A 240,000-nucleotide genomic window follows, 5' to 3' on the forward strand; every position below is an offset into this window, starting at 1 on the left:
TTTTTGTTTGAATTAATCTCTAATTTTCCGTTTTGCGCGTCACTATTGCCAGAGAAACGAAAATACCTAGTGAAATAAAACTCAATCTAAGGTACGTTTTGGACATCATTTATATTAACAGACTAAAGTCTGCCGGATGTACACGAATTAAGCTAAAATAATGACTAAAAATTAGTTTCTTGGTCGAGATAAACTGTTAGTTGTACTGACATTTCTAAAGTTAACAGAACTGTCAAGTAACTACAAGTTTGCTTGGGTTTGTCTTGGAAATATATTTCGCAGTACCTCTATCATAGCGTGTCGATTGTGTCTCATCTTCCAGCCGTAAATAACAGGATTCAGAGAGGAATTAAGGAACAACAGGGTCAGTGAGTAAGCCCACAGACCAATTAAAGCGGTACTTGGCAGAGATATCAGATGGGCAACTGCAACGCAATACTCTGGCAAATTACAAACTAAAAACACGAGAAATACGTAGAATGCGCTGACAGCAGATTTTCTCTGCCTCGCAGCACTTTCAGTTTGGTTATTCTGGACGTTCTGAGCTACTTGTGCTTGTTCTACTTGAATTTGGTTCCTATGATGTTTTACAGTGAAATAAATGCTGGAATAAACAAGTGCTGTAATTATGAAGCAAAAGCCTAAAATAGTAATGACAACCATGTTCACGAGTTCTCTAGAACTCACCATCAAAATGAATGGCAAAGAAACACATAAAACCCAAATTAATATTACCGCAGTAACAACACACTTGTGAGTCACAAGTTCCTGATACCTGAAATGAGGATGAATGGCCAAGAATCTGTCGACACTTATGGCCACAACACTAAAGAACGAGGCATTACCAAACAAAACTGCGATGATGTTAAACGCGGTTCTGGTGGAATTAGTAGGATTGACCATCAGAGTGATGGACAAAGGTTGAACAAGTAAACCAACACCAAGATCAGAAACAGCAAGACTCAGGAGCCATGTCTGTAAAGGCTTTGGTAATGACAAAGTATTTCTGATCGCATGGATTGTTAAAATGTTCAACATGATAGCGATGTCGGCTGAGAAGGCGTTGAACACACAGTTAACGATCAACGATGAGTAGAGTGGGCTAGCTTCATTCATTACACAGCTTGAACGTTAAAACAGATCACTGAGTGGTTTTGCAGTGAAGTGGTACTGTGGGCTGAGTTGCGCACGAGATGGTTTGATCTTAAGAGATGTAGACGGCGGCTGGTTTGAGTGCTTTACAACTATATCTCATATAGCACCGATGAATACGTATACTGAGTGATTTTTTTGACATTTTGGTTCAAATTAATGGCTTATTTTCCTTTTGCGCGTCACTATTGTCAGAGAAACGAAAATACCTAGTAAAATAGAACTTAATCTAAGGTACGTTTTAGATCTTCAAATGCAAAAACTGACAGTTTTGTTTGCAATTTCCATTAAAGTGTCAGTTAGTAAAAGCTGCTGAACTTGAATTTGAATTTGAATTAAAACAACTATCACAATGGCAGCTTTCTTTGTCTCATTCCTGAAAGGGCATATATTGAAAAAAAGATTTTTGAAGGTGGTTTTACTTCTTGTTTTCGGTAATAAGAAAAGATTTAAGGAAAAGTTGAATTTCAATTTGAATTTGCGTAACATAGAAAGGTGACATTCGGACTCCATTTAGTTTTCGAAACTGCCCTAGTAAGTTGTGTAAATTACATTTTAAACCAATGTCTATAATTAAGGGCTGAAACCTATTTGTTTTTTTTTTTACCGCAAAATAACTTAGAAGTAAAATTTTTCATGAAAGCAGATGGCTTTTTCTTAACACGCATTCTAACGATGGTTCAGATAGTGACTTGTTCCGCAAAGAAAAAAAACTTCGCACTATTATTTCAATTAGGCATTATAAACTGAGCACGATTGTAATACATTTGAGTCTTTTTCTACTACTCAAAGTCCGAATTTTTATCGTAATATGAATTAAATGTTTCTGCAAGACAAACTAATTGTTTTCAAAGGTGGATCCGGACGAGTGAAGTCCCTCGGTAACTTATTAGCTTTCACGTGCCATGTTTTTAAGACAGCCTCAGCTGTCTTGGACCTGCCTGTCTGCCTAAAACCTGATTAGAAACTTTGTATGGAGTTTTACGTAATATATCGAAAGACGAAAGACCGTGTTTGACCACATCTCCAAACACCGAAAAGAAAGTGGAAAATACGACGCGTAGAGAAGTATTTTTGACGAACTTCGACTGAGGTGTTTGGAAATGCGGTTAAACGCTGTCTTGAGTGTTTGATTTTTCCTCTCAATCGAAACTAAAACCAAGATGTCGAAACTACGTCATGGCCATGTTTAGTCCTGTGATTAAAGTTGATGAATTATCATAGATTTGAAATTTATTAAATGAAGACTAAGGCCCCATCCACACTAGGCCGGAGAAATTTGAAAACGCAGCATTATTTCTACGGTTACAAATACCGTCCACACTAATCCGTCACAAAAACGGAGCTTTCCAAAACGCTCTTCAAACAGGAGGAATTTGAAAACGCCGTCTTTGCCTTTTAGTGGGGAGAGCAAACATTTTGAAAACGGAGTTTTTCGAAAACGAAGACACCATGATAATTGTGTGTTTTCCCTGACGGAGTTTTCCTCACACACAATCCAAACTGACCGGTGATTGTTCCGTTTTTAATTTAGCGCGCAAATTTCTTGATGAATTATTTGCCACGTTATCTAATTTTTTTTGTGACAGTAGTAAATGCGTCATCGAACTTAAAGATGTTGCGTGCCTGTTTGCTTTACGCGTCATGTTAAAAAACTGAAAACAAACTGCTTTGAGTAAAGACGTAAGGATCAAAACAAAAGTTTAAACTAAAATAGAAGTAATAAAGCTAAGGTCCGACGCTAAGGTTTTGTTCGTTTATGGTTTAAAGCGGAACTAAAACCGCGATGCCATTACGATAGGATAAATGAAAAACATCTTAAACAAAACGGATGGATTTCATGAACACGTATTCTGATGAAGCCCAGATGGTCAAATTTTCGGCCAGTTAAAACTTCTTAGACAATCAAAACAAATTTATGAGATGCTTTTTATGAAAGAGGGTCGTGCGCTGGACTCCGAAACGAGTGGTCTGGGTTCGAACTCTGGCCGGGGACATTGTGTTGTGTTCTTGGGCAAGACACTTTACTCTCGTAGTGCCTCTCTCCACCCAGGTGTATGAAATGGATATCGGCGAACTAAATGCTGGGGGTAACCCTGCGATGGACCAGCATCTCACACAGGGGGGAGTAGAAATGTTCCTAGTCGCTTAACGCTACAGAAACCGGGATGAGCTCCGGCCTGGTGGGCCACTTGGCTCGTATGCAGACTTCACCTTTTTTATATAAAAGACCTAAAGCCAACTTTTAACAAACAGTCTGACTCCATCCGTGCAGAATTTATTTTTATAGCGCAGAATTAAAACTGCGCCGCATTTATTACGACAAATGAACACCGCAAATGTAGTTATAATACATTGAAATCCTTATGTCTCTGCATGCTCATTCCATTTAATTCATCATTATTTAAAACGAAAGTATTGCTCAGTGCAAGTCAAACACTGTTTTAAAAACAGTAAATAATGGGCATTTAAAAATGCACTGATAAGCAGCAGACAGTCGCCTGCGAGGCCGGGGTTCAAAGAAGAGGGTGAGGGGGAAACTGGAAGTGCGAAGCGCTTTGAACGCCGGCCAGGAAGGCTATGCAGACAGGTGACAGATGTTTTGATACATTACCAAAGTCTCAGAACTTTCATTGCAACAAAAGTGCAGTAATCAGTCGGGAGAATTCCTTTTTTGAACCCGAGACTGGAGGAGTAAAGAGAGTTTAGAATTCGCGCTGATGAATTTTCACTGGATTTGACTAAATGAGAAAACGTTTATGGAACGTTTTCACATACCTTCTCAAACTTATTGATAAATAAGAAAAAAAGAAAATCACAACGTGAAGGAGGTTTGGATACCCGGTCTTAATTAGCATAGATTTTGACAATTTTACTTCTCCGTTTACTCCTTAGTTTTTGTTGCGATTGAGAAGATATATCAAACACTCGAGACAGTGTTTCATCGGCTATCCAAACACCCTGAATGCAGCGTCGCATTTTCAACTCTCTTCTTGGTTTGGATATCCCGATGAAACACTGTCTCTCGCGTTTGATATATTACGTCACGACAGCCATATATTGGTGTTCCTAAACAATGAAACGACGGCCATGTTGGTGTACCAAACCAATCCTGTGGGAGTTGAACTCTTTTCTTAAGTTAAAAAATTTCTGCTGTTCCAATAAACTGACCACGTGAGTGAAAACGCCTTATTCTTGATACCAATGGCTCTGTCAACTACAGGCCAGCTCATTCCAATATGTTGGTTTAAAAAAAGTGAAAGTATCGTTTAGAGTGGTATATATTACCGATATGAAATGACCCTGAAATGTCTAAACTAAAAGCTAAATTTTTGAAATTTCAACATGTTGACAATTTCGTCTGTTTTTTGGCTGTTCTGTTATCACCAAAATGTCGGAGTGGCAAAATTATCAGTACCCATGACATTTTCCACCGTTTATTTTAAACATTTCACATCACTAACTTCTTTTCCTTTTGACGTGCAATCATTCCTTGTCTCTCTTCGCTCGTGTTCAGATAAGGACTGCTAAGTAGAAGTTCAGTTTTTTTTTACTTTATTTAATAGAACGTTAAAAAAAAACTTCCCATAATCTTAAATAACATGGCATTTTTTTACTTTTAGAAATGTTTACATGTCCCTATCAGAAAAAGCGCAATGGATTATTTTCCCGTTATAAATTTAAAGTACCAATAGTATCAAAGACGCTTTCCATTCGACAAAAAATTCCAGTTTGAATCTTCAGAAATCTCCAGTGACGAATGGACATCATTTTTCGGAATACCAAGAAAAGTGGACAACCTTGCGAGGCATACCAAAATTTTCGGAAATTTCACACCGGGAATTTCCCATCCATTTGACTTTCCTCCCGGTTGTTTTTTTTTTGGAATTTTCGGTTGAATGGTACGTTCTTCAACAATTTCCGGATTTTCTAGAAACTTTAGATCTCTGTTTGGAAATTTTCGAAATTTTTGTTTGGATGGAAAGCGTCCTCATGATGTCTTAAACCAATAGTTGACCAATAGCTATGCAGTGGCTTGTTTTCAGGAAAAGCGCATCTAAGTCTTTTCTCCGGTAACATACAGGTATAAATTAAACTTGAATACCAAACATACACCTTAAACCAACATTATTTATACTGGGTGTGTGAATATAATCTTGAGAAAAATACGAGGGTAATTTTTGGTAATAAGTCTATACTGAATCCTCAATTATTTACATAACACTAAGAAACTGGCAAAACAAAATTATTGGAAACATCAAGAGCCATTCGCTAGGCTTCAGGAATGCTTGTGCAACACTTTTTTTTACGGCTGCATACGCAGATTTTGAACGTGTTTTGGACTTCTCTCGTCTTCTCTCAGACAAAGCAGCAGCACATTCCTCATCTTCTTCTAAACACTGCCCATCTAACACTGATTCTGCGATAAGTCAACAATAAATAAAAATAAATAAATATACATTTATATAGCGCCATTTTCCACTAATTGTCCATGGCGCTTTACAATACTTTAAAATTAAAATCCTAATTCTTTAAAAACCTAAAATCCTAAATCCTAAAAGTTAAAATCCTAAGAATTAAATACGCTTTATAATACAATTAGGCTACAAATAAAAAGTAAAAACTACAAATCAAATGCACGCTTAAAAAGATAAGTCTTAAGATTAGCCTTAAAAACTGCCTCTGATGATGAAAGTCTGATCTGGAGGGGTAGTTTATTCCAGAGCCTTGGTGCCGCCACGGAAAAAGCCCTTTCACCATACGTTTTAAGATTTGCTCTAGGCTCATCAAGCAACCTGTTGTTTTAAGATCTTAGTGTGCGACCAGAAATGTTAAATCGCAGTAGGTCTCTAATGTAATCAGGGGCCAGTCCATTCAGAGCTTTGTAAGTTAACAACAATATTTTGAAAATAATCCTAAAATGAACTGGCAACCAATGTAAGCTCCTTAGTATTGGTGTGATGTGTTCCTGCCTTCTAGTCAAGGTAACAAGGCGAGCTGCTGAGTTCTGTACAAGCTGAAGTCTATTAATCAGATACTTTGGGAGACCGTACAGTAGGGCGTTACAATAGTCCAAACGCGATGTTATGTAAGCGTGAACAATAGTCTCAGTAGTACTCTGGGATAAGTATCGCCTAATTTTAGCTATACTACGAATGCGGAAAAATGCGCTCTTGCAGGTTATTTTAACGTGTTCTTTGAAGTCCAAACATTGATCGAATGCAACTCCTAAATTCCTGGCCTGTTTACTAGACTTGATTACTTCATCACCAACTCGTATATAGTCGAGGGGTGGTCGTGGACGATATTTAGAACTAATAACCAAAAGTTCAGTCTTATCCCGATTTAACTTAAGTTTGTTGCGCAGCATCCAGTCCCCAATGTCCTTAACACATAATTCTACTGCCATCTTTGAGCTTGATAGATGATTAGGACAGTTGGACGCAAACGACAAGTACAACTGTGTGTCATCTGCATAGAGATGAAACGGTATGCTATGCTTTCTGGCTATGTCACCCAGCGGACTTGTATAAAGGGAATACAACAAGGGTCCCAGTACAAAACCCTGTGGTACCCCTAGGGTAAATTCTTCTTTGACGATTCAATTCCATTAACAGAAACAAACCGTTCGCGTGAGTGAAGGTACGAATGAAACCAATTAGGAGCAGTGTTCCTAATACCAAAGCAATTCTGTAGTCTAGATAACAAAATCGAATGATCGACAGTATCAAACGCAGCCGATAAATCGAGCAATAGTAATATAACCGATCTGTTATTGTCAATAGCCTTCAAAATATCATTTTGAACTCTCACAAGCGCAGTCTCTGTACTGCGATGAGATTTATATGCCGACTGAAATTCTTCTAATAAGCCTTCATTATCATTAAGGTGGTCCATTAATTGTGCTGCAACTGCTTTCTCCGTAACTTTGGATAGAAAATATAAATTCGAGACAGGACGAAAGTTCGAAAATAGTTCATGATCAGCTCCACTCTTTTTCAACAACGGCTTCAACATGGCAACCTTGAATCTATCAGGTACTTGGCCACTTGTAAGAGACAAGTTAACTATACGAGTGATTATTGGAAGCAGATAATGACGGCACCCTTTGAACACTGAAGATGGAATTGGATCAAGTGTACAGGACTTTGAACACAGGTGATTCACAAAATCAGATACGACCTCCGCAGTGACCAGTTTAAATTCACTTAGCAGCTGACCAGCTAGACAGCTTTCAGACTCAGCATTGCATGAAGTAACTTGACCGTCATTCAGAGTTCCATCAACTTTGTCAAGATCATTGCGGATCTTAACAATTTGTCACTAAAATATTCAACGAATGATTCGGACAGAGAACAGTTATTAGGCCCAGATGGATAACGCTGGACTGGATTGGAGTGCAGAAGCTTCTCTATTGTCTTAAAAAGAAGTCCAGAGTTCCCTGAGTTTTCCTGGATCACTGATGAATAAAATGTGTGCTTCGTGGAGGCAATCATGTCATTAACAACACTGTTCTGAAACACATACCGTTCTCTATCTGCAGGTAATCTTGTACGTCGCCAGTTACGTTCGAGCTTCCTCCTTATGTTCTTTTGAACACTAATGTCAGTTGAATACCAAGACGCACAAGGACGAAGAACTACCTCACGGGTCCTTTCGGGGGCATAAATATCAAGGGTGGACTTCAAGACCCGATGATAGGAATCAACTAACGAATCCAAATCACGCCGTGATTCATCAAACAAGGACGAATTCATGATAGTGTCATTGAATTCAGCATAATCAATCGAACGCAGCTTCCGGTGGCGAATAGTTTTTGTTGGAAATTGTGGTTTGTGCAATAATAAATGCATAAAAATAGCATAATGATCAGAAATCAAAGGGTCATGAACCATAACATTGTCTATAAGTTTACACTGATTTCTAGTAATGATTAAATCCAAGGTATGACCACTTGTGTGAGTCGGCGTAGTCACCCATTGTTTCAGATCGAAAGACGCTATTAGGTCACAAAAATGCAATGCGTTGACATCACGCGAAGAATCCACATACACATTGTTAGATTTTCTGCATCACTGGAACTTAAAATAATACCACAATAAACTATCATGCTCCATGTTTTCTCGCGCTATTTATCGGTTACATGTTTTCCCGCGTCATTTATCGGCTGCACTTTTTCCCGCATTATTTATCGGTTACACGTTTTCCCGCGCTATTTATCAGTTGCATGTTTTCCCGCGCTATTTATCGGCTGCATATTTTCCCGCGCTATTTATCGGGTACATGCTTTCTCGCGCTATTTATCGGTTACATGTAATCCCGCGTTATTTATCGGTTACACGTTTTCCTGCGCTATTTATCGGTTGCATGTTTTCCCGCGCTTTTAATCGGTTGCATGTTTTCTTGTGCTATTTATCGGTTGCATGTTTTTTCGCGCTATGTGAAATAGTTTAAACAGTGACTTTAAACGTTTATTTCGTTTCTATTCGTTTAATCTGCTATTTGTTAATTTCGAGTTATTTACGGTCAGCGGTCGTTACTGTATTTTAGTCTCGTCATTGCTTACCTCAATACTCGGCAAAGTACTAAACACGTTTTTCGTTTCCGCTCAAAAACTCGCTCAACATGATCGCCATGTTTGCAACGGTGTCGAACCGAAGTGAAATATAGTCGAGTTCCTATCGCTGTTGTATTTCCTGCTTCTCCACACGCTATTGATCGGTTACATGTTTTCCCGCTCTTTTTATCGGCTGCATGTTTTCTCGCGCTATTTATCGGTTGCATGTTTTCCTGCGCTATTTATCAGTTGCATGTTTTCCCGCGCTATTTATCGGTTGCATGTTTTCCCGCGCTTGTCACGGGTGACATGATTTCTCTCCTTCGCCATCTGTGATGATCCGTGACATGTTGTCGCGCGCTTTTCTCATGGTACTTGTTTTCCCGCATTTTCCATCGATTACAGGTTTTTCCTTTCTTGGTGTCAGATACATGTCACCCCGCGTTTTTCACTATTTGCATGGATTCCTGGGCCTCAAATTTGGTTTGTGGCTTCACTTTTCCCCTTAAGTCCCTATTTCAGCTTTTAACAGGTCCTGACAAGGACAGGGCCTAATTTGAATTATATTCAAACATTATAGAATGAGTTAGAACGCTGTAATTCAACAAGAAGCAAAACCTACCTGAACAGTAAAATCCATCTCCATAAAGACCTTTGTTACAGATACAGAGATATGATCCATCGGTGTTGTAACAGGCAGCTTGTTCATCACACTCAGCTAGGTCCTGCTGACATTCATTGATATCTGTTGAATAAACAGCCACACTTATTAGACGAGTCTGTGAGAGACGTCATCAAATCTACAACCTGCAGCAAGCAATCTACGGAAAAAAGCCTTGTCAAAACCAGTTTATTGGTTTAAAGTGAAATTAGAAGAAAATAGACTATTGAATGCTGGCTAACGGTCGTGAAGGAATGTTTAAAATTTAGAAGTATTTCTTTTTTCACTTCCATCTACCCTGAGAGCAGATCTAGAGGTCCCTACGATCTTCCTAAAAAAGTCGGGAAGATTCAAGAAACCTCTGCTCGCAAGGTAAATTGCATCAAAAAATAAACTGATGAATGTTAATGAGAAGCGTGAATACTGGTGAATTAGTGGCTAGCAATAATAAAAAGTCCGCTTCAATCCACGACAGTTTACTATCATTGCGAATTTACACTTTTTCTCTTTAATTTACTCTTTCATAACAGGGTATTTACCGTGGCAGGCAATATCAATGATGTGATATCCTGGTTTACACTGACAGACGTAAGAACCAGGAAGATTAACACACACCGCGTCATGAAGACAAGCTGCTTCATCTGATCCACATTCATCTGCATCTGTCAAGTAGTCAAAAATGCTGACTCAGGATCAACACTACGCACATGATGAAAAGTGATATTCCCTGAAAAAGCCCTTTGGTGTTTCCAACCTTACCCTTAGGTCCTCTTTCCATTCACTGCCAGATGGAGAAGCTCAGAACCTGGGAAGAGTTACTCATTGACGCCACCTAAGTTAGTGTTCAGGCCCCTGGTTAAATGGCCGCATTAGCACATCGGCAAGTATTTCGTGGTAGAGCGATGTAAAGACACCCATATATTTTGGCCCTTATAAATGCTAACCTCGAGCAAACAGCAGTATCAAAGCAGTAGATTAATACTAGCTACAAGTGAACAGCAAAATAAATGCTGCTCAGTTGTAGCTAGCATTTATCTACTGCTATGATACTGCTGTTGTTTTTGTATGTTCACGATCATAGCCTTTTTTAATAACTTTATGCTTTTGCACTTATGGCCATGCATGCAAATGATGACGCGTGATTTACCTTTACATGTGGCGCCCATTGCAATAAATCCCTGTTTACAGACACAAGAGAAAGAGCCTTCAGTGTTGACACAAAATTCATAATCACCACACACCTCTATTCTGCATTCGTCGATATCTGCAAAGGAACACTGCGTCAAGTCTTTGTAGTCTTTGTTATGCCACTTAAATCATGCACTTACATTGACTGATCAAATTAAAAAACCTTCCGTATTTAGAAAAGTTTTTCTGATGAAATTTTGGCTGTGGCATGGGTATAGAAACAAAAATAATTTATATTACTCCCGGGGGGGAAACTCCCAAAAAAAAGGACGGGGGTGCAGAGAAATAGTGGGCAATTTTCCTAGCATTCCTTACATACTCTCAATAGGGTTCTTCGTCTTGCGGCCAGGGAAGGCGTCATAATCTGTTTCAGTGACATGTCGATGATATTAAAAAAAAAGTAAACCAGAAAGGGCCGATGGAATATGAGACAAGCCTTAAAAAGAAGTCACAATATTAATAGCGCCTTAAAAGTAAATAGTGCGTTCGAGTCATTTCCGATGCTTTCAAATGATGGCGGACTCCACCGGCGCCAATAATCTGGAACAAAACAAGATCATTATAAATGGGATCACGTCTAAACACACGTGAAGAAAGACTTGAGCAGGAAAAAAACGTGAGCGGACAAAACCGGGGAATGCCGATAAATCAAGTAATCCCGCAATGATGAACGAATTACACAACATGAACCTTCCTCTGCTTCTCCCCCTGAACCAAGTTCAGATCTATGAACTGAACTTAAAGATACCAAAGTCAATGTACTTTTCCCTTGTCTTTTCTCGCGCGTTTAGCTATGCGGCACACTCGAAATTTTGGTGTGGGTATCTTAAACTATGCTCACTGGGCTTTTTAAAGATGCTAGTTTTGGCCCTCTCTTAAATTTGCACGTGTATTTTTTACTTGCGGGAGTCTTTCGATTTGCACAGTGGTTGAGTAAGAGATTTTTCGTCCTTATCAACTTTCTTTTCTCTAGTAAGTTCTCGCGCGTTTAGAGATGCGCCACACTCGCCTTTTTGGTGTAGGGATCCCAAAGTATGCTTACGGGGCTCTTTAAAATGCGAGATTTGGCCCTCCACCAAATCTACACAAGTGTATTTCACTCGTGGAAGTCTGTCGCTTTGGACAATGCTTGGGATGGAAATTCTCGGACATTTATATTTTTTCCTCTTGCGTGGTTTCGCGCGTTTAGAGATGCGCTACACTCGCGATTTTGGTGTCATGATCTCGTACTATGCTTACTGGAATTTTTAAAGATGCCACATTAGGCCCTTTCTCAAATCTACACAAGTGTTTTTCACTTCTGGAAATCTATCGCTTTGGATGCCTGGGTTAAAGATTCTCGCCAATTTATATCTTTTTTCACTCGCGCGTTTTCGCGCGTTTAACGATGCGGCACACTCGTGTCTTTGGTGTAAGGATCCCAAACTATGCTTATGGGTTTTTTAAAAATGCTAGTTTTGGACCCCCACCAAATCTACACAAACGTTTTTTTGCTTGTGGAAGTCTATCGATTTGGACAGTGCTTACGTTGGAGATTCTCGTCCATATCAACTTTCTTTTCTCTTGTAAGTTCTCGCGCGTTTATAGATGCGCCACACTCGCGTTTTAGGTGCGGGGATCCCAACCAATTCTTTACTTGTGGAAGTCTATCGATTTGGACAATGCTTGGGTGAGAGATTCTCGCTCATATCGACTTTCTTTTCTCTAGTAAGTTCTTGGACGTTTAGAGATGCGCCCCACTCGCGGTGTTGGTGTCGGGATCTCAAACAATGCTTACTGGATTTTTTAAAGATGCTAGATTTGGCCCTTTCTCAAATCTACACACGTGTATTTCACTTGTGGTAGTCTGTCGATTTTGACAATGCTTGGGTTGGAGATTCTTGCTCATTATTTTTTTTTCTCTCGCGTGTTTTCGCGCGTTCAAGGATGCGCCACACTCGCGCTTCGGTGTCGGCATTTCAAACTATGCTTACTGGAGTTTATGAAGATACTAGACTTGGCCCTTTCTCAAATCTACAAACGTGTATTTCACTTATGGAAGTCTGCCGCTTTGGCGAATGCCTGGGTTAAAGATTCTCGCCCATTTATATCTTTTTTTCACTTGCTTGTTTTCTCGAATTAGTTTAGAGTCCCTGGGACTCGGAAATATCGCCCAAGTTCCTGGAAGTCGACCCAAAATTGGTCAAAATCACGCTACGCGCAGCCCGGTCTCGGCGACTTTGAGAACTGTCCAAATCAATAGACTTCCACAAGTAAAATGGTTGTGTGTAGCTTTGGAAAAGGGCTAAAAGTAACATCTTTAAAAAGTTAGCTAAGCATTGATTGGGATCCCCGCACCTAAAACGCGAGTGTGGCGCATCTTTAAACGCGCGAGAACTTACGAGAGATAAGGAAGTTGATTTCGGCGAGAATCTCCAACCTAAGCACTGTCCAAATCGATAGACTTCCACAAGTAAAATACGTTTCTGTAGATTTGGGGGAGGGCCAAAACTACCATTTTTAAAGAGCCCCGTAAGCATAGTTTGGGATCCTCAAACAAAAAACGCGAGTTTGCCGCATTGCTAGAGGCGCGAAAAGACGCGAGTGAAAAAAAAGATATAAATGGGCTAAAATCTTTAACCAAGGCATTGTCCAAAGCGGCAGACTTCCACAAGTGAAATACAGGTGTGTAGATTTGAGAAATGGCTAAATCTAGAATCTTTAAAAAGTCCAGTAAACATAGCCTAAGATACTGAAACCAAAACCGCGAGTGTGGCACATCTCTAAACGCGCGATAACTCACTAGGGAAAAGAAAGTTGATTTAGGCGACAATCTCATATCCAAGTGCCGTCCAAATCAATAGAATACCACAAGTGAAATACACGTGTGTAGATTCGGGCGATGGGTAAAAGTAGCATCTTGAAAAGGTTAGGTAAGCATTGGTTGGGATTTCCGCACCTAAAACGCGAGTGTGGCGCATCTCTAAACGCGCGAGAACTTACGAGAGAAAAGAAAGTTGATATGGGCTACAATCTCCAACCTAAACACTGTCCAAATCGATAGACTTCTACAAGTAAAATACACGTGTGTAGATTTGAGAAAGGGCAAAATCTAGAACATTCAAAAAGTCCAGTAAGCATAGTTTGAGATGCCGACACCGAAATCGCGTGTGTGGCGCATATCTAAACGCGCGAAAACGAGCGAGAGAAAAAAAATATTAATGGCCGACAATCTCCAACCCAAGCATTTTCCAAAGCGACAGACTACCACAAGTAAAATTTACGTGTGTAGATTTGGGGGGGAAGGGGGGTGGGGGGGGGGGGGATGTGGGGAAGGGACAGATCTAGCATCTTTTAAAAGTCCAGAAAGCATAGTTTGAGATCCCGACACAGAAACCGTGAATGTGGCCCATCTCTGAACGCGCGAGAACATACTAGAGAAAAGAAAGTTGATAAGGGCGAGAGTCTCTCACCCAAGTACTGTCCAAATCGAAAGACTTCCACAAGTGAATACACGTGTGTAGATTTGGGCTAGGGCTAAAAGGAGCACCTTTTAAAGGTTAGGTAAGCATTGATGGGGATGATCGAATCTAAATCGCGAGTGTGGCGCACCGCTAAACGCGCGAGAACTTACGACATAAAAGAAAGTTGATAGAGGCGAGAATGTCTCACCCAAGCACTGTCCAAATCGATAGACTTCCACGAGTGAAATACACCTGTGTAGATTTGGGGGAAAGCTAAAAGTAGCACCTTTAAAAAGTTAGTTAAGCATTGGTTGGGATCCCTGCACCTAAAACGCGAGTGTGGTGCATCTCTAAACGCGCGAAAACGTACGAGAGAAAAGAAAGTTGATATGGGCGAGAATCTCTTACCCAAGCAAGGTCCAAATCGATAGACTTCCACAAGTGAAATACACGTGTGCAGATTTAAGCGAGGGCTAAGAGTAGCATCTTTGAAAAGTAAGGTAAGCATTTGTTGCCCGTACCCAAAATGCAAGTGTAGCGCATTCTAAACGCGCAAGAATTTAACACAGAAAAAAAGATAATATGGGCGAGAATCTCTCACCCAAGCACTGTCCAAATCGAAAGACTTAACCAGTGAAATACACGTGTGCAGATTTGGGTGAAGGCTAAAAGTAACACCTTTAAAAAGTTAGGTAAGCATTGGTTGGGATCCTCGCACCTAAAACGCGAGTGTGACGGATATCTAAACGCGCAAAAACTTACGAGATAAAAGAAAGTTGAAAGAGGCAAGAAATTCTAACCCAAGCACTGTCGAAATCGATAGACTTCCAGAAGTGAAATACACGTGTGTAGATTTGGGGGAGCGCTAAAGGTAGTATCTTTAAAAAGTTAGGTAAGCATTGGTTGGGATCCCCGCACCTAAAACGTGAGTGTGGCGCATCTCTAAAAGCGCGAAAACTTACGAGAGAAAAGAAAGGAGATAGGGGCGAAAATCTCTCACCCATGCACTGACCAAATCTATAGACTTCCACAAGTGAAATACACGTGTGTAGATTTGGGGGAGCGCTAAAGGTAGTAGTATCTTTAAAAAGTTAGGTAAGCATTGGTTGGGATCCCCGCGAGTGTGGCGCATCTCTAAACGCGCGAAAACTTAGAAGAGAAAAGAAAGGTGATATGAGCGAGAATCTCTCATCCAAGCACTGTCCAAATCGAAAGACTTCCACAAGTGAAATACACGTGTGTAGATTTCGGGAGGGGCTAAAAGTAACGTCTTTAAAAAGTTAGGTAAGCATTGGTTGGGATCGTGGCACTCAAACGCGAGAGTGGCGCATCTCTAGACGCAAGAGAACTTACGAGAGAAAAAAAAGTTGATAAGGGCGAGAGACTGTCACCCAAGCACTGGCCAAATCGATAGACTAAAAGTAGCATAAAAGTAGCATCTTTAAAAAGTTTGGTAAGCATTGGTTGGGATCCTTGCACCTAGAACGCCAGTGTGGCGCATCTCTAAACGCGCGAGAACTTACGAGAGGAAGGAAATTTGATAGGGACGAAAATCTTTCACCCAAGCACTGTCCAGATCCATAGAGTTCGACAAGTGAAATACACGTGTGTAGATTTGGCGGAGCGCTAAAAGAAGCATCTTTAAGAAGTTAGGCAAGCATTGGTTGGGATACCCGCACCGAAATCGCGAGTGTGGCGCATCTCTAAACGCGCGAGAACTAACGAGAGAAAAAAAGGTGACATGGGCGAGAATCTCCAATTCACACATTGTACAAATCGATAGTTTTCCACAAGTGAAATGCACGTGTGTAGATTTGGGGTGGGGTTTAAAGTAGCATCTCTAAAAAGTTAGGTAAGCATTGGTTGGGAACCCTGCACCTAAAACGCGAGTGTGGCGCATCTCTAAACGTGCGAGAACTTACGAGAGGAAAGAAAATTGATATGGGCGAGAATCTTTTACTCAAGCACTGTCCAAATCGATAGACTTTGACAAGTGAAATACAAGTGTGTAGATTTGGGGCAGCGCTAAAAGTAGCAGCTTTAAAAAGTTGGGTAAGCATTGGTTAGGATCACCGCACCTAAAACACGAGTGTGGCGCATCTCTAAACGCGTGAGAATTTACGAGAGAAAAGAAAGTTGATACGGGCGAGAATCTCTCTCGCAAGCACTGTCCAAATGGATAGACTTCCGCAAGTAAAATACACGCGTGTAGACTTGGGGAGGGCTAAATCTAGCACTTTAAAAGAGCACTGTAAGGATACTTTGGGATCCCCAAACCAAAAATGCGAGTGTGGCGCATCGCTGAACGCGCTAGAGCTTACGAGAGAAAAGGAGTTTCATATGGGTGACAATCTGTTACCCAAGCACTGTCCAAATCGAAAGACTCTAGCAAGTAGAAAATACAGATGTGTAAAGTTAAGAGAGGGTCAAAACTAGCATCTTTAAAAAGCCCAGTGAGAACAGTTTAAGATCCCTACACCAAAACTTGGAGTGTGCCGTATAGCTAAACGCGCGAGAAAAGAGAAGGGAAAAGTAAATTGACATCGTAAAAATATCCATCCAAGCACTGTTCAAATCGATAGACTTCCACAAGTGAAATACACGTTAAAGATTTGGAAGAGGGCTAAAACTAGCATCTTTAAAAAGCGAGGTAAGCAGAGATTGGGATTCCCACATCTAAAACGCGAGTGTGCCGCCTCGTTCAACGTGCGACAACACGCGAGAGAAAAGAAAATTGACATGGGAAAGAATATCTAACCCAAGCATTGTCCAAAGCGACAGAGTTCCACAAGTCAAATACACGTGTAGATTTGTGGGAGGGCTAAAAGTAGCATCTTCAAAAAGTTAGGTAAGCATTGGTTGGGATCCGTGCACCTAAAACGCGAGTGTGGCGCATCTCTAAATGTGCGATAACTTACGAGAGGAAAGAAAGTCGATGGGGGCGAGAATCTCTCTCCGAAGCACTCTCCAAGTGGATAGACTTCCACAAGTGAAATACACGTGTTTACATATGGGGGAGGGCTATAAGTAGCACCTTTAAAAGGTTAGGTAAGCATTGGTGTGCATCCCTGCACCTAAAGCGCGAGTGTGGCGTATCTCTAAACGCGCGATAACTTAGGAAAGAAAAGAAAGTGTATCTGGGCGAGAAGCTCCAACCGAAACACTGTGGAAGTCGATAGTTTTCCACAAGTGAAATACAGGTGTGTAGATTATGGGGCGCGCTAAAAGTAGAATCTTCAAAAAGTTAGGTAAGCATTGGTTGGGACCCCTGCACCTAAAACGCGAGTGTGGCGCATCTCTAAACGCGCGAGAACTTAGGAGAGGAAAGAAAGTTTATAGGGGCAAGAATCTCTCACCCAAGCGCTCTCCAAATCGATAGACTTCCACAAGTGAAATACACGTGTTTAGATATGGGGGAGGGTTATAAGTAACATTTTTAAAAGGTTAGGTAAGCATTGGTGTGCAGCCCTGCACCTAAAACGCGAGTGTGGCGCATCTCTAAACGCGCGAGAACTTAGGAGAGGAAAGAAAGTTTATAGGGGCAAGAATCTCTCACCCAAGCACTCTCCAAATCGATAGACTTCCACAAGTGAAATACACGTGTTTAGATATGGGGGTGGGTTATAAGTAACATCTTTAAAAGGTTAGGTAAGCATTGGTGTGCAGCCCTGCACCTAAAACGCGAGTGTGGCGCATCTTTAAACGCGCGAGAACTTACGAGAGAAAAGAATGTTGATATGGGCGAGAATCTCCAATTTAAACACTGTGCAAATCGATAGTTTTCCGCAAGTGAAATACGCGTGTGTAGATTTGGGGAAGCGCTAAAAGTAGCATCTTTAAAAAGTTAGGTAAGCATTGGTTGTGATTCCTGCACCTAAAACGGGAGTGTGGGGCATCTCTAAACGCGCGAGAACCTACGAAAGAAAAGAAACTTGATATGGGCGAGAATTTCTTATCCCATGAGGGGACGCAAATGACCTCTACTGTAAGTATCTCTTCCTTTTTTTTTTTTGTTCAAATTCTATGAGAGGACGGCTTTATTCCTCTAAGGCTGTGGGGGTAATTCGTAAAAACACTGAGTTCTTATAAATCGTTTAGAAACTTTTTGTTTCAGTTCAAATTCATGTTGGTGGGCACTTTATATGGAGACCGTGATGTAAGATACCTTAAACTATTTTTACTGTTCATGATGCACTGCTTTGTTAGTCTGCGTTATAAATACTTAACTGCTCTGGTCGAGTTTTTAATTTCAATACGATCAAACGTTCTTTTTATGCGTTCCTGTTAAAAATGATGCAAGGTTGTCAATTTTAGTAATTTCAATTTGAAGAAAAGGTGCTGTTAGTACCTTCTTGTCACTTGATGAAACTTTGGGGGGTTTGTTTTACCAAGGCGCTTCATGACGCCTCCTGGAATAAGCTATACCTTCTCTAGTTGAATCGTCATCAGTTTATCGTACGTTATCCAGGTTATTGATTGGAAAAATAATTATACTTTTGAACCTTGGCTCCTCTAGTTTCAGGGGATGGGCGGTGGGCTCACTTCTTTCGGAGGTCGTTACTTAAGGACTTTTGCGATTCGTTGCGTGTACGAGCCATTGGCCATTCGACTGGCCAAGCCATTGGTAGCCGTGCATGGTCACCTAAAGCACAGACAATTTATGGGGGTGAGTATGTAGTGGTAGTACCTTTACAGCAAGGCGGTCGCATCTGCAAGGCATCCGGTGGATGGCTGAACTGTACTGGTCCACACATACACTCCAGCTCGCACGTATGGCTCCAAGTAGTCACCCTGGACATGGTGACGGCCACACCCTGGGCAACGGCATCGGCCTGCCGGCTAAACTACGTGTGGGTAGCCAGATACCATCGGTGAAGGGATATAACATCTTCCCATGTTCTGTCTTCCCTGAACGGACAAAACCCAACCCCAGCACAGCAGTGGCAGTCTTTCAGAGGTATGGGGCCCTGGTGAAGCTGGAAGGGCCAACCCCCCATCCAGTGGATTTTCCACTGGTTACAGAAACGTCCACTGTTATTGCTACCGCCACCACCGCACCAGAATTTGACCTGGTTCGAAGCCAAAAGAGCGGCTCAGGACCGCGCTCAACATCCATTCGTAGGCACTTTGGTATCTTTAAGTTCAGTTCGTGGATCTGAACTTGGTTCAGGGGGAGAAGCTGAGGAAGGTTCGCGTTGTGTAATTCGTTCATCATTGCGGGATTACTTGATTTATCGGCATTCCCCGGTTTTGTCCGCTCACGTTTTTTTCCTGCCCAAGTCTTTCTTCACGTGTGTTTAAATAATGACCTTGTTTTGTTCCAGATTATTGGCGTCGGTGGAGTCCGCCATCATTTGAAAGCATCGGGAATGACTCGAACGCACCATTTACTTTTAAAGCAGTATTAATATCGTGACTTCAGTTTAAAGCTTGCCTCATATTCCATCGGCCCTTTCTGGTTTATTTTTTATTTAACATCATCGACATGTCACTGAAACAGATTATGACGCCTTCCCTGGCCGCAAGGTGAAGAACCCTAGTGAGAGTATGTAAGGAATGCTAGGAAAATTTCCCACCATTTCTCTGCGGTACTTACAGTAGAAGCCCCGTGCGCGGCTTGAAATGTTTTTCATCCCTAAGAGGTACCAATTCTAAAACAACAAATTATCTCGTATCATATGTTTTTGGTTCAATACCCTAAAAGGTACCGGGAAAGCTCCCGCTGTGAACCTTTTGAGGCTGAGCATGCTAAGAGGGGCCAAAAACACGTTTTTAACCCCTGAAAGGTATGGTGAGCACCCCCATCCTTTTTATGTGGGACTCCTTCCTCCCCGGGATATTACTATTAATACGTTTAAATGTTCCTAACATACTTTTATGATCTTGTTATCTAGTGTAAATAAAAGGGTGTATAAAGAGAGGAAAAAAAAAGACCTTCATTCATGGCAGTCAGTTGTAGAGATTACAAACAATTTTGCAAATCTATCATGATTCAATTATATGTTCTATACATTCCAATACATCTCTGTTGGCCATGACATAGCATACTTTAACAGATATTCAATAAGCTTTTTTGCAACATAAATACCATAACATCCTTTTGAGCCATCACCAGTGAAGCCTTTATTACAGAAACAACGAAATGAGCCAGCGGCATTGACACAAGTTGAATTCTCTAAACAACTATGGCTTCCAATCTCACATTCATCAATATCTAAAAGAAACATAAACAGATTTACATTCTCTATTAAAGCGTCATGATTCTGCTTTATATACTGCATACTGCTCACTAACATATACTTGTTTTGTTCTTCTAATTCATTTTATCACTGATTGTGATGCATTTTTTTTTTATTTCGAACTAAATATGATTAGAATTAGGATGATGATTTTCATTTAAATTTTTTATATGTGAATAGTTTTTACAAATAATTTTGTAAAGCGCATGTGAACATATCCACATGTCAATATGTGCTATTATATGCTTTAGTCCGGGCTTCCCCCTTCCACTCTCTTAATGGAAGCTCTGGCCAGATTATATTTAGGCAAACTTGGTCCCTTAAACATCTTTGCTTCAAGGAGAAGTCAGTTCTGGATGAGTGAAAGTACTTTACCTTCCTTAACCCAGATATTAAGTCTGCATTATCCAGGTCTGCAATATATATTGTACATCTGGCCACTCATACGTACTATTTAAGCCAAGTTTTATTGCACCTAAAAATTTCTGGATGCAAGCAGCTTGGAGGCTAACTATCGTAGCCATCCTTAAACCATGGACTTAATTTACAAGTTACATCTTGCTAAAATGTATCATGAGATATACAAGCATATAACATTACCAACACAGTTGTTTCCATCTGCCAAATAACCTGGCTCATTGCAATCACAAATGAATGAGCCATCAGTGTTGATACACTCTGTCAGATATGGACAAACATCCCTTGCATTGGAACATTCATCAACATCTAAATCACAATGAATGAATAAATAAATATTAAGTAAATAAGTTAATAAATAAATAAATAAATAACAAATAAATAAATAAATAAATAAATAAATAAACTGAAATAATTAAATCAAGTGATGGTTTTTGTAGAGGAGGTAAAAGGGAGAACCCAGAGAAAAAAACTGATCAGTGTAAAACACAGACTGTAGAGCCTGCAGACTGCAGATTACCTCCACTAAATTGGCCACCTCTCTACAACAGCCACTTTTTTGTCTCGGTGGATGGTCCATAAATTCAGTCCTAATTTAACCTCTCTACATGGTCATTTCTCTACCATGGGGAGAGCCATTAAGGCACGTCCCAACTGCCAAAATAACTTCTTGATAATGGCCAGTTACTCATCAACTGACAAACGGTGCATACAAAACCCCATTTATTGCAAAGGTTACAAAACTGACCCATACCATGCATCGTTGGTTTCTGGTTTTGTTTTGTTTCTGTTTCATCTATATATTTCGCTTGGGTAAAAGTGTTGCATCCCCCCCTCCCACCCCACCCCCCAAAAAGAAAAATACAGGCTTCATAACTGGGGGAGGTACTCCCAGAAAAATTGGGTGGGGGCGTGTGGCCTGCTTCCCAAAACCCTTACCCTTTTTTTAATTTACCCTAATCTATGATTTTCCATACCCCATTTATGACCTGACCAAAAATTTGACACCCAATTTATGACAATAATGCAGCTGGCACAGTTGCCCTAAACATAATTTATGAAGGGCCTTTGATGACGTTCTTACTGATAATGAGAAAAGCCAAAAACATGAACCTGTATTTATGACCAAAATGCCCAAAATCGATACCCTATTTATGACCAGAATGGTTGCAATAAAAACCATACCCTTTGGGGCTGCACATGCCTATATAGCCCATATAAGGGCGTATCCCCCAGGGCTTCATATCACACCCCCACCTCCCCATAACTGCTACCTCTCGACAATGGAAACTTTACTTTGTCCTCGTGGTGGCCATTGTGGAGAGGTTCGACTGTAACACAATAATTGTACACTTAAAACAACTGTAGTCTGCCATCTGCATTTTACTGCTGTCGGCAGTCTGTGGTTTACAGTGAATGAACAAACAACCCGGCTCACCCTCTTGTCATGCCAGGTCTGGAATTAATTCAAACCTTACTACTGTAAACTGTCAGTAAAATACTTAGAACTTAATATTGAAGTTTAAGTATTTCCATTTCAGAATCAAAGGCAACATTAATATTATACATGTAGTTTAAATAATCAAATAATTGGGTGTGATAATGGTACACTTGTATGATTGAATTAATCAACTGCTGTTAAAAAAGCCAGGGTACAACACTAACCTTTGCAACTTCCAGAACCTGAATCATAAGAGTACCCTTGGGCACATTTGCACTGAAAATTTCCCAGCACATTAGAACAGGCTTGTTTCTCACCGCATAAATTGTATCCCACACTGCATTCATCGACATCTGTTGACAGCAACAATGTTTGTTTTATAGAGGGAGACATTGCGGTTTGTGGTGTTGGACAATTTTTCTTGAGGTATTTCAACATGTACGTTTAAGGTGGCTTATACCACAGTTATGATGGATTACAACAGTCAACTTCTAACTCTTTTGCAAAATGTTCCAAGATGTTTTTCATTTCTCTATTTACTGTTTGCTTAAGTCTTTTACCATTCTATGCGAAACTTGAACAATTAAACGTTAACAAATGGCCACAATGAATGACTGGGTACCTAAGGAGAGACTGGCCACTTAAGTAGGTTAACTCACGTTTTTCTCAAAATCTACCCGTATGAGCCAACCTCAAAATTTCAAGAATAAGCAATTGGTTCTGATTTAACATTCGTGCAAAGTAAAATAAAAATCTGTAAGACAGATTTTTCACAAACTAAGAAAATGTGAGATCAAAAATATCTCAAAATCGGTCTTACAGATTTTTTAAAAATTTTGGCTCTAAACGTGATTCACCCCTACAAATCAACTGTGAAAATTTCATTATTGGTTGTATGGTAGGTTTTTGAGCAATACTCGATCAAAGACTGACTTCTACAACCTTGGACGAGAATTGAATTGTGCATGCCCTTTATTTAAGCGTGCACTCATGATCATGCGACGCCACGTATCGCATGCTAGAAGGCAAGAGTAAATTGGAGCACTTTTACCGGTTGTTTATTGAGCTTTTTTGTCATATTTTTTGGCCCTAGGTTTAAACACGTTTGAATGGAGTTTGAAACTATTGCTAAGTATACTGAAGTGATTTAATGCCTTTCATTGGCTGAAGTGGTTTTTGTTTCTTCTTAGGGTTAGTTATATGTCATTTTTGCAGGCGTGAATTTTACTGATGTCTGGCAGGCAATCATAGAGCGTGCTACGGAGTCTCCAAAAAACTGTAGTAAGCCACCTTCACTCCACTGTAAACCTAGCTAGGAGCCCCACAAGGGAAATCTTGAGGTTGAGTCAAATTGCTTGTTTTGTAATGCTTTATTGACAAGCATAGTAACTATACATTATAGGTACATTTAGATTTCAAGGACATGATTGTAACATGATTGTACCTGCACAGCTTTCAGAGTTCCCCACATATCCTGCTACACAATAGCACGTGAAGATTTGACGGGATGGGCTGACAATACATTCACGACCCGACCCATGACACTTGGGAACATAGTCCGGCCTTGGATTATAAATGCAAAGATTGCCTACAGAGAAATCAGGCAAGTCAATAATATGCAGATCTGAGGGTCAACATATAGAAACTCCCTCTACACTTAATAGTTTCACATTCAGATACTCAGCTTGTGAATTCATGTTTCTTAAATGATTATTTGCCTTTTACCCAGGCAGTGAGGCCTGGGTTTAAATTTCGGCTCTCTTTGTTTTTTCCTCGTTCAATCACAAATCGCTGTCTGGTCTCTAAAGCGCATGCGTCACCTGTGCTTGTGGGGAATTTACAAAAGTTGTCGTCATCAAAAGTTAGCATAGATTCCATGATTTCTAGGGCGATGAAATCACATACAAACGAACACACCGTTTGTGGTAGACCAACACTAAAGGATGTTAAGCGTTTTCAGAATGGGTCAGTCTGTAAGCCTTACGAGAGACCAATTTACGAGCGAACAATTTGAGTGATTTATCAAGAATCATGTACGAAAGGAGCTATCAACCGGGGCTATCAACTCTTAATTCAACTTGATAAAAAGCATCTTCAGAAGCATCGTCGTATTTTATGACATGATCATGAACCAAGTAGAATCCCTGCATGAACTCAAGAAATTGTCTAAGCAACAAGAACAGAAAGGTTAGAGAATTTGTTTACGAATGTATCTGTTTGAGTACACCTTAGTAAATAGCTCTGAGAAACTTCCTAAAGAATAATAAAGTTAAAATCTCGAACTAAATGATCATTCTCTTGTTATTTTCTTGTAACAGGGTTATGTGTCTTTACAAGAATGAAACTCATGTAGCGAATTATTGTACATTTAAGCTGAAAGATACTAATGTATGTCAGTGACCCCAGCAAAACAATTCTTGGCTTGCACTGTCACGCAATCCTGGCGCAATAAAAAAATTATTTGAAAACCATTTCATGGATAAAGTCAAGAAATTGAGACGTTATAGGAGATTAATAAAGATGATACTTCTCTAAGTTTTAAGTCTGTGCATTTTCCCAAAAAACCTCTGATATTTGTCGAAATATTTTGCACAAATTTACAGAGCCCAGTGGGGAGCCACCATGTTAGTGTACCTCTCTGGTACACCAAGATTGCAACCGGAAAATAGTGTCAACATCTGGAACCTACTTTGGCTATCTAGACAACTGATTATCTGTACTGAACAAACAAGCATTTACATAAGCACTTTCCCTAATACTTTAACTTCTGAATGGGCTAAAACTCACACTTGATAAATATATGTTTTTCGACAAATGCGTTCGTAGCTCTATGTCACGCACCACCATAACTCTGAAATTTAAAATGCCTCTCTTGCTTGAGAAACGCAAAAAAAGAGACAACAACAACGACAAAGGCTAAGGAAAATAGACTGAAATGTTTAGGCTGATTATAAAAGACCTTCACTCATTTGAATTCATGTCCAATAGGCCTGTGAGTACTTAAAGCCATTAATCGATTCCAAGAAATGCAATCAAAGGCAGAATAGCTTGAGCACATCGATTTGATTGAATTTTGTACGACTTCAAATGCAGAACATTTAACTCAATTGCAATATAGCTAGTACTTCTTAGTATAATGACTGCCTGGGTACATGCAGCAAAGTGTCTAGTTGACATAGAAATTGGTCTATTCATGAGACTCTATCGAAAAATAATTATTAACAGTGCTACAAATTAACCTAAAATTCTCCATTTTCTCAGTCAAATGTCCGGGACTGGTTAAAAGTCAGTCTTTAAACTCTGAACAAAAGTAGTTTTTCATCATTAATAATCTACTCCAAAATATGTAAATTAGGTCTGTGGATTTACTGTACAACTAAACATGAAGAATAAACAAATTAAACCAAGAAAACACCAATGAATATATCATGACTTTGAAAAACTTTAAAGAATCCACAGGCGGCCCAAGCTCACGATTCAAGGAGTTATTGTTTATTTATTTTTAATCTTTATTCGAATGTTCAGTGCGTGAAACGTGACATATTCACAGCCGACATCTACTATTACATCGCTTTTTATATTGCTTTTTGTTTTTCCTCTACTAAGGAAAAACAAAAAGCGATAACTCACTTAAAAGGCTTCGGATTGAGCTGAGAAGCGAGATGACAATAGAAAAGACAACAAGGCATTGAGGTAAGTTATTTTTATTGCAAAAATATCAAAATTTCAGCAAGGCGAAGGTCACGTTTCGCATAACCAAAATCGGTGGTTATATAATAGTAGATGTCAGCGGTCAATATGTCATGTTTCATGTGCTGAACCTTCGCATAAAGATTAAAAAAATAAATAATAACTCCTTGCATCGTGAGCTTGGGCTGCCTGTGAAGAGTCTGGAAGTCATTCCCAGGTAGTTACTGAAAATATCCATATTCAAGACTCAAGACTCAAGACATCCATACTCAAGACTTGCTTCCCTGCTTCCCTGTTTCCCTGCTTCCCTGCTTCCTTCCTTGACCTTCCTTTCTCCCTCCCTTAAAAACCCAGCAATTACTTGAACCTGACCAATATTATGGGCCCACAGTTTGATAAAAGAAACACAAAACAGGATAAAAAGATACTTCACCAAGTGTACTGGCAGACTGAGTGAGTATTCAAATAAATGGCAAACTTTGAAAATCAAAGTTAACTTACTATGATAATCAATGCCATAAACTTCAGCTCGAAGGCAAATACTGTTTTCCCAGGTTTGTGGATGAATACGTATTTTGCTAGCCAAAACAAAGCCCATGAAATGGTTTTTGACCACAGTGTTTTCATCTTGGTTTCCAACAAAAAGCTGCAAAACAGAAAGGAAATTTCATGTCTCGTTAGAGAGGGTGATGAATTTAGTTATTTGAAATAGTTTTCCAGTCTTAAATGTCCCCATGCATCATTTTGCTTTCGTGTCCAAGTCATGCAGCCAATGAACCTTAACTAGTTGTTACGAGTTAGAGCTACTAAGTTGTAATATTTGCGATTCATGTGCCCTCGCACACACATATGTAGTACATGTACCCTAGCTTAAGCTTAATAACAGCTAAGACATTGCTTATTTATTCAGAAAAGATTCATTAATTCTCTTCTAACAAGATTTTTTGCCTGTTTGAGATTTGAAGGTTCTGTCAAAAAATATTGTTTTAAATATACAACTCTGTGTCAGCCTAGCAGTAGTCTTTGACTTCTCACCATTTCACTTTTCAAGTTTGGCTAATTACAAGTAGATCTCCTGTGAGGTCAAATGTTCAATCAAGCAGAATCTTTGTTCACAGCTCTGCAGTTTATTTAGACTCTTATAATGAAAGACAGTGATCGTACAGTATGGCTCAATACATTTACCTTTTTCTCGTTATGATCATGGTAATAAATCCACGACGGTGCACTGATCATGCTATACGAAAAGTAATATGACTTGACCCAGCTGTTTTTACTCAATACCCCTTGTGTGGCCAGAGCTGTTACTAGGAATGAACTCCCTTGTTGAGTTTTTAAAGTGATTTCTAAATACTGTTCAGTATTTTGAAGACTTGCACACCAGCCACCTCCACCAATACTAAGGAGAAGTCGGCCATAACTGGCTTTGTAGATTGCGCTCTCTATTGATGTTGCTAAAATTCTTCCATCAATAAGTTCTCTGGAATTCATTCCAAGTGGTGGGTCAAAACCTACATATATCAAAAGGAACATTCATTTCTAGTCATTTTGTGGAGTTCAAGATTGACAGTTCCTTTTCAACTCAAGATAACAGACTCTTAACTTGTTGGACATCCTTATGATGGCTGTAAGTAGCTACTTACTATCTTTTAGTGGAGATGCCTTTAGTGAAACAACATGTGCATGGAAAAGTAGAATTAATGGGTATCCTGAAACCTGTGTAACTTGTTGTTCACAGCAATGCTATAATAACTTGTGCTAACAATTTTTTGCATATGTTAGGCTGCGCTTTTACTTAAAAGGGTTTTTCCATCACATTTATTTCATATATTTCCATGTGCTGCAACCTGCCACTTTCAGTTACACTAATTACTGCTAAAATGTCTATTAAAACTAACCCTTTTGAGTGAGACCAAGGGAGAGTGTTACCACCCTGTTGTTTATAATGTCATCTGACAGGTACAACAGGGCCAGTAAATGGGTTGGTATATTTACCAAAGGTAACCTAAGGTCATTTTTACTAAGCAGTCTTTAATGGTCAAACCATAATGTTGCATCAACACTATGTTTATTATAAATGTCAAAGGAAGACAATCATATTTTTGCTTTAAATCTGCTCACCAAAACTAAAAATTTGCTTCTTTGAAACAAAATTTGTGAAATCAAATTGCACTCGCTCTAAGCCTCAATGCAATCTTGAGAGAATTTTCAAATATTGCTCCTATAGTTTGTAAACCCTTAACTGCATTTGCAATCACACGAGTACCTATACTAAGTAACAACAATTGGTAATTTAGAAGATAATTTACCTGTTGGGCAACCATACAGTTCAACCCGCAAAGCAATAAAGATACGCCAACTTTGCGGATAAAACTTTACAAAACGAACCATGACAGGCCCAGGAAAAATGTTTATTGAAGTAAACTCACTGCTGATGATATTTCCACTGAACAACTGCAAGAAACGTGAAATAGAATTGAAGAAGCAGTCTTATGGAATCGAATGTACCTGTAAGAAATAGCGTGGTCTAATGTCCAGGTTAGCATGACAGACTCTGAACCAAGCAGACAAGGTGTAGTGCTGGTTGCAATTATTTTGTTGCATTCTTGGACAAGACACTTTGCTCTTAAAGCACCCCTCTTCACCCAGGTATATTAATAGGCACAGACAAATTGGGGTAACCCTTTGATGAACTTCCATCCCAACTAGACCGGGGAAAGATGTCTGTCTATGCTACAGAAACAGTGATAAACATGGCAGTGTGGATCACTTGGCCAAACATGGACTCTACCTTCTTACCTAATTGTGCAAAATAGACATACCGGTACACTTCCTGGGTGTTATATGTACTGTATAAAATGCATCATGATTGATATGCAGACCAATACTTGGTTGCTTGTACTGATCCTTGCCTGTTGCTATATTTTTACCACACAGGGGTTACCTGTTGAATTTCACTGATACATTTATTTGTTGACATTGGATGGCCCTATCTTGTACACTTAGGTAGCCAATCACAACACAGTATTTGGTTCATATTGCTGTGAAGCCACACAATTTAACACAAAATATACATTTAACTATTTAATTTAAGTTAACAATAAGATATCTCTGTACCTTAACATGCTCCTTTTCAAGAATAGGATACCAATCGTCTCCATTAATACTATAATAAATAAAGTATGACAGTACTCTGGCACTACTGATGCCTATTTCTTGTCCACCCTGGACAGCGGATTTTGTAACAACTGTCAACCGCTGTAGATCAACCATCAAGAATTGACCCCTTTCATGTATGGCTGGCTGCCACCATTTCTGTGAAAACAGACGACCCTCATGAGGTGGGTAGTTACTGTCATGACTTGATGCTGTAATGCGACTATCTGGTACTAGATTGACTCCTGAGGTAATACCAAGTTCCTCATCACACTCTGAAAGCATTACAGAAACAGAGTGTTAGCTATGTTTAACTGATTAGAATATGTTATTCTCAAACTCATTAATAATTCATTAAGTTTAAACAAAGGAAATCATGACTGTGACGGTGTTTGGATATCTGATCTTAATTAGCATAGATTTGAATGATTTTATTTCTCCATTTTCTCCTTAGTTTTAGTTTCGATTGAGAAGATATATCAAACACTCAAGACAGTGTCTGACCACATTTCCAAACACCTCGAAGTTCGTCAAAAATACTCCGCTGCGCGTCGTATTTTCAACTCTCTCCTCGGTGTTTGGAAATGTGGTCAAACACGGTCTTTCGTGTTTGATATATTATGTCAACAACAAGCATGCATCACTAGCAAGCACATAATTGCAGTATCATGAGCAACTCCCAGCACTGGAGACAAGCAGTAAGAAAATGAGACATTTCATTCTTCATCTGCACCCTGCATACAAAGCATAATCCCTGACACAGAGCCTGTTGCAATATTTTTTTAATGATGCTGACAAAATTTTGAACCCTTTAAATGCAAACTTTAAAACTGCTGGCAAAAAAAGATCATGTGGTGGGCTCTCGGCCAGTGAAAAGGTAGAAAAATGCATCAAATGTTTAATGTATATTAATTTATGTTGTATGAATTAACATATTTAATTATCTATATGAAGAGAGACCAATACGTTTTTCCCTCTACCATGTAAAGCTTCCTCTATGAGTTTACTTACAGGTACTACAAGGAATCATTACGTTTAGTCTCAAATTGTGACGTATGCCACCGTGCAATTCACACAGAGCCGCAAGCCGATTTTTAACCCAAATTTACCTTTGACGGAAGCAGGACCAATGTATACATTAGGTCCAGCTGTATTCCTTGGTACTATTGACTCCAAGTCAAAACCACGGGAAACTCCCAAAACAAGGATCGCCAGAAAGATCGAAAACTTAACGAGCAAGCTCGTGCTTCGTGTCAAGGAATTCTCGCTCATTTGGTTACGTAAGGAGGGTCCAAACAATATCTTCAACCACTATAAAGAAGGCAAGTATTCGCGACTGTGTTTCCGCAAATCACCCCTGGGAAACATAATCCGCCATTTTCTTTTTGCGAAACAAATCGTGTTCAAATAAGCCTCACCGAAATGCCTCAGCATCGCAAAGGGTTCTGAGACATTTCGTGTAACCTTATTTGACGCTTTCTTGCTCAAGGGGAGCAAATCCTCCCAAGGTTGGCGTTCGTACTGTACTGGCGGTTTTTACACAGCTCGAGTTAGTGTCGGGCAACTGTTCATGAACGAGGAACACATGACGCGACACAAATACCTGCTAACAAAGGTTTTGAGCTCTCTGGTGGTACTAAGTTTATGTGTTTGCAAAGACTATGACTAGAGTATACAGGCAAAATTTGACAATTGACCCGGATTCTTCTGTTCGATTTTAAAAACCTACTTATACCAACTTTAACTTAGCTTTGCAGTTGATTAATTTCAATTCTTCATTGAGGCATACTACTGACCTTATAATATCATAAGTCGAGTGGTTTGGCTTCTCTCGTGGGTCGTCTACTGTGCTAAAGAGGGGAAAGTTCAAAGTTTATGTTTTTTTTTTTCCAAATTAAGTTGTACATGTGGAATTCGGTGGGTATCTTTCCCAGCCAACTTTCACCTGGTAGTATTTGGTAATTGTCAAGTTTAACTTTTGTCAAACAGCTTTTAACCTGGTAATGCAACTGAACAAGTTCAATTTGGTCACATAATTCAAAACAACATTCAACAACTGTTACACTTAACAGTGGGGAAACAATCACTGAAGTTACATGTAAATCTGTGTAAATGTGGCAATGCTTGTAAAAAACTTTATGAACCTTTATCAATTGGCAAAAACAAAACCCAGTTCCCAAACACATACAATTACAAACATGTATATCCCTCTCCTGGGAACCCATTTAATCACTGATATGTTTATTATATACCGGCTGTTTATATGCCATGTTTCTGGTGGTAAAAGTTCACTACGCTATAGCAACTTTAAGTAACCAAAGGTGATTGTTCCTGTCTTGTGTTTTTGTGTAAATCTTTTTAATACAGTGCCTCTGTTTCCCATGTGTGTACTGAAATAAAGTATGAGTAAAGTTCCAGCCCCCAAACAAAATGCTTCCAAAATTCAAGGTATCATTTGAGTAAAATGTTGTTCCCCTAAGCAGGATATTTTGATTTTGATAAGCAAATACATTTATTATTCTTAAGAGTGTGATGAGGAACTTCGTATTACCTCAGGAGTCAAACTAGTACCAGATAGTAGAATGACAGTATCAAGTCATGACAGTATCGTCTGCTATCAGATAATGGCTGCAGCTAGCTGTACATGAAAGTGGTCAATTCTTGATGGTTGTTCTACATCGCTGACAGTTGTTAGACAGTCTGTTGTCCAGGGTGGATGCGATACAAGTGTCAGTGGTGCTAGAGTGCTGTCATACTTTATTTATCACAGTATTAGCGGAGAGACATGGTTTCCTTTTCTTGAAAGGGAGTATGTCAAGGTGAAGAGGCATCTTGATATCACCTGTTATGTACATATAAAAGTAGCATAACTGTTTAGGGTAATATAAGATTATTTTTTCTGGTGTAGTATTGTTATATGAGGGTTGTCATTAAGGGTCAAATTAACCCGGGACACCTGTTATGGGTGAGTATGTTTGATTTCTCCTTGATGCTAAATGTATGGATGAATTGCCTGTTGTTGATAGAATTCACCCACAAATTTGTTACCCCTGTGTAGAGAACAAGGCTGCAGGTGACTCAAAACTTAATGACAACCCTGCATACACTTTGTAACTCTTGTTATATATAGGCAAGCACCATAAAGTGTGAGGACTTAAACCATATCTAGTTGCACATCACTCTTTGCAATACTCATTTTTCTTATGCTAATTAAGATCAGATATCCCAACACTGTCACGGACATGATTCCCTTTGTTTGAACTTGAATCATTAATGAGTTCGAGAAATATAGTTCAATTTATTACAATTAATGTTTTGCAGTTATTCATGGGGAACATCGACAACAGTGAGTTGATAATTTCAAGAAATTACTTTCCCGAGCCTGTCATGGCGCGTTTCATGAAGTTTTATCCACAAAGGTGACTTACCTCCATCGCTTTGAGGGTTGAACTGTATGGCTGCCCAGCAGGTGATTCATGTTCATTTGCAGGGCTGTCTTTAAGTTTTAATTCACCTGTAGCCTTGATCTTCACACCTGTAGCAAACTTGTTACTTTATGGGTGAATTGTATCAACTACAGGCAAGTTCACCCATAACATCAAGGGTCCATCAAACATACTCAGCCGTAACAGGTGTTATGGGTTATGGCCCTTATTGACAACCCTACGTTTCTTAAGCTAGTTAGCTATTTGGGAAAAATTGTAAAGTGCAGTATGATGAAGCAATCAAATCAAAATAAGAATTGGGGAAACTAATCTGTTGTCCAAAGAAATATCTTCAACAGTTAAGACTTACATGTAGGTATGTTTAAAATTTTTATGCATGTCAAGAGCAAATTTGGAGAAATCAATTTGTCTGGCAAACAGGACAATGTAACAATGATGTATAATTTCTAAGATAGTTCCCTAAAAGTGTCCCTCAGGCCAAGTATCAGGATTTTTGATTTTTGAATGTGGCCAGCAATTCTTCTGGGGCAGATTTAGTGGGGGTTCCAGGGGTTTTGTCGCACACCCTAAATTTAAAAAAAAAATGAGACCTAACAGGCTTCATTCAACTTGGCCTCAGAATGCTAAAAATCTCATTTCTGAGGACCTCAGTTTTAAAAATTTTTTGTGGAAGAATGCCCCTGGAACCCTCTACAGGGCACTACTTTCATCAGTTTTTATCTCAAACCCCTTTCTCTAAAATCCTGTATCCGCCCCAGTTCTTGTTATTTCTAGGCAGTGACTCTTAAATATTCTGTGACTGTTTGTTTCTACTGTGGGTTTTGACCCACCACTGGGAATGAACTCCAAAGCAATTATAAATTCAAAAATTTCAGCATAGTCAACAGACAGTAAAGTATTCCATCCAAGTTATGGCCGACTCTACCTTCATATCGATGCAGGTGGCTGGTGTGCACTTGATCAAAACACCGAACGGTATTTTTGGATCATGTTAGCTGATGGATGTTCCTCTAAGTACATAATATCAGCTGTGGCCACACAGGGAGTATTGACCATGAAAAGCTGGGTTAAGTCATTTTACTTTTCTTATACCTTGGTTAGTTCCCTGGAATTGACTTCTTACCACAATAACAACAAGAGAAAGGTAACGCATGTGGCTATTTATTCAATATTGAGCTCAAAATCGAATGCAGCAACATGTCAGATATTTTGGCCTTGAAACACCAAAGTTTCGAAATAATATTTGTTGATATAAATATTTCTTATAATTGTCCAGAAAAACTATATCCCTTCAGTTAATTTAAGCAGGTGAAATGTTGATTGCACTAAGCAGTTAAATTTAAAGTGAAGGACTCCAAGAAAACCATGACGGCAATGGCAATGGCAACGTCACTAAACAAAAAGTTTGATGAGCTTTGTAAATTTCTTTGCCATCCTCTGCAAAATAACAAGGTGAAATGACCAAATTCTGCGTTGTCTGGAGAATGTAAATGATGACAGCTAATTTCTCTAAGTTTCTATAATTTTCAAATTTGGTGCTCTGTCCGAGATTGAATCTTGTGATAGTTTTGACAGCAAGAAACAAACAAAAAAGTTTAGAGTATCGTGAGATTGGTAGCTAAAATAAAATTCATTTTTTAATTGATGTTATCCTTGGCGTCACCGTCTTGGTTAGTTAAAGACACTCTATTTTCTTGTAACAGTAGTGGTTGACTTTACAGAGTTGTCAAAGAAGGAATTTACCAAGCGTTTTCTTCAGGCCAAAGGAAATAGTTTTATGACCTGGGAACCAGTGAAGTCAGCCTTCCACTGTAGATAGTGCTACCATACCTGAAATTGCCATCACACAATCACTCATGTCCATAACAATTAAACCTCATTGGCTTTAAGAATGTTCACGCAAAAGTTTTCCAGTCGATAGATTTTTTTAAAATTTTTACTGCAGTCAGATAATGAGTTAGTTGTGTCAGAAATGCGAAAAAAAAAAATTTGTTCACCAACTTCGTTTCAGAGATGAAGCGTGTTGAAAACTACCCTGATTTTGAAAAATTTGCGTAGGTAATTCAGCATGGTCTACATGGGTTTATAGGTAAAAATATCGAAGGCGAGTCAGCAGAGGCAAATGATCTTAGTCATATTTTGTAGAAGTGGGTCTGTTGCGTATATAATTCCAATATAAAACCTTGCAGACATGAAACAAACCACAGCTGAAACCATGAGGAATGTGGTACTTATGGAGTGCGTGTTAACACAGCAGGGTCCTACTGTTGTGTCTGCAAGCAGGGATTTGTTGCGAGAGGTACTGAGTGTGAAGGCAAGTCACAGATTAGTGAGTCAGCGGAATGTTGACTAAGAAGTCGTCTTCACGTAGAGGGGAACTTCCACACGAAAAAGTCAAGGATGCCTGCCGTATCGCTAGGGCTGTAAACTGCTAGTTTTCTTGGTCTCGCTTGGGGTTTTCAGGACGAAGCGCCACTATTTTAAGCTGTCAAAGTATCTTTTAAGGTTAACTCAAAGGAAAACTACAAAAAACGCTCACATTTCCGTTTTAGACTCGATTTCCGCCTGTCTCTCGGGTCCGGTCTACTAGCGCGGCCACCTTTCCCGAACAGCGACTACTAATCAAGCCTATTCCGTTTTAAGTAGTATCTTTTAGGGGTTAAATAAAGTTCGAGCAACGCCTAGATTGACCTCCTTAAGGGGTTTAATTCAAGTTTTCCGAGGAGCATCCCCGACCTTTGTGGATGTGAGTCCCCTCCCCTGGGGGTCGTCTTATTTCATATTCCCAGTGAAGGGTGCCTTGGACAAATCACAGTAAGTTGACTCTATTGACTAATCACTGTGGATAAACTTAGTACTGGTATGCCAGCCAATACTATCACCGCTAAACTGACCAATCAGTTTAAACACCATCGACTGACAGACACTTGTCACTTGATCCTGAATAAGATTTCCGCTCAGGTTATCTAAAAATCAACCAAAAATAAATCCTCTTTTCATAACTACCATCACTCAGATGATCACGCTTTATGAACTACTGATACTCCTGCGTTTCCATTAGTTACAGTCAACTCTCGCTTTGCGGACACCCCGCTATTACGGACAGAAGCTACATCCCCGGCCGAAGCTACAAAGAAATGTATGGAGACAACTCCCGCTGTTACTGAATTGCGGTCACTTCAGGTGGTCTCAAAACTCAAATTTTTCTTGTTCTTCTCCTAGATTCTTCTTTCGTTAAAACGGACAACTTGGTCGTATTGAATGACGTAATGTTTCGTCAGTCTTGAAATGTTTACTAGATTGTACACTATTTTGACCTTTTTTTCATGATTATGAACCGAAGTCAATGTATCGATGTTAAGTCAGCATTTTTAACTACTTCGCAGATGTAGATGAGTGTGCAACAGAGTATGCAGTTTGTCAAGATAACGCCTTGTGTGTTAATCTTCCTGTTTCTTACGCCTGTTGGTGTAAACCGGGATATTAAATCACTGATCTTTCATGCAAAGGTAAGGGATGAATCATTATGTTTTGGAGGTTCGGGTTGGGTAATTTTCTGGGGCATGATATTTTTTCCCACCTTTAGGTTGGGCAGGTTTTCTTTTGGTGGACAATATCGTGTGCAAGAATTTTCTGCCATTAAAAATCAAAATAATGATAGTAGAAAGCACTTGCTCAATTTTTTCCCCTATGGCTCTCCTTGCACGATTTTTTTGTCAGAAGTTTTTACTGTGCAGGATGTTTTTTTGGGGGGAAATTGCCCACCCCCTCCCCCTTCAAAAAATAATAATAATAATAATAATGGTCCGTGCCTAAACGGACAGAAATGTTACCTGTTTGAAATTGAGGCGTAACACTTGATCCCCGAATTTTCATTCTTGCTTAAGCCAACCATTCTCAAGTATCAAGAGATAAGGCTTCTGTGGTTTTTAAAAATTAATTTTGATATGCAAAAGTATATATTAATCTAATGTCGTTTTGCTATGTTATTTCAGTATGAGTAGTATGCAATATTCGTGTATCTTCCAGCTACACCGATAATCTTAGCTCTGCTTTAGTGCAGGTGTCAGTAAAATAACAACAATATTTTTTGCACTGATTCATAGTGAAATCATGTAGATCTATCATAGTCTCTTGACTGACTTTGCGGGATTAAATATAAATATAAATTAAAAATACATGCAGTAGCTGGTCACCCCCCAAAAAACTATAGAGCTAGACTAGTTGGACGTGTTTTTGACGCTTTGCATGGAACATGAGTTGTTGGTTACAATTTCGCCTGTAGGAAATTCGGAAAACCAAGAAAACGACGACTTTGTTTTTTGTAAAAGAGAATACTTAACATATCTCGAGCGGGGCAGAGGTGATGACATCGGCTGCGCCCTGGACAGAATTCCAAGCAATTACTTCCCAGTTTTTTTATTTATTTTGTGAATCCCAATTCTAAATCACCGCTGCATTCCGGAAGATAACTTTATCCACCTTTTGAACAGTTGGAGCTTGGAAAATATGTATCCAGTGGCAGTCAGTTGTTCTCAAAGTCCTCTGCTAAGTCCCCTACGTACCATACCCAGGATGATTGATGTACCCAGTCTATTGTGTTGATGTTTCAAGTTTCATTGATACAGAAAACCTAACAATGTGTTCAAACTTATCGCAGAATCAGTGTTAGATGGGCAGTGTTTAGAAGAAGATGAAGAATGCGCTGTTGCTTTGTCTGAGAGAACACGAGAAAAGTCCAAGGCTCGTTTAAATGCAGCAGCCCAGAGAGCAGGAGGGAAGCTGCCAACTGATGTCCGAAAGTGAAGGCAACCCACCTGATGACACACCAGAGAACTCAAACGCTGATGTAACAACTGAACGCGACGCATCTGGGAAAAAGTCAAACGCTCGTCTAAAAAAGGCAGCAGCCTTAACGAAAATTAGTGGACAGTCATGGTTGAAATGGAACAAATGGATTTTGATGTTTCCAGCAATTTTGTTCAATCAGTTGCTTAGTTGTGGGTAAATTATTTAGTGTACCCTTGTGTTCTTTCTGAAGAGACTACCAAACAATCCAGTGTAAATAACATTTGTTTGAAACGGCTTCGTTACGACTGATCCACGAGTCATACGTCCTTTTTTTCCCTTAAACCCCTGGCGTGTTTCCAGAAAGTACATTCAGCTGAACATTCAGTGTAAATAGTTTGTTTTGAGGTCATACGCATTTTATCGTGATAAAGAAGTCACCCATATAGATCAGTGTTTAAATTTATCTGGGACTGTGTGTTGTCTGAATAAACAGGCCTTTGCAGTTTTGAAGCTTTAAACCTACACTCTGGCGACGGTCCAATGGTGAACACTACTGGGAAGAATCAAGGACGGGAAAAATAATTATTGAGGAGAAATGTTGACAATGAACTTTGACGTACAAAGAAAATATGCACCCGTTTTTTGTTGTAAACAGTTCAAACTTAATGTAAACAAAGCGACTCCATTTTGCTTTAATAAACACCCCACTTACTTACAAGGCTTAGAGAAGTGAGATTAAGGCGGCTCCCTATAGTTTTACGATTGCTCGCGCGCATAGGACGAAAGCTCAAGTAATCCGCGTGCGCTCAAAGGAAAACGTCAGTGTTTTTCGATTTTTATGACGTCAACATGAGCACAAAAAGCAAAACAGTGAATTTCTCGCGTTTCCTTCAGTAAATTTTGTTTAAATTTGGCTCAGTTGCAGCCACATACAATTCCTATAAAATACCCTATTTTGTTAAAATCTGTCAGAGCTAATCTAATATATTTAGAAGAATGAGAAATTACAGAATATTAGAAAAACCGTCTGAACAACCTTGACTTTTTAAGTTTCTACCAATTCAAAATATTAGGCAATTTCATTTCCACGATGTGGCAAAGTGTGAAAAAAATTTACCAAAGGAAAGTATAAATCTTGAGAAGATAAGGCAAAAATGAGGAATATATCTGCCTGTCATTAGATGAGATGTTGCCATGGTAACGGCCTTAATCCATAAATTGACAACCAAAAAATAAGCCTTATTTTAACAGTACCCATACTGGTAAATCTCTACAAGGAAAACTGTAAGAGAAATTCACTAAGTTTCCTTTTCTAACTCGCGCTCTAAAGGGAGGGTGTTCGTAAATACTCTAGGGAGCCACCTTAAATACGGATTTGAGTCAGCTAACCCTGTTTAGGATAACCATCTCCCAACTCGATGCACTTGTTCTTTATCAAACTCAAAAACAGCGTTTGCACGCCGTGCTTGCCTATGTTTTTTTTTTTCTTTTTTTACAACGGTGTAAATTTTTAAACCTTTCACTGCATTAATTCCTTTTCCTGGGTTTGCTGTGAGCATGAAATGAGGCCCTAATTATTGAAGTCTTGTAAATTTTTATGAAATCAGTTTGGTTATGATGTACTTAAAAGCGCTTGTTCTAGTTATGTGGATGGTATAGTTTTGCTTGATGGAAGTGAAAAACAATGCCTTAAACATTTTCTCCAGAACACAGACAATAAATCATTTCAACGTGTTTTTATTAAAACAAAATGAAGCTTCTTTTTTATATAAGAACAGGGTTTCCACAGGTCAGGAAATGGTCAGGGAAGAAAAGTTTATTCACGGTCAGGGAAAAGTAAGGGAATTTTATTTTGAGTCAGGGAAAATTGATATTTTGAAGAAAAGTCACGGAAAATTGATTGAAATAACTTAACACGCCTAATTTAATACCATTGAAGACTGGAAGAATTATTGGCGCCACTGTGATCTCAACGATATTTTCCTTAATGAAGAAGGAAAATTAGTTAAAAACTTATCCATCTTAGAGAACGAGTGGAAGAAGAAGCCGCTAGTAGTCTTGACCTTTTGCATTTCTTTGGTCAGGGAAATTTTATTTTTATCAGGGAAAGGTGAGGTAATTTTAAAAAGTGATGTCTGTGGCAACCATGAAGAAGTATGATTTGTCATGAACGGCAAAATTCGTCCAAACACGAATCAGAACACTGAAAAATGACCCTATTAAACTGTTGGCCAAAATCTTTTATCAATGCCTTTTTCAAGTCTAAATTGAATGCTGGAGTTCATGGTGTAAAAAGTCCTTTGCAATCAGTGTACGTGTTGGGTGGAGTCATTGCAAAACCACTAACACCACCCTGAACACTATACTTTTGTTTTCTTTGTTAGTTAACGAGTTCTCGATTACGCTGCTACTGTTCGCGACTGTCCAGTTTTTGTAAATCTGAGTTAGCAAGTATCATTGTCTTATTTCAAGTATTAATAAACTTGTGGCTTAAGTAATATAACATAAAATGTAAAGATTGTATCATCTCCGCTCTAAAAGTTGCTTGCCGTCTAAGGGCAACGTTTCTTTGTGAACTAATCACTTTGTAAAAAAAGTTTAAGAGTTTACTCTTCTGTTTTTAGTTGGCATTTTTACCTTTTAAATCAACATTTCCGTTCGAGTTCTGTCATCACTCAGTATTTTTTTTTTCGCAAAAAGTAATTAGAGCTCTATAAAATGCAATATTTCTTGTGGGACTGGTAAATCTGGCCTTTAAATTATGAAATATAGTAATCATCTATAAGGCACCCCTTACTAAAAACCTCATTTGAACACCACCGGTCACGTTTGTTTTTTTTGCTGTTGTTGTTTGAACAAGTGCAATAAGCGCTCCTATAACGTTTGCTGCGTTCGGTAAGGAATAATTATTACCACAAAGTCCTGATTAAATTGTATTTTCAACTACTGAAAAAGTGAGACGTGCAGGCGCGGCATCCAACGAGACGGTCTGATAATATTTATAATTCTTGTCACGGTTATCAACTTTTTTTCGAGTCGTTAGAAATAAACACCTCGTTAAGAATAAATTAGAAACTGTATTTCCTGATTTTTGTTCAATTTGCGTTTTTTGCATGAATTATCTCATTTTCTGTGTCATGGAATAAAAGATCATTCGGTATTGTTTTGGTGAAATATTTTCAATGTTGTTTAATAAAGAGTAATCTTTTCACTGCACCTTAATTCTACCATTTCATTCTCCCAAGAAATTAACAGTTTAGACAAATAAGGCTCAAATATAGCAGCATAATATGTGGATAAAAAGCGAAAATTGGAACCATGAGCAACTTTGACTTTGACTTTTAAAACATTTTAATACGGACAATTGGACGTACAAGTAACACTGAGTTTTGTGTACCACATTTGAAACATTAAAATTATACAAAACGTTTTCTCCATGAGCTCTTTGGCAAAAACAGGTTTTTTAAAATTAAGTTACCAATTTCTTTTTTGGAATGCATCTAGTATTAAAGTTTTGTTCCTTTTACGGAAAGAAATGTGAGAAATGTCATGCCGGACAAGCCAGGTCTTTAAGCGATTGAAAATAAATCGGCTGGGAAAAAAAGACAAAGAAAAACTAAGTTTCGGTAAAAATCCAAAACATGTTGTATGATTTCTTTCTTTTGATAAATAATTTTACACAACTATTCTGGCATTTTAATTTGGACTTAATTTTAGTTGAATCGCGTTCGCGACAGTTGCTGTTAGCAATTCGTCGCTATGACGTCAGAGTGGTTGTCACCATTGGCTTCCGGCCCCAATATCATGGTTATAAACGACACAGTACTAATTGCAAGTTTTTTCAACAACGTTCGAAACTGATGTGTTTAATTTGTTCCAGAGCAGATGCAAACTCAAATCCAGATGTGATTTTCCTTACGTGAGTTTCCCGCGCTTAATTCTACAGGGTCAATTTTTACTGCGCTTGCCACAGGTCCTGTTGTACCCAGACCTTTCCGAGTGTGGCGCTCGATCGATTTGTTGGAATTTTTGCCAATATTGCGAAATAATAAAGTAACATAGATTTGATTTACCGGTAATTGCTGTCCATAGGAAATCATTTCAATAACTTGTTTCTATTGTTTAACTTTGTTCGTTAATTGTGTTAAGTCAAGCGTGAACATGGACTGAATAGAAAATACTTGTAACATCTCTTCTGGTTATGCTTGATGTTCCCTGCTAATATTGTTCATTAACTTCATTTCAAGGGTTTAGAAAAAGAGGCACAGTGATATCAACGTGATATACCAAAACTATCGACCTACATGTACCCCTAGTAACGTAATGGTTGCTATCAAAGCGGTTGTGTCAGGCTGGGGCTGACAGTTTAATGCTGTTCAAACCACTACTGCTCAATTATTTCTTGAGGAGAAACGCACATATTTTTATACTGCGCTCTCCTCTATATATGTTGTTTTGCAATTAAGTGACGTCTTATTCCGAAATTTCACGGTAACTTTATTGAGTCTTCCGATTTCCAGCAATTTCTCTAGATTTCCGGCTATGAAATACTAGCAAGTCGCCCTAAACAGCTATTATTATTGTTCACAACCTCCCGTACAAATGTTTTGGCGATTTTTACTAAACTCTGTTGTACTGAATTAGCCATATTTAGTTTCAGAAATAAATTTTCACTGATTTCTATTCTTGCACATGGATTTTATACAGTGATCGACAGTGTCGAGGTATGACCAGTCTATTGAGTTCAATTGAACTTATTTCAATACGAAATCTTATATCAACTGCAAGGCTGTAATTCATTTAAATGGGCATCATAAATGAAATGAAAATACGCTGGTCATTCCACTGTAACATTTGTGACTTTCTGATAAGCACACTGTAGTGATCCCTCTCAGTCAGGGCTTAACTCGGGATTGCTCGATGTCCAGTGAGCAGAGGTCATCTGATCTCGTATCTCTTCAGTTCAGTTCAGTGACTATTTGGAATATATCCGTGTGGAAGTAGGACTATGGTCAGTTATCTAAGTAATATTTCTTCCAAAACGACCAGTTAAAATACACTCAATGTTATCCCTTTCTTCCATATGTGCACGTCGTTACAAGTAGGCCTAAGAAATAGGTCTCCTGTTTAATTCATTATCAGGCTAATATAGGTTTCAAACTGTTTATTATTTAACGGCTAAACACGAGAAGGTGACGAAATAACCACGTCAACTTCGTCAATTTATTATTTAATCCTACGATAGATTGAAACAATCAAAAAATCCTGCAGTACGAAAACGCCGGATAGGAGAGCTAAAGAGAAATTAAGAAACAAGAACATTCGATCCACGAGAAATTGTCACTAAATGCGATGATAATTTCATTATAATTCAACTCACGTTTCTTGGAATCCTTTTCACATGGGCACCTCGTTAGAAATAAATTGGAAACGTGAATTTCCTGATAAATAAGTAAAATGAAGCAATGTGACGAGGAATTTAGATTGGCTTGAACCGGAACTTTGACACTGCTATACCACGGGAAAATGCTTCTCCAATTGAGTTTCTTAGCACCTCGCCTCGGATCCATGTGCTAATGCTGTAATCAAAAAGAACCTAAAGAATTGCTAATTACGGCCATTTATAGCCAGTTCAATGTCACGGTTTTTTTTTACATCTTAATTGGTTGAGTACAGAGGTTGATTGCGATGGCTTGATTCGACTAATTGTTCAGCCAGCCCCGCCTTTCTAACCCGGACACACAGCAGAAGCCAAATGCTTTTCATTTGGGCCACTGTCACACCATTGAATGAAGTGAAAAGGCAACAATTATGGCACGATACTACAATGCCTTTTCAATCAAATCCCTGTTAATTGATTTAATACTGTTAAAGGACTCTTACACAAAGCCTGATATTGGCAGCGAGAGAAAACGAATAAATGTAACTTGCCTGTGCGTCGTGGAGACAGAGAAGCTAGTTGATCGAACAAACCCGCTGAGTTACAGAATAATAATTGTGGAATTATCCTATACAAGACCGCAAATACACATGGATTCCGACCAACCTAGCGCGGGGTTTTCCATCTCAAATTTGTTGGGATTTGACAGAATATCTGAGCCCCATAACAATAATCAACAGCAGAACCTTTCAGAAAAAACAGGTAAGTCAGAACGCACGCTTCTAAATTTTGATCAATAGCACTAAGGTATTTATTGTTTGATTGTCAGTTATCTGTCCGATGTTCTTTTACCACCGGCTTCTCGATTATTTTTCATTATTTCAACTCTTACTTCAACGCGAAAAAACGCGAGACTGAAATATGTTGGCTTCGTAAGGACGGAAATGTTCAACTCCACGAAAGCAACACATTGAAACCTGAAAGACTAACACGTAAATATAATTTTAAAAGAAAGCATTCTCTGTTCATCAACCTTTTTAAAGTCATACTTTTATATACAGAAGGCAATTTTTTTTCGCTTCGCGTCAACTAGGGACAACAGGTTACGAAATGGCTACAACAAAGTAATTATGTGTATATTCCAAGAGAATTCAGCAAAAAACGTGACACGAGAAAAACATAAAATAAACCGAGAGAAGGCCCACAAAATTATCGGATACTCTCAGTCTGTATAATGAATCCAGAGAAAGTGTTGAATTAACATTGTTTTGGTCCTTTTTCTTTGTTATTAGGAAAGATATAATTCGTTTAAATTCGCTTGTCAGCTCAATGGCTTTCTCACAAACCATTCCATTCTTCAAGCTTGTGCGCTTCGCCGCTAACTTTGCCGATGAAATCGTTGATTTGAACTCTACTACACAACAAAATAATTGTCGAGTTAAAGAAAGGACTGAGCTAGAAAGAGAGTTAAATGCAACAGATTGCTTTGAATTTTTTTTCTAAAGAATAGACTGAATATAACGGACAGTAACAACGTGTTGCTGATCCAACATCGAGACTTGTTTCGCCTTGATTCTGAACAGGTAAAATAAAACACGTCTTTAGAAAGATGCCGTTTAAATGTGTTTTGATTTAAGTCTTGGGATTTAAATAAACTCTTTCGCTTTCGGTTTCCGAGTCTCAGTTTTCACAATTTTTACGACTTTTTTGGGAAGCATTTCTTGAGAAAGCAATGCCAAGATGTCAAAAGTTTGAGTAACTCGCAAAATTAACGCCCCTTTTAATACGTTGCTATACTACAAAACTGATTCTGTGCAAATTGGTACAATTTCTACAAAATCTTTTGAAGAATTACGCGATTAATATTTCAGTCTTAATGAACTTTCTAGTCAGTTATTTTGTGCAAGGTCCGGTTCAAATAATTATTCTTTAGGTTATTTGGCTTTTAGATATTACCTCATCATTTGGGCGGGACTAATTAGCCTAAAGTTCTCTCGGGGGAATTTAATGAAAAAACAATTCATAAAAGGAAATCAAGAGGTTAACAGCTACAGAACTCCAAAAGCTGTTCTTGCATTTATTATCAGCTCGTAAAAGAAACTGGAATCGTTTTAGCCAAAAACTATGTTTTAGCTTAAGCAGGCTGAAAGAAGGCAGGCTTTCTGCATGAATTCTATCAGATACGAGTTACTGAACAAAGTGGTAAACATTTGTATGTGAAATTGATTTCGTTGCGTAACTAACATTGAGATGACTTGTGGAGAAAACACCTTTTTGCTAAAAACTCTTATTTATGTCTAACTTCTTGAGTACTTTCCCTGTCTTTTCATTTCCTATTTGTTTCCTTTTGCTATTTTGCGTTTGTTCAGTCAAGGCGAACAAAACGTAATTTCCACTTTCATGTGGGAAAGTAATTACTCGAGGAAAGTATTATCATTTCAAATGCTGAAAGATTGGGACAACTTCACGGATTTGTTTTGTTAACTGGAATTTAAAACGGTTCACTGAAAACGCGAGATCCTGTTTTGGTCATAATTAGGGTATCGATTTTGGTCATTTTGATCTCAAAAAGGGTATGGTTTTTTTTAGTGGAAGTTGCTTTTTCATTATTATTGATAAGACCATCAACAAGAGCCTTTTAAATCAGTCTGAACTAGGTAACTAATCGCGAGACAGGTCTGAAACAGGGTATTGATTTAAGGGTCGGGTCTTAAATAGAGTATCTATTTTTTGGTCAGGTTAACGTAGGGAAAATAACAGATTTTGGTGCGAAATGGGGTGAGGGTACTGGGAAGCGGACCGCACAGCCCCAGCTGATTTTTCTGGGAGTACCCCTCGGGCATTATAGCAACAATTTTGGTAGGTCAGTTAGAAGAGTAATAGTAATATCCCGCTCATATCAACAGACAAAGAAGGAAAAAACAGCAAGACCACACAAAAGAAATCCGAGAAAGAAAGGCCTTCAAAAAGAACGAAGAGGAACATAGGAGATGACAGTGAAAAGCGCTACCGAGCCACATTTGACAAGTCACAGATCTACGAGATGGAAAGAGCGTTTCTCCTTAACCACTACCCTGATGTAGCGGCGAGATCTGAACTGTCTAACAGCACTGGATTGTCAGAAGCACAGGTTCAGGTAAGCACTGCACTAGGTGCAAAGGTCAGAAGTGAAAAGCTCATGCGAACATGCGAATTAAGAAGGAGTAGTTTACTGTTTTTTATCTATTTATTACAATTTTATGACAACAAATTAACAAACATAGGAATGCCATAGGGATATGGTCCGTAAAAGAGTCATAGACCACATACTTTGACAGACCACCTACATTATTTTAAATATCTAAAAAAAATATTAAAATAGATGTATAGCTGGTTTTCACATGACGTCACCAAAATTCGAACTACAAAACTATTGATCTACCTGAGATTTTACTCAAATGATGTATAAGAGCAGCTGAAACTAATATTCATACAAATTTTCGCTCCGAATGGGTTCTTGGTTTTGTGATACACTACGCTTGAATTTCTAAGCTTTTGCGTGACGCGGCATTTACATGACGGCCTGGAGAGCTGTCATGCTGGTTAAAAAAGTGACTTATTTCGGGGAACTTGGCTATCTGAACAGTTCATGTCTTAGAAAAAGTATTATTTTAATGTTTTAGAGTTCCTCGAGGGATAAATTCACGCTTTTGTAGCAAAACTCAGGGACAGATGTTTCTGTTGGTTTCCGGCCGCCATGTTGGTACCCATACGGATGGCCACCAGCATGGCGTCTCGATACCAATCTCTATAAATTTGGGTAAAAAATTTCTCCGCATATCTCGCATAAGAAAAATTGCTCTGACCAGAATTTTGGCGCGAGTCTTTGCATATTTACCTTCTTTCATTTCCCAGATTGTGGACTTTATCTATTGACCGGTTTTGATTTTTATTTTGATCTATTTTCAATTGCGTGACAATGAAAACCAGCAATTCTATAAGCCAACCAGTTCAGTAGGTAATCTTTAATCTTCAATCTTTAAAAATTCCTTCAAACACGGCGAAAATTCATCAGTATTTACAGATTCGATGAATATATTTATATCTATACTAAAACTATTTTATGAATTCAAGATTGGGTATCCATTAAGAAGCTCCTTACACTACGCTTAAAACTTGAAGTACTATGACGAAACTCTTTCAACAAATTGTAGTTTTCTGAAAATTCATATAAAAACTGAATCTGTGGTTTGGTCCTCACAGATATGGTTCCAAAACAGGAGAGCCAAATGGCGCAAACAACAACGGAAACGTCGCCATGACTTACCAACAATCTTTGGATTGGGATATCCCAGTCATCTGGCTCGCTTTTGCGGCGGCTTTGAACCTTACACCTTGTTCCCGTACGAGTATTACAACACCGACTTCTGGACATGCGCACGACAGCAAGTCGCAGCGCTTCATTCCGCCTCAATGCCAAGTGCAGCCACACCGGTAGTGCCCAGTCCAGAAGGATCATGCTCGCCCAAGTCTACCGACTCCACTGGTTCTGGCTCGGAGGATTTCAAGGCCGCGGGAGAGAATTTAGAAATCCGAAACGATTCAAGTCTGCTGTCACTGCGGTTGAAGGCCAAAGAGTATATTGCTTCTATGGAACTCGAGTCTTAGAAACTTGAAAGACAACGAAAGAAATCAATTTTTGCCTGAATGCTCGCTGTTAGCACACAAGAGCGAACAAACAAGAGGGAACGTCTTATTTTTCGCCTGATTTAGATCTTGGGGTCAACAATCTGAAAAGACTTTGCAAACGACCTAGAAAGCGACATGCAAAAGAGATGCTATAAAAATCGTTAACCTACATGTAGTTTGGGGCTAGCTGAAAGCAGCTTTAGCTTTAGTGAGCTTGGTGAAAAATTAACTCGTTTTTAAGAGCTTTTAACTCAAGATTTTAGTTTCATGCAAAGAAAACAAGCTGATCACGTTTGGTATAATGCATTGTAAATTGTAGTATTGACACTTTATAGAAACATTACTACTCAGAGTGTATTTTGTGCTTCAGAGAAATTTAATAAATATATATAAAGACATAATTTATAGTACTTCTCTTTCCCCGATTTTGTTTGTTTTTTTTTAACAGTGTAAGGCTACAACAGGGGCAAGCCTGCACCTTTCCAGACAGGTTCTGGGATTGGCTAAAAAAACAATAGAAGGCATAATGACACAATAGCCATGTCACCGAAAACAATGGCAGCTGCGGGATAAGAGAACGAATCAAAATACAGGTCTGGAAGAGGTGCTGGACTACTGTACAACAGAGACATCATGAAAGACTTTGTTATACCACGTTATAAAAAAAAGAGTAAATGATTTACATGGAAAGACCAGCTTGTATAGAATGGTTTCAAATTTAGCTCTCATATAAAGTAGAAAAGAGAGCACTTTCATCTGGCTGGGAAATCACAACTAACCCCTGAAAAACATTATGGACCAATAACAGCGAAGCGCGCGAAAAAACGTGCAACCAGTGCCAAGCGCGGGAAAAACTGCAACTTGTGCCAATGCGGGGAAACGTGCAACCAGTAACAAGCGCGGGAAAACACGCGAAAAACAAGTTGCCCTTTTTTTTGATATACAAACTTGTATAAAACTGAGAGCCTGAAAGAGAAGTCGTCTGAGAAAGAAAAGAGAGAAATTAGAAAGAGAAATAAGTGGCCGGAAAAATCCTCCCAGAGATTAAATAGACTGACCCGCGGTCTTCGTCAAACGTTGCTTAGGAACGGGACATCCTCCTTGCAAAACACGTGTCTGCTCGTACTTTCTTGATTACATAATGATAAGAATCAGAACCTCACTGGTGAGTGTTCCCATAACAGAATATCTCTCTTCCGACTCTTATTTATGGAAATATTCAGTTGTCATCCTTCTGCGTGGAAGCAAATTTAGAGTTGACTTGCCCCACCAGACATACGATCGTCGCTACTTTTGAGAACTCGAAAATTGACAAGAAAACCGCAGAGCATTTATTTTTTTTTACCACGGTACAAGTGATCATGACCTTCGCGACGGTTTGAAAATATCCGGCTATCTTACGCTTAACTCGAAGTTTCCACGCACCCAAACATCACGAACTTCTGTTCAGTATAGCATACTCTGTGTAAACACGATAATTTTTGGTTTTTCTAAGAACAAACTTCATACGCGTTTATGTTTATATAGCTTAATGCAAACAAATTCAATGCAAAGAAAACACTCGACTAAGTTTGGCAGAATGTGCAGGGTCCTCTTAATCGGCAAGCCGAAGGTGAGCTTGAAGAAAATGTTACCGAGAAGTAAAAAACATCACCGATCAGTGCTGGAGTTTTTTTTTAAGAAAGAAACTGAATTATTTGCGAGATGTTGCAGTAGAAAATCTTGATAACGGAAACATTTAGCAAAAGCAGGAAATTGTAAATGTGCTGATTAGAAGTTTGAAGTAACCCGATTAAGGCAGCTTACAGATGAATTCTCTAATCGGGTTAAGCTGGGGTAATTACAGACACTTGCGAATTACAATTTTGTAACACATATGCTGACTATTTATGACCTGACCCAGTTGCCGTAAACATCATTTGTGAAGGGCTTTTGTTGACTGTCTTATCGATAATGATGAAAAACTAGCTCTTCTAAAAACATACCCAATTCAAGACCAGAGTGCAAAAACTATACACTATCTAAGACCAAAATGGCCAAAATCGATATCGTACTTATGACCAAAATGGATGAAATACCATACCCTTTGGCGCCGCACATACTTGCAAAGCCCATATAAGGGAGTACACCCCGTCCTCCCCGATGCTGATCAAAAACAGAGATGTGCGATCTGAAGAAAATTCCGCCCAACACCCGGACGAACAATCAGCTGTTTCATAATAATTGCGACAAAATCCTCATGCAGATTTACTTTATCGATGTCATGATGGAATAAACACTTTGGCAACTTCTGCTGTGAGAACTATAGCTGCACATTTTACAAGCAACGTCAAACGTGTTGCAGCGAAGCTTTGCTCTGAAGTTTGACAGTAATATATGGCGACGCAAAACTTGAAAAAGTGTCGCACCACAATTTCACTGAAGTTTGTTCATATTACCACAGGAAGCCCAGACTCTTGTACTGTTTGTGGAATTAAATTATAAACAACCAAGCCAAAATGTTTATGTAATAGTTGATGTCGTTAATGTTTTGCCTTGATATCATTACTATCAGAGGTGCCATCCGCTTTAAAAGAATGCCGTTTAAACCAGCCAGGACAAACAAGGAGATATTCAGCTAAAGGCATGCAGGCTATGTTTTACAATATTTTATTCTTTTAAAACGCCATTTGAACCATAACTCTGAGATAACGGCTCCCACGCAGCCATGATGGCAAGCGAACTAGATGAGAAACGCAGCAAAATAGACCAAATATTGACCGGGAGAAAAAAAAAATTAGACCATGGTAATAAGGAGTAACAATATTATTTTGTACTATTCCATAAATAGTTTGGTTCGGTTGTTGATAAATTAACCCCACAAAGGCAGTACGTCTGGACTACCTGTTGTATTACGATTCATTTCTGTCCTCGCCGGATACAGCTGTATCTTCATGGCCAGGTGAGTGGTGGTCAGTGCTGTTTTAGGAAACTTAACACATTTCTGAGAGATTTTTGGTGAGCCTATCGTATTGTAAGGGGAGACGGGATGGCGTAGTAATGTGAACGCTTACCACCAACGTGGCCCAGGTTCTATTAGCTACAGCTACAGTCAGCTCAAAAGTCGATGACACTACCTTGTACAGTCAAGAGAAACACTTTGTTTTCGTTTACAGCAAAGAGTTAGTCTCCTCTGTTGTTGTTGTTTAATCTTGAGAAGCTGCGGGGTTGGAGGGGATAACCCGGTAAGAACAGTTACAGTATGAATCAGGTCGACGTCTAGAAGTTTTTTTGATGTTTTCCGCGCGAAGATAATCCGAGGGATTAACAATCATGTTTGTTTTCCCGCCAAGGCCGGCAAAAATCCCGAGCTCGTCAAGTTCAAGGCTGAGAACACTGACGAATTATGATTTTTCCAGTTTTCACAAGGATACTTAATGCTTTAAGGAAAATATATGAACATAAACAAGGGAAACCTAAAGATTACCGTGGTTTTAGACGTCCCACCTAAGCTCCAGATGCCCTCAAATTGCTTTAGACAGCGTTCACACAACGCTGAAGGAATTTGAAAACACGGCTTTATTTCTACGGTTAGGCCTGCGATCCATACTAATCCGTCACGAAAACGGAGCTTTTCGAAAACGCTCTTCAAAGGAAGAGGAATTTGAAAACGCTGGCCTTGTGTTTTCGTTTGGACTGAATTCATTTTGAAAACGAAGCTTTTCGAAAACGACTCGGATAAGGTCACAATAAGCATGTGCTTTCCCTTGAGCACCGAGGTTTTTTCAAACACAAATCCAAAATGAACGGTGATTGTTGCGTTTTTAAATTCCCCGTGCGTAGTGTGGACGAAAAACATTTGATACGTATTCACAGTAAAACCTCCGTTTTCAAACTCTTCCGGCGTACTGTGGAAGTAACACATATAAGCTAGACGACCTAGACGGTTCAACGGCGTAAGCCCGACAGAAAACCTCGTACTATAATGAAAATGAGTTGCTGACTTGCGGTTAAAGTACACAAAACTTCAAATGTCGTGATAGGAAGAACTCTAACCTGTCTAACGGCTGAAATTTCTTTGTAGAAAATAAAAACAAACTAACTAAACCATTTCATGTCACATTACGAACCATTCCTTTTTCAATTTTTTCAAGACATTCTTCACATTCTTCCAAGTATCTTAAAACTGTCGGTGTCTTAAAAGGAGATTATCGACACAGAGAAGGAAGTCTTTTAATCTCAGCCTGACTGGCATCACAGCTTCAATCACTGAGCTTTCGTTATGCATATGAACGCCGCGATATTTCACCTTGCCGCACTTCTGACTTTATCAGTAGCATTTAAGCTGCAAGTTCTTGGTTCTTCTTAAAAGGAAACTCCTAAGTTGTTAAGAAAATTTAAGAGCTAGGAAAATCTTGAGCTATTTATATTAAAGTATTTTAAGAATCAAAGTCATGTAAGAGTTTGATAACAAGAATCACAAACGGCTTATGTGGTATTTTCCATATGAGAAATCTATACCATTAAATAACTGACCTCGAACCTTTTTAGTGTGACCTTTTTCTACAACATACATAAAATTGAAAGAGATGCCAAAATTCTACGTGAAGATCCCTATCGTTGCCTGTCGATTTAATATTCTAGAATATTATGACAAAGTTATTCAAGGCAATAATGTTTGCGTTGCTCTAGGCTCTCTTTTAAATCTATCAAGCTTTGTGTGCTTCGTTTCCGAATCAGCACTCCATGTGGCTCGATATAATGCGATTCAATGCACCTTTATTTCAAAATATAATTACATTTTTATTTTATTTCCACCTGCCTCTTGGGTGGTTTACAATTCGTGGCAAAGGCGCTCTACACTGGCAAAGATATTTGGCTTTGAGCGTCTTGACGACCCAACCATATATGGAATATGCGTTACGGTGGTAGTCTTGAATCTCTGGTGAACTGAACATTAACGGTTATTAATCATTCACATGTCATCGCTTGTAACATTGTTTCCTGAACACGAGAATGAAACTTTAGAGTTTGGCTATATCGTTAGTTAAATAAAGATTTGTTTCAAGATAAGGTTATTGCTCTGAGCCGGCTTTATTGTGCGGTATTTCATCTCTAAAACTTTCCCCTCGAGCTATAAATGAAGAGTAAGAAGTGAAACACAACAAATCTAAATGTACTTTTGTATTTTTTTCGCCCACAAATCGAGGAAATGATTTCAACGTTGGGGACAAAGCGATTTTTTAATTGCCTTGGCCAATATAGACAGTGTAAAATAGCCGGAATGAATGAGTATAAACCAGGAATTTGTCGCTCTTTATCTGTTTTTAAATACCATTCGCAGGTGTTGGATGTTAGATCTTTATCACAGCTCCCAAACGACTGCAAATGACCGTTGTTGATAGAGTAATAAGCGGTGTTGTGATCGAATTGACTGAGGTTTGCCCATCACAAAGAACTTCTCGTGTTTCGCACTCAAAAAGCCACTTCGAAAACAGAAGATCAAAGCTTGCCGAAAGAGCAAAATTCCACTGTTTGTACTTTGATACACAAAGAAGCCAAGCACTTTTCACCGTCAACTAAATGTTCTTTTGTGTTACAGATTGCAACGAATTGAAATCGTGAATACCCCAGAGAAAGAACTCTTGGTCCGTATATTTTTATCACGTAGTAAGATTTACAGCAAAATCACTGCACAATGCCCTGGAGATCATAAAATCATCTCTGCAGAAGGTGAAGTTTTCGTTTAGGCCGTTGAAACTTACAGATTGGCGTTCCGTGTTACAACATCAAAGAGGGACTTAAAAGGTGTGCTTCAAGGACTCGGAAGAATCGAAATTTTATGCCTGGCGTGGGTATCATAAAGATCTGCGGACAAAAGAATATAATTATGTTATGGAAATAAGAAGCAATCCAGACGTTTCGAAGGCTTCACTATGCAGATTAGCAGAGGTTTATGCTGCCGCGGAAGACAGTGATCGAGACGCTGTGTTGAGAGAAGGTGGAAATATGGATGAACTAACGAGCAGCGAACAGGTCCATTTGGAAGAGACGAGAGCTCTCAGCGAATCGGACCCGGCGTTTCAACGTACAAATACCCTGAACAAAATGGGAAGAAGCTTCTCATTTGAATTGGAGGAAGACATGAATGAAAATATGTTCGTCAAGATTTCAGAAGCTTGCAAATCGGAAGCAGCTAGACAGAGCAGTTCGTTGTTAGAAGTCGCCGAAGGATTGTGTAACAGACAGTCGCCGACCTCACAGCGCAAAGGAAAAGTCTTCAAAAAACTTGCTCCAGAGGTCGAGAAACACTTGTTTAACGAAATGCAGCGGGATGTGTGTAAAAATATGTGGCAAGAGGCCAGAAAAAGGGTTTACGGTACACCGTCTAAAGGAACCGAAAAATCGACCGAAACAGTTAACCCTCCCGCAGGTCATGGTGTTTGATTTGACAGAATATTTACGAGGAACAGTGCTTAAGTCGAGATGGAGTTCGCCGGGATAATGTTGTGTATTCGGAGATTCTGAATACAAAAGAACGGATTCGGCGAAAGATAAGTTGTGATAAGATCACTAGTTTACTCTACAACGGTATATTCGGAGGACAAGACAGTTGAAAAATATAACAAGGAGGGCAGCTAAGCTAAAGAGAGCTGCTGTTAGCTACGTAATAAATGTGGATGGTGAGTGGTCGCAAGAACACAACAAACAATCCTATATTTTGGAAATTACAGTCGGGCGCCGAGTAAAAGAGAATCATGTAGCAAGTCAACCAGCGAAGATGTCTGCAAAAAAATAATTTAAGACCTCCTGCACAATTTAGAAGTATCATTAAAAAGCGTCCTAAAATTGTTGGAACACTGTTTGTAAATATTTTCTTACTCTTAGGGTGAATCTCATGTCAGACATATATTTGTTGACCCGCGCTTAAGACCAATCTTTGTGAATAACCGTTATCTGAAAACAAGTCTAATCAGTTTTCCTGGCGATATAAATGTCAAAATTGTTACAGCATTCAAAGCTTTAGAAGTTTAAAATGATGAACACAGTGCCGTGGAACATACGACCATGCTTCTACACACGATGTCGACCGGCTTTCTTGCGGTAACTGGTACAAGTTGTTAATTGATTTTCCAGGCTAGCTTTAGACGATGCATATTATTTCTCTCACGAAAACCTAACACCTAACAGCGCAAACTTAGCAGGTGGAGAAAAATAATAACAATAATAACAATAGCTGGACACAAATGGCAGAAAAAAAAGAAAAAAAACATGCTTGTCAATACTGTACTACATTGGCCATCGTGAACGTCACTTTCGGTCGGCAGTTCAATATTCATAAATTTTCATTAAAACGTTTATCACAAAATCTTGCAGTTGCAATCTCCACTTTATAGCTATAAATAATAGTATTCTCATACCCAATGAACAGCATGATATTATGAAAAAATCGTCCGAAAAAAAATCAAATGCAGCTATAATGAAAATCGAGAAAAATATTGCTGATTTTCTTTCGCCGTTTGTGAAGATAATTTGCAATAAGGCGTGCGTATTTCGGTGGCTTTTCTATAGCCTTCTATTGGACGTATTCAGCGAATGTTGACAGCCACTGACTTCTTCTCTTCTTGTTTCGCACTGGCGAAATAGCGACAGGTCACTCAAACGAAAAAAAAAAACTTAAAAAAAAAAACTTAAAAAATAAAAACGTGTTGTTTTTATCTCGTTCCCAGGATTCTCTCTCGTCCTCCCTCGATCGAGAGAGAAAGAGAGAGGACCCTGAGAACGAGGTTGGTTGTCGTTAATTTTCGTCACCAGGGTGAACAACTCAACATAACAACATAACCGGAACATAATAATGGCATAAACCTAACGACATATGGAAGAAGTAGAAGTAACTGGAGTTTAGTTTCAGTTCCTCGGATGCTTGTCGCCTTATTTGATAGTAGTCAGGATCCTCTGAGCTTTACAGCTCAGATGGAATTAAATGCAGTTTGCTCATCACTAACTTAGGTGATACCAAGGTGTTTTTAGGTGTTTCTTCGTATGCTCAAGCTCTTTTCCAGTGAAAGGCGAAAAAGCCGGACGCACGAGAAGTGCACAGACGACCCTCGTGTGCTATTTTGAGCCCGGTCCTCAGTTACCAAGCAAGCATGAGTTTAAGCATAAGCATAAAAGAAGCTTATGCGCTAGTGAAAACGGCCGAGACATAAGCATAAGCATATTAAAACCTTGCCTTCTTCTTATGCTTATGTTTATGCTTATGTTTGTGCTTATGTCGCTGTTATATCCAGTGAGGACATGTTGACATAAGCAGAAACATAAACGAAAGACTTTCAGCCAATCAGCGAGCACTTCATGGTTAAGCCAACCATGTCCTCATTGGACATAACACCGACCTAAGCATAGGCATAAGAACAAGAACGCTTATGCTATTATATCGCAGCCGTCCTCACCAGCGCATAAGCTTCTTATGCTTATGTTTGCGTCGCAAGTGAGGACAAGGGAGGAAATGGGTTACGAAACTGAGAAGAGCCTGAGGAGTGTCACTATAATAGCTTCTAACCCCTCAGTAACAGACAACTTATTTGACAGCTTTAAAAATGCAGTGAAGTTGATCGAGCTAGAAACTGGCGATACAGAAATTAACGATAGGCCAAAAGACGATTTCTAGTATTTTCACATTCTTTCTTTGCGCAGTCGTATCAGCGACTGTCCTTCTATAGGCTCCAAAAAGTCACATGCTCCACGTCTTGGTGTTTTAAAATGTTCGTTTAATCTGATAGCTGAGTAAACGACAAGGATGATTGAGGTGCATTTGTTTTTGACACTATCAATCCTAACATTCCTTCTCTGACACCACAATGAAATCTCTTCTATTTGTCATTTAAAATCCGCATTTGTTATTCAGTGTAAATTCAGCAGTTGAATGCTTTGTAGTAAGGGAATTCCCACATCATGAGCATCGTAAACGGCAAGAGAGAACATCTTTTGAAGCAACGAGTCGGAGAATTCTGAAAATGAGAAAGAAAAGGAATTGAATCAAAACCAAATCGAATTCTTGCAAAACGGCAACCACATTCCCAGGGTCTCTCTCATCTTCCCACCCTACCGCGGGAAGATGAAAGATCCTGGGAACGAGCTTGGCAAAACGAATCTTAATTTACTTATTCAAGAAGACCAAACATAACAGCAACAAATCTCAGATTTAAAAAGGCAACTAGTCGGCATTTTATGTCAAAGGTTGTCAGGTGCAGGCGAGATAAAAGAAATCCTAATATTGACGCGTAAATTGAAGCTGTTCCAACAAGCAAGATCTTGATAAATGATAAATCAATGGGAGTTCTATCAAATTTCGAAGACTAAAACTAGCTTCTTATCCATCCTTTTCAAAAACTCAAGCAGAGCCGTCTTGAGGGTTTTCAGCACGCTAGCTACTGTGTTAAGCGTTGAAGATGACTCAAAAATGGTTTAGTAACTTCATATTTCGTCAAACTTTACAAGGATGAAAATCCCCACAGCACAAAAATGTCAAGAGTATCAGTTGTCCTACAAAGACGTTGAAAGAATTTGTTCCCCTTTCGACTCAAACGAAATCGGAATTGAATCTCAATGTTACGGAACGCAAAATATATGAAATTATTGATATTAAGGCAGAAATTTGAACCATGTGTTTACTGACCATTTCCCAAGACAATAAATTCGGGAATAAATTTTGCTGCTGTCAAAATCACGCCAGGCTCCGTCGAGTTAAGACAATCCATGTACGTGTCCACAAACTTGTGAGCAGTCCTACCAAGGAAACGAAAGCTGATATTATTATTTTAGCCACGTACAAAATAAACCAGTTAAACAAAACTAAACGAAAGTTAACGTACCCAGGATTTTCTCGAATGTGGCGCAGTAGAAGAGTGTGGGCCTGGGTCCTACAGGTATTCGTTACGTCAGAGAGAAGACGAACCAAGTGAGGCTAAAAAAATGGCAAAAAAAATATATATATTGTTACCAAACAGTATATTCTAACACGTAATAAAACAAGGAGAGATTTATTCTTCTCAACAATGATTGCCGACGGCTGTCATACTTGCTGACTGAAAAGAGCTTGCGATGGAAGCTAACAAGAGGTAACAACTTCAAATAAAAATGACATTAAAACTGTTTTAAGCTATTAACACCCAATGGTCCCCATTTAAGAAGTATCAGTCACTTCTACTTTAACCTGATTTGTATGAGATGCGTTTACAATCGAGAGAGCGCTTCAGTCTTATACATCCAACGCCTTACACTTCGTCAACGAGAGCAACTTCCCCACAATGGCCTCGTCATCCAGCTTTTTTGGTACTGGATATTGGAAAAACAAAAGAAAAAAAAAGGATTCTTCCTCAAAATTCAAGAGGGCTTCAAACACTAAGACTTACCACAAAATGATCTAAAATGTCCACTCGGCGCTTGGACGTTTCGTCTAAATCTACAAGAACTTTCGACACGTCTGTAATGCAAAAATAAAAGAGGAGTATACGGTAGTCTGAATTCAAACTGATACCTTTCCCTTTTAACAAAACAAGAGCCTGTTCATTTCTTTGACATAAGAGAAGGCAAGTAGAATTTGGTGGGGGGCGGGGGGAGGGGTGGAGAAGAGGGGTACAATGGGGGAACAAAAGATAATAACCTGTGGAGAATTCAAGCTCTGATCACAAAATTATGAGATTTTAATTTCAAAGTGTGTATTGCAGAAAATGTGCAGGGGACTACACATTTTCTGCCTTTCTGATCATATTTGGGCATGCATGCATACTTTTCCCTAATTAAAAATAAGTCGGCCATGTTGTAAGTCAAGTGTTCGAAATCCCGCTCTCTGATTGGTCCATTAAAAATACTCGATTCTGATTGGTCAGGGGCCGGTTGCTCGACTATTAAAATACATGGCACTACTGTACCTTCTACTGGTTGTCCGGGAGCAAGCCGCTGCACAAAAGGAGCGAGCTGTGCTGATGACCACATGGTGTTCTCAGGTGGTGTAATGACGGACCGGACCGTCGGTTTTGTACTTGTGGGAGCTCCGTCAGCTGAGGGGCCTTCGACGGTTGCGTTTTCGTTCAAGGGATCATCTGAGTGCGGTGTCGATGACAGAGAGATTGCGCTTACAACACATTGAAGGGAAGGGAGGGCGGGGAAATCTTGCAACAATTCCCTGAGGACAAAAATCATTTTAAAGAACTAGGTATTGATTGGTAATTTCCAACTTGGTTGCATTTAAAAAGGTTTCATAAAAGCAAAGCTAATAAAATAAAAATAAAAATAAGTTTCCCTTGTTGGTCAAAAGCGGCAACGAACTTACAAACGAGGCAGTTCCGGAAGACACGAAGAGTTCCCGATTCTTGTTTGGATTGAACAATCGTGAACAAACCGATAGTTGTTTCGTCAGCATGACGTCGATACCTACCTCCGTCTCTGACGAAACCCCGCGGGCTCAGATTATTCTCACGGAAGAGAATCGGACATGTTCCTTTAAACCTTCACAAGCGCACCGAGATTGCAGTCTCTGTCAATTTGGACGATTTGTTTGAATTTTCAGTTGCTTGTTCTTGTTACTTACTGAAACAAAGGACCTCTCTTGTGGAGAGCGGAGAACGCTTGGCCAGGACTTTCAGCACAAAAATGATGAAGAAATGGCATCAGCTTTGTAACAACGCTAGCTAGCTCTTTGAAACGAAGACATTCAGCCTGGGAGAGAATAAATAAGACAAGATAAGGAAGCGAATAAAATTAACATTTTGATGTCATTTTGAGGACCACTGTTACAGTTACGCGTTAAAATTAAATTGGACCAAATATTTTGAAGCATGTTCCTTCAAAAAGGAAAGAAAGTATATTTGTCAAAGAAACCCTGGCTACAACAAGATATTGCATAAATTTCAAAGAATACTATCTAAACTGAAAGGTCCTGTCTATACTGAGTTGTAAGCCATTTCCTTTACTCGCCTTCATTTATCTTCCTAAAATGTTTCTGTCATTTGTTCAGAACTTTTTCACAAGATGAAACCATTACTATTGGGCATCCAACAAAATGATGAAATGATGCACTGTAAGCTGCTCCTTAGAACACTTTGAACTATACTACCACTATTATAATAGCTGTCCTTCTTACCTGAATAAGACCAAAGTAAGCATCCAAGGTGTTCCGCAAACCCTCTTGGATGAACTGTTGAAAAGGAAACACTGTTAGGATGCGCCAGCTCTAAAACACAGTTAGTAAGTTTGCACAGATAAGTAACTATGTAATAATATAAGCCCGTAAACTGCTCGGCTTGAAAACCTAACACGGGCGATCATATTTTGTAAAAAAAAGACAAACAGACAAAAAAAAAAATCAAACAAACAAACGAACGAATAATACAAAAAGAAAATAATGTCCTTCGTCGGAGGTTAAGTCAGTAAAACACCTATTTCTAGTTAACCATGAATTCGCTGTCGATAAAAGTCAATGCTGATTAGAAAATTTTACGCGTCAAGCTACAGAGCTGGAAAACCGTTTACTTCCCCCGGTAAGACGGAGTTTGTTATATAACAAGACCAAACCGCACACCTTGTCCCGTCTGAAGATATGTGGTCTTAGAAGATCCAACACACCCAGTATGTGCGAGAAGACAAGAATATGTTGCTGATTGGCAAACTCTTTGGACTTGAGGTGCACTCGGCCTCTTAGCTGTGCAGCTATCATGGGCAGGTGCCTGGAAAATGACACAAAAAAGGGCCTTTGACTACTGGTACACAGTTTATTGTAACAACGAAACTGCTTACATTGTTTCACTGGCAAGCCTGTAAATTGTGCAGCAGCAGTGATATTAACCAGACAGATCTATTGTTTATTCAGTATCGGTGATAACTAATCCGTTGTTTGTGCAGTATAACTGGTATTTTTCCGACAAACCTGTTTGTGTAGCATCATCAGTGGTATTTACCTGAGAAAAACCTACGGACTGTGCCGTAGTAACAGTGATGCGTGCTACACAAACCTGTTGTCTGTGCAGTATCAGTGATATTTACCTGAGTAGCAGCATGGGATGTTGACAAGCCAGCTTTTTCAGCAACAGACTGGTGTTGTAGGCTCGGTCTTCATACTCTTTACCTGGCCTAGATTCAGCCAGGCTTGTCAATACACGGTGACACAGGACATCCAACTGAAATAAAATTACAAAGTCACTACTAAGTCACAGTAGCCCAGCCTGATACTTGACGTTAGTTTTTGTAATAGTAAAAAACTAGGTGTTGACTGAACTGGGACGGGAGGAGAGAGGAGGGAAGGAAAGAGCAGCGACAGGCCGTACGGGTGTGAAAACATTCAGATTTAGAGCATGGCGCATCGACCTACGAGGAGAAGAATAGGTAAGAATATGTTGCAGTGTGCTGCCACACCAAGTCAGTCAATAAGTATTTTCTCGAATGACAGTCAGTAAATAAGTACTTTTTGAGTGTTCTGTGAGTGAATAGTATGCCTGGCGCAGTGAAATTCCGTTATCGTTCACAAAAGGGTGGGCTAGTTAACAAACTGCTTTGGAGACATCATTTGAAGTAAAAGCAAAACAAAGTCAATTTCACTCCTTTAATCGTTGAGCGCAAGTAATGAAAGACTGCCGCAAATACACAACAACTGTACAGACCTGACAACGGGTTGATTGACTGATGGCACCGGAAGTGGTGAGGGACCGGAAGTCCTCAATAGAGCGCATCACTTTTGGCTGGGCGAGGTAAAGTTGAACAAGAAACTGAGCTGTTAACCACTTGGACCACCTAGCAAGGGAATAATAAAGATAAGTTAAGTAAAGAAGAATATTAAACATAGAGTCTAATAGAAAACTCAGGACAATAGACGAGTATGAAGACCAAAGAATAAAACGTAACATTTTCTAGTCTAAATGCCGTCGGAACTGTAGCAGCTCTCGAAAGCTTGTAATTCTATTTGTCGTCATAGCGTAGCAGCTGTTATTGTTTTTGGGCTAGGGGCATTGTTTCTGTTGTTTATTCTATTGTTCCCTCTGAGGGTATCAAGCCATTCATAGGAACATCACCTTGCGAGAGCTATCTCCTGACCCAGCGTTGCGTGTGTATGCGAGTTGTAGCTAACCTCGTTCCCAGCGTCTCTATCTAACCGCCCTACCGGAGCGAGAGAGGTATGACAAGAAGATAAGAGACCCTGGGAACGAGGTTGAGTTGCAACATACCCTGAGTTTTGTAGCATGAATTCTTTTTTTCAGCTACAGAATCGCAAAGATCATTTATTTTCAAAGAGTTGTAGAGCTCACTGAGCTGAACGTTTGTATCAACACTGAACGAGTCATGGTTCATGCTGAATCTCCTTATCCTTCCAGTCGCAAACGTTTACCTGGTGTTGTTCAAAGCGCAGCTAACCACAGATTGAAACCTCTTCCTATCACCATGACAACAGACAGTGATCAGCTCCAGTCTTCTTCCGAGTACTTTGGAAGCAAATTGCTCCACATCCTCCCTGAAACAATGAATAAATATGCGTTATTGACCAAGCTTGTTCGGTCAAGATGGCTGGATATCGGCCAAGTTCTTTTTCCGCGGGTTTATGGACCGAGACAGAGTGTATTGTATTTTTGTATTTTTTTTTTATTTCTCCACTTGACGACATGAATACAATAATGTAAATAAAACAAGTGCAGTGAAAAGGAAGTGGAAAGGGCAAAATATAGTAAGCTAATTATATGCCCTTAAGGTCTATTATATGGAAAAACTGAACACTATTTTCTTGCGGGAAACAGCGGGTAGTCCCGTGCGGGCAAGATGGCGCTATCTTGCCCGCTTCTGTGGCCAATGACAGCGCAGGATTCGGTTCATCTCACGGAGCTAGCCATACAATTAATTATCATAAAAAAATGTATTAAACGTATTACATCTTGTAACGTGCCGTACAACGGGCAAACACGGTGCGTGGCCTATTTTGCCACAGTGGTTGCAGTGAAAATTCCCTTCTGCTTTATATGCTCCAAGGGTACAGATGAAAAAGAACGTTTATTTCGAGTGCAACGCCCCGTAATGAAATGGCGTTTTCCCAAGCATAACATATCACCTTCTTGGCGATCTTCACGGTACAAAAGCAGTAGCGTTCACGTCACGCAACAGACACGTGCGTTACATAATGTACACTTTCTGCAACGATTGCGGGAAATCATCTCACAACGAATTTGTCAGTAGACCGGCTTGTCACACAACGTAACGCATGGCTCTTGTAATGTGAATCGCCGTTTCCGAGAAAACTGAGACAAGTTGCCGGGAAAATTGGACAAGAATGAACGAATACGTTAAAGAAGCAGCTATGAAAAAAGCAATAATTCACAAGAGTGATCAACATCGAATTTTTCTCTACAAAATCAAAACATCAAACATTAAAAAACATTTTGAAACAGGTAGGTGATTAGACTAAAGGAAATCGTCAATTATAAATACTTAGTGATGTACCTTCAATTGTCACAACCTAAATTGAGAAGATTTTATTGATCAAAACGGGGAAGTAATAGTTAACTAAACCGTCAAATACTCCTACCTCACTTCCTCAGATGCACTTAAACTTCCATCTTTCATCTCTTCAAGAAAACGCTGATAATTGGGACCTAAACGGGAACACAAAAAAGATAGATACAAATTCTCTGGCAGTTTTGGCCGTAAAACGGTGCAATTTTACGGCTTACCTTTTCTTTGGCACCATTCCGCGACACGAGAAGAAAGCTCCGACAGAATGAAACCGGTCAAAGAGGAGACCTGTGTAGGACTGAAATCAAGGACTGGTTTTTCATACACCGCCTGCAAGAGAGAGAGAGAGAGAGGGAGCGAGAAAATAAACCGAGCTTTGAACAGCCTTTCTAGTGGGATGTACCCGGCGCTTTTCGATTTTTGTCTTTCGTCCGAAGTCCTACAAGGAAGACTGTTCACAGGCTAATAAACCGAGGGAATGATGTACAAAAAACATACAATAATATATAAACTAAACAACAAACAGTCAAAGGTAACGTTCCGGAAAGATCTATTAAGTTGGACTTACAGAATTAGTTCCTTGGCTGCCCACAGCAGTGGACTTTTGATCTCTGCCTTGCCAAAGTCTTGGACTGTGAAAACAAGTCCACACAAAGTCCAAAGCTGCAGTCGGATCAAGTCTTATGAGAAGAAAAAAACAAATAAACAACAAAATGAATTAATTAAGTTGAGAATAAAGAAGCAGTTGTTTAATGAACAAGGAGGCTGAATAGTTTAGCATACAAACTGGAAAGACAACAGTCAGCTGTTCCCAAACCAGAGCAAAGCTGCCATCTTTTAAGCTAACCAGAATCATTTGCCATGCAATCAAATGCCAATTGATTTTCGCAAATAATCCCACGCATTCCATTACATTACAAAATTACTAACAACATTTTAAGCTTACTGTCGTTTCAAAATTACATCAACTGGATCTCAATGAACTCAAGGAAGTAAAAAATGTCAATAAAGAGCCTTAGTACCTCACGGAAGAAAATTTATTGCTGCATGATTTCCTGTTCTAGTTTTGGTTGTTCTAGTTTCTACCTGTTTTCTTCTTTGTCATGTCCCAACAGCCAATCCAGACAGTCCTGCAGCGTTTCCCAGCGTGCCTGATGCGTCAACGAGCCCAGCAGATAAGTGGACGGTGAGCGCTCTTCGTGACTAGTCAGCGACCTATCCCAACTGGGCATGCTCACTCTGTCCTGAAACAAAAGCTGCCGCTGCAATAGAGGATGGACTTGAACAACCTCCGGGTCCAGGATCTCGTACCAGTCTACTAAGAGACCGCTGACCAAGTTATCACGTGACAGATCTACGCCTTCAAACTCTTTCAACAATTGAACGAGGATTTCTGAGCATGTCTTCAAGGGGAGAGACTGCTGAGGTGTCCATACCGCCGAAGCCGATTCAGAATCTATCCTGCTTCTTGCAGAGATAAGAGTTGTGATGATGGCCTTGATAAAGTCCTCAAAGAGAGGAGAGTTTGCCTTTTTGAGTTTCAGACAAGCTAATTGGAAAGAAAAGAATATTAAACCATGCAAGAAAGCTTGAAAAAGAATTGTCCAGATAATTTTCTCTCCATATATAAATCTACGTGCACAAGTAGGTGAATTTGTAGCAAAGAGAGCGTTCAACACCATGCACAAAGCCATTTGTAGTGTGCCGATTTATGTTGAGCTCGAAATCATCTTCATTCAATCAAGCTAATTCATCAAAGTACGGGATATTTTCTCAATTAGGACGCTGCTAACCTTTTACTGCGACTTCCACAGTGATACATTCTGGTTTCACCGCGCCGTCTTTACATGCCGACAGAAATGTTCTCACCAGAGAAACATAATCTGCACACTCATCCGACGCTAACTGCTCTAGGATATTGCCGGCTGAAATAAATGCAAACAAGAAACAACAGCAGTAACTTGACAAGAACATTTTCGCCTTGTTTTCAGCATTAGGTAGTTTTTGGAAGCTTAAAAGCAGATAGCTACATGAAAAACATTCAACAACCAGTTGCTTTTCTAGAACAGCACTTGACAAATGGCAGAAACCCATAACGCTCCGTCCACAACTACACCGGAGGAATTTGAAAACGCAGCTTTATTTCTCCGATTAGGCCTTCCGTCCACATAAATCCGTCACGAAAACGGAGCTTTTCGAAAACGTTCTTGAAACCGGAGGAATTTGAAAACGCCGGGTTTTCGTTTTCATGTGGACGGAAAACATTTTGAAAACGAAGCTTTTCGAAAACGATGACGTCATTATAGTCATGTGATTTCCCTGACAGAGGTTTCCTCAAACACAAATCCAAAATGACCGGTGATTGATGCGTTTTTAAATTTCTGTGGCGTAGTGTGGAAGGGTCCCTTGGAAATGAGGATGATACACGAAGTTCACATTCATTTGCTAAATTTCTTTGAAAGACTGCTCATTTATGCTTTGGGTACGACAGAACAACAAAAATTTCATTGTTGGAAATTTGCTCTTGTGCGTACGCAAATGTCGGAAATCTATTCGGAAATGTTTGATATCTATTTGGATAACTTCAGCAAGAATACGGACAGTACTTATATTAGGAAACGAACTTACACGCTCTTCTTTATCTTACCTGGTTGTACCTTTTCGGTTATTCCCAGTTGCTTCTTGTACTGCGAAATAGTAACACTTAATGGTCCACCTACATGAAGAAAGCAAAGCACTAGTATTTACAATCTACTAGCGTTTTATTATGAATTCCGTTCTCTTATTGGCTACGCTACTCACTATCTATTCTGTTGTAGATAGTGAGTAGCCTAGCAGTGTGCGGTCGTTCACAAAATGGCAGCCACTTCTTTCCGTTTTCGAAGTGTCCGCGAAGTGGATTTAGCTAAAGTTTTGAACGACTAGATAGAATTATACTAAAACAACTAGATTATTCGTTCTCGATTCCTATACGTGATATTTGACTCTGGCGATGCCCTCGTCAACTTCACGCAATAGAAATTGAGAGCGAATAATCTAACTGTTACACATTGACCTTCGGGGTCTGTAGTCGCTGCGGGGCAAAAGGGTTAAACATTTTATTAACAATAGTTCAGGATTTCCGCCGTGAGAGTTCCTGCACTATAAAAGCTAGCAAAACTGACGCACCTTTAACATGGTGGCTGGGAAGTTTACTGATGGTGTTGACAAAACCGCAGTCTATTCTTTTCCTTTGCAGTGCCATCTGCAGATCAACAATAAAAAACATGTATTATATAGTGGCAACGAGAATCACAGCTACAGAAAGATAGACCCAATGTACCTGTCTGGACCTAAGAAGTCTTAAAAGAGAACAGGAAAGAGCAGTCTTGTTGAACATCTCATCTAGTAACCTTTGACTGTCTTTGGAATCTAATACCTGTAAAGAGAATGACCATGCCTGTAAAAAAACTGCAGCAAGTGACAGCAATGAGAGCTTAAGCAAATGATTGTAATGGGAAGCGATAGAAAGCGCGGGAAAATACGAAACCGATGGAAAGAGCGGGAAAAGACACTGTAAGTACAAGGCGCAGGCGCTGGAGAGCGTGGGAAAATACGTGATGAACGTGACGCCGGACAACAACATGACGAACGTGTCACCGGTGAAAAGCGCGGGAAAATAAGACACACGATACAAGGCTTTCACTGAGAGAACAGCATAAACAACTCAAAAATGGCTACCAACAGACAACATGAAATACCTCATTGAACTTTTGCATGATATGTTCTGCCAGTGAATTCTGTGGAACCTGACCGCTGTTTGCATTGATCACTTCCTTTGTTAAAGCCTGCAGGAGACAAACATTATGAAATAGTTTCAACAAAGAGGTAACTCTACAACGTTCAACATGAAGCTATTTTAACACGTGGCATTCAAAACAGGCGCTCATATGGCCGTTTGAAAACTCTTCCCAAAAGCTGTATAAACATATTTACATTTATGGTCATAAACGAAATATATCGCTCAATCTTTAACCTCAATTTTCGCACACTGGTCCAAGTAGAAAATCCCAGTTTCAGTTTAAGCATGCTACTGAGACCAAAGTTCATTTCTAACATTTTAATAAGTCCCTCTTTGCCATTTTGAAATCTAAATGTATCTTTCATCGTAAAACGTAAGAACCAGGCATCCCAGGCTAACCTAAACTATTCTCACCTTTTGTACACGAGTCTCAATGCTTCTCTGATCATCTGCCGCAACAGAATCGGGTGACAGGAAAATCTGCAAAAGTACACGTCAAAAGTGAACTCGCATCGACTCTCTCCGTCCCTTGAAAGTTTACACAACTGTATCTTAATAGCTGGCCACTAGGTTCTCTTATTCCTAAGCTTTTATTGACTGTCATGCGCTCTGATCGAATTTGAAGCAGCTCAAGACGGTCAACCCGAAAGTGTTTTCCTCTTGTTTGACAGGCAGATCCCGCTATACCTCGCGAACTCTCAGCATGTTTATCCAGTTATGATATTGTCGAACGGATGCCTACTACTACTGATTTCGCGACAAATTTTGTTGTAGAACATGGCGTATCGGCCTACATTCCCGCATTTATTCGACAAACCAATTTACCGAGAAAATACATTTAAACTGCCTTGCATCTTCTTACCTCAAATATCGCAGCACACATCTGTTCATTTGTTTCCGAATGGTCGACACTAACACACAAAAAATGAGATTGTGTTACTTGCGCACAAAAGCTTTACATACAGAAAAGACCAGACTATGACAAGCCCTTTGGAAACTTACATTATTATTAAGGCGAACTGAGCAAGGTGAAAGATTTCTTCCAGTTTAGACTAAAAATTAGACACCGTTTGATAATTTTTTCCGCCATAATGTAACATGCGGATTTCAAAACAGTTATAAAGCGTTTAGTTTTGCAAATGAAACTTTGTCTCTTAAAAGAATCAAGTCTTTTAAAGAATTAAAAAAATGGACGAAGTCAAACCTCATTGATTCCTCATGAAGACGAGACAACTGTGGCACAGTAGCTAAAGGTAAAGGCGTGATGCCGCCATCAAGAACTGCCAAATTAGTGCCTGTACATGAAAAATAACACATGTTCTTAACAACCTGTAAGAACAAGTAGTGACCGTACAAAGCTAAACCCACACCTAAAATGTAAACAAGTATGGTCAAAGATTTAAATAGCAGGCATGGCGCAGTGGCGAGAACGCTGGCCTCCCACCAATATGGTCCCGCTTCGATTCCGGCCCGGTGCCATATGTGGGTTGAGTTTGTTGTTGGTTGTCGCCTTGCTCCGAGGGTTTTTCTCCGGGTTCTCCAGTTTTCCTCCCTCCACAAAAACCAACATCTCCAAATTTCAAATCGACCAGGATAGGGGACCTGAATGCAAACCAGCTAAAGCTAATGTGGCTTCCTCTCTAAATATTGTAATTTATTTGTTTATTATTTGCTTTAACTTCGTTGCCGTATGCAGGTAATGAATGCGACAGAATCGTCGGAGATTACAGAGCTGTTGCTGATGACCTGTGCTCCTTAGAGAGCGACCCCTTCCCAGCTCTCTAAACCAGCATTATAAGAAATGTATGGAGACCTGTAAGGAGAAAGTGTATGTTGATGATATATGGCTTACCGTCTTTCTTTTCTGGTGGTTCCTCGGTCAGTAAACAGCAGAACAAGTCTCCTCCCACAGCACCACGAAGCTGTTGAACTTCAACAAGCTGTACCATGTAACCTGGTAAACAACATCGATACACATGGTTTACTGACCAAGCGTGAGGTCAATTGGCCAAGTTTTGTTGTGCGTGTTTATGGACCTCGACTCCGTCTCGGTCCATAAACACGCAAAAAAAAAAAAAAAGAAGAACGAGGCCAATATCCAACCATTCTGACGAAACAAACTTGGTCAATAAAGGATTTATTATATGGAAAAAGAACACTAGCCAATCACAGCGCAGGATTCGGTTCATCTTGCCCGCTCACAGAGCTATCCATATAATAAATAGACTTATAATCAAATACGGGTTTTTCAGGCACAGAGAGTCAGTGAAATATTGCTTTTGTGCATGTATGGCGGCAGCCGTATAGCTTTTGAACTACTGTATACGTAAACACCAAAAGCCGCAAACTCAAATTATATTTCCCAACCTTTATCCAACACAGCCTCCTCTATCCCCACCGGGTCCTCTTGCGAAGCTTTGTCCAACTGTTGAAGAAGTTTGCTAAAATGGGAAATCAAGTCCCGATGGTAAGCAAGCATACACACTAGGGCGTAGAGGTGGAGTTGGGAGGCGGGGGATTCACATCCAGTTGAACCTCCAGTTTTGCGACCACCTCCCCTCAGCGACCAGTTTTCCAAAATACCAAACGATTTCAAGTCAAATCACTATATTTGGAATCGCTTATAAGTGACCAACTCTCGTAAACGACCGCGACCACGTTTAGAGCTAAAAGTCTGAAATTTTCTTTTGTTTTTAACTTCCCGTGAGCGACAACTTGACAGATAAAAGAGCGGAAATTGGATAACATTATCGCATTCCTGGCTTGTACAAGAGAAATTATCAATGGGAAGTACTGGATTTTTTTCTCAAAATTGACTTTTCACATGAATAAACATTTACAAATTTAAATAAAAAATTGAAGAATTACGAATTTCTTACCTCATACTGTTCACTGGAATTCCAAACGACTGAGCAAACAACACAAGCTGCGACGGCATCAAGTCATTCAAAGCTGCAAAAAAGAAGTTAAAAGAAGTTAGGCGATGATAGCTACACAAAAAATATTGATAAACCGACAAGTTGTTGTGTGGCACGGTGTCGGTGTCCTGTTACTACAAAACTAATTACCAGCATCCACCACTCTGGAGACCTGGGACCTGATCATGCGCAGTCTGAGCCACTCTTGTAGCAATATGGCTTCCTCTCCGGTATCTGTCAGGTAGACCTTCACTTGTCCTTGCTCAGGGCACCAGGCGTTCAAAAGAGCAGTGTACAGACCAGTATCTCCTGCGACCAAAGAAATTTCAAGTTAGCACGAGGTAAAAATAATGAATAAATGTAGTTCTTCTATGCTTAAACGTATGATTTAATGAACCACTATGCTCATAGAAAAGGATGCCTCGATTCAAATTGATTCATTATATAAGAACGTCAGAGGGTCTAAAATCAAAAGAATTTAGTCTGCTAGGCTCAAATGCGGTGAATCTGTGACCTCAATTAAATCCTCTTTTGTTTTAGGCGACATAACTATGGATTCCTTTAGTCCTCATGTATGTTCGTAATTTATCGTGATAATGTCACACAATCCATCAAATAATTTTGTTCGTGCGCGATAGGTCTAAGCGCGTCACGTGACTGAATATGTCCCAGCTAAAAATAGGGAATGTCCGAGCAATATTCCCCAATTTTCAGGTACGCTCTGGGAAAACTATTCGCTTCTTGGAACAGATAATGTCCGCGGATAAAGATCCGAGCGTATTTTCACGTCAAATGGAGGCTATTGTTTATATATTGACGACTCATGTGGTACTGTTGTTATGGACCAGTTGCTTGATATAACAGCGTTATTGACTGACCTTGCGGTTCCCCGTAAGTCAGTAACACAATCATGGCGTGAATGACCAACACGTGCAAAGTGGCCGCCTTCCCAGCATACTCTGTGTCTTTAGACCACTGTACAAACAATTGGTCTTGTGTCTCCTGCTACATGTGTGAAAAAACAGACAAAAATATTGAATAACATAATCTAGAAGGTAAACAGTTTTTCTTGATTCATACTTCCCTTCTTCCCCCCCCCCCCCCCCCCCCCGTGCCTAGATTAGCTGTCCTTTCCCCTGTTTCCCAGGGCCGGCATTGTTGAGGTCGTTGGTTCGAATCCCGTTCAGGCCTGAATTTTTTCACACTTGCTTAAATTGTGTACATAACTGCGATGATCAATCATATCTTCATATCTTTCTCCTCAGTTCAAATATATGATCTTTCATATATTCTCTTGTATTCTTCACCATCTACGGGTGTAATACGAACTCACAAAGTGACCAGCTCCCAGATGGCTTGATAGCTCAGTTGGCACAGCACTCAAGCGGTATCGCAGAGGTCATGGGTTCGAATCCCGTTCAGGCCTGAATTTTCTTTCAGGCTTTAATGTCACCTCTGCTTAAGTTGTGTGTATAACTGCGAGGATCAATAATGTCTTCATACTAACAAAATAGTAATAGCTTACAGCTGTGTCTCATTTTACAGAACAACCAACTCTATCTGTACTAAATGAGACCCTCTTTGTGTGCAGACTCACCCAGGAGAAGTTTCCTTCCTGCATATCAATAGCTTGTTGTAAAGCGATAGTGTACAGTCTCAGTAACGCTTGATAAGTTTCCTGTCCAGTCAGCCCTTTGTCTAGAACTGGTGCCATGATGGTGGGTCGCTCTATAATCAACTGTGCCACGTCCTGGGGAGAATGTTAAAGGAGGAACGTCACGGTTTGCGCATCTTGAAAAGTTTAACCTAAATTTTACAAGTTCGTCGTTTGCAATCCTTGTTAATCTTCTCCATCCTTAACCATCCTTGTTCCTTAATGGTTTATTATTATCTCTTTGGTATTTTTCTATCTTTCTACACGTGACGTGTTTAGACCAATCACGCGCGAGCGAAAATATTTGATGGATTATAAAGTTTGATAACCAGCTCTGTAAGCTCTTATTTGATACAGGGGTTTAAGTACCTACAGTTTAAACCAGGCGCGCTACATCGCTCATATGTGAGACCTCTAAAGGTATACGGTAACCTTAATGAGGAAAAATGTGAAATTGATGTCAATAACGATGGCTGTATACTCACGATGACTGTGGCTAAAAACTCTTCTTCGCCACTGTCAGTAGCGTGATCAGCCAGGAACATCAGATAAGCTTGTGCTCTCTCAGGCACGATCTCAACTTGGCATGACTTTGAAATAAGACACAAAACAGTTAGGCTTGTCAGGTTCTCTTTATCACTTCTGAACGGTTGCCATCAATTCACTGTAGCTAATTTGAATTCAACGTATCCTCAGCCAGATTTCATCCCCAATATATGGTTGCCTCACACTTCATTTTAAAAAATTCCCCGCTTTTTCCCTGAAATTTCTCTGATAAAAACAAAATTTCCCTAACCAGATAAATATAAATTGTCAGACATAGTAGCGGCCTCCTGCCTGCCCTTACAGCCGTCTTTTCCAACCATATATTGAAAACAGGTCAGTTTTCAACAAATTTGTCTTCTCATTAAGTAAAACAGTGATGCGATGTATTTCTTACAGCCTGCGGTGGTGTTGCAAATTATTTCAATTTCCCCTGAGTTTTATACTCGTATGCTATGTTATAGTTTACTTGAACTTGAAAATGACCTTGGAGAGGTCGAAATATCGCTCGTTTTTATCAATGATTTATAATATCAAAAAATTCCCCTAAATTTTCCTTAAAATGTCAATTTCCCTGCTTCAAAATAAAATTCCCAGACTTTTCCTTGACCTTGAAGAATTTGTCTTTCCCTGACCCTTTCCTGGCCTGTGGCAACCCTACAATATAGACTCACCTGCCTCAAGGCAAAGCAACAAGTCGCTCTCACAGCATCAAAGTGAGGCAAGCTTGGCAAGCTCACCAACAGCCACTTGAAAGTCTTGGAGACCGTGCTGCCTGCTGGGAATGTTGGAGAGAACAGTTCTTCCATAGTGGTTACCATGGCACTGCCCTCCAACTCCTCTTCACACACCACGGTCACATGACCATCCACTTGAACTGCCTCTTGGGATAGCACTAGTTCTAGACCCTTGGAGAATGGTTGAATAGATTTTTCACATGTGCTCACACTAACCATTTAGATGGCAAAAGGAACTTAATTGAATGGAAAATGGCAATTGTATAAATATGAGTTATTGACCAACCTCGTTCAGTCAAGATGGATGGATATTGGCCAAGTTCTTTTTTTGTGTGTGTTTATGGACAGAGACAGAGTCGAGGTTCAAAAACACGCTAAAAACGAACGAGGCAAAAATACAGACATCTTGACTGAACATGGTCGGTCTAAAAAGGATTTTTAAAACACTAATTTCTTGCGGGACCCAGCGGGTAATCCCGCTCGGATAGCCAATCACATCGCAGGATTCGGTTTATCTTTCCCGCTCACGGGCATTATTACAATTTACCTTAACAGCTGAATCTCTCTCTGCTGTTTGCACAGAGGACAATCTTCTCATGAAGTACTCCAACACTTCTCCTGTAGACTCCGCGTCAGCTTCATTACCAAACAACAGTGATCTCAGTCGTCCCAGAACATGCCGCTGTATGTCCTAAACAAATATCACAGTTTTGTTATGCTTTTGGCGACCGTGTGTATTGCAGTGATCAAACGAAGTTTGTAAGAGCTTGAAGAAAACATTCCAAAACAAGCAGATAAAAATATACCATCTTTGCGTATGCGGCGCGCAAGTTTAACTTTTTAGAGACTTTTTTGAAACTGGAGGTTCTCGGAAATTTGAGAAGTTAAGCGGTCGCTTTGGCGAGAAAAATGGGGCGGGAACTGCATGTACGCAGCACGATTAAATACTGTGGAAACATATGTACTGTACCTCCATGTACACTAAACGATCAAAGATCTTTATTATACCTCCCAACTCAAATAATTTTTCTGATTGGAGGAGAATGTGTCACGTGTCATGGATCAAAACTCACTAACTCCCTAGGGAAACAACAACTTGAACTTTCGACTCGCAAGTGATCAGGTCGTGCACCTTGAAACTGCGGAAAATTTGTGTGCCAGCCGGCGTCAAGCAAGAAATTTTTTGGCAGTTTGTTTCATTTTTGAGTTGGAAGGTGTAACAAAACACTTGATAACTAGCCCCAACATTTTGCTTAAAGGACCATCAAAGCTTGGTAGTCAACTGGTAATCCAGATTGTTGTATAAAAATGTTTCGTCGCCATGTATTCAATTAAAAGAGAACGAATAAAGATTGTTGTTGTTTTTGTTAAAAATTATGATCAAAAACAGTCACTCACAACTCTTTTATCTTGTAGCTCCTTGGAGGATCCTTCACCCTCTTCCTTGACGCTGTCAGCAGTTTTTTCCAGCAACAGAAATTCACACAGGCATTGTACTGGTAGCACGTCTAGTGATCCTTCAGAAGACTGAACAAGCTCCGCTAGCCATGGCATACTTTGGGATGCACCCTGAAAAAAAAAAAAAAAAAAAAAAAAAAAAAAAAAAAAAAAGCGAAGCATATTAGGAAGAATAGAATGGAAGCTCTCTTAACGGACACTCTCGTAAGCGGACAGCTCTTCTTTCGGCCACCTTCACAAAATCCCGTTTAACACCCATTCAAACTCTGCATTTACTCATTCCCGTAAGCAACCGCGGACAGTATGAGGTCTTACGATTTAGACGTTCCTTTGTTTTCAAGCTCCCGTTAAGCGGACACCCAGAATTGGAAAGGAATTGGGCCCGACTATGAAAGATCTCGTAAACATTTGTAAACTTTGTCACTGCTTTCTGTTGCAATGAAACTGTCAATGCTAATGTTAATGCTGGCTGCAAAATTTTATGATTTGTTCTTTAATCACTAATGGCCAGTAGTCCTAGTACTGCAGTATACAGCACTAGTACTGTATACAGTTATTGCCATTATCGCGGTATTCCATTGCCTAAAAGAGTTCAAAATTCATTTTGATTACTGTACAACATTTTAAAATTCTAGGACCATTCCGGGTCGGAAAAAAAGGTATTATCATACGAATTACAGACTGGTTTAGGTTACAAGCCACAAAAAAAAAAAGACACAAAAAAGTCTTGACAAGAGATCTTGAGACCACCTTTAATATTTCTCACGGTTAGTGGTTAAATGTTTCACGGATAAGTTTTGGCTCGTTTTACGGCTAACGGTTTTACCTCATTGAGACCCTCTTGTAATCTTACACAAACACAAAGTATGGTTCATGCGTCTTTTATTACCTGCCTCTGGATGATTTCCAACAGGAAGTCAGGTGAGCGGCTGCGGCAAAGCATCTGGCCCAGTTTGAGAGTCTTGTTTGTTGCTTTCAGCTGATCGATAACATTCTGAGGGGGACGACGTGCAGGTCCACTGAAAAGAAAGATAAATGTTCTGACAAGTTTAAACTGCATGCACATGATAGCAATCAATGTTCAAATAACATCTTGCCGTGCTAATGTTATTCATAAAGCGCGCAAAGAGCAGCTAACAGATTTCCTAACGTTTTGTTCTTTTCGTTTTTCCCCATCGCAGTTTTGAGAAAAGCGCAAATATGGTGGAAAAAAAAAGGATTACACAAGTCAAATCTGATCAATGCGAAGCATTTAGGAGATTACAAAATTAAGCGATGGTGAATTAATTAAGAGCTTGTCTCCAACTTATACGGCCCAGGTTAAATCTGCGCCGGCGGGTAATTACACTCGCACACTGTATATGGGTTTCATCTATTGTATCTTCCATTCATCGCACAAGCTGTCTCTCGACTCTTTTATTGCCCCCCCACCCCCCCCCCCCCTCCCTCCTCCTTCTTCAAAACCTAACATTTCTAACTTCCATTTTAGCCGGGACTTGTGAATTGTGGGGGGGAGAGGGAGGGCAGACAGGTTTATCAGTCATTAAACAAAGTTAGTTTGTCAACTGCATTTATGTCTGAAAAACAGAGTAAGGGCCAGCAGGAAAATTTACCATTTACGACCTACAATGAACGGCTCAATCACTTAGGCCTGGTTCACACTAGCGACACAAGGAAAAGATCTCTTTTTTGTTCCTTATGTCCTTATGTTCATGCTGTTTTGTTGCTATTATGTCGTTATGTCAGGATGTTCACATTGCAAACATCACTACATAACGTCCTTCTTACGTCGTTGTCCTTATGTCGTTACGTCGTCGCTAGTGTGAACTAGGCATTAGCAAGCACTGCTATTGTACTTACACAGGATCCATGCTAATCAGCTGACTCAGCAACAAACTATTACTTTCTGTGATGGTCACTTTAGTCGTGGCTGCTGCCAGGTGTGATTCAAATAATAGGATCTCTTCCTTCTCAGCTTGTGCCAGCTGAAACACATACCAACGAGTAAGGATTTTATTATTTTATCACAAAATATAACCCTCGCACATTCATTCAAAACTAAATTTGTATTATCGGATTCTACCATTTCAGGATCGTAGCTAGTAATAGGCAAACCGAGGCACACGCCACAGTAAGTTTTTTTTCGTTTGTGTTGTTTGTAGTCATTTTCTCAAACTCATTAATAATTCATCAGGTTAAAAGAAAGAAAACCACAACCGTGAACGAGGTTTGGATACCCGGTCTTAATTAGCATAGATTTTGACAATTTTACTTCTCCGTTTATTCCTTAGTTTTTGTTTCGATTGACAAGATATATCAAACACCCGAGACAGCATTTCATCAGCTATCCAAATACCTCGAATTTCGTCAAAAATACTCGGCTGCGCGTCGTATTTTCAACTCTCTTCTCGGTGTTTGGATATCCCGATGAAACACTGTCTCTTGTGTTTGATATATTACAAAACCACCCTAAATACGTAGGAAGAGAATTGAACCATGGACATTGCCCCTTTATTTTCGTGGACGTTGTCTCAGTCATATCTACTTTTTGGCTACGGCCCTGAATTTCTGTAAAATTCTGAAAGTAGGGACCTATTTATTAACTATGCCTTTTGGATTCAGCAGGCAAACGGAACCACTACTAACAACTTTCAGGAAACCATTACTTTCATAAAAGTTTTGTTTTCATTACTTTCAGTAGGTCCATAATTATCCGAATTCTAGGCTGCATTGAGTTCAAAAGGAAATCTGTCCAGTGAAATTCATTCAAAATACAACTCCAAAATTCTCTGCCATTTTATCCTGAAAAAAAACCCTCACAGTTGTGTAAAAATCTACTGTTTATTTCTTTGAATTCCACTCAATTAATAGGCCATATTCGTATTCTCGGTAATGGACTGGAACTAGCTTGGAATGGAGGCTCGTGCGGGGGAATGTCATTAAAAAGAGATGAAAGTCATTTGCATTTGAAAAGACTCCCCGCATAAGCCTCACTTGCAAGCTAGTTCCAGTCCTATACCGGGAATACGAATATGTACATGTAGTGCAGTATTCTTCTTTTCATAGCAGAATAAATCTGATCTTTAGGAGCTACGTCACAGTTTGCACATCTTGAAAAGTTTAGCAATAATTTTTCAAGTTTGTCATTTGCAAGCCCTGGTAATCTTCTCCGTCCTTAACCATCCTAATTGTTCCTTTTTGGTTTATCATTATCTCTTTGGTGTTTTTCTTTCTTAGTCAACTACTGTTTTTAAGTTTCCTTCAATGAAAAGGTGACTTTGTACATGGCCAAAATACCGTGACTGAGCTCCTTTGAGAATTACTACCAAATTGCTATCATTTTACGAAGGTGTACAGTACTGTTCAGCGCTTACCTGCAACTCTTGAGCGAGTATCTCATCTTTCTCCTCACTCGTCACTGCAGCAGTTGGTGGTGGAAACGTAAAGTTGCTATGTACAAAGCACAAAGAACGCAAAATTTATTTCAGTCCTCACATAATTGCATTGGAGGGTTGCACCTTTAAAGACGGGATTGATGTTTCCCCTTCCTCATAAAAAAAAACTCAACTGGTTTTCTCCATTTGTACATTGTAGGAGTTTTTTGGTCTAGTCTATATCACTAGAAATATATCAAACACAAAAGACCGCGTTTGATCACATTTCCAAACACCGAGAAGGGGGTTGTCAAAACCACGCGCAGCGGAGTATTTTTGACGAACTTCGAGGCGTTTGAAAATGCGGTCAAACACTGTCTTGAGTATTTGATATATCTTCTCAATCGAAAAGACTAAAGACTGAGGGGGAAAAGAGTTCCATGATGACATGATGACTCGACAATTTGCTGATATCTAATTAAGCAAAGTTTGCAAAGGTAAGGTGTCTTACTTTGTCATGAGCATTTCCATGAGACATTTCAACATTGGAAAATTATCCCAGCCGGATTGGCCTGTGAAAAGAAACAAACAACAAGGTTGGACAAACATGCAAGGAAAAGAATTGGTGTCAGCCACCAAAAAGTTGAGTGAAATATTAACCATCACTAGACTATTATATTTTAGATACATCCATATTGTTTTCAATGGACACTTTGCAAAAATACCACCTAAACTTGAATAACAAAACTTCATCAGCCTAAGCCAGCCTAAGTCTTGAGCTGATGTTTCCAGACAAAGGATTTTTCACATGGACTTTATAAGTACTGCTATTCAAATAGCACCACCATTTTTGCAAAGTGCCTAATGCATGCACTATACATAAAGTTACAGCCTACTTTAGCAAGTCTGCAAGTAGCATTTTGTTACATTAAGACTAAAACAGAGCAAGTTAATCTAGACTTACCAATTGAAGATGGGTTTAAAGATGCGACTACAGCAAGTAAAATCCAACCTTTCCAGTACAGATTAGCAATTGCCAATTTTGGAGCAGTGTATCTGTAGAAACAAACATGCATCTGGCTTGCTAAGGCAGCACTGATTTGCTTTAAAGTATAGGATTGAAATGTTATCTTGGCTTCTAACTGACGAAAGGATAAGAATACAGCATCTGTAAATATCATTCCACAAAATATTAGAAGATGAAAATCATCATCACCTGTTAAATGAAAATATCGCCCACGTATGTGACTCTGTTGTGTGTTTCAATTATTAATTAGTACGTACCCTGTAGGCAGGATGATGTCCTTAGGATGGTGATAAGCACACAGGTTGAGAACAGCATCCAAGAGCTCCAAACGATTCACTGAAAGAGAAGAGTCTCCTGTTGAACAGCAGGCTAAATATTAGCTGCATTGTTATCAAGTGGAAATCCATTATTGAACTTGAGAAACTTTTCACTTGTAGAATAGGAGGTACATGTATTTTCTGTTAATGGTGACTTTGGATAGCTAGAGATTGAGAGGTCTTGATACTAGCCCAGCAGGATCCCTTTATTGAGATCTTGGGAAGCCTAAGTTAACTATAATTGTTCATGTATTTATGTTAATTGTTCATGTATTTATTCATGTATTCCATACATGAGAGAGATCTGAATTTATTTGACCCCCAAAATTCCAAACAGGTGATGTCTCAAGCTGTTTTTGGTACTCTGTCAAATGTTTGCACACAGAGTAACAACCAACTTAGCCTGCAGATGCAGACAGGTTTGTCGGCAGAGTGAAACAAAAGCTAGAAATCCATCTGTGTTTGCAGGCTACAACCAACCAGAGACTCTACCTTTTGGGTTGAATTGGAGACTTTCCTACAACACAGGAAGAATTTAGAAGTACATGGACAGAGTTTGTTAAGTTGAGCTTAGTTTTAGTAACACTTGAGTGGGCAGCCTTACAGACCTGATTGGGAGCTTTGTATCCATGGAGAAGGAGTCTTGATGGCTGCCACTCTCCGCACCAAGGAATCTGCTATTTCAAGTGTTTCTGGTGCAGTTAGTGGCAGCTCATTAGACAGGCCAATTATGATAGTCCTCATTAGTGTATCCTCTTGTACAGGAACTTCACTGATGATACTCAGCAACAAACTAATAAAGAAACAAAACAACAAGGTCTGGATTAGCAAATGCTCTACATAAAAATAATTAATAAACATATATATCTTGCCACAGTTAACCCTAAACAAAAAAAATTCATCCAGAAGCATTAAGCTTGATGCCAAATTAACTTCCAGGAGGAATAGAACACAAAATACATGCTGTGGCTAGTCTTCTTTGCAGCTATTATTTGCAATGGGTTGTCATGCAATGCTCCTACCCAGGATGCGAAAAAAATTAGCTACAGTACAGCTGTACCAAGATTACAAAATAATACTGCTGCACATCCCTGTCAATGTTTCACATAATAAAAGCAGTATTTATCTTACATGTACAGTGCATCTCTTGTTTATGACTTTTACAGGATTATACATGTATATGTTTATTCCTCGGTAGACTACAGTTCAACTCCTTGGTCATGCTTGTAAATAGTCAACTGGTCTGCCTCCTGCCAGTTGGGGTTTTTAACTATGTTATGTTCATTTGCATTATTTGTTTCATCATTTGGTTTCGTTGGCCCTGAAAAGCCCCATTGGGGGAGTGGTCAATTAAGATATTTATATTGTTTTACTGATGATATAGACTGATTAGAAGTATTTTTCACCTTCTGTCATTCTCTGGGGGCCAGTTGTCTTTTCCCACGTAGTTGTCTGCTGGATCCAGGAAAAGCACTTTATTCATGCTTTAAGAAAGAACACATTCATTCTTACATTTATGTAGCAGTTAAATCATAGTTAATAGAGGGGACTGGTTATGAAACCCGGCAAACATCAAAGGAGCAAACAAAGATGCCAAGATTTATGCTGGAAGGTCCACCACCATGCACAATTTTTTGTTTTGCGCTCATACACTATGCATGAATCACGTAACCAACACGTTTCTATAGGTTGGTTTCTCAGTATAAAGTAAACAACTATTGTGTTTTGTGCACAGTCAAGGCCAAAAAAGTGAACAAAACATACAACAAAGAACTTTGTCGGGTTTCATAACCATTCCCCTCCATTAACTATGGTTAAATAAATGTTGCTGGTGTCACAAACATCAGTCTAGAATGATCACACCATGTAGCAGACTTATTCTCATGTATGAAGGAAACTTTATTGTGACTGGATCTACATACACTACAATGTATAGCTTGAGATTAAAATGTGAGCTATAAAAAACCACAACAAAACAGATCTACATGTGTACTAATCAATGCAATAATTTATTACATGTAAGTCAGTGACTACGTTTCCAAGAAAAAGATCATAAATTTGTGTGCCTGTTTTATGGTAATGATAGCAATTTGGGAACAATGACAATGGTGGTGAAATACTAAAAAAAGCATGTAGACAAATTAAGTATCTGGGCTTGCTTAGCAATGTGGTAGAAGAAGTCAACAGTAGTCAAAAAACTGCTTTAAAGTGATGTTAGCCTCTTACCATGACAAGAAATCTTTCCCACTAGGACTGAACATTTTTGGTACAACAATATGTAACCACCAGACAGCGTCACGCTGGATTGTGGACACTGATTTCTGAAATTCCTGAAGTCCTGACCAATCTGGGAAATATTCATTATCAATTGATATTTCATAAATATATCAAAATTACACAAAGTCCAACTTCATAAATGACTGCATGAAGTTAAGATTGAAAAAAATTCTCATTAGAGGTTAAATTTCGTGTCACGTCTTATCATGATGTTATACAATGAATGTCATTCTGAAAATCTGTCATCGAGAATTTGGAGATATCTGCAAACAAGATATATAGAGAGTATTACATGGCCTCACGGAGACATGAAATCTCTCTGCTAGTATTTTGCAAGTGAGTACAGGGAACGAGTGAAATGTTTTTCAACACTCAAAGAGAAATTTTGTATCTCCAAGCGGCAAAGCAATGTTCTATTTATTATATAAACACCAATAAAATATTAAACCGTTTCATTTTCACTGTGAAATGCGCTATTTATTATGTAACTATAGCAATGGTGACCTTTTCACATGTGAAGATATAACGTTTTTGTGTGAATGTTCACCTGTGATTTCAGTGGCGTTAATATAATAAAAAGTCTTATTTCTCGGCAAATCGTCTTTTAAGAGCAATATTACTTCATCTGTGAGTGGATAAGATTCTCATTCATTAATATTACATATTGAATTTGGAGATATTTTTGACATGGTTTGCATTTATCCTGGGTGGAGAGAGGCACTGCAGAGTGAGGTAAGGAGAACATAGTACCTTTCTTTTCTCCTCTTGCAGATGCACTGTTAAATACATCCTTAATGCTGGGCGTAATACTAAGAAAAGTTGCCATGGTGATAAGATCTGCTAAGGAAAGCAGCATACGATCCTGAAAATGAACAAATCAGTACATGTGATGGCATATTTTCCAAAGTGATTCTGAGTACTTGTAGCTTAAAGTAGCTTAATTAAAACTAAAACTTACAGTAGCACACATGATGAACAATATAGCTAACCTTTAAGGAAGCATCAAGGTCTCTAAACTGACTTTCAGTTCTTTCCTTCATAAACCCTCGGCATAGAGCAACAAAGTCCATATCATGTCTCAGAGCTCTGACAATTTCCCTCAATAGGGCACGTGATGCTCGTAGGTAGTCATCCCTGAAATTAACAAATTGAGATGAGTAATACTGATGAACGAGATTTATCAGAATGCTTTTAAAGGTGCAATTTAAAATAAATAAAATTAATTATTGATGTTATATTATATTGATGTGCCTGAGACATCCAGGAGCTTCCACTATTGGCAGCCAGCTCCTAGATGGAGACTGCTCCCATGGCTGGCAAATCCTGGCAACCCAGTCATGAGCCCCCACGCGGAAGGGAGGAAAACTGATAAAACAGTGGAAAGAGAGGAAGGGACAGGGGAGGGGAAACAACCTCTGAGAAGAGTCCCTCCATTCAAAAAATAGTGTGACTCAAGGAAATGCTGACTACATGTAAAATGCAAACTGCTACATGTGCAACACTCTTTGGCCCAAGACCAAGTGGAATCTTGGGGAAAGCATATACATGTACATGTAGCCAAACACTGCTAACTGCTAAGGTAGGACTTTTGCTCTTTGTTGTTAACTCCGTTAAACTGCATTTAACAGCATCTACAATATTGTAACTTACTTGTTTGTCAGCAGGTCTTGAAACACCATAGCCAGCAGCTGTGAAGTAAAATAATTATTACATATTAATTTATATTTGGTTAGTAACTTTTCACACATTAATTTCTGATAAAATAAAGTACAGTAACTGTACTTTCATGACTGTGTAATGTGCAATTAATTACGATGAGCGCAACCAGCTATGGCTTACAATGAAACAGACATGTCCATTTGTACATTTACATGTACAAATGTATAGTGCTACCACTGACAAAAATGCTACAAACTGTATAAGGTAACCTATTTTAACTTGAGTACAAATTAGAAGTCATAATCAAAACCTTCTTACAAACCTTGGCTGCCCTTTCTTGGTTGCTCTGGAATATAGTTCCAAGCAGAACCATATTGTTTGGATTCCGACTGTTGGACAGTTCATTGTAGATCACATACTTCAAAACTGTTCCTAAATTCTCTGAGTGCTGGTTAACCAATTCTCTGAGCAAACAAGAAGTAAATCAGAGTAATGTTACAAAAACTGATTTTGTGTTCTTTAAAAACCGTACGCGTTCCTTTCTCCCACCGCAAAAAAAAAAAAGAGAAAGAACACCTGATCGTAGGTTGCTTTTCTCTCTACTCTGAAGACTTCAGTTCAGGTTGTGTAATTATACAATGTAGTAAATGCAAGTCATCAACAACAGTCCTCTTTTGAACTATCCTCACCTAGAGAATCACACTACATGTATATGAACTAGTAAATGGCATCAAAACATTTGAAGGTGTATTTATACATGTAATAATGCACTGTACAGGATCTTTGTGATACTTGTTTTTATTAATAGATCACAGGGCTGTCATTAAGGGCTGTAACCCGTAGCACCTGTTACGACTAAGTATGCTTGATTTTCCCTTGATGCTACAGGTGAAATTGCCTGTTGTTGATAGAATTCACCCTTAAAGTAACAAATTTGCTGCGGGTGTGGAGAATAAGGCTTCAGGTGACTAAAAACTTAACGACAGCCCTGTATCATAGAAGAATCAAAAACATACTTGATACAGTTCACGTAATGGTTAGCAAGAGGCTTGGTCTTCAGTCTCATTCTGATCAGGTTACTAATAACTTCAACATCCTCGCTACTATGACTGTTACAGTTCAATGCAAGAGACATGAGCAGTTCCTGAGCTGGACGAGTCAGCTGCAACACAGTTAAATGAAATAAGTATGACATGGATAATTATCTAGCATAATTTTTAACAACCAAACTACTAGGGAAAAAGTCATGAATATGGCCTTCAACAATTTTCACTTTATTTTTGATTCTATGAGTTCTCAGAATCAAAACATTTCATAGTATTTATTTCAATGTTCATCTGTTCAAGTACACAAATCCAAGATGGAGTACAATCATGTACATGTACTAAGCAAAACCAGAAGTATATCACCTCAAAGGTGATATGCTTCTGGCAAAACTTAGAAGATTCACTGAAGATTTCATACAAAACAAAAAATCACAATTTAAAGAAAAAAAAATTGTACAAGTAACACAGGATTCTAACTAGTAAGGAAACTTTCAGAAGTGAATATTGGACACCTACAGATTTTATGTATTTTTTCATTTTTTTGCAATCCAGTTTGATGCAGATCATAACCAAAATGTTTATGTTACTGTTGCAATAAATGAACACGCAAATTACCTTGGGATTTTGAAGCCACATCTCAAGCCTATGGGAAACTGAGAGTCTGATCTGACTGTACCCACATGTGACTGTCAGCAGTTTCAACAAGTTGCGTGTGATGCTGTCCAGTGGCTGACGTCTTGTTAATTGGTCGTGAACAAGTTCAAGGATATAGGTCTGGATATTGTGCTCAACAGAAGATGACATGAACCTTAAGTTGCATCATGAAAACAAAAAAAAAATTACATACTAGTAATTCCTTGCTGTTCTCAACGTCTTCTGGTACGGAGTGTACTTTTATTATTTGAGGCTACAGACCACATGCTTGCATGAATTGTCTATCTCAATTTGTTGAGTTCATGGTGTCTAGAAAAGTGTTCAGATTATGTTTTATGATTTTTATTTCTCTGTTTTCTCCTTAGCTTTATTTTTTTATTAACAACTTGAGATAATCATTCTAAATTTAAAAAAAAAGACAGTTTCCCAACATTATTTCATCAGACTTTGATTTCCAAATACTTCATGATTTGACATAAAAAATACCCATACTCTTAGTTGGCATATAATAAAACCAACTAAGGTATTTTAAACTCTCTTTGGTGTTTCATTCAAGAGTGATGAAGACTTCTCTCCTGCTAGGTATACATGTACTACTTATACTTCTAAAAGGTTTTATGACCGTCACCCTGAAGGTTAGGTTCCAACATTTTCACCTTGAAATTACTGGTATGTTATCCTCCTCAAGTGAAGTGGATGTTTCCATTTCCTCAACAACTTCTTCTTCCTCTTTCGTTGGAACTACGAAAAACAAACAGACGCATTTATTTAAAATGCTCATTTGTGTTATAGTGGTAAATTTTAGTTTACATTTTTTGTAAATTTGTTTTATTATTTCCCTTTGATTAAGGGATAAAGAAAGAAAAAAAGACACAAGGTATGAATTTGATAAAACTAGGAAAACAATATACTTATGAATGCAACTGTAATCACAGACAGTGTACTATACAAGTATTATGTAGTTAAGAAGTCAGAGGCTAACTTTTCTAACCCAGCAGTTCTGCTTATACCTGACTGTAATACATGTACATTCATGCCCGTACATGTATCATCATTTCTTCCGGGTCACTTTTATTTGTTAACTTATGCAGAAGTTCTACAGGTAAAGTCTGCATATGAGCCAAGTGGCCCATGAGGCCGGAGCTTATCCTGGTTTCCGTAGCATGAAGCGACTAGGAGTATTTCTATTCCCCCCTGGATGGGATGTTAGTTCACCACAAGGGTTACTCCCAGCATTTAATTCGCTGGTAATGATTTATACACCTGGGTGGAGAGAAGCACTGTGAGAGTTAAGTGTCTTGCCCAAGAACACAACAGAAACCTCAGCCATGGTTGAATCCGGACTGCTTGATCTGGGGACGAGCACACTAACCATGCAGCCACCGTGCCTCCCATAGCTCTATTAATATAGCTGGCTTTAACTATAAAGAATAATAACAAAACTTATCATTGCCCACCTGCACCCTGTGCTCCACTAGAGGTAGCCTGCTCAGAAGCCACCTGCTTCCCTGCAGGATCACTGTGCTGTCGTGCCAATGTTCGTGGTGCAGTTTTGGTCCCGAATGCCGTTAATATATTCTCAACAAAGCTTCGGCAATGTTCATTATCAACCCATACTCTGTCTCCCAGTGCATCCTCAACATAGACTTTGACAAACGACTCTGGCCAATCATCTTCTTCTTGGTAGGCATAGAGCAGAATGTTACATGCCATCATGGGAACCAAGGCATTCACTCCCTTGGCAGGCTTGATGTTCATGGAGCCTCCTTCACGTTTTAATATGCTTGTGAGTGCCTACAAGAGAACAACATCAATCACTATTCATTTTTCTTGTTAGTGCATGTATACATAACCAAGCCCCGCGGAAATTTTAGTTTTAACTAACAGTGTTGTTACAAACTACTACAGGTAAAGGTATAGTTAGCTTTAACATAAAATTAAATTTAAAATTTACTTTCAAACCAACAGATAGACTACATGGCACAAATAATACTGTAAGTACAAGTACATGTTGATGAACCCGTGAAGTCCAACAGGAGCAATTGCAGATTAAAATCTAGTGCATTTAACACATGATATTACAATCCAAATTGTTCCAAAGATTTCCTTGACGTGTACAATGTCAGGGCTGTGCTCTAGAAGTGCGTGGGTGCCACAGGCTACACGTACTAACTTATACCTTTGGGTGACTGGAAAAACTTCCTTTTTTCACAAAAGCTTAAGTGCTGGGCACCCAGGATTTCATGGTTAGGAACCTTTGGGCTCCCCATAATTTTTTTTAGACTATAGCCTTGAGTGTATCCATTTGTTGTCTAATGTTTCTCTTGGAACATCACATGGATAATGTAAAACATCCATATCTGGCCCATGCTGATTGATTGACTGATTTTTGACAACTCACACAGTGTCACATCATACATGAATGCCATCAATGGTGCCTATCCAACTTCCCCTATCCTGGGCAAGCCTCTTCAGCTGTGTCCATGTATACCCAATCATCTTTATACATGCACCTTTGCAAAATTGTGTTGTCAGGTGTTCCTTGGCCTACATTCTCTAACTCTCTTACTGGAAGACTGTGCTAGACTAGTGATGGTAGATGCTGGTTTCCGCAACATGTCACCCACCATTTGCTTCCCCACATACACATAATTTTACACACAATGATGTACACATTTTGTTAGGTTTGAGCCTTGAGTCCTGATCTGCAAAGCCTGTAAACCCCCTGAACTAGCCTATATTATTGCATCTTATTCTACACAGAGAACAGTCTATACATGTAATTATAACCTAATCAAGTCCTCACTCACCTCTACAACTCTGTTAGACAGGAAGAATTCAGGTCTGCTCTTTGCCAAGTAAATCAAATTCATGATCATGATGGTATCAGGTTTGGCTTTGTTTGATTTAAGATTCTTTATTGCTCCCAGAAGAAGAGCATCAACCCTTAACTTGTTGCCACTGGCATCTGCATCAAGCATCTGATCCTCAAGTTCAGATGGACTCACTAGAGTTACAGATAACTACGTTAGCTGGAGTTAACAATCTTTTCTCTTTGAGCAATCATTTCTTCCCCTACTCAAAACATGTCACATATTCAAGTAAAATAATTGTACAGCACAGTTGAAGCTGCAACATTTGGATTCATAATACTATGGATGGATTTAAATTTGTGTTGAATTTGTCTGTGAATGACGATGACCAGTCAGAGAAGCAAAATGTACACATGGAGCCCCGTACAATGTGGAATTTTTCATTTCAAAAACTGAAATCTCTCAAAAGGGGCAAGAATTGAGCCTAAATAGGTACATCTGTTCTACTTAAAGTGAACATTCATATGTTTAATATCACACTGCTAGGATTCCTACAGTGTATATAAATTTAGACAAAATATTGTATGTTATTAATTTACACAGTTTAAGTTCATTTATGGCAGTATCCCTAGCCTGTTTCAGTCCCTAAGTCAGTAGGGATGATGGAAAAAGCAGATGGGTGACAAGTGGGATCTGGGAGGGAAAAGGACCCTGCTCCTTGCCCGTCCACTTTTTTGATTGTCCCCACTGACCAAGAACCTGGAAGAGGCTAGAGTATCCTTAGTATGATGCTTAATTGCTTGTAGATGCCTCAGTCTCTATTCTTTCTTCCTAATTTAGTTGATGTGTTTGTTGCAGAGTAAAACTGTGTAAATTGTACTACTCTAACTCAAACTAAACAACATGTCGGTATTGCCATCTATGAGCTACATGCACATTAAACTGAACAGTTTTTTCAACATCCATTTCATTTCATTTCATCTAAGACATGTGCACAAATTTACTCTATATCCAAAATCCTTGTGCAAGTGTAAAAGTCATGTACCTTCAATAGGAGTGACTTCTCCATGTGCTAGAGACTGAGCACTAGCTCCAGACCTCTTACTGCTCTCTCCATCTCCAGTCTTGAAGGAATGGGAAGGATAAGTTGGAGAAGACAACTTGGGTCTCTTAGGGGCACCAAGTGGAGTCAGGGGACTGGATGGTTCTCTCTTCCTATCAGAAAGGGATGAGCTTCCCGGTTTCTTTGAAGGTAGAGGTTGCGGTGGTTTGAGTGGCTGAAGAGGTTTTAATGGCTGAAGGGGTTTCAGCTCACTTTCTGGATTTCTAGAGCCTCTACTTCCTGTTAAAAAAAACAAAAACATACAGTTTAACTTTATTGAGGTTTCTTCCAGGATGAAATTTCTACAATTTTAATAATTATTGTGAAACACCTTACCAAGCGGAATAAAGTCTCCAGGTGGTGGGTGACCTAAACAGCAAATTATAAGAAAAAAGTTATGTTAGCAACAACATACATTGTACATGCACAGTATAAAGTTGGCTTGGAACTGATATATGTCATGAATAACCTAGACATGACTCACTAAAGTATTTTGGTTTACTTTACAAACTCAGCCCCATTCAAAAACAATACTCAAGTTTTCTTTTCCCTTGCAAGTAAATACAAGGAAAATTTCTGGCTGTCTAACAGTCAGTCCATACATGTAGTTAAAGACCTGCTAACCTAAAACAAAATCTAGCAGGAACTCCTACATAAAAACGACTGGGGTGCTCGACAGAAATTCTGAAAAGAACTCCTAAGAGGTACCAAGATCATATTTTCTGGACGTGACTTGAATTTTTTTTCACCCCTAAGAGGTGCCAATTCTACAACAACACATTACCTCCTGTCAAATGTTTTCAGGGTTTGTACCCTTTCCAGGAAAAAATTGCTAGGACTTTTCCAAGACTTTTCCAGGGCTCATTGATTTTTCCAGGACTCTCAAATTCACATTAACCCTTTCACTCTCGAGATCTCAATGTTACAAGTAATTCTCCTTACTGTCTGCCATACATTTCATATGTTTTACTTGAGTTTAACAGATTTCCAGAACTTTCCAGGACCAGTAGCCTTTTTCCAGGACTTTCCAGTCCTGGAAAATGCCACAATAAAATTCCAGGACTTTCCAGGTTTTCCAGGACCCGTATGAACCTTGTTTTTTGTCTCAATACCCTTGAAGGTACTGCAAAAATTCCCACTGTGGACCTTTTGAGGCCGCACACCCTAAGAGGTACCAAAACGGCCTTTTTCAACCCCTAAACGTTATGACGAACCCCCCCATCATTTATGTACAAGGGTCTCCCCCCCCTGCAACCCCCCAGGGAGAACACTTTGTCACCCTCCTTCGCCCAAACCCAACCAGAATAAGTATATGGTACTAAAAAGAAAGATCCAAATACCACACATTCGACATAAGCTTACATGTGTAAACCAAACAAAACAAGCCAATCATGCAAAGATCCTACATATATCCAAGACGAAGGTGAAGTCTCTACATATAACACCCTTCAGACACTTCTCACAGCCCGGACAAATACGTGCAGACAAATAAATATTTCACATCAAGCAGCATTCCAGTTCCTATATCTCAGTCTCCAAAAGTTGCTACACTGCCACACTGTGCTAAATCTAGAGACAGATTGGGCAAAATAAGTATTCTCTCACCCCGTGGTCCTGGTTTAGGTCTTCTTGCTCCAGGTCCACCTTTGTTCATGTTGAGAAAGGCAAAAGAATTCGGTAAATCACTGCTTCAACAAAACAAAAAATTTGTCCACCATCGCCGCCATTTTGATGGCGATAAATTAGTTTCCAGGCTCCATATTGCGGGAGAAAAGCTAGAGCCGTCATTCTAACTTAACAGCGGTATCTATATTTGTAAACAAAATGGCGGACAAGTTGAAGTCAAGAGAAAAGACCTTAGACTCCTCTAAATTCGGCAAGCTCGAGCTACCGATAAGAGAGTATAGAAGCAAATTAGTAAAAGCAGTGGAAGAAAATGATTTTTTGGTCGTTGTAGGAGAGACAGGAAGCGGGAAGACCACACAACTTCCGCAGTTTCTCCACAAAGCTGGTTACACATCCAGAAAACAAATGATCGGTGTGACTCAACCAAGACGTATTGCGGCTATTTCTGTAGCCACGCGGGTTTCGGAAGAAATGAATTATCATTTAGGAGGTGAGGGTTTTTTCTTGACAACTAAAACGTTCTGTGAGAATTTATTTAATATGACACTGCAGGTTTCGGGACACATGTACAGGTGCCCCTAGAAAACTACCGAAGAGTTATTACCAAGTCCAGAACTCTTTAAGAACGAGGCAGGTTGAGAAATTTGTTAATTTAGCCTGAAACAGTGAGAAAAGACCGGTGTACAAAGAATCAATAATTCTGTCAGTCAGTCAGAAAGGCAGGCAGACTGACAGACAGACAGACAGACAATCATTCGTACAGCATGAAGAAGAGTAAGCAGTAAGACACAATTAAGGTGTCAGACAGTTGGAAGGACATGCCAGACAAACAGAAAGATAGACATTGGACAGGCATTGTCTGAAACAGATTGTCAATCAGTACTCAGTAATTCGAATAGGAAGAGTTTAATTGATCAGAGTCAATGAATAAATAAAGCAATCCATTTGTCAATCAGTCTATTAGAAAGAAAGTAAATTACAACAACAGGCTAGGGAATGGGTGCTTTAAAAAAACATTCAACTGTCATGTGCATACTTCCAGAAACTGTTGGTTATCAAGTGCGTTTTGATGACGCCACCAGCGATAACACCCTTATCAAGTACATGACTGATGGCTGCCTCCTGCGAGAGTTTCTTGATGACTTTGCACTCAGCAAGTACAGCGTAATAATCTTAGATGAAGCTCATGAGAGAAGTTTGGACACTGTAAGTGTAAAGCAAGTGAATCATTTAGACATTTAACTAGAAGATACAATATAAATGGGATTTTGATCCTCTCATCTTGATTTCATTTTATCAATAATAATTAGTGTTATGGATGTTTGAAACTCTTCATGGTAACTCCCATTTTTATTCTTTGTATGAGTTCATTCAAATTTCCCTACAATAGAGGTGTACTTATATACCAGGGCTGAACGTTAACGACCAACTGGTCGCATATGCGACTAGATTTTTGGCTGTGCACCTAAAAAATCATGTGTGGTCGCACCCCCGCGCCTTAAAAGCCAAAGTACAGTGCGACTTCTCTAGTGCTTACTCACCTGACCATAATAACGTACTCAGATTGATAAATATAAATATAAACATAGATATAACACAACCAGGCACCAAATAACAAAGTTGCACCATTTTCCTTTCATCGGTGTGTGTTCTATTCGTCATCTTTAAGCCTAATTTCCCAGTGGATTCTCCGAACTCTAATGTTCATTTTTTCCCCAAGTTCTGTGTTGTAAACAACTCTGCTGACACATGCAAATGAGGGAATGAAGCACATGCTTAATTCTTGCATAATCGATGATCTAGCGGAAAGCATGGAAACGGGGGATGAGAATTAAATCGTGTGCTCTTTCTTCGCGAACAGCTGTTATGGAATGCTGCGTTTTGTAAAGAAAGCTTTGTTTTCGCTTGCCTGACACACAAAAATGTCTAGCGTTTTCGGAACGGGCCGGTCCATGAGTTCTATGGCTTGAAAGCAGTAGCCAAATGAGCAAAGTTCGTGGTAGTTCTCATGAATACCCAGATGTTGAATAAATCAAGAATCTTCCTGAACAGAATTTCAAAGGGAGGCAAACAACATGCAATTGGATAGTGAGGATACTCAACGGAGCGACGTCGGTAGTTAATATCTAAGCATAACCCTTGTGTGAAATATCCTGATTCTTTTATTTGTTTTCGTTGTGTTCAATACTGCTAGAATAGGCCCATATTGCAACACGAAGCCTGAATCGCTCTTTTTGGAGCGTTAAGTATTCTTTTCGACTAGGTGCTCCAAGTATTTGAAGCTGTGCGCCTAAAATTTTTAACTCTGCGCCTAGAATTTCGGCAGTGCGCCTAAAAATTTACACCTGGTCGCACAAGTGCTCCCAAAGCCAAAAATAAACTTTGAGCCCTGTATACATGTATGTATCTTAATTCAGCAATTAAATTTTAAAATGTCAGTAGAATGGACAGTACTGTACATACAGTAACTACATTCTGTATTTTTTTCACTCCATGGCAGTCAATGATATGCTTTTCTTTATTACACTTTGTTATACAGGATATACTATTTGGACTTGTGAGGAAGCTTTTTCATAATAACAAGAAAAGTTCAGTTACTAAAGATAAGCCTCCCAGAGTTCCAAAGATTATCATCATGTCAGCCACATTAAATCATGACAAGTTCTCTGAATTCCTTGGTGACTGTCCAGTCTTTGAGATTCCTGGTCGCTGCTATCCTGTAAAGAATATTTTCTTGGACTATGTTGGTGTTAAGGACTTGCAGACTCCTAATTATTTGAAAAGGGTGAGTTTTTGAATGCAAATTATAGTTTAGTAATATACATGTAATGTAAAGTTCTGTACAATACGTTCTACATTAACAGCATCAAAAAAGACAGTAAATAAAGTAATAAACAGGTTAAAAACTCATTTAAATTTTGTTTTTTTCTAGTGTTAAATTTAATTATTGAATAGAATAAGTAGAATATGTTCTAACCTGTTATGTGAAAAAGTCTGCACAAGAAGAAAAGCATCCAATACTGCTGGGGCTTATCTTGCTTTCTGCAGCATTACATGTAAGTGATTGCAAGTATATTGATGAGCCTAGAGCAAATCTTAAAACGTATGGTGAAAGGGCTTTTTCCGTGGCGGCACCAAGGCTCTGGAATAAACTACCCCTCCAGATCAGACTTTCATCATCAGAGGCAGTTTTTAAGGCTAATCTTAAGACTTATCTTTTTAAGCGTGCATTTGATTTGTAGTTTTTACTTTTTATCTGTAGCCTAATTGTATTATATAGCGTATTTAATTCTTAGGATTTTAACTTTTAGGATTTAGGATTTTAGGTTTTTAAAGAATTAGGATTTTAATTTTAAAGTATTGTAAAGCGCCATGGACAATTAGTGGAAAATGGCACTATATAAATGTATATTTACTTATTTACTTATATCCCAACTCTCCCTGGATAGGATGCTAATCCATCACAAGGTTACTTCAATCACAGCATTAAATTTGCCATTAATGCTTTATACATGTGCACCTGGTGGAGAGAGGTACATGTACCTTGAGACTCATGTGTCCTGCCACTGTGACACTCTGACAGAAATTTTCCCAAACATGGCAAACCACTTGATCTGGAGTTCAGCGAACTAGCCATTGGGACACCATGTTTCGCTCCCCAAGAGAATGTATGGTCTTGAACCTTAAATAGATTGCATAATTAGTAATTTTATAGCCTAGCAATTGCAAACTCTAAATACTAAATGGTTATTAATAATAAATTGTTTGTAGGCTGTGGAGACAGTAATGAGGATCCATTTTGAGGAGCGTGCAGGAGATATACTAGTTTTCCTAACGGGTCAGGAAGAAATTGAACATGCTTGTGACAAGCTGTTTGAAGCCGCAGAGAAAGTAGATTACAGTCATGATGTTCATTATAGTGACGTAGAAGCCATGTTGATTCTGCCTCTGTATGGATCCATGACAACAGGTTTGTGTGGTTGAGCTCAATGGTTTTTAAGTCTCTTTGCACAAAATAATTGGTTTCTAAAGAAACTGTGGTGTGGTTACAATGGGCAAGAGGAACACTAAGCTTGTTTGTCAATTTGAATATTAGCTGCCATGGCAAGTTTGAGTGTTAGCACTTCATGATCTGGAGTAAATTGAGCAAGGACCAATGCTCAGTCTGTTGTTACCCATCTGTTATTTGGTATCAGGCTAAGAAAGAATGTACTCTCACTCTATTATTAATTTGATTTATTTGGTTGTTTCAAAATTTCAACAGTACAGTATCTACATGTAATGAGTACTAATTGAAATTTCCTTATTATTTCAGAACTACAGAAAAGAGTATTTGATCCTCCAAGTCGTTCTGTGCGGAAAGTAGTGGTGGCAACAAACATTGCAGCAACATCACTAACCATTGAAGGGATCAGGTAAACAGCACTTAACATTTATTTAATATTAACTTTTTTTAGGAATCAAACACAGCTTTCTGCACATATTACTTTCTGATCCTCTACAATCATTGCATATCTAATAATTCTAAGGCCCTTGCGCCATGATGTTGCTTTAGTTTATCATTTTCTTATAGGTATGTAGTGGACAGTGGTTTTGTGAAACAGTTATCTTACAATCCCCGCACAAGACTGGACTCTCTCAATGTTGTTTTGATATCAAGGTACATAACTGTTATTTTTGAAGGATAGTTAACTGCAGCAGTGCTTATTTTTTTCCTCTTTAGCTACATTCTGTGTGTCATAAAAAAAATTGTTGGATTCCTTTTATAACACATCCAGGTCTGAAGCTATTCAAAGGGCAGGAAGAGCTGGTAGAACTGCACCTGGCAAGTGCTTTCGACTGTATTCAAAGTAAGATGGCATGTAAAGTAAAACTTATCTAACTACTAAATTGAGGATATGTTTAAAGTGTATGTATCTCTTTTTCATGCATGAATACTGTTAGTTGTTGGTTTGTTACTTGTATCTCAGATTCTCATCTAACGTTTAGTCAAAAAATTCAAACTCCATGGCTGATGTCCAGTATCCTTAGTTTATCTTTACAGCATCTTAGTTTGACTTAAAATTTTCAAAAACCAGAAAGAAACCAAACATGAAACTATCTTCCTTATTTTACCTTCATTTCCTCTTTTAGGGAAGTTTATGAGATGGCGATGACAGAAGAAACGATCCCTGAGATTCAGAGGACAAGCTTGGGTCATGTGATACTTTATCTGAAGTCCATGGGAATACATGATGTGTTAGGGTATATAAACTTGTCTATAGCAATTTATATTTATTTCAAAACCAAAATCAGATACATGTTAACAATACATAGCATGAATAAAACCACAAAGTTGTTAAGTGAGAAGAGGTGGGTAAACTCTGTATACAATCCAGGTGGCTCATCAGGTGGGCACTTATCTCCAGTTTCTGTAGCATGAAGTGACTAGGAGTATATGTATTTCTACTCCCCCCTGGATAGGATATGCTAGTCCATTGCAGGGTTACCCCCAGCATTAATTCACCAATACCCATTTATACACCTTGGTGGAGAGGGATGCTGTGAGAGTAAAGTGTCTTGCCCAAGAACGCAACAGCATGTACAGGGCTTGAACCTGGACTGCTCATTCCGTAGACGAACTCATTAACCATGGGGTCACTGTGCCCCCACTAGTGAGAAGAACCCACCTGATATTTCCATTTTATTGTCATCTATTGTTTGTAATACCATGCTGAGCAGGATTTTAATTTGACACATTCAGTTGTTTTTTTTTTAGCTTTCAATACATTGATCCACCAGAAGAAAGAATGATTTTAGAGGCATTAAAGCAGCTTTACTACTTTGGTGCATTAGACAGGTAAACCTTTGTTTTTCATTCCTATCTTCAAGATACCAGTTCTACTTGATTCTCATAATGTAAGTTTTTACAAACAAAATTTTGAAACACAACTTACAGTAGTTACAATGCATCAAACATTCTCGCTCACATACAATTGGTTTAAATGCATCATGTGACTGAACATTGTATTATTGTAAATCTAGGAATTGTAATCTAAACATTTTAATTGTAATTTTAAATTTTTAGCAAAGTTAAATTTAAATACACGACCCCACAAGCTTTTAGCTTTAATTATTATCGTGTTTAAATAAAGTTTATCTATCTATCTATCTATCTATCTATCTAACATGCCCCAGCTAAAACTGGGGAATATCTGATTGATATGTCCCAATGTTCAAAAGTGCATGTGCAGGGGAAAATATTTAAAGGATAATAACCACAATAGCCTCCATTTGACTTCAAAAATATGCTAGGATATCTGTCCCTGGACATTATCTGTTCCTTGAAGCTCAAAGTGTTCCTCAGGCTTCACTCTCAGAAAAATGCTTGCTTCTCGGAACAAATAATGTCTGCAGACAAATATCTGAGCATATTTTTGTGCCAAATGGAGGATATCCTCTTCTACATTTAATTTTCTCCATCTGAATCATAACTGCTATTATAAATTAATTTTTCAGTGGTGGCAATGTCACTTCCCTTGGTCGCCAGATGACAGAATTTCCGCTCTCTCCAGGCCTTTCCAGGACTGTTATTTTCTCGGCCAGTCTTGATTGTGCAGACCTGGTACTTCCAGTGGCTGCCATGTTGTCCGTGGAAAATGTTTTTGTTACTCCAGGGGGAAAAAGGAATTTATCAGCAGCTACAAAGGCCCATAAGGATCTTGCGGAACAAGCAGGCGGGACAAACGACTTTGCCACGCTTCTGTTTGTCTACAGAAAATGCCATTCAAGGTTACTTAAATTACAAAAGCAGAGCAAACTTTATTTGTTGGCAGCGTGAAATGTCAAAAACCCGGCTTCTTTTTTAGTCTAGTTCTGGTTTTGTACTTGCCTACTGTAGTTCCTGTGCGGCTTTCTCCCAGGTCTTCACGGTCAGATGATTTCGGTGACATATCCGAGACGAACGGCCCGGGGCACACACTTTTCGCACCGGACCGCGTGACCTTAAAACGATTGGCATCGGCGAAATATTGAGGCCTTGGAACTAGGCAAGTTTTGTACAAGATTGTGTGGAGTTCTGATAGGCAATGTAACCAGAATTGTTTCATACGTCATAGGTGTGTGTCGGAAGCGGAAGGACTTACAGTCGAGATCAAAATGTTTTAAAATGCATTGCTATTCCTCCCAATTCAAATACGTTTTCCCATTGGAGGAGAACGTGTCACATGCCATGGGTCAAAACTCACTAACTCTCTTGGGCGACCAAAACTCAATAACTCCTCAGGGAAAAAAAAACTTGTAACTTGAACTTGCGACTCACACGTGATCAGGTCGTGCACCTTTAAACCGCGGCAAATTTGTAAGCCGTCGCCAAGCAAATAATTTTTTCGCAGTTTTTTCTATTTTGAGTTGGGAAGTATAAAAAACACCTAATGGGTGGCCCCGCCGGAAACATTGATGGTCTCAGGGAAACAAATCTCACTGTTGCCCTCGGGGCTAATCTTTAGTGCTTCGTCTTTCCGCGCTAAATCAGAGAAAGCAATGAATCTTTGAAAAAGCTTCCTGAACAGTTTCCATTTTACAGAACACATTTCTCTTTTGCGTTCTGCAGCTCCTCGCCTCCGCGCTGGTGTCGTGAACATTACATTCATTGGCGAGCGCTAAAAATGGCGCACAACATTCATCGTCAACTGGAAACCATTTTACAAAGACAAGTGAGTGTAACAATCAGGTTTCCCTATACAAGTTTGGTAGCCACGGATTAGCCGCCTATCACGTGGATAATGCGTTTCCAGTAAAACTTGTTCTTTTAATTTTCCAGATTAATAAGAACGCTGTGCCAAAGCAAGTTACCGAGAAACCAAGTACAAACTCGAAAGATCTGCTCAGGAGAGCGCTTTGTAGCGGATATTTCTGCAATGTGGCTCGAAAGTAGGCCATCTTTGATTTACATGTACGGTTTATTTTAAGTTGGTGTGAAATTGAATGGCATTCTTTTGGGGGAAAAAACCACTTATTTTCCCTTGAACTTTGAATCGTTTATCATCTTTTTGTTGGTTTTCCAAAGCGCAATCAGAGCACATGCAATCTAATGGCTGTTGTTTTTAACCTAACTTTTTAACTGCCTCTGGCCAGAAAATGGCATGGAAAAGATTACTGATATACTATGTTGACGTTCGTTTTTGAACATCCCCGGAGACCCAGCCGGTAGCTAGTCGGAACTACGAGATATTTTCGAGCGATAACTTACATGTACCTCAAACCTTCACCCGAAAATATCGCGTCGCCCGAAAATGTCGCGTCGTCCCGACTAGCTGCGCCTGGGTCTCCGAGGGTCGTTTTTTAACTGATGTCTTTAAAGCAGTTAACGTAATGTTACGTCAGGAAACGTTACTTTGTTGCTACCTTCGCTGTGATTTCTACCAGTAGCTTTTCTCTCTTTTTATAGAAGTAGCACAGGAAACAGCTTTCGTACGATGGATGGACATGGCACTCAAGTTTACATTCATCCTTCGTCAACGGTAGGAAGCACGGGCGATATTACAGAATTCCGAGAGTAACCTTGTTACAGGGTGCTTTAGAGAGCGTTTTGATCGGGCAAGCGGAGTCAGGACAGGCTTGAGAAGAAAAGGAAAAAGAGTCCAAGGGTGTGCTGAATGACGGGTAACCCGTTGAGGTGTTAGCGTGGCCGAGTGGTTAGGGCGCCGGACTTAAAATCCGGAGGCCGCGGGTTCAAGTCCCGCTCCGGCTGACCACTTAGCTAGAGTTGTTTCTCGGTAGACCCTAGTTCAACTCCTCGGACATGCTTATAAATAGCCGACTGGCCTACCTCCCGTCAGTTGGGATTTTAAAGCATATTTTGTTGAGTTGATATATTTACTTCTTCCAGTTTAAGTGGCATGGCTGTGAATTAGCTAGGTGTAGCTAAGTGCTTTGACCACTATAGACAACAGCATTTGAACGTCGACGTTTTGTGGGTCCACGATGACCACGAGACAGGGGAACAAAATTACTGTATGCAGCGTTCTCCCAGCCAAATTTAAAACCCCTCAATGCAGGTTATTTTTAATAATAAATTAGAAGTCTGCGATTATTGATGCTCAAGAAGAGGTACTTCTTTAAGGTCATCGTGTCAATCAAATGCGATAATCTGAAGCCGTTACTTCGAAATGTTACGATAGTTTCTTCAAGTAAGAACATTCCTGTTCCTGAGCTAGCGCACAACCTTATTGATCTTCTAACTTTTGATAAATTATTGTTTTAATTTCTGTAGTTGTTTGGTTGTGAAGATCAGCTGGAGTGGATAATATTTCATGATATCATATGGACCTCAAAAATCTATGTGAGAACGGTGTGCCCGGTCAGTAATTTATTTCCATACTCGCTGAATCTTGTCTTACAAATTTAACCTGCTATCCTTTTTTCATTCAGTTCTTTTTGAGAGACTGTGCTCTTCATATTTCAAACCTCGCTCTAGCTATCTGGACGTTACTTAAATTAACCAGTTTCTTGAAATTGGGTTCATGTTATACTTGGGGTCATTTTTTTTTTCTTTCTACCCATTGTTGCGCTGTAGATAAGGTACGATTGGGTGAGAGACCTCCTGCCTAGGTTACATGAAGTAGACAGTTATTCATTGTCGGGCTGGGCTGAAGGGAACCTAACAGACAGTTGTCATGAAGGGAACTCACGTGACCTTGACCAACACCAAACAGGTTTGTTTATACCGGTTGCTTCAGTTTATCGTGTTCAGCTGTAGATGTTTTGTTTTCGTTTAGAAGAATAGCTTTTACGTATTTTGTTTCAGATTCTTCCGTTGAAGTTGTTAAAATTTCAAAGCGAAACACAGAAGACTCTATTACGGCTGCCAGGCAACGCTTTATGGAGAGAAAAAGAGCACGTGACCAAAAGCAGGACACGTGACTGGAGTAACAAGCCTGAGAAGGTGAAACGCTTTTATAAGGACAGGCAGCACGTGGATAGCGCCATGCCGAAGGGCACGTGCAGCCATAGTTAGCAGAGGAGACTAACTATGGTGCAGCAAGCAGATCTCCCGGCATCATGTGCATCAAGTGCAATGCAAAAGGTGCTGCTATTTACTTCATGAATGGGGACACACGACAAAAACGTTGATGAATAGTTTAACGGAGGCTCACATACACTGTAGCAAGAGCTATGTGGATTTTGGACCCTGAATTGCAGGACAATTTTTTGTCAGTTTTGTTTTGGACATTTTTAAAAAGCGCATCAAATTAGTTAATTTCACAAGCCTGCTGGACAATACTTGTAAAGACTGTTTTTTTATGTAACAACTAACAAGTTACTTTATTGCATGACTCATTGTTTGTTTTACATATTTTTCAATACTGACATATGTACATATATTTCATATTTTATTAACTATTATACCCAAAAAACAGAGCTGATCAACCACCTATGACTTGACGCTGCAGGGTTTTGAAAGGGAACAATTAGAATTTAATTAATTGTCCACTGTCGTATAGTTTGAAGAAATAGCACATGCGGTGAGTGCAAATTACTTCGCAGCCCTTTGCGAAATTACAAGCACTAAAAACGCAAAAAAGGATAACAATCAGTATGAGGACACGCAAAATAATGTCAGGAAGATTACTTCGCGCGCACTTTACACTTACTTTAATTTGTGACATCACAAATAATAAGATAAGATAAGAACTTTATTAGTGTGTCGAAGTCGCTAGCATACAATGTACACTAATTGGGGACACCTAACTACAATTACTTATCGAATTGTTATTGTTTATATTTTTCATTGCCGTTTCATTGGCATTACCCTAGCTTGAAAGCCGGAATGTTAAACTTTGCGTCGTTCAAGACTGTTAGCCATTTGGACAAATCACGGAATTTTCCGTAATTCGTGCTTTAATTTCTTTTGAAAAGTCGCGATGAGCTAAAAAAAATAGCCCGGTGGTCTTGCATCAATTTTGAAACAAACTGAAATAAGGCTTCATTGCTCGGTTTTAACCCCCGGGCGCATTGTCATTTGAAGGTCTCGTTTTGAAAGAAAGGCAAAATAAAGTGGCATTTTCGAAATTTGGCCCTCGTGGCATTCGCGCTTCTAGTTTCCTTCTCCGACGGTCTCTCCCCACCCCTTTGAATTAAACGCCTGCCCCGTAGATTACAAAAAAAATCAAAACGTCACAGTTTTAACTAGATGTAACTTTGTCTTTTGCAGATAAACGGTCTATACACCTTTTCTTTTTGTCGCTTAAATCTTACATGAATCAAAACTGGCCATTATTGTCCATAATTAGCTCTTATTAACCGAGCAGGTGGTCTGTATGGGAGAATCTTGACCGAGGTCGGGAGTACAGACCGAACGCAGTGAGGTCTGTACACACGACCGAGGTCAAGATTCTCCCATACAGATCGACTAAGCTCGGTTAATAAGATGCTTATTATATGGCAAACAAGAAAAAATTAATTCGTTTTATGTAATTGGTTTGCACTAGCTGACATTTTGCTTGCGAACGGTGATGGGCTGAACTTAATTCTGCCAAACTCGTCCTCTTCGTTATTTTCCTCATCAGGCTTGGCACTTCCATAACATGGATATTTTCTGGAACAAATATTTTGGAAGAAAATCGTCAATATTTTTGTATTTAGTTTGCAACATTTTCACGGCAAAATGTAATCGGTCGAGATGCCGGTCTAGATGGGGAAAATCTAGACCGCGGTCAATATCGATCTCAGCCAATCAAATTCGTGAATTCGGTAGTTCCCAGTCCTTGTGAGACACAGCCAGGTAATAATATATTGTCCAAGAAAACACGCAACAATCAAAACAAAACAAATGAGACCAATATCCCGCCCGCATCCTGACTGAGTAATGTGGTTTATATCGGTTCTTTTTTACAACATGGCTTGCCACTAAAAACTCCAGAATGAAGCTAACCTGCCACCAGGCGTTCTTTTTGAGTTTTTGGCGAACGGGAAAGAACCTGGCTGCAGGATAGAACGATGCCAATAATAGGTAACAAAAGAGCCTACAAAGTTATAAATATAGATTATTGACCAAGTGTGAAATTAATCTAGCGGAATATTGGCCAGGTTTTGTTTTCGTAAACACACCGAGAAACGAGGCCAATATTCACGACCTATTAAGCTTGGTGCTAGAGGGCAGATTTCAGTCCCACAGCAAAACCATATACTCATTGCACGTCCGCCACAAGACCTCTCTACTGTGCAATAATTTTGATATTTTAGTCTTGTTTACCATCTGTCAAGAACAATCCGGTTGTTGTTTACAAGAGAAATGAATGAATTCCTTGGTGGTCATAGCACGGGCACGGAGCACGCCGGCTAATCCTGACAAAGCGGATCAACAGATAAACCTGAGAACAAAAAGATAAAATACGATAGAGGAGTTTCCGTCCGCGCAATCAAGATACGGTCAGCCGGAACACAATGATAAATTAACTCATAAGACGAGCTGTGATAGTCTTAAAAAATTCTTTTCTTCTGTCTGTGTTGCTGTTAACGCTGAGGTGAGTAACGTAGTATACGGTCGTTTAGCCCTCAAGTCGATTAGCCCCCAACGTTTAGCCCTTAACTAGAAGTCGAAACCACTCTCTATTCCCCGTTCTTTTTGGCTCATCGGCCTCTGGTTGGGGGCTAACAGGCTACTAAGAACTAATAATCTACTCGAGAGCTAAACGACAGGCAACCAGCAACATATATCGCGCTGTTGTTTGTTTGCTGAACAGAAGTGACTATAAACTGATGGCCTTGTAAAATTGCATTCAAACGGTGAAACCTGGAGTACTTTCGTAAAAATGATAACTACCAATGGCGTCCTCGTGCAGAAAGCAAAGGTTTTGTGTGTCTTGACAACCTGCCTAATATTTAACTGAGGCTGTGGAACGCTCAAATCTCATTTGGTCCAGTCTTGAAAGTGAAATCGCTCGATATCATTCTACGTTCAAACAAGAAACCTGAATAGTTTGTGTCATTTGTGGTGGTTAAGGTGTAAGGAAACGCTAATTTGTCCTGTTTCCGCAAGGATATCAGAATGTTTGCAATATCGTCATGGAGGAGGTTGTAAACTTGTGTATGTTTTCAGTAGTTCCACGACAAATTTATGAAATTATAACTGATTTTCATTAGCCTATTGGTAGATGCTCTCCGCGACATTTGAAGCAACACTACATTTTTGTAATTATTTCATTTATTTTATTGGTTTGAATTGTTTTCCAATTGTTGTTTTGTTGAATTCTGAAGTTCGAAGGATTAATTAATGACTCTTGATTTACTTGAACGAATCACTAATTAACAGGGCCGTCAAACGTAATCGATGTTAATTTGTAATTTTGGCTAAGAGCCGTGTCGAGAAACTCGGACCACACGAAATCGAGAAAGAAAGACAAGTTGATTTTAACGAGGAACCTTTTCTCCAATTTTAATCTAACTGTTGGGAAATTGTTTTGAAACCTTGACACTACGCAGACTACGGGTAACTGGGCGTCAGAGGCTAAGAGAAGCGTGCAGATTACAGGCGGTTTGGCTTGACAGAGCGCTAACTAAGCGCAACTAATACACGAACGTAGAAGCACGAATTCCGGCAGGCTGATCCAAGAGCAATACATATGTCTTTCTTTCATACGGTATAGCTCGCTTCACGGTTAACTATTCTTCATTTGCTTTACAATGTACTCCAACGTCGATGGCAATTTCGGTCTGAGGCCCTGTCAAAACTACGCCGGATGAATTTGAAAACGGAGATTTCACTCTGAAAACACATCAAAGGTTTTCCGTCCACACTACGCCGGAGAAATTTGAAAACGGAGGTTTCACTCTGAAAACGCATCAAATGTTTTCGGTCCACACTACGCCGGTGAAACTTGAAAACGCAACAATCACTGGTCATTTTGGATTTGTGTTCAAGGAAAACTCGGTCAGGAAAATCAAATGATTATGGTGACGTTTTCGAAAAAATCCGTTTTCAAAATGTTTTCTTACCACACGAAAACGAAAAGCCGACGTTTTCAAAGTCGTCCTGTTTGAAGAGCGTTTTAGAAGAGCTCCGTTGTTGTGACAGATTAGTGTGGACGGTAGGCCCAACCCTAGAAATAATGCTGCGTTTTCAAATTTCTCCGGCGTCGTGTAGACGGGGCCTGAAACTACAAAATTGCCCTATTCACGGTTAACTTTTCTCGTTTGCATTACAATATAATACAACACCAAGAGAAAATGAGGGGACTCATTTTCTCTTGACAACACGTATGTGAGGCAATGTCGCGCTATTTTGTAGTTTCTGCCCGATCGAAAGTGCCCCGCATCCACGTTGCACTACATTGGTGTGCAAATGAGAAAAGCTAGCCGTGAAAAGGGCCGTAGGCCAAAATTGCCTCTCATACAAACTGGGTTATATTGTGATGTAAGTGACAAAAGTTAACCGCGAAAAGCGCTATTGTTTTGCAGTCCAAAGGACTCCATGCTAATATGGCCCATTCATTATAAAACGTGCTTTGAATGTAAGGTATTGCAGAGGGTATAAGGTTAAAAAAGAGGCCGTTTACGTCTTTACTGGCGGGCAGATAGTTTTCAAAAGTCCCTTGTTCTTGTAGTTTAGCAGAAGAAATATAGTGGCAATAAAGAGTGTAAAAAAGCTTTATGGCATTAACAAGTCCTAGTGAAAATTACCAACCAAACATAGAAATACAATTCAATCGTAATTTACAAATATCCTATTAAAAAGCCTAGTTGCTCAGGTTATATGACTGTTAATGTGTCTCCCTGTGTCAGGAACTACGGCCTTCAATTTAGCGCTTAAACGAGGTTTTAAAGATTTCAAGCATCACAGAGGCAGTCGAAGGAAATTTTTCTGTCATTCGTCAGACAGATGATAATTCTCGCGTTCAGTCTTAGTTCTGTGTAGTCATAGGGCAATGGAGTGACTTTTTACTTCCTTGTTTGAAACCGTTTTGTCTTCGGCATAAAGTGAGTATTGAAAACTGGTTTATTTAGCATGCACACGAAATTAGCTATTTATCAATGTTTTTCTTTGGTCTGTCTACTCGGCGGTGTTGAGTATAAGATAGTAAAAATGAGGACGGTTTTTATTTTAATAACTTTCAGCTTCTTTATATGGAAGGAGTAGGCTCCATTCGTCATGTTCGATCCGCTGGACGCATGACCCAACGCACTTTCTCATCAACAACGGTGAGTTCAATAGACGACAACATTTCCCTAAGCTCAAGCTACACTGCAAACTTCAAACGCTCCTATGGATCATCGAAGACTTCTGGTGCTGACAACTCGGGCGGTAGGGTAGCTGCTGGAAGTTCCCGAATGAAGAACGGTCGGGGTCTTCGGAGGGGGTCCGTGCTTCCGAGCGATGCCAACGGATCATCCGAACCATCGTCAGCGAAAGGACATCGATTGAGCATCTACTCTTTAAGCGGATTGGCGGAGGTGGGGATCAGAGTGCGCAGGCGTCGACGCAGTACCATGGACTCATGGGGGAAAAACAGGACACCAGGAGAAACAGAGTACTTTGACAAGGTAAATATAGCAGGGGGAATGGGGACGAGGACTTGCAAGGCTTCAAACCTTCTAGGAGAACTCTGCATAAACAGAGGAAAAAATTATATTGTCGTAACTTCAACTAATGTTCGGCATTTACATGAAAGGCTAGCTGGTAAACATAAGCAAGATACGCAGACGCAGTAAAGCGCTGCTAAGTAGCGCCTTTTGTAAGGAAATTGTGCTTGCAAATGATGCTAATTACGTACATCTTAGTGTGTCGGCTTATGCTTGTGCTTATGCGCAAGTGGAAACCAGCCTTAATCAACGAAACGGTAATCGGAATTACATTCATTTTTGAGGATAATCGGAAAGAAGTTTTTGAGCACCCAGTAACAATCGAACAACTCATTATTAGAGGTTTTCTTTCCTAACTTAGAATTTTTTCTTAGGAGACTCAGAGAAATAAACTGCCGCATTAGTTTTCATAAATTACAGCGGTTTTCAATTGACTGTCGTAAAACCAAGTAATCACTCTAGCCAGTCAAAGGACACAGACAATACAGTGAACCAATCAAAACTCCAAGTAATTAGATGTAGCTGACGCGCGTAAAGCGCTGCCGGGATTAGAGCGCTTTTCATTTGAGTCTCGAAAAGTAATTAGTTTTGCATCAACTACGCTGCATGATTGGCTTAAAAAACTCGCGCCAACTTTTCATCCAATCAGAAGTGAAACCAAAAGCAATTGTGACTCACTCGCACTCGTTTTCCCGCGCTTTGCGTCAGCTACATGTAATTACTTCGAGTTTTGATTGGTTCACTGTATTTTCTTTGTCCTTTGTGATTGGTTAGAGTAATAACTTTGGTTTTGGTTTTACGACACTCAATTGAAAACCGCTCTAAACGCTTGCGAGCGATCAAAATTGGTTTTCGTTTAAGATAATTCCCTTGAAATTGTTCTACTATTAAACCTTTTTTTGAAACTTGGCATAATTAACATTCATGATATGAACATTAAAAAATGCAATAAAAAAATTGGGTCACCGTGCTTGTTTATGCGTCAGCAGGCTCTTAAAATGGGGTATTTTTACTGGTTGCGCGTTAAAAATTCGAATCACCTTCATACAGAATAAAGTCTTGGCTACTTGAAAGACACGAAATTTTATCTTGAAAGTAAAGCTTCTTTTATTCACATAAGCAGTATTGCTTCATTTAAGCCGTTCTTGATTGCCTGGTTGTGGGAATATTGCACTTTTTCGGACAGTTCCGTGGTTAGCGTGAAGTCCTCGCCTTGGCCAAAATACACCCAGTACGGAACTATTTTGGAAAAAAAAAATCATGTTCTACTATCAAACATTTTTTCTTCTTCAAATATGTTCCTTATTTGACTGTTCTTAGCAAATACCTGAACAAAAATTCGGGGGTCACCGTGCTCGTTTAAGAGAAAAGGAGCATTTATTTCGCTATCGAGCTTAGTTTGAGGGAAATCTCTTACGTTTTGTACGTGCACGCGCTCATGTGCGCGCGCTAATGACTTGAAAATCGTGCGCAGTAGGGATGCGCAATGCAATACTAAGGAATTACCTTAACTTCTGGTTGGATGAAAAAGTTGCGCGAGTTTTTTTAAGGACGTTCGCACGAACATATTCCAACCTTGATTTTCTTCTGAGACTTTTATCACTGTAAGATGGCGAGTCAGTTATGTCAGAAATGTGAAAAAAAAAAAAAAAAAAAAAATGGGGGTGGGGCACCGACTTCGTTTTGGAGAGAACATGCCCGGAAGAACACCCTAAGTCTGAAATATCGGGCTTCGTAGGCGAATAAGGCCACAGTGTCTGTAAGCCTAAAGATATCGCAATTAGATCATTGAAGTAAAATGTTCTCTGCCAAACATTGTTTAAGTGGACCTATTAAGTGAATGTAGTGAACTGGTGAGGTTCCTTAAAGAACAAGTTACGTTCGTATTTAGCGATCATAGTTTCACGCGTTTTGCAGCCGCAAGATGTTAGGATTCGATGTCCCGTGGACAGAAATCTTGAATTTTTTTAACTTCCTACATTGATTTTTTGTTCATTTTTGGACAATGTGGAGAAAATTGTAAATAAAATCTGTTTCTGGAAAGAAAAGTAGGGGTCATCGAACATCCAAGATCGTTAAATCCAGGCAAAGCTATAGCAATGGCCATCTGCCCTATCATTGTTCATTTTGTTACTTGGCGCGCGTTCGATGCATGACGTGGCGTGTGAATTTGCGTGCGCAGTAAGGATGCGCAGAAACAATTAGCGCGAACATCCTTAAGCCAATCGTGTGGCGTAGTAATCTACCTTTCGATATTCAAATGAAAATCTCTCTAGAAAATGATCAATGCCTAATTCCTACGTATTTTGTTAAGCAGATAGGTATTGAGAAGAAAGAAAATCATCAACTAGTTGACATTGTATTCATGTATCACCAAATTCTCAAAACGTACATTAAGAGAAAAGAATAATATTCAATAAGGAGAATTTACATTTTGAACTTGTGTAACTGTGCTGATCGCTTCGCTGTTTTCTCTTAACAGCTTCTTCCGCCGGCAGAGTTGTTTCGTCGAGCAGTAAAACTGGTTCAAATGTCTGCGTCTCTGTGCCAGTACAAGTATGAGAAGTAAGCTATGCACTACATTTCTTTAGCTCTCGGCGGATTTTTTTCATATTTTGTCAGTTTTAAGTTTCAACTTTCTAAATCCGTGTTCTGTCACGGAGATGAGGAAATTTGAGAACGTCATTTGGCAAATGATCAATCACGAGAAATCGAATCACGCAGACAAAGCTTTTAACCATATACCCTCTGCAATACCTTACAAATTTCTTGTGAGTCTCACAAACATGTCAGGATACCGAAAATGTATTGTTCTATACTAGGTAAGTTGTTTTAACAACCGCAGTTATAGCAAGCAAAAGAAATTACTCCAACCAATTCACTTTTAACCATTTTGCCTCTATCTGTGTTTACAAAACGGACATTTTAAAAATATTACATGGATTGCTCGAGTAACGAATTTCCATTCCTTTTTATTGACTTTCAGGGAGAATGATGAAGAAAATTTAGCTCACACTGTTTTCACACAGTACATCAATGAACACGAAAACCAAATGGACGCCGAACTTGCTTTTGATGCGTCATTCTTTAAAGCTAACAGGAAGGTAATTATAAACTGTGCTGTATTTGATCTCAGTTTTATTCCGCATTCTTACTTCCTTTTGCATCCTCGCGTGGTCCCCTCGCGTATCTCACGCGGAGCTTGCGCAATAAGAACGTTTTAATTAACCCTGCTGCGGGCGAGCAAGTCATATTGCCAGTTGTTACTGAGTAGTGGGTGGAGAGAGTTTGATACCCAGCTACCATCTAGAAGAGATTATACGGATGACAAATAAACCAGCGTGAATGTCCAAAATTATCCCGCAAAGTGGTAGCCGCGGCCACGCCATTTTCCTTTTTGTCTACGTAAGGTTGCTCTCAGAGACTTACTGCAGCGACAAAATCTTGCACTCTTCACACGACGGACATGTGTAGGAACAGGTTGCAGTGGCACGTCACTTCGTGTCTGTTGATCGTGATCGTGATCGTCATCGTTGATAACATTCACGAGATGTAGCTGCAACATGTCCCCGTTAACATAGCATGCCAAACGTCCTCGGGTGAACTGACCTTAAAAATATCGAGATATTGCTCGAAAGGAGAGATTGAAAAGAAGATCGTGGAATAGTATACATACAAAACATACATACTTTATTTGCAACTCCCTAAAGGGGCTTTTCAGTTACAAAAGGAATAAAAAAGATAAAAATACGTCAATTAAAATGAATAAACAAAATGGGAAAAGAGTCTAAAATTAATTACAGTATTAAAGATTTAAAAATTTACAAAGTTTAAAATTAATAGGTTATTGTAATCTACTTTCTTGTCAGATGAGGGTCTCGGCTGAAGTGAAGGTAATTTTATCAGTTCACCCGGAACAGCGGACGGAACAACAACTAGCAAAGGTTTGTAAAGTTCACACTGATACAAGTGTTCTGTATCACTCACCCGCGCGGCAAAAAGCAATTACATGTGACTGCTCCTTGCTTTACACAAGGTAAAATAAGTAACGTCTAGAGACGAGACAAAAGCTGACATAAATGGTAAGGTTAAGTCGATCTTAGCTCTTTCGAAATACAGAAAGGAAGGCCTTCCGGGGGATTTAGGGAACAAGGAATATTTCTGGGATTAATTTGAGGGAGCAAGAGATATCTCTAATATTAAAGGGAAGTTTGACAAAAAGTTTTAATGAAAAATAGCATTTATTAATAAGGATCAAGGGAGGAAAATGTGAAATTTTCATGGGATCAGGGCCCTCAGAATGAATTTACAAAACTGCAGTAATAGGAATCATATTAATCAGAGATAATTTCCCTGTTTTATGACTAGTTCCAAAGCCTACACTTTCTTTCGTTTTTCAGGTTCTCTTTTCTTTGCGATCGATTCGATCGTTTGCGGAGTATCCTCAACGAATTCAGCAGAAACTTGTCAGAGTTGGATGGTATGAAACGTAAGTTCCAACTGGCAAGCAACCTATGAAATGCCCGGGAAATATCGCATCGGCGTCCATTGTTCCACGATTATCGCAAACTTCTGCTTGAAACTGTAGAACCAAACGTTACATTTTGTCGCGAAGAGACAATTTCGCCGTTTTGTGACAAAACTGGTAACGGTGCATTTCCAAATGTCGATCTATTGATATCCCTTACAATGTAAAATATTATTTTTCTGTTTTTTCCACCTCAGACATCAAACCAAGCGGGCAATCCTAAGACAAGGTCATATACCGCAGGCTTTCTACTTCGTGCTCTCGGGCTCAGGTAAGTCTTGACATACATGCATTCCTTGTTGCAATTACAAATACACATGTGATGTCATAACGGAGTAAGAGCTAGCCCTTCTCAAACTCCTTAATAATTCATCAAATTTAAACAAAGGAAATCATGACCGTAACGGTGTTAATTTTCCATTTTCTCCTTAGTTTTAGTTTCGACTGAGAAGATATATCAGACTCAAGGCAGTGTTTGACCACATTTCCAAACACCTGGAAGTTCGTCAAAAATACTCCGCTGTTCGTCGTATATTTTCCAAGTCTCCTCTCAGTGTTTGGAAACGTGGTCAAACACTGTCTTTCGTGTTTGATATATTACAGAAACGACAGATGATGGGCAAAGTAACCAGCAAAATAAGCAGGTAAAACAAGCTAACGGTCAATTTTACGTTAGGAAATAATATAACTGACCATCTCAGTTAAGAAAGAGAGTTTTAGTTTCTTATTTTTTTTCCAGCTGTCGTGACAGTGATGGAAGAAAACGAGAGCTTTGCAAGAACAGTTCACTTCCTACGACGTGGAGATAGTTTTGGGGTAGGTGAGAGTGGTTGCGAGTCGCGACTGTGCGCGAGGTTCCACTCGACACTGCTTCCATGATAGTAGAATTCCTTTGAATTTGCTAAATTCTTAAATTAAAGGAATCTTTGAAAAATACGATTTTCCATACAAAAACTTTCCGGTATAGCCTAGTCTCGTCCTCTCTGTCGCGCAAAGTCTCCAGTCTCCCGACGTTGCGTGACAGAGAGAGAGCTGAGAGAGGGCCAGGACTGGACAAGGTATCGATCTGCAGCTGGTTGTTTTCAATCCGTCTGTACCGGGTAACCATCTTACCGCTATGCCACTGGTATTAACCAGGCCTAACTATTTTATCGCAGGAGTTGGCCATTCTTCACGATACTCGGCGCCAGTCCACTGTCATTTCGCGGGAGCCTATTGAATTGTTGGTCATTTCAAAAGAGGTATGTATAGAACGTTCACTTATGCATACATGTAACAGCGCGTTAACTCGTTATAAATTGGGATTGTTTTTGAACGATTTTCATTAGAGTGTCTCATTTCTTATAAAGGTTAAGTTAGTCAAGATTGCAAAAACAGAGATGTCAAAGGTCGAACGTAATGGTTTTCTTGGAACATTTAAAAAATTCAAAATGGCGGGCCGTCTCTCCGAAGGGTGCAGGGTGGAAGAGGGCGCGAGATTTAAGCAGGAGCCATAATTTCTGAATGTGAAAGTTTTCAGACTTGTCTGGTGTTGTGTACAGCCATACTATAGGTGAATAAAACGGACGATTAGTATTAAAGTATGTTACTTTGTTGTGTTTTTCATGAAGGACTTTGTAGACATTTTCATGTTAGCGGGCGGAATCAAGAACATAAATGACCCTGATCAACAAACGTTTATCAAGTAAGATTTCAAATTATTATGCTATAGTTTGTCTTTTTTTAAAACAGAAAATCTCTTTTCTCATCTCCCATATTTCGAGTCGTCCTTTTTACATGACCTTCATATAAGAAAAGGTCTTTACGTTAGCTTTGAAATCTAAATTGCTTATATGAGCATCCAAAATGGCCCAAATCTCAGCATTTTAATCACGCTATATTTCGATTTCTTTTCAGTTATTTTCCATTTCTGATATATAATTACAGTCCAACCTCCGGTTGTGACCACCTCTCGTATGCGACCACCTCTCCTCAGCGACCAGTTTTCCAAAATACTAAAGTTTCCAAATCAAATCGCTATATTTAAAACCTCTTGTAAGTGACCACCTCTCGTTAGCGACCACGACCACTTTTAGAGCTATAAGTTTAAAATTTTCTTTTGTTTTTAACCTGCCATAAGTGACCACTTGACAGATAATACTGAGAGAGGAAATTAAATAATAAGGTGTTGTAACATTATCCGTATTCCTGGGTAGTATAAAAGACGGAAATATTTCAGTGGGAAACCGTATTTGGTCTCGAAATTGACTTTTTACATGAATAAATTGTTTAAAACGTGGGGTAAGTCTCTGAAGTTACAATATGCTAATTTGGCAAAATTTTGATCCACTATGGTCCAAGCTCCCGTAAGCGACCACCTCCAGTAAGTGACCACCTCGACTTGACATTTTGAGTGGTCGCTTACCGGAGGTTTGACTGTAGAGTTTTTTGACGCCTGGTGATAATGTTTTCTTCATTTATGTCATTAGGAGCATCGACTTCTTGAAGGAATGGCCTGTAGAGTTAATGGCCAAAAATCCCAAAAAATGTCTTTTCCATTTTTTCAGGTAGGAAAAGTGCTTTGTCATATACAGATTAGACGACTTGCATCTTTAAACAAATGCAATAATGCAAGCGTGACAAGCCTTTTCTAATAACATAACGACAAATTATTTTGCCTTCACAAACTTGATGGACGGCAGACTCAACTGCTTCATTTCCAACCAACTTTTAAATTTTTAATCAGCGCATGTTTTTCCTGACACGTGATTTGGAAATGTTTTTTTCCTAGAAGCGGATCTGTTCTTGTAAGAGACAGCAATCATTCAGACTGGATTTACATCATAAAATCGGTATTTACATTTCCCTTTTCTGTAACTGTCCTGTGTATATATAGTCTCCCATAGTCTCTAAACTTAATTCCAGTTCTCTAGTTTTCTTTATTTCTACGATAATTTGTTCTATGAAACCCGTTTTCGATTTTTCTTTCTTCAGGGGAGTTGCCAAGTCCTTAAAAAGCTGAGAGAAGTGAGATGCTGCCTTACTCAACATAACGACAGGGTTGTAGGATTTGAAAACGGTACTTTGTCCAAAGTTCTTGTGTATTGTTCAATAGAATAATTAATTTAATGTTTCACCGATATCAGTTTATTTATTTCAAAACACAATACACTTTAAAAAACGTATCGGGGTAATCGAAAACACACCTTAACTCTCGTTCACGTGCCATAAAAATTGTGAGGAAGATTTTTATTGAAAAAATTATTTCTGTCTGTTTATAGTAAAAAGCCAGGTTCCCAAAGCCTCATCACGTGACAGACTGGAGCGAGTGAAGGCAAAGTTGTCAGTTGTGACGCTTTTATTACCCAAGCTGCACCTCAGGCCTGGTCTGATAACACATGAAAGCGACAATGAAGATGATGCTGGAACCGAGGCAAAAACCGCTGACGCCATCGACGAAGTAGCCGCTGCCCAAAAAATATTTAAAACAAGTATTGATAACAGCAGCCGAGGTTCCCCCGAAGAAAAGTCGATCAAGTCGGTCGGTTTTCGGGCGGCTACACCGCCGCACGGAAGGCGAAAGGGAGTTGTAAGCGCCCCGGAACCATCAACGAGGATTCCTACTGACGAACAGTCAAACAATCTAAAACACAGGTTGGACTCAAGGAGAAAGCTTTCGAGTGAACCTGGTCTGATCAGCATAACTCGTGAAGAGAACGCGGTTGAAGAGGAGCAGTTAAGAAAATTGTCAAGCTCTGAACTTCCTCGGCGATTGAAAAAAAGAATGACGGGCAATAGCAACTTGCCTTTACCTACTGTGGAAGAGGAAACCAAGTCTTCATCACCGGTAATAAATAATTCAGAACTTCCAGTGCACCTATGAAATTTTAAAAGATAAAATTTTGCAACGTCTTTCCCCGGCCTTCTCGGGCATTTAAATCTAATTAAGCGGCTAACTGAAAATTAGAGAAGCCTGGACACGAGGCTACAGGGTCTAAGAAAAGCCCTGGGCACGAAGCCATAGGGTCGTGGCTAAAAATGGCAAAAAGGTTCTTTTTGTTTCGTAGGAATTTCGGATTCAAATTGAGAGACGCGGACCTATTGTTGGTCAGTTCATTAAGTTTAACTTTAAAGTTTTATCTTTAGTTCCAAATTATGTAGCAGCTTTGACATAATTCTGATTGTGTTCCAGACTTTAACTCCACCGCGTCAACGATTCAGCTCTTTGAATGCAGATTCTGTAGAACACGACAAGAGGACTAGGACCGATTCAAACACTCGGACTAGGAGCCACTCTCCCGCTTCGAGGCGCACAAGCAGAGTGAGAAAATCTACCGTGACCCCCCTTGCAGGTAGTAAACAGGAATTGTTACTGTCGTTCTGTAAAATAATGACATAGCAACCAAAAGAAACCTTAAATTATCAAACGGTTCTAGTTATATCTGTGTGTATTCTGTAGGAGGTGGCAGTGATGACCTTTTTTTTAGTATTGTCGCAAGTGAGGGGGGCATTAGACTTAAATGATAAAAAAATGAACGTTATTCCAGCGGGAAGAGATTCAGGAGTAGGTTTTTAGCGAGTTCCGCTGACGAGTCTATGTTGCGTATTCAAGGCAGAAGACTTTATAAATGATGTAAATTTCATGGCAGAAAATCACGTGTATTTTTGTTTTTTAGAGGACTTATCTGAAGAGGAAAAGAATCTACCACTACACAAGATTTCTGTTATTGACGAGGGCGAACAAAGGCCGGTTAGTACGCGACATCCTTCATGCTTCCAAGATTACAAACTACTAAGCTCTGAAAGTCAACAACTCGACTAACTGCTGGATGTTTTGCATGCATCTTTCACCTGGGAAACTTTGAGGAAATGGTGTACATAATTGATATAATTTCCCCAACTATGCCGAGTTCTTGTATGGAGAGCTAGCCTCCCACGCAGACGCTCTTTGGGCTCGTCACGCACGTCACGTTCGTGGGGAAGGAAGATTGCGTGATGATCGATGGGAGCCCAAAAAACGTCTGCGGAGGAGGCTAATGTAGAGCAGGAAGGATAATATATTTATTTGGCGATGTTAAGCTGTAAGCTGCCCAGTACTGTAATTGTAACCGAATTGAAGTGTTTAATGTTTATTGTTTTTGTACAGACCGAAGTTCGCATCACAGACGCTGATTTACATCCCATGTTCGTGCAAGTCGCCCTTCTTCAAAAAGGAGACATTTTTGTAAGAACCCAACATGTGTCTCTTTCACTGATCAGTGACATCTCTCACGTGTTTCACGTGAAATTCCGTGCAGTACATACATGAAGTTCACTGTGTGTCCACATTCCCCGATCTTTAATTTTTGTTACGTTCCACTTTTAGAAAAAAAAAAAAAAAATTGATTAGCTCATAGCTAATTACTGTCAACCCTGAACAGGTCAGTGCGGTCGTTTGTTCACTTGTATTTGCCATTGCTCTTATTAAATCTCAAATGAGCCACCTTTTAAGGATACTGTGGACGTCATACGCAAGGTGCCTTGATAGGAATATAAGATACCCTGTCTACTAAAGTAAGGTATCTTTGCTCAGCTGTGTATTATCTTACTGTCTAATTGCTCTTCATGTTTCATTCAGGGAGTGTCTTCTATGGTATTCGACGAACAACCCAGTCTCAGCCTGGTTAGTATTACGTATGTCAGTTATTATGGACAACGTTCCTTAAAGTTACATCCAGTTCCAAAAGATTATTCGGGCTGGTCGTCTCAAAAAAACTGTTCCGTAGATCAAAATTCTGCAGAGGTGAAATGCAAGGAGTTTTAAATTGGTCTTGGAAGGAACAGTAGCAAAGAACAGACTAGCGGACATGGTTGAAGAACCCATATCAAAGTTCCAAAGAACTGAGCACGTAAATTCACTCATGGTTGGTTAGGTTAATACAGCGCGAGTATTTAACCGAACATAACACTGCTTACTCGGTTCCCGTTATTTTCTCTCCACAGGTTAGTAATGGAGCAGAGTGTATCATGATTTCAAAGAAGTTTTTTCTGACTCATTGCTCCGACGCAATGAAAAGGCGGCTTCTTGTCACGGTAAGAATAAGTCAGAGAGGATACTTACATCGCTTTACATCATGATGAGTCTTTGTGCAAACGAAATAATAACGATATGATACCACGTAATGTTTCATATCGCCCAAGGGGCGTTCTTGTAAACCGATGGAGTCGATTTCTTTTCGAAGGCTATGAAATTTCTAGAGAGCGGAGTTGTACAGCTTTTGTGAATTGGATGACAATAGTTTGTACACTCTCATCTCCTAACTTCTTCTTTGTGAGGAATTATGGGACGGACCACTTTGAGCTCGAGGTGGAGGGTAGGGGTGTTGGGCAAATACCAAGAGGAAATGTTTTGTAAAGCAGACAGCGAAAAGAAGCAAAAAAAGTCGCCCGTATAATACGAATAAAGGAACAAGTGTGGAAAACAAAGATTTTGTCTTGTAGTGTACTAAGAAATTTATAGAAATGGCCTAACTCCTTTTATCGTCGCTCTCGCCCATAGCACGCGAGCAACCGGCGAGAGCGGCGATGCCGCGAGGAGCTTGGTGGTTTTTTTCATTCCCCCCACCAGGCCACTCGCGGCTTCAAAGATCGCCTATAGCAATGTACGCATCACTGAAAGCGGGTGTACAAAAAAAAAATAACTAAATTTATTATATGGCTAACTCCGTGAGCGGCTCCTCCCTCTCTCCTCCATAGAGGCCTCTTTCGTGCGGCTTTGACCGTAGGCTGGCAGTTTTGAAGCCGGGGGAGGGAAAAACGGAAGCGCGCAGGGAAAGCCGTCCCTCGCGCGCCTTCCCATTCTCAATATTCAATTTCCCTTAGGGAGCCTCTGCGGAGGAGAGAGGATTCCTACTCAAAATAATTCGCACTCTCGATGAATTCTTTCTCTGGATGAGAAACCAAAATATATAAGAGAGTTTTGGCTTGTTGGGACTGCCGTAGTGGAGACCATAACCGCAACGCGTATTTTCAAATGGTAAAACTAACAAATCTGACGTATATAGACTACAAGTAGTCCCTCTTTCGCTTAGTCCGTCGTGCGTGACGCGAAAGAAAACCACGAGAAAAAAATGACCGAGCGAAATCCTGGAGGCCTTCAGGATTTTGCGCGGCCATTTTTTTTCTCGCGGTTTTCTTTCGCGTCACGCACGACGGACTAAGCGAAAGAGGGACTACTCGTAGTCTAGATGTATAAGACCTTCTTAACAAAGCCTCGCGTTCGCCTCTCAGTTATGTACTATTCTTCCGCACCCATACATGGAGTGCGATCATGCGGGAATGGGCTAAATCCAAAAACCCGGTTGAAATACTTTTGGTCGCGAATTCAAAACGCTGCGTGATTTTGTCTTTCGTTAAGGATTTTTTGAATAATAGTTTTGACGAGTCAGCTAAATCGTTTGCCCAAACTTTACATGAGTCACATGCAGCTGTCTTTATATAGTAAAAATCTGACTAAAATCTTGTGGGATTCAAGACATGACTCACTGGTCAAAATGGCAATTCTAGTTAATTCTAGCTTATACTCTTCACCGACCAAAATAACAGGGGAAATAAATTCAAATTTTTCAGTGCTAAGTTCATGTAGTTGATCAAATGCGCCTCGACCAGTTACAATGGTTGTGGTGACACCAAGGCTGGACAAGAGATAACTTTAGTGAGCTATTTCGATAGTGTGGCCTCTTCGATCTATTAACTTTGGTGACACAAGAAGCTGTTCGCCTTGTTATCCACGCTAGTAGAGACGGAGTTTGCTAGACCCCAAGAGTTTCTGGGATCTGTTAAAGCAAAAAGATCCATCGGGACGTTAGAAAATACAAAGTTGCTTGGCTCCAGCAGTAGAGTTTAATCCAGTAACATAACCAGAAGCAGTCAGACCAAGAATTCTACAGTTCCATTTGAGAGCGAGTCAGTGACGCGACACAAATTATGTTTGCATCAAAAAGACGCCATTTCTAAACTATTAACACTCTCAGAGTGCTATTGGTTACTGGTAAAACTAAAAGTGTTTCGGAAACATTAATTACTTTCAAAATCTCGCAGGTAGACAAGTTACGGCTTGGTGCAGGTTACACTTACAGTCCAATAGTTTATTACAGTTATGATCCTATGGCTAATAAACAACATTGGCGCGACTCAAAACCGCAGCACTAAATTCTACGTGAATATTTTTGAGAACAAAAGGGCATAAACTAAATAAAACTAAATTACCGATTTTCTCTCTTCACACTCTAGTTCAAGTAAGGAAATTCATACTACGATGATCGACAAAACGATACAACAAATGAACTATAGTAAAATTTTATACCCAAGCTGGATACCTGGGTTTACAAATGAAAAAGCTCGTGGCACTTTACAAAGAAATGTGTTAAACTACACAATCAGTTATAACATTTACATGCAAAAAAAAAAAGGTTTAAAAACTAAGTACATTTAAAAAATATTCACGATGCCTACAAACACAATGAGTGGCTGTCCACAAATAGTTCAAAGAGGTATGTTTTAAGTCCTCTTTTGAAGCTCTGATAAAGTTTGACTTGCGTATGGCAAGTGGCAGTTTGTTCCTAATCTTGTGGCACATATACTAAATGCCCTATAATCATAGGTCTTTGTGAAAGACTTCGGCTGATCTATCTAACCGTGTTGTTAGCGTCGTCGTTCTACAAAATTGTGGCCATCCAGTTAATGATGTACGTATATGCACATGTCTCATACACAAACATTTTAACGAATATCTTTTACAGGGGTAATTTCTTCTTAGCGCGAACGGCCTCTGGTTTATCATCGGCATTCTTCGTTTCAAAGCAAATGAAAATACCTTCCTTCACTTTGGCATCGAACTTTTGATAGCTCAAACCTTGTCGCTGCTCATTCTGCATTTTTCCGCATATAACAACGGTTTTGATTCCTTGCATCTGGAGGAGTGGAGTGCATTCATCGCACGGTGTCTTTGTTACAAACAACGTTCCGCCCGCAAAGTCCTTGGTGTTGCGCAACAGCAAGGCGTTTTGTTCAGCGTGGATCGAATACGGATACTTCTTATCTTTAACACTTGTATCGTGACGAGAAGCCCTTGCAAACTCACCGTACAGCGCCTTCGTCGGGAATCCGTTCCAACCGATAGCTACGATTTCATGGTCTTTGTTAATGACCACCGCACCCACTCCTGCAGTAGGCTCGTCTGTCCGCTCGGCTAAGAATTTTGCAAAGGTTATGAAGAAAGAGGCCTGCGAATGATCAAGCTCGTTTTTCGCTGGGTCGAACGAGGTCGTTCCATTCTGGTTTAGGGCCTCAAATTTGTATCCTTTTTCTGAGCCTACAAAAACGTGAGCCATCCATTTAAAGAGGTCATTAAAATCACTCTCGACCTGCTTTTTCATAATTTCGTCGAAAGCTAGCCATGGAAGGTCGTCTTTGGCGCGTGCCATCCAGTTTTCCTCCCAGTAGGTTTTAAATAGCTCTCTCTGTAGCTCCTCTAAAGCCGCTATGGGTGTCTTGGTTTTCTTCTTTTTCTCGCTAGCTTCCACGACTTCCTCTTCCACTCTGGGAACAAACGTGGTTTCACCGATTGCGCTAACTTTAAAAAGATTATCGACACACGACTTTTCGGCTTCAAATTTCTCTTTATCTAGACCTATGTATTCAGGTTCAATTGGCAGATAGAAGACTCTCTTGACTTTAGATTGCACCAGAAGCTTTGTGCAGAAAGAACACGGCTTTCGTGAGACGAACACTTTACAACCTTGAGCCATATCGTGGTGCTTCATCAACAGACGGGTTACACCATGGACGTCGTCGCGTGAACATTCTGCAGCATAAAGGATATCGTCAGGTAATACAAGCAAGGCTCCAACTTTCTTGAAAGGATCAGACTGCGGATCTGGGGTTGCTGTAACCTTAGAAGGATCAGGCTGCGCATCTGATGTCGCTGCAACCTTGGAAGGATCAGGCTGCGCATCTGATGTCGCTTCAACCTTGGAAGGATCAGGTTTCGCATCTGATGTCGCTGCAATCTTGGAAGGATCAGGCCGCGCAACTTGGGTTGCTGGAAACCGTTCCATCCAGAGAGCTAAAGCCATAAACAGGTTCTCTTTAGATATTCTGGATTCCCGATCTGCATACGAAGAAGACTCTACGGGAGTGGAAATGTGTGCTCGCTTCCGTCCTACTCGCGTCTCCATTGTGGCTGAAGCATCTGAAGGATCTGAAGAGTTCGTGAGGCTATTGTGAATGTTGGAAATGCCTTTATTCGGAGCTTCTGGCGTTTGATTCATTTTCGAGTTGTCAAAAACTCCGCTACTCGTAAAAACGCGTCCACAGTGGCTGTGATTCTAGAGTTCTAAGAAACGTTTTTCACGTGGTTTATTGTTCTCGATATGCCAATCAGAGACGTCGACGTAGACAAATTAGACAAAGGGACGCAGCACCGACTCTTCAACAGAGAGCTTTTTGTTTCCGTTCGAAAGACAAAAGAACTGAGATGTCAATGATTGTAGCCAGATATATACGGTATCATGGCTGAAAATTTGATCTCAGAAAAACTTCAGCGACAGCCAACAATAACTGCCGAAAACGTCCTATTTAATCGTCCCCCCTCACCTGCTCCATCCGAATACGAGTGCAGTAAATCTCAAACATAAAAATTTTAAGTCCATGGGCAACATTATGAAGCGGAGAAAGTTAAATGAACCTCAATCTTTCATATACCGTCATTCGGGTCGTCACGCAACACTTCTCACCAATAGCACGGAGGGTGGGGCAACGATGTGTGGCGATCCAACAAACAGCTGCGAGGGAGACCACCTAGAGCTTATTCTGTTTTTTTTTTTTTTTTTTTATTTTTTTTTTTTACCGCACAGAGATTTGTGATGTCCATTGGACGACTATGTATTGGATAATTTGTGTTTGATATCCTGTTCTGAGAGACCGAGACTCTTACTCCGCGGTTCCCTTGTACGCATCTTGGGCAATTTTCAGACGCGACATCCTGTCTAAAAGCAGCTAAAAGTAAACTTGAACATTTTTGAAATGCAAAATACCTTCCAGTAGTAAGCCCTACTCGCGACAATACGCCCCCCCCCCCCGGGAATTTTCAATCCCCCAACGAAGGTTCAAAGCACATACTTAACACAGTTACGAATATATTATTTTTTCTACAAGGCCAAATAAATACTGTATATACCAATTCCATTTTTCGATCGACGTTTGAACGGTCGTTAATAAATTCATATTCCTTTTGTTTTATCCTTAAACCTGAATACGACGTGTCGTCTTGCTAAAATCACTGACAACAGATTTTAACATTTTCTGTCCTGTTTTACAGGAAACGCCTTATCCTAACGACGAGTCACTGCAGAAAAGCCTACAGGACAAAGTCAACTGGGATGCATACCGCCGTAAAACTCTAAAAACGCTGGTCCGGGAACTACCGACGAAACAAAGAAGATTGAAAGATCTTTTGGTGCACAAAAGAACTAAACGCGACATGTCTTTAGGTGAGGACTTGAAAGAAGCCATTAGAAAGATCCAAAGGAAAGATGATGAAACCTGATACACTGATGGCAACGAGGTTATAAAAAATGTAATTAGAAGAATTTCGAGAAACAAAGACCTCAAGAAGATCAATTTTTTTCATAACTTTTAATAACGAGCTTATTTAAATAAAATAAAGAAATAAAATATAAATATCTTAATTGAAGACTCCCCCAATGGGGCTTTTCACCTGGGCTAATGAAACCAAATGATGAAACAAATAATGCAAATTAACATAAGAGGGTTAAAAATCCTAACCGGCAGGAGGCAGACCAGTTGGCTATTTACTATTTACAATTTTTTATTTTCAAATTGTATCAAAATTTGTGGTGCATGATTTTGAAAGTATTTTATTTGTAAACATATTTATAAATAAAACTGTACCTTTTGACCATGTGTGTGACTATTAATAGCACAAATCTTTTCAGTCTTGTGTTATGACTTGTTACGATGTGAAGATAACTACATATATTTTTGGCATTTTGGACACAGCATGTGCTCGCAGCTTCAAAGCCTTGCCAAAACCCCTAAGCCAATTTTCCAATGAAGACTAACTACCAGCTTAGAACAGTTGTTTTGTTTGGCTGTGATAGCCTAAGAGACACTTGGTACTCTTTAGCGGCATGTCAGACTAGTTGCCGAACCATGGTTAGTATTTTGGTGAGGCTAATCATGCCTGATTTGTCGCCGTATTGGTTAATTAAGAATTTTGATAGGGTGAAATGTAAAATCGGCACCGACACCGGCACAAACCTGTTTACAGGCGTTTCATACTACTCTGCCTTGCCTGCCCTGAGGCATTGTAAAGAAAAGGAGCGAATGGTGGCGAAGGAACTGAAATGGAGAAATGAAAAGTAAATTAAACTGATCCTGTCTTATTTTTTGTCGCTTACACTTCACTCCGTGTTAGGCCGGCTTGTGAACTTGCCACGGGGAAAGCATCTAGTATGGCGCTCCATATTAGCTTCGCTCTACGAACGGTTTTAAATGTGTAATCGCCTCTCTCAAGCACTGAAATCACCGTTGATTTCCACGCGCAACCCCAGCACGAGAAAAGCTGCGGCAAAAATTGCACCAAAAATCGTCTGTGTAAATGAGCCTTAAACAACTGAATTCTGTCTAATTTCAGTTCAGTTGCTTCAATGCACGAATCCATTTGTAGCTTGGTAAAGCTTTTTCTTTTGTACTTTGCTTAAAAGAGTTTTTTCTTATAATACTAACCAACGGTGTTTAGCAATACTCCAGTGAACAATTCGTAGAAAACATTTGGAGATGGAACCGAGACAAAACGTACTAGTTACTTCCTCTTAGCTATGATTTCTGTCGAGACAGTTGCTGTAGTAACTAATTTTGAATTGTTTAAAAAATTATTTATTTCTTCAGCGATTAGACTGAATCCTGCTAAACATTTGGTACGTGATGTAAGCCGTATCTTGCGCTCGCGCGCGGACGTCACCCAGTACTTCGAGTATTCCACGCTGATGGACAGCGAAATGCAAAAGACCCAATCTTACACTTTGACTGTTAAATCGGTCTTCCACCTCGAGCGTGCAGTTAATTAACAGATGATTTCCTGAATCAGAGTGTGATCTCATGCAAACTATAAATAAAATTTGGAATATTTAGCTGAGAAATTTTAATAATTTATCCTTCTAAGAGACAATCGGAGCCAGTTTTCCTGCGAAAGAAAAGCTGTATTGACGCTTTTTGCAGTTTATTTTTTCGGGCGCTGTGAGTCAAAACCAACATTGATTTAGTCTCAATTTAACAAATAGACTGGATAAATAATAGCGAACTTGGCCGCGTTGAACTTGATTATTTAATGAAAACCTACGAGCCTGAAAGACGAAAAAACGAAAATATTGCTTTGACAGAATATCAAGTTTTCATTCGTCAAGAAAAATAGATGCCCTTCCCCTGGGTAAACGAGGAGGAATTTGAAAGCATTTTATCTGCCTCCTTCTTCAGAAACGCGCCACCGGACTAGCGCACATCTTGGATTTAAAAATATTGTAATGCTGGGTCAGATTAATGCGGATTAAAAATATGGAGCGGCAACGTTTTGCGCGGGAAATGTACGTCAGCGTGAAAAATGCACAATATAAACTTCTACAAATTTTATTTTGATATTAACTTCATGGCTAAATTTAGCTATTTTTCATTTTTTACAATATATACATTTTACAAACCGAGGACGCAGCTTTCATTCGAAACGCCATTTATATAAAGCTTTGCTCCTCGTAAATAGCTAAAATGATTTAATAAGGAAAAAGCGAAAACGTGATTTACAGGCTGTAATTATCTCTGATTGCTTTCTGGAAAATTCATGAAGGTTACGTAATATAGATGTTTGTTCTTTTCAGTTTTCTCTCTTAGTAGTAACTTGAGAGTAAGTAAACTTGACTTTCAGTCAGAAGTCTTCTCTGTATCTTCTGCAAGGTCAAGGCAAAATTACTAACAGGCTTCAAGGAAACCACGTTCGGCCAAAATTCTTGAAATGTTCGCTGTATAAGCGAATTAAAGAGTTCCTTTCACGGCGTTTTGTAATTCCCTGTCCGTACTGCACTTTTCCAACCACAGCAGTCAGCTGACGGAATGGCGACGAATCAAGGCATGTCATTGAAACTGAGATGAATACATCATCGTGACTGCCAACGGGGATTCTATCTTCTGTCTCTTGCGGTATTTATTTACAAGATATCCTACAATATTTCACACCATAAGAAAATATCTTTCTCTAGCGGGAAAAGCCATAAAGTTACAGCGGGCACGAAGAAAATATTACCAACTTGTTTGTGCACTATCCACAGGAGTTCGCTTCCTGCGCAACTCAAAGAACAGTTATGTAAAAAAGCTATGAGAGTCCTCTCTTTCTGCGTTGGTATTTAACTATCTGGTACCGAAATAAAACTAGCACCACTGAAAAAGCTGATGATATAGACGAGGATTGAAACGCCTGCTCGGTACGGTAAAGAGATGCGTACAGGTATCAAAAAAGACATAGAAACGCCCCCTAAATTGGCCAACTGAAAAACAAACACAGCTGTCGAGCTTCGCACAGTTCGATGGGCTCGTATTTCTTGATTCAAACCGTCTCCAATGCGGGCCAGTGTCCTTCCAATTTCTCTCACTCTCATTCTTCTAACACGGGCCACATCATATTGGGAATGTTCCGTGGAATCGCTTGAATGTCCCCCCATGAGTGAACTGTAGAGGAGAACCATCCGTTTGTACCAGGGTATAAGTTTTCTGCTGTCGACAAATAAGAAGGAATCGTATAAGCGGCACGAACAAGTTTTTATCGCGTTTGTGAAACGAATTCGAGACTGAACCAGGCGCTGCTGTGATATAATATTCACCCCTGTGTATTTACATTACTGCTCGCACGTATTTGATAAAAACCTATGAAATTTTTATTGCCCTGTTATAGGAAAAACAGATTAAAACGATACAACTCTCGGAAAATCAGTAAAAAACACACTTACGATTTAGTTCGTCACTACTTAAAAATATTGTCAAAGGCAACTGTAGATATCGTAATTTCCGTCCCATGAACAAATTTGGTTTATTTGTATATTCACACTACATTAGTGAGACGTAATTCTCCTTACAAGGTCATTCGAACCATCGCGTGAAGACTGCCTGGTTGTGCGTGGAATAATTTGATTATCAGTTTGCTGTGTCGTGGAGCAGGTTATTAGGGAATCATAAACAAAATAAATGAGCACGCCTTTCCGAATACGAAGGTCACGTTATCTAAAAATCAACTTAAGTGCGTAGTTCTATTTTTTATTTTAGTTTTTATTGTTACGATTTCAGTTGTGAGTCACAAAACACCGCAGAAACTCGACTAAGTCCTTTTTACATATAGATTTCTCTTAACATAAACAGGATATCTTTTTTGAATAGCCTTAATCGTCTTGTTTCAAGATAACGTGTTAATTTCAGTTTTGTCATACTATACTAACGTGGCGATTTGAAAAGCCAGTCAAATTTGAAAAGCAAAACTTTACAAGCGTATGTTCGCAGTTGTGATGTCCCCGAGGCAATCCAAAAGGAACAATTTAGATTAGAATTTGGGGTGGTAACATTTCAAAAGCATTGTGTCTATAAGTATTAAGGAAGCGTATGTGTTCAGCCTTCTCGTCCTTGGGGAACAAAAAATAGAAATTAAAAAAATACACTTCGACACACCTGTTGGCGATGATTCAGAGCTCTTGATGTCAAACGGACAAACGGGCTTCACTGGGTGTATACTGCCTGGCAAGTTCAAATTGTTTTCCACAGCTAAGAAGTGATACTTCTTCCAATATCAGTGACCTTCACGCGAGTTCTAACGTTTGTCAACTTTTATTGACGGCCAGTGCTAATAAGCTATTGTTTCTTAACGAACGTTTGGCGCCTAACGTGTTGCGAATGAAACAAAAATTTGAAGCTTTGCATCCAATTTATAGCAGAACATACATGCCAAGCGCCACAGAGTCGCCTGCACTTTGTAAACACTCCATGTAACCCTCTTGTGAAACAAAAACACGCGCACGAAACAATTGAACACACTAATCCCTAAACATTGCCAATGCCCGTCTACGAAGCTTATTTGCATGATGTCTGTCACGCTTCCCGACTAGAGCTCTCTAATCATGTTAAGGAAGCGACTAGTAACAAACATTTTCGTACTTTTCCTGTCTAAACTCTTTGAAAATTGTCTCACATCAGTGTATATTAGATTTATAACCAGACTAATTTGATTCGGAACTCCCTTTTGTAGTTTTTGTTGGAAATTTAGTCAGTCATGTGGTTTCCTGGCGCCATTTTGACTATTCTCGCGTGCTGTGCAACGTTTCCGCGATGTGTCGCAGCAGCTTTGCGATGTAACTCTCAAGTATTTACATCCTGTAAAGGTTGCACGTCTTTTTGAATGTTACAAACGGTGTTCGTAAAGCAGTGTTCGTAAACATAAGCATAGATTAGTTTTTCACCTTTTTTATGCCGCACGATGATACTAATTAATGGCTGATAAAATTGATTGACATTGTTTACAAAATTTTGATGACGAAGCAAAAGCATTGCTATAATTGAATTTGTTTTCTTTAACAAGAAGAATCGTTCAACTCGTTTCCGTTGAAAACGAAAAAAAGAGAGCTAACCAAAAAATTGAACTTTGATTCCAACATTTCTCACGTCGTAAGGTGTAAAGCTTTTTCAGTGCTGCATGAATGAATACACGAAGTTTATTCACTATGTGTTTGCTATTTGAAAAATAATTAGGGAAAAAATACAACAGGTGACCTGAGGATTTTTCGAATGTCATTGGATATTTGTGAAACTCTCCGACGGCTTGTAAGTTTTGGAACGGGCCTGTAATCCGTGTCAAATCCGATTTCTTTTCCTCACGTACTGGGCTGGTCCACCAAAAAAATGCAGTTTTATTTAAAGCAGCAATTGATCTTCAAGCAATAAATTATTCATTGAAAACTTAGTGAGTCATCGCAAGGGGTTTTTCCCTTGATGTCGCTGGAATAAAAATGTGCATGAATCAATTGTTTATCAATCGTGTTCCTCTCGTTTTGAGTCGTTCCATAAAACCACTTGACTAGTAAGGAACAGACCCCACAAACTGCACCAAAAATAAATACCTTAACAACGTAAAAACACCAGCTGTCATAGTCAAAAATTATACCTTGTGCAGCTTTTCTCAGAAAGCTCAGATTAACAATCATTCATGTCTCATGGCATGGGCAATGGCTACCTTAAAACGTGATGGCTACGGTTTGTTAAATGAATACTGAAAAATCAAGCATTTTCTTTCGACATTTGTCCCCATGCACGACGAGACTATTTGCCTTCTCAACATAATAATTTAGTTTCCCTGCCTGATTGAGCTTGGAATCGTTTTAACAAGAACATATAATTAAAAATTTTCATGTCATCCCATGGTGGATATAAATTGAAAAAGTCTAATATTAAACGGCAGCTTGTTTGATTTAGTTATAAAAGGGAGTCATTGCTTAACCTTTCGTATAACATCTGCGTTAAATTGAAGCACGAAACACTACGAGAGATCTCTAGTGCGTTGAACTTCTAGGAACGTAGGCAAATAAATTTTTACTTTGAAAGAATAAAAAGTAAATCACATCATTCCCTGATAACTTTGCAATGAGAAGGAATTTATACTTGCAGCGCCAGCCGCCTTGAAAACACACTGAGTTAAACAAACTGATGACGTCTTAGGTCAGCCGCAGCCTTCTGCAGCTCAGTGGACATATTATCTTCCTACAAATAAGGAAAAGTTAATTGCATATTTTGTTGCGAATTCCGTCATGTTGTTGTATTGTTACCCGATGTAATGCTCCTTAACGATAAGCAATTAACAGTAAGTCTTAGTGAATCTATTTGAAGATCAACTGAAGCAACCTTAACTGGTAATTCTGACGATTTTGTTATCATTGCGCAAGGCAAAACAGAACAATATTTCTGCTATTTTTCAAACTTCTCTTGCTTGTTTTGGCGACATTTAATTATTGTTTCTTAACGTGACATATATTTTAATTTCAATAGTACCTGATAGTACTACTTTACTTTTCACCTAAAATTGGCACAAAACAAAACAAAACAAAACTGACTGCATGAAGGAGAAATTGCAAGTGGGCACGTCGGCTGAGGAATGATCTCAAAGAACAAGGATGTTGTCAAACAACAAGGATGTTGTATTTGTTGTCGGCTTGAGCACACCGCAAAACTTTCATCGTTGGGTGGTCGGATTAATAATCATATCAAAAAGGTTAACAGAAAAGGCTATGGCAAATTTAGGTTTCACTTGCTTCGTCATTGCACAAAAGTATCAACGACTTCTGAACCATGTGATTTTCTCGGTTTTTCTTCAGTCCCTCAGTTCTTTTTTCCTCTAGCTAGGCTGTAAAACCAATCCTTAGGCTTCAAAAGTTTTACATGGATCCTCTTTTTTCAGGTTCTTCGACTTATTTACCGCCAGGGTTTAAAAGAAATTTACTTCGTATTTCTCGTTCGTGCATGAGGAAAACATTTCAATTCCGGTAAGAGTTGCGAGAAGTGGGTTGTAGCACATCAAAAATGCAGCCCACAGCTCCGCCCACGAGATTGGCCAGTCACGGCGAGCTTACTGTGAATAACGATAAATGCGCATGCGTAACATCCTGTCAATGAACATGATGGACAGTTGTCCATGTTGGCCATCGTTGCCAAATTACTATTTGGCTTTCTGTCAAATTAACGTCCTTAACTTAGTTCGAAGCCGACAGCACTGATCACGCACCATTGAGCTTCTAGTCAGTTGCAGTCGTTCAGTCACTCAGTCAAGCCTGAGTGGGAAAAACAGCGATTTTAAGGGAACACCAGCCCTTAATTTCCTGCTATGGCAAAAATTATAAAGGATTGCGACTTACCTCATTTACTAATATCAGCATCCGGCAGCAAATCGCTTGGACCATCTTGCTAGTCTCGTCCTGCTATCGAGTGTGAAAGAAGTGCGAGGCTGATCGAACAACAGCTACATAAATCAAGGCACTGACTGGCAGAATGCCCGCATGTCCATTTTGTTGTCCCACCTAGCGATTCTTCACATCTATTAGACTGTTATTATCTCCCATTAAATACTTTGCATGCTTGATATCAAGAACTTGAACCTTTTTCAGCTATTTCAACTGCCTGATCGCTAGTTTTCTGGTGATAGCTCTTCAGTGGAACGGACCCTCTCTCGGTTGACTTGATCGGTCAGTCGAATGAATGATCAAACTCCGGAGTACTTATTAAAAGACCTATTTAAACTGACCCTTCAGCACGGACTATGGACTTCGAAATATAGCAAACAAATGAGCTTTGCCCGAGAGCCCTGCAACAATTCTTTTTAAGGCAGTTTTTGCTATAGTGGGGTACATTTTTTGGGGGAGTAGCCTTCCAGTAGATCTTGCCGACATCAATCCCTTAATGTCCTCCTCGTAATGCTCAGACTGTTTTGTCCTGTGTTTCACTAGGATACCAAGTCCCGTTATCCAGTTCTCCAAAGCCTCGACCTTATGGGACCCTATGAGGTTATGCTTCTGTCCGACCAACACATTTTATTTTCCATACTTGTTTTTTAGAAGTGGCCCCTAAAATTTAAACCAGTTGTCAGACCTGCCCGCCTGCATGCTAATATATTATAATTATAAATGGCTTCTGGTGATGGTGATTCGTGTTTTATCGTTTAAATCATGATACTTGTTCTCTCCTGCTTTTCACCATTTGAAAATTTCGGCTTGAAGATTTAACGGCCATGTGGGGAAAAGAATGTATGTATAAATACGCCCAGTCGTAGTGTCCAGACCAAAGATTCTAGTTTAAAGACTAAAATTTGTGACTCATTTTGCGAACAGACAACTCAGACCTACCGGTCTTTCTCATGGGTGGACTGGAAACCAATCAGAACATGAGTTAGTCACATGGACTATCACGTGATCCTGCGTGCAAGGAAGGACGCCATTGCACGAGTTTCCTGAGATTTCTGTTGTGCGCTTGTTAGCTCTTACTTGAACTGGGCAAAATGACTCGTGTTTTCATTGGAAGACTATCGATGAGTGCAAGAGAAAGTGATGTGGAGAGATTCCTTCGGGGTTATGGTAAAGTTAGGGATATAAGCTTGAAGAGAGGCTACGGATTCGTGGTAAGAGGAATACGGATATTGTTGCCTGCTTTCGCTATGGAGTCTTTCTTTTGTGGCCTTCTGTCTTTAACAAGAAAGCTTACATTTTACCTGTAGGAGTTTGACGATTACCGAGATGCTGACGACGCTATTGCAGATTTGAATGGCAAGGAACTGATGGGAGAAAGGTGAGTGAAACTAGTTAACCTGGATATGTAAAATATCAGTTGTAAATGATAATAAATTATTGATCACGAGCCGAGTCCAAGTCCATACAATGCTTACCACAAGCTTATACAGAGATGTATCATGTACGAGTACACATCAACTGTAGCTTCTTATAGTTGACTTCGTTTTCATTAGATTCGACTGCCTTCACAGTGAGGGATACATTATTTCAAAATGTCAATATTCCATGCGTGTCATATTTTCAAGTCTTTGATTCGGGACCGCGCCACAAGCACCCAATTGAGCATTCATGTATCATCGATTTTAATTATTTTGTCTTGAAATTTGCAATGAAAATTGTCAAATTGCAATATGGTGTGTTTTTTTTCCTATTATGTCATGAACATATATTTGTAAGAAGTTAGTTTTACATCTCTTCTTGTGACTGGAGAGTGTGTTTGTCTTTCTTCCAGTGTTGCATTAGAACTAGCAAGAGGCAAAAGGGTTGGAGGAGGTGGCGGTCGTGGTGGTGGAAGAGGAGGTGGTTACGGAGGGAGAAGACCAGTGTGGCTTGACAAGTATTAATATAGACATATTCTTCTCACCTTTTAATAACGACAGTGGCTCCCCTGTTTTCAACATCACTGTAAACACTGCCCCCATATTCTTCATTTTATTCAGCTAACCTATTGAATTGCAGGATATACAGTAGATCATAAGAGGAAGTTTAACAGTGCTTTTGTTTGTATATCATGTAAAACAAGCATAGATGAGCTTCCCACAGAGTACAGGGAAAGCCATGATGTGCAGAATGTGCCTGTATTTACAAGGGAGGCACTGTCCTTAACCATTGTAAATCATGAAATTTAAATTTTACCAAAACCAAAATGTATCAACAGTTACTAGCATACTTTAATATCTTACTGTTCGAGTGTAACACAACTTGAGAAATTGTCATATTCTTGGCTAATTTTTGGTTTTGCCATTTGTACTTTTGTTTGGTACAGTGGAACCTCAATATAATGAGGGGCCAGGGAACTGGCAAAATATGTTTGCTTTAATGAGGTTTCACTGTAATGAGGTTTCACTGAAGAATATCATTCATTATACAGAGGGCTTCGTTACAGAGAGGTTTGTTAAATTGAGGTTCCATTGTATTACTATATCCATGGAAGAGTTTGTATTTATACAATTTGTTGTGTTTGTTTTCCCCACTGGGGGTCAAGGTATGGACCTCCGGTAAGGACTCAGTACCGTGTCATCGTTGAGAACATGTCCAGTCGTACAAGTTGGCAGGTAATTACAGTATTATAGTTTATTACTATATAATTTTATACAGTAATCTAGCATTGTAACAGGATTTTCTGGATTTTTACACTTTGTTTGTGAAGCCTTAACTACATGTACCTGTTGTATCCTTTTCCTATACTAATTTGTCAACCTTGAAATCGAACTTATTTCAATTAATTTTATCTGAATTGTTTTACAATGTCATTAGGGGATATACAAATATAGGAATTATGTATAGCCATTGTTATATAAAGGTACCATCTCAAAACTTGGTTTGAAAATGAGTAGCCACCAAATTTGTCACCTTAAACCACGGCCACAGGTACTACTTTGTGTACTTGTAACTTTCCAATAATACATAACACTTTCTTTTAATGTTTTATTCTAATAGACACAATAGCAGAAACCTGGGTAAAACTAAAACTGAAAATTCTCCATGTCAGAGTTGTGTTGTTAAAATTTCATAAGGTTTTTTCCAGTGATTGACTTCAGGCAAAAAAGCTCACTAAGAACAGTTTCCCATTCTTTACTTTACCTTTGTTTGTTGACAGGGCGTTAAGGAATAAGCGCTTGATATTCACTAAGCAAAGGGTACAAATGATGTTGGATCTTTCCCTAAACTGAGAGAGGTTCCTTTTGTGTGTCACTGCCTTGCGACAGTTGTGAAAGCTTGCAAATTAACGATGTGAAGTGACTAAATGTGAAATGGGTACAGTGATTGATGAGAAGTCTGCTTGTCAACTCTGAGGCTACTTAACTAAATCTGTGATTTGTGAGAATTTGAAGAGAGGTAAAATATCTTCAGGTAAGAGAGAGAGGAGACAATTGCCTTCCTTTCGGGGTTTGAAATCAGGAAAAGAAAAATTAAAAAAATTATCATCTATCGAACTGCTTGATACAGCTTATGCGTACAAATTATGCAAAATTTTCTACAAGATAGGTACTTGTACATGTACAGCTGCTTTTGTGACGCAGTTTTTACTGATTATTACTTGAGATGGTAAAATTAAAGTTTATTGTTTATGAAATCTGTCAATTTTTGATTCCTTTGCATTTTTTACGAGTAATTACTCTGGTTGTTTAAATTAAATTGAAGGTAATCACTACGAACCAGCAGTGTTCAATGCATTGTTGATGTTATTAAACATTTAAAGATATATAAAATAAAATGATTGCATTTGACCACGTTTGCTATATAGTATGTTTCGAGTGTAGTTTTATTTGGTACCTGTCTTTTAGTTTTTAACCATCGTCTTATTTTATTATTACAGGATCTCAAAGACCACCTTCGCCAGGTCAGCAATGCCAAATTGACTTACGCTGATGCACATAAAAAGAGAGTAGGAGAAGGGTGAGATCAATTATTTTTTTTGGATTTTTTTCATTGCCTTGCAGCATTAAATGTATAGTATGTATAAAGCAAAAATAATTCAGCCTTGTATAATACCAAAAGGGTAAAATACTCAATGTAGCAATCTTGGTTACATGAACTTGTATTGAAGTCAGTCTTGTGTTTTGTTAGATCTGTGGAGTTTGAGAGTCGCGATGACATGCTGGACTGCATCAGGAAAGCTGACAACACAGAGCTTGGGGGCAAGAAGATACGATTAACTGAAGTAAGTTCATGTATCTGCTGACAAAAGAGCCACTATTGTACATGACCTTGTGGGCATTGTGTTCCTGATTTTTCACATTACTACATGCTCATGCATCTAACGTTCTGTTGGTTTGGTTTAGGAAATTGTTTTGGCTTCTTTCCTACTCTTTCCCTACCCTTTTCTTGTCAGCCAGGTTTAAACCTAAACAAAAGTCTGTTTGTCAGTATGTATCATACTCTCAGATATAAAATGATTAAATTGGTATTGTGTAGTGTACCACTAAACAAACATATCTTCTTGCAGGATAAAGGCCACCACAGTTCCCCTCCAAGACGTAGTTACAGGAGGAGTTCACGTTCTAGGTCTCGCTCTCGTTCTCCAAGATCTCGATCTCGTTCCCCGAGGTCACGTTCTCGCTCCCATTCACCAAGAAGGCGTTCAAAGTAAGTACCTGTTGACAGTTTTTCAGCCCGTGTCAAATTCTAAGTAAAGAAACAGGAAAAAATCTCTTCTACTCTATGTACCTGCTTTTACAGTATGAGAAAAAGGAAAAAAAAATTTTTTTTAAGCGGGTAACTCGATTCCATTATTCCATCTGACTTGCAGGTCTTACTCTCGTTCCAAGAGTCGTTCTGCATCCAGATCACCTGTACGTGGACAGAAGCGCTCCAGAACACCTTCCAAATCTCCTGAGCCAGCACGGGCACCATCCCCTGGGGACAAGCATGATGACAGTGACGAATGATAGTAGACATAATCTTCCTGACTAACACCATTACTTTAACTTGTGGTTTTCCTTTTGTATAAGGCATGTTGAACTGAATACCACTGTCGTGATGGATTTTACACTCACTATTGCATGTCTCAAGCAACATTTTGTTCTTTTGAATGCACAAATGTCACTGTTACCTTAAATGCCATTAGTACATGGGTTATGCTTATATACACTGTGTCTAGTAGCCATGTCAGTGTTGATTCTAGAGGATTGAAATTTTCGATCATGAAACGCAATCTCTAAGAATTCTGTATTATAGCACTGTATTTTAGTTTTACGGTCAAGTCTGTTGCAACAGAGAAAAACGAAAAATTCAATCTCAAAGCTAGTAAGTCATGTAGAAGTTATTCTACCAGTACCAGTGGGGCATTTATGGAGTTTATTCATTTAAATTAACCGAAGTTGTAATGTTGTTTTAAAATAAAATGCTAAGTTTGACCTTGTGTTGTGGTTTGTATAATTTTGCACTCAGTGTACTGTGATGGGGAATGTTATGTTTGTTAGGAGTGTAATGTTTAGTGGATTGTTTTTTTGAAAATATATTTAAAATTGATTCAAGGTTATCTGTCTTGTGCCACTATCTTCACCTGTCCCCATTTTAATCTTGTCTATCTAGGATAGTGCACTTCTCTTCCATGTGTTGTTGGGGGTTGAAGGCTTTCTAGGGGTTTGTCTCGGCCTTATCCATCTGAGATTGGTGGTTTTGCTTGTCCAAATTAGCATTTGTAAAATTTCCACAATGTTTAGTTTCAATACTATTTTCTGGCAAAGTGCAAATCTTTTTGCGCAAAAAAGCACTAGAACAGACAAGCTGGAAGTCAGAAGTATGCAGGAATGAAATTAAGTACCCCTATCTTTTTAATGCTCATCAGTTCTGTTCTTTTGGTAGCACCTGGAACAAGCTCTGAAGTATCCAGCAAACACAAAGTAGCCTGCATGCAGATGTCTCTAAAATTACCACCTCTGGGTGAAACACAGTCCATAGTGGATATCTACATGTAGGCTAAACACCACATGACTTACCTAGCCAATCTGAGCTTGTTTATGCATTTATGTGCAAATAACTATACTATGAGTAGCCCCTCTATCTCTTTGTGCGTCACGCATGATGTGAAAGAAAACTGTGAAAGAAAATGGCGGCGCAAAATTCTGGGGGTGAGAAGCTTGCAAAAGGGGGATTTCGTGCTGTCATGTTTTCCCTGCTGTTTATTTACGGTCTTGTTTGACGGAATAAGCGAAAGAGGCACTACTCATTATCTAGGATTATAGCTGGTCCATGCATGCATTAGCAGCAGTAGGAAACATAGTTGCCGAACAAATAGCACATGCATATCACTCACTGAAGACAGTAACCACAGTGTGAAAATGTTTTATTAAAAAAGCCTGCATGTTAAAGAACTGACCTATATTTTACAGATCTTGTATATTCCTCTTGTATGCTTTAAATCAGTTAAAGAAGGATGAGATGTCAAGTCCAAAAAGTGAAACAACAATATAAACATGGATGACAGAATATTTTTTGTCCCTGACATTTCTTGGCATAATTCTTAAACATCAGTATTAAATCTAACACACTTTTACCAATAATTTCCTCAGATAGGTTATTTGCAACTTTATTTAAGTTTTTTTTTTGATAGTTTCTGCACTTCATAAAAACTAGTAGCTCATCAAGACAATTCATGTTCTTACATTCCTTCAAACTTGTTAGTCAGTATTATATTTATTGGCCAAAGAAAACTCTGCAAACGTTAACTCTTTTTTTCATCTAAGCGTTAAGCTGATTGATAAGTAAAGTAAATGTTTTTCAACCACAAAAAGTAAAAGAAATTATTGTAGTAAGGAACACTGTAGTTCCAGAAAATATCCATACCTCCCCCACAGAATGGAATTTTTTTCTCAGACCCCCACCCTCGACCCAACCCCACGGGAAATTTCAATTAAGCTTCACACATTTCTTCAAATTTTTTGGTCTTACAAAACCCTGCCTACACCTCCAAAAAATTCCAATCCCTTCCATGGGGGAGTATGGATATTTTCTGGAAAAATTAATATGCACATTTTAAAGCTGTGTTGTGCCAAGTCATCAGTTGAGAGTATTAATAGGAAACTCTGGTTTGCTATATATTTTGCTGAGAACATGAGATTGTCTGTTACAGACTACAGTCATCCTTTCCAATAGATCACTTGTAAGTTGTTGGAAATATTTACTATTTAGCAACCATAATTATAAATTGTGTAATACTATTAATATTAAATTAATTAACTCTCACAACATGTCATGATGTTGCAACTTGTTTCAGTGGTTGTTCAAGGTATGATGCTAGAGCCTCTGCCTGTTGACAGAAAGAAGCAACAGTTTAATCTGCCATGACACATAAGCTTGGTCCTGTTTATTTGTTGCTTAATCTAGCTAAAACACACTTCAAACAAAACTACAATACGCAGCAACTGCCACTTGAAATGGAAGGGGAACAGGCGTTGTTTCTGATTCTCAGTATTCAAGTAAGAAATAACAGTGAAAAATTCAACGACAACTATTTTAATGCCAGCATTACAAAAAGAGGGTAAGTCAAGTGACAACTTTGGTGATGCAGGTTGCACAGAACAGTCCCTCTTTTACCTTTTCTGAGCAGGAAGCGATCTTCTTGCTTCTTGCCTTTGATATTTTTTTCAATTTGATTTTGGTTTTTACGCTTTCTTGATCAACTAAATAGACGAGAGGTTGACTACTTGTAGTCTAGAATATAATTACTGTAGAGTCAATACCTTGGCCTTGAGCATTCCAAGTCCTACAGATTGTTGTGCATATAGACATAGGATTAGGTTTGCCACTCTCGTGATGGCAACTTTTCCATCCTGGAAAATTACAAAAATATATATCTTTCATTGTTACACAGGGGATGTAAGTTGATTTACATGTAGCATACCTTCTAAAATAATACATTATCCATAATTCTTAGTAGAAAAGTTTCAAGGGCTGGCATCGCCATTCAAATAAAAGCTATCAAGCACTAGTCTAACTAGGTTTGTGCCTTGGTTGATTAATGTAACCATTCAAATCTAAGCTATTGAGCAGAACCTCTATGGAACAATCGCTGCTGACGTCATCGTAACTTAGTTTATACATTTTTTTCCTCATCAGCAAATGACTTTGTGCAGAGAAGGCATCATGGTAAATACGAATGATTCCAAATATTTTTAAAAAGAGCTTAATATGGAACTTAGTAATTGGTGAAATTTTTTTGCCCCTTCCAGGGTGTAATATTCAAGGGGATATTGAATTAAAAAAACGCAAAATGTCTGGAAGGCAAAAGTTCATAATTTTTTGCAAAGTTTTGATTTCTTCTGATCCTATATCGAAGGAAAAATTATACATGTTGGGCTCAAATTCCTTGGGACAGTAAATCTTGCTATGCCCTTTTCTTTGGACTCACATTTTTGTAGCTTGATCAGAGAATGAATCATTTATCCTGATGAGGCAAATATTGCAAACAAAGATTCCTTTACAGTGTCCAAACACTCATTCCAGTTTAGTTAAGGAAGTTGAGAACTACTCTGAACTCATATCGTACTGAAAATTATCCTTTCATGCGTGACTGTTCAAGTTAAAGCTACCAAAGAGCACTTTCCTGTGTACATGTACTGTTAATATGCTGTACATTTGTACACTACGCTGTTTACCAAATGAATGCTTTATCTTCTCCTCAGTGTTACACATACCATGCATTACAATGCAAATGCCACAAATTCAGTTTCAAAAGCTATCGCAATTTAACAGATACAAACCTCACAGTCCATGAAGATCACTTTAAGTTCATCATTGTGGAAAGCCATTTTGCCATTCTTTTCGTAAGCTGCCCATATACTAGAAGCAATAGCTGCTGTGACTTTGGCGTCTCTGTCTCCTGATCCAGCATATGATAACAATGACCCCTCTTGGTTGATAAGCCTGTGTGATGGATTTCAAGGCACAATGTCACTAAGCTCCACACCAAGGCAACCCTTTGTTCCCCTTGACCAACAGTCGGGAAACAAGTGACACGGGAAAGTTCTTATTGGAAGTCCGTAATTATCTGGCTTCCAGTTTAAAGACCTGCCTCAATCAAGTTACTGAAGTGATGCTTTACTAGACTACTCATTTCCTTTGTTTTCAAACCAATCAAAATTGAGCCTGTAACAATACTTTAAAGAGTCACTTGTTTTGGTCAGTGTAAAACGAGGACTGTGGACTGCAGACTGAGGGCAAAAATTATGCAAACTGCAGACTTTTTAAGTATAACTATATTGCGTTATTTCCTAGCTCACACTGTAAGAAACAAAGACTTGAGGAATAAGATTGTGGTTCAACAAGCTACAAATCAGCACGAGTCCTCAGAAGCTATAGGCAGTGATTTCAACATCAAATTCGTTGGGACACTTCACCCCTTTGACAGAAAATGGTCCTTGTCATTCCCGCCCCACTCACCCACCCCTTTCTATCATGTTGTGTTCTATACAGCCAATAACATCACTGCTTTGTTTTAAGGGGCAAAGGTGTGGAGAGAGTTAAGAAAACTAAAACTATATAAGCTTACTGCATGCCCAAAAAGAATTGACAATTGAGTGTTACTTTGTTAATTGTCCCAAAAGCTTTTGGTGAATATTATTGTAGTTCATTCAGTCATGACATGGTGGACACGCCAGTTTCGACAGCCTGTGTGATCAAATTTTGACCTTTACCCAGTTACTACCTCCTAGATGACAAGCAAATAGGTATGAATGGTACCACGAACTTTAAGTCAATCTGAATATCTCCATAAATTCAATATGTAAGCGATTTAAGCTCAAGCTTATGTTGGACGTGTTCAAAGTTTAAAACAACAAATTAAGCTAATCGAAAGTGGTACCTGATCTTTGAAAACTTTAACTATCGCTCCGTAGATACACAGTCGGCAGTTTTTCCCAACATCCAAAAAGACATCCCTCTTACAAACGAGCATTATTAATAGCTATTTTTGATCTCTTTCAAGCTTCTTCTGCTTGAAAAGTTTACAACATACTCACAACGAACTCATCACTCCTCCACTAATGGCCTGCCCAAGTATTTCAGTGAGAATTTTCGGTTTAAGCATTTTTACTTGTGGAAATTCTGGTAATTCTACCTCACGTTTATCGCCAAACGGAAAAGCATGTGACATTTACTCAACTAAAACTTAACTTGAAACCACTACTGAGAGATGGAAATCCTTCCGACATCACGTGCCTTTCGGGAGAACATGTGGTTGTGTAAGCGGCACAATGTGTCACGCGGTGGTACGGCGATGAATTATATGCCTAAATTTCCTACTACCTGATTTTCCGGAAATTCATAACTTGGTGCTGATTTTCAACTGAAATATCCAGGCTTTTTTCAACGGTGAAACAGAGGACTCACATGGAGTCAAAAATCCTTCACACTGACGTCCCAACAATAAGTAGAGTTCGGACAGCTCACAGTCCAGCGTCCTTTCGCACCAAAATTGAGGCTATGGAAAAGGCACCACCCCGGGCCCATAAAACGCAACACTGAATGTTCCCCCGGGATTACGAGGCCTCCTCCGAAATGGGGTACCCTTTTATTTGCCCCCACACTGAAGAGATTTCATGGCTGAAAGGGCAGGGAACGCAAAACATTAAGTGATCGTGCCTTATATTGAAGGCAACACCGAGCCCAGCAAACAAAGTGACCGATCTACATTGCCTTTCGCCTAAAGTAGTCTGGAAAGGCGATGGCCCGGATTTAATACATATCTGATTGAAAAAAAGTAGAGGGCGTTGGCCCCTCGGGCCTCACTGTTTTGCTGAAAAGGACCCGGGTACCTTCCCTTAAATCCGTCATAAGCGCACTAGATATCTGAACGACAAAACATTTGTAGTCTGTAATTTATTTCATGTTATTTTAAAGCTAAAACGTAGCAATTTTAAAGGCTATACACTATTTTCTTGTATATCATTAGGAACAACGTAAACGATTCTCGCTTCCTTGCAATTGCAATGTATGACAAGTTCCTTTCTTAACGCAAAAACTCGTCTAGTAAATCTTTCTTATTTTGAAAGTTGATTTTTATTCCAAATTATGTTATTGTAAACCTACTATTTCATTTTGCCAGGATATTCTGTTGATTTAGTTAATTATTATAATTCGTTGATAGTACATAATTCAGTTCAAAAATATAAAATATATATCTCATATCAAACACAAACTAAACTATCCTGTTCAAGACTCTTCGTTGAATTTACAACTGAAAATTCCTAAAAAAGAAATGAGATATGATACTTTTTAATCTTCAAATAACACATGCCATTTTTCTTTTCTCAGAAGAGAATTAAAAAGGAAAAGAGCGCCTGCTTGCATAGCTGTCTAGGTAAAGTAAAAGAGATAACTAAGTGCTTTCCTACTGCAGACAAGAATGAAAATAATCTCATTCTGGCCAATCAGAGCAATAGTTAATCATCGAGTGAACCAATCAAAAATCAAAACCAAGGCATGTAAACAGCACCAAGCGCAGGAAAACGCGCGTTAACAAAACCACGGATCTTCGCTTCTGACTGGCTGAAAAAGAAAACAGTACATATGCTCTGATTGGTCAGCAAAACAAAGCAAATATAAAATTACTTTTAATCAACTTTCCGCATTCGTCATAAGGCAACTGACATCTGTTTATAACTGAATTCTAAATATAACCTGGAATTTATTAAGACTATTAACTTTGCGACAGCAATGTGCCATTTTAAAATGTAGTTGTTAGCACTAAAAAGAATAAAATTGGAGGATGATTTTTTAAAATTATTAAGACCAAGCAAGTGTAATGCATGTCCCTTAAACGGATGTCAACATACAAATTTCTCTTACTTGCCTTATATCTCTGACGATACAGTTGACTGAGAAGAAAATGATTCAAATATAAAATACAGCTTGCCCCCTCCTGATCTGTTTTCTTATTCTCATCAACGGCATTCAGTAAGAGGAAATTGCATGTGAATCACGATTTATTACTAATAAGAAATGGGTAAAAAATATGAACTGCGGGCTAAGGGATACTTTTCCTATCAACAAGAACCAAAAATGTAGCACTATTGACAAAGGTCTTTAAAGGACTATTCACGGCTCTCCGCTTCGGAAACTTCCAGTAGCCTGGCTCAGTGGCTCACGAGAGCACTTGTTTTGACGCTAGAAAGCCAGTTTAACTCTCTGAAACATCTGGGGTGAAACTGCATTCACACTTTTGATATAATTTCCCTCTCGTGGCTCATAGTCTTGACACAGGCATTGACAACGCAACACAACGCGATCAGAGACATTCATAGGCTAGAAATATAAGTCATATATAAACCTCAAACAGCCAAACATCGTCCTGGATGCTTTCTCTCAGAGCTAATGGGTGCTTTTTGGTTTGTTTAGTCATCTGCATCGCTGTAAAATAACATTTCCGAAAAAGAGACGATTATTTGTTTTCTTTTTTAACAGGTTTCGCTGGAGGAGGCGGAGGCGCGTTCACAGGTCTCGGCGGTCCAACAGACGTCGCGGTAGCCTTGGGACCGGGTAGTGGTGGAGCAGTGGAAGCATGTCCAGGACTGGAGGAGCCCATGAATTTCACCAAGGCTGCAGGAGCGTTCTTTTTCTTTGCTGGAGGAGTGTTGGCTGTTAACGCAGGGGTTTGCTCCACATTAATTATTGCTGGTTTAGTTGCATCTGATTCCTCGGAGCTAAAATTCCAGACAGGACAAACTTAATTAATGAAGGTTTACCACCTTTAAACAAAAGTGCTATCTTTTTACTGGTCACGCGCTTATGCGCCTGCCTCTTAGGCAGTTTGCCCATGTCGGTCAGTCGGTCGGGTCGGTCAGTCATACTGCCCGTCCACCTTGTCTGTCTATCTGTCTGACAGTCAAATAAATGTCTGTCTGTCTGTCTGTCTGCCTGACAGTCAAATGAATGTCTGCCTGTCTGTCTGACAGTCAAATAAATGCCTTAAATTTAACTCTGCAGTTTTCGTGATTTAGTTACTTACTTGTCTGCAGGCTGGGGGCAGCCGTCGGTACCCTTCAAATTGATGAGACTGACTACTTCCTCTAAGAAGTCCCCAGTAACACTCTTGTACTCCCCAGAAGCCTTTTTAACTTGAGAACTCTTGTCAGTCATGGTCTGATTCACACCATTCGTCCCTGAAGCTGTTTTACGTGTGAAGTCAATTTCTACCAAAAAAAAAAAACACCAACATATGAAGAATAAGATTAAATCACTTTACCTTATTTCTTTGACTCAACGTACCTGCTTCAAATAAGCCTTGTCTTAATACAAACTGCTCTTGCTACTAAACAGGACAGACGCTTCTCTTTCCGCGCTGCATTTTTTCCTTGTAAGCTCCAGAGAAATTAACGACCATTCATTTAGCCTGCGATCAGGTGTCATTTTTTTTTTGGAGGGGGAGAAGGAAAAACAAAGAACGTCCTCCTTCCCCGGGATGATATGTAGGGAGGGAGGGTAATTTGTATGATCGTAGGTCACAAAGACGTCGGAGATTGGACCCGGAAAATTCCATACTGATGACGTAGCTCTACGGAGATTTCTGATTGGTTGTCAATTGCGCGGGAAAATTCAAAACCGAGAAACAGTCAATCAGAAACCGCCTTGAACGGATCTGTACAGAGTTACGGCATCAGTATGGAATGTTTCGGGTCCAGTCTCGGACGCCTTTCGAACGGGAAAGAAAGGAGTGTAATGAAAATTTGACCGAATAAAGGAAGTAAAGCTCGTTGTTGTTGTTGTTGTTGTTGTTGTTGTTGTTGTTGTTGAGTGTGCGAGAAGAAGTGTGTTTACCCAACCTATTTTTTGTGGGAAAGTTACACGCAGATGTTAATACAACTAAACGGAAACCTAAATTGACGCAACACAGCCTGCTGTAAAGATCTTTCTTGGCAAACGATCGCTCAGTGCGCTCGCGAGTGTTGGGTTTAGCTTCAGTCTAGAAGCTAAATGGGCTAAATGGTGACTGGCCCGTTCCTTTTTTCTCTACATGCAAGTAAATGTCGCGATGTCTCAGCAAGTGGCTACACTGTAACCCAATATGAACACCACCTACCTCCAGGAAAGAACCACTGGTAATGCTGAATCAATGCCTCGACAATGGACGATTGGACACCGGTGTGTTGGACATTTACCCCACTGAAAAGAAAGACAGAGTAGAACTCTTACTCTGAGTTAGTCTGGGTTTGCATCAGTTTCAGACTCATTATCGATCACACAACCCTGTGGCTGACACAGTACAAGAACTTACCCTTCATCCTCTGGCGACCAAATGATGTTGGGCGCTATAACAATAGCAATATTGCTTGCACTCATTTTATTTACTTCACTATTTTCAGAGAGCTTCCCTAGAAAAGTTATGAGATATCTGAAAAAAAAAAAAAAAAAAAAACAGGACAGAGAAACCCAAATTAGATGGCTATTGACAATCTTGTTGTCACACTTTCAGAAAAGTGCACCTTGTACAATCCTCCGTAGGAAAAAGGATGGTGAGTGGTACATTTACCCATAGTTCTCAGCGAACGAAAACCTTAACAACATTCATAAAAATGTACAGAAAAGTTATAAAATCTTCAAACCTAGGCTACACAATGTCCTTAGTACAGGGACAAATACTGTAAAAATTTGGCTTTCTTTGTGCCTCATAGGCTGTGTTAGGTTCGCAAGGTATTGTGGTAAAATGTACAGCCACCATCTTTTTCCTACGGTGGATTACTATGTCACTCAAGACAGTCTCACTTTTTGCTGGAAACATCGATGCGTGGTGCGTGAATTAGAGGGAGGCATGAAACTTAGTCCTGTAGGTCGACTAAGGAAAAACTAAAACTAAAACAACAACAACAACAAAAAAGACATAAAGGGTAAGGGCCAAGCAGCTTGTGAGCCCAAAGGAAAAAACTGGATCTACTAGCCCCAAATCTAAAGTGATGGCAGTAAGCTTAAGAACACGCCTGACAGTGGGTCATGTTTGTAAATAACGCATCTTACAATGCAGTAATTGACATTTGGACAAGATCTGATGATACTCAATTCTAACCTGAGATTGGCTTTGTACAATGGAGGCATCTTTTCTACAATAGTCCAATAGGCTTGTAACTTTGTTCCATTATCTTGTATACTGTGAATCAGAGATGTTAATTATTGAAACTTCAGCAACACATGAACTGCAATTAAGCTAACAACTTCTATATAAAGTATTACAGTAATTGGGCATACATCTAACATTTACAGTCATGTACGTGAACCAATAACATCATAGGCTCGCAATGCGTGCAGAAGGTTAGGTCTACTATTATGTTCCCATAGTGCATGCATAGATCTTGATGAGCACCATGGGTGTGGAGAGCTAAACATTAGCAACATTGCAATTAAACTATAGATTCTTACGCTGAAGCCTGTATCCATTCATTGTAGAGTTTAGAAGTCATAAGAGGTTCTGGAAGCTCTCTAAGATACTGCTTTAGTGCTCCTGTGAAGAAAAATTGCACAATAAAGACAGCTCCAAGTCCAATAAAGCAAAGCCATAAATTAAAACTTTGTTGTTGTTGTGGCAAAAATAGTTTGGAGACATTAATTCACACAGAGCAAAACATTTCATTCACTATCAATTTGGTAGAACTCAGATCCCCGAACATCTGTCCTGAAACTGGTACCACCTATAAGATCAGAGTTAGATTAAAAAAAAAAAAAGCACATTTTAATCAAACAAATTGGACTGCAATCTATAAATCCCTACCATGGGCAACACACCTGTCACAACATGAACATCATTGTCAAACTCTGATAAGTCAACTAAGCCAGCATCAAATTCAGCCTGCAATTAAACAACAGACATAAACATACTGCTTCAGCAACACAAAAACTTTGTTTAGCATTAAATTTTGTAGCAAGTTAATCAAAGAGAAAGTGTGGTTTACTTCTATAGCTTACCGTAAGTTTTCTAATCTTGATAGCACTACCAGCCAGTCGAAATAAACCCTAATAGAAAATAAAAACACAAAAAAGTTTTCTTGTTTTCTTTTTTCATGCAGTTCCTTTTTCTGACACAAAAACAAAACATTGGAGATTCTGAACACAAGCTAGCCGTAATCTGGTACCAGGGTGACTTGACACCGAGTTTTGACTTAAACCTTAAACTCTGTTAGTTCTTATGGTACTATATGGCAGAGTGGGGTCCTCTGTCCCCTCACCTGACCAAGTGGATTATCTGCTTCTGCAGTACTATTCATCAGAATTTACTAGGTTGAAAAATTAAGAATGGTGTGACAAGAGACAATCCTGCATTTTCCTAAGCAGTCTAAGTTGTTTAAATGATCTAAATGTTATTACATGTTAGAGCAAACTGACTTGAAAAGAAATCAGACTTACTTGAATGTCCATGGCTTCTCTGTACAGAAACGTAGCACATTCTTCAATCACAAACGCAATGTCTCTTTCCTGAATTCTTAGGTGGTCCTCCAGTGGGCAGCCATAAACAGGTTGAAGCTCTGATTCATCTAACGAAATAATATAAAGATCATTATCAGTAATAATATCATACACATGCATTCTGTGTAAAGAGCTATTAGCCAGGGGCCTTTGCATGCAATGCAAGTCTATGAGGGTAGCCAAAATTTCTGCTGCCTGGGTTTACTTTAAGATTTGTGGAATCTATTTTGATAAAGACAACAATAATGTTAACTAGCAGACGTGTTATTAGGCCAAGACTACAGAAAGCTTGCTACACATTCAAAATTGACAGTCATGATTTCAAGATGTCCTTGGCTAGCTCCTCTGGTGTTGTCCTTTTGTCTTTTCAGAGTTCCTGGTTATCTTCATTACGATATTATTACTGACAAGCCACTTGTCAGTTAATAATGTCAGCCCTACTATGACACCCACATGGTGCTGACAATGCAAACTTAGAAAAAGGAAATGACTGTAACTAGAAAACAGGATCCAGTCTGAAGTCAATTTTCATATCAATGGTAATGATCTGTTACCAGATTACTACCCAGAACACGCCTTACTTAACAGTTGTAAACACAATAATGACAACAATTTGAGGACAAAAAAGCCTCAGCTTACCCAAAAGTTGCTTAAGGGTGGGCAAGATGTTGTCAAGAACAGTCACTGCTTTCTTGTGATATTCCAACTGAGCTTCAATAAACTGAAAAAGAAATAACTTAGAATCAGCCTGCAAATACTATTACTGTTTTGGCTTTATAACCTCCAGTGCACACAGGAGAAAAGTTTGGAACAGTCACCTTGATAATCCAGTTGGAGTATTCTCCTTCTCTTGCAACAAACTTCAAAAGCTCCGTAGTCAGAGTATCCTGAAGGAACAAAAAGCCTCAGTCTTAAAATACGTCAATGCCCAATTTTTACACAATTTGACCTGTACATGTAGCTAAAGATTCAGTCACAGTGGGGGTCTTCAGAGCATAGTCATCACAATTTTGCAAAGTGCAACCCTTGATATAGCCTGCAACTGGGTGAACGAAGATCTCACTTTGCATGCTTCATTATTTCCCCACGTGCAAGACATGCGAGATTTGACTTGAAAAATTCCACTCTGATGATGTCCCTGCTCTGTAGGGTGTGTGTTTAATTTTGAAACCAAACAACCACCCATCATGGACACCTCATGGATCTCTGTACAGATGCGAACAATGGAAATTTGGAAACAATGTGGCCTAATGGTTAGGGCATTGGATTTAAAATCAGAAGACTCCCCGGCCTTAAGTCCTCCTCTCTACCACAGGATGAATATGTGTGGGGTGGTCCCAGATTTAACTACTCCATGTCTTGTAAAATGGCCAACTGCTCATCATCCTACCAGCTGACTGGGATTTACAATATTTGTTTACTTAGCATATTTCAGTGTCCCAAAATTAGCACAGCATTGCTAAGCTGACTTATTTTTTTACTTATTTTATTTAAATCTCAGATGTCATTGTTTCAAGTGCATGGGAAAGAATTGAGTCCATCAGGTGTGTGTAGAACTCAGTGCTCACTTGACATGCTTCAAATTTAGCAGTTTCTTCCTCGTATTCCTCTTTGAGGGTATCTGCCTTTGCTGCAGCAACATGAAAGTCTTTATTTGCTCCATGAGAGACCTTGACAGCTGCAAGCCATCTAAAAATACACATACCTGTTAGACATTTTTAATGGTAACACACAAGAATTTCTTTAACAAAAGGAGACCCATAAGTTTTAATCAGTACCATATGAATGTATTACTCAGTAGCAAATATGTACATAACCAACACTTTAAGGCACATGTGACATTCATAAACTACCTACACGTACATGTATATTATTTAAATGAGTTGATAAAGCAGAACTGTACATACAACCGTTGGAAATATGATAGCTAGAGTAAGTAAATGCTTTACATGTATGTCTAGATGTAACAAGAGTAAATTGAAAATTCAAGGAAATTGACATTGCAATGTATTCCCTAATTATACAATATTATACAATATTTAGTTCAAAGAGAGCCGAGCCCAGTTACGCAGTTATTTTATTTGAGGAAATACCATTTTTATGGATTGAGTTGTTTTTTTAAGAAAAGGAAGAGGCTTGACAAAATATTGCAAATTTAATTGTACCTTGATTTAACAGTATCCATGTCAAGTCTGGTCTTTGTCAGTTTCTTCTTTGTTTGGGTGATATTTGGGACATCATTCTGTAAAACAACCAAATGCACAGACTGAATAAGAATTGACCAGGAAGAAAATGGGTGTAAATTGTCCAGGGGAGAGATAAACTAGACTATTAAGTTCAATAACATTACAAAATATATAAAGGTCCATGGTGTCTGTGTAAAATGTACATCTACTAGATCTAAACATACATGTAACCTTTGAAGAGAGCCACGAAGAAAGTTACTGAATGTAAAACAAGGCAAATGACACAAACTATTTACAAGTTATAGGTAATTGAGATAGTTGCACAATAGTATAGTATCACCTCAAGAAGAGATGTCATTGGTGCCAAAACATCATTTTCTACTTGCATTTCGTATTCTGCCAGTTCTCTGGCCAATGATGACTGGACATCCCCTGCTTTTTGCATCACTTCCCTAGAAGAAGAAAACATAGCACTTAGATACTGAACATGTTATTGTGCTCAAATTATGAGAAGATATGCATGTGATCATTAAAACCAATTACAGACCATATGTATCACCTATGCTGTCAGTAGTCTGTGTTTAGATACGTACAGGTTTATTCAAATTTATTTTGACAATTTGACGCAAAAATGCGAGGACAAAACTCAAACCTTTTCAAGACCAAATATTTACATGTAGCTGTAAATATTATTTTTTCCTAAACCATTTCCAGCCTTTCAATCCTCTACCAAGATCCAGCTTCTAAAGCTGTTACCAAACATAGTTACTTGTAAACAAAACAATTGGTTTATTGAATAGTGCCAATTGGCAAGTACCAGTTACATCTTAAAGAAGAAGGTCACTTCAAAAAGCTTACTTTTTTTCCTTCGCCTATAGCAAGTCAACACTCAGCTTTGTCACTCACCAAAGATTCAGCCTCTGAAATACCTGCTATCCTGATGAAATTTGTCTCAAAAGAAGCATCCCAGAGGCTGCCATTTTGAACTGTACTTGGCAGCCAAGCCGTGTTATGTGACTTCATTCCGTCTGACTCGAAATTGGCGGCAATGAGAAAACCCTTACAACTGACTTTGCAACTGTCTTTGCATCCTTCACAAGGCCAACAGAATGTCTTTTTTCCAAGTGATTATCCTCTTCACTATCTTCACTGCTGTCATTTTCAGAGAGTTTGGAGCATGTTTGGCTCAAAATGATACGGCTCAAGAACATCCATAACCCAGAGTAGTAGTTAAAGGGCTTATCGGAAGCCATTTGGACAAAATCTCTCAGATAGAATGATATCATGAAAACATGGCCTGGCTCTGAGTACCGTTCAAAATGGTGGCAACTATGTCAAATTTTGGGCTTCTTTGAAGACAAATTTCATAAGGAAAACCTGCATTGTAGAGCTTGAAACTTCGTTGAGTGGCTAAACTTGGTGCAAGGTTTTTATTAGCGTTGAGAAAAAAATATACATTTTTTCGAGTGACCTTCTGCTTTAAACAAGAATATTTTCTCTATTCAAATCAAAGAAATGAGACTAATGAGGTCGAATATGATGTAAGAATGTCTGATGATGTATCTTACCCCAGAAGTGATCCATTTCCTAACTGTTGACCTGATTCCAACATGCTTTGTGCTAAAGCCGTCTGGTGGAGTTTTCTCTAAAAACAGAGATAATAAAAATAATATTTTAGTGAAAAGTACTTATTACTAGTGAAGAAAGCTGTATTCAGTGATCAATTTCTAATAATATTGTTGATGCTGTTGTTTTCATGTTAAAGTAAGAGGAGGAGGAGGTGGGGGGGGGGGGTGGGTCTTTTTTCTGAACACTGGGATTACCATAACTAATGTCAATGCACTGGTAACTGTTTTGAGTAGCATCACCTAATGTGGGGGGAAAGTCTGCGATCACAAGTTTAACAACCTGCACAGTATATAATTATAGGTTTTTCTGCATCTAATGCTATGCCGTGAGCAAGAGAGAAATCTCTCTCATTTGTAGAGTAGAAACCAACTGCTCACAGGGAATAGACATGAGATTGTATTAAATAAAAAGAATCAACTGATAAGGAAAGTGACCAGACACATGAAATTATCTGGCATGATTTGAACAAGTTAAAACAGTCCTTCACTCGACTCTGTGCAAGCTTGTCAATATTTAATTTAATTTCACCAACAACAGTGCTTATCACTGCCCATAATTTCTCTTGTGTCATTTCCCTTTCAAAGAGGCAAAGAACAAAATTAATGACAGCATGACAAAAATTAGTGTGACTGCAGGTTATCCATGTCTCACTGATGATATTACATGACTGTCCATTAAATGTTTAAATATCAATCTCAAACTAACACATCCACCCAGTGCATACAGAAAGTCATGTTCAATGGCCCTGGGCCAGTGGATTTCTCAGTCAGGCTAGCAGACTCTGTCCTTAGCTTGCCGATGGGCAAGAAATGTTAAGTAACAAATAAGTGAGATATATTCCGGGGGTTAGTGAGGAGGTCTATCATGCTAATACATATAGTGCAGCTTGCCCAAAGAGCAAGTGTGAAAACTGGTTTTCTTTGCACACTTTTCACCACTTGAAAATTATTTTATTTACTGTAATCTAACAACGTGAACGGTACAACAAGAGCAGTTACATCACTGAGTTATGCTGTAACATGAGAATTTGAATAACCAGTATGGAAACATGCAAACACATAACATAAAATGACTGTATCCTAGATACTTGCTATGCTGTGGACAACAGACGAAGAGTAAGGGATTGATAATGTGATTGTAAAATATGCCTATCAGTCAGTACATGTATGTGTTTATCATTAATATTAAACGTTAAAAAACCATCGAAAGCTGATCCGTTAGAAACATAACTATTCAATGGTTCACGCAAATGGTTCCTTGAGTTACACTGTTTTTAAGGTTGCACATTTTGGTTTATTCATAATTGAATATGCAAAGAATTGCCATCAGTTAAAGAAAAAGGTGAATGGAAAAATGGAATGGAAAAATGTAACGTAGAGAACAGGACTAGACCCTGACACTGTTATATTCAGACTTGTCTAGTAGGAAGGAATGTGATCTAATAGATATCATAATGGTAGATGATTACCATTAGTTCAGATCTCATCTGAGGCCACAGCATAGCAATATCATCTGACCCACGTAATGACTTGAGGAATACTACAGCCTACAACAGATAGCAATACTCCAAGTGAACTATGTGCCACTAAGTAATTACACGCTGTACAATAAGTGATTACATTACCACTCTATGAATATAATGCCTTAGTAATAATGTTGTACACAAAAGAGTTCAATTTATTTTGATCTTTTTTTGTGGGAGATGGTTGAATGAGAAAGGGTACTGGCCAGAAACTACGATACCCACTTTTCATGAACATTTTTTTATCCTTTGCATTTAACTGAGATCATTATATTTCACTTAGAAAGAATCATTGCACACCTTAAATTATTGTGCGGTCACATTCAGGTAGGTATTTTTAATGCGAGAATGTGGCCTGGTTGCCAACATACCGTAAACTTCCGAAAGCAACGACCCTTGTTACTTTCGGAATTGGCATCCTTTGGGGCTTGTTACTTTTGGGGGGTTTAGAGAGCAAAAAACGCTATTTTAAGTTAGGATGAATGAGCTCTTTTTATGGAATAAAGAACAGAAATTCTAAGAACAATTCTTTAAATATCAAATTAAATTCTTGTTCCAGTTTAAATCTATGTTGCTGCCACAAGGGTGGGCTCTTCAGTGGTCTGCAGGAAAGCTTGTCAGATACTGCAAACTGTCTCTACTTCATGACGCACTGCTTTGTTAGTCTGCTGTAACAATATCTCAGTGCAATTGTCGAGTTTTCAATTTTAATTTAAATAATGTTTCTGTTAGTACATGTATATTCCTGTTCCTTGATGAAAAATTCTGCAGTTTTTGTTTTACCTCGGTTGAACATTAACTGATGAAGCACAAGTTGACATTTCACAACAATTCGTGGCATAAGTAATACCTTCCCCTGTTGTGGAGTGATTTAAATCAAGTTACCATATGTAACTTTCACAAGACTATTGATTGGAAAAATATATTATATCACAAAAACTTAGTCTCACAATTTTTGGTGGAGGGAGGGGTGGGCTTGCTTCTTTCAGAGGGGTCGCTACTTTCTGGGGCTTGCTACATGTACTTTCGGGATTTATTAGCAGGCACAACTTTTTGATATCACTTTCAGGGGGTCGTTACTTTTGGAAGTTTACGGTACATGTATTTCTGTCAACCCTCCAGCACTATGGTAGGATGGATCCCAATGTTTGTATTTGCATATTGACTGGATTTTGTCCTTTCAAATATAAACATTGATTCAAATGAATGGTTAATATTGTCACACTGTTGTCCTCACCAGTCTCTTGTCTAAATCCATTCCAGTACCCTGCATGGAAGCAGCTAATCTCTTGTTTGTTGTTTGGCATGCATGCTTGATCTTATCCACTGTTTTCTCAACCTGCAAACAGTCATATCAAATAAAATATTTAAGGCTAATCCTGAGACATTAAACATTGATAGGATAGTACAGAAATCTCAAGAGCAGGTAGTATTGAGGTATGCAACATAAATACAGTACCAAAACCAGACTAGCGGATCATCTCACTGTAAAAAAAAATTTTAGGGTCGTAAAATCTGATGTTACTAGCATCCATGCCACAGTGTTAAGAATAGTCTTGGGCCCTGCTAAGACGGAGATTAAACAGTGACCTGAACAGAGATTGCACTTTCTCTATAAGATAAAGAACACTCCCCATGCAACAGTTTATTCTGCCTTAACATTTGCTATAAACAGCTCACGGAAGGTCAAAATTTTAAAGGAATTATGCATGAAGCTAAACTGAAATTTTCAGTCACAACAGGTGGGAAATTTGAGCCTAAAGGCCTTCAGTGGGCAGGGTGGGTTAGGTTGATTTCTGGAACAACAGAATCAAATTTCCCTACAGTTTCCCCATTTAATAATCAACCTTGTACTGTTGGAGATCAAACAAGTTATTATAGAGGTGAAGCCTGCATTTCCATGATCTTTTTTCTAAGCTGGGATCTCATTTAATACCAGCCTTGGAGAACCTATTTCCTGCTACTGTATAATTTGCTATAAAACACTCCAATACCTTCTACCCCAAAAACTCGAGCTTAAAAACGGAAATAAGAAAGTTTCTTTAATTCATTATTCTATTGATCTCTTCGAGCCCACCCTAAATGATACTTTGACAGCTAAAAATAGTGATGTTTCATCATCAGCAACCTAGCTAGGTGAGAACAGAATCCTTGATTTATATCCCTAAGTTGGATGACAAGCTTCCCTGAGTCCCACCCCCAGGGTGTCATTCCAGAAAATATCCATGCCTCTCTAAAACAAGTTGTTTTGGTTTGAACCCCAACCCCTTTAGAAATTCCAATTTTGGTTCATACATTTCCTTACATAGGGGACCTTTCCTTTTGAGACCACCCTTCGAATCCCCCTCCCCTCCTCTTTGGAATTTCTAATAAACCTTCCTTGGGGTGGGATATTTTCTAAAACCACACAATATTATTACTTATTCCTTAGGGGCAGTGGGATCAATAACCATGATGGGAAAATTATTCCAAAAAATGAATATTTGTGGCTTGAAATGCAGGATGGTTTACATTTCAAGTTTAAATGTACCTCAAAATTTGACTGAATGTCTCCAAGCTGTTTTCAAAACTATTGCACGAAACCAAAATATTCCTCTCAATGCAATTTCGATTTTAAAGCACATTTTCTATGAAGCAGATCTTAGAAACAAAGGCAAACACCACATTACTCACATGCTGAAGATCTTCTGTTAAAATCTCGGTCTTCTCCGCTCTAGTAAATGAAAAAAATAATACACAATACTTATAATATGCTGACCGCCACGTACAATGTTAGAATGGATTCAGCTGCCCAGGGCAAAACGTTACAGCCGCATCAATAATATACAAATTGAGATCAAAAGCTTGACTTCCGTTCAGCATGTTCTGTGTTTATGAAGTGCTATTGTTTATTACCTTCCAACTCTCTGATCGGCCAGCTGCTTCACGCGATAAAACTGTTTCTTCATTATCAAATGAGTGATTATCGCTTGGTCCCAACCTATCAAAAACCTTCAAAGAAGAGTATCAAGTACTCTTTCTCTCAGACGTTTCACGAAATTTCCGCCATATTGGTATTTACAAAGTGGGCGTGCGTACGTTTGGGTCAGCGGCATGCCTGTTTCATAGGTTTTACCAGTAGGAGGGCCAGTTTAACATCAAAAAAATCATAACCGATTCTAGATCTCGAGAAAATTCTTATCACAAAAAGTAACGTTGCCTTATACTTCCACACTTTATCTTTTTCACCCTTTTTGCTCTCCAAAACATTCTCGTTTCCTGTCGCTCGAACAACTGCCCCGGAAATACGTCACATTTTTGTAATCCGAGCCCAGAAGACCCCGGCTGGGAAAGTTTTGTACAGCTTCCGGTTGGTGTTGCGGGGTTGTTGTCCAGTATCCGTCGAGTGTTTAGAACTTCTGCTTCGAAGGCAGGTTTGTCTCTGGGTGTAAACAACATCGCCTTTATACGCTCGTTTGAGGAGGGATAATGGAAACTACCGAACCTTAAAGCCTTCGACTGTCAATTATTTAAACAGAAGGTTCGCATACCTCCCCAAAGAGTAATAAGATTTCCTCCGGAGACGATGACCGCGGCCAAAAGACTCATTTGTTGACTCTTTTGTGACAGATTTCACTGGAGTCTTCATCGTACGTTACAACAGACATTTCCCTATAGCCATGCGTTATGTTACATGCAAGGATTGTAGCAGTTATGGATGAAGACTTGTTCACGTGGAAAGTTTTCACTTGAGCGCAAGGAAACTGCGGTTTTCACCAAAGCTTGGAAAATTATTCTGTAGAATCGTTATGGCGACATTGCTTCTCTATATGGCTGGTTTTCAGCTGTTATTTCTCTGGAAGCCCTTAATTGTTGAAGGTAAGCAGTTGTTTTTATGTATCTAAACAGTTGATAGTTTGTGAGGCTTACCGGCTGTTTGCAAAGAAAAACAACTTTTATTGAAGTAAGAGAGGCCGACGAGTCGAGGGGCGCTCGTTGTTGATAAATTTGGCCCACGTATTTGACACTTTTCATACAATAGGTGGGAGTATTTTAATGTAGGGCACTTGGTAATATAGATAGTGGGATGAATTTTGACTCAGCATCGCTATTCTACGATTTCTATTGAGATATTCGACAAAATTTAAGATACGATTTTTGCACAATGGCCTATCGACCTGCTTAATTCGGTTTTGAATTTTCGTTCATTTGTGGACACGGTCGATTTTTCTAATCCTATCGATCGGATTAGTCTTAAAGATTTTCTTTCCTTTTCCGCGTTTCGAAGATGCCAATATTTCTAGATTAGGAAACACACAAACATTATGTTTTTACATTCTGTAAGCACAAAGTTTCATTCAGAGGCGAAAATACATCTTGTACATTTATTTCAGAGGAACGTTGTTTACACATGTGTGAATGTTGCCATATTGATGTTTTACGTAATGAGTGAAGAGGTGATGGTCTGCCAGTATTAACAAATTATCGTTGAAAGCTGCTTAAATTGTGAGGAGCAACTATCTCATTTGATTGAAACACTCGGAGTTTTCATTTATTTTGGATAGTCTCGTGTCTATGACTGGCAACCTTCCAACTTAGCACTGTTTTGTAGCCCACTTTTCCGGTTCCTTTGTCACGTCCGAAACGACTTTAGCCTATTAAAAACGAAAGATGTTTGTTGATAAGAATAAGATGCTTATCTTAAATTTCAATGTCATGTTGCCAAAATTTTATTTTGTTTAGGTTGTTTTTTTTTTAAATTATGCATCTTATATACGCTTAGTTCACCAAATTGCGTGTGTTAATTAAAAAGAACATCATGGACGTTGTTACACTCTAACGCATTTTTGAAATTGATTACGGAAGCTTTTGTGAACCACAAGTTCTCAAGTTAGAGTGATTTGAAATAAGGACCTCTTCATTGTGGTAATTGGGCACTATGAAGAATTGCTTCATTTATTTGATATTTCTAGTATGGAACAATTGACATGTTATAAATGCATTTGATTATTTATTATAAATCAGAAAATTATATGTTTATCAAATTTAAAAGTATTTATTCCTGTGTTAATTAACTGTTACCTGATGAATGCCATTAGTAGTAAAATTACGCATTAAATTAACTATTTTCTCAGAGGTCCAGTTTTTCAGGGGGGAGAGCCTTTCAACAACAAGTGATCAGGTTGTTGCTGCTTTGAAGAAATCTTTCCATATCTTACTTGGGTTGCTGGACTTGATAGATGACAAACAGTTTACCTTATATATTTTTGTGTACTCACACTTTTTGATTCAAATTATTTACTGTGTTGGATAAAAGTAGTTGCCATGGTAACTTTATCATGTGAAAAAACCAACCACCACCCTGAATTTTCTCTTATTGAACAAAATGCTTCAAGGCACTCAGACACTGAAGATAATATCGTTTAATAAAGTTTTTAAGATGATTTCCACAGAACATTCGAGCAATAATGGCAAAAATAAAGTTACTAAAAACAACCTCATAGCATGGTAATATTTTGAATAAAAGTAAGAAGGTTTTATAGAGACTTGAGCTCTCAAGCTCACAGGCCCTGCAAGCGAAAATTGAACTTGAAGTTATCTATATTTCAATTAAAACGGACATTTTGTGTTAGTTGAAAACACAATTATAACACACATAGCATTCTTACTGGGTGTTACATTAAATTTTTTGAGAAAGCTTGGAGATTTAATTGTGGGGTCATCTAGAGAAACGAATTACAGTCAGATGTTTTAAATAGTATTGAAAAAGTTATTCTGCTGAGAGTAGATTTTTAGTACTTAGTAGATTTTTTGCACTTATTGTTCGAACTTTGGGCGGAATCCACCTTAAACATCTATCTTCTGTCATGTTCTAAATCACTTTAACTACCAGTACTAATTATTAACAATTATTGGACAAGGTGGAGTGAAATATATATCCTCATTTGTCAGTGGCAAGCAGATCAATTATTTTCCAAAGCCAAAGGCTGAGATAAAGAATAGATCTGTACGGCAATGGCAAATCCAGATGTTTTGTGGTAACCAAGTTCAATAATAAATTTTATCATTTGATCACCAAGTTTGTTTTCATATTTAAACCACTCTCTTGTCACAGCTCGGGGAAGTAATCTGCCATTTTTCACACAAGAGCATGGTAGTGATTACACATGAGCAGAAAATTAATTGCAGCAAAGCACATTTAGGTGCTGTTATGCATGAGCAGGCCATTATTGGTAGGCTGCCAGTTATTTGTAGGTCACGTGGTGGGCTCTCAGTCAATGAAAAGGAAGAAAAAATTCATTGAATGATAATTAATTTTATTATAACTAAATTTCTTGTGATTTCTTTTTTCACAGGCAGTAATTCATCAGCATTGTCCAGCAATGCATCAAGTCTAACATCAACTAATGGAGTTGGTAATCAGTTGGCGGTAACTAATGCAACTAACACCTCTAGTAATCCAGCTGCATTAAATTCTACCCATGCACCAACAACTCACGGGTTAACGACAAGGACGATAGGAGGAATTCTGGTGAATGCAGGAAAAGGATCGTCAGCCCCTATTACTCCAACAAAGGATGAAAATAGTGTCTCGGAGAAACCAGAAAGTACCAAGCCAGTTGTTAGGGTAGTTTCATCTCCTGCGAACCGAATTGATGATGGAGGTAATGATATAGTTCCAGAAAAAATATCCAGACCAATATCACAGATGGTCACTGAAACTTCCAGGGTCTTGAAGGCCAAAAAATATTAAGGGAACGCATGAAACAAACCCTCTGTGGTGGGTGTTGATGGATATTTCCTGGTAACACCATGAGATACTAAGCCACAAATATATAAAGGGTTGAGATGACTAACCTGGCTTTGAAAGAGGGATTTATAATGAGGCGAAGTGTAACATCGTTTTGCAAGCCAAGTCACTTGAAACATTACATCAATCATTTGCTTGCACCAGTTCCATGTTCACTCTATGAGTATTCCCCTGACTACTCAAGAGAGAAATACACTACCTAGGAGAATTATGCAACCCTTTGCAAAACCCTTTGCATTATTGACAGAACAGACCTTATCAGTAAATACATTATTTTTCAAAATGGTAATGGGAACTAGGTGGAGATCGTGATGTAATTAGTAAGACTGACTAGAGACCATGAATGTTTTTAAGGGAGAGATTTTATCGTGGTTTGGAAGCCAGTTTGAAAACTTAAAAGGATTTGTTAGACTCTCTCTTAGCATACAAAAAAGTTATCTGAACTTAGGTCTGTACATGGGTGATTTCAGAAACAAAAACTGACTCCTAGTTTAGGATTTGTATGCTCTGTGGCAAAGTTAATGCTATATTCCAACAACTTTTTTTTCAGCAAACTTTTTTAACTTTTAAGAATTGACATGGCTCTTGACTTATGCAATGTTGCTTAAATTTCAGAAAAGCTAGTCAGATAGCCAGCTTACATACTTCATTTGTGTAAATCTTTCCATGTACTCACATGCAATTAACATTAAGCACACAGGATATTGTTGACCACCACCCAGAACCACCCAAACTAATCAATTGCTGCTTCCTGTTTTTTTTTTTTTTAATGTTATTTTTTTCTCTTTGCATATTGCATTTCAGTAGGGTTGTACTGTATTGTGTTCACTAGGATCATATTAATTTTATAGTGTGCAGGACATAAGGCTTTTTCTGCATTTTCTTTCTTCAGCTGATATTCCTTTCTGGGTTTATATCCTCATTGGTGTTGGACTCATCTTTATTATTGCTATAATAGCGTGTGTTGTTTATGCAAAGCTGGACAGATGGTACGTTTGCGTAGCTGTGTTTGCCTTAATTTTTATTCATCAATATTCATAGAAATAAAGTTTGTAAATTCACTGTCACCTAAGGCAACTCAGAATGAGAGTTTTGTTTGAGTTATGTTCTTAATCTTGTCTGTATCTCTTTATATGATGATTTTACAAATAATCCTAGAAATGGTCTCATATTTTTTTAGAGAGTCCTTTTTGGTTTGATAGAGTACAATCATATTTTTTCTTTAAATTTGATAACTCTTTTACTATTATTGTATATTTTTAACACTGACAATGCTCCATATTATGTGTTATTATTGATCCCCTTTAGATTTGTTTCCATCCTATAGCACATCACAGTTCTTAACATTTTTTCTAACCCTCATTTCTCCTCCCTTTGTCACTTTTATTTCTGTAGGAAAAACCATGGCTCATATATGGTTTGGGATGACAATGAGCTGGAGCTAAGCCCTGCTTTCACAAGGTGAATATTGTTAAAAATATTTTTACACACATTATCAGTTATCAGAGGAAGTTATGTAAACATGAAAACCACTATACATCGTCAAAATGTTGACACTACTATTTACAGGGATGTACTATCAAATTGTGAATGGGTAATTGTAAAAAATGCAATAATATTATTTATATTTTAGTTGACAGATGGGTGATTTGACTCTGGGTGTGGAGGGGTTAAGGGAAGGGATTAAGGGAAGGGATTCAGCACTGCCTATTATTTTGGGGTGTGGTGTAGGAGAGGTACTAAATATGAGAATTGGGAGGAAATTTGATATTTTAATCCTGATCTTCTGTCGTCTACACTAACCCCTGTTAATGATAAAATGCTGCTGAACAAATAAAAGGTGGCCACTCTAAACAGCAAGAGGAAGTAACTTTGTAACAGTGCTAACTGCCAAAGGCCTGTGATTAGTTAGTGCCATTCTCAAATTTCATACCAGAAGTGATTGTTTTGTAAAACCTATTGTGTAAACTAAAAGTCTTTGATGTAAGTTTTTAGATAATTTGAAATGTAAACGTGAGAGTGAAACCCCATTGCCATTACACATAAGAAATGAATTTGTAGAATACTCCACAAGTTACTGTAATTTAATTTTACTTACCATTTGCTGCTTTTTCTTTATTACAGGGAATCTGAATTTCTTCTTGATAATTTGGCAAGTAAGTTAAGAATTAGTGCATTGCAGACGTTTCCATTAGTTATCAAGAGTTTATAATAATATACAGTAACAGAGTATTTCTTATTCCATTTCAAAAGGCATTTAAATGTGGGATTGGCAAAATGACAGGTGGTTAAATCCAAAACAAGGACTCAGTAGAACACACATGAAAATGATTGTAGGAGATGTTAACTTCATTTGGGAGTGGGGGGGGGGGGGGGGGGGCGCAAAGGGGAAGGGGAGCAGGAGTGGGAAAGAGTTACGTGTTTACTAAGTCCTAATCAGTTATTAACAGATTGAAGTTTTATCCCACTATTGTCATGTGCAGCTACTTTCTTTGAAACTTACAGTTTCTTTGTTTCTTCGTGAAGCTAACCAGGAGCCAGGAACTCCGGAACTCCAAATATATGAGATTCCATTGGACTCACTTGGGCATCAACGGGTGTACATCGGAACAAAGCGTATTGCACCCAAAACTGATGAATGTAAGGAGGCTGTAAGGTTTACTAGAAACAAGAAGTCAAGAAAGAGGGATGGACTTCAAGGCAACACACTTCCCAGAACTGGCAGAAGAGATCATATTTATAGCTCAGTCAATGATGAAGTGACCAGCACCTTGAGTGAAGGTACAGGAAACATATTTTGTTTTTATTCAGTTAACTGACAAAAATTAATTAATAATTGTTTTAATATATCAGATAAGAATGAATCAAAAACCCTTTCAAAGAAACAAAGAATGTGAGAAAGCTGTTTTCAAACTGCTCGTTTGATAATAATTATTCTTTGTGGCCATAAAGCTACTAATGAATATAATTTATGAATGTACATTACGAATAAGAAGGGATTTTTCTAAACATTTAACTGTAAAAAATTACGATAAAGTATTTCTAAGCATATTGAGAAAGTTAAAAATGTTGTTAAAAAACGACGACGTTTCCACGTTGAGCTAACGTCATTATCAAGTCAAAATGATAGTTGATAAAAAATGTATAGTCAGTAAAACAATAGTTCAATGAATGTGTTAAAATGTTTAAAGTTAAACAAAGAGTTTCGCACGGATGGAGTCAGTTTGCGTGTTCAAGTTTGGATTCCGTTCCTTTATGCAAAGCATCTCATAGACGAGGCAATCAAATTTCCCTTAGCACTTTCGGAGAATTCGAAACTGGCTTTCGTTGAGGAGGCTTATGTCCCCGTGGGCTTCCAAAAGGTGTTTTCCAATCGCCGAGTTTTTATGAAATAATCAAGAACGGAACAAAGATTGAAACACAAGTGTACAGAAAACCGACTAACACTGGCTTGCTGTTGCATTTCCAAAGCCACACGGATAGACGCTACAAACATTGCTTGCTCAAAACAATGATTCATCGTGCATATGCCCTATCTTCTACAATTGAAGCTTTCAATCAAGAATGCACTAGACTTCGCTCCATCTTTACTTGACTTGATTATCCGATAACGACCATTAATTCCACCATTAACAAATTTATCCTGAACCTTTCATCCGGTGTACGTGAAAGACAAGTGGAAGACGGTCGTGTCTTGCGAGTTAGTCCTTCCTTCAAGGACCAAACATCAGCTAACGCGGTTAGAAGGCAAATGCGCGATCTCAACCACAAGATTGGCACTACCCTACAACCAGTATTTATTAGGAAGAAACTGGAACAAGATCTTAAGCCCAAAGAAATCAAGCCTCCGATCGTAAATCAACAATGCGTGGTGTATTTATTTCCATGTGATCTGTTCGATGCAGATTATGTCGGCTACACAGCCCGACACCTCCACCAACGCATTGCTGAACATAAAAACTCGGCGATTGGAAAACACCTTTTGGAAGCCCACGGGGACATAAGCCTCCTCAACGAAAGCCAGTTTCGAATTCTCCGAAAGTGCCAAAGGAAATTTGATTGCCTCGTCTATGATGCTTTGCATAAAGGAACGGAATCCAAGCTTGAACACCCAAACTGACTCCATCCGTGCGAAACTCTTTGTTTAACTTTAAACATTTTAACACATCCATTGAACTATTGTTTTACTGACTATTTATACATTTTTTATCAACTATCATTTTGACTTGATAATGACGTTAACTCAACGTGGAAACGTCGTCGTTTTTAAACAAAATTTTTAACTTTCTCAATATGCTTAGAAATATTTTATCGCAATTTTTTATAGTTGAATGTACATTACTTGCAGAAAATTTTGGACGATTTTAATTGCGGACAAAAAATGCGTCCGAAATATTTGCAGTACAGTATAAAGCTTTTAAGTAGCTCCAAAGCTCTAATGGTTCTTTTATGGAGCGAACTCTAGTTGACACAGTGCTTGAAATACGCAACGGCTTCATAGAATTTTTGTAATATTTGTCTGAAATGAGATAAAAGTGTAATAGGCCACGTGCGATATATCAATATTCTAACATAGCTCCGAGGCTTTCGGGACAGAATTGCAAATTTGTTATGTTTCCTAGGTCTCTCAATTCCCAAAAGAGACATGGATACAGAGAGGACATCACCAAATATAGAAATTTGTCTTGAAGTCTTCGGAGCCATGTTAGAATATTGATAAATAAGAACGTAGCCTCTTAAAATTGAACTAATTGTATGCAGGTGATTATAGCAAGACTGCAATACACAAGACAGTGCAACTGGAACCCACTTATAGCGCAATCAGATTACATTTACTTAGTTATAACTGGCTGCTTTTGGCTATTGCCAAAAGTTTGCAAATTTTTCTTACTATCTGGCTCACGTACCCACAAATTAAGCATCAGCGTTATAATCTACTTGGCAGGTGATCTCTTTGAAGGTAGGAATGTAAATGGCCATGCTGTACCTGCAGTTTTATTATCCAGTCAAAACTTGGGCAAGAGCGGTTCCTTGAAACCAATGATCAGTGGATCGCCTTCTCCTGACGAATTTGAAAGGGAGATGAGATCTTTAACTCTGGGTTCTCGAACGAAAAGTGTATCTAACATATTCCAGAATAGACCTCTTCCTCCCGCTCCGAGTAAACGCTTCTCAAAGAGTCTTGACCGTCTCCGTTTCTTTGAAGCGCTGCCAAACAGCAGAGGAAAAGTCAAGACGTTTCCATCCCATCACAAGTCACCTCCCATACGAGCACATCCAGTGTTGGTAAAATCGTCGAGCTTTGGAGGAACGTTTAACAAGATAATCAGTGGATCAATATCGCAGCCGCCTGTACCACCACCAAGGAAGAATTCCGTGGACGTCCGAGATAAATCGGCGACAATCGACGTGAGTCACTTCAGGAAAACCAACCTGTGTCACAGGCATTCCAAGTCGTTGGACACTCTTCTTCTCCTTAGAGACATAAACTGGACAGCTTTTGATGTCGATATCTACCACTCCTACGAAAGTGTACACGGTAGCCAGCTGGGAGAGAATAACAACACTAAAGAACCATCATATGCTAGTATGAGCAGTGACGAAAAACCGCCCTCGAGTCACGAAAGCAATGGAAGAGCCAGCACCATGTCTGGGAGTCCCATTGATAGTGACACACCTTTAGATGATGGCGACGAGGATCATCCTTACGCCAGTGTCAGCGAAGATGAAAGATCGAAGACTGGGAGTTTTAATGGATCTGATCAGCGCTATTCAAACCGTGAAAGTGATGTGAGAGATAGCGGGGTGTCATCTGGCCTTCTTGAGCCTGACAGTGACCCTGCATCACCCTATGCTTCAGTACGAATCAGTCAAATTCCAGGATTGGTCACTTCTCAGTATCGCCCTTCATTAGGTACAGACAGCGACTACAATGGTGAGGTTTTGGAGAAGGAGAATTCTGCTTCAAGTATAGGTACTTGCAAGGATCTTAGAGACTGTGACGATGCAAAGCGAGCTAGTACTCACACATATCTGGAAGTTCTCCCTGACAGTGGTAGAGAGAGTGTAATATCAGAAGCAAACTCAGGCGATAAACAAGATGACAAGCGGGCTAGCACTCATACATATTTGGAAATTCTTCCTGATAACTGTAGAGACAACGCAATGCCAGAAACAAGCTCAGACAAAAAAGATGAAAACGTCAAGCGAGCCAGTACTCACACATATCTGGAACTTCTTCCTGATAACAGCAGAGACAGCGTGATATCTGAAACGAGTTCGGGTTATGCACGCCCAATAGACGTCGTTACAAGTAAACCAGAGAACTCTGATAACACCCATTTGAATAATGAAAGGCGCACAAGTTTGACTGATCTTGAGATACCCAATGAGAGATCTGGAACGCTAGAAAGTACGGACAGTGGTAATGGAACTCTTGAACAGTGCTCCGCATCGAATTCCAGTTCTATCGCGAGAAAAGGAAACATTCCTTTGGTTTCAGACAGCTCGCAGAGTCACAGAGGAGGAATGACTGACTCAATTGCGGACAGTGCGGTCGGTGCAAATCCTCGGCGAATATCACAACTGTCATTTGAGGGATTTCAGGATAACGACGAAGATTGCGATGTCGCTGATACAAAATGGGAACCTAGGGACAGTGGTACAGGCGAACTCATCTATGACAAATCAGGCTTCACTGGAAACTTGAGAAGTCAACGTGATAGCGAACGGTCAGCACCAGTGAACAGTGGCCCTGATGTGAATGTTAATGTACAAACGCTTCGCCTGCAAGAGGCTCGTCACACCGATGAATTCTTTGTCTAGGTACTTGGCTGTTTATAACAGTGTTAAATGCAACTAATGAATTAATCATGTATGCAAATCTTACTGTACAGTACAGAAAAGCAAGTTAGTGGACAACCGTCGCTGAAGTGTTTTCGTAGTTTCAGTGCCGGTGTTTTCGTAGTAAGCACGTGCAGTGGAGAAACGGCAAACTGAAGGATTTCTTAACCTGTCAGTGACACAAGCTACTCTGAAGGGCAATTTCGACTTCATAACAGGAGGGGAACTAATGGCTATGACCTTCATTCCACACACTGTTGGGTCGTTCTACCACTGAGCTGCAGGCAACTCGTGGGAGCGGGGCCAGGTAACTTGAAGGTTCAAATGAAGTAAACCTTCTGCTCACTGCCGGGATCAGTGAGAACGTGTGGAAAGAATTGGCAGTGGTGGGTACCTTGTGTCACTTACTGAAAATGATTTTTTTTCAGTCGCACGTAGAAACTAAAGGTTTTATTCAACCCCAAAACTCAACTGAAGTAGTTCGACGGACTTTTCAAAGACCTAAGCAGATAGATTAAAAGTTACAAGTAAGTATAGCCCATATATATAGAAATTGCATTAAATAATCTCTGTGCGAGGGACTAGATACTATAAAAGGGGCCAAGGAAACACTCAAGCAAGTGATCAAGAGTGATCGGGAAGTTCTTTTGTGAACTTTTTAAATTTGAAGGACTAAACATGCGACTGGTTCGTATATAGGCGTAGTATCGAGCTGGACTCATTGCTGAATGTGTATCGTGTTTGAGTGTCGCCTGGCCCTTTTGGGAATCTACCGGAATCAACCGAACTTTCCACTACATAGATATCAGTCTCTTAAATACTGTTTTCGGCACTGGTTGCCATACATCTTGTTTGGTGTTGAAAAGAGTTAATACGTCAAGATGTTACGTTGAATGGATTTTCATTATTCTTAAGGGGAAATTTGATTAGTCCGGGTCAAACTCTTTTAACGAGAGGCTTTATTTAAGCTTGTTTCTGTAAAATAAATTTAAAAGTATCCAGAAATCAAAGGTTCGTTTGATTGTTTTTGAACGAAGCTTCATTGAGAATGACGAGCACTGAAGAATTTTTACTGTTGGCTCACGGGTGATGTTTATGGTAAAGAATCCATTTGTTAGACAAATGTATCAAAAAAGGAACAAATATTTTGACAGTTATGAAAGGTAGAGCGCCAAGAGCGAATAAACTGGGTGAGGCTGGCTAAATGTGTGTTCAGTTTCTGATTTCATAAGCTTAGTTGCTATTTGCTCAGTTTCTTCAACTGTAAGTCTCGAAAAAAGAGCGTTTTAATACGTTTAGTGTAAACGTGTCTAATTAATAAACTTACAGGGAGATGTCACTTTGCCTTTCTCTTTCGATTCAAGCACAGGGTCCATGTCTTTGTTTCAAGTTATTTAGGTTTCCCTTCTACTAGAAGCTTGCAAGCTTTGCTCTGCTTCCACTAAACAGAGGAAGACGAGGCAGTGGAAAACGTAGAGCTAGAGAGCCAATCAACAGCAAGTATTTTGGAATAAAAACGCTCTCTGGTTAAAAATATATTGAAAACGTAAGTTTTCGGCTATCAGTCTATAGCCTTTCACGAATGAGAAAGTTCATTTTTCATTCGTGAAAGGCTATAGACTGATAGCCGAAAGCTTATGTTTTCAATATATTTTTAACCAGAGAGCGTTTCTATTCCAATATGTCTTATCCTGGTTACAGTTCTATTTTTACTAGCAAGTATTTTCCCGCGCTTTTCTGACGCGCCGACCCGCGTCGAGCCTGCACGAAGCGAGTGCATGGAGTACAACGATCGAGAAAAAGGTCTCAGTACCTACATATAAAGTGGGCTTCATCGGTTTGTTTCCAATGATTAATAGCGTAAGTTGTTTGAAATGAAATGTGTTACATGCATTTTCACCCGACCCCTGATGAATTCACTGGAAATCTGGACTCCATGGTCTTGGCGCACTGCTCTGAACTGAAGGTCGAACCATCTTTTCTAGCACGGCTAAGGAGTCCTTCAGGTAAGCGTTAAGAAAGCTTTTAACACAGCTCAAAGATTTGTTTAATGAATCTGCTTAATACGTTAAAGAAAGTCGATAATACGGACTAAAGGTCGGAGAGAAAATTCAACTAGGTCGTGTTTTTACTCGGAGTGGACTTCAGTAACAGGGTTAGGGTTTGTGTGGGACGACCCGGTCTCCTTTTGCTCCTTTGCATCACAATGCATTTGTATGTTAGAGTGAAAGACACGACAACAAAAAAATGAATTAAGTTTAATTCTGACATATTTATTGATGTTGAAAACGGCTGGATATCTCTGATTTTTGTTTTTAAAATTAATTTCCATGTGGTTTCACTTACAAACTGAAAAGTTCTGAATGAAAGTGGGTACGTCTTTAGATACGTCGGTAAGAAAATAAAAATAACGATACTTAATCTTAATAAACTTCTCATGATTGTTTTCCGTGATACCTGCTTAGTATTTCATATAATTGTTTTAGTCAATAATTTATTCTTTTCATTACAGATAAATTCGTTTCTGTTTGTAGTCTCCATGGTAGCCGTTTCTGGAGGTCTTGTTACGTACTGCTTTGCAACAATCGCCAAAAAATGCTCTTTGGAACACTACAATAATTTGTTTGTCTTCATCACCATTACAGACTAGCTACTGTCTACGTTTTCATCACTCAAAGCAATTTATCAGACCAAAAATACATTCTCAATTACTATAAAATCTAAATAAGATCTGACTCCTTCTCTTGTCTGATGTTACATCTACTGCATATATACTATGGTAAGCGCTAGTTACAGCTAAAGGTAATACACTGAAACAACATAGACGGTCTAATGATAACAAGCTATTTTTATACATCTAACTTAGACTGCAACAACGAGCTTCTTCAAGAGGTCTGCAGTTAACTGAATTTACCTATGTTATTAACAATCACTGTAAAGTACTTAAAAGACACTGTATTTGAATGTCCCTATGGAAACCTTCAAAAAGAATATCAACATAAAATGATTCTTATATTTTTTGAATCAGTTTTAACCCATACATCGTCATATATATATGGCTAATAGCTCGTGTCAAAACACTTAAATAATTTATACCTATTTTTTACACAACCTGAATTGATTTTTCCTAAATAGACTAAAAGACCAATTTTACACACAATACTGTAGGTTTGACATTAATATATTATTATTCTCTGTAAGGCTAACTAAGTCACTCTCGCTGCTTTATTGGGAAGAACACTCTTAGTTGCTCCAGGAAGATCCATGTTAGAATAGTGTGAGGAGCTAAACGCACCCAAGCTGGGATGAATCCCTAATGACAAAGTACAAGACACAATGGTGAAGCATACCCAAAGGTATTAGTACAGTAGAACACTGATGTCTGGAAGTGTATGAAGAAAATTAAAGGCTGGTGCTCATCTGCAAAGGGGATGTATAATAGAGTTTATAATAAGTGATTAACTATTAGAAAACAGCCCCAAGAAATTATACGCCCTGAGTGGTTAAAAATCAGGTTTCTATAACTCAATAGGAACACTGAACTAGCACAAGCTGATGATACAATGATGGCACAAGCAAAGAGAAAGTTGTTTTCTAAACGTAATAGAAAAGAATGTTCTCCGTGTTTCTATCGAGTTATAGAAACAGGAGTAGACGTTTGGGAGAACTTGAAACAGCTGTGGAAACACTTGCTTGTTGCCTTGTGTTCCCACAGCATTTCTTGTTTCTCTATAACTTGATATAAATGCTGTACATGTTTTCTATTTCTTAAGTAAGACTCAAGTACTTACCTTGTAAAATCCCATGGGTCCAAGCCTTGCTGTGAACAGTATGCAATGTGCCACACTCTGCAAAGGATTTACCAGTTAAGTATTAACCAATGAACCTAATGACAGCTGGTTTTGAAACAACCGATACTTGTTTAATATTTTTTCAATGTACTTGCAGTAATCGCTTTACCTTATACTGTCCTGGTTTTGCTTCCATAAGTCTTGTCTTCATTACATCAACAGGCTGTGTAATGCCAGTGGCTATTGTACCCTAAATGAACATAAATGTAAACTAAGATAAATACTCAATACAACTTACAATAACATAGAATCAAACTTAAAAAGTCCTAACCAGAACTCAAGTTTCTTGATCATTAAACTTAGTTTATGTGAATTGGGCTAGCATTCATACTATTATCTACTAATGATGCCATATCATAAAACTACATGTAATTATAGCTTACTACACTAAAATAATTAACACAATTTTAATTTCATTCATCTTACCGCTATAAAACTTGCGGTGAAGTGGGTAATAATGTTATCTTTGAAATATCTGTAAAATGATAAACAAATTAGTCAGTCAGATGCTTATTACCTGACCAACTAATGTTACTTTTAAAACAGTATTTGTGAATATAAAAGCTGCAATAATATCACATGGAACTCTAGTCAGGATAGACGCATCTACATGTAATTGATCCTACTTTTCTTTTTTTCTTTAGCAACCTCAAAAAAACTGAACAGAAGCTGTGCTCCTGCTGAAATGTCAACAATCCTTACTATGTTGGCAAAACAGCAAAAGTATCACATCGCAAGTGAATGACTATTACTGTAACAGTACTGCATTCCAATGAATGTGATAACAGTGCTATTAAAATATCAGACTGTTTCATTTCTTCTGTCCCTACAGTCAAGGGAAGTGTTTGCGTTGATAAGCAGCATTAGCAGAACCAAGTGACTATTTCCAAACGTTTAATAACCTGATGGTTTTAGATTGATAGAATTAGTGCCAGTTTAAGGAAATCCATTATGCATGCAGACAACAATTATACCCAATAACGGTAAAACTATCTTACCCTGATGCAAGTAACAACTGCTTAGCTTGGTCATAACAAGCAACCTAATATGGGGAAAAATGTGAAAATCTTTATTATCTAATATTACATGAAAACAACAAACAACATAAAATATCATTCAATTTCTATTTCACTTCAGTAGCCAGTCAGCTGTGTTCTAGTGGTTAATTCACGAATCTGATTGGTTCTCTCATCATTTTCTACCTGCTGATTGATAGACAACAATGGTGATTGTGCTGTTCTTGAAAATGAAAATTATTTTTAAGTTAAGGCTTAAAAAAAACCCACAAAATTGTACACTTTTTTACGTGTCCACTAAAACAATTACATTGGACTATTTGCCCATGTTTTCTATGAGTGATAGTCAACTCTGCAATGCCCTGTTCATTATATTGCTCACAGAAAACTTGGGCTCATAGTCTACTTGTTAATTAGGACATCACTAACAATAGAAAATATTCCCAGTATTGATTAAAAATAACAGTTGATGAAGTGCAAAGTTTGCCTACTGCAAAAGTTGCAGAAAAGCTGAAAGATGTACAGAAAGACAAATGAGAATTAGCCATGATAGTTTTTGGTAAAGCTTACCTGTGCCACTGTCATAAGGAGAGCTCTGGATGAGGTCATTGTGACACCTCTCATCCATGTGGACACACCCTCTGTCAAAACAAGCCATAAGTAATGAAATAAATAAATAAAATAATAATATAAACAAAAAATATTACCAAAAATTGTCCAGTGCTACAGATTGAACATTAATTAGATAAATATATATTTTACAGTATCTCAGCAGTTAAATTTTGTTGACATGGCACATACCTTCTGTTGCTGTTCTGTAGAGACCATCAAACACATGCTTATAACTGAAAAACACAAGAGTATATGCATTGGGTAAACTTACACAAGTGAGTGCTATTTACAACATTTAGCCACACTGTGTACCAATTCAATAACTGAAGGTAACCATAGGTCACTGAACTTCAGAACTCTGTTTAGAAACTTTCAGAAAACTTTAATAACAACTTACTTTCTCCTCAGTGCTACATCAAGTGTTTTAACATCATTCTGCATCCTAAAAAAAAATGTTTTCCCTTAGTATTGCAAGAACATTAATTATTTCCTTTGATTTTGGCAGAGTAATCAGAGGTTCTCTTATAATTGTATCACCATAGTGACACCCTAATGGGTCCATATGCCTATTTTGTTTTGGTGGCGGCAGGGGAAGGGGCTGAGGGGGTAACAGGCTTAGGAGTAAATTGTGTCTGGTAAGTAACAAATTACATTGCACAGTCTCAAAACTTTAATGCAGCTCTTAGCCCCTACCTCACATTGACCATATCTGCAGGATTTCCTACGATTCCACCCAGGAAACCTGTTAACAATATGAAAAAAGACCATTTATACACTTGTCTCACAATATTGAAAGTAAGTACACCTAGGTTAAATCCAGACAGGAAGCTTAATATAGATGCATTTAACTCAAACATTTATATAATTTATATTGAGATTATTATCAAAGGAAAGTACAAAATATAGGTAAACCAAAATACCTCTGCTGAAACGAAAGTATGAAAAACCTTCCCACGCTTTCAATTTTAATTTGTTGAGACTTTTCTTTTGTCATGTTTAACATTATTGCTGGCTACTCACCAGATACTGCTCCTATAGCAATTTTCTGGTAAAATGGTAGTGGCTCTAAAAACAAACAAAATGAACAATTTAAGAGAAAATATACATGATACGATTGATTGCTCTCTACTCTACACTTGTCACTAGTGGCATTAATTTTCAGTTTAAACATAAACTTGTTCTGTTATTTACTACGATTATCAGTTGAGTAAGGCACGACAAAAGTTTGGTCACCATGTTTTAACGTGAAAGTCGTGTTGTTGTCACGGGCAACTGGCTTTGTTTCCAGTGGCAACTTGTCGGCCTTTGACGTCATTGGCAGCAAAGCACGCGAAATTGTACGTGACGCATGGCTGTTGATATTGCTACCAATAGAAACGAGGTAAGTTGCCTGTGACAACACGGTAATTTTAACGCCGAAACTTCGTCACCAAACTTCTGTTGTGCCTTACTCAACTGATAATGGTAGTAAAGATTCCTTCCCAAGTAGTTAAATCTAAACTAAGTGTTAGAGCAGTTTTCAATTGATTGTTAAACTAAAACCAAACCAACTACTTACCAATTAGACTACTCAACCAATCTCAAATCATAATAAAACCAAAGTAATTGCCTAATACTTTTGCCACTCAATTGAAAATGGCTCTAATCAACATGTACTGGTTGTAATAATTAATAATTATTGCATCAGAAATATAACTGATAGCTAAGCATCTTATGCAACATTGTGTCTCTCAGTACAACTTGATTCCCCAGCTATGTCTGCATGCACCCTTTTACCTTAGTGGCAAGTAGAAGGCAGACATAAACTGTTCAAGTAGCTCGACGGTACACGTTTCATAGCATTCAGTTTTTAAATTAAACACAATTACAAATAACTGTTATTTGGCCATACAAATTGTAATACAACAAAATTTGTATAAGATATTACCATATAACACTGAGTGTATATTCCAAACTGCCATGATCTAAATGGCCTGATTCAAATTTTATTCAATCCTTTATTTGAATTTTACATTAAATTTTTGAAAATCCTCATAAAATTCTTACTAATTCTTACCATCTCCTTTCCTTAATTCTCCTGATACCACTTCATATAATCCATAACGTGTTGTAGAATATGTAAGCTGAAAAATATACCAAGAAGATCCTCTATAACAGCTTTTTAAACTAACTTTTTGTTGTGATCATGTAACTCTTATTACACTCTTTATTTCCGACAATGGGGTATGCATGTACAAAACAGTTATGTTTCATGTACATGTAGATGGTGCACTCATAACAAAATGGTACATATTAGTGAACATGTCGGCACCCCCAATTGACCGTGACTGACTGTCCCCTGAATTTTGAATCCACCTGGCTTTTGAATCCACCTGGCTTTTTGCCGTTACTCAGACTTATTATTTAATAAAATGCTGCCAACAGAAACTGAAACAGACAGAAATCAAAGAGGCACAACTATGTGTACACAGATTATCACTGTTGATGGAAAAGAAAGACACAGACTGACAGACAACAGATTACTTAAACACCCTTGTCTACATTTCTAAGATTTTACAAGACACACCTACTTTTACTAGTTATGGAATTGAAGGTCTTAAATTGATTGATAGCACTGTGAATGGTTGTTTACCAGGAAATTAAGCTATACATATGTGCCATGTACTTTTTAGAAGATGTGTATCATTGAAGAAAGGGTGTATAATGAGCTAATGATATTGAAATCTATGGAGTAGGCTGATGTTGAGCAACAGTTTTTTTCCATTTGTACACTCCCTTTCGTATGCAATATCATACATAAGATTGCAAATTTATCTGATAGTTAGCCAGTAAGTTCTGCTGATAATAATTATGGTGACCTGCACATCTACGTACCTGTCTCATAAGAGAAGCTGATAGCCCATTATAGAGTGCCAGAACACCCTGTGTCCGTACAACATGAACCGCCATGGATGATAGCCTCTGTGTAACTTGTTGCTGCGTTTGTAGATGAACCTGAAAGAGAAAGAGAAAGAAATGTAGAGGCGCTTCAAAAGAAAATGAACTAACAGTAGTTAAGCAAAAAGGAGAACAATAGACATAATAGGACAAAGGCGAAACATTTAGACAAAAATTACTTCTCTGCTACTTCAATGCACCAAATATAGACACCAAACTATGCTCATGAACTTTAGGTCAATATGTATTTCAAAGATAATTATAAATTAAATCCTGAACAAGACCTTCCTCAGGCCAAAACAATTGTACATGTACGGTTGTACATAATAGAGAACTTGGAATGAAAACAACATACGGATTTTGACGACTTGCCAGAAGTTTTCATACATAACCGTGGACAGGTTTTAGCCGAAATAGTAAAAAATTAACACATTTTCAGAAGAACATTAACATCAATATTCGCGGTCCGATCGCAAAAAGTAAAACAAAACAAAGCAATTTCGATGTGAGTCGATCGTTGAGCAATATATAACCCATTGAACAATATGCAGCTGGGCTATCAATGAAAAGAGCAGTATTTATTTGTACCTCCAGTTTTAACAAGGCCAGCGAATATCTTAAACGATTTAAGATGTGTCGCGCAAATTTCATTGTTACAAAAAGACTAGAAAGGATTTCTGAAATTCACGTTTTAAGCCTCTGAAAAAACTGTAACATCGTTAATTAACTTGAAAAGACACACGCACGATAGAGGCGATGTTTTCACGTTTACAATTTATCCAAGTCTTTTTCACCCAAACTAAAGTAAGTTCGATCCATTAGACAAACTGGCGAAAGCGAAGACCAATGCAATTTCCACGCCTTGCAATTGTGTCAAGTGATGGCGATACCTTCAGGAGATCCAACGGATGTGTACAACAGGCTGCCATAGCCGAAGCAAAGCCTCCAAGGTACCATCTGTGTTTTTTAGCCGTCACTTTAACAGCTCCAGAGGCTTTAACTCTCTCTTTTACTTGAATTGACATTTTCTCGTCGAAGAACTGAATGAACTGCCCTTGATCACATCAGATAGGACGTGTTTGTCACATCGTCTCGCCATCGAATCTCTGGAACGTGTGCTTGGTCTCGTGCTCAGTAATGTCGCCTGGTTACTAAGCATCCGGGAAAACTCTTAACGTCATCAGTTTCGTCTTTACGTGCACTGACTCGACAAAACATGCAGGAAAGGGCATTAAACCCCGGGAAAACTCTTTTGTATTTTTATATTGTACCGTGACGTAAATTCCAATCATGTTTGCCCTTCCGTGACACATTTTCTTACGTTGACTAAAGAACCTGTGCACATGCACGAGCTGATTGCATTTTCAAGCTTCGAATATTCAGGAGAAAATCCAAAGTGGACCGGATTATCAACAGTTTTACAGTTCAAGTGAGTTAAAATATACGTATATAACCCCTCACTTCTTTTCTCATTCTTTTCCCTCTTTTTCTGTTTTTATTTTATTCACTTTTTCCTAACTTTCTATTTTTCTATTCATTAATACAAAAAAAAGACATTTGTAACTATTAATAGACTGGTACGCCTAGACTAGCACTAGTTATCCGTGGGGCAGTCCAACTGTTACGGGTAAATTAAGAAATAAAAAATGATTGATTGATTGATTGATTTAATTTATCAGGAACTGGAAATTTGTCGATTTGACCTGCTAATCAATGGGAGTACCGCTGATCACAGACGGTAGTTGAGCTATGAAATCGACAGTACCTCTCTGCTTGCATAAAAATTACGGAGCGGTAACCGAGAAAAATGGCATTAGTTCACCTCAATTTGTTTACGTTATATTTCGCTGAGAATTACTACTAAGGGTATGCTTGATTGACCTTGTATAGTTGTAATAATAATAGCTTTTTTTTTCGGTGGTAGCCAGAAAAAAAAATATGACTGAGGTAATGTTCATAGCTTAATTCTCTTCCTAGGTGTTTAGGGTGTTTATGATCATCATTAATTTCATGAAGCGTTAATTTGCTATAACAAGGTAGCCGCATGACGCGGGACGGGACATCATAACGTGATGCGTGATTTGCTATTTTACAAGCTCGTGATACGTGATTTATCAATTAGATTTCCGTGATAAGTGAACGTTCTTTGAACTAGAAGGATAGCATTCATTCAAAGTGAATAGTAAATAGAGTCTTAAAAAAGATCATTAAATCGTCGCAGACGTGGCATCATTTTCTGGTCTTTTTCGTCCTTTTCTTGACCTCTGATGTTTTTGATCTTCCAGAATGTCACGGTACTATAGGTCCAAACAATTGTGATACAAATTATAGGAATAAGTCAATTGAAAAGAGTTAAACTTTGCCCAAGGACTATGAGCTTCAGTGTTATTTTTGTCCATTTTGTCGACGGATCATTTCTGGCAGTGCATCAGACGAAGGGAATATGACACACCATATCCGAATCCGGCTATCATGTAAAAGGTCTGGACGATTTTCGTCCAAAAGGGCTGAAACGATAACACACGTTAGAGTTTGGTGTCATTTTATACCGCTCGAGAAGACAGTTGTGTAAGCAACTGGAGACTACACAAAGATAACGTTTGTGTGCCACTTAATAATGGTCGTCATAAATACCTAACTGCGAAATTCAAAAGCCACGTTATATCCTTAACAGACATAAAAGCGTTGCCGCACAGAAAAGGATTTGCAGGTGTAAAGCTTTGACACAAATTAGAACATGCATGGCAAAGGTGGCATAGACGTCTTCTAAATTCGTATAAAAGATCTCTGCCAACTGAGACTGTGAACAGGCTCCCGATTGCGTTATAGGGGACTAATAAAAATGTTTAACAAAAGGAGCGGCTTGTCGTTGTACACCTTAGATCTGGATGTCATGAATTTCCTTTCAGGTATGCAAATCACATACCCTGGTATTCGATTTAACAAATCGAATGTGGTTTAGCGTGGTCTGTACTCCTATCGACAACGATACGCGCCATCACAGTGGTCAAAATGTTGTGGACTCACTCGGCTGCGCCTCGTGAGTCCAGAACAAATTTTGACCACTGTGATGACGCGTATCGTTGTCGATAAGAGTAAAGACTACGCTAAACCACATTTCGATTTGCTTTTTACCACAACATCAACGTCAATTAAAATGTTTTTTCAGAGCGTGAGCTGAAAAAGGCATTGCGTGACACAATGACGCGAGCAGCGTTCTCTCGACTCTTATTAGGGACTTTAAGCAAAGACAACGCGGACGGCGACGGGAACGCCATAAGATCAGGGAAAAGCCAAAAGGTCCACTGCGCATGACTGGCGGGAAACAAGTTGACGTTCTGCGTTCGAGCCCGACGTGAGTGAAACTCATTTCGCGTTGTCTGAAAACGTGAGTTTTCGCTTTCGTTTCCTCTGCTGTGCCAACGCTATATAACCCGTGTTACTAATTTCGAGGAACTTTAATGCTTGTTTTCTCTTGTTATGTGAGATATTTCATTTTAAAGAAACGTCGGGAAATCTGAAGCGAACTCAAGCCAGTCGGCGAACATGTGAGTACCGTGAAATATCTTTTTGAAAGCTAATGTAAATAAAGACAACTTACATGAATTTCAATCGAAATTTTTCCTTTCGAGAAGTACTCAAATGTCAAATGGCTCATGATGGTGAAATTCTAACACATTTAAAAGGGTAGACACCATTAAAACGTGCGTAGCTGTTTCCATTTTCAGTCGTAAGATCAGTGGTTTACTTAGATCTTTATCAGTCAGCACACTGTTTTGTCGCGCCAGTCTGATTAAACATCTGCTGATAACAAGTTCGTTTACTTCATTGTACAACTCAGCGAGAAGGGGCAAGTTGCGTTTGTGGAAGCGAAATTCAGACCGGCACTTGTCGTCTTCAAACCATCGAAGTTAAAATCAGGAAAGGAATCATAAGGTTGGTCGAGATCATTCGACCGGTTTAAATCGTACAAGAGTAGAAGTTCGTGATCGTTTAACACACCTTCATCGTGGATTATCAAGAGTTGATTGCGAACTTCTTTCAATAAAGTGATCCTAGTTCATCCTGATAAACAGAGGACGAATGTCGATAATGTCAATAAGCTTTCAGTGCGGAAACCGCGGTTTCCGACGGTGCTGCTTAATGTTTGTGAATTCCCGCGACAACGGCGTTCTCTCCCCAGCCTTCTCACAGGTTTCGGCGTCCCCGTCGCCGTCCGCGTTCCCGCTGCTTAAAGTCCCTATTGACAACGGCAAACGAGCCAATCGGATTGCAAATTGAGATGCTTTAGGCGGCGAGACACCAGAAGTTGTTTTCGCTCGTAGGTATTCGTAGACGGTGGACGTTGTCGACGAATTTGAACTACCCTTTCGCGGCAACATGTAATATTAGATGGCAGGGAGAACCTTAAACGAACGTTATCAATCAAGGCTTAATCTGGCTACTGTAACTCAAGATGCACAAGGTGAACGCGTATTTTAATATATAACTGTATGTATATACAGGCAAAAACTAACGATAGATAAATCCGACGTTTCGGCGACATCTTGGCGCCATTGTCAAGGGAAACTAATTAAATATGCGATTTCAAGAGTAACTAAGAGTTCAGAGTTTCTAATTTGCATAAGTTAGACAAAGACTTTAGCGCGAACTGAGTCTGATTGTACATTTAAACACGGTCGTAATTGTTTAGTGAGTAACATCTCATTAATGAGACAATCAAACTTGTTGTGGCATTTTTTCAACACGCTAAAACAATTGCGAAGGTCATCCGGAATCCTGCCTGCGTGTCTATTATCATAGTGATTGCGTACTGACGAGGTCTTGCTTCTATGCCCATCAACGCGTAGGAACAGATGGCCACGGGTGTAACCGACATAACCAGCATCGCACTGGTCACACTTGAAGTTATACACAACGCATTGTTGATCAATGAGCTGAGGCTTAGGTTCGCTTGTCGGGAACTCCTGGGCAATCTTGCGGCTCGTAAACACCGGTTGAACACTGGTCTGCAGCTTCACACTGAGATCTTTCAACTGTGTCTTCACGATATTAGCAGACTCCTGGTCTTTAAAGGGTATGACAACCCGAGTAGTGTTTTCTGTCGTAGATCTGGACCGTAATGAGGGCTGGTCAGCGACCTTTAAATTTAGGAAGGTTTTGACAGTGGACGCAGTGACTCAGTTCGCGCTTAAGTCTTTGTCTAACTTATGCAAATTAGAAACTCTGAACTCTTAGTTACTCTTGAAATCGCATATTTAATTAGTTTCCCTTGACAATGGCGCCAAGATGTCGCCGAAACGTCGGATTTATCTATCGTTAGTTTTTGCCTGTATATGTTTATCTAAATCATTGTTGATTATAACTGTATGTATAGCATAAATTACAAAGCCGTCACAGAACATAAGCGTGCATATAAAGAATGTTTGGCAAATTAGCATATTATAACCTAATTTGAGGTATGTCCGCCATTTTTAATAATTAAATCCAACCGGTGTCAGAAACTCGTTTGTCCAGTTTGGCTATGACGTCGGTGCTTTCTCATTGGCTCATAGCCAAGTCTTTTGTTCTTTCGCTTTAGAAGTGCGACATCACCCGGATGGTTGGGCGGCTAGTTAACTCCACCGCAATATACACATCTCTCTTAACATCTCTTAAAACGGTACCTCCTGGATATATAATCAAGTATTCTTCATCAACCATCCCCCTAAATATCTCCCCAATATTTCCACATAGCCTGCATTTCATTAATCCCTACATGTACCTACACAGCCTACATCTCATTAATCTCCTCTATATACCTACACAGCCTACATCTCATTAATCCCCTACATACACCTACACATCCTACATCTCATTAATCCCCTCCATATACCTTCACAGCCTACATCTCATTAATCCCCTCCATATACCTACACAGCCTACATCTCATTAATCCCCTACATATATACACCTACACATCCTACATCTCATTAATCCCCTCCATATATCTACACAGCCTACATCTCATTAATCACCTACATATATCTACACAGCCTACATCTCATTAAACCTTCACGTATTCCTACACAGCCTACATCTCATTAATCACCTACATATACCTACACAGCCTACATCTCATTAAACCTTCACATATTCCTACACAGCCTATATCTCATTAATCACCTACATATACCTACACAGCCTACATCTCATTAAACCTTCACGTATTCCTACACAGCCTACATTTCATTAATCCCTGACATACAGCTACACAGCCTACATCTCATTAATCCTCCACATATTCCTACATAGCAATACTTCTCATCTCATATTCCTACATAGCCTACAGCCTACGTCTCATTAATCCCCCACATATACCTACACAGCCTACATCTCATTAATCCCCCACATATACCTACACAGTCTACATGTCATTAATCCCCCACATATACCTACATAGCCTACATCCAGGAGCCCATGGGGTCCTGCTACATCTCATTAATCCCCACATATACCTACACAGCCTACATCTTATTAATCCCCCACATATACCTAGGCAGCCTACATCTCATTCATCCCCCACATGTACCTACACAGCTTTCATCGTATTAATTCCCAACATATCCCTACACAGCCCACATCTCATAAATCCCTCACATTTACCTTCACAGTTTGCATTTCATTAAATCGTTTCTAGAGTCATTACTCATTATATTCAGTGGTTGTCAACTGATGTAGAACCAATTGGTCTTAAGATGTCTTGGACCAAGTAAATTGACTATCGCTATTCAAATTATCCGTTCACTTGTAGCCTGGGGACAGGCTCCCGGTTGGGTTAATGGGTTTAGTGCGAACTAGCCAAGTGTGGTCTAGGGCGAGCGGGGAGAGCCGAGAGCGGAATGGTGACGACGGGGAGCGCAATTCTCGGAATTCTTTCTTTCATGTTTCCACCCTCATGGATTTTTTTCCGCCCTCACTCGGAGCCTGTTCGCAGGCTAGTTCACTTGCCGTGCGTTCAGCCGTTCAAACGGATATCGCAAGGAACGTTGCAATGTAAATGCAACTCAAAGTCCAACTTGAAGTCCAACTGGAACTCGAAAATCGGAAAAATCGGAAACGCTCCATCATTTATTTTACGTACCTTTTCTTTGTTACACTAGTTCTTCGATAGTGGGTTTTCAGGCGAGAATGAAATTGGTTCGTAAGCGCGGATTGAAATTTTCTCGGCCTTTCCCGTGTCATCTTTTCACCTGTTAAAAGATCACTGTTGCTATGGTTACATAATAAATAGCGCCTTTTGCCGCGAAAGTAAAATAGTGTTTCATTGGTGTTCACTTTGATAAATAGAAGTTAACGCACCAACCACAAAACGTTCTTAACTCAATTTGTCTATAGCATTGTAGCAAATTTCGTAAACAAGCCAATATCTTCCTTTATTATATGGCTTGTGTTTGTATTTGTTTTCGATTCGCACGTGCCATTGAACTTCCGAAGCTTCTTACCATCGACCAGTTTTTCCAAATGGTTCATGCAGTTGTCGTAAACATGTTTTCATTATTTTTTTGCTCAGCCCTAGTGTTATTGGATTTCCTGATCCTCGAGACACAAGGTAAGGTTCCTTCATTCGGCGTTTGAGAATACTCTGGCCTTATTGTTTGTATCAATATTTTCTAAGATAGGCAGTAGTTTTTAATGCCCTTGTTTATACAATTAGTTTATATTTCTTTTCACGGGTCTTTCAATTTTGTTTTGGCTATCATACCGATAAATTACGCATTTGGCGCATGATCGTGGATGCTAAAACTAATAAACGTTCAGCGCAGTTTAGCTTTCTGCAGCCGCAGTTTTCAGTGTGTTGGGAAAGCCATAAAACCAGCACATATCAGTCCTATAGAATAACGTTAACTCATTTTTCAACATTTCTGGACGGATGAATTTGTGGGACATTGCACTTTACTGAATGCCAAATTCTTAGACGTGTCAATAACTTGAATACTGAACTAATTGAAGGGTAAAATAATTAGCTTAGAATATATTCCTCTGAGTCATGAAACAAAAAATACAATTTTGAGCTTGAAATTTTGAGTTGGGAGTCCTCTTTCCTACCTATAGTAATATTTCAATCTTCCGGAATCTTTCACAGCCTGAGACTGAGGTTGCTTGGGGTTTTTCTAAATCTAAAGAAAATATATGATGCTGGAATAATTGTTATTGGGGAAATTTTAATGACCCTCTCTAAATTAAACGTGAGGAGAACTAAAACATAATTATGCCAAAACCTGCCAAGTCAAGGTTAATTCGTTAATTTAATCATAGCCTCAAGAAACGTTCATGCGGTAAAGAAAGAACAGTTCAACCACGATTTGCGTTTAGTCACCGTTAAGTGACCGAATCAATTCTTCCAAACATACAGTTGATGTTTTTCCGCAGGTAACTGTTATTTGTAAAACTCACCCTTTGGAAATTGTTCCGACTAGAGTTTGCGCAACATGAAACATTAATGAAATCAATGTTAATTCACGAATGTTCTTACGTAAAAAGAACTGTATTTCTGCTCAGTTTATGTAAGAAAATTGAGTTAAATGTTGCAAGAACTTTGCCAAACGTTTAATAATCGACGGTTTCTGTGAAATTGGACCCATTTTTTAATAATTCTGTAAAAATGCATCGCTGAGAGCATGTTAGACACTTCTCTCTGAAACAGGTGGTTTTAATATGCCCATGTTAAACAGATGTCGCTATATTTGCTTGTAATGTTTTCCCGGCATAGTCAATCGAATCCAGTCGAAATGAATTTCAATCGAATTGGATTGAATAAATCATTCGTCAATTATGGAGTGTTTCACTTCATACTTTGCATTTTTGGGCGAAAAAGTCTTCATACGAACCAAGTGGCCCACCAGTGTTATACACTATTAGGTGCTACCCTCGGTAAATAAATTGTTTACTATCAGGCCGGAGCTTATCCCGGTTTCTGTAACATGAAGCGACTAGGAACATTATATTCCCCCCCTGGATGGGATGCTAGTCCACCGCAAGGGTACCTCCAATATTAAATTCACCGGTACCCATTTGTACACCTGTGTGGAGAGAAGCACTGCGAGAGTAAAGTGCCTTGCCCAAGTACACAACACAATGGTTCGAACCCGGACCGCTCGATCCGGAGCCGAGCACACTAACCATGTGTGAAGATCATAGAGAAATGTCCCTGGTAAAAGAAGAAGGTATTCGCATATTATACTCTGGGAAGGTAGTCGCATGCTATACTCCGGGTGACGCGTGGTGCTAAACGCACGGTTTCCATCGGTTAAAAACCTTCCAGTGTCAATCAAAGTCGCACATGCACATTACGTGACACACCTGCTTAAAATAATAAGAGGAGTTAAGGACGGGAAAAAAAAATGGGGTCACCGACTTCGTTTTGGAGAGAACATGCCCGGAAGAACACCCTAAACCTGAAAAAATCGGGCTTCGTAAGCGAATAAGGCCACCGTGTCTGTAAGCCCAAAAATATTGCAATTATATATTTCAAGTGAAATGTTCAATAAGTGGACCTATTAAGTGAATTTAGTCAACTGGTGCGGTTCCTTAAAGAACAAGTTCGCATTTAGTGACCATAGTTTAATTTCACGCGCCTTGCAGCAGCAAGATGGCAGGATTCGATGTCCCGTGGACAGAAATCTTGAATTTTTTTTAACTTCCCACATTGATTTTTGTTCATTTTTGGACATTGTGGAGATAATTGTAAATAAAATCTGTTTCTGGAAAGAAAAGTAGGGGTCACCGAATGTCCAAGATCGTGAAATCCATGTTAGCAGCATCCGTCTATGATAAGTTAATAAAGATGGTGAATTTTAAGCTCGGTATGAAATGTGAAGGTGAATTAATCAACATGACACGAGCGTGGGACAAAAAAAAATTCTGAGTCCCCGACATGAGTTCTCGTAGCTCAGTGGATAGAGCGCCCGCCCGGTGTTCGGGAGGTCATGGGTTCGACTCCTGTCGGGGATTCAGAAGTTTTCTTTGTCCCACGCTCGTGTCATGTTGATTAATTCACCTTCACATCCGTCTATGAGTTTATGATTTGCGTCACTCCGACGAAAAATGAAAAATCAAATTAATTATTGATACAGGCTGACAAACAGCCCAGCTAGTGCCGAACGACTTCGAGATAGCACGCTTTTTTTATATTTTACAGGACACAGGTCACAATGCGAATGAAGTCTCCGTTTCAAACATCTTTGAAACAAAAATGTCGTATTTCCACGTAAAACGCGAAAACTATATTACGTGGTAACTACGTTAATTCAGCAACATTACCACTTTCTTATTTCGTTTAGAGACAATATCGTGACAGTAAGTCAACATCATAGCATTGTTTCAGGTGGTGTACGCACTATGATCGCGTTGCATTGTGGATGGGTAATTTTCAAGATGGCGGCTTAAACGTGCGAGGATCGTGAGTTTTCTAGAGTATTTTTCCATCTGAAAGAGGATTTGTTTTGCCTTCGTTTTACCAAAGATAACTCCTTGGTACCCTTAAAGACGTATAAAGTATTTTCGTGGTTGAAGAAGGTTCGTAATGCCAATTTATATACGAATAACACTTTCACACCGATCCATGCTGTAATTTGAGACCATTTCTTTCGAACCTAAAACTTCTCTGTTCTGTTCGTTTCAACCTTCAGTAGTGTCTAGAATGTTTTTTTCACTTTTAATCTACAGCTGTAGGAATTAGCAAGGAGTGACAGGCCTGCACAACTTCTAACAATGGAAACTTTTGTACCATGTAATATATGACCCCTTTATAGTTTTGCTCTTACGAGTATGTCTTTTAGGGATTTACCTCTTTTATACGATATTAGTGGTGGCTCTTTGAAAATTTGCCGTAGAGAAGGCTGATTTTGTATCAAGTGCCATTTTTCCATTAAAACATTTTTGAGGTTGGGCACTGATGGTTGATATTGTGTTACAAAAGGCAAGAGTTCTTTCCGGCTTTCATGTTTTTGTCTTAGCGCCGATTCCCTTTCTGTGAATTTAATATCTGAAAGGAGTGTTTCGATCAGATTTTTTGGATAACCTCTAGCAAGGAGACGTGATTTGAATTTGTAAATGTTCTCTTCAAATGTTGCTCTTGAAGAGTTAGTTCGTAAGAGTCTTTGAGCTTCGCCCTTCACGAATCCCTTTTTGACACCCGGTGGGTGGCTAGAGGAAAAATGAGTGTATTGAAAGGTTTCAGTTGGCTTAAAGTGTGTTTTTATATCCAGGATGGATTGATCTCTAAATCGTTTGCCTTTGTATACAACTGTATTCAGAAATGTAGTTTCAGTATTTGAAATTTCAGCTGTAAATTTGATTGTAGGGTGATATGAGTTTGCTTGTTCGATGAACTTGTCTATATCAGGTTGGCTGACATCCCACAAAGAAAAAATATCGTCAATATATCGTTTCCAGATTGTGGGTTTTGCGACGCTATTGCTAAGAATCTCTGTTTCGATATTGGCCATAAAAATATTTGCAAAAGCGACGGCCATTTTAGTACCCATGGCGGTACGGTGGATTTGTAGATAATTCTTACCGTTGAATTGGAAAGAATTTTCTTTCAGTATCAGGCTTAGCATTTCTTTGAGATATTGTGTGGGGATAGGAGGGTTATTTCTGTGAAAGTTTTCGTATGCTCTGCATACTGTAGTTATACCCTCTTCTTGTGGTATATTAGTATTATAGACTTGTTACGTCCATTGATACAAGGAATGTTTGTTTATTCACTTTCGTCTTTTCAATGAAATTAATAAAATCTGTAGTGTCTTTTGAGAGAATCGGATCGATCGAAAATTTCAAAATATTTCTCACCTATCTCGCCTTCCACTCTGCGCGAAAGACACACTCAAACCCTTGTGCAGCCAACAGGAAGCATCAATAGCTGCTGTTTGACCAGAAAGATCACGGAGATTCCTTTTTTTGCAAAACTTAAGAATAAATGGCAGCAGACCGTGAATCCCCATTACGCATTCAGTATTAAGAGACGTGCGCTCGACCGCGTCAAGGAGCAAATGATAATATTTTAACTGAACGACCACAATGCAATGCGAGCATAGTGCGTACACCACCTGGCATTGTTTACCATGCCAATAAAAAAAATAAATAATTCATCCACCAACCACAGTCCGGAGGAACTTATTAATGTGTGGCTTTAATATTTCTGGGGCTGGTGGTTTAACAAATTGACAAGTTTAAACTGACTCAGGCATGCAGGTGTCGAAGTGCCTAAGTTTAGCTCTTTATAGTACACAAAGTTTAACCGGACGTTTTAGCTCCTCCCTGGAATGTGATATTTTGAAGCTGTTTTGGTTTTCACGTGGCCATCATAGAGATGCTCGTTGTATCTGTTTGCTTTGTTTTCGTCTTGTTTGCTTCCTTGATCCCGGAGACGCAAGGTTAGGTTTTCTTCAGTCAATATTCGAGAACATGTTTGTTTAAGCGTAGCTTGTTTTGTTGTTATCACCGTGTTCCAAAAGGATGAACGACAGTTTTCAACATCCTTGATCGACTGACTCAATTCCACTTAAGGCGTACGTCAAGACAAGACTTTGCTAATATCTAGCTTTGCCGCGGTCGGAATGATAATTAATCAGCCAACACTTTGCGCAGATTATGAATGCAGATTATGAATGCAGATTATGAATGCAGATTATGGATGCTCACAACATTCACCTGGTTTTCTTCGTACAAACGTTTCTACGTGTAAGAAAAACCACCGGTATATCTTCGAAATACTTGCCTAACACGTTATAGGAAAGTTTGTAACATATAGACATGTTACATGTAAAAATCGTGACCGAGAAACTGCAGTAGCTCAAAGCTGTAGAGTTGCTAGCCATGTATATGAGGTTTTTCCATGGTAACACAAAGGCAATTACTGTATTAGAGAGTAGTTGGAATTCTGGCGTACAATGGTAACTTTCAGACTTTTCAGGAGCTCTAGACTGCTTGTAGGACAATATAGCACTCTTTTCAACAAAATTCCTAGATTTCTTCCATAATTCTATTCTGTTGTATTCTTAATTGATAGCATTTGTATGCCAGATCCGTTTTCACCGCTTTTTTGTCGTTGCACCTGTCGAAGACTGCAGTTGCAGCAGTCGAGAGCTTGTAAAGCTCTAAAGCGTTTTAATCAGTGAATGGGTTTAAAATTTTTCATCTCTAAAAAGAGTGAAAAATCATATTACAAAGAATTTAATGTTCCTTACTTAACGTGAAACAAATTCGAGCGTTTAACTAACTCCAAAAGAAATTATTTTAGGTTTATTTTGAAGCCAGCAGATGCAGTCGGTGGCGAAATTTGAAAATACTGTTTCTCAATGATAACAGATAAAAGTAAGCAAATCAATAAAATTGATGTCGGGTTTTTGGGTAGATATCCGTCATTTGCAAAAACACCTTTGAATTTGTGAATTTGAATCTCTAGATATGAAAACTAAAGGCTGTCCAATATATAGTCTTCCATAAAACTAAGCTGAAGAAATTACAGGTCTTCTTTTCCTTGGCAAACTAAACCGAGTAATATGTTGTTGAATGTGGTTTTGTTTCTCGGCAGAAAAGACAACAATTTTCTCGTAATCCTCGACAAGATTGAATAACTGACAACACATTTGCTCAGCTCAAACCACCCTTGCGTACACATTTAACCTTTTATGTTAAATTTTGTGTGTTTAAAGTTTGCGTTATTTGTTTTAAAAATTAAAATATTTATTTTACTTCCACAGAAATCGATACAAGTTTCAATTTTTAATTTAAGTATGGTTTCGGATTTCCTCCTGTCTATCAATAAGTTAATTAACAATTAGACCCATAGCCCGCAAGGGCTACGGGTCAATAGCCCATGAGGCGAAGCCGAATGGGCTATTGACCCGTGGCCCTTAAGGGCGAAGGGTCTAATTGTTTTAGTATCACCCAACTAGTCGGACAGAAAAGGTAATAATAAAGTTAGCAAATGCAAGTTGAAGAAATATTTATTTGGGAATAAAACGAAAGAAAGCGTCACGCTAATAGTCCCCTAGTAGCGTAGCCAATCAAAATGCAGGATTTGCATTAGTCCACTAGTTGGGTGATACTAATAAATAATATTCACCACCAGTCCATGAGTGTGTAGCAGAACGCTGAATGGACCTCCTGGCATGAACAGCCCTGCTTGATTCAGTTTTAAGACGGAATTAGGGGCAACGTGAATAACGGGTCTTCCAGCTTGATTTGCACTGAGAACAAATAGCAGAAATTACCGTTTTGGCTAGCCTGAATGGGTTTTCGATTAACCTGAATTGAACAATGCATCCGCCTGGCTCGAGAATGGTCCACCGCCGAACATGAATTCAAGTCGAGGCGTCCTCCTCCATCTTTCGAAATTTGCATTAATAATGTATTTAACTTTAAAGTAATTTTTGGGAGTAAGAATGGCATGTCAAAAATTACCTTTTTCAGGTCAATGTCGCAATTTGCGATTCACAATTGATCCGATCCATGGCTACCGGCTGAATAATCACGTGATACGAACCATTGACGTCATCAACGAGGACATCTGCCAACTAAAATGCTACATGGAGCCAAACTGTGTCAGTTATAATTTTAACAAGAAGGAAGAGGCAAATGGACGACACAAATGTGATCTGAATAGCGCTACTTATGAACACGACAACGAACACTCAGGCGACCTCGCGAAGAACGAAAGTTATGTTTATCGCGGAGCAGAGGTAAACATTTAGGTGTCAGGTTAAAGGTGGTAGATATTACAGTAGACCATTATTTCAATTTACTTTTTCTGGGGATTTTATTGGCTAGATTTACCAACTGTGAGGTATCCCAAGTGGTCTTATTACGTGACAAATTTCTCCGCGAGATCTTGAAAACTGTCAAATAGAAGCTAGTGCCAGTCAGTCATCTTGATTTGAATCCGAGTAAGAGCCTGGGGACAAGGGTACAACTTGTACTTGCAAATCCGCCACCACTCGATCTTGAAATGATTAACTGGCGTTTGCTTATGTTTCTATTATATAATTGATTTCCAATTATCAAAGCTTACTACACTGCCACAAACGCTCGGCTTAAAACCTACTCTAGTACTACGCAAAACTTTCCACAGTAAATATCATAGACACACATAGAAATTAAAGGTTCTGAGTTTATCGGTGTTCAAATGTCATTGTTATATATACCACCCAACTAAAATACGTTTTCCGATTGGAAGAGTACGTGTCACATGTTGTGGGTCAAAACTCACCAACTCCCTAGTTCGAACAAAAATCACTAACTCCCCAGGGAAACGACAACTTGAACTTCCGACTCGCGCGTGATCAGGTCGTGCCCCTTGTAACCGCGGCAAATTTGTGAGCCAGCCGGCGTCAACCAAATGATTTCTTCGCAGTTTTTTCTATTTTTGAGTTAGAACGTATAACAAAACACTAAACGACTGGTCGCGGGGGAAACAGTCGACCTCATTGTTCCCCGAGACTTCGCCTCGAGGAACAATGAGGGTCTTGGGGAAACAAAACTCACTGTTTCCCCGCGCGACCAGTCATAATGTGCTTATTAGTCGATGATATGTGACAGTTTCACCACCTTTTTGTTCTTTCCTTGAAGAATGCTTGTGCGAAGAAACCTTGCCAGAACAAAGCAACCTGCCAGGCCGCTTTTACAGACAGAGATTACCAATGTTTGTGTATTCCTGGATTTACTGGCCATGATTGTGAAAACGGTAGGAAACACTCTTACGCAATTTAGTAAAAAGAGTTTAGGATGCTTAAACCGGGAGGAGATGGGGTGAGGGCTGGGGGAAGTTAAGGCAGGGATGGAAATGTGGTTGTTGTTGAACCATATTTTCGTGAAATATTATTTTCTTCCGTTAGATGTGGACGAGTGTACTATGAAGGAACAAAACTGTGATGAAAATGCCAACTGTGAGAACATCCCAGCAGGGTCCTACACGTGCACGTGCCAAGAGGGATTTCATGGAGATGGAAAAATTTGCACTGATGACTATGCAAAGATTAAAAATGATTTTGTACACTTTTTCCTTTTAATACCTAACAATGGAATACGAATATTTATTATTCAAAATTTAGTGGTATACCGAGTGGTAGCAAATCGCTAATATCGCTAGTTCGCATGTAAAGATATCATTTTTATCCACACACGTGCGAGATCATTTTCGATACCATTTTTGACTCTTTAACTGTGCTTACCTCTGTTGGTGTATGATCGAAACGTCTTCGGATCTTCCTCGGAAGTCTTAGGCTATCTTCGGCAGTCTTCGGTAATCTTGAGAAATTTTCGAAAATGTTCGGAAACGTTCATGTGGCCTTCCGACGACTTTTGGAGAGTCTTCGCAAATCTTCGGAAAGTGGTCGTAAATCTTCGAAAAATCTTCGAAAACGTCGTTCTTAGTATGCTTATGTATTATGGGGATTTTGATCATAAAAAGAAAATTACATGGTCGCTTGGAGATACGAAATTTTTCTCAGTCTCATGTTGAACACTGTGAGAGAATTTTCGTATCTTTGTGGGGCTATGTAGTATTCTCTATATAACAGGCGAGATGCATTATAACATAAATGCGAACCTTTTATATCTCTGTCAGACGACTTTAAAGGAACCAAATTCCAATGAAATATATTTTGTTGTCTTAGATATCGATGAGTGCACCAAAGGAACACACAGCTGTCATGTTAATGCTGTGTGTAACAACATCCAGGGATCCTATCACTGCACATGCAAAGATGGATTTTCTGGAGATGGAATAAACTACTGCACTGGTATCAACAAGAACATCAATCTGTTGATTTTGGCATTTTTCTTTATATTAATACTTAAGCCTGTGTTTTTTTTTTCTGGCTCGTAATCATAATCATAACAATAAGCACAAGCACAAGAATGAGCGATGGCCTCATGGTTAGTGCGCTCACCTCCGGATCGAACGGTCCGGGTTCAAACCCTGGCCAGGGACATTGTATCGTGTCCTTGGGCAAGACTCTTTACTTTCGCAGTGCCTCTCTCTACCCAGGTGTATAAATGGGTACCGACGAATTTAATGCTGGGAGGTACCCTGCGATAGACTAGCATCCCATCCAGGGGGGAGTAAAAATATCCCTAGTTGCTTCATGCTACGGAAACCGGGATAAGCTCCGGCCTGATGGGCCACTTGGCTCGTGTGTAGACTTCACCTACCTACAAGAATAAGCAGCAATTGAGGACACCAAAACAAAAGCACCAGGGGTGTAACTAGGGGGGTCCTGAGGTGCCCGTGAGCCCCCCCTTTTGTAAGCCTATCTTAGCAAACAACTTACAACAGGTGCAGAAAACGACATGACAATCTGGTAAGTACCCTCACTTTGACACAGTGTGACCCCCCCTTTGAAAAATCCTGGCTACGCCTCTGAGTACAAGCAATTATTCACTTCCGGGTTATAGTTAAAAGTGACTTCGTTGAACTAGTTATATCATAGTCAGTTAAATTGCATGCCAAGATTCGCAAAGGGAATACTGACACTTCAACCAGACTGGAACTTCTCAAGTTAACTTAATTTGATGAAATTCCTCTAATGTTTTAGATATAGACGAGTGTGCTATTAAAACAGACAAGTGTGATGATAATGCAGTGTGTGACAACACCCAGGGATTTTATCTGTGCACGTGCAAAGAGGGATTTTACGGGAGTGGAAAAAGCTGTATTGGTAACTATGAAATATATATATATGTTTAGATAGCCAACGAGGCCCGTGGCGCCGAGTTGTCTATCCCATCTCATATCCGAAAATCGCGAGGGGAATAATTGTTTTATTAAAAACGCCCTCAAAATATAGAAAACTGACAACAACAAGCGAGAGTAGAGTAATTATTTTATTAAAAACGTCTCCAAGATATAGAAAACTAAATGAAAATGAAAATAAAAAAGGCCCAAAACTCACGTGTGCGCTTCCCATATTTGTAGAGCATAGTATAAGGACTCATGCACCATGATGGCTAAGCCAATGAAAACTCTTGAATTGCATTGTTGAAATATCTTTCTCAGGTCTTTCGCACTATCGACTAGCCGCCTCTGGAATATGATGCCTGCCCACATTAAAAACCAACCCAATCTTTCGAGCTTTAAACATTTTATGGACTTATGAGGATTTGGACCATCTTATCATCTAAATTTTTAATTTTCTTGTTTTAATTGTTAGACTTGATCCAATGCTTTGCTTTTTAATATTTTAATGTGTCTCACATCTTAGTTTTATATATTATCGTTACATATTTGAGAATCTTTCTATATTTTTAATTCTTAACACGTCATCTTTTTATTCGGTAAATGTTTTTATGAGGGCCACTGGTTTTTCAGTGATTACTGTTGTGTGCTACCCTCAATAAATAAAGTTGATTATGATTATGATGATGATTATTATTACTATTATTATCGCTGCGTAGCGAGCGTAGCGAGCGAGCAGCAACATCATCATGATTTATGAAGAATATATAGAAGGGAGTTCGAATTCTCGAATTCATCACTTTTACCAGAATGCATTGCATTTAACCAGAGTGCACTGCGCCACTTTTTGACAGAGTGCATTGCGCCACGAACAACACGAGGTTGTCACACCGTCGAGCCGTCGTCCTTTTTCGCGTGGATTCCAGTGAGAAAGATTAAGGTTTATGTTTTCTTCTGATTTGCCTGTGAAACGATGTGAAGGAGATCGTGCTTGACTTTCACAACTTTTGCTTTTGTTCTTAATACAGTATGTGAAAGTTTGTAAATCTGGACGATTAATTATGACACCTTAATTTTAAACTTAGTATGTCATTTCTTGGCGATCTCGCCTCCTTGGTCGAATTTTTAAATGAAGAGAAATTGTCGTTACTAAAGCTTGTAGAATAATTAAACCAAACGAAAACCGTAGAACAAGCTAATTTTATATATGCTGCGATCTATTCCTTTTCATCCAAACACGAATTTAAACTAACGCTTTAACATTTTTATACATCGCGATGGACGCATCCTCGACACAGTCTGTCAATTTCAACATTCTGGATCGAGATATTTTATGCGTACCAGTACAAAATTTATAAGTTAGCTTTTTGCTCCTACAATTTCCACATCTTTCGATTTTTGCCATCTGGTAAAGGGGAGATTGATGTGTATCGTTTTATGTCCAAACATAGTTCAGATCACTATGTGCTTTTTTGTCACGATCCCTCGCCATCGATGTGTCATCATGCATGAAGTTGTAGATGAGTCACTGCGTAAAATATGTCACTATCAACAGAATGTGCCGCAGCATTACTATCTTTTAGATACCCTAGTTATTATTATTATTACTATTATTATTATTGTTATTGTTGTTATTATTATCATCATCATCATCATCATCATCATCATCATCATCATTATCATCATTATTATTATCATACAGTGATCCAGTTTTTAATAACGCGAATTACACGTAAGTGAAAAGCGCTCTTACTTTGTAGTTGCTCAGTTAAAACTTAATTCTCTTTTTTTTTTTAGTTTTGCCAGAACCTTTTGCCTTCTACCCTCTTGATGGAGAGTATAAAGCCGCAGAAAAAAAGAACAAGCAGCCCTCCGGAATACTAGGAGCTGTGGGCCTTACAGTCGGACCCTACACTGAACCAACAGGAGCTTATGAGTTTTTTGGCAAAAATACGAGTTACATCGAATTCCCGAACAATGGAATTCAGGTGCCCCAGTCACACTCAATCACGCTGATGTGCTGGGTTGAACCTGGAGGTCAAGACGGACCACTGTTTAACTACGGACAAACTGAGCATGGGGTCGGTATATGGATCAACCTCAATGGCAAGTTCTATCACGAGCTCCATAATAAAGAAATAAATACAGATGCGTCTCTTGCGGTAGGAGAGTGGGTCCATGTTGCTGCAACGTACAATCATAGCACGGGAGAGAACTCACTGTACATTAACGGAGTTTTAAACAAGTCACAAAATATTGATGCAGGCCCCTTGAATTCGACACACGACCCGAAAGCTTTGATGGGAGTCAAGGGAGATAGATATTTCAAAGGAAAAATCGCTCAAATGAAAATTTACGATGCTGCACTAGATGAAGCCCAAATAAAGGCCGCCATAAATCAAGGTATTAAACTGGCCGGTAAATACATTATGTTTGTTTTAAAGTAGGATGTACAGTTTTATTCCTACTCAGTGGCAATAACGATTCTTCTTATTATACTTCAATCTTCTCACTATCAACAGCATGAGCTTTGTGAGTCTCCAAATCTCTTAACCGAGATGAAAGACTCGGGCTGCGCCCTCATCAACTATTACCCATAGAAATCGAGAACGCACAATCTAATTGTTTTAGTATAAATCGATAAGTCGCTCAAAACTGGACTAGAAAATTGTCTAAATCCCCTTCACAGACACTCGAAAAACGCAAAGAAGCGGCCGCCATTTTGTTAACATTTTGTTAACTACTAAGCTGCTTAGTATCTTGAACATTCGTGATAGCGCGGTTTATTCGAAAAAAACAGATTCCGAACGTGTGAAATATGATCATGAAAAATATATTTTTTCTTACGTTAAATTCATTGACATTATTTACAGGACTTTACAATACTAACGCGAATACAAACAACAATGCTGTTATACTTATGATACTCTTTCCTTTATTTAATTACAATACTAGCTCCAATTACAATGTTACTTTACAAAAAGCTAAATATACTGTTAACAAACCATCAATAAAATAAGTCGAGAAAAAAAGTATACAAAAATAAAACTACAAAAAAAAAAAAAAAAAAAGAAAAGAAAAAAGAAACAAAAAGAAGGAAAAGAAAAAAAAAAGAAAAAAATTACTCGGATGACCTAAGGGTTTAATTTTTTTTCTTAAAACCCTCAGAATGTCAAGACGCTCTCGGTATGGAAAACCGAACAATCACTGATGCACAGATTACCGTCTCATCGGAAGCCGATTCTTTACATGCTGCCTCACACGCAAGGCTAAACTTTCAGGAAATTCCAGACAAGGCAGCCGGGGCTTGGGCCGCTCGTGCAAGTGATGATAATCCGTGGCTGCAGGTTGATCTGGGAGCTCAGTACACTAAAGTGACACGAGTAGCAACCCAAGGAAGGGATTCCTTACATTATTTACAGTGGGTAACTAAGTACAAACTGCAGTACGGTGAGGAAGAGGAGGAATTCCAGTTCTACAGGGAACCAGGACAAGACACAGATGAGGTAAAAAGTCTTACGATTCGATGATACGTTCATATACTTCATTCCCACTTCCAGTCAATAATGATGGTAGCAGGTAAAAGAAATGGCGTCTATCATGTGCGAGGTTTCTGCTCTCTCACCTTCCTTTTTTACTTGTTTTCAGGTTTTTGCTGGAAATACAGACCAGGACAGCATTGTTTATCATAATCTCAACCCACCAATCACATCTCAGTACATTCGTTTTGTACCAGTTGATTATCACTTGCACATATCAATGAGAGTGGAGCTGTATGGCTGTCTGCAAGGTGACGAGGAATGCTCTCCATCTCAAAAACCTTCATAAGAAGTTCTGCGATTTAAGTGTTTGTTTTTTATTCAATAACCCACCTTACGGAGATTTAAAACAATAAAAACCTCGTTAATGTCTCCTTGTGGGAGGTGAGGTGGCCTCATGGTTAGTGCGCTCGACTCCGGATCAAGCGGTCTAAGTTCGGGCCCTGGCCGGTGACATTGCGTTGTGTTCTTGGGTAAGATACTTTACTCTCAGTGCCTCTCTTCACCCAGGTGTATCAATGGGTACCAGCGAACTTAATGCTGGGGGTATCCCTGCGATGGACTAGCATCCCATCCAGGGGGGAGTAGAAATACTCCTAGTCGCTTCATGCTACGGACACCGGGATAAGTTGCGGCCTGAGGGGCCACTTGACTCGTATTCAGACTTTACCTTTACTTAATATCTCCTTTACCCCTCATTTCCTTTCTTCGTTTCTCTTATTTGCTGCAGTGAAGCCACGGCCAGTTATAATTTGTGAGGAAAAACGAGGAATCATCAGCTGCCAAAACGGAAAAAGAATCGACGGACTGAACGCGAACTATGGCAGGCTGGACCGGCATACGTGTCTTCATCAGGCCATGAGCAACATAAACTGTCGTTCCGGCAATTCTCTTCGAATCGTGCAGGAAAAGTGTAACGGCAAAACCAGCTGTGAGTTACATGTAAATAACAACTTGTTCGGTGGCGATCCATGTGGGGGAACATACAAATATCTAAAAGTGAAATACAGATGCCTGGAATATATAGGTAAGTGAGCAAACGATAAAATGTATTCGAATAATGCGTGACAGGCAACTGACACATTCGTTTAAATGCAAAAAAAAGTTGCAGTTACAACGTGCAATGCACAACGTTGTTGCAACATAAGGCTGAATGAATGAGTTGCCAGTAATCGGATACCCGTGTTTGCGCAAAGAACTCTGGGATCGTCAGGGGGCAAACATAGCAAGTCGCTAGAAGGAAATGTATGGCGAAAAAGTTGTTTCGACGCCCAAAAACATGGTTTTGGGGAGAGATCAACGCTTTTTTGCCGTTGTTTTATCGCGAATGGATTTTGGCAATGTTGATACATCGACAGTGGAAGTTTTTGTTTGAATAACCGCGAAATAAGTGATAAAATGTACCGATAAACTCCCTTTTGCTTGCGTGAGGTTTATTGTGAAATACATTGAAGAGAATATTGAAAATTTCAATACACGCCTGATCTCGAGGGGCTACCCGGAGCAAATGGTAGAAAAGATCCTCCGAGAAGTTAAATATAAAGACAGAAAAGAAGCTCTAAAACAGAAATCGAAAATTGCAGGAGGAACTACTACCCTTTGTGTCGGGCAATTTCACTCAACTGTCAATACCAAACTTTGGAAAGCATAATCACGCACAAATGACACTTTTAAATACAAATGCTCAGAGATATATTCAAAGAGCCACCCTTGATCTGTTATAGAAAAGGAAAATCACTTAAATACGTGCTTGTAAAAGCAAAACAAAGGCTTTGAGCAACACAGTAGCTACACAGCATGAGTCGCGCGGACTCATTTGTCATTAAATCAACCCTAGACAGTACAGTGATCGCCACCGGGCTTATTTCCAGTATTATTTGTATGACTGAGCTCTCAAATAAGCCAAAAGTAGCCTGTCCACGACTTAAAAGGCTTTACTGGGATATTTCCTCTCGATTTATACCTAATTAATTTTGTAATATTTTCAGACCATTACGCGATGTAAATTTCACAAAAAACCTCACGCAAGCAACGGAGTTTATCGGTAGATTTTGTCACATATTTCACGGTTATTCAAACAAAAACTCACATATTCCACATATCAACATTGGCCAAATCCATTCGCGATAAAAACAACGGCGAAAAAGCGTTGATCTCTCTCAAAAGTCGTTTTCTTGTACCTCGAAACAACTTTTCGCCATACATTCCTTTCTAGCGACTAGCAATGTTTGCCCCCTGACGATCCCAGAGTTCTTCGCGCAAACACGGGTATCCGATTACCGGCAACTCATTCATTAAAAAGTGTAAAACCTCTTGGCAACTGTAGCGAAATCTACTTCGCCTAACGTCTGTTGCTACAAAAACGTTGCAAGTACATGTTCATTTCTAGGGATGTCTCACAGGACAATTTTTCTTACAGCTTGTGTTAAAATGAAATTGCGAGGAAGTTGGTAGGAGAAATTTCTAAGTGCAACTGGTCCTTATAAACAGGCAATCACCACTCAATTTTGAACTTCAGAATTTCATGTTCCCAAGATCTGATAATTTAGTCATATAATTGTATAACATCACTCTTTTAAAACAATTTAATCACTGGACTTAAATTGGAATGAGCAGCAATTAAATTGAACTGAAGCGTGCATCACTACTTTGGACTGAATTTAAATATATGCACAAATCGCCGCGAGATTATTTAATTTGTTGTAAACACAGGTCACTGAGAAAACAGTTGTTTATTATGATCTTAACCTACCAATAGCAGCAAGTTAAATTCTTTTTAACAGAGTGCGAAAAAGCGCCTGAATACGATTAATTCAGAAATAGTACAAAAACATTAAAAAGAACCAAAATGTAGAAATCTGATAAATTGTGAAGTAACACACCGTTTCGGGTGTAGCAGAGGTAAAAGCTCTGATGTTCTAAAGTTGTCAAAAATGTTCCTGTTGCCATTTCGTAGATCAGCACATGTTCTTTCTGTTTCAAACTGTAGGTTGGTATTCCGGTCAACCTGGGCGGTCCTGTAAGCACATCCGGGACTCAGGAGGCTCTAGAGGAGACGGGGAGTACTGGATCGACCCCGAGAGGAGTGGAAACCCTTTAAAGGTCTTCTGTGACATGACAACTGACGGAGGTATGTTGTGGAAAGTGATAGCAACGATAATGTCCAAAAACTTTTGCTTTTGCCGGAACGCAGTAGAGGGTACAACGGGCTCTAAGCTGTTGGAAACTATATAGGAGCTATACCACACTATCACTACTTTGGACTAGAAGCTTTCATTCTCAATTCCGTAAGGAAATCTCATGTTTTTTTGCAGTCATGACTTACTTTGCTTTCTACATCTTGATGTTCTTTCTTGTCGTGTTATAAGTGGACATGACAGCTAGCTTAATTTGTTTGATCAAGTGACCGTTTTACCCTGATTTCAGGAGGCTGGCTTCTTGTTTCCAACGCTGTGCTTCACGGCTCATCCTCCACACCGCAGTTGTTAGTAGAGACGTCATACAGAGGAATCAGCAACTATCACAATAACCAGACGTTTCTGAAAAAGAGTGCCATGAATGAGCTCAGAACACACCTGTCTTTCACTCAGCTGAGATTCCACTGCAGTAAACAACAGGGACGTACGTTCCATGTGACCACGGTCGCTAACAGCACTGGTGAAGCTGTAGTCCAGTACTTCAGCGGTCAGACGGATGTCCAGCCTGATGCCTGTGGCTCGTTTGTTAGAATGGAGAATGACAACTCGAGATTAGCAGACGTTTGCCGCCAGTGGGGATTTAATGGTATGAGCAATTACATTGGCAAATGGGGGAATACTGTAGATCAAGATAGATTGTACAACCATGCGGCTTTTGCAGCATCTTTATATCACTGGCTGCTGACTCCAGGTGGCTCAAGATGGGAATGTGATGACTTCCTCGTTGGGGTGTCTTCTGGTGATTTCTGGAAAGTCTTTGTTCGTTAAGTCTTTGGGACAGACGTCAGCCCATCTATGCCCAAATACGGAAATAACAAAATGTTTATACTCAGATAATTTCATCTGCATGTTTTAAGCGCTTCCGCTTTTTAGACAGTGAATTAACTGGATTTCTAATGGCGTTTGTAAACAACCGCTCCACGTAAACATAGTTTGACGATAACTTTTTCCCTCTTCGGAGTCGGAAATGGAAAACGAACTTTGCGACGGTAAACGAACACAACTTGGAGAAAATTAACTCTGACCAACACCCTTGGCTTACGGGAACGGAAACTCGTCTGGATTTTCTGGTATAAAGAGATCTACTTCAATGGTCGTCTTTCAGTTTACGGACGTCAAGGGTGAGACTGGACTTGGTCTCAACAGTAGTTTATTTTGAAAATAATTTAATAACGATGGCATAATCATTGCATCAGCTAAAACAATGAACGAATAAATAAAACGTAATGTTACGGCGTGCGAACCACACGTTTCAGTTGACGAAATATGTAAATAGCAGGTCAGCACTTAAAGTGCCTCTGAAGTAAAAAATAATTGCTGCTTATTTGAAAGGCTTTTCAAAGTAAAGAAGAATGGCGTTTTCCTTTTTGGAATATCTTTTTTCATTTTAAAGACATTTACGTTTTTGTAAGGAAAGTGATGACGTCATAGGTGGTTCCACTAAAGCAGCACAACACTCAATCAAGAATAACTCTAGAAATATTAAAGCAGTGTTCTTTAAACTTGGCACCAGAAATGTACATCACAAAAGAAACATAATGACACCCGTCGTGCTGTTGCCATGACAACAATTATGCCGCTGGTTCTGTTTTAATTAAGACTAAAATTCCCAGATTTTATCTTAAACAGGGATCACCCACTCCCACCAATCTAATTGGGAGAGTTAAGACAATATGGGAACCATGCGAGTTCCAAGCAAGGAACACCGCGGAAATACGTTTTTTGACGTCACAGTAACTGGTCAGTGGTCATCACCATCGGGCTGTGCTGTCCTTCGATCGATCAGTTCTCCGAGATCGGTATTTTGCTTCGTTTTAAGGTCGAAAATATCCTTGATACTTCTCGTTATTGGTGAGTTTGACGTCCTTAAGTGGGTTTTTAATACTCAAACAATGTTCGTAATGAATAGCGGTACAGGGGAGTCATTTTGTGTGGAGTAATGTGTAGTTTGCTGACTCGATCCTGGATCGTGTTGCTTCAGTCGCCCTCGCCTCAGAATTGTCAAAAACAACGATGGGTATCCAGCAAAGCAGAAGATTGGTTCTGTATGAAGCTTTTGCAAGGATTTTGAAGACTAGTTGGATTTAAAGTGTAATTTGCATGAAATGGTTAAGGTACATGTAAGTCAGGACCGTTTTCACACTCACTTTGCGCCGACATGTGGTGCTTGTTCATTTAGATTATATTTCGCAACGCGTCAAAGAAGCTTTGATAAGAATTTGTCTTTAAAGACTGGCTTGTTTGGCGTTTCTATCACCTTTCTGACTTTCTGCGCCTTTTGGAGCAGGTGAAATAATTTTTTTTGTATCTGTTGCTGTCAGAATAAAACATTTGTTCATTTCATTCACAAGATATTTCTCTATCATTAAAGATTGTTTAAGCCTACATTTATATATAACGGTGGCGTTTGCGAAGGGAGTAGAAATCGAAAATATTGTGATTTGTTGGTCGCAGCGAACGCTGGAAATACTGAAAACATTCAAGACCGCTCAATATCTTCGGTTCATTGACAATTTTTTCTTGCTTGAGGTCTTCTTTGTTTACATCGATTACATGTTGATAGTACATGGAAATTTTCAAGACCGTTTCCTTGTACATGTATGCTTAGGTAACTAAATATTTTAAAATGCCCAAACACCTGTATTTGTTTACACGAAACCACTTCCACTTATGGGATGTGGTCAAGTTTCACATCTTTTGATGCTGAAAAGACATTCAACATTTCAGAGAGGCAGTAATCAACTCTTCAATGAAACCCACTAGTTTATTTTGTTTACTTCGTCATTTGAAGCTTTTCGATTTCTACTTCCCTATCTTACATGTGCATTGTATCAATTTATATAAATAATTGACTGTTGTTGTTTTTCCTTTCGTTTAATTTAATTCAGATGAGCTTTGCTCAATCACTACTAATTTTTACATTGTGTGTGCTTAATGAATCAGACATGTACATATCACGTGCTTTGAATCACTATGAAATTAATTATGATCCCCTTAGTAATAATATTGTATCATCCTCCCTTCTGTAAGATTCTTACTTAACTTGTAACCACTTTATTACAAGTCATTATAGCACCTGATGGCAATAAATTATATAATATTGTATCTATTTATTTTTTTTTCCTGTGATAAATTGGCTAACAAGTGGGTTTGTTTATTCCACTGTGTCTCTGAATTGGCTTACTGTTGTCTACAAACCAGTGGTAATAAATCTTCGCTACAACTCAGATACTAGACACAAAAGCATGTATTAAAGAACAGATACATTTCCTACAAATAATATCTATTGCATTTAGTTCATCACTTAAGTTCTACAACATTGCTTTTCGCCAGTGAGAAATTTTGTGCAAAGTCTGAAGTTGTAAGCTGCAAAAACAAGTTCTGTCAGTAGTTGTGAATCACTTAAAATCAGGCTTTGATATGAATGGCAGAAAGCGAGGAAATTAGAAATTGTCTCAAATACACAAGTAATAAAAGAGGTAAACTTGACTGAAATCTGTAGACTCCTTTTTTTCAGATTTAGGGTTAAGGTTAGGCCTAAGGGACTAGGTGGGAGGTGCGATGGCCTCATGGTTAGTGCGCTCAGCAATGGATTGAGTGGTCCGTGTTCGAGCCCTGGTTAAGGACATTGTGTTGTGTTTTTGGGCAAGACACTCTCACGGTGCCTCTCTCCACAACGGTGTACATATGGGTACTGGTGAATTTAATGCTGGTGGTAATCCTGCCATCGACTAGCATCCTATCCAGGGGGTAGTAGAAATACTCCCAGTCGCTTCATGCTACAGAAACCAAGATAAGCCTGGCCTGATGGGCCACTTGGCTTGTATGCAGACGTTACCTTTTACTTAGGGACAAGGTACTGCATCAAGTCGGGGGAGGGACAGGGGAGTCAGAACCTCCCACTTCCCATAGCCTGTTCTCCCACTTCCATACCTTTATCTCTTGACTCCCTAGAAGTCTCTAAAGACACTAAATGAAAGTCAAATAACATTTTCAGTTCTTGTTTTTGAACGTATTTGAAGCCTTAATGAATGACAAAAATTAGCATTTTACATTTCTCTCCGGATTCCTGCCCTATTAGCACTCCTGCTCCGCGCCCTTTTCTCTCCCGCTTCCTGCCTCCTATTCTCCTGGGCTCCTGCCCCCTGCCTCTCCCCACCATCAACAGATGGCTGAATGTCCAGGAGAGGAGTTGCCATATGGAGAGCATTGGTCAGTATTCTCTCAGTTGGTGTTTTTACAACACTGATGTTGTGGAAATTGTATCGTAGTCTAAACGAGACTAAACGACGTTAACACAACGGTTTTTAATGGAGCTCATAAAAGCCCGCCATTACTAGCCGTAATACAACAACAACTACATCCGGGATACATCTCCTTCTACTGCGCAAGCCCGAAGGGCCTATGACATCATAACATCGTTACATCTCCCTCCTTGAACGAGCAAAACAAAGAAATGAAGGGACGGTAAGGTAGGTAATGGACGAAAGGACAAGTGATTAAACAAAACAACTCTAACACTGTTCACTGTTCAGAACTGTTCGAAAAGCCTTTACACTGGATTCCTAGGTGGTGAAATCCCTGAGGTAAGCGGGTCTCCTAACAATCCTGCCACTTCTAGTAGAGACAGGAGCGGGAAAACTTGGCGAAGCTGGCTGTAAATCTGGCTGCGAGACATCTGGTAACTGCAACGCTGAAGGTTCAGGGGGCACCTGGAGTGTCTCCTCAGTAGGTTTCCTGGTGGGGAGTAGAGTTTGAGCATTGACCTTCGATTCCCCTATGTCTCCGTCTGGCATCGCTTGAAAGTTCTCAGGAACTTTGTATAGATGTGAACGGTTTCGGCGGTAGAGCCTACCATCCTCTGTGCGGACTTGATAGGAACGTGGAGCTTCCTGATTACTCACTTGCGCTTTAAACCACTTTGAATGACCTGGTAATGGTCGGACCCGCACCACATCGCCATCTTTTAACGGTTGCAACTCTTTAGCACCTCTGTTGAAGGAGAGCGCTTGCTTGTTTTGTCTCTGTTGCAAGTTCAAGTGTACATCGGGAATGACTTTTGGCTGAAGCAGGTGGCTAGCCATGGGTAGTGCGGTACGGGTTCTACGCGAGAAGAGACGCTGTGCAGGGGTGCTGTCCATTCCTTCTGATGATGTATTCCGGAAGTCCAGTAGGGACAAGTGTGGATCATGGCTGGCATCAGCAGCTTTTTTCAAGATATTTTTTGCTGTTTTGACACTATTCTCAGCCTTCCCATTGGATTGAGGATACCGTGGAGACGTTTTAACGTGTTCAAACTGGTACTCGGTTGCAAACTTCTGAAACTCAGCACAGTCGAACTGTGGGCCGTTGTCTGTGGTGAGTCGGTCTGGGAGACCATATCTTGCCAGATGAGGTTTCAGCTTGTTAATGACCGCTCTGGCTGTCGTAGACGTCAGTATATCCAACTCGAAGAAATTAGAATAACGGTCAGTTGTAATCAAGTACTGGGTGCCATTGAGCTCGAACAGGTCTGCTGAGATGCTCTGCCATGGTCTTGTAGGTATTTCGTGACATTTCAGAGGTTCTTTCTGCTGCTCTGGTTTGTAGCTGTTGCAAATGCTGCACCTTGAGATGAATTCTGTGATTTGCTTGTAGATGCCTGGCCAGTAGAAGGCTTCTTTAGCTCTCCTGAGGCACCCCTGAATGCCCAGGTGACTGGCATGTACTTTATCCATCATGCATTGCCTGAGGCTAGATGGTACTATAATGCGCTCACCCTTGAACACAACACCATCTTGTATTGACAACTCTTCTCTGAAGGGAAAATAGACCTGCAACTGGGAGGGTACGTCAGCCCTTCTCTCTGGCCAGCCTTGGGTGATAATAGGAGCTAATGCCTGGAGCTCTGCATCAACTTCAGTGGCACTTTTGATTTCCTGCAAGGTTAGTTTCCGAATGGGCACAGACTCTGCCATGTCTATATACTCAGTCTCAACTTCTGTTGGTGATCTTGTGTCAGCAACATTCCATACTTCCTGGGTGTCAACTGTGTCTTGTTTAACCAGGGGAAGGTAAGCTCGGCTTAGTGGATCAGCCATGTGCATCTCTGTACCCTTTCTGTAGGAAACCTCTAAATCAAATTTCTGTAGACGCAACAGCATTCTCTGCAATCGCTTTGGTGCACTCAATAGACTTTTCTTCATAATAGACTCCAGGGGTTTGTGATCAGTGTCAATAAAGGTCTTTCTGCCATAGACATAGCCCTCAAATCGCTCAACTCCAAAGACAATTGCTAATAGTTCCTTTTCTATCTGAGCGTAATTAGTCTCAGTAGGCGTCAGAGCCCTGGAGGCATACGCCACAGGGTGCCCATCCTGCATCAAGCATGCTCCAAGACCACTCATAGAGGCGTCGCACTGGAGGACGGTCTTCTTTTGGGGGTCGAAGAACTTGAGCACAGGTGCCTGGGTTAGAGCCTGCTTCACTTGATCTAGACACTGGCCATGAACCTCTTTGTCCCAGACAAACTCATTGTCCTTCTTGACAAGCTCTCTCAGTGGTTTGGCCAAATCTGCTAGGTTGGGAGCAAACTTCTGCACGTAATTTATCATGCCTAGTACTCTTTGGACACCTTCCTTGTCCGTAGGAGGCGGCATTTCATTGATGGCTTTCAGCTTGTTTGGATCAGCCCGGAGACCCTCCGACGATATGATGTGACCCATGTAGCTGACTTGCTTCTGTCTGAACTGTATCTTCTCTGAGTTAAGCTTGATGCCCTTCTGCCGACAACGGTTGAACACTTCTCGCAGGTTTCGGTCATGATCTTTGAGTGCTTCCTCATCGGTGTCTCCTGCTCCGAACACCAGGATGTCATCTGCTATAGCCTTCTGCCCTGGTAGGCCTTCAAGTGCAATATCAATCCTCCTCTGAAACTCCTCTGGAGCTGGGAATACACCAAACGGCAAGCGAAGCCACCGAAAGCGTCCCCAGGGTGTTCCAAAGGTAGTGGCAAAGCTACTTGGCTCGTCCAGCTGTATGTGCCAGAACCCATTTTTTGCATCCAATATCGTGAACACACGGGCCTTTGATAACAGAGGCAGCACATCATCTATTGTAGGTAAGGGGTAATGATTTCTTTGTAAAGCTTCATTCAATGGTTTCGGGTCAATACACAGTCTAACTTTGCCATTTTTCTTTGTTGTGACCACAAGTGCTGAAATCCAGTTCGTAGGTGTATCAACCTTCCGAATCACTCCAATATTTGACAATCTGTCCAGTTCTTGTTTTAGAGGCTCTTTGAGGGCAATGGGGACTTTCCGTGTAGGTAGCTGGACTGGCTGGACATTCTTGTCTATCTCCAGGTGGAGTAACCCTTCTAGTTTGCCTTCTCCAGTGAACACATCGGTGTACTGCGAAATGTAGTCTTCCACCTTGGGACTTTTCTCCTCCACACCGCTTGACTCCACAGAAAGGATATTCTGGCTGTTGACTGTTAGCAGCTGAAGGTGTTCGCTGGCCCTCAAGCCCAAAATGGATTTACAATCACCATGAACAGATGAAACTCAATGCTGTATTTCTTATTGTTCTTGGGGTTGATGACTTTGAATCGCTTCTTGCCCAAGGGTTTGACCTCTGACTGGTTGTACATTACCAGGGTCACGAGGGTTTCTTCCAATTCACTCAAGCCGTTTTGGCCACAGAGCTTTAACACTGTCTCATCAGTCATGATGTTTACTGTTGATCCACTGTCTAACTGAAACTTTTCCTGGTTTCCATTGACCAGTAGGGTGGCAAAAACTTTGTTAGGGGAACGACTGGAGGCTAATGTATTAACCATCTCTTTCACTTCAATCTCGGCCACATATTCATACTCCTCATCTTCGGATGTGTAATCCACAGACAGCACTTTCTTCTTAGATTCTTGGCAACACACCGCAAAATGGTTTGGCTTGCCACAATTCTTGCAAGATGTTCCCCAAGCAGGGCAGTTCTTCTTCGTGAAAGGATGGTGCCTTGAACAAAACTTGCACTTGCGTTCTTGTGACTCGTTTTGGTTCTTCTCTGGAACCTTTGTCTTCTTTTTGTCAACTGTTTTTCTTTTGTCTTCCTTCACGAAACGGACATCCTCTTGATTCATCTCCTTTAGCTGCCTTGCTGATGTCTGCGAAGATCTGCAGATGTCTATACATTGTCCTAAAGTGAGCTTGCTTGTCTGCAGGAGCTTCTTACGAGCAGAATTGTCATTGATGCCCACCACCATTCTATCACGAATAAGTGAGTCTGTTAATGACCCATAGTTGCATGTCTTCGCTAATTTTCGTAATGCGGTGACATAAGCATCAACTGATTCATTTGACTCTTGGTCCCGACGGTTGAACACATACCTTTCATAGGTCTCATTGCACTCCCCAATGCAGTATTGTTTCATCTTTTCTAAGATCACTTCCGGGTCTTTTCTTTGGTCTTCGTTCTCAAACTCCATAGCATCAATGACGTCTAATGCATCAGAACCGATGCACGTAAGCAACGTGGCTGCCCGTCGTTCCTTATTTCTGCCCGGGTTTTCGGGGTCTTTTAGCTGAGCCGCGATTTCGTAATTTGACCACGCTCGAGAGAATCGTTGCCATTTGACAGGAAGATTTCCACCGCTTAAATCCATCCTTTCTGGAAGCGGTATATTCACAGGAACAGTTATCATCGAGGGTTGTGTACCCGAAGCGCCACCACCTTCTTCACTCATGGTAGGCATAACACTTGTACAGAAATATCGACGGGAGAGTTCACAGAAAATACTTCAAAAGACTCACCAAGTTGGCTTCCGGCGAGGCCACGAGCGGCAGTACTATGTGTGTTTCACTTCTGACACCATGTAGCGTAGTCTAAACGAGACTAAACGACGTTAACACAACGGTTTTTAATGGAGCTCATAAAAGCCCGCCATTACTAGCCGTAATACAACAACAACTACATCCGGGATACATCTCCTTCTACTGCGCAAGCCCGAAGGGCCTATGACATCATAACATCGTTACAGAAATCATCCATGGACAGTATCTAAAAGGATTTTTGCTGAGCCAAAATAGAAAAAAATGTACAATAGAAGAGGTTTTCTATTGTGAAATCTAGATAATAGTAATATGTAAACAAATATTAATTTTAGAAAGTTATACAGAGTCTAAGGCTCTAAGGTAATGTGCCCATAAATTATCTGGGTGGCCTTATAATCAGAAGATTGTTGTGTGAATACAGGGGGGATAGCCTATGTATAACTAAAAATGAAATTCATGTATTGAGTTTTAACTGGAAGTTGTTATTACCCAGATTTTATGGTATTTTTGTTGTCTTACAATAACATATGTATTTTTAATTACCCTTTTAACAGCTTTGTATTCCATGTCTTCTGCCATCTTAAGATAATCAGATGTCATGTACCTCTTGTTGTTTTTTTCTAATAGCTAAATAGCTTTTTTTCTAAACTGTAATAGCTATGCAACTAGTTTAAAATAAGTTTCACCCTTTAGAGGCACTAAAAGCAAAATACAGAACTGCAGCAATTCGAAATTATGACAAGAAACAAAGAAACAATAATAAACATGAAAATTTGAAATTTTATTTTCGCCAGCCTCAAGCTTCCTGAAATACAGTATAATTAAAATTAGATGTTTAATAATAAAACATACCTCGGTGAATTCATCCTCGAGTTGAGGCCAAGTTTTGAACCCTTTTGGGGCTTCAGTCCTACACTTGTTACACCAACGTGTCCAAGATTTATACGAAGCACTGCTTCGATTTCGGCCAACTTGGCCTATAATTCGGTGATACCGAGTGAGGAGAGGATGACCGTGTTTACTTGCGCGAGTGCCCCCAGTCGAACAAGTGGACGAACACGAGCATGTCTTCCCGACGAATTTGATCGAAATGCCGTTGACATACCGATTCGTACGGTTCAAGCCCACCGATTCAACAAACTTGAGAAGTTGATGTCCTCATAACACCGCTACAGCAACACAAAAGCTGCCTAGTTTTAGCCTTAGCGCACATCGTAACGTAAATTGCCACTGACTCGCCGCTTGCGAGCATAAACTCTCACGAAACAACAACAATTTCACACTGTGTGCAAGTTCAGTTTGGCTTTGGCACAATATATAATATTAACTGAGAACTATTCAACAAATGAGCGGAGTTTAAAAGCTAAGTTTACAGTGTGCGCTCTAAGTTTTGTATCTTTTTGGCTGTCGACAAGACTGTCTGCGAAAACCATGTAAAAGTTGCAGGCCAGGAGGGAGAGGTGAACACGTCAGATTTGGCTGACCCTATGATCATGGCCATTATGACGTCACGGCGAAAGAAGCGCGCAAATGCACAAAATTTTCGAAAATGGCGTCGTCGCCTCTCGCTGATACAACTTTTTGAGGCAGATTTCTCCTATCATTCCAGTTTCAAATGGTATTGTACTTGGATCTCAAGGAGTGATTATCATTTTTCTTTCTTTAGAGGTAAGTAGATTTTAATTATAACCGAAAAATCTGGCAGAAAGTGTATTTAAAGTGTTACGGTCATCGCTCTCCGTTGGAAATATGTGGGGCAAGATTTTGACTATTCGCCCTGTAAAATTGCCCTTTTTACGTGATCGGTAACGTAAAGAAACGTGTAACTTGGTCACAGAATAGCTTATATGTATAGGAAAACATTGTATCTGAAGATGATTTTGAAGAATTAGCAGTAAAAAATGATCAGTCCATTTGAGTATGAAATATCTGCGATCTCGTGCTCGGAGTGTTCTCTCACAAAACTGAAACCTTTTCACATATTCTGCAATGGGCCTAGCGAACAGAAATATTATCCACAATGAAGGAAATGAGAACTTTCACAAACAAGAACTTAAGCTTAATTATTTAAATAAGACAAAGCCTGCCTACTGCACAACGGGGGTTAAAATGCAGACAGAGGATAACATGCAGACTGCAGACTTTTTAAGAATATTGTATTCCCATTTCCTTTATATAGAGCTTGTGCTCTGTTTACCCTGAAATATACGGCACAGGTTAGCCGGTGTATGGTTAGCTCGATCTCTTTATAAATGAAAATGGGAATATCATATTCCTAAAAAGCCTGCAGTCTACATTTTACCCATGGTTTGCAGTCTAGTGTTGTAAGACTTTTCTCTTCTTCATAGGCCACTTTCGTGCTGCTTTGACCACAGGCTGGTAGTTCGGAGTATATTCAATTTCCCATAGGGAGCGTCTGCAGAGGAGAGAGTACAAGGCCCCATTTATATGGTCTCGGGTACTGAAGGCAACCCTATCAGACCCTTCTGAGGCAACTTTATCAAGTGTTTAATATATGACATGAAGTGGTCCTTCCAGGATTACTTAAGCCTTTTTTTATACTCCAGTGCTCAGTTATCCTTCTTCATTTGGCTTCCTTCCGGTCATTTGATCACTGTGGGGTTTTGTGAGTAAATTTTTATATCCTCATACCATGAGTTGCCCCAGGTAGGCCAGTCATAGTATTTTGACGAAAAAAGGTTATCATGCCTACCAGGATTACCTTGGTTATGTTGCTAAAGGTGGCTTGTGTTTCACTTTCTCAACAAAACAGTGAAAGTTAGCTTGTTTAGGGTCACTGGGACGAGGGCTTTCTTGATTACCTAAGATCAAATAAGGGGTCTCACTGTCGGCTGCAATTAAGTATTCTTATTTCGCAAAATTTGAGTACCAAACTCGGTCACCTTGAGTTCCTGTTGCTGAATCTTATTATGTTTACAAAATTGGCACTGTTGATCAACAATTTAGGTATTTGAAGTGTGATTTATTTTAATTCCTAAACAATATTGTAAATTTTCTTTAAGTAAGGATCCAAAAATGCTTTATGCAGAGTGATTGTTGTAGTTTGTTTGACATGTTTCAGAAAATTTTATTTTTCTTTTTTGTGCAGGTGAGGGTGCTGAAAAAAATTCTTTATGTGAAAATCTGAAGACCTCAGTTCAATACATTGATACTGGAAATGAGCTATTTAATGTTTTATAAATTATGATATTAGCTCCATGTACATGACCGCATTGTATCTGCTTGGACGGGACTTAAAAGGTGGATGGGGGTTGGATCATTTAATTGTGAGAATTGCATTTTTTAATGGTAAATACATACTTGAATTCGTGGTGCTGGATCTCATTAGGAAATTTGTCTTTTAGTTTACATTTTCTGTTGAAAAGAGTTTGGGGCGATATGAACACCAAAGAGGGAAGGGAGGTCATATAAACATTTACTGTAATTTTTGACTGGTGAATATTATGAGGAGTCTTATTAGTTTGATCTTTTTAAACTTTAAGTTACCATCCTCCACTACCTTTGCAAGACCATTCAAGCAGGTCCCATTTCTGGCAGTACATGCAACCACTATGGAAAGCTATCTATTTATTGCCAATGTACTGTCAATTAAACATTTAAAACCCAATCCTGTGTGTTATTTGCTGGAAATGTACACTTATCATTTTCTTGAAGCCAAAAATAAACTCATCAATGCAAAAAGCAACAGGGGGAACCTGGGATGGAAGGAGCTGGGGAGAAATCAGGCTTGACGTCCATGTTTACAAGTGCAACCTCTCTGTGACACTCTTCTCAAAAATATTTCTTTGTAGTTCAGTTTAAGCTTAGTGTAAAATAAATGTTGGAGCTGTCTTTGTTCACATAAGATTTATGACGAAAATTAAAAGCATAAAGTATAAAGAAAAGAATTGATTATCATTTCAAACTTAGAAGTAGTAAAGCTATTACAGTTTGTCAAGACGGATACTATTAGAAAACAAGGGGTTTGGTTATAATAAGAGATCACCTGATATTGATCTTTCTAGCTTTGTCATAACCTTCTACTGAACTCTTTGTTTTGGCAAAAAGTCATTTTGGCTTAACAAGTTGCTCCTTGTTAAGTTAACTCTTATTGCTAATGACTTAGCATAGGAAGTATCCCTATTCATATATCCTTTCCTCTTTAATTCACTTGCTGCTTGGAACCAGATTCTGTATTTTTTAGGTTTTTCTATATGACATCCTACGCAGTTGTCTTTTACAGTCTATACAGTCTATACTGAGAAATGAAAAATAAATAGAACCCAAAGCACCAGTTTAGGATACCTCTCTTGTCAGAAGTTCAGAAGAAGAAACAGTTTTGCACTGCATGCGGACGCCTGAGGAAACAGATCATGCTCCGATCTCATATTTCACGAATGTTGTCTTTTACAGTCTATACAGTCTATACTGAGAAATGAAAAATAAATAGAACCCAAAGCACCAGTTTAGGATACCTCTCTTGTCAGAAGTTCAGAAGAAGAAACAGCTTTGCACTGCATGCGGACGCCTAAGGAAACAGATCATGCTCCGATCTCATATTTCACGAATATTTTGACATGAAATGAAGCACCTTTCTGGGAAGAGGTCTGGTCCGTGTTATTCTGAATATCATCCGTTTCATCTAGGTCTCCTGTAGAGTGATTTTACATCATTTTACCATCTAAAATATCCACACGTCTGCTCGGAGCTGGTTGGCCTCGCAGAAGAAAATGTTATCTTTGACGGTTTTGTGGATAATTTAGCGCAGAAAAATAATTCCTTGGTACATTATTTACTTTCCAACCCAGCATATAACTTGATAGTTCAAATGCCTTTGCAAGGGAGCATTTTCTCATATTTCGAGGGTTTCGAGTATCGATCAGCGAGTCCTCCACGCTATCGTCTACAAAATAATGGGTTTAAACCCACTGATCATTTTTATGCACATGTTAAATGATTCGTTTTCATCACTATTCGAACGTTTTAAACCATATCAAGATCATGTTTTTGTGTTCGTGTTGTTCATTGTTGGGTTCTCCAGATATCGCCCAAGTAACGAGTGCAAAGCTCCACTTTTCAATCCCGTTTTTAATTGAGCGATCTCAAAATTTTGCATGTTTTTGTGCCTTCTGACCTCTAGTTTTTGAACACCAAAGTATTTTTGGACACAATTTTAACAGGTTATCTTATTCCTGTGGTCTGTTTATCGCTTTCTTTCAAATTCTTTGAGTAATCATCGGATGAAAAACTTGTCTGGTGTCATTCTTTAGCGGCCATTGAAACTTCACGGGCCGGCTCACGAGTGACGTCATAATGGCCAAGATCATCGGGCGCGCAATCGCATGGCAACGCAAGCGAAGTTGACCTCTCCCTCCTGTTGCAGGCATTTTGTAGTTTTGTTAAGGTGTACCGCTGACCAGCAAAATACTGTATCGCGCCCCCAAAAACGTATTTCCGCGGTGTCCCAAGCAAGACCCTCTGTCCCACTTTAAAAGGTTGTAAATGGGGATATTTTGTTTTCACAGAAAGAGACTGGAGCCAAGAGTGTTGTCATGGCAACAGCATAGTTGGTGTCATTCTGTTTCTTTTGTAATGTACATTGCTGTTGCCAAGTTTGAAGAACACTGCTTTAATATTTCTAGAGTTATTCTCGATTGAGTGTTGTGCTGTTTTAGAGGAACCACCTATGATGTCATCATTTTCCTCTTTTGCATAACACAAAAACGTGAATATCTCTAAAGCGAAAAAAGATATTTCTTCTTTACGCCTTCCTTCTTTACTTTGAAAAGCCTTTCAAATAAGCGCATTTATTTTTTACTTCATAGGCACTTTAAGCTGAATTTAGAAATCAAACGTTTCCCATAGTTTTACTGAACGTAATATGACAAAATTATTTTACCATCATCGGTAACATTACTACTTATCGGATATTTTTGCTCAGGCCTCAAGAAAAGCATCTGTAACAATCATCTTATTCCCTGATAATAGCCAATTACAGTACCATCCAAGATGAATCTCAGAATTTCAGCGTAAAGTAATGGCAAAGCTACCGTAAAAAGTTCTACTATTTCCATTCTAATTAAATCACCAATAACAGACAGCCAAGACCCCGTTTTCATGCGGGGCTCGGTTACATTTCACAGAACTGTTAAGTGGTCTAATATTATGAATGACAGGAGAATGACAACAAATCAATAAAGAAATTTCAATGTCGGTTTATTAAATACCACGATAATAATATGGATGAATGGAAAGTTACTGGACAACTAGCGCCTTAAAATATTTATGTTTTAGATTCAGACCGAAATTTCCCAGAAAATTGTTTTCTTTTCTACACATTTAATCCCTTTGTTTTAAATCAACAGATGCCATCTGTTGAATAACTATTGATCTGCTTGTGCGAGTTCTCTAATAAAACATTACATATCAGTGAGTTGGCTATGTTTAAAGGGTCTTTGTCACGATAATGCAAGTTTACGACTTTGATTGACACTGGACGGCTTTTAACCAATCAAAATTGTACGACTCAGTTCCGAACGTCGCCGGGACAACCGTTGCTCTTTGCAAATTTCATTGTTCCGTCTTTGACCCTTTGTGTGGTATGAGCGCTTCGTATCCCTTCCATCTCTGTACGATCTTTACACAAAATGCAAAATATACTGTGAAACCCCTCCACAAATGAAATTTTCTTGGATACCGTTACTATAACGAGAATAATCATCTTCGGTTAAACACAAAATGCAGATTGATTCGGAATAGGGGCCGACTTCACTCCATTTGTTGACAAATTTTAAGACCATGGGGTCGGAAACAGCGAAAACGTCTCGCTTCCTCTCCCCTTTTTAATTAGAAAAAGGCTTACCTTTGTTCAGCTCACCGTAAAAACATTGATCTTCCCTCAGATCCCTGTTAAAAGGCCCCTTCTTCATTTTGACTCCTACAGAGAACCCATCGTAACTTAACCCACAATGAAAAGGCACGTCCTCATTCACCCCACAATGAGAAGGCTCGTCTTCCTTCAGCTCTGTTTAAAGCAGTCCCTGTGCGAGCTCCACAAGTTGATGATGATGACATTTTATTTCAATAGGGTGCTTAATTACAGTCAAGGCTCTAGTCTCCCTTGTGGCCCTACATATGAAACTAAGTTTAACAGACTAATTACAGGAAGCTTAAACATAACAACTACTAGTTCAATGCTTATTTCATTCTTTCCATCCGAGGTCTGATAGTTGTATCTCATACTTCGTTAAATAATCCTTCAGCCAGTGGTCTATTTCCACTGGGCTTCGATAGATGATCTTTGTTACCATTGAAGAACTTTGCCTTTCCTTCCACAATTGCGCGTAATTCCCCCAAGCCTGGCTTTTTACGTTGAAATTTGGTACCAATCCCCGCGCCAAAACATACCAGAAATAGGTATTACGGCTAGAGGAGCTAGGAACGATTGTCTTGTCCAATTCAAATACCAAATGGAACAGAAATTTCCGAAATTTCCGGACTAGTTCGCCCGAGAGGTTGAGCGAAATTTCCAAAACGGATGCTCAGAAACGAAAGCTTCTATACCATTCCATTTTGTTCCGCAAACTTTGTTTAGTCCGAATGGAACGTGACCCCTCTTCAAGTCAGAAACCGGGAAATGCCCCAGCGAAATGTAACATCTGCTTAGTGACTATTTTTATCTAACTCCCATGCAGTAACAGATATAGGATGTCATAAAAAGCTTATTTCACCAAGCGCAGTTGAGAACTTTTGGACATTTTGAACAGTTTCCTGAAATGTTGGCAAGTCCCAGGACGGGAGAAAGTATGAAGTGAAGGTTTGTGAAAAAGCCTTTTTCCGTTTTTCATCGTTTACGTGTGGGTAGAAGGCCAAAATATGTTACAGTTGAAAATCTGAAAAATGGGCAAGTTTTTAACTCAATTTGTTTTTAGCACAAAAGGAAATTACATAAACACAGTAATAAGCTTCTTTTCTTATTCACATTAGAAACAACAACGTGACAATCTGTCAAAATAATAGGATCTTTTTTCTATGCGATTGCTGCCATGTACCAATCACCATACGAGGAAACTCTTAAGTTGAAGGGAGCTCTGATGACCAAAAATTGATTAACCTATTGAGTTGGTATATTTGAATAACGAACAAGTTAAAAATTGAATCAAGATGCTACAGCTCAGCTTATGATTCAAGCCACTGAACCACTCTGCAAAGCTTCTCGCTTGAAGTAAAATTTCTAGCCAGTTTTTGCAAAGTTCGACGTGTTGTCGTAAACATGTTTTCATTATTTTTCTGCTCAGCCCTCGTGTTATTGGATTTCTTGATCCTGGAGGCACAAGGTAAGGTTCCTTCATTCAGCGTTCGAGAATATTTCTCCGGTTTATCGTTATTTCTGACGATGTGCAAAAACACAGACAATAGTTTTTAGTGCCCTCGGAACATTTTAAACCTTTTTTCACGAGCCTTTTAGTTCTGTTTTGGCAATCATACTCGCTTGATCGTGGATGCTAAAACTAATGAGCGTTCAATCGCAGTTTAGTTTTCTCCGCAAGTTTTTAGTGCATGTGGAAAACGATATAGTCAGCTCATATTCGATAAATTTGTCGCCCTTTATGATACGTCGTTGAGCAACAGTTTTGAACGTACAAACTTGTGAAGACATAAGATTTGATTGCGTTCCTTGGAGATCATGATCAGGATCGGGATCTATGATCCAAGATCACTCGAATCATGGTGCATCAAATTAAAGGAGCCGATAAATCCTTGTCCAGTGTGTTTCCATCTTGTTTTTATTGGCACACAGTGATTCGAGAAATCTTTGATCCTGACCGGTTTATCCTAGATGAATGCACACTCGATCATAACTGAAATGTTTTCTCCGAGGTTGCATGAAATCCTTGTTCATTGATATTAACAATCCTTGGGAATTGCCCTGACTAGAGTTTGCGCAACATGAAACAATGAATGTTTTCATGAATAGCCTCTCTTACGAATTTAAGTAAGAAAACTGATCTAAATTTTGCACAAACTTTGCCAAACGTTAATCGACAGTTTCTGTGAAATAACCCTTTTCACGTAAGGTTGTCCCTTCTCATTTGCATTACAATATAATCCAACTTGGATGTGAGGCAATTTCGAACTATTTTGTAGTTTCAGCCCCAAATTGTCTCGCATCCGCGTTGGATTACACTGTGATGTAAATGATAAAAGCTAACCGTAAAAAGGGCTATGGGACAGATTTTTACAATAATTAAGGTAAAATGGCATAGCCGAGAGCAAGTTAACGTTAGACACTTTTCTCTTAAACAGGTGGTTTTGATATGCCCATGGAAATTTATTAAACAGCTGTCGTTGCTTGCAGTGTTTTGTCAAAGCAAAATTAATAAAATTCGTTGTTTATCCACCTTGACAAACAATCATTACACTCATAGTCCGGCCCAGTCCCTCTCACAATGCAGTCCAGTCTCCCCGTTCTATATAGAGCGTGAAGACTGGGCTTCATTGCACTAAACTGTCATTCGTAGTCTTCTCGATTTGAATAAAACAATAAAAAGTACACATGACGAAAAAACAAATAGAATGGAGAGTTTATTTGTTTCCCTCATTTTGCTTTAAAAACAAATTTAATATAAATAAGTAAGAGATTCACAGGCATTATTGACATTTAAAAATTTGCGTTCTTCAGGTCACTGTCGTAATTTGCGATTCATCATTGATCCAATACCTGGTTACCAGTTGGAGAATCACGTAATACGAACTATTGACGTCAGCAACGAGGATATCTGCCGACTGCAATGCTACCTGGAGCTAAACTGTGTCAGTTATAATTTTAACAAGATGGAAGCGGCAAATGGGCAACACAAATGTGATCTGAATAACGCTACTTATGAACACGACAACGAACACTCAGGCGACCTCGCGAAGAACGAAAATTATGTGCATCGCGGAGCTGAGGTAAACATAAAACCAGTTACAGTATGTAACTTATCAAGTTATTATATAGACCTTTTCGGCCAATATTTTTCGTGGGGATTGTTTTTGGGCAGAATTTACGAATTGCAAGGCGGTCTAGGGCTTTCAAGACTGTCAATCGAAGTGCCAGTCTGTCATCTTGGATTGTGGATAAGGTTTTTGTAATGTGTATTGACTTCAGTTCCGATTAGCAAAATCCACCAACACTCTTTATGACGTCATGCTACAGTTTTTGACTTAAGTTCGTAAAGTTAGGAATCTTTGTCAGAGGCGGCTTGCAAACTGGTTTCTCTTACTTTTGCATTTGTCAGTGATCCGAATTATTATTTCGTATTAATTAAAATGATTAAGAATAGTTTCTTAATCAATCTTAATCTTTTCATATAGTTTATTTAATTTCCAATAATCAAAGATTACCACACCGCCATAAGCACTAAGTAAGTTAAAATACATGGATTTTGCTACTTGGGCGTACTTGGTCAGGGGGTGTAGGTGTGATTAAAAACTCAAATCCCGCCAAATCATTACTGGATACTTTTTGTTTTCTTTTCTATTAAGAATGTTTGTGCAAAGAAACCTTGCCAGAACAACGCAACCTGCCAGGCCGGTTTTACAGACAGGCCAGGTTTTTACGGTTTTATTTTTGAATCCGCAACTTTTTCTTTCCGGATGCGGTTCCGTCCACACGCATACGGCGAATTCGGCAGCGAATCCGGATATTTTTGCCACGTGTGGACGGGGAAATTTTTGAATCCGGAAAGAAAAAGTTGCGGATTCAAAAGTATCCGGATACGTGTTGACGAGGCCTTAGTGAAAAGGAGTTTAGGAGGCTTAAACCGGGAGGAGATGGGGGAGGGTGGGGGTGAGGGAGTTGACACAGGGATATAAATTAATGTTGTTCTTATTAGTATAGGTAATCATACGGTTTCGAGTTCAATTTGGAATTAATTTGCACGAGTGAGTTTTTCAAAAAGCGGAAATTGCACGAACCGCTTCGGCGAGTGTAATTTCAGCTTTTTGAAAAACTCACAAGTGCAAATTAACTCCAAATTGAACGAGAAAAACCGTATGATTACTTATTAATAATATAAACATGCAAAAGTTCGCGCGGAGGAAGTTCCGGAAGATCTTTCTTGAAGCCATTTTTTCTCATTTGAGAAAACTTTTTTCAAAGTTTCAGCACAAAATTTTCGTCATCATTTTAAGCCATATCATTTTCTTAGAAAAGTTCCTATTTTCTTTCGGTCAATCATAATCCAGAATTTCGATGTGTAATTTGCACTGGTGTTACACTTTTTGCACTGATGTTACACTTTTTGCACTGGTGTTACACTTGAACTGCACTGCTCTTAGCCAATCAGAATCGAGTAATTTTTTCATGTGTATTATTAATGGTGTTATTTGTGCTGTGGCGTTGTTCTAATCTTGACTTTGATACTGTTGTTTATATCGTAACAGTGCTGTGGACAATTTTGTTGATATTTTTATAATGCTTGTTGTTATTGTTGTTGAAGTGTGAGACCAGGTAGAGAGGATACAGTGATTCAAGATTTTCTTTGTTGTTAATATCTCTCTCCATTCCTCTGCCTTCTTTTTCGTTTAGTTTCTGTAGAGACGCACTTTGTTGTCATTTGTGAGAACGAAAAAGAATTCATAAGATGCCAAAATACAAAAGGTATCGACGTGCTTGACGCGAACTATGGCAGGCTGGACAAAGAAACGTGCCCCATTTGCATATGAGCAACACAAACTGTCGTTCCAGCAATTCTCTTCAAATCGTGCGGGGAAGATGTGACGGTAAAACCGAATGTCAGCTGCAAGCAGTTAGCTCAGTGTTTGGTGGCGATCCATGTAGGGGAACATACAAATATCTGCAAGTCAAATACAGATGCCTGGAATATAGAGGTAAGTGAGCAAACGATAAAATGTATTTGAATAATGCGTCACACGCGATTGACTGATTCGTTTAAATAGCAAAAACCCTGCTTACGCTAGCTAATGTTTCATGCAACTTGGCTCGCCAATGTCGTTGCGGCCCAAGTTGCAGGAAACGTTGTTTAGAGTAAGACCACCAATGCATCCATGCATAACGAATGCATTCCATGCATAACAATTTATTTGCAGCTTTGTTGGAAGCGTTGCTTAAAGCTACGGAACTTGATTCTAGCTACTTCGTGAAACGTCTGTTACAACAAAATCTTTGTGAGACATTTTCATTTCTGGGGATGTCACACAGGACAATTGATGCTCTTGCAACATGAGTCGGAATGAAATTGCGGGACAAGTTACAACTAAATTTGCCTGGTGCAATAGCCGGGCCTTAAACAGTCATCTCTCAAGCTTGAAATTCATATTGCCAAGGCTTGCTGACCGCGGCATGTACTAACATAACATCAAAATCATTCTTAAACAATTCAATCACTTTTCGTACAAAAAGATATCGACATAGTTTCACCTCGGGAACTGAAACTGGCACCCATAATTTGGACTGAATCTTAATAACCTGACTATACATATTTAGAGAGGAAGCCACATCAGCATTAGCTGGTTTTCATGCTGGTCATCTATCCTGGTCGAATTGGAATTTGAAGATGTTGGTTTTTGTGGAGGGGGGAAAACCGGAGAAATCGGGGAAAAACCCTCGGAGCACATCCCTGCTCCCTTCTGAAAGCCACTAACCGTTTCGGGTGTAGCATACGGAAAACTCTGATCTTCTATTGTTGTCACAAACGTGTCTTTAGCTATTCCATGGAAGAGCATATGTTTTTTTCACTTTGAAACTGTAGGTTTGCATTCCAGTCAACCTGGTCGGTCTTGCAAGCACATCCGGGACTCAGGAGGCTCCAGAGGAGACGGGGAGTACTGGATCGACCCCGAGGGGAGTGGAAACCCTTTAAAGGTCTTTTGTGACATGACCACTGAAGGAGGTACGTTGTGGAAAGTGATAGGAACAAAAGAATGCATTTGCCAGAGCGCTGTAAAGGGTACAACCGGCTCTAAGCTGTTTGAAACACGAACCGTTATTGGAACTCATTACATACATACATAGGTACATACATACATCCTTTATTGACTTTCCCCAACAGGGCTTTTCAAAGACAATATACCTACTAAGATTTATTATCATTCATGCAGCTTTTCTTCTTTTTCATTGGCCGAGAGCCCACCACGTGACCTGCAAAGAACTGCCTACAAATAAAGGTCTGCTCAAATAATATTCTGTTCATGCGCTATTGAAATCACGTTTCAGGGTGAAAAATGGCAGATTGCTTTCTTGCGCTGTCAGAGAGTGATTTAATAAATGGTAATTGAGTGATAAAACAATGATTGAACCCGGTTATCGCAAAATATCGTGATTTATCAGTGTCTCTCGCAGATCAATTATTTGCTTCAGCATCTACTGGCCACTGACGATATTTCGCTCAACTTCGTTCAATGATCGTTAAATGATATAACAGTAAGCTACCAATTAATTACAGAAAGCCCATAGGCAAAAGTTTTCATTCTCAATACTGTAACGAAATCTCATATTCTCGCATTTTCGACTTACCTCTCCAAGCTCCATTTACATAACCAAGCTCTTTCTTGCTGCCCAGTTAAAAGTTGACCTGATTGCTGACTTTGCTTGATCACGTGACCACTCATCTTCGTCCCATTTTAGGAGGCTGGCTTCTTGTCTCCAACGCTGTGATTGACAGCTCATTCTCCACACCTCAATTGTCACTAGAGACAACATACCGAGGAATTGGAAACTATCACAACAGCAAAACATTTCTGACGAAAAGTGCCATGACTGATCTGAGATCACACTTGTCTTTCACTCAACTGAGATTCCACTGCAGTAAACAGGGACGTACGTTCCACGTGACCACGGTCGCTAACAGCACTGGTGAAGCTGTAGTCCAGTACTTCAGCGGTCAGACGGATGTCCAACCTGACGCCTGTGGCTCGTTTGTTAGAATGGATAATGACAATTCTCGTTTAGCTGGAGTCTGTGATCAGTGGGGATCTGATGGTGAGCGATTCCCTGGTAAATGGGGCATTTTGACAGCTGATGAAGACAGACTGAGCAACAACGCTGCTTTTGTAAGAGGTTCATTTCACTGGCTGCTGATAACGACTCCGCCTGGCAAACTGAGATGGAGATGTGATGACTCAAACGCTGAAGTATCTTCTGGTGATTTCTGGAGAGTCTTTGTTCGTTAAGACAATGGTAAACTTATTGCCATCCGCCGCATTTTTTAATTTTTCCTTTTCATTGGCCAAGAGCTCACCACATGACCTGCAAATAACTGCCTACAAATAAGTGACAAATAATAATCAAGTGAAAAATGGCAGATCGCTTCCCTGAGTTGTCAAACTTCCTACTGTGTATTTTTTGCTGTTCTTAGGTTGGGAGCATTATATTAACAAAAATTATGTATAAATTCGAAATTCTCCATTCAGCGTCAGCGCTGGTTCTTTTGGCCGCAATCACAGATCATCACAACGAGTTGGACAACCCACGCAAAGATGACGGTTACGCGTATTCGAAAATGGATTAATACTTTACTTTAGAATCTTGCCACTTGTCTGTCGATAAATACTGGCTATAGTTATAAATTCGACAAGAAAGCGTTTAATTCCGTTAAAAAAAATGCCCCCGTTGTGTATATTTGTTTGTTTTGCATAGGTTGGCTAAGAAATGTACAAGGATTTAAAACACTTGCAGAGCCATTGTACCACTCATTAAACTCTTTGTTTTGCGACGTTTTCGCTGCCGTTCTGTTTTGTGTAAGTCGCTGTTGTGGTCTATAAAAAGTCACAATGTCGACGTATCAGTTTTCTGTTTGCTTCTACATTTGCGATTGAAACCTGGAAGTCATTGAAAAATTCCATGCGAACAGAAGTGTGGCTTACCGTTTTCCTCTCTGTTGCAGTCAACCGGGAAATTCTGTTCCATTCGCGCCAGGAAATTTCCGGAAACCCACACCGGAATTTTTGGTCTAATGGAAAGCGTCCCAAAGCTTTGTTCCATCCATTATGTTCCGCAGATTTTGGTCGAACTGATAGTCCGAACCGGGATATGTCCCAACAGTATGTAACATTTGAGTCTGTAACTGAGGATGTCGTAACCTGAGCTTATGTTAACAAGCGTAGCTGTGGATTTTTGGACATTTTGGACAGCTTCGTGAAATGTTGGCAAGTCCCAGGATGAACGAAAGTTTGAAAATGAAGGTTTGTAAAAAGCATAAAAGGATTTTTTTTTCTGTTTTTCATCGTTGACGTGTGGATAGAAGGTCAAAATCTTTTACAGTTAAAAATGGGCAGTTTTCCGAACTCAACAATGTCGCGGTATGTTGCGTTGAAATTTTGCAGTCGTTTGGCCGGGGCTTAAGTTGTCGTTAATTGGCACATTTTGTTGGGAATTTTCAGTAACAAAAGGTGCTAATTATCGACATGTTACTCCGTCTGTGTATGTCGGCTTAGGCTTATGCTTATGCTTATTCGCTAGTGAGAATCACGTAAAAACAGTGATATCTTCCTTTTCTTATTCATATTAGAAACAACAATGTGACAATCTGTGAAAATAATAGCATTGTCTTCTATGCAATTACCGTCATGCGCCAACCACAACAAAGGGACACTTTTTAAGTTGTCGCGAGCTCTCATAATAAAACAATGATTGTATTGATTTAGTCTATTTGAATAAAGAACTTGTTAAAATTGAATTCAGATGTTGCAGCTCGGCTTATGATTCACACCATTGAACCACTCTCGAAACTTCTCGCTGGAATGGAACATAATTACCGGCCCCTTTTGGCAAAAGTTTCGTAGCCTTGTCGTAAACATGTTTTCAGTGTTTTTCTGCTCAGCCCTCGTGTTATTGGATTTCTTGATCCTGGAGGTACAAGGTAAGGTTCTATTTATTCAGCGTTTAATAATATTTCTTCTGTTTCATCGTTATTTTTGACGATGTACAAAACACAGACAATATTTTTTAGTGTCCTTTAGTATGTATAATTCGTAATAGTTTATACTTCTTTTCACGAGCCTTTTAACTTTGTTTTGGAAATTATACTCGCGTGATCGTGGAGGCTAAAACTAACGAACGTCCAGAGCAGTTTATAGCTTGCTTTCGATAAATTTGTTGTCCTATATAATAACACATTTATCAACATTTTTAGAGGTACGAATTTGTGCACGCGAGGACATAAAATCTTCAAAAATTTTCTCTGAGGTTCACAAACTCATTAATAATTCATCAAGTTTAAACAGAGGAAAATAAGACCATGGCATTTGGATATCCGATCCTTATTATTAGAGATTTCTAAGATTTTATTTCTCCGTTTTCTCCTTAGTTTTTGTTTCGATTGAGGAGATTTATCAAACACCCAAGACAGTAAATTACCACATTTCCAAAAGCCTCGAAGTTCGTTAAAAATACTTCGATACGCCTCGTATTTTCAACTCTCTCCTCGGTGTTTGGAAATGAGATGAAACACTGTCGATCGTATTTGATGTATAATTAATACCTGAACTTCATGTTAGTCGGTATTACCAATCCTTTCTCCTGCTGATTAATTTCAATCGTCTGCAATCGTTCATAGGCTTACCAAAGTATCCTTTTGAAATTTTCTAAATTAAAAAGTTTAGCAAAGAAATTTTATTTTTTATGAAAATGAAAATTTCATAGAAATTTTGGTTGTTGGAATTCATGTTATTGGTATTGGTAAAACTTCAATGACTTTCACAGAATTGAAACAAGGAGAAAACTAAATTAAATTATATAAGCCATGCCAAAACGTGCAATTGTTTTCATGTTTTGTTAATTTACAACCTGAAGGAACTTTTATGCGGTAACGAAAGATTAAGCGGTAACGTTTCTCGTTTAGTCATCGTCAAATATCCGAATAAATTCTTCCAAATGTAAAGTTGACATTTTCTGGAGATAATGGTCGTTTGTAAAGCCTACCCTTTGAGAATTGCTCTGACTAGAGTCTGAACAACATAAGACATTAAGATTATTTGTTCTTAAACTGCTCTTCTGGTATGGCCTTTTGGAAGACAGTTTCAAAACTGGTGGATTAATAAAACGGAACAGCAAATAATATTATCAAATAGTAGGATTCTATTCGGGATTTTCGACAAAACTTAATACAGATATTTTTTGAACTACGGCTTCTAATCGCAAAAATTTCCACTCTTGATTATACTGCTCCTGATACTGCAGTTACCTACAAGACCAAAACCTTTCATTGAATAGTTTTCTCGTACGTCCAGAGGAAGAAGTAAATATACCAAAAGAAATAGTATTTTTAAATGCTCATGGTTTGGTTTTTAAAAAACAAGTCTGATATAGCTTTCAACAATACTTTTCAACTTGCATTTATGACGTGTTTTTTGTTTTGTGTTACTATGTAAACGAAGTAAGTAGCGTTGATGTTTGTAATTGTTAGTAATTAGCATACCGTACTGTATGTAGCTGGTGCAGCGTAGCAGTGCTGCCTTTTGTATGCAACATTAAGAGAAATGGAAACAACCTAAACACCTACAAACTGTATTGCTTTAGCTATGTACAAAATGTAATAAGTGTTGACAGCTTTGGTGTTAGAAATTAGTATACCGTGTTGAAAGGAGCCGTACGGTATTGTAAGTAGCAAAAAAAAAAAAAAAGTATTGTAAGTAGCGATTATCTGTACAGTTTAAGATGATTTCCGCAGAACATTCGAGCAATAATGGCAAAAATTAAGTTACCGAAAAAACCTCATGGCATGGTAATATTTTGAATACAGATAAGAAGAACCTATTGAGACCTACGCTCTCAAGTTGACTCCGCGAGAGAAAATTGAACTTGAAGTCTTATCCATATTTCAATTAAAACAGACGTTTCGCGTTAGTTAGAAACACAATAACACACGCTTTGAACATTCTTACGAGGTTTGACATTAACTTTCTGGAGAATGCCTGAGAATTTAATCGCGGGGTCCCCTAGAGAAATGAACTAAAGTGAGTTTTTTAAATAGTATTCTAAAAGTTACCGTGCTGAGAGTAGATTTTTAGTAAAAATTTTTTTGCACTTATTGCTCGAACTTTGAGCGGAATCCGTCTTAATTGCAAAAACTGAGCTGAGCTGCAAAGAGTTAATCGACGGTTTCTGACAAATTTGACGGATTTTTATCATAATTAAGTAACATGAATCGCTGAGAGCAAATAAGACACTTCTCTTAAACAGGTGGTTTTGATAAGCCCATGCCAAATTTGCCAAACAGCTGTCAGTCGTTGCTTGTAATCAGTTTTGTCAAACGAAAATTAATTAAATTCATGTTTTATCCTCTTTGGCAAAAATCATTCCCAGTACTCTCCCTTCTCGGTTCTATACGGAGGGGCGGCCGAACACAGTTTTCGCGCGCGCTTTTGCTGATGCAATTCGGCGCGCGCACAAGGATTGCAAAAAACAAAGATGCCGTCAATAGAGCGATCATATGTTCTTATTGACTGAGTGGGAGGGCCGGACGGGAAAATATTTGGCTCGAGGTTAGGACGAGCGCAGCGAGGTCCGTACATCCTGACCGACAGCCAAATATTTTCCCGTCCGGCCCGACCTAACTCAGTCAATAAGCATTTTATCGTATGACCACTTGGTGTTGACAATTTTGAAAATTCTGTTTGAACCTAAATATATGTAGGACGCGATTATTTAACATCAGACGGCCGCGCGCGGAACAACTACAAAAAGATTTCACAATAAAAACTTGTCATTTGTTTCTCCGCGTCGAACAAGAAACTCACAATTCATCGAAAACACTACTCGTTTTCTCATTTTTGTTTTTCAGTGTAAGTCCTCAATTACAATTCATGCTAACGGGATTGGCTAACCTGTTTAAAAAAGCCAACAGAAAGTTGACATAAAGCTGCCAAAAATATGTCAAAACCATCAAAAACTTAGCGAGTGACAAAAGTTCGCTTCACGCTTCGCTGAAATTGTTCACAAATCTTCTTCATCTGAAGACTCAAGAAAATGTCGGCGTCGTTTCAAGCTATTTGTCGACCTCTTGGATTCTCTTGAACAAGGGAGAACCAGCAACTGAATATTAATGACACCGATGTTGGCTCCCGCAAACAGTACCTGGGTTTGCTGAGTTTGCAGGCTTTGTTGTGTAGTGGAAATTCAAGCGAGTTTTATCTTATCTGGATGAACTGTACGGTAAATCGGTAATGAACTTGTGTTCGTACTCAGTTTTGTCTCTTCAAACAACAGTGATGTAGAAACTGCAGAGCAATTTATCTTACTGTACACAAGGTATGTTTGTGATTTCTCTGATTTAACCAACTTCTCCCAGAAACTCTGGAAAATCGAAGAACTTATATCGTACTTTGTTTCTTCGCGTTGCCGGTTTTCTTGCTTTTGACCCACAATGAATTCTTTGATGCTTTTTACTGAAAGAAGTTTCGCCTCAAGACTGTTTGCTTATTCCAAAGGTTAATTATCAGACAGTTCCGGAAAAGTTGTTTACTTGACCGCATACTTGCTTGTTGGCTTCCGAGAAAGTTGTGATCGAACTATTTCATTTGTGAGGAGTGTTTACTTTCTTTCTGTGCTTTCGGAGTGAGATGGCGACCGAAGTAGTTCTGCATCGGACAGTTCGCCTGGATAGTAATATTCGCTCTCAGAATGTTCACTTTGATCACTCATTTTGAAGGGAACAAAATTTTGCAGCAAAAAAATTGTTTTTGTCATTGGCTCGCATCGATTTTGCTGTACGCGTTTCTAGTAGGACCGTACGCATTTGTAGTAGGGTCGTACGTGTTTTTCCGGCCCTATGACTTGGACGCGTACAGCCCTCATACGGGACCTTTTTTCTTATGGTTTCCAAGGAAATTGCGCGCGGGCCGTACGGGTCATATGATCATTTTGTTTACTCAACACCCGCACAATCTGTGCTATTTTTCTCTATTATTGAACGCAGTGTATTGATGGCTTTAGTCTTTTATTACAAAGACATGTTAGAAAAGCTAACGATGCAAAGAACCCAGCAGTTGTATGCTTTTCCTTTGTTACCGAAAGAACCCAGTTAAGGTAACTCTCCTGAAATAAAATTGCATATAGATTTTTGTTCAAACTTTGTCCAATGAATATTTATCATATGAGAACTTAAATTATAAAATAAAAAAGGGGAGTGCCCATGCTCGTTAAGGAGCAGTGAGGCATTGAAAATGTCCCAATTTAGCGTTATTTAATGCTTATTAAAAGAACGCATTCCAAGTTATTTTAAACTCTTTGTTAGCCCAGACTCATGAAAATACACCTCAAACTACAGTCAATATTTGTGTAGGACACAAATAAACTTTTTAAGTTTGATTTTGACAGACAGCGCCATGCAATACTGAAAATTTATGCACGCGCTCGTGCGCGTTGCTAAAGAGGTGAAATTTCACTCCCGGCTCCTTACGTCAGCCTGAACGCGGAAAATAAAAACAACTCAAAAACTTGCAAATTCGCTTACAATTTAGATGTTTTTCTTTGTTTTTCACAAAATGCAAAGTAGAAAAAGTACAAGCAAAGACAAAATAAGAGAAAGACAGAAAAACAAGAGCAATAGAAAGAGAAAAACTAACTCCGTGTGACTTTGTTTGATCTTACCGAAGTGCACTGGTAGTGTAAATTGCGCACGCGCTGATAGGGTAACTTCCTATATATGTCGGGCGCACTTCCGGTTTCTTTAAATGCTAAAGGAAACGCGGTTTTTCATTAAATCCAACTTTTTTTTGACGAATTTCGATTAAAGCCAACGTTGGAAACATAGCTATGGATTCCTTTTTCGAAATCATGCTTTTTTCAGAAAATTACGAATTTTTTAATACTTTGAAATTCTCTCAAAATTTGACCTTTTAGAAATGAAACAAAATCTACGCATAGCGTTATGAGGATTTAAATTAAAATGTTAAATCAACGAAAAACAACCCCGATAAAGTAATTTGCCTGGGAGCCTTTGCGTTTTTTCAGTATTAGTCACATGACCATGGGCGTGACCTGTTGACGTCATCACAGTCTTGCTGATCATGAAAAAGTTAAAACACATGAAATAACTCTGAACTAACTAAAAACAAGGAAGTTATATGAGAATAAATTTTCCTTAGCAACGGCTTGAAAAGATCGGTTAATGGGCCCTTAAATGCAGCAATTGCGCAGTTGCTCGAAAAATTGAGACCGATTGCTTTTGCAGAAACTTGCCGATTTCTATCGATCCAGTCGTAAGAATTTCAAGAAATTTTGCAAAAAAAAAAATAGTTCAGAAGCCACGTGAATGATGTATCACAAAAAATCTGAATTTTGACATAGGGAATTTTTAATAATACCGGCAGAACATGCAGTGAAAATGATTTACAGCGAATTACAAAAATCGTCTATGTCAAATTTATCAGAACAGCGTTGACAGAAGGGATTTAGAGTCAATTCGTAGTGGGCAAATGATGAAAAAAATCTAACGCCTGGATTTTTTTAAATATAAGAGGTAAAAGTAAAGTCTGCATACGAGCCAAGTGGCCCACCAGGCCGGAGCTTATCCCGGTTTCTGTAGCATGAAGCGACTAGGACTATTTCTACTCCCCCCTGGATGGGATGCTAGCCCATCGCAGGGCTACCCCCAGCATTAAGTTCGCCGGTACCCATTTATACACCTGGGTGGAGAGAGACACTGTGAGAGTAAAGAGTCTTGCCCAAGAACACAACACAATGTTTCCGGCCAGGGCTCGAACCCGGACCGCTCGATCCGGAGACGAGCGCACTAACCATGAGGCCACCGCGCCTCCCACTTTTTTAAATATACAAAAACCATTTTTTAAGCTTTGTTTTTAACCAGCCCCGTTGCCATGGCAAAAGCACACACCTTAGCCAAAATGCGAGAATAAACCCTTCTGTGGCTAACCTTGACTCTTGCAATAAACGGGCGCCAAAGCATAAATAGTTTAAAAGTAATGGTGAATTAGGCATAGGAACTTGAAAACTGTGTTCGGCCACCTTACTGTCTTCCGGAAATTGAAATCATCCGTAGGCGCCTCGCATTGAATAAAACCTTAAAAAAAGCTACGAAACTGTAACATGTAACTGTAATATTATTTTATATTTAATTTTATTACTATAAGTGTTTGCGATGTTCAAAATTCCCGGAAAAATTTTATAGTCCAGTAAAATTGATACAATGAGGGAAAAGAAATTCAAAGACTTCTGGCACAGGGAAGTGTTCTGGAAAGCCTGGAAAAAATGAAGTGCAATACAGCAAATTGTTGGCAGCAAGAGAAGCTAAGAAAGGAGCAGAAACCGGCGAACAATGAGCATGCAAACTTTGTGCTAAATTCTCATCAAGTCTCCTGTAAAATCTTTTTCCTCACATCTGGCGAAAACTGAACAATAAATATTTAATTCAATTTTGTCACCGCAAAATGCACTAAGAATGTGTAGAACAGCGACCTGGTTAGCCAGAATACGCGCCCCAGCGCTCCGGTTAGCCTGACTATCTCTGACGCGAAGATAGTTAGCTCTTAGTAATTAACAGGATTTCATTTTATAAATGTCCTCAATTTGGTAGGAGTGGTGGTCGAATTCTTAATTATGAGTAGAAAATTTACTTTGATAACAATATATATATAAATTAGTACCAGATTCACAGGCATGAATTACATGTCAAAATTTACTTTCTTTAGGTCAATGTCGCAATTTGCGATTCACCATTAGTCCAATCGATGGCTACCAGCTGAAGAATCACGTGATACGAACTATTGACGTCAGCAATGAGGATATCTGCCAATTGCGATGCTACCGAGAGCCAAACTGTGTCAGTTACAATTTTAATAAGAAGAACGAGAAAAATGGACGTCACAAATGTGATCTGAATAACGCTACTTATGAACACGACAACGACCACTCAGGCGACCTTGCGAAGAACGAAAATTACGTGTATCGCGAAGCTGAGGTAAGCATTCAACCGGTCAAAATTTGTAACTTATATGGTAAAGCATTTCGTGGGGATTACGTTTGGCAGTCTCAGCCGTTCAACAAGGCTGGCAAAATCGAAGTCCTATATCCGTTATCTTGGATTGAACACTTGAAAGATGGTTTCTCTCACTTTGGCATTTTTTAACCAAATTATTATTCCTCATATGTCAGCATGATTAAGTGAAATTTCTCAATTTTTTCATATAATTTACTTAATTCCAAATATTCAAAGCCTACTACACCACCAGAAGCGCTAAGTAAGTTAAAAAACGGTTATTTGCAACTTGGGTGTTTTTGGTTAAGGCGTGTGCATGGGTGTTATCACCTCCAGGATTTCAAAAACTCAAATCCCGAAAAATCTTTACTGGATACTTTTTGTTTCCTTTTCTATTAAGAATGCTTGTGCGAAGAAACCTTGCCAGAACAACGCAACCTGCCAGGCCGGTTTTACAGACAGAGATTACCAATGTTTGTGTATTCCCGGATTTACTGGCCATGATTGCGAAAACGGTAGGAAACACTCTCACGCAACTTAGTAATAGGGGAGTTAAAACAGGAGTACAAATGTGGTTGTTGTAGGCTTGTTGTTTTTGTTGTGTAACGTTGTTCTTATGTTAATGTTGTTTAATGGGCATGTCTATGTTGTCAAATAGTGTTGATATTGTCGTTAATGCTTTCGTTTATGTCGTTTTTGCTGTTGAAGTACTGAGTTTACTAACGTCTCGAGACAAATATAACCAGTGATTCAGCGCTAATCAATCATAAATCCTCGTTCAACCTTGACGTGCTTGGGTACTCGCAGTTTGTTCTTAAAAAAAGCATCATTACCTCCGGTGATAGGAACAAGAGGTCAGTCGCAAACTACTAGATGTATGTGCCTCGTCAGTACGAGTGCTGAAGGAAATCTTATTTCTAGTCTTTGTGAAAAAATAACGCTCGGAGCCTGGGAAAACGCAAGACTAGTTAGACGGACAAGATTTCTTTTTCCTCTTTTATTTTCTGCAGAGGAACTTCGTATACTTCTCATTTGTGAAGGGGGAAATGGAAAAATAACCTGCCAAAAAGGGGAAGAAATCAGCATACAAGACGCGAACTATGGCAGGCTGCACCGAGATACGTGTTTACATCCGGCCACGAGCAACATAAACTGTCGTGCCAGCAATTCTCTTCAAATCGTGCAGGACAAGTGTAATGGCAAAGCCGAATGTCAGCTGCAAGCAACTAGCTCAGTGTTTGGTGGCGATCCGTGTGGGGGAACATACAAATATCTGAAAGTCAAATACAGGTGCCTGAAATTGTAGAAAATTTAAAACCATCTTAGACTTCAAGGCAGTTTGTTAAAAGAATGTCTTTAAAATGTCTCAGCTTTCTTTTGTAAATTGCAACCTCTTAAAATGTGCGACCATACAGAGATTCCGTTCAGATCGTATAAAATGTTCCTGAAAAGCTTTTTTTCCTGTTAATTTTGCACAGATCTCTGTAAACATAGAATAAAAATAACAGCTTCTGAAAAATGTGGATAAAATCTACACAAATAAACTACACAAAATGGCACGGAATTGTGCACATATTGTCTTCTCCATATTTCGTACAAACCTTTTCGGACAAAAAGTTTGGACACTAAAACATAACTTAAGTAAATTTACACTTACAAAACATGAATAAGACTGAAACAACAGCTCTGAAGCTGATAAATTCACGGGACCCTCAAGGTTTTACAGATGCACCGACGAGAAAGTAACACGAATTCTATCAAGCCGTATATTCCTTATCGAGCTAGAGGGCGCAAAAACGCAACGGTAACCGAATACGGAGATGCGGACACCGTAGAAAACATGTATGAAGACATCTTTGTCTAAAACGTTACTTTACCGCAAGAAAAGCACCAGGTCTCGTCGGATCACCAAAGTTAAGCCCTTTTGATCATGATCGAAGAAGAATAACAAAAGTATTTTAGAACAAGCATTTGAGTGTCGTTGGGACAAATTTCAGGTGAAAGGCCCACCAGGGTGCTTATTTGCCGGAGCTCCGCTAAAAACGCAAGAACACGCATTGGCCGCGAAACTGGGTGTCAATATTGTGTGCGCTTCTCTGAAACATGAATTGAACATCTTAGTCCGTGAGTGTTGACCGGGATATTTTTCTGTCTGAAGCATGTGTTTAGACGTTATTCATATGGAGTTCATTTTTTATATCTCTCTCAACCAGCCAGATTTATCCCTTAACCAAAAGAGATACCATATCTATCAGACCAAGGCTTCTGGGACGATGAAAAATGCAGTGCTGTCAGTCATTCCCTTTTTGTAAAGCTCCATGCTCAAATACCTGTGCAGTGATCATTTTTTAGTTCAGATCTCATTACATTTTGTCCGGCTGTGCTGAAGCAAGGGCTCCAATCGAAATAAATGCTTGGTAGATGTGCTTGTGGAAGCTGTCTTTGTCTTAATCACGTATCGAATGTACGCTGCATGCGCATTGACTAAACCAGGCTAAACATCTTGTTTTGCATGTTGATGATAATCTACCACAGAAATGGTTTTCAAATAACATTTAAGGCTGGTTTTCACTAGCGTCAGAGTCGTAGTTGGAATCGTAATCAGAGGCGCAGAGTGATACGATCTGGTAAAAATCACCGACGGAGTCAGAAGTAGAACACTTATTCCGCTTATTACCCCGTCGTTTATGATCTAGTGAAAACTAGATTGTTGGAGTCGGAAGCAGAAGCGGAAGAATAAGCCAATCACAATGTTCGATTTCGGGCCTTGTGATTGGTTGGTTTTTCCGCTACTGCTTCCAACTCCGACAATTTAGTTTTCACTGGATCATAAGCGACGGAGTCGTAAACGGAATCGGAAGAAATGGAAACGCTCTGATTCTTCCAACTCCGATTCCGTCGAGCTTATGACTCCACTTACGACTCCGATTTTCGGTTTTCACTAGGTTGTAAGCTCTCTTAGGACTCCGACTCCGACTCCGTTGCTAGTGAAAACAAGCCTTTAAAAGGCTGATATATCTCAAATAATGTAACATTTTTTCCCTTAGCTTTTCATATGGCTAAATCCTTAACAGTAATGAAAAAACGTTCTTAGTGGTGTAATTTGCAGTTCACTTTATCATACTCGCCAGCAGGGAATCATCAAACGCAAACAGCAAGATAACGCGTTATTTTTCCCTTGCTCATTTTTATTATTTCAAACTTATATAACACTGTGCTTTATACTTGTAGGTGCTGAATTAGTTTCTGCGTTAGTACTCTGAACAGATAACTACTCGAAAGAAGAATGCCTGCCCTATCATATATTCTTGATCTACTTTTTCTAAATCAACTTAACTTGAATGAAATAAGAAAACTAGTCCGATTTTCTTTGCATTGATACGATATTCGAGGAATTCAATTCGGCTTTGAATTAAGATTCAGTTTCACGGTACAGCGCATGCGCAAGCTATGGCGTGAGTGTGAACTATTTCGGACCTTTCTCAAGAAGAGACCGTTCCGGAGAATATACCGATTTAAAACTGTTTAGTTGTTTTAGCGACTGAACAATTTTAAATCAAAATTTCCCGCCGAAGTCATTAGCTCGGCTAACGTTACGGCTTACTTTGACGTTGAGCCACAAAACCAACCTTTAACGAGAATTATTAAAGAAGTAAGCTCAAAGTAAACTGATAGTCTCAGGCTAAAGATACGTGACTATTTGATGTGGTTGTAACCTATTGATTGAAATATCATCGGTAATATTGAAATTTGCACTTTTATAAATTACCAACAGTTTGTGTACTGTACAAGGATACCTTAATAGCCTTGCAAAAATTTTAATTTTACTGAGCAGAGTCTGTAAAACTAAAACTACGAGCTTCGAAATTCATTCAGGTAGTTTCATAGAAGACCTCGATCTCGTCAGGGCGGAAGAAGTAAGCACTACCCGCCAGGAATGATCTTGTGAAGGGGGATCCATAGCTGTTGCCAGGTGGCGGGCTGTACGTGTATCCAAGGTCTGTGTGAGAGTAGGTGTTTGATGCAGCGTTGTGGGCAATTTTAATATCGTGGCTGTATCCAAATGTCGGTCCATGCGAAGGACATCTATGGATGGAACAGCATTTATAATGGGCATACCTTCCTGTTTGACTTAGCTTTAGTGGTTGCCAGTCAGGCTTGTTAACCAAAGAGAAGAGAAAGGCCGCTGGATCGTACCAATCCTGACAATTACCTAATTAAAAATAGGTAATAGAACAAAAGTCAGTTGCACCACTTAATTAAATACGTTTGAGACCATTTCTTATTGACGCATTATAGGGTTTACACACATTTCGCCGATAAAAGTAAAATATAGAACTTTAAGGTAAAAAGCTGTTAAAATTATGAGTCTAAACGTTTTCGATCTGTTTGATCATCATCAGAGTGAAATAATATGCATACGCTCAAGAAAAAATCAAGAAAAATACCTTTGTTGTGTAAATCTTACCATAACAGATGATTATATATGTACCAACTTTTCCAAAGGAAACGTAAGTTATCAGAAAAAAAAAATAACATTCGACAATTATCCTGTCGATGATGTTTGTTACCAGCGGTTCCGGTGCCGCCAAAACAGGCTCAGAACTCGCTAGTTGACCAAGGTCGCGCACAAAAATTTAGTACGTGATCACTTTGATTTCTGAAATTGTGGCGAGCTCTGCCAAGGACTGATAGTTACCGATTCATTTTAGTTGTCGACAACTTGTCCTTAGCTAATTCTTTAGTCTGTCGAACTCAAGTTGTACCAAAACAAAACGCGAAGATTATACCGCGTACAAATGGCGATCAGGGCGAAAGTGTAAGAGGCCAGTTTCGGAGTTTTTACTTGATATCATTCAGGAAAGATATCGCGAAACATGTTATTTACCTTACTTTCATGGAATATTGCTTTCTTTGCTGATTCGAGGCGACTTTAACGAGTTACCGCTCCCTAACTTCCATTCCGAAAATCTCCCCGAATCAGTAAAGTTGAAAAGAATCTTGACTGAAAGCAGTTTAAGTTCAAAAGTATACCTTATAGCTATCTGGGGTTAAGCCGTGATATCTAACTGGTTCGAATACGAAGTGTTTACTTTTCAGTTTAAATCACCTGGGTGTCGCCATGTTTACCTTACGATAATTCCTAACGCCATTGCACGGTCAGAGATCTCAATATGGAGTAAATAACTATTATCATAGTTATTTAGGGTGTTTATGATTATTATAAAAAGCGAAAACAAAAAAAAAAAATGACCGAGGCACCAGCCTCGGTTTGCTTGTTATTAGCTACGGTCCTGGCTCAGCTGTGCATACTCATCCAGAATGTGGATAAAAATGACTCTAAATTGACAAAATGTTGTATTTTAAAAACGTCACTCTGCGCAATGAGTGACGTGACAAAGCTAAACATTTATACTATATTAACGACTAAGATGGTCTCCCTATCAAAAATTGTTGTCGTTGTATATGTTTCTTTTTTATTGTGTGGCAAATAAACGATGACGACGACGACGATGATGATGATGATGACGATGATGATGATGACGATGATGATGATGATAATTTCCCGTTAAGTTTTAGCATTCAAAACAGGAAAATATATTCGCTGAAATAGTTTTACACAAACACCAAGTTGTGATTTGTTACAAGACTTTTTTCAGCCAAGATTTCTGGGAGTAAGGTATACACATGGGACGGAGAGTAAATCATATACAGCCATTACGCAATATGATCATCGCTGACTCACAGCTCAGTTTTTGCTTGGGTCGCCTGTATTAAGATAAAATAGCTCAGGTCACTTACTGCTCGGGACACTACCCCATGACTGCCTTGTGTATCCTCCAAAGATATATTTCCCAACACGGATGATTGTGACAGATGGACCTTTGCCGTCACAGTTTGAATGGAAGGTAGAGGAAGACCAGCCATTGACAGTCGCCTGGTAGCAGTGATTCCAGTAAGATAATTGGTTAGTCACAGGCTTCAACCATTTATCGAGCCACGCCAAGAAAGTCTGATTGTTTCCCAAAATACTTGAGTAGTTAAGACCCGCTGCAAAAATAAAGTATAAGAACGTTCCTTGTATCCATTTTGTGAGTGACATATGTTTTTTAATTGCTGATAACTAATACTCTCGTCTCCATCAGTCACAAAGTCACCATCCTCACTTGCGCTGCCCAAAGGTGTATCCTCTGCCCTGCGCAAAACCGGGCGGGAGACATGTTTTATATGTGGTCGTTTCACGCTACCCTGCAAAGCAAAATATTTTGATCTGGGATTTCAGGTCCTAAACTTTGGGTTGCAATGCTCAATGATCTTAATTTCTGAACAGGAAAACTTTCCTAGAGTATTTTTCTTTTATAAAAGCAGTAACATCAGAACCAATGCTTAGCAACATTCAATGAAATAGTAATGATAATGAACTTCAGTGGTCAGCGGGTACAAAAGCTCCTTGATAGTTACAAAAGTAGTGAGATCCACCTTTCAGGGAGAAAATGAAACACGTGTTACTGATTGACTACACAACGCAAAGATCTTTGAGTTGGAAGAAATTAAGATTTTGTTATTGTACTAAGAGTTTCATTTTCAAGACTTATCTCCTTTGCTGTTACTTCTGTGAGTAATATTGAAAGCGCACTCTCTTTATTAAATCTATTAAATATCCTAACAGTAAATAATGTTTACCGCTTACATGCTTTAAAATTTACTGCATCCTGATCTGTGGCATAATACCAGATTTACAGCTGCACAAAATTTACACGAACAAGGCAGAAGGACGAAAAAAGGAAAACAGACGATTTCTTTTCAGGCAATAGATCTTTGGAAAGATCTTCCAACCCATTTCCAAGAACTTAGCGAATTTGCTTTTTCAAAACTGTAAAACCATATTTAATAATAAACTAAATGTTATAATATTTATATCTATATTGAGAAAATACATAATGTGTTATTTCCAACTTTGGATGTAAATTTCAAACGATTTGGTATAATGTATCCTGTTGAATAAAATCGTTTTTGGCGAAGAATTTGAGAAAAAAACTTGAAAAATTTCCTCTAAGTATGAATGGCAATTTTTCCACTGAGGTACGAATACAAGAATAATCCAATAACTAAAAAGTTTAACTGTTAAATGTTCGACAACTTGAGTGATGTAAATCATGGCCTACTTTGCTGTAAATAATTTGAAAGAGTTAGGATAAAAGAAGCACCGAGATGTCTTAAAAAACAAATTACAGCGCGTCTGTACTAGCAAAGACGTAGCGAACGACATAACCTTGCCGTTACAAAGTCGTTATTTACTCCTATTATTGCAGTAGTAATAGTCCTTATTATAGGACAAACTGGTCCAAAATGAAAAGAAGAATTGTGATTGGTTCTCAAAGCGGTCTTAATTTTACACTCCCAACTATTAAGATGAACTGCTAAATAATTAGATTAGGCAAGGGAAGATCAAGGTAAGAGAGTGAATCCCCCATCATGATATAGGCCTTATACCAAAGGTAATCCCTCTTAAGTTATTTTAAGACATGGTACCCAGTTCTTCCGCGGATGTTGCTCGCGCGTTGCGTGGACAGCCCAAGCCATTTTATCGGAACTACCTGAGACGAAATGGCGGAAAATGTGGTGAAAAGTTATTTTGATATGTTTTGACGTTTCATCACAGATGTTTTCTGCGCTCTCAGCCCAGCTGAGAGCGCAGAAAACATCTGGGCTTTCGTTTGCTTTGTGCTCGTTTGGCTACTCATTCTTTTACCGTTCAATGTTTCTTTTGAAAATCGTATATAAACGCTCATCAAGCATCAATTAAAACGTGATCAATTGACGTGAAATATTTACCTGCCGCAAAGGGACTGCAACTTTCTCCGTCCCCTAAAAAAAAGAAAAGAGAAAGACTTACTATGAAATTATTTCTACCAGAATTGTCCTATTTTTTTCTTTTGCAAAACCAAAGCATTTTTGCCCGACCCTAATGTGTGGTACTCATTGGGAAAGTTGCTGCTTCAGGCTAAAACGAAACTCACAAACTTCTTCCAAAAACTTAAATTGATATACAGGTATAGATTTTTTCATCTATATAGTCACCATAAAACCCATCTTTGCACGTGCAGTAATAGGATCCCTGGGTGTTCTTACACACAGCATTAATATCACAGTTGTGTGTTCCGTTGGTACACTCGTCGATATCTAAAAGACAATACAAATAGTTCAACTTACTACTGGAGTGTTTCGTCAGAGGGAGTTCGAGCGAATTTGGAGGATGTTCTTAAATCTTATTTTGCATCGAATCATACGTAGTTTCTATTATATGCACCATACTTGTGTTTATTAATCACTGACTAGACACTGTTTCGATACAGTTTGCAACATCTTCGCATGCGGCGTGGCCAGACTGGCTTTATATGAATATTTCGTTTTGTATGAAATAATGAAATCACAGCATATTGAGTGCTTTTGCACGGCCTTTCCGCACTACTCTATAACATAACAGTCTGGAAGTAGAAACCTCACTTGTTTTACAGGCATCTACTGTATTCGTTTGATTTTTAAACATTACCAACTCGATCTTGGGTAAGACCAACTGCTCGCATGTTTTCCAACGAAATAATTTCTCTCAGTATAGTTACCAGAGCAGTTTACTCCATTTCCATAAAATCCCTCTCGGCACGTGCAGCTGTAAGATCCTGGCGCATTGGTACACACCGCGTTAACATCACAGATGTGCCGGGTACCAGGACAAAGAAGACAATTCTTCACTAAAGCAGATGCCATGTTATCAAAGCTACCTCTAGTTAATTTTGTTTTACGACAAAGAAAGTGCAAGTAGAAATTACAATTAACTTCTATTTTGTTTACCATCGATCATTTCATTCTTTCTCATTCGACCGCAAGTTTGTATGTAATCATTCCTCATTTAAATCTTTTAAGTTTTACGATTGGGCATTCATATATTACTTCGTAGTGACCTTAATTTGTTGGTTGTGTATATCAGCCCTTGTACAGCTGCCTACTTCCACTGAGCTTCCTCAAGAAAATTCCGTGTAACGGCCGTAAAGAATCAGGTTCGAATAACATACAATTATTAATTCCTACCTCGGCCAGCATGTTTTACTTTATTTATTTGCCCTGCCGTCAAAGCAACGTTGTAAACCCGCATGGCGGTAATTCGTCCCTTGAACCTTTTTTTTCCAGATTTCGCTGTCGCACCCATTCTGACAATCTGTTCTGTTGCGAGAGTGATACCAGCTCTGATATCCCCTTCCTCGACTTTTGTTCCATTCAACCACAAGCTTGCCCTACCAGTCTCGTGATTATAGGAAGAACCAACATAATGCCACAGCTTCGGTTCCAGTGGCAGAACGGTGGTTAAGTGTGTATTTTGCTTGAAACGAGTTCGAAGCTTTCCAGAATTAACCCTAAGGCGAATGCCCCAAGGTTGATTGTTATTATAACTGAAGACTGGTCCAGATACATTTGTAGTATCCATATACACCCAACATAACATTGTAATGGAGTGCTTCACGTTTAACCCTCCGTTGTTTGGAAATTCGATGTAACTTTCATCTTGTCCTGAGAAAAGGTACGAGCCAAGGGGCTCACCATCGGGGCCAGGTGCTAGGGAGACATCAGTCCCGGTGGTACCCATGGGCTGTCGATTGTTAGCTTCCCGTGTCTGATACTCGCTGTTCAAGGGGTACAGCGCGACGGGATCTGGAACACTGACGACTACAAGATCAAACAGAGAAAAGCAACAGGTGACTAGAAAAAATAAACAAAGAAAAAGATAAAAATCGTTGGATTACGTCTAAACAGGAGGGGTTAAAATTACTGAACAGTTTTGTTTCTCTGTCCAGTATTCGTCCATCTAAAGACCAAGACGACTCGTCCTCCAGGGTAGAAAAAGGAAAACAAACTACAATAAAGGAATGCTTCGCCCTTGTTATAGTTACCAGTGCAGTTTTCTTCCAATCCATCTTTGCACTCCTTGAGGCTTGAAGTACACTCGTCTATATCTAAAACAATGAAATTAGGAATAATTCAGTTTGGGATTTTTGCCCTCAAGATTAGGCTAAGAACAATTGATGATAAAGATTACTATGAATGAATTTCAAATTGATTCATCATCATCCTGGATTAACTTATTGTTTGCTGAGTGCTTCAAGACGAAACTTTCAAACTTCTTGCCAAAACATAACTGGATATATAATAGTATATATTATTTTACAATGTTATACATGTGCTCTTGTAGCTACTTAGTTACCAGTGCAGATTATTCCATCTCCATAAAATCCATCTTTGCACGTGCAGTTATAGGATCCCCGGATGTTGTTACACACAGCGCCGTTGACATCACATTTGTGCGTTCCGTCGGTACACTCGTCAATATCTAACACAATAAAAATATTCCTGAGGAATATCTGTATCGTAACGACAATTGTTAATTAAATTATCTCACCGGAGACAATTGTTATTATGTTCCGTGTGATCTCCTAGCATGAACTGCCTGTTAAACTTTTAAACAAGATTCGACAACAGCAGGAGTAGTAATAGCAACCACAACCACAACAACAATGATAGCAGCGACAGAGAGCCAACTTTCATAGTTACAACTTCCTGTTATAACTTCTCATTCTTAGTATTTAAGCCCCCAATCAAAATTCTCATTGCTAAGTTGAGTAAGACCACTGAAAACAATGGAATGTATTAGTACCGTTTTCACAGTCATGGCCAGTAAATCCGGGACTACACAAACAATGGTAATCTCTGTCTGTAAAACCGGCCTGGCAGGTTGCGTTGTTCTGGCAAGGTTTCTTTGCACAAGCATTCTTCAACGAAAAAAACAAACTTAGCCGTTGTTACAGCGACATCCATTGACGATATTTAACAGTTAAAACACATAAAAACTGTAAACACTGCGTCACCTCGATTAATCGCATGAAGCGTTGATAAAGGTAAATTTGTCAAATTTGATCAAGGTAAATTTGTCTTATTCCTTGAACAGTGAATTAGATGTGCGCATAGTTATACCAAAATCTTGCCAACTACACCTTGAATACTTCGCTTTTGGTCAAATTTTAAACGAAGGTGGAAGCAGTCGCTACTTGAACAGTAATGCAAATACTGTA

General features: G+C 39.1%; 19 protein-coding genes and 1 non-coding gene across 27 annotated transcripts in view; 10 read left to right on the plus strand and 10 right to left on the minus strand.

The window, feature by feature from the left end:
• LOC149112670 (uncharacterized) overlaps window positions 1-1,497 on the minus strand; it is a 1,568-nt gene extending 71 nt beyond the window's left edge. Inside the window, exon 1 of the mRNA XM_089289150.1 lies at window positions 1-1,497. This exon is cut by the window's left edge and continues 71 nt beyond it. Coding sequence (XP_089145276.1) covers window positions 241-1,116 — 876 coding nt within the window. The 5' untranslated portion in view covers window positions 1,117-1,497 and the 3' untranslated portion in view covers window positions 1-240.
• Window positions 1,498-4,575: 3,078 nt separating this feature from the next.
• Window positions 4,576-30,429, minus strand: LOC110045160 (uncharacterized). The gene is made up of 13 exons (XM_089289181.1): window positions 30,055-30,429; window positions 28,907-29,220; window positions 28,099-28,243; window positions 26,975-27,300; window positions 26,291-26,435; window positions 23,544-23,687; window positions 22,324-22,452; window positions 20,842-20,967; window positions 20,091-20,216; window positions 10,519-10,635; window positions 9,911-10,033; window positions 9,333-9,455; window positions 4,576-5,572 (listed from the first exon to the last, which is right to left on the minus strand). The coding sequence occupies exons 1-13, from the start codon at window positions 30,215-30,217 to the stop codon at window positions 5,367-5,369; spliced, it is 2,187 nt and encodes a 728-aa protein (XP_089145307.1). The 5' UTR covers window positions 30,218-30,429; the 3' UTR covers window positions 4,576-5,366.
• A 14,870-nt stretch (window positions 30,430-45,299) lies between these two features.
• Window positions 45,300-47,614, plus strand: LOC110044886 (uncharacterized). The gene is made up of 2 exons (XM_089289171.1): window positions 45,300-45,698; window positions 46,805-47,614. The coding sequence occupies exons 1-2, from the start codon at window positions 45,606-45,608 to the stop codon at window positions 47,207-47,209; spliced, it is 498 nt and encodes a 165-aa protein (XP_089145297.1). The 5' UTR covers window positions 45,300-45,605; the 3' UTR covers window positions 47,210-47,614.
• An 8,345-nt stretch (window positions 47,615-55,959) lies between these two features.
• LOC110044898 (integrator complex subunit 1-like) lies at window positions 55,960-89,788 on the minus strand. 2 transcript variants are annotated; one of them, XM_089289127.1, is made up of 54 exons: window positions 89,667-89,788; window positions 88,398-88,430; window positions 88,005-88,301; window positions 86,957-87,153; window positions 85,604-85,940; window positions 84,803-84,887; window positions 84,108-84,300; window positions 83,463-83,608; window positions 82,769-82,910; window positions 82,438-82,475; window positions 81,777-81,921; window positions 81,538-81,649; window positions 80,737-80,857; window positions 79,917-79,994; window positions 79,119-79,303; window positions 78,451-78,529; window positions 78,131-78,222; window positions 77,678-77,738; window positions 77,167-77,242; window positions 75,653-75,777; window positions 74,682-74,811; window positions 73,733-73,903; window positions 72,882-73,025; window positions 72,272-72,505; window positions 71,540-71,644; window positions 70,998-71,150; window positions 70,279-70,405; window positions 69,551-69,709; window positions 69,362-69,434; window positions 68,850-68,923; window positions 68,335-68,436; window positions 67,687-67,777; window positions 67,345-67,393; window positions 66,897-66,962; window positions 66,442-66,528; window positions 66,024-66,119; window positions 65,870-65,945; window positions 65,349-65,417; window positions 64,495-64,626; window positions 63,788-64,250; window positions 63,270-63,381; window positions 62,920-63,031; window positions 62,775-62,841; window positions 61,590-61,712; window positions 60,868-60,997; window positions 60,254-60,387; window positions 59,793-59,937; window positions 59,355-59,408; window positions 58,803-58,930; window positions 58,144-58,397; window positions 57,625-57,695; window positions 57,085-57,176; window positions 56,889-56,998; window positions 55,960-56,220 (listed from the first exon to the last, which is right to left on the minus strand). In XM_089289127.1, exons 1-54 carry the CDS (start codon window positions 89,713-89,715, stop codon window positions 56,114-56,116), a joined length of 6,831 nt encoding a protein of 2,276 aa, XP_089145253.1. In that variant the 5' UTR covers window positions 89,716-89,788; the 3' UTR covers window positions 55,960-56,113. The 2 variants fall into 2 exon arrangements, with proteins under 2 accessions (XP_089145253.1, XP_089145252.1); XM_089289126.1 differs by having other exon boundaries at window positions 78,451-78,547.
• A 76-nt stretch (window positions 89,789-89,864) lies between these two features.
• On the plus strand, window positions 89,865-100,739 carry LOC110045021 (putative ATP-dependent RNA helicase DHX40). Its single transcript, XM_089289135.1, has 16 exons — window positions 89,865-90,177; window positions 90,730-90,893; window positions 92,227-92,472; window positions 93,459-93,657; window positions 94,003-94,102; window positions 94,261-94,347; window positions 94,466-94,537; window positions 94,821-94,931; window positions 95,446-95,526; window positions 96,186-96,458; window positions 97,279-97,381; window positions 97,489-97,598; window positions 98,116-98,188; window positions 98,941-99,027; window positions 99,244-99,382; window positions 99,475-100,739. The coding sequence occupies exons 1-16, from the start codon at window positions 89,886-89,888 to the stop codon at window positions 99,588-99,590; spliced, it is 2,253 nt and encodes a 750-aa protein (XP_089145261.1). The 5' UTR covers window positions 89,865-89,885; the 3' UTR covers window positions 99,591-100,739.
• On the plus strand, window positions 98,346-98,421 carry Trnal-uaa (transfer RNA leucine (anticodon UAA)). The gene has a single exon. It is a non-coding gene; the product is annotated as a tRNA-Leu (tRNA).
• Window positions 100,740-101,369: 630 nt separating the features above from the next.
• LOC110044908 (uncharacterized) lies at window positions 101,370-121,714 on the plus strand. Its single transcript, XM_089289134.1, has 20 exons — window positions 101,370-102,193; window positions 104,784-105,209; window positions 107,731-107,813; window positions 108,235-108,352; window positions 109,118-109,192; window positions 109,649-109,737; window positions 109,974-110,047; window positions 110,516-110,592; window positions 110,934-111,017; window positions 111,387-111,460; window positions 112,245-112,322; window positions 112,547-112,607; window positions 112,750-112,834; window positions 113,037-113,602; window positions 113,948-114,107; window positions 114,432-114,505; window positions 114,902-114,979; window positions 115,373-115,417; window positions 115,738-115,827; window positions 121,115-121,714. The coding sequence occupies exons 2-20, from the start codon at window positions 104,793-104,795 to the stop codon at window positions 121,340-121,342; spliced, it is 2,556 nt and encodes an 851-aa protein (XP_089145260.1). The 5' UTR covers window positions 101,370-102,193; window positions 104,784-104,792; the 3' UTR covers window positions 121,343-121,714.
• On the minus strand, window positions 118,144-120,294 carry LOC110044919 (dCTP deaminase-like). Its single transcript, XM_020750496.2, has one exon. It carries the CDS (start codon window positions 120,063-120,065, stop codon window positions 118,530-118,532), a length of 1,536 nt encoding a protein of 511 aa, XP_020606155.2. The 5' UTR covers window positions 120,066-120,294; the 3' UTR covers window positions 118,144-118,529.
• Window positions 121,715-123,425: 1,711 nt separating the features above from the next.
• Window positions 123,426-129,096, minus strand: LOC110044848 (uncharacterized). Of its 2 annotated transcripts, none has more exons than XM_089289174.1 (2): window positions 128,745-129,096; window positions 123,426-124,575 (listed from the first exon to the last, which is right to left on the minus strand). In XM_089289174.1, the coding sequence occupies exons 1-2, from the start codon at window positions 128,747-128,749 to the stop codon at window positions 124,209-124,211; spliced, it is 372 nt and encodes a 123-aa protein (XP_089145300.1). In that variant the 5' UTR covers window positions 128,750-129,096; the 3' UTR covers window positions 123,426-124,208. The 2 variants fall into 2 exon arrangements, 1 of the variants encoding a protein (XP_089145300.1); XR_002296153.2 differs by lacking the exon at window positions 128,745-129,096 and adding an exon at window positions 125,518-127,275 and having other exon boundaries at window positions 124,452-124,575.
• A 696-nt stretch (window positions 129,097-129,792) lies between these two features.
• LOC110045057 (serine/arginine-rich splicing factor 6-like) lies at window positions 129,793-134,253 on the plus strand. 2 transcript variants are annotated; one of them, XM_089289159.1, is made up of 8 exons: window positions 129,793-130,000; window positions 130,097-130,167; window positions 130,621-130,725; window positions 131,365-131,443; window positions 132,709-132,788; window positions 132,960-133,053; window positions 133,339-133,478; window positions 133,642-134,253. In XM_089289159.1, exons 1-8 carry the CDS (start codon window positions 129,881-129,883, stop codon window positions 133,778-133,780), a joined length of 828 nt encoding a protein of 275 aa, XP_089145285.1. In that variant the 5' UTR covers window positions 129,793-129,880; the 3' UTR covers window positions 133,781-134,253. The 2 variants fall into 2 exon arrangements, with proteins under 2 accessions (XP_089145285.1, XP_089145286.1); XM_089289160.1 differs by having other exon boundaries at window positions 131,374-131,443.
• A 910-nt stretch (window positions 134,254-135,163) lies between these two features.
• LOC110045046 (ragulator complex protein LAMTOR2-like) lies at window positions 135,164-139,066 on the minus strand. Its single transcript, XM_020750643.2, has 4 exons — window positions 138,854-139,066; window positions 137,597-137,759; window positions 136,577-136,666; window positions 135,164-136,143 (listed from the first exon to the last, which is right to left on the minus strand). Exons 1-4 carry the CDS (start codon window positions 138,985-138,987, stop codon window positions 136,087-136,089), a joined length of 444 nt encoding a protein of 147 aa, XP_020606302.2. The 5' UTR covers window positions 138,988-139,066; the 3' UTR covers window positions 135,164-136,086.
• A 631-nt stretch (window positions 139,067-139,697) lies between these two features.
• Window positions 139,698-153,858, minus strand: LOC110044930 (rho GTPase-activating protein 44-like). Of its 2 annotated transcripts, XM_089289137.1 has the most exons (19): window positions 153,516-153,858; window positions 153,294-153,333; window positions 151,858-151,959; window positions 150,567-150,644; window positions 149,038-149,114; window positions 147,810-147,921; window positions 147,449-147,525; window positions 146,852-146,972; window positions 146,102-146,170; window positions 145,923-146,004; window positions 145,224-145,351; window positions 144,786-144,833; window positions 144,606-144,669; window positions 144,243-144,324; window positions 143,893-143,973; window positions 143,107-143,223; window positions 142,912-142,994; window positions 141,841-142,024; window positions 139,698-141,535 (listed from the first exon to the last, which is right to left on the minus strand). In XM_089289137.1, the coding sequence occupies exons 1-19, from the start codon at window positions 153,566-153,568 to the stop codon at window positions 141,274-141,276; spliced, it is 1,860 nt and encodes a 619-aa protein (XP_089145263.1). In that variant the 5' UTR covers window positions 153,569-153,858; the 3' UTR covers window positions 139,698-141,273. The 2 variants fall into 2 exon arrangements, with proteins under 2 accessions (XP_089145263.1, XP_089145264.1); XM_089289138.1 differs by lacking the exon at window positions 150,567-150,644 and having other exon boundaries at window positions 153,516-153,856.
• A 118-nt stretch (window positions 153,859-153,976) lies between these two features.
• On the plus strand, window positions 153,977-165,592 carry LOC110045030 (uncharacterized). Its single transcript, XM_089289132.1, has 8 exons — window positions 153,977-154,140; window positions 154,230-154,478; window positions 156,956-157,264; window positions 158,303-158,399; window positions 158,806-158,871; window positions 159,535-159,566; window positions 159,937-160,191; window positions 162,356-165,592. Exons 2-8 carry the CDS (start codon window positions 154,409-154,411, stop codon window positions 164,233-164,235), a joined length of 2,709 nt encoding a protein of 902 aa, XP_089145258.1. The 5' UTR covers window positions 153,977-154,140; window positions 154,230-154,408; the 3' UTR covers window positions 164,236-165,592.
• A 913-nt stretch (window positions 165,593-166,505) lies between these two features.
• On the minus strand, window positions 166,506-173,809 carry LOC110045037 (mitochondrial dicarboxylate carrier-like). The gene is made up of 13 exons (XM_020750634.2): window positions 173,560-173,809; window positions 172,607-172,726; window positions 171,789-171,855; window positions 170,753-170,797; window positions 170,426-170,474; window positions 170,130-170,174; window positions 169,922-169,965; window positions 169,691-169,761; window positions 169,103-169,146; window positions 168,531-168,579; window positions 168,214-168,294; window positions 168,045-168,101; window positions 166,506-167,566 (listed from the first exon to the last, which is right to left on the minus strand). The coding sequence occupies exons 1-13, from the start codon at window positions 173,692-173,694 to the stop codon at window positions 167,465-167,467; spliced, it is 909 nt and encodes a 302-aa protein (XP_020606293.1). The 5' UTR covers window positions 173,695-173,809; the 3' UTR covers window positions 166,506-167,464.
• A 2,093-nt stretch (window positions 173,810-175,902) lies between these two features.
• LOC110044939 (uncharacterized) lies at window positions 175,903-200,622 on the plus strand. 3 transcript variants are annotated; one of them, XM_089289129.1, is made up of 11 exons: window positions 175,903-177,134; window positions 187,130-187,398; window positions 188,285-188,399; window positions 189,331-189,456; window positions 190,252-190,374; window positions 192,189-192,794; window positions 193,560-193,897; window positions 194,040-194,181; window positions 194,661-194,957; window positions 196,920-197,060; window positions 197,357-200,622. In XM_089289129.1, the coding sequence occupies exons 1-11, from the start codon at window positions 177,062-177,064 to the stop codon at window positions 197,893-197,895; spliced, it is 2,769 nt and encodes a 922-aa protein (XP_089145255.1). In that variant the 5' UTR covers window positions 175,903-177,061; the 3' UTR covers window positions 197,896-200,622. The 3 variants fall into 3 exon arrangements, with proteins under 3 accessions (XP_089145255.1, XP_089145254.1, XP_089145256.1); XM_089289128.1 differs by lacking the exon at window positions 175,903-177,134 and adding an exon at window positions 179,886-180,260; XM_089289130.1 differs by lacking the exon at window positions 175,903-177,134 and adding an exon at window positions 184,630-185,088.
• Window positions 183,429-184,388, minus strand: LOC149112671 (uncharacterized). The gene has a single exon (XM_089289172.1). It carries the CDS (start codon window positions 184,270-184,272, stop codon window positions 183,457-183,459), a length of 816 nt encoding a protein of 271 aa, XP_089145298.1. The 5' UTR covers window positions 184,273-184,388; the 3' UTR covers window positions 183,429-183,456.
• A 13,499-nt stretch (window positions 200,623-214,121) lies between the features above and the next one.
• Window positions 214,122-230,436, plus strand: LOC110044949 (uncharacterized). 2 transcript variants are annotated; one of them, XM_089289166.1, is made up of 4 exons: window positions 214,122-214,273; window positions 215,620-215,888; window positions 229,278-229,392; window positions 229,888-230,436. In XM_089289166.1, the coding sequence occupies exons 1-4, from the start codon at window positions 214,210-214,212 to the stop codon at window positions 230,181-230,183; spliced, it is 744 nt and encodes a 247-aa protein (XP_089145292.1). In that variant the 5' UTR covers window positions 214,122-214,209; the 3' UTR covers window positions 230,184-230,436. The 2 variants fall into 2 exon arrangements, with proteins under 2 accessions (XP_089145292.1, XP_089145291.1); XM_089289165.1 differs by lacking the exons at window positions 214,122-214,273; window positions 215,620-215,888 and adding exons at window positions 221,594-221,800; window positions 228,591-228,859.
• Window positions 217,391-218,955, plus strand: LOC149112672 (uncharacterized). Its single transcript, XM_089288814.1, has 2 exons — window positions 217,391-217,811; window positions 218,693-218,955. The coding sequence occupies exons 1-2, from the start codon at window positions 217,643-217,645 to the stop codon at window positions 218,953-218,955; spliced, it is 432 nt and encodes a 143-aa protein (XP_089144940.1). The 5' UTR covers window positions 217,391-217,642.
• On the plus strand, window positions 219,165-220,654 carry LOC149112673 (uncharacterized). The gene is made up of 2 exons (XM_089288815.1): window positions 219,165-219,210; window positions 219,568-220,654. Exons 1-2 carry the CDS (start codon window positions 219,165-219,167, stop codon window positions 220,110-220,112), a joined length of 591 nt encoding a protein of 196 aa, XP_089144941.1. The 3' UTR covers window positions 220,113-220,654.
• Window positions 230,437-232,044: 1,608 nt separating the features above from the next.
• Window positions 232,045-240,000, minus strand: part of LOC110044966 (uncharacterized) — a 14,715-nt gene continuing 6,759 nt past the window's right edge. The window contains exons 3-9 of the mRNA XM_089289136.1: window positions 239,586-239,700; window positions 239,136-239,261; window positions 238,825-238,887; window positions 237,968-238,600; window positions 236,714-236,746; window positions 234,680-234,928; window positions 232,045-233,090 (exon numbers count right to left, since the gene is read on the minus strand). Of these exons, the coding sequence (XP_089145262.1) occupies window positions 232,750-233,090; window positions 234,680-234,928; window positions 236,714-236,746; window positions 237,968-238,600; window positions 238,825-238,887; window positions 239,136-239,261; window positions 239,586-239,700 (1,560 nt within the window). The 3' untranslated portion in view covers window positions 232,045-232,749. The remainder of the gene's footprint in view (window positions 233,091-234,679; window positions 234,929-236,713; window positions 236,747-237,967; window positions 238,601-238,824; window positions 238,888-239,135; window positions 239,262-239,585; window positions 239,701-240,000) is intronic.

Source organism: Orbicella faveolata, unplaced genomic scaffold, assembly GCF_042242905.1.
Source record: "Orbicella faveolata isolate gen_17 unplaced genomic scaffold, um_ofav_v1 contig_2, whole genome shotgun sequence".
In the NCBI taxonomy this organism is placed as follows: Eukaryota; Metazoa; Cnidaria; class Anthozoa; order Scleractinia; family Merulinidae; genus Orbicella; species Orbicella faveolata.

Bases quoted from the DNA above. Each gene is read 5' to 3' on its own strand.
- LOC110044908 (XM_089289134.1), top strand. From the start codon at position 104,793: ATGGAAGGAGTAGGCTCCATTCGTCATGTTCGATCCGCTGGACGCATG. The intron at 111,018-111,386 runs GTATGTATAGAA...TTTTTCATGAAG, and splicing joins TGTTGGTCATTTCAAAAGAG to GACTTTGTAGACATTTTCAT. The intron at 114,108-114,431 runs GTAGTAAACAGG...TTTGTTTTTTAG, and splicing joins TACCGTGACCCCCCTTGCAG to AGGACTTATCTGAAGAGGAA.
- LOC110045037 (XM_020750634.2), bottom strand. From the start codon at position 173,694: ATGTCAATTCAAGTAAAAGAGAGAGTTAAAGCCTCTGGAGCTGTTAAA. The intron at 169,966-170,129 runs GTAAGTTGTTAT...TGTGTTTTTCAG, and splicing joins GATGTAGCACTGAGGAGAAA to TTATAAGCATGTGTTTGATG. The intron at 169,147-169,690 runs GTAAGCTTTACC...TCCCCATATTAG, and splicing joins TCCTTATGACAGTGGCACAG to GTTGCTTGTTATGACCAAGC.
- LOC110045021 (XM_089289135.1), top strand. From the start codon at position 89,886: ATGGCGGACAAGTTGAAGTCAAGAGAAAAGACCTTAGACTCCTCTAAA. The intron at 90,178-90,729 runs GTGAGGGTTTTT...GCATACTTCCAG, and splicing joins AATGAATTATCATTTAGGAG to AAACTGTTGGTTATCAAGTG. The intron at 94,538-94,820 runs GTAAGATGGCAT...TTCCTCTTTTAG, and splicing joins TGCTTTCGACTGTATTCAAA to GGAAGTTTATGAGATGGCGA.
- LOC110044939 (XM_089289128.1), top strand. From the start codon at position 180,092: ATGGCTTGTGTTTGTATTTGTTTTCGATTCGCACGTGCCATTGAACTT. The intron at 187,399-188,284 runs GTAAACATTTAG...CTTTCCTTGAAG, and splicing joins ATGTTTATCGCGGAGCAGAG to AATGCTTGTGCGAAGAAACC. The intron at 188,400-189,330 runs GTAGGAAACACT...TTGTTGTCTTAG, and splicing joins TGGCCATGATTGTGAAAACG to ATATCGATGAGTGCACCAAA.
- LOC110044930 (XM_089289137.1), bottom strand. From the start codon at position 153,568: ATGAAGAAACAGTTTTATCGCGTGAAGCAGCTGGCCGATCAGAGAGTT. The intron at 150,645-151,857 runs GTGAGGACAACA...TATCTGTTGTAG, and splicing joins TGGATTTAGACAAGAGACTG to GCTGTAGTATTCCTCAAGTC. The intron at 144,834-145,223 runs GTAAGTCTGATT...ATTTTCTATTAG, and splicing joins GAGAAGCCATGGACATTCAA to GGTTTATTTCGACTGGCTGG.
- LOC110044898 (XM_089289126.1), bottom strand. From the start codon at position 89,715: ATGAACAAAGGTGGACCTGGAGCAAGAAGACCTAAACCAGGACCACGG. The intron at 61,713-62,774 runs GTAGGAGTATTT...TCATTGTTTCAG, and splicing joins AGTGCATCTGAGGAAGTGAG to GGAGGATGTGGAGCAATTTG. The intron at 58,931-59,354 runs GTAAGAAGGACA...ATTCTCTCCCAG, and splicing joins CTTACTTTGGTCTTATTCAG to GCTGAATGTCTTCGTTTCAA.
- LOC110044949 (XM_089289166.1), top strand. From the start codon at position 214,210: ATGTTTTCATTATTTTTCTGCTCAGCCCTCGTGTTATTGGATTTCTTG. The intron at 215,889-229,277 runs GTAAACATAAAA...TTTTCTATTAAG, and splicing joins ATGTGCATCGCGGAGCTGAG to AATGCTTGTGCGAAGAAACC. The intron at 229,393-229,887 runs GTAGGAAACACT...TATTTTCTGCAG, and splicing joins TGGCCATGATTGCGAAAACG to AGGAACTTCGTATACTTCTC.
- LOC110045030 (XM_089289132.1), top strand. From the start codon at position 154,409: ATGGCGACATTGCTTCTCTATATGGCTGGTTTTCAGCTGTTATTTCTC. The intron at 157,265-158,302 runs GTAATGATATAG...TTCTTTCTTCAG, and splicing joins GAACCGAATTGATGATGGAG to CTGATATTCCTTTCTGGGTT. The intron at 160,192-162,355 runs GTACAGGAAACA...TCTACTTGGCAG, and splicing joins GACCAGCACCTTGAGTGAAG to GTGATCTCTTTGAAGGTAGG.
- LOC110045057 (XM_089289159.1), top strand. From the start codon at position 129,881: ATGACTCGTGTTTTCATTGGAAGACTATCGATGAGTGCAAGAGAAAGT. The intron at 130,168-130,620 runs GTGAGTGAAACT...TCTTTCTTCCAG, and splicing joins AAGGAACTGATGGGAGAAAG to TGTTGCATTAGAACTAGCAA. The intron at 131,444-132,708 runs GTAATTACAGTA...TTATTATTACAG, and splicing joins CCAGTCGTACAAGTTGGCAG to GATCTCAAAGACCACCTTCG.
- LOC149112671 (XM_089289172.1), bottom strand. From the start codon at position 184,272: ATGCTAAGCCTGATACTGAAAGAAAATTCTTTCCAATTCAACGGTAAG.
- LOC149112672 (XM_089288814.1), top strand. From the start codon at position 217,643: ATGAGCAACACAAACTGTCGTTCCAGCAATTCTCTTCAAATCGTGCGG. The intron at 217,812-218,692 runs GTAAGTGAGCAA...TTGAAACTGTAG, and splicing joins CAGATGCCTGGAATATAGAG to GTTTGCATTCCAGTCAACCT.
- LOC110044919 (XM_020750496.2), bottom strand. From the start codon at position 120,065: ATGAATCAAACGCCAGAAGCTCCGAATAAAGGCATTTCCAACATTCAC.
- LOC149112673 (XM_089288815.1), top strand. From the start codon at position 219,165: ATGGCAGATTGCTTTCTTGCGCTGTCAGAGAGTGATTTAATAAATG. The intron at 219,211-219,567 runs GTAATTGAGTGA...GTCCCATTTTAG, and splicing joins AGAGAGTGATTTAATAAATG to GAGGCTGGCTTCTTGTCTCC.
- LOC110044886 (XM_089289171.1), top strand. From the start codon at position 45,606: ATGGAAAGAGCGTTTCTCCTTAACCACTACCCTGATGTAGCGGCGAGA. The intron at 45,699-46,804 runs GTAAGCACTGCA...TGGTCCTCACAG, and splicing joins TGTCAGAAGCACAGGTTCAG to ATATGGTTCCAAAACAGGAG.
- LOC110045160 (XM_089289181.1), bottom strand. From the start codon at position 30,217: ATGAGCGAGAATTCCTTGACACGAAGCACGAGCTTGCTCGTTAAGTTT. The intron at 10,636-20,090 runs GTATTTATGTTG...GTTCCTTTGCAG, and splicing joins TGGCTCAAAAGGATGTTATG to ATATCGACGAATGCAGAATA. The intron at 5,573-9,332 runs GTAGGTTTTGCT...GACTTATCGCAG, and splicing joins AGATGGATTTTACTGTTCAG to AATCAGTGTTAGATGGGCAG.
- LOC110045046 (XM_020750643.2), bottom strand. From the start codon at position 138,987: ATGTCACATGCTTTTCCGTTTGGCGATAAACGTGAGGTAGAATTACCA. The intron at 137,760-138,853 runs GTGAGTATGTTG...TCCATCACACAG, and splicing joins GGAGGAGTGATGAGTTCGTT to GCTTATCAACCAAGAGGGGT. The intron at 136,144-136,576 runs GTATTGACTCTA...TTCTGTCAACAG, and splicing joins TTGGAATGCTCAAGGCCAAG to GCAGAGGCTCTAGCATCATA.